Below are 246,832 nucleotides of genomic sequence, written 5' to 3'. Positions count from 1 at the left end.
CACATTTTAAGTCCCTCTAGCTTTCCATGGAGAAAAAGCAAGAGAATGGACAAATACATTAATTAACTCCAGATTCCTTCCTTCTGAATATAAAATTCAATAGATGAAATTTCTGATGTCAGGTTTTAAAACTCTATTTGCCAGAAAAACTCTATCTTAAATAAGCCTATATTACAAATAAAAGTCTTAGCACCAAAATCAGAAAAAATGGGTGATACTATCTCCTAGGGGTACAGTAGAGCAAAGCAAAATAAAACATCACTACAAATGTATGAACTTCATATCCTCTCACTAGTATTCTTAATAAATAACAAGTTACCTAACTGGTCAGAAGCAGGCTGTAGCTCTCCACCCTCAGATAATTTAGAATTAAATTTATTATTTCAATCTTTCATGGCTCAAAACCGAGAATCATTATAATGTCAAGTTCAAACAATGTTATGATTTCAAGAAAGAACATGGTTATGATGTTGCAGGTTATGATATTTTGATTTTTTGTAACTGAGAAAAATGAAACCTAGGAAAATGAGGTACTGAAAATGTCAGAAATGACAAAGAGAATAATATATTTTCTCCTTCAAAATTAATCTAAAATTAATCTAAATTCATTTAAAGTATAAAGTACCTTAATTTTCCCCTTAAAATTGACCTCAATTGATTAGAATTCATCATATACTCCTGCTCATTGTAGCTGTCTGTATATCTTACATAAAGGGACACAGCATAAAATTGTTCAGTTTGTGCATCGTACGCAGGCACCCAGCTGAAGGAGTTAGTGGGGGCTGAAATCCAGTCCAAGGTCTAGACACACTGCTGTGCTTCAGGGGATCAGCTTGTTCTTCCTCTCCCTATCCCCTTCATTCATAGAAGGTGTCCTCTCTGCCAGGAGCAAAGAAAAAAGGGCCCTGCGTGTAAATCAGGTCAGGCCGTGGGGCTCTTCTACCTGAAGGGGGCGCCATTCTCCAACTGCCATATAAGCTACTGGTTTTAGTGACCTTGCTTGTATAGGCTAGTCATCACCCGGGCTAGCAGAGGTCATCTAGGTTTGCAGTGACCTTGTTTACATACTAGCAAATATGGCATTTGACTCTTTCAATCCATTATCAGTGGCAGATTAAATAGGGCGCGTTCTAACTAACGGATATTTTGCTCTGGTGTATTGGATAGTGGGACAATAATTGATAGAGTTATTCTAAAAGTGTTGGGTTCCTTCTAACAAAAGATGATGGTCACCTCCAACTTTTTGGAATCTAAAATTGGTTCTTAAACTCTTCTTGAAAAATAATGACCCAAATTTGGAAAGAAATGAAAAAGAATTACATTGCATAAGAGATACATTTAAGACTCCTAAATATTACAGTTGTCATTTTAGCTTTGATTCTTGATGAAAAGTCTGATGCAGACCATCGATTATTTTGGAGGTCCAAGCAGATCAATATTTCAGTATGTGATGTAACATTAGATGGCTATTAAAATATAGTATCAGAATCTAAATATAGGAATATCATATAAACTAGAAAGAGACTGTCTTTCTGTACTCAGCATTATTAATATACCACTGAAAAAGTACAGCAGGCTGAAGAATGGAATGTGGTCCTGGAGAGGTGGGTAAAAGCCAAAAGTAATTCCAAGAAAAGCATATATCTGAGTATACTTCAAGATGGCCACACAGAGGGTGTGATTTCGGGGACATAATGAAAGTTTTCTTACCTCCCTCTCTGCTTAGCTCTTCTGTAATATTTCTTACATTTGTTTGATAAGGCACAGTTGTCTAAGATTTATTATTCCCTACTTTGGTGTAAAGGTAATTCAAATGCAGAATATTGTCTTCCATTGACAGTTCTCTAAGAGATTATAGAAAGCACAATTTGACAGGGAAAATAATATAAAGAAAGAGTACTCAAAGGTGGGGAGATGATAGTAGGGTGGGAAAGGGTTGAGACAGTTTTAATTCCAATTTAGAGTAAAATTGACTCCACTCCAGAGATCAAAACAGCTTTATTTTATCAGCTCTGCATGAGGAATGACAACTTGACTTAGACATTGCTGGGTCCTAGACTTTAGTCAGACAGCTCTGGTTTGGTTTTGACTTCCATTTCTAACTATCCATGTCAACAAGGATGACCATTGCCTCTCCAGGCTCCAATTTCCTCCTCAACAAACATTTATGTGCCTAATCCATGTCAGATTTTGTTTTAAATAAAATCATGATAGTAATAGTACCCTCATCTAGGACTGTTATGAGACATAAATGAGATAATCTTACAAAGTGGGTGCCTGGCAGGCAGTGAGAAGAATCTTATGGAGCAAATAATCATTAGGATGATAACTTTCATTTGTAAATCTCTGCAGTTTACAAAGCACTTTCACATTTCTTGTCTCCTTACAACAACCCTGTAGGTACAACTAGCCCAAATATTTAATGCTCTATTTTATAGGTAAGGAAATGAAATGAAGCTGGGGAGGAATCACTAGCTTGGTTGTATTCTCTCCCGAGAAAGATAGGTGGTTGAAATGTGTGTACGTTGGGCAAATATTTTGTACTTACTACTGATCCCTTTTTTCTCTTGCTGAGAAACTCAGTAAAGTTTAAAGAGCTTTTGATTTTCTTTTCTGGAACCTGTAGTGAAAAAGATGTTTTAGGAAAAGTGTAAGTTGGCCAAGTCCTTGTAAAGCTTAGAAAAGGGTAAAAAGAATTACTAGACACAATAGAAGATGCTGAACAACTTAATCTTCAACAAATATAAGTTATTGGATGGATCCTACTGCTCTTCATCTTCACTTAAATAATGGAAAACTTAAGGAAAGAAGAGATTTACATTGAAAATATAAAAAGATTTTTACTTCACCAAGGTTTTTTATATTCTGGAAAAGCTTATTAATAAAGAGGTGGAAATCTCACAAGATATATTTTAAAATCTTGGAAATCATTGTGTTGGTTAGTCTTGATTGTCAGTTTGATTGGCCTGAGAGTCATCTAGGAGATGATTAAAGCATTTGGCTGTGTCTGGGTGGGCTCCTGGCCCCTTTCTCTCTGGCTTTTCCCTTGCTCTTCTCTTCTAGCTGTCATGATGTGGGCAGCTTTCTTCTGCCACATCCTTCCACAATGATGTTCTGCCTCGGAGTCAGCTGACCATGGACTGAAACCTCTGAAACCGTGAGTGAATGTAAACATTTTCTTCTTTAAGATGTATATGTCAAGTATTTTGATCACAGCAACAAAAAGCTGCCTAATGCAATAAAGTAGACTCTTACTTAGAGGTAGGAAACTGAACAAGGAAACATCTTATAATGTTCTCTTTCAAATCTAGTTCCATGATTCAGTAAACATTTAGATGACTTAATGGTAGGAGAAATTCTGACATTACATTTGTTTTAGTCCTTTTTAGCTAAACAAATATTAGCATTAAAATCAGCAAAGATGACATGAATATATTTCAAACATTCCCACTGGATGCTGAGACTAGGTCCTAACCCTTAGTGTGCAAACCTTTTCTATTGGTCAATTCTTCCAACCCTTTCATTGGCTGTCTAGGAGAATCATCTGTCCACATGCCCAGAAAATATGTGCCTCAAAAGGACTATCAAGTCTGCCAAGCTAAAGATCGAGAATAAAAGTTGTCCATAAATAAATAGGTTATTGAAAACACTCATGACTTCTAGAAGCCTTCAAGCTTTGGTTCAAATTAAAACCTTCTTAGACACCCATAAAAATCAGAGCTCACTTTTCATGGCATGTGACCTTGCTAAGATTCTTATTTTTAAATACAGTAAAATGACATATGTGCCTGTCAGCTTGATGTGTATGTGTGAAAACACTCATCTATCCTTGAAACATGGCCTTTTGTGGGATAAGAAACAAAGATAATTTCTTTGAACAGGAAGAGAAACATGGGTGAATGGGGACACAGCAGCCTTCTGTTCTGAGTATGGACATGGAGGGTGAATTCATAGAAGGTGTTGTTCTAATGACCTGCTGTGGTCAGAAAATATTTTTTTCCATTATGTACAGGTACAAGCACCCAAAGATAAATGTAAATATATTGTATACCTAAAATATACCAATAAAAGAATTTAAGAAAATATTTTTTTTCCATTGATTCAATTTATCTTTAGGTGCAGCATGGCATCAAACATCATCAAAAAGCAAATGAGTTTGGCCTTTCTTAAAAAAAGAAATCAATGTCATAAAATGGAACTTTCTAGAATATGATCATATAATATAGCTTTCTATAGCTGTATATTTTGCATACAGATATTCAACCAGACTTGTATTGAAAATATTTGAAAAATAAAACTGCATCTGTATTAAACATGTGGACTTTCCCCTTTGTCCTTATTTCCTAAACAATACAGTATAGAAACTATTTACATAGTGTTTACATTGTATTAGGTATTATAAGTAGCCTAGAGATGATTTAAAGTTTAAGGAAAAATGCACACAGTTTATATGCACGTACTCCTGTGTTTTGTGTAAAGGACTTGGGCATCTTCTGATTTGGTATCTGCAGGCAGTGGGGAGGGGAGTTATGCTTGGAACCATGGATACTGTGACATACCCACCAAACATAGTCTTTGATTAGATCCTGATTTTGTTAGTCTATTTGTGTTGCCATAACAAATTGCTTTAGACTGTGTTTTATAAATAGAAATTTGTTTCTCAAGTCTGTGGGCTGAGAAGTCCAAGATCAAGACAGTACAAATTTGTTATTTGATAGGGGCTTATTCTCTGCTCCTAAGATGACACCTTTCTCTTGGGATTGTCACACACTGAGGGGCAAAAAAGGGACTACCTGAGTCCCTTAAGCCTTTTAATGAAGGCACTAGTCCCACTATGATCTAATTACCTCCTAAAGGCCCTACTGCTTTGCCTGATTACATTGGGGGTTAAGAGGGATACAAATATTCAAACCATAGCACTGGTCATTACCAAATGACTACGGTCTTTCTTTATGCTTGAAAATGTTCAAAATAAAAAGCTGAGGGGAGAGGGACAAGAAGTTTCAGTTTTATGTCTTAAAAAATTTACTTGGCATTATATTTTCGTAGTAATCTGGAGAGGGGGGGAAGGAGGGGAAGGGGAGGGGGGAGATATTTTAAAAGAGACTTCAAAACTTGTTCTCTAAGAAGCTAGATTATAGATCTGTACATTTTTGGTAGATACTAGCACAGTGCTTTATAAGGAGCTTAAATAATATTTTCTTAAGGCTAAACCTTAAAATAGAGAAACTTACAAGGGAAGAGGATGCAGTTCCTGGTTTTGAAACACATTCATCAGCCTGAAGCTTTAATTACAACTCCTTTGGAGTTCATAGTATGTTGTCCTCATTAATCCCCAATCAGAGGTTTGAGTCATCAAAATAAATCCGCAGGATTTATGCACAGAGTTTGTTATTGAGCAGCTGAGCTTCGCAGTTTCCATGGATATGATATATGACACCCTCTGCCCTTTTGCTGCTGGGGTGTCTCTTGATTTTCCAAACCAAAGTGGAGCCCAAAGATTACGGCAACATATACTTTAGGGTGTGTGTCTGCAGATGCTGGTTGGGACATGAAGACGAATGCAGGAGTGATTCAATGCTGAGGAAAATGTGGAAGCTTCACCAGGGAAAGAAAACATTTCTGGCACAAGAAGTTTAAATTTAGCAGGGCTTGAGCTTGATTTCAAGCACACGGGCGTGTGTGTGTGTGTGTGTGTGTGTGTGTGTGTGTGTGTGTGTGTGTGTGCTGGGATTTATTTACTTACGGTGTGAATCTCTCAGCTTCCCTAACCAGTGGGCATACACAGGGGGTACTGGTGGGGTGCGGGGTATCTGCGTAAAATAACTCGGAAACCTGACTGCAGGTTTTCAATCTTTTGAGAAGAGGGCTTGGAGGTGTCTCCCGGGCTGGGAAGAGACAGACACCGGTATTTCTTCTGGACGTCAGGGACGAATGATGAAACCAAAGGGAAACTACCCAAAACCAGTGGACGCGCTCATTGGGATATTCGCGAATTCAAAATAGACTCTGATCAGATTCACTCCTCCCCCTCTGCCTGCGGAACCAGCACCAAGCAGGAGTCTCCAAGCTGCCTCCTCGCTCCCTGCTATTCGCTGTCCCAGGAAATTCTCATGCCTCACCTCGAATCCCCGCTCCACCCTTCCCGGGCCGAGGCGCCCCACGCAGCAGGCACCCCCCCGCCCGGGCTGCAGCGTGGGGAGGGGTAAAAGAGCTCGCTAACTCCGGGTAAACTTCCGCCCCAGAGATGCCTGGAGTTTTCGGGGTTCCCCAGCCCTCCCCAGGCGGGCCCTGCTGCAGGCATTAAAGGCGTGCAGCAACTATTGCTGCGATCCTCCGCCAGGCAGGTCTGAGCTGCGGAGACCCAGGCGACTCGCAGCAGCGCTTCACCGCGAATGCACCCGGGACCCGGCCGCCCCGGCGCGGGGCTCCTGGCGCGGGGCTCCTGGCCGGGGACGAGCGGCGCAGGGAGACTTTGCGCCACGATGCTTTGTTTTCCTGCCGCAGGACCGCGGGGCGGCCTGTCCCCGCCGCACTTAGCCCTCCCGCGGCAGTAGCCATGGAAGTTGCGGCGGCGCGGAGGGAGAGGGGACTCCTCGGCGAGGCGTCTTTTTTGGATCTCTTTTCTCTACACAGATCCCTTCTTTCCTCCTTCTCTGGGTAAGTGGAATCAGTCTGTAAATAACCCAAGGGTAGCACTGAAAGTAATGAAAGAGAGTATAGCGGACAAAGGGTTAATGATCTGTTTGTTTGTTTGTTTGTTTGTTTGTTTTGGAGAGGGATCCTCTCCCTCAAGTCCATTCCCAATAATGCAGTTTAGGAAGCGTTGAGTTTGATCTCAGACACACCAGGAGGGAGAGTGCTGGGATTTACTTACTTATTTTTAGTGGAACCCCCTCCCCTCAACCCAAAACTTGTCTTTGAACACACTCTGAGCAAGGAAAACCCAAGGGGAGGTGAGAACAGCCCCAGGGGTCAGTGGCTCAGGGACAGAAAAGGGGAAGAGGTATCAGGAATGTAGCAGGGGGAAGATCCCATGGCCAGTGACCAGTACAAGCCTTTGACTCAGACCTGCTAGCAGCTCAAGACCTCCACCCTGCTCGGGTGCCAATACCATCCAGCCCAAACCTCCTCAGCGCCCCCCCCCCCCCCCGTAACTGCTTTGCTGTTGTCATTCTGGGAAAGACTGTCAGTACCCGAGGGCTAAAACAACTTCCAATGGGGACCTGCACATTGGATGCTCAATAAATATTTGTTGATTGGCTGAGTGATGATGCATCCTAAGGCTACGTTTTGTACCACAGAAATTTGCCTTCGCAGTGAACTAATTCCCTGATTGTGACCCCAGAGTGCAAGGCTGGCCCAACTTATTTTTCAAAGGAGGAGCTGGAGCCTTGGGCAATATAATACCTAGCTCTTTGGTACCCAAAAGAACCCATCTTCCAACTTCATGGTGAGATTCACGGGTCCAAGGACCAGCGAGTTCACAAAGTGCTGGCACAAAAGGTACGGGCCTTTGGATTGGGCAAACTTGGATCTGAATCGCTGTGTTGTGACCTTGGGAATGTTTCTTTATCCTCCTGAGCCTTGGTCTGCTCATCTGTAAAAGGCCAGTGGGAGATTTCTCACAGAGATGTAGGAAAGATGAACAGAAAGGGAATTGGGAAGGTGAAGGGACCTCCAGTAAATTCAGTGTTGCCTATCCATCGTCACAGGATGCAGGAGAAAAAGCATCTTCCTTGGCTGCAAGACAGTGATGACAGTAACATCATGCCACGGCAGTGTGTGGGTTCCAGCCCAGCTACCCCGAACAGTTCTGGAGGACAGGACAAAGTGAGACTTGGAAGTGCTTCCTAGGAAGGGGCTCCTTTTGGCCTTGGGGACGCAATTTCCATATGTACAGGTCTCTGAGGGGCATGGAAGGAGAAGCAGAAATTCCCTTGATCTCATTTTCCAGTTCCTGCATAATCTCAGTCCTTCCAGCAGAGGAAGGATGGAAAGTGGGGCAACCCAGTCCGAGGAAGGTAACGGAGGCTCCTGGGGGAAGCCACCCAAAGGGCTTCGGATCCAGCCTGGTTGCCTCAGTGACCTAGCGCTTACCAACCTTTCCCCAGACCCCAGTGGACCCCCAAGAACCTTGGCTTGGGACATAGAGACCTGGTGTCATAGTGGGGGACGGGTGAGAGGGAGGCACTGCTGACACAGGCGTTCCCAGAAGTCTGGAGGTGCCCTAGAGTGACCGGCAATCCAGACAGCAGCTGGGAGAATGTGGGGCTTTAGACAGCTGGCAGTTTGGGTGGGGAGCAGGCACTTTCTCTTACAAGAAAGACAGTAACAATCTCCCAAGGACTTCTGACACTAGGTAGTAAGTCCCATGAAGGAAAGGTCTGTCTTATTTTCTGCCATATGACGATAGCACACAGAAGGGCTGGGTACAGGTATACATTGAAGGAGCAATGACTTTTATCTGTAAGCCAGACTATGGTCCTAAGTAACTTCCTGCCCAACACTGCTACGTGCAATTCATGCCTCCATTTAGCAAATATTCTCCAGTGATTGCTATATGGGGGGCTCCGGTGGTAGGCTTCCTAGGGAATTTGTAAGCATCATTCATTCATATTGATACTTGGAGTGGCCCACGTAAGAGCGGGTCGCTCGGTACTGTTCTGGCTTTTCTGGGGATCTGGGCCTGAGCAAAACCCCTGTGGGCTTTCCGGCAGAGGCACGGAGAGGGGCCATCAGGGCCGCGGCCGGGTTTAGCCGCTTTCTGGTAACATGGCTGAGGTCTCTTCGCACCTGCTGGTGTTCGGTCCCCGGGGCTATCGGTTCTCGGAGCCGCCCAGCCTTGGTAACTCGCTTTCCTCCAGGGCCGCCGCGCCTCTCTCCAGCCCCCTCCCCAGCCTCCTAGCAGGCGCCCCGGTCGGCCTGCAGGTATCTTGGGAAGGGACCAGGCTGTGCCTGGGGAGCGAGCTTCCCGGGTGGGGAGATCGCAGCCGGCGCGGAGCCGGGCCAGAACAAAAGGCTCATGGCTGGCACCGGCCTCCTCGGAGTGCGGCGGGGACGGGGGTTCGGGGCTCAGGCGGGAGAACCAGGCGCGGGAGGGCACTGGAGTAAAAACATGAAGTGACAAAGGACGAGGAGGAGGCGTCCAGGGTGAGAGCAGGGAGAGGAGGTCACCCCCGAGGCCCAGGGCTGCGGCGGGGCCGCAGCGGCCCTTCCTCCGCCTCCTGCAGAGCTTTCCAGGCAGCCAAGCGTGTCTCCGGCCGCAACTCCGCCGAGCGCGCCGCGGCCGCCCGCCCGCCAGCCCGCCGGCCGGCAGAGCCAGTAAGTAGCAGCGCGCCCGGCGCCCGCCCCCGCCCGCTCCCTTGCCCCGCCCGGCTCCCGGCTCCCAGCCACCGCCCACCGCCTCCCACCGCCTCCCACCTCCGGGCGGGCGAGTCCGCCGTCTACACCGCCTGGGGCCAGGCACGGGGCCCGCGCCTCCGCGCCCCGCGCCCCAGTCCTCCGCGCGCCCTGCGCCCGCCCGCCGCGCGGCACCTGCAGCGCGCTACGGGGAGGGTCCCCTCCGCCGCGCGCTCCCTCGGCGCCGCGCCACCCTCCGTCCAATGGCTTTCGGGGGGTGGGGACTGGGGGGCGTCGCCCGGGGGGCGAGGAGCCGCGGCCAGGGTGGGGCGTGTGCGCTCTGCGCCGCCGAGCGAGGCTGACGTGCCCGCCTGAGCGCGCGTCCGGGCGTGTGTGCGGGTGTGTGCGGGAGGCGTGCGCACACGCCTTCGGGGCTGGAGTCACACTGCGGTGGGCTTCTCCCGAGCCTCGGCCTTCCTGCTCCTCAGCCCCAAAACTGCCGGCACCGCTTTCGGGGAGCAACTGGGCTCTTTCCCCTTCCCGAGCCCTCCTCTCCCTCCTTTCATCACCCCTCGCCCATCGTACTTTTTCTTCGACCCACCCGGTGCAGCCAACCGCCCTGTCCACCGGTGCAAACACCCAGGCGGTCTCCAGTTCTTCCCCACACCAACATTTTCCCACCTGTCTTTCCGTGGGGCTCCTCCGCCAGCCGGTCCAAGGTGCCCCGATCCTTGGAAATTGTTTTGTTGGACTGCTCTACCGAGGGGTGTATAGCTCGAGGACTTAATTATTATTTTGATTCTTTTCATTCCCTCCCCTTCTGGGCAACGGAGCAATGAAATTTCCAATCGAGACGCCAAGGAAACAGGTGAACTGGGATCCTAAAGGTTGGTATTTCCTACTTTTGGCAGCCCTTGCCCTGCCTCCAGCTACTGCGAGCGAGCGATCCCAGGAGTGGGACACTGCTGCTCCCGCCACCGTGTGTCCCGAGCCTGGGAAATGCGCCTGGGAACCGCAGCGCGGGTGGGAGGAGGGCGGAGGCAGCGTGGATTCGGAACCCAGATCACCCCTGTCATTATCACATAATCACTGTCCCTTTGGGTCGTCTCGCAATCTATTTAAAGATACGCCAAGCCGGCTGTTTGGTTTGAAATGGCACCCAGTGTTGGTGTCTGCTTTTGACTTTGTGCGCCTGTGTGTGTGTGCGTCTTTTGTTTCTGGTGATCTTTGTCTCTCAGGCAGATGGGTGCGGTGCCTCCCCCCCCACCCCCCCGGACTGCGAGCTGCTCTGCGCGCCCTGGGTGTCCTCAGTGGGAAAGGTTTCCTGGCAGCGAGTGAGGCTCAGATCTGCAAGCAGCGGTCCCACGGGGTGGCCCCGTTCCTAGGGCGCGGAGGATAATGGAGCCCTCAGGGCTTCCCGAGCTAGTCTTCCTTCAGTCTCCTTGCCTCACCAGGCAGCAGTTTGGCTCAGGTCGGGGACGGGGGGGTGGGGTGGGGGCTGGGGGGTGATTCCAGATGGGTGGGGCTGGAAAGGGCTGGGGAGGGGCAGACAGTGCCCCCCAGCAGTGCGTGGCTTACACGCTTTGGCCAACGTTGGGACCATATTACCCCTTCGCAGAAGGGAGCGACTGAGACCCATATGCGTGTGCCTAGTTTTCGCCACGGTGCCTGAAATTAGCGTAGAGCTTTAAGGCGCCTCGGAGTGATCAGGACTGGAGCGGAACAAGTTGCAAGCACTGTCCAGGTGTGAGGAGAACACCGGGCATTTCCTGCGCTCCTCATCGGAAGGCTGAGTTGGGCTAGGCGTTGCCCCTGTGTGTTTGGGGGTTGAGATTTGTTTATTTGGGGAGGGTGTTTAATGTCCTTTAGGACTGCATTTCTTCTCCAGACTGGAAACAGACTTATGAACCGACTTGCTGTTTGTTTATTGACTGATTGATATTGGGGATTGAACCCAGGACCTTTGTACTTTTTATTTTGAGACAGGATCTTAATAAATTGGTACATTGCCCCGGCTGGAGTCAAACTTGCAGTCCTTTTGCCTGGCCTCCTAGAGTGCTGAGCTCACCTGTGTGTGCCACCACACCCTGCTTTGGCTGTTGAAGAATGAGGGAAGAAGTTGTCCTTTGGGAAGAGTGAGGGAAGAAGCCCTTTGAAAATGATGCAGTGTTTTTTCCCAACATCTTACATACAATCCAAACCTATTATTTTGTCTCTGATCTTCAGAAATATAGAAATGGGCTTTTTTGGGATCCCTGCAGGTCATATTTATCAAATACATACCACATACGAAGCATAGTCCTAGTCAGAATGGGACAGACAAAAACTCTGCCTTCTTGGAATTTATAGTGAGGGAGACACATTGTAGATTAATCATAGAACAGAGGAGTACATAATTAAAATTTATATATATTTCATGAACATATAGGTTTTAAGAAAGTATCTAATGGAAGAGATTGAGAAGGACCAAGGGTGTGGGTGGTCGGAGAGGCGTCCCTAAGATTACACCTGTAGTGAGGCTAGAGTAGAAGTTAACAGATCAATGAGAAGGGAAGGGTTTGTAGAAGAAACAATGGCAAATGCAAAGGTCCTGAGGCAGAAGGAGCAGGTGTATTTGAGGAACTGAAAGGAGGCAAAGGATCAGAATCCAAACCCCTTGTTTAGGTGAGGTAGGGTTGTGGGGTGGGAGGAGGAGTGTAGACTTTAAGCCCTGAAGAGTTTCAAGCAGAAGAGTGACTTGATATGAGCTAAGTTCCAAGACAAATCCTATGTGGCTCTTGTGGGTGTGGGCAGCCAGGCACTGTGGTGTACGGGCAAGCATGGAGAGGATGGAGAAGTGCACAGATCTCCAGAGGATGTGGGTTCAGTGGGGTTTGTGTGGATAGAGTGTGGAGTGGAAACATCACAATGACCCACAGGGCAGCCCCAGCAGGACCACTGTGGAGAAAGCTCAGGGTGCCCCTGGGGCATCTGGCTAAAGGGCGGGGCACACATCCTCCAGGAACTCCCACAGAGCAGAGCACTGCAGGTGCTGACTGCCACACTGTAGAATCGTCAGTCCATATATTCAGGTCCCAGGGATAAACATCGATCACATATTAGTCTGACGCAGCGCGGAAAAGCATACAAGTAGCATCTACGGTTACACCACTGGTGCTAAAAATAAGCAGAGCTCAATAATTAAAAATAACAGCATTTAAGGAGCAAGTGCTGCACGCCAGGTGTTTTATGCACATTGCCTTATAGCTATTTTCACAATACTTATCTGGTGGCGTTACTGTCTCATTTGATACTTGATTGCCATCATGACACCAGTGTGTGCTCTGACTTCATGCATGGTTGTTCCTAAAGACAGAGGTGACAATAGTTTTACGTAGCTGGGAGATGGAGGGAAGAGGAGGGTAAGGAGAAAGGGTAGCATATTTCACATCTCCATAGAATTACGTGCCAGACACTGGTCTAATGCTTTTTTTTTTTTTGTACTGGGATCGAACACGGGACCTTGTGCTTGCAAGGCAGGCGTGATCTAATGCTTTTTTGCCTGCTAACTTATTTAATCTTCCCTAAAATCTTAGGAGAATGGTACCATCCTAATTTTGCAAGTGAGGAAAAGAGAGGTTCCACAACATGCCAAGACTGCACAGCTAGTAGGTGGTGGCACTGGAGTAGAATCTGGGCTCTTAAACGCTCTCCTACTGTTAATTTTCAGGACTATGACTCTTGCCAAAGCTCGGGGACTAGAGAAGCTTGCTGGGAGGTAGGACAAGAAGAGACAGGAGGAGAAGGAAGAGGGGCTGGATGGCAAGGAGGAGAAGGAAGAGTAGATGGTACAGGAGGAGGGGAAGGATGAAGCAGCGTCCCATGCAGCATCAGTAGCACCTTCCCTTGTCCATCTGTGGCCCAGCCACTGGCCCCTGGACAGACTTGGGCTGTGTCATGTGGAGGCTCAGATCTGCACACCAACGTTTAGCAGGGCAAGGGGGAAGGGGAAGCTGGCATTAGAATGGCAAAGCAGAGGGACAGTTCCCATCACAGGGATGTAGGCTGTTAAGAAACTCAGACCCTCAGGTGGAGGTGCTCATGAGTTGTGGAAGGAAGTTGTAATTATGGTGTTTTGCTTACAGCCCCATTACCTGACAACTTAATAGAACCAAATGAAGGTGGGCTGAGAACAGATGGGTTTTGATTGCTCTTGGGTGAATTAAGCAAAGCAGTGCCAAGAGGTGGGGGTGCAAAAATAAGACCTAAATAGGACACGATTAGTCTCTGGTGAGCTATGGCTGTCCCCACAATCCCTAAAGCGAGCCTTCACTAAGGGCTGCTGTCAGGGTGGGGCCTACACAAAGGTGGGTGGGCACAAAGCCCTAGATTTCGGAGCAGAATTTATGTACATTTCCAATCACTAGGATCACTTAGTCATGATGTTCTGCTTAAAATTGGGCCCTGCTTGTGTATGTTAAGAACTTTTATTCATCATCATCGTCATCATCATCATCATCATCATCATCATCTTTTTATTTTTTTGGAGACAAGGTCTTGGTATGTTGTTCAGGTTGGCCTTGATTGCACTGTATAACCCAGACTGGCCTTGAACTCATGATGATTCTCCTGCCTCAGCTTCCCAAGGGCTGGGATTACAGGTGTGTGTCACCATACCTGGCTATAACTGCAGTAAGAGCTTTTAAAACTAGTGAGATCACTAAACAGTATTCCCAGGGCTTGAGGCAGGCAGCTCAATAGAGTATAAAATCTCTGGACCTGGAGACAGAAGAATTAGGTTCTACAACCAGCTGTAGCAGTAATTAGCTGTGTGACTTTGGGCTGCTTATTTGCCCTCCCTGGGCTTCACTTTCTTCCCAAGTAGAAAGAGGCCAATGACATTGTCTTTTTGCACCTCTGACTTTATCTCTTTATCCCCACCCGTCCTTAATTGACTTTTGGGCCATTTGGCTTCCTTTTGTTCCTCAAATAAATCACACCTGTTCCTGTCTCAGGGCCTTTGAACTTGCAGTCTTTGCTGCTTGTGATGAATGTTTGCATGTCTGGCTCTTTTCCATCATGTGACTCTCAGATCAGATGCTACCTCATTAGCTAGGGCTGCCCTTTCCCACCTGAAGGCTTGTCCTTCTGCTCTCAGCCTTGCCAGTTGCTGTTGTACTCCCTTGTTTTCTTGGCTCACTTCATGGTCTGGAATCATCTTCCTTACTCATGTGTCACATTTGATGCCAGCGTTCTGCAGTAGCATGTGAACTCCAGGCAGGGGCTTTCCCTGCTGTGTTCACTGACACACTGTCTATGACCTAGTGAGTGCCTGGAACCTAGTAGATGCCCCATGACCGTTTGCTGGATGAATGGATGGATCAGAAAGGATCAGAGTCTCTCTGGCTCCTGGAAGTTCCAGGACACCTCTAAGCTATGGATGGTAAAGTGCAAATAAGGAAAAGGAAGAATATCCTCAAATCATGTGAACCAGAAATCCAGAAATGACACTGATATTCCCACTTTTTCGCAGGTCTTTTAAGTCTCCAGAACAATTTTCTTTCTTTTGTCTCCTCTCACTAGCAGTGAAAAGACTGAATGGGAGTGAAGCAGGGATGGGTGGGTGGGCTCATCTAGCCCAACACAGATGTGGTCAGTGTTCAGTTAATAATGGATTGTGTTAGCTATTGGAGTGTGGCTATTCTCAGGTATGTTAATCCATTTAAGAAAGAAGCAAAACCACAGAATCGGAGCTGGATTTTTTAAAGCTACATTTTTAGTGCACACTTTTAATTCACAATTCCAGAGAGTCCTGTATTTCATGTGTATAGCACCTTTCAGTTTACAGAACGCTTTGTACAAATGATCTCATTTGTTTTTTAAGTAATTCTATTTTTGTAGGTATTAGAGTCTTAGATTTACCAACAAGTCAGTTAAGATATAGAGAAGACAAATTGCTTATTTGAGGTCCCAAACTGTAAACAGTTAGACCTGGGGCCCATCCAAGCCTTATGATGTGTTTGTCTGGGGCAATTTCACGTGAACTTTCTTTCCTTCCAAGCTTTTTTCATTCCACCCTCCCACTCCTTCTAGCCAGAAAGTGTATTTCAAAGTTTCTTTGAGACATCTAGAAGAAACAATCCCTCTGTTGATCAGCGAATCCTTGCTTGAAGTCTGTTTACAGCAGGTTTTACTTGCATAGGCTGACATGTTCATCATCATGTGAGTCAGGGTGAAGACCCTTGGATGAAGACCTTGCATCCCACTTCTGCTGTCCTGGCAAATGGAAATTTCAGTCTCTTGTAAATGGGAGCCATATTCAATTAGCTAGGTCCTATAAGTGGTGTTTTTATTAACGTGTTTCCAAATACACATTTGTATAGCTTAGATTTTCTGGAAAGAAAATCATCTATTTTTGGCTTAATATCCAACTTTCAGAAGATCAGCATTCCAAATGAGATTAATAATATGTCCAAATCATCACAATTATCTTTTAAAGTACAGAGGAACGATTTTCTAAAAATTATCTGGGCCAAGATTGGGTTCAGGGTTCTTTACCAGAAGTATCTAAGGGAACTTCATCCCTTTGTCAATCCCAGAAATCAGCAAGTGGAATTAAGAATAGGCAGGTGGACTTTGCTATTCCATCCTGTTTCCAAAACATCTGTGCTTTGGCTTCATTTTAAATCAGGTGTATTTAAAAAATACAATGCAGTCTTGCCTCAGATTGAAAAACGTCCACCACAAAGGAAATATGGTGCAAAATATATTTAATATAGGCACAATGAGCAACTGAATTCCTTTTTCCTTTTAGTCTATAGGGAATTGCAGAGAGAGGGTTTAATCATCATCATCATCATCATCATCATCATCATCATCATCATCATCATTATTTTGGTACTGGGGATCGAACTTGGGTCCTTGTGCTTGCGAGGCAAGAGGCAGAACCACTCAGCTAAATCCCTGGCCCTTCATCATTATTTTTTAAGAGTAGGAAATTTTATTGGGGAATAAGAATAGCTCCTGAGAGACAGGAGGGTTCCTGAATGGGTTGCCAAGGACCCCACTTCTCAAGGTAGTTTTATAGAGCAAAGTCATGAGGGGTGGGTACAACATGGGTTAAAAATTATAATCAACCAATAAGATTACAAGTATAGTCACTTAGGTAATATTGACCCAATAGTAACAAGGGTATATGGATAATATCCTTAACTTTGGTCCATTATCTGTAGTCTTAGTCTTCTTAGTGTTAGTGAGTGGAGGAGGATGGCCCACACCCAATGAGATAAGGTCTGTTTATATGGGAAAACCCAAAGGGTGGTACCAATAATCTCAAGCTTCTCTTCCTCCCTTAGGGAAGTATGCAGATCTGGCCATTGTGACTTTAATCTTCAGATGCACCTCCAGCCACAGCTTCAATGTGTTCTCATCCTCTGTACTGACTTTGTGGGCCCAGCCCTGTCTGACTGCCTGTAATATTTCTACCTAACTTAGCAGACCATATCATTCCCCCCTCTGAAGAAGTATCCCTAACTGTGATTAGGGGAGAAGGGTCGTAGTTTCCATGTAACTGCTTTGAGCTGAGAAGGGCTGATGTCCGGGACACCGCAGTCAGGGGTCCTCTCCAGAGAGCTAATCTAATGGGCCTCAGATAGAAGTCATGTTGTAGGTTAGCAGTTATGAACTTTCTTTCCAAGTTCGAGCTGATGAATCCTGGTAAAAGGAGTGTAGCACATTTGTCATTGCTTCCATCATCTTTAGTATCACTTGGAGTTTGGCAGCCAAAATTATAGAATCCTGTAGAAAAGTTTCCCTCATGTCCTGGGTCCTTGTTGACCTTGAAGGGCCAGGGCCAAAATATTGACTGTCCTCTTAGCTCAGCTACCTTTTTTCAGTTTTGGTCTCTAAACTTTAGTTGTTGAAAACCTTCCATCAAATGATCTCGGTGGAACCTCCAAAATGATATAGGGGAATAGATGAAACTCCCAGCATGCCAGATGTCAAATACACCGAGTTTGTGTTCCCCAAAATCAAAGAATGAATTCTAAGGAACAGTGGAGGTTAAGAGTAGGAAAAGATATTGGGGAATAGGAATGGGGAATAAGAATAGCTCCTGAGAGACAGGAGGGATCCCAAATGAGTTCCCCAAGAGGGTTTAATTATAAAACAGAAAGAAACTACTATACCCATAGATTTGAATTTGGACAGCTCCCTTGGTGGGAGCACAGAGGTGAATGAAAGCGACCATCTTTTCCTATACTCTGATAATGTTGTCAAGGGCAGATACTGGCTGAGACCTAGAAAGGGTCAGAGTGGTTTAGGGGCTCACCTCTGCCTGGCTTGGTTATGGAATCTACCTAGACGTGGCCTTAGATGTGAGGTCACCATGTCAATTCCACCTATGTGGCTGGTTTCTCTTGGTAAAGACCACATGCTCTGGTCCTATGAGTACTTTCAGTGGAAACTTCATGGTTTGTCTGTGTCTAGCTTATCACTGTCACCCAGAATGGGGAAATGAAAACCTTGTATTCACTCTCTAGAACATTTATTTGTTGTTTTTGGACAAAGTTTGAGATTTTTTTTTTTTCCTTCTCACTGAAAATGAGACTCAAATTTCTAATCCTTCACTGAAGGTTGGAGAAAGAGGTGAGGGTAGAACCACTGCTCCAAGAGGGATTGGTCATGGGGGCACTGGCTCCTCTGCCTGTGCTGTTCCTAGGATCAGGGAGGGGAAAGGAACAGGCATTAGTAGTTGTGGGGGTAGGTAGGGTTTCAGGGGATTCTTGTTTTGACTACCTAGAGATTTTGGCCCCATCACCCCCTCTTCCCATGGAGGGAACTTTAAAGCAGAGTGGAATTAGCAGGAAACAGAGATTAGAGAGGAGAACATAGGATTTGCTACCACACATAACCAGAGGATCACAGGCAACTTCTCCATTGTTCCTCCTTCCTTCCTTCTTCCCTACCCCATTTCTCCAGCGTTCCGACCTCTCCTGCAAAACATCCTCATTTTTTCCCCTTTCAGCTACCCAGTGATGAGATTAATTTTAGTTTAAAAAAGGTACTGAGACAATGAGATTTTCTTGGGTGACAGAGAACTTGGAAGTCACTGTGGGCTTTGCAGAGAAGCCTAGAGTGTGTACAAGCTAGCAACAGTTTCACTACCAGGAAAATGAGCTATATGCAAGCAGGCTCAGTGGTGCCTAGAAATGTACAACACATCAAATAAAGATAAATAGTATAACTTACTAACTCTAATGTGATACAAAGCTGACAGGGTGAATAGAGATGTTTGGTTTCCTGTGTGGTATTTGACAACCCAGCATTCACCCACTTGTCATGTGAGACAAGAAGTAAGGCTCCAAATGTTTAAGAAAAATAGATGAGAGAAAAGGCTTGCAGATGGGAAGATTTTATGCATTACCTTATTTTTTTCTGTGCAAACTGAGGACAGTCTATTTTTACTCATTTTAACCATGTATCAACCTGGGTCAGCACCTGGATTCTACTGATTGAAAATGGTTCTTTAGATCAAAGCTATTCTTTGTTGTTGTTGTTGTTGTTGTTTTGAGCAGGGTCTCACTATGTAGTTTAGGCTAACCTTGAACTCAGCATGTAGCCCAGGCTGGCCTTGAACTCTCAGGGATGCTCCTGCCTCAGTCTCTCAAGAGTTGGAATCACAGATGTGTGCCACTATCTCCTGACTCCAAAGGTATTAATTTATAATGGAATTGGAGGCCAAATGGAAAGTAGTTAGGATAGCTCTGGCTCAGCATATATATTCTTTCAATTCCTTGATAGGCGATTAAATGCTTGTGATGGTTATTTAACCCACACTCTGGGCAAGGTGCTATGCTCTGTAGAGTGTAGGAGTTTATGGTGGGAGAATCTGAATTCTAGGGCTGGATCTGCTTTTCATATGGAAAAGGAGAGTCGAGCTGTTGATCCCTAAGGTCTCTGATAGTCCTTAGATCATGTAGGTCCTACTCTGAGCTACATAATTTACCAGTTGCTGATTTGAACAAGTTGCTTCATTTCTCTGTGACTCAGTCTCCTCATCTATAAGATGGATAATATTATAGCTAGAATGACCTTGGTTTGTTATGTAGATTAAATTGAGTAATGCATTCGAAGCTCTTAGAAGAGTGTCAGAACATGGTAAGGGCCTCATGAGTGATACCTGCTTTTATGGAAGCTGCAGGGGCCCCTTTTCTGTGAAGTGGGAGCAGGCCCTAGCTCAAGATCCCGAAAATCCTCTGATTCATCATCCAGATCATCTGGAGCATGGCCCAAAGCAGAGCCCACCCTTCTGGGATTCTCATAGGCTCCCAGGATTCTTAGTCCAGGTTTTAAAAACCTAGGCTGTTCTGGTTAAGCTAGAGAGAGGACCAGTGGAGAAGAACATGATTTGGAGTCAGAATCTTGAATCTAAATTATTGTTCTAATTTTATTGGCTGTGTGTCTTCATCCATTTGGGCTGCTATATTAAAATGTCGCAAACTGAGTAGCTTGTGAACAACAGAAATTTATTTCTCACTATTCTTGGAGGCTGGGAAGTCCAGGATCAAGGTGCTAGTAGATGTAAATTTGGCATCTACTGATGGTCTATTTTCTAGACGGTGTCTTCTTGTTTTATCTTCACATAATGAACAAAATAAAGGGTGTCTCTTGAGCCTTGTTTTAAAAATTTATTTACTTATTTATTTATTGTGGTGGTGGGGATTGAACCCTGTGCCTTCACACTGAGATACATCCCCAGCCATTTCATTTTTATATTTTGAGACAAGGTCTTGCTAAGTTGCTCAGACTGGGTTTAAACTTGCAATTCTCCTGCCTCAGCTTCCCAGAATGCTGGGATTACAGGCGTGTGCCACTGTGTCCAGCCTGTTTGGCTTCTTTTTAACAGCACTAATCCCATAAGGGGATTATCCCCAATGAGGGCTCTACCCCATGTCCCCAGTATCATCATTTTTGGGGTTAGGACTTCAATACATGGATTTTGAGGGACACAAACATTTGGACTATACTACTGTGTGAACCTGGGCAAGTTACTTAACCTCTCTGAGCCTTAGTTTTCTCCTCGGTAAAATATAAATCATGATAACACTTTATAGTTGCTGAGATGATCCACTGAGATAAGTATGAATAAGATTTATAAACTATTAAATTCTAGACTAGCATCTCCCAAAGTGTGTTCTGTAAGACACAAACTAGTCTCCATGAATGTTCTGTGAGAAACAAAAGTTATTGCTAAGTCAGTTTGCAGGACAACACATGCTCAGTATCTCCTGCAGAGTCTTCTGAATAACTTAATACGTGGCTGTATTGTCGTGTAACAAATAATCCCAGTATCTAGTGGCTTCAAATAGTGCAAACATTTATTGTCCCATAGGTTCTGTGCTTCAGAAATGGCTGCTGGTCTGGCCAAGAGTCTTTCTCGGGTTCTGGTCAGTGTTGGCTGGGGCTGCTGTCCTCTGGTCGTTTGGCTGGGGCTGGAGGATCTGCTTTCGAGGTGGTTCACTCATGTGACTTGCAGACTGCTGCAGGCTATTGGGAAGGGGCCTCATTTCATGTCAGTGTGGGAGTCCCTCTGGGCTGCTTGTGTGGTTGGCTTCCCCCACAGCAAGTGATTCCGGAGAGGACAGGGTAGGACTGGCAAGGCCTTTTATGACTTAACCTCAGCAATCATATATTGCAAATCTGCCATGTTCTTTTCATTAGATGTGAGTCCCTAGGTTAAGTAGTTCACATTTGGAGAGGGCTGGGGGTAATTAACCTCACTTTGGCGAAGCATTAAGAAAAATTTGAGGACATATTTTGAAATTACTGTTAGCATTTTCTTCCTCCTATTTATTATGTACTAAGTGCTAGACACTGTGTGAAGTGTTTTAGAGTCATTATCTCATATAATTCTTTTTATACTAAAAAAACCCTCTGAAATTATAACTCTGTTTAAACAAGTTGGACAAGGAGACTGAGGCCTATCAAGGTTAAATAAGTTGTCCATAGTTACCTGGCAGGGCCATGACATAACCCATGTCTTTCTGGCTGAACACCTAACTCTAACTTGCCTCTAACTTGTGTACCTCTTGCTGATAATCTTCAAGTACAAAAATCTATAAATTTGCTTAGCCCTACATTTTCCGCTTAACCACAGAGCCATGACTCATTTATCTCCATTCCCCTTTTCTTTCACCCACTCTTTGGAACATTATTTTAGAAAGACAGGATGATGGCGATTTATATAAAATATGAATATAAGTTCTTATAATAGATCCCAGTATATCTACCAGTCCAACTTTTGTGTTATTTGAATACAAAAAGTCTCCATTGAGCCTGACTCGTGTGGGCACCATGTTGTGTACATCCATTAAAGATTCACTCCAAATGATCACTTGATACATTGTTTTTCCTTACTGCTCAAACCAGAGGTTAAGTGTAAACACTCATGACCCCTCTTCTCTTATATTTTTTCCAAACACCTTTCTTTTATAGACTTTATGACTGAGAACCCAAACTTCTTGGACAAAGACATAAAAAACTGCACTGCCTCTGGGCCGAGTGGTAAAAACACCGGGGGTGGGGTGTCTGAGCATCTTGTGCCTGGTGTGTTTTGCGCTGAGAGCGTGCCAAGGTCTTAGTGGTGTAACTGAAACAAGCCAGAATCCTGCCAAGGCGCCAGGGACAGTGTGACCGGCACACACACAGTGCAAAGCCCCTGGGGAAAGGTGATCACTTAGCACTCCCTGTCCTATTTCAAGTAAACATTTTTTTGATGTTCTTGTTGCTTTTTCTGTACATTCTCGAGAAAATGATTTTCTGGAAGTAGGGTGAGTCTGATGCCTTAGCATTCCTGTGTCTCCCACCATCACACGCCTGGCTTATTCCTGAGGTGGCTGTATATTCTGAAGGAAATTTTGGAGCTGTGGTGTTCTGGGCGGAGGAAAGTGAGTAGTTTTTTTGAGTGTCACCATTGCCTTGAGAATGATCGTGGCCGGACATTGTTGAATATGTCACTCACTCCCCTGGTCATAGACAATGACCAGGGTGGGTGAGAGGGGATGAAAGAGGCTGCCCCAGGCCCCAGTCACGTTCTGGAGCCAGCTCTCATGGTGTCTGTCACCATGGTAACCAAGGGCCGGAAAAGTCTCAGGATGTCCGTGTGCCATTGTGCCCACCCTCTGGTTCCGTGGTTTCTCGTTCTATTCCTGTATCTTGAAATCCCTCTCCTCCTACCCAGCCCCCCACAGTGGTCCACTTTGCGGGTGGTTTGCTACACGGTGCTTTTAACTTCCGACTAAATGCATTTCCAGAGACCCTACGTTCACTTTTGGGATCCACAGTGGCTTCATTATGACTTAGACTAAGCCACATGCACGTATGTCTTCAGTGTTTCCATTTGAACTGTGAAAAACTGGTCAGAAAGCACGGAATGTACATAGTCTAGGTGCAACTGGCTGTGTCTGACAGCACACTCATGGCACTCAGTGTTTCCAGTAACCCTGCTGCACTTGCACTCTGGTTTAGATTTTGAGATTTTTGGATGTGTTTTCAAAGAACAAAGAAAGCCAGTGAGGCATGGACGGAGAGCTTCCAACTAACATGCTAGGCTTGCCAGGAACACCAGTTTCTATGCATAGTAATCATACAAGCCGATAGGCAGGGTAAAGCATTTCTTGACATCTTTGGTTTCTAATAGCCAGTGGCAAAGTTGCAAATGGGAGTTATAAAGCAATGGCTATTTCACTTTCAATTTCTGTTATATAAAACAATCTTTTCCCTGGCTTTATTATATGGGTTTTGCTTCTATGATAATTTATATATCTAGAGGGAACAAGTCAGTAAAACAAAAGCTATGGCGCATCCATGTCCTCTTGTACTTTAAATGCCTCTTGGAAGCATGAGTCTTTCAGTCCAGCATAATGGGCCTAATAAAAATTGCCAGTGTCCCCTCCACGCCTGCTGTCATTTTGTTTCTGGTGTGTCTGGAGGTATTGTAACAGTGAGGTATTTTTCCTTCGAATATAATGGGACCCCCTGCCAATCCTGTCCTTGTGGCCTCAGCCCAGAAGGCCTCCCCAGAGCCTGAATTAATGAGAGGCTATCAGGCGCCGATCCTTTTCTTGGGCAGAGTGAGAACACAGCTTAGAAAGGCACATGAATGCCTGCTTGTCAGGCAGTAATCTCTGCATTCAGCCTCAGTTCTAAAGACAGGCGGAGCAGACAGCACAGTGGGCAGGGTTTGAGGAGCTCCAAAAGTGCCTGTCCACCCTGACCCATATGGCTTCTTCCCATAGTGATCAGGGTGCCCAGGATCCACGCAGTACTTTATTCTCCAGCTGTAGTTGTTCATTCATCTGCTAGTTCTGTAAGCACTTTCTGAGTGTCCTGCAGAAATGGGGCTGGGGACTGGAGACATAAAGATGAAACAAACTTGAGGCTGTGCGCCCCGAGAAGTCACAACCTGGCCCCGGATGCAGGTACCTAATTTAGTAATTGTCATATGTCTATCATGATAATATGTTGATAGAGATGAGGAATAAGACATCATCTCCAGAGCACATCTTGTTGAAGTGCAAATGGAGTTCCTCAGGGTGACACAAGGCCTCTCCCATGCCCGTCTGCATGAGAGAGCTGGAGCAAGAGGGAACAGATTGCAGGACTGAGATGTATTGTTGGGTTGGCATAGAGTGAGAAGGGGAGAAGTCAGAGTCTCCTATAACAGGTGTTGGTGCAGTGCCTTGTGGGGAGTGGACTGGGGGCCCTAGAAGGCAGAAGTGGAGGAGAGTGGGGAAGGGCACTTGTCCAGGATCTCCTGGCTCACATTAAAGTCACTGGCAATTCGGAGGGATTTTTGAGATATGCAAGCCCACCGAGGCTCCTCGCTGGAGCCTAGATTGGTCAGGAGCCTCGCCTTTGCTCAGACAGCAGAAGGGACAAAGTGTATTTTGAACAGTCTTATCTGTTCACATTCATTGTCTAACAGTGCCTCCTAGGGCAATGCCAGCAGATTCTGGGCATGTTTTTCTTTTCCTATTCCTTTGGGAGAAAAAAACTGAAGAAGAGCTGTAGACTGGTGGAGCCTGGTGTACATTGGTTTTGAGATTTCAAAGGAAATTCTCTGTAAGTGTGTAGCAAGTACCAGTGGGAGTGCATATTCAACCTCTCGGAGAAGATACATCCGTTCACTTGCTCATGAACACTTACTGAGTGCCTTCCTTGTACCAGGCACTATTTCAGGCCTGGAGAGGCTGCAGTGAATGAGATGAAATCTTTTGGTCTCACGAAGTTTCCCTGGAGTCAAAGCTTAGCATCTCTCGTAGAGACTCAGGCCAATGTCTGCAGTTTAGAGATTTGTTTTAGGCACACATCTGACAAGTAAAGGGATTTAAAAAATGTTATAAGAAGAATGAAAGTGAAGCTGTTCTGATATTACATTGCTGTGCAAAAAATGTTTAATTTGATAATTTAGTATAGAATGAGCACTGGTCTTGCTGAAGGCAGCACCATTCTGTCAGAAGATTTAGTGATTTCAAAGAGAGCCTCAGACAGAGGGTCTCTTTGTATTTAAACTGAGTTAAGAACCCTTGTTAATTAGGACTCTGTGGCTTGTGCATACAGAGCACTGAGAGGAGAGTTTGAGGTTTCCCCATGATGATGGCGTGGTGAGTAATCTCTGGGGTAAACACATGTGTGTGCATGCACGCGTATCCATACACTTTAGCTGGTGGGAAATTCTTGCTGCACATGATTTCCAAAGTGCCTGAATTTACATGGCTTCTGAATAGGGAGTGGTTGGGGCTTCTGTGTGCAATGTGCCAAGTGTTGTCTGTTTTGGCTGCTCCTGTGCTGCTGGGGTGGACTGAGACCCATGGAGGATCAAGGATGCTGACCTGTATCACCAGGGCTTACGGAGGCAGCAGAAGGTTGACCTGGACATGTTATCCGCTAAGAAAGAGACCAGGGCTCAAGAGAATCTTACCCCAGAGTTAAGGCAGGCCAGGAGAGGCCATACTTGGACAGCCAGGATCTCAGCCGAGTGGCTGGGAGAGACCTGTAGGAGCCATTGCACCAGCAGCTCCCAGAGGTTTCGGCCCCATTTGACACTCGTCTTAGAGATCGAGGGAACCCTGCCTGGTGGTGCCAATGAGGGTGACAGTGGCTATTTCTACAGCTGGCTGCTGCTGGAGATGAGGTGTGTGGGGAGAAAGTGTGCAAGCGCTCAGGTGTGCCTCTGGCTCTGTCACTTCCACGCTGCCGATTTTAGGTGCTAACTTATCTCTCTGAGGCTAAACTGTCCCACCTGAGATCCAGAAATGATAACAGGCCTGTCTCTAGGGCTGGGGAGACTTAAACATGGCCATGCACACGAAGAGCAGAACACAGTGCGGACGTACCTAATAAACAATGACATCGATGTTAAGGTAGGATCCCTTTACCGAGGGTCCTGTACACCACAGGCAAAGTACTCATTGTTGTTTACACATAAGATGTAACTTCTTTTTTTTTTTTTGGTACCGGGGATCGAACTCGGGTCCTTGTGCTTGCGCAGCAGGCGGCGAAACCACTGAGCTAAATCCCCGGCCCACTTATTCTTTTTTTGTTAATGGGAGAAGAACTATTTCATTTTGGGAGGTGGGCAGGCATCCAGTTGCAGGATTTCTGGAATTGCTTCTTGGTAGCAGCTGCCTCGGTGACTTTGAGAAGGCTGAAGCACATCATCTTGCTCAGGGTTGGTACTCTCCCACTCTGACCATGTCACCAATCTGAGTGTCCCGCATTAAGGGGACAGAAGTGCATGTTCTTGGGGCATTTCTCCAGATGACTGTATTTGCGGATATAGTAGAGATAGTCTTGGGGGTGATGGTGGCCTTCTGCGTCTCATTTTGGTCACCACACAGACAGGAGCCACCCTTGGGTGGAGTGAAGGGGCATTTCTTGACAGTGTCAGTGCCCTAAGTGCCTCTTGGGGTGTCCTGAAGCCCAGTGTTCTTTCAGTATCACAGGAGCTTCATCTTGTCAGTTTCTCCCTGCAGACCTTCTTTTTGTTTCAGAAGATGGTCAGCTGTTTGTTGGGCTCAGTCTGCCCACCACCTCCCTGACTGCCTAAAAAAACAAATCTATAATTTCCTCATTGCCGCACCTGAGTCATTTTGCTTGTTCTCGCAGTTAATATCCTAATGTTCTGCCAGCCAACCTAGATGCTCATGGCTTCTGAAGAACTCGTGTATAGACAGGCTCCATTTCTATTTTGTTTCTTGAGACAGAATCCTGAAGTGCAATCCAGGCTAGCTTCAACCTCAGTATGTAGCCCAGGTTCGCCATCCTCCTGCCTTAGCCTACCGAGCGGGTGCTGGGAACACAGGCATGTGCCACCACTCCTGGCTCCCTAGCTGTTTTTTTTTTCTTCAAATAACAGCTATTATAAGACATAATTTACATACCATAAAATTTGCCTATTTAAAAATGTACAATTCAATGACTTTTAGTGTATTCATAGAGCCGGCAACCATCAGCACTATCTGAGTTTAGAAAGTATTCATGACTCCAAAGAGGAGCACCATACCCATTAGCAGCCACTCCCCACTTCCACTCAGTCTCTCCCACAAATCTACTTCCTGTCTCCGTGGCTTTGCCTGTTCTGGACACTTTGTATAAGTGAGTCACATAACATATGGCTTTTTGTGATTGGCTTCTTTCACTCAGTGTAATATTTTCTTTAAAAATTTTTAAAAAATTAATTTTACTGGTACATTTTAGGTATACAATATAATGACATTCATCATTGGAAATTTGCACCTTTACACAATCTCTCTTTGTTCTTATTTTTTCCCCACTCCCCTGCCCTCCAACCCCTCCACCTCTCCCTATTTACAAAGACTTTTTTTCCATTTTTTCATTTTCTCATATTAATTCCATTCCCTTCTTTCCTTTCCCCTACCCCTCCCACTTCCCCTTCCCCTTTGCCCCTTTTCTTCCTATTTAACATTATCTATTATACCTTTTAGTCCTTATTTACACTTTCAGTTTCTCACACTAGAGAAACTATTTGGTATTTACACGTGTGTCCTGTTTATTTCACTTAAGAGTATCGCCTCAACATGCATCCATTTAGCTATAAATGACTCTAATGTCTCATTCTTTATGCCTGAGTAGTACTCCATTTTATAAAAAAACCCACATTTTCTTTATCCAGTCTCCAGTTGATGGGCAATTGGGCTGTTTCCAAGTTTTAGCTATTACAAACTGTGCCACTATAAACATGGGTGCACATATATCACTGTGGTAAAAATTCTTTTAATTCTTATGGGAAGACACCCAGCAGAGGAATAGCTGGGTCAAATGGGACTTCCAGTCCTAGTTCTTTGAGGTATCTCCATATTGATTTCCATAGTTGTTGCACCAGTCTACACTCCCACCAGCAGTGGAGCTAGTGTAATATTTTCAAGGTTCACTCATGTAGCATCTATATCTATTTTGAATGTAGAAATGGGCAGTAATCCAACACAGTAGTGTTAGCACCATTTTGAACATTGTGGCAGACCACCACGACTAAAGTCAGAGCAGGCTGTAATATGGAGCAGGCATTTTACCCTCATAATTGGCTATAATGTAGCTGGAGCTGGACTGAAGCCTACATGGCTCATAGGAGCATGCTGGATGGCATCTTGGGCTAGTACAGCTTCCGTGCCAATGGCTGCCATAGAGATCTAAGTCTTGATCTTTGAAGCTGTAGGGCTCCTAGTGAGATAACAATACAGCTGAGGACCATGGGGCTCCAATTCACATTCCATCCCCAGAGCTACTCTCCCTTAATTTTTTCAATAGCTTCCTAGTTAAATTGTGACAGACCTTTGGTCAGTTCCACTCCTTCTCAAAGTATGTCTGATCCTCCTTTCTACAAGCCTTACCTGTGTCAGTTGATATCACCGCATGCCACATGAGTCCCTCTACCCTATTCTTACCCATGCCTATAAGATCAATAAATACTGATGGACCTGGTTGCTTGTGGTCCTTACCACATGCTTGGCCTCATTGCCACATGTTTGGGGTGGCCCATCCCAGTTTCCCTCTATCTGTTTAAGTCTTGTTTCTGTGTCTTTCTTTCACCTTGTGTCATATTGCCTTGCAGGAGATCAGAACTTGAGGCTGGGGACTGGATAGAACATGAGAAAACCAAGGCTGAGGGTGTTTGTAACTTTCTTGTGGCCCATCCACCTTGCAACAGTTCATGAGCTGAGATTTGCACCCAGGCCTGCCTTGGCTCCCAGGCAAGACCTTGGTTCTTCTCATCCACTCATTGGTCTTTGGCTGAGCTTCTGCATCATGGTGAGCACCATCTATAGGTAGACAAGTGGATCTCACTAGGTGTGGTGGCCCTAAGCCTCAAGCCTGGTCCCTCCTCATTGGGATGGCTGTGGGAGTCCTTGCCACGGGACTCTGATATTCTCCATCTTCCTCAAGGAAGAGATAATTTCATGGCTTTGTACTCACATGGTGGGTTTTGAGCCATGTGTTGGCTATGTAGTCCTTCTGTCCATTTCTGAAGAATTGTAGAATAAACTGGGAACATTATAGAAATAAAAATGATAGGAGCAATATACTTTCTGGTTTCAAAGCCCAGCAATCTAGTCACCCAGTGTGATGGGGGGAATGTCATCTTTCTTGCTTGGTCTTAAGAGTAGAAAGATATTGAAACATGGTGGAGTGTAAGATGCCCCCCTTCCAACCCTTCTCCCCCCATCTAAGGCATTTCTGGAGACATGAGTTGGGGCATCCATTCCTCAGTTGCTGGGACAGCAGTGTGGGTGCTGGGCATAGGTGTTCCTGGAAGAGAAAGGTCTGGTACTACTGGGCCCTTTGGCAGGAATGTGTATCTTCATTGATCATCAGGGAGCTAAGTGGCGTATGATGGTGAGACAGCACCTCCCATGAAGTACCAGTCCTCCCCCGCCATTTTCTAAAAGCTTCTGTTCTGCTTTATTCTTTCACATGCCATTCTAGGGAAAGAAAAAAGGCCTTCTTGATCATTAAAAATGCAAATGAACTTTCCTGGTTCTTTCTCAAGGAGCGTCATGAAACCTTGGGCTTAAAACTAGTGGGAATTGGGGCCAGGGATTTAGCTCAGTGGTGCCGCTGCCTGCCCCGCAAGTGTAAGGTCCCGAGTTCGATCCCCGGTACAAACAACAACAACAACAACAACAGCAACCCAAACAACTAATGGGAATTGGCCCACAAGTAAGCTAATTATCTGAAAGCACATGACCACTCCAAGACTTCGGTAGAGGTGTGTGCTTGTCATTTTGGAATTCAGTCTGCTGCAGGTTTCTTATGGAAGTGGCCCCATACCTGGCCTCAGCTGATGTGAGACGACCCTGTGTGACGTCGCATACGTGCCAGCGCCTGTCCTTACCCTCTCACTCTCACCGCTTCAGCACACGTGGACTGACTGCTGGCAGCCAGTTCTCTCACGTTTTTGCCTTTTTCATGATGGCACCTACTTTGTTGCTCCCATGGAAGGCAGAAAGCGCTGGGAAAGCGGTGCACTGCGCCCTCTAACAAAAACTGATGGGAGATGGTGCACAAACACCCCCTCGGGATTAGGTGGGAAAACTCAGGAATATGTTTTGCATTAGGTCCCAGTTTCCCTAGTAAAAAAAGCTTCAGTTGCTCCCAGTGGTAGATAGCTTGATCGTGCACCTTTTATTGGTTTTCTTGGCTGCCTGACCTTCTCTGTCTCTTCTCCAGTCCTCTGGTGCTTTCTTTACTTCCCAAGCAAAGTACCTGTGTTCAAATCCTTATTGTACATTCAGCTTCTTGGGGATCCCAAATGAAGACATATGGGAAAGCCTTATCTTTCCTTGCTTCTCTGCCTTGTGCTCAGCCAACTAGCTTTGATGGTGGGAGGGAGAGGAGACAGTACGGTGCCCCACATGCCTGACTTCTCAGGCAGGCTACATGGCTCCCAGTGAATCTCATCTGTAGCAAACCAGCAGCTTTTCCCCTAAGACTTCTTCAATATAAACCCGATGCTGGTAAGTGATCCACGAAGCAGGAAAAGAGAGGCTAAGTCTTGACGAGGCTTGTTCTAGCCTCATCAAACCAGTTTGTTTCCATAATCCCCTTTCTCAGAAGAGGGCAACATGAAGTACAGTTGATTCTCATTATTTATGATAATTATTATGTTGTAAAAGCTGCTGCAAACACTGGATTAGCAAATGCAAACCATTGCTTCTAGGGGAAACTCAGGGTTAGGTTCCAGCGAGCCTCTGGTCACATCCTTCTCATCAGCTGATCAAAAGATAGGACTGTTTTATGTGTTCCTGTTTAAAGTCATCTTATTTACTCTGTATTTTTCATACCTTTAGCACTGAACTCTGGACAGCAGCACAAGAACTCATGGCTGAATGAGGCTTATCTCATGAACATGTACTCTCTGTGAGGTGTCTCACACTTTGTACTTAGGAAAACATCGAATAGCACTGCAGCACTGAGTTTGGGAGCGATTTCATACAATGAAACCATCAATGACAAGCATGAAGTAGCGCATGGAAAGAATACGTTTTGTAGTATAAGGGCTGAATCAGAAGGCAGAGCACAACCTCGGTCCATCTCAGCATGGACCTGCAGGTGACTCATTTCTTTCACTGCCCTGCCCATCCCTGAGAACAAACACAAAAGCACCATGAATATTGATTTTGGGGGTCACAAATAAATCTCAGCAAGTAGAAGCATTTGTAAAAATAGAATCTGCAAGTAATGAGAGTCAACTGTCTTTCTTGTTGCACCATGGACTCAGTTTTAATGAAGTGCATTTATAAACACGTGGGCCCGACTCTGTGACAGATACCGAGATGTTAATGAGATGGTCCCTGCTGTTAAAGAGCTTCCATTTGGTCGACCAGGGAATTCCTACAATGACACGAGACAGAATACATACTCTAGAAGAGAAAGAAATGTTTCCAGGGGAGTGTGATGAAGGGACTTGAGAGTATGAGTCGGGAAGAATTTGGAGAGAAGTCCTAGGTAGGTCTTTTTCCACTTTGAGCATTTCATACCTCATTGAAAAAGATGTGATATGAATATGTACCAATTCCCCAAGATGAGTGTAATTGTTATATATTACAAACATATACCAGTAAATAAAAATATGTGTACCTACAGTTTTGGGAAAGGAAAAAGAATCATTTGGTCAGAACAGTTGCATTTCTTGTGATCAAATCTGCCAGCTATCAACTGGTTCTGCCTCATTTCTCTGTGGATGAAGTGTTTGTTCTCCCACCTACCTACCCTAGGGACTCTTTTGCTCTTTAGGGGTGTCCTCTTTTCACCTCTCCCTCTCTACCTGAACGTTCCCAGCAGTGTATCAGTGCACCTCAGTATCTTCTTTGAGGCCTTAGGTCTCCTCTCCACCATCTGCTTCAGCCACCACCCAATTCTCTTCACCCTTGACAGTACAATTGCTGGAGGGAGCAACCTGAGGTCACTGTCTCCTCTTCACCTCACACTCTTTCTAAGTCACCACCACACCCCACGACTGTTAGCAAGGTCACCAATGGGTACTGCATTGCCTTTCTGATCTTTTATTTACTTACTTTATTTTTTTTGAGACAAGGCCTCACTGTGTAGTTCAGGCTGGGCTTGAACTCACAGAAGTCCTCCTACCTCCACCTCCCAAGTGCTGGGATTATGGTCTTTTATCTTAAGTATCAATTAGTATGCTCTCTGCTGCATGTTGCAGAATGTCCTGCTAAATGTGGCTTACACAGCATGGAACTGACTCTTCAGACAGTTATGTTCTCACTCAGGAAGGATGTCTCAGGGTTGGCTCTGCTGTTTTGTAATCAAAGACTCAGATTGTTCAGCTTCCTGCCCCGGCTCCCCTTATCACACCAGGAGAAGCTCTGGACCATGGTAAAACCACTCATTGCCTCCAGCAGCCATATGTCCTAAAAGCAGGAAGGAAGTGAAGAGGCTTTTCCCCTCATGTTTCTTCTTCTTCCTCCTCCTGGACTTCCTCTTCTATCCTTTCTCCTTTTCTCTCTTCTTTTTTATCATGGGGGATTTTTTTTCTTTTGGGTGCTGCACATGTACTTCTTACTTATCAACTCCTAAACCAATCACTAGCAAAGGGGAATGGTTTTATCCATATTGTCTTGGACCAATTTCAATTCATCCTTTGCATCTGTCAGTGGGGCCTGACCTCCTTCATATGTTGCCATTTAACCAATACTTAATAAAATGGGGTCTGTTAGCAGGAAGGGGAAGGGAGAATAGTCAAAGTGCCAGGTGATGTCTGCCACATCTTGCTTGACACTTTGGAGTGGTTTTGATGGTTGACCACTTTATCCTTCTTAAAGTAATTCATTCTGTCACTTGCTCTGTGACATTATTTCCTCTGGGTTTTCTGGTTATCCTTTTTACTTTCCTGGCCACTCTTCAGTTTTCTGTTGGCTCTTTCCTGGTTGCTCCATCTCAACGTAGTTCAATGTCCATGTACCTAGTCTTGAGCGCCTTATAGTCTTGGTCTGTAGGGTCTCCCTAGGTGACCTCAGCTGCCCCATGCCAACACTTCTAAGTATGCATCTCCAGCTGTCTCCTTGATGTGTCTATACATATGTCTCAGGGCCTTGGCCTGCTACACAGACTAACAAAGAGCTGTGGACTTTGCATCCCAAACCTGCTCTTCCTCCTCTCAGTGAATGGCCCCATCATCTATAGAGCTGTTTAAACTAAAATCTAGATGAGATCCTCCCTTTACTGCCACCTGACATTTTGCAGTCCATCCACCAGCAAGTCCTGTCCTCCATACCATAAAAACGTATCCGTAATTGGTTTTTTTCTGTCCAGTTCTGCTCCTACCACCCAGGCTGTACAGATGTGTTGGTTGGATGGCTGATGTAGCCTTCATTCTGATATAGAATTATTATGCTTTCAATCACTGATTCTCCATGGAGTAGCCAAAATGATCTTTTACAAATATAAATCAGAGTTCTGTAGCCCCATCAGCTAACTTTCTGTGTTAGTGCCCCTCTCCCCTTGGTGTACCCTCAGGTTCTGCTGTGGCCTTCAAAGCCCTATGCAGTGGCCGCCGCTACTCTCCTCCACAGACCTTGTCGTGAGCCATCTCACCCTGCTCTTTCTGGACTTCTTTCTGCTCCTTGGGTAAACTAGCCCCTCCTTATCAGAGAACCTCTGCAGGACCTGTCTGTCCTCTCCTGAAATTCCCTTCCACCCAATCTTCGTTTGACTGGCTCCACCTCACCTCTGAAATCTCAGCCCAAATGTCATGTCCTCAGTGGAGCTTTCTCTAACCACCCACTCCTGCCAGGCGCCTTCTGTCATAGCACAGTTAGGATTCTCGGCATTATGCTTGTAACTCCCTGAGAAAATTCTATTTGTTAATTTAGTATGTGAGAAGTAAACAAATTAATAAAGTAAAAACACTAAAATAATATCTTCCAGAAGTCAAGGAAGGAGAGAGTTTTTTTGTATTAAATTCTTTTATTGGTACATTGTAGGTATACAACACAATTACATTTCTCATTGGGAATTGTACCTTTACATAATGCATCTTGGTTCTTATTTTTTCCCAATTCCTAGCCCTCCCTTCACGCCCTCCACCCTTCCCTATTTACAAAGACTTTATTTCCATTTTTTCCATTTCTCAGCATTTTTCCTTTCCCTTCTTTCCTTTCCCCTGCACCTCCCACTACCCCTACCCCTTTGGACTTTTTCTTCCTATTTTACATTTTCGATTATTCATTCTAATCATTGGCACATTTTGGGTATACAATATAATGACATTCATCATTGGAAATTTGCACCTTTACATAGTCTCTCTTGGTTCTTATTTTTCACCCTTGCCCAGCCCTCCCTTCAACCCCTCCAGTCCTCCCTATTTACAAAGATTTTGTTCCTATTTTTCCATTTTCTCATATTAATCCCATTCCCTTCTATCCTTTCCGCTAGCCCTCCCACTTCCTTCCCCTTTGCCCCTTTTCTTCCTATTTCACATTACCTATTTTACATTTAGTCCTTATTTACACTTTCAGTTTCTCACACCAGAGAAACTATTCGGAATTTATTCATGTGTGTCCTATTTATTTCACTTAAGAGTATTGCCTTGATGTGCATCCACTTAGCTATAAATGTCTCTAATTTCTCATTTTTTATGGCTGAGTAGTACTCCATTTTTATAAAAAAAAACAACACATTTTCTTTATCCAGTCTCTAGTTGATGGGCATTTGGGCTGTTTCCAAGTTTTAGCTATTAAAAACTGTGCTGCTATGAACATGGGCACACATATATCACTATGGTATGATTCTTTCAATTCTTTGGGGAAGATCCCCAGCAGTGGAATAGTGGGGTCAAATGGGACTTCCAGTCCTAGTTCTTTGAGGTATCTCCATACTGATTTCCACAGTGCTTGCACCAGTCTACACTCCAACCAGCAGTGGAGCAGGATTCCTCTTTCCCCACAGCCCCGCCAGCATTTGTTATTGGTTGATTTTATCATAGCAGCCATTCTTTCTGGAGTGAAGTGGCATCTCAGCGTTGTTTTCATTTGCATCTCTCGAATGACCAGTGATGTTGAACATTTTTTTCATGTATTTATTTGCTATTTCTACTTCTTTGTCTGAGAAATGTCTGTTCATTTCAGATGTCCATTTTCAGATTGGGTCTTTAAATTTGGGAGGTCTGATCTTTTGAAGTTCTTTATATATTCAAGATAGTAGGCTGTTTTCTGAGGAAAAGCAGGTGAAGATTTTTTCCCACATTGTGGGTTATCTCTTCACAGTGCTGGTGGTTTCTCTTGCTGTGCAGAAGCTTTTTAATAAGAAGAGATCCTACTTGTTGGTTGTTTGTGCTAGTTCATGGGCAACTGAGGTTTTGTTCATAAAATCTTTTCCTACACCAATGTCTTCAAGAGTTCCACCTAACCTCTGTTCCACCTGGTTCAGAGTTTCTATTTGAATATTTAGATCTTTAATCCATTTTGATTTTAGTTTAGTGCATGGTGAGAGATATAGGTCTAGTTTTAATCTTTGGCAAGTTGAAATCCAATTTTTCCAGCACCATTTATTAAAGAGGCTACCTTTCCTCCAGTGAGGGTGTTTGGCTCCTTTATCGAAGATGAGATGGCTGAGTGTGTCTGGCATTGTTTCTGCATCTTCTTCATCAATTTTTTTTGTATTAAATTCTTTTATTGGTACATTGTAGGTATACAACACAATTACATTTCTCACTGGGAATTGTACCTTTACATAATGCATCTTGGTCTTATTTTTTCCCCATTCCTAGCCCTCCCTTCACGTCCTCCACCCTTCCCTATTTACAAAGACTTTATTTCCATTTTTTCCATTTCTCAGCATTTTTCCTTTCCCTTCTTTCCTTTCCCCTGCCCCTCCCACTACCTCTACCCCTTTGGACCTTTTCTTCCTATTTTACATTATCAATTATTCATTCTAATCATTGGTACATTTTAAGTATACAATATAATGACATTCATCATTGGAAATTTGCACCTTTGCATGTTTCTGCATCTTCTAATCTGTTCCATTGGTCCTCAAGTCTGTTTCTTTGCCAGTACCATGCTGTTTTTATCACAGTAGCTTTGTAGTATAGTTGCAGGTTGGGGATTGTGATACCCCCTGCCATGTCTCTGTTACCTAGAATTGCTTTTGCTATTCTGGGTCTCTTCTTGTTCCAAATGAATTTATGGATTGTTTTCTCAAGGTCTATGAAGTATGCTGCTGGGATCTCAATTGGAGTTGCGTTAAATTTATATAGCAGTTTTGGAAGTATGGCCATTTTCACTATATTAATCCTTCCTACCCAGGAGCAGGGGATGTCTGTCCATTTTCTGATATCATCTTCAATCTCTCTTTTCAGAGTGCCATAGTTTTCAGAGAAGAGGTGTTTGATTTTTTTCATTAGGATGATTCCTAGGTATTTCAGTTTTTTGGATGCTATTGTGAAAGGAATTATTTGCCCTATTTCTCTCTCAGTGAGTCTGTCATTGGTGGAGAGGAAAGCTATTGATTTTTGTGTGTTGACCTTGTAACCAGCTACTTGACTGAATTTGGTTATTAAGTCTAGAAGACTTTTGGTGGAGTTCTTGGGGTCTTCTATATAGAGTATCATGTCATCTGCAAATAATGACAATTTGAATTCTTCATTTCCTATCTTTATTCCTTTTATTTCTTTCTCTTGTCTAATTGCCGTGGCTAATGTTTCCAGAACTATATGGAACAAGAGTGGTGATAGTGGACATCCTTGTCTTGTTCCTGATTTGAGTGTGAAGGATTTCAGTTTTTGACCATTTAGTATGATATTGGCTGTTGGTTTTTCATAGATGGCTTCTATCAGTTTGAGGTAGAGACCATCTATTCCAATTTTTTGTAGGGTTTTTATCATAAATGCATGTTGGATTTTGTCAAGTGCTTTTTCTGTGTCTGTGGAGATAATCATATGGTTTTTGTCCTTGGCTCTCTTGATATAGTGTATTACATTGATTGATTTTCGTATATTGAACCATCCCTGCATCCCTGGGATGAATCCCACTTGATCAGGGTGTATGATCTTCTTGATGATCTTCTGTATTCTGTTTGCCATTATCTTATTAAGGATTTTTGCATCTATGTTCATTAGTGAGATTGGCCTATAGTTCTCTTTTTCAGTTGGGTCTTTCCCTGCTTTGGGGATCAAGGTGATGCTTGCGTCCAGGAATGAATTTGGGAGTATTGCTTCCCTTTCAATTTCATTGAAGAGTTTAAACAGTAGTGGCAGTAGTTCCTCTCTAAATGTCTTGTAGAATTCAGCAGTGAAGCCATCAGGGCCTGGGCTTTTCTTAGTTGATAAGTTTTTAATTATGTTTTCAATTTCATTGGTTGATATTGGGTTTTTCAGAGTTTTTAGGTCTTCTTCATTCAACTTTGGTAATTCATATGTATCTAGGAATCTGTCCATTTCTTCTGTGTTGTCCATCTTATTGGCATATAAGTTCTGGAAGTAGGTATTGATGATCCTCTGTATTTCTGCTAGGTCTGTTGTAATTTCACCCTTTTTATTCCTAATTGCATGGATCTGGGCCTTTTCTTTCCTTTTTCTGATAAGGTTGGCTAAGGGTTTGTCAATTTTGTTGATTCTTTCAAAGAACCAACTCTTGACTTCATTGATTTTTTTGTATCGTTCTCTTAGTCTCCATTGCATTGATTTCTCCTGTGATCTTTATCATTTCCTCCCTTGTATGAGCTTTGGGGTTGTCCTGCTCTTCTTTTTCTAGAAGCTTGAGGTTCAACATCAGGTTGTTTAATTGGGCTCATTCTGTTTTCCTAATATGCATATTCACTGCTATGAATTTCCCTGGTAAGACTGCTTTCATTGTGTCCCATAGATTCCGATATGTTGTATTGTCATTGTCATTTAATTGAAGGAAATTTCTGATTTTTTCTTTAATTTCCTCTGTGACCCATTGGTTATTCAGAAGTGTGTTGTTCAATTTCCATGTGTTTATGAAATTCTTGTGGTTTCTTTTGCTATGGATCTCCAATTTCATCACACTATGGGTCTGATAATATACAGGGGATAACTTCAATTCCTTTGCACTTACTTAAACATGTTCTATGTGTGAGTATGTGGTGTATTTTGGAGAATGACCCATGTGCAGCTGAGAAGAATGTGTATTCTGATTTTGTGGGGTGGAACACTCTGTAAACATCTGTTAAGTTCATTTGTTCAAGAGTTCGATTGAGTTCTAGTATTTCATTACTTATTTTTAGTCTAGTTGATCTATCTATTTGTGACAGTGGGGTGTTGAGGTCCCCCACTATAATTGTATTAGTGCCTATATGACTTTTCATGCCCATTAGTATTTGTTTTATATAGTTGGGCGCACTAGTTTGTTGCATAGATATTTATGATTGTCATCTCTTCCTCTTGGATTCTTCCCTTTACTAGGATGTAGTGTCCTTCTTCATCTCTCTTAGTCAGTGTTGGTTTGAAATCTACTTGATTTGCAAAGAGGATAGCTACTCCTGCTTTTTTTCAGGTTCCTGTCGCATGGAGTATTGTTTTCCACCCTTTAACTTTCAGTCTATGAGTTTCCTTTTGAATGAAGTGTGTTTCTTGTATGCAGCATATTGTTGGATTTTGCTTCTTGACCCATTCTGCCAGTCTATTTCTTTTGATTGGTGAATTGAGACCATTAACATTGATGGTTATAACTGAAACATATTGACTTGTCATTGCCATGACTTTTTCTTTTTGTTGGGTTCTCCCCCTTTACATTGAATTTCTTGTCATGCCAGATGGGTTCATTCTTCTTTGCTTCCTGGGGTTGTGATCTTCAATGTCTGTTCCTAGGCTATTGTGTAAAATTCTTTGGAGTGCTGGTTTGGTATTCACGAAGTTCCTAAGGTGCTCTTTGTCATGAAAGTATCTTATTTCTCCATCCATTTTGAAAGATAGTTTTGCAGGGTACATCAATCTGGGTTGGAGGCTGTTTTCTTTTAGGGCTTGGAATATGTCACTCCAAGCTCTTCTTGCCTTGATGGTTTGTGTTGAGAAGTCTGCTGTGATTCTGATGGGCTTTCCTTTGTATGTGATTTGTTTCTTTTCTCTGACTGCTTGGAGAACTTTGTTCTTCTGTTGTGTTTCTGGAACCTTAACAATTATATGCCTATGTGTAGATTTTTTTTGATCAAGGCTATTTGGAGTCCTATATGCCTCACTTATCTGTATGTCAAGCTCTTTTCCCCTGCTTGGGAAGTTTTCTGCCATTATTCTGTGAAGAGATTTTTTATGTCATCTGCACTCTCTCCTGTTTCTTCATTGAGCCCAATCAGTCTTATGTTATTCTTCTTTGCATCATCTAGCAGCTGCTGGATTGATTTCTCATGTTGCCTTATAATTTTGAAGCAGTGTTCCTTTTCCTGGTCACTAATTGCAATCTTATCTTCTGTATCTGAAATTCTGTCCTCACATTGGCTCATTCTGCCGTGTAGACTTTCAATGGAGTTTTTCATGTCCTGGAAATCTACTTGCATCTGTTTTATGGATTCCATTTGTTTCTTATGTTGGGATTCCATCATGTTCCTGAACTCCTCTCTAGATTTATTAATCATGTCTTGCACTAGGGGCACAGTTTCTCCTGTTATCTGAGAAATTATTTCTGATTTCAGTTTTTCCAGATCCCCTTTTGTTGCCAGTTCAGTGGGTCCAGGTGGTTGAGTATCAGAGGGTTCCATCTCATTTCCCTTTGGGGTTGCTGTAGGTGATGTGGAAGTCTGGTTTTGAGACTTATTTATGTGTTTTCTCATTTCGACTGGGGCAGGGGGCTGTTAGCACCTGCACAGATTACCTCCTCTGAGCTGGGAGAGGTGGGACAGTGGCCAGGAGCAGCGGTAGGGATGGTGGCCCTAAAGCCCTTTCCTGTGGGCTTGGAGCAGTGGGAGGGATGCTGACTGGGAAGCCCCTTCCTCTGGACCAGGGGCAGTGGGATGGCGGCTCAGAAGCCCCTACCTCTGGGCCGGGAGCAGCGGGATTCAGCACCTTGATCTGGTGATCTGGTGTCCTCTGCGTCTTTGTAGTGTGGAACCAGGTGGCTGCCTGTCTGCAGTGGGGTGATTCGGCGTCTTCTGTGCAACTCAGGACCAGGAGAGAGTTTTTTAAAGAAGAGCAATTTGAAGGGCTGGGGATTTGTGGTAGAACACTTGTCTAGCATGCCCAGGGTCTGCATTTGATCAGTTCAACCTGCAGGACCACAAGAAAGAGAATTTAATTAGCAGTGTTAAATGCTGTCACAAAGACTGAAGATAATGAGCCCTGTGACAATAACGATGGTGACAGATAGGATATATTGTTACTGTGCACCTGGAAGAATGCTAGGTATTTTGTGTGTTACCTTATTTAATCCTGACAATGTCTCTATCATCAAGGAATGTTATCATGCCCTTTTTACAGTGGAGAACACTGAGACTTAAGAGGCCGGTAATAGTGTCTGGTACACAGTGGCATCGGATTAATGTTTTCTATGTAAGCAAATGGATTTTCTCAAGATCCTGGAACTGGTAAATGGTAGAGTTGAGAGTCCAGTTTAGGTTTGAGTGGATCCAGAGTCTATGTTTACAGCCACTTGTCCATGTTTACTCACGTGAAGACTGAAGCAAACCTTAACAAGCTGATAAAGGGATGTATAGGATAGCGACTTCTTATTTTAAAAAGTATGATAAGGGCCAGGGATTTAGCTCAGTGGTTCCGCCACCTGCCTCGCAAGTGCAGGGTCCTGAGTTTGATCCCTGGTACCCCCCCCCCAAAAAAAGATAAAATTCATTTTTACACCCAAATCTCCTGAATTTTGGACTCCATTCCGTTAACTTGAACCTATAGTTGAGTTCTTTTAAAAAATAGAAATGTTAGGGAGAAGTCTAGACTGAGTGATATTCTTAAAATACCTTGAAGATGCACTTTTGAGATGAGTGGAGGTTCAGCCTGTGATGAGTACAGTGAGAGCCCCGCTTGGATGATACTGTGAGTGCATCCATCCTACACTAGGTGCTGTGTTGGGCAAGAGCACCAGTGTTAGGTGACTCTGGACATGTTGGTTTTTGTTTTACTCTATGAGACACAGTGTGCTTGTGGTATACTCAATACTATAGTGGCTGACTAAGACCTCACATTTTAGGGATGTAGTCTTTGCCCTTGCTGAGTTCATATTTTAACTGGGGCGATGAAACATATATGTGGGTAAATGCAAAGTCACAAGTGAAAACCACTCCTAAAATTGATGTAGAAGAACATGTTGCCATGGCCACATGGATGAAGGGTCCATGGAGTGAGAGATTAAGAACAGGCAAAGAGGGCCGAGGATTTAGCTCAGTGGCGCAGCGCCTGCCCGGCAAGCGCGAGGCCCTGGGTTTGATTTCCGGTACCAAAAAAGAAAAGTGAAAAAAACAAAAAAGAACAGACAAAGACAACAATAAAGCTGGGGCCAGGTGGAAACCCCTTCTCCTGATGGGATAAAAGGGCTGGCTGGGATCCGCAGTATCTTTATTTATGGTGTAGAGATAAGGGAAGCGCTGGGGAAGGTCAAAGGGGCTGGTCTGTAACTGGAGCCAGGAGAGTAGCTAAGGTCTACAGGGCATCATGCTTGATGGTTTTCTGGTAAATTGACAGGGAGGAAGGAAGTCCTCTTCTCAGCCAGGCCTTGCTCCACCACACCCTCTTGTCACCTGTTCTCATCCAGTGGGGCCCTGCTTCGTCCAAGGGAGGCGGCGAGTTAGGCCTGGCCATAGTGATCTATAGCGCAGTGCTCCCAGCACATGTAGTACAAGATGCATTAGAATAAGAAGTAGAAGAAGCTAGAGGTTTTAAATTTCCATTCAGAGCAAAGAATGCACATAGTTTGGTGAGTAAAGAGGAGAAGAATGGTTTAAGCAGAGGCAAGATGATGCATGTTTTCAAGGTTTGCCTAAGGGACAGATATGCTGAGACTTACTGGGGCGAAATCAGAGGTGAGTTTGGAAAAACAGGCTTAGGGACGTGAGAACTGTCAGGAGAGGAAGAGAACTTAGGTTGGTAGTAAGGACTGTTTGAGGTTTCTGAGATCTGGTGTGACATGAAGGACTATTTATAAGGAATTCATCTTGTAGTGGGTACATTTGGGAGCAAAGCCAGGTTCAAATATTCAGATATCTTTCATACTAGTATTTATTTAAGGTGATTTAACTTTTGAGAACTTAAATTTAGCGTTTCCCTAAGCAGTGTTATCTATTATATGTAATATTTTTCTTTAAATGCATCCCCTCTCATTTAAAAAATTTAAATGTAGCCTTACCTGAAGTAATAATAGTGCCTATGAAATCATATATATTCTATGCTTGTTCTATTTTTTCTAGTGTATATTAAAAACAAACCCATGGCCTTTGCACAAAGATTACATCGGTGTCATCTGATGTTATCTTGTGTATCATCAGTAGTTCATGTGCTACATTTAGGAACACGCAGGACACTGTTATAGCTCTCTCATTGTGACATGATGAAATTGAATGAATAGGATTGACTCAGGCTGAATTTATTAGGTGCTTACTATGTTAAACTCCCTGTGCTGGAAGAAGTAACAATATGAATTAGATGTAGTCTTTACTCTTCATAGCTTTGGAGTAAAGTAGGTAGAGAACAACACACCAATGAGAAAGTGAGAGGTAGGCTTCCTGAGTCCAATCTTAGCCATGTAAAGCTCTTATTTTATTTTATTTATTGAGTTTATTGGTGCATTTTAGGTATCCATTATGATCACATTCATATTTGAGAATTTGTACCTGTACACGGTATCCCTTGGTTCTTATTTTTTCCCGTTCCCCTTCCCTCCCTTCAACCCCTCCACCCCTCTCTATTTACTGTAAAGCTTTTTTTTTTTTTTTGGTACCGGGGATCGAACTTGGGTCCTTACACTTGTGTAGCAGGCGGCAAAACCACTGAGCTAAATCCCCGGCCCTGTAAAGCTTTTAAATATGCCAGCTGACATCAACTTTGTCAGCAGAGGAGCTGAATAGGTTTCCAGTCTGGAACCAAGGCTTGGAAAGCTCTTTTCAAATTCAGTTGTTTTGGCAAGACACCCTGCAATGCTTTTGGGAGTATGAACATTACTGTGGTTTATGGAGTGATAAGCCAGAAACCAAAGGGTGAAGTAGGTGGCAGAGTGGGATAAGGACCACAGCAGAAATGCAGTGCATGTATGCTTAGGGACCACAGTGGAAAGAGCTGGTCAAAGTCACCTCTGGAGCCCAGGAAAGGCTGCTAAAAGACAGCATTTCAGATGGACTTCAAAGGATGAGATGATGCAGAAAGCAGAAAGGGAGGCAGGGAGGGAGGTATCCAGCATGGCAGAAGATATCAACAAGGCATCGAAGAGGAAAATGGAGGCACTTCTTTGGAAAAGAGCAAGTCTCCACGTTGTTGGTGGAGAGATGAAGGTGGCAAGGAATGTTGGGTTCTTGTAGGCACCTTAGACACTAAGTTGAGCTTGGATTTTTTTCCATAGGCAATCAGGAGCCTTGCAAAGGTATGATACATTGCAAGTTGCCATTCAAGAGACAACAAGGAAAACGTACATAATTTAAATCAGAGGGAGAGATGACTGTGAGCTGGGGACTTGCAGGAAGAATCTGCAACAATCTGGATGAGAAATAACAAGGCCGTGAAAAGTCACTAATGGAAGTATGGGCTTGGAGGGGCAGTTGGGGTGTGGAGGAGAAAGGTCTGAATGGTCAGTGCAGAGGGCTGGGAATAAACTGCCCACCTGCATGGTGGAGTCTGTCATTTCTCTTAAGGTGCAAGAGAAGTGTCATCGCTAAGGGATTGAATGGTGGGGAATATTGAGTGTAGTTCCAATACATGATGGTTGAGGAGGGGGAAGCAGTCTTTGCTGAGAGCCTTTGCAGTCTAGGCTGTAGGTAACTCCTTTTATTTCATCTTTAAGTATACTCAAGGATAAATAGCTGTATAATTTCCTTGTGGACCTTCATGCCCGGGAGGCATGGAGGTGGAGTTGATAATGGACATTATTGCAGTTGACTTATACAAGGGTAACATGGCCTTGGAAACTGACTCACTGTGTTCTGTGAAAAGTTAAAATGCAGAATGCAGATGTGAATGACTCATTTTCATCCATAAAGTAGATGTTTCCTCTTTAGTTTCTCCAGAGTTAGGGACATGACAGGACAGAATTCCTTTATTTCGATCCCTTGTTTTCAATCCAGAAAGGATCTGACAGTCAGTAGCTGTGGATGCAGTTCTTCCTTCACACCAGCAAGGATTGTACTGTACTGTAATTATGTGTAAGCAAGGAGCAGATGAAGGCTTAAGCGGAGTAGGGGCTGGGGCTTGATGCTTCCACTGCAGAGCAAAGAGAAGGGTAGTCCACTGGAAGTTTCCTCAGAGAAACTTCCCAATTTCAGAATCTCCAAAACTCATCCCATTGTAATCTATTCTTTGCTTCTAGAGTTCTTGTTTTTAATCTGTTTTGTATAATGCCTACCTCTATAGTGCCTATAGAATGAAAAGCATCAATTCTAATTGCAATGCAAAGGGCAAAGCAACTCCTGGGAGTTGCTCTGGGTGGGAAGTGGAGGCTGAATTTTTCTAAGGGAAACTTCTTTGGGGACCATAGCTCATTGGGCTTCATCCCCATCACTATGCAGGGATTGGCTATGTTCCAGAAAATGTCTGAAAGCCTAGAGCCAGTTCAATGGTACCAAAAAAAATAAATAAAAAGAAAGGGTACTGTTAAATGGATCTATATTCCCACTTAGCAAAGATGCCAACACCGTCTCTTTGCTAATAGGAGTCCCAACTGTGCCCTGAAGATGCTACCAGATGTTTCTGAATTAGCACCTTACATTTTATTGTCTCAGATACTGAGCACTTAAAAATAGCATCTACTTGGAAGCTGGCTATTAAGTAGACATTGAAGTGTTAGAATTTACTACTGAATCTAGGTCTCCAAACTAGTAGTAACCTTCAGTTTGCAGTGAAATTTATTTTAAAATGAATTTTAAATGGAAATTTGGTAAATGTTCAGTAATTAACTTCAATTTTTGCATGATTTTCCTATTACATTAAATTTTTCTTTTTAGATGATAGATCAGAAAGTTCATTATTCACTAATATCTTCATTAAATACATATTCATTTACTGGTGGCTAGGCTTTGTGTCAGACCGAGAAATAAAGGGCCATATTTTTTATTTTTTATGTTTCATTAAAAGAAATGTTTTACCATTCTACATTAATTATAAAATGCATTTTTATTATTTAACACTTTTGAAATCAGAATGTATCTGATTACCAATGAATTAATTTTTCCAAGCTACATGAATAATGATGCATTCTGTACCTGATGTTATATTAGATGTGATGGAAATATTCACACAATGCTAAATTAGCACCATACTTTGACCAATATAATGGCCCCATTTGGAACTCAGTATGAATGTTAAGCCTTGAATTTTAGGTATTATGGTTGATCCAGGGGAACCAGGACTCAGATACTTGCATGTCCAGGTCTGGGGGAATGGAGAATCAGATGGTGAATGAAGAGCCAGTAGACTCAAGCTGCTTAGGCATTAAGAGCAAGCTGGAGAGAAATTCTCGATTGCTTCATATCTCTGCATCTTTGCTCCTTTTTCTGGCCTGCTACATAAATTCACTGCAGTATAACTTTACTACATCAGAACAGAGTAGGAGAGATGAGAAGCACCAGTAAGGGCTGCCTCATGGAACGTGGTTACTCACAGCAAGAGAGATTAGGGTTAATTGTGTACCTGAGGATGATGAAGTAAATAATGAAGGCATGATGAGAGCAGCAGCATCCATGTATCAAGTGTCCTGCTATTACCCATTTCAAATGCACTGTATTTTAAATGACAACAATTCTGCCAGCAAAGTATTCACTGAGGACCATTCTTAGCCTGTCTCAGGTGTGAAACCAGGGCTCAGAGAGGGTAAGTGGCTTGCCTAAAATCATATAGTTTGTAGATGATAGGAATCAGGATGCAGGCTTTGGTCCACAGGGCATCAAAGTCTACTCCCCTTTCAATGTGCTGCACAGTATCCCCAAATCTTAGGACACGCATAGACTTTCCACCCAGTCATGCAAGGTCTCAGAAACTAAGCAAAGTCAGAGTATGAAGAGTTACATAAAATAGCCTCAGAATCTAAAATTAGGGCCACTGAATGAGATTCTATAGATGTCTTGAGAAAACCTCACCGTGTGTTGTAGCCCGGATGCATGGACTGGACCAGAATGGGAGCAGCAACTGCTTAGTAGGCCAAGGAAAGTAAGGCCTGATGAGTTAAGTGCTGAGATTTAAGAATTTATTACTGTACACTAATCAGACTACCAGAGCAGAAGTGCTGTTGTAGCTAGGATTCCAGAACTCAGCAATAGGATATTTTAATAAAGACCACGATCTCAAGAGACCGTAATGTTAAGTGAAATAAATCAGACCCATAAGCTTAAATATTGCTTAAATATAAGCTTAAATATATGAGAATCCCAATATATTAATAAAATGTAAAATAAAAGACAGACACTAGGAAAAAACGAGAGAGAAGAAATGTTATTATAATCCAGCATGGATAATGTATCTAAAAATGTACCTTGATTTAGTGTAATTGTCTTATGTGTTTTATATGTTTTTTGCCCTGCTAGTCTGGCTGTTAATCTGTCTTTATAATAATTAACTTTATAAAATAAACAAAATAATCTGATGTTGGCAAAAAAATTTAAAGAGAGGATGGAGGTGGGGCGGAGTTGAGGTGTACTATGCACAGGTCCCAATTCCCCACAATGAAGTAATCATTATGTACGGCAAACGTGCAATGAAAATAAAAAATTAAGAAGAAATATTTTTTTTACAAGAGTAGAAAGCAAAATTATTAATGCCCAAAAGGAGAAAGTAGGATACTATTCTTAAAGTTGTGTTTACTGTAAGTGGGGAAAGAAAAAGCTGACAATGTTTCAGGTCAGGAATTGATCCTAATACCAATACTTTGCTGCTGGTATTATTTCTCTGAAAACCAATCAGAATCTGTTATGGACTTTTGTCCATGTGGTGCTATGTGAGACTGTTTGTGTGTTTTGATTGAGACTTGGTCTTTACGGGCATAAACACAGTCACTGGACGAGCCAATGTATTTATTGTGGGCACCTGAGACTCTAGCTCAAATGAGATTCAGCCTAAAAGGGAATTGATTCTCATAACAGAACAATCCAGGCAAAGCTCAGTGTAGGGCTCAGATGATGCCCCCAGGGTGGGTTATTTCTTCATTTCTCTATTGCATTGTTTTGTTCTTAGGCCTAAGTTACTTCCTGGAGCTTCTAAGATGGCTGCCTGTGGCTTTTGCTCATTCTTCTTACAGATTTACATCTTCAGGGAAAGAGAAAATTATTTCTTTGAGGTTAAAACAAAAGTTTTGCAATAGAATCTGCTTGGTCCCTATTGGCCTGCCTAGATTCCTATGTATCCTTCAACCAATCGTGGTGATTGTAAGAGTTTGAATGTGCTGATTGGCTTGGTCTCAATCATGCACTTCGCTTCTGCAGCCTAGAAGTGAAGCAGAATGAAGCCCGGTTCCAGGGCTGAGAGCTGGGCTGTAGTGGTTTCCCTAGACAAAATTAGCACAGTTGCCATACCATGGCATGGTCGTGGATACTGCAGGAATGATGGGAGGGGAGAGAGGGCAGATGAGAGTGGAAGCAGGGATATCAGTTAGGTAGCTGTTGAACTCCAGGCAAAGAATTATGATGGTTTGGACAAAGAGTGGCAGGTGAGACAGAGAGGGTTGGACAGATTTTATTTTTATTTTGGAAATGGAATTCATAGGGTTTACTGCTGGTATACATGTTAGGGATGGTAAAGAAAAGAATTAAAAATGAATCAAGTTTGTGAACTAAGGAAAGTGGGAGAGGATGATAGTATATTTTTTTGAGGTGAAATTGGAAGGTTTTTATTATTGCTGTTATTATTATTTGCAAATAAGCTATGCTGTTCTGGCTTTGTGGGATTGTAAGAAGCCTGTTAGATAACTGAGTGATAATTTCATATGAGTAGTTGGAAATAGGAGCCTGAAATTTAGGGCTGGGAATGTATACTCATGGACATGTGAATGTATAAAGAGAAGGAAATGACTGCAGCAATGTTTAATTTTTAGGTAGCTGGTTTATTAAATTGGCTGACCACATTGAGAATGCAAACAGAAAATGGCTTTATTTATCTTCAGTTGCCACCTTCATGGTTGCTGTGTTAGGCTAACCCTGGATGCTATCCCAGAAATGTCTCACAGCTTTTTCAGGCACTTTTGAAAAAAAATTTAAAAAGGTAGAAATAAAACTCCTCTCTGTGGTTCTCCCCAGCTTTGGATATCCACTATCTTACAAGTGTTCAGTTTTTCAAGTTCTTGGTGACTGTGTGTGAAGATTTCCAAAGCTTCCTGCTACAGTCATGGATGATACTCTCTCTGGCTGGTGTCTTACCATACCCATCTACTTCTTCCTTGACAATTTCCTTGGTGTTTTTGCTCCAGTGGATACACTTCTTGGGGAAACCCTTTATTGAAGGTTCTGCCTTAGCTGTCTTCCAACTCCATCCCAATGACTACTGCACTCATGAGAAGCCATAGGCATCTTTGTGTGGTTCAAGAGCAGGCCACTCCACTGCTGCCTTTTGTCTTCAACTTGCCATTGCAGGCCAAGCTCTGGGTTCCCAAGGGCTGTCTCATCACACACCTCAGAAGGGACCCTTCACAGTATTCTTCTGGAGTTGTGCAATTAATGTGGAGCCCCAGTTCTTACGAATCTCTCATGCTCTTATGTAGACCAGTGCAAGGCAGACCTATCACACATGCAGTTCAACAAGAACCCAGCTGGGGTTCCAGATGCCATTACCCCATTCTGCCAGCTGCTCTGATCTCTCTGAGCAGGTCTCTTGCTGCCCCTTCTCTTGCCACAGTGCCTTTGATGCTGTACTTTGTTGTCCTAAAGAAATGTCTTTCCTCCAGTGAATTCTCTCACAAGGATTGGAGTAGGACCAGATAGTTCCTGACCCAGTGTGATCTCCTCTTAGCAAGTTCTGCATAGATTACTGCTTAGTCTTCAGTATTAGGGCCTCAGTGTGAACACCAAGCCACCAGCAAAAGACCCACTAAACACTGCATTGTGACAGAGAAACCTTTCAAATGAAAGCTGCAGGGACATCCAATACATGAAGTAGGTAGACATGGGGCTGTGTGGGGTGCAGTGGGGAACAAGGGATAGGGTGCCTCAGGGTGTCTTCCGTGCATAGTTTGAAAACCACTATGCTTGGGAAGACCGACCATGGTTGCCATGACAAGGAGAATTTCTCACAAATTACAATTCTGCAAAGTTTGACTTGTTCATAGTTTTCTCTTGAAAACAACAGCTTGTTTTTTTTTTGTTTTTTTTTTTTTTTTTTTGGTACCGGGGATTGAACTCGGGTCCTTGCACTTGCGCAGCAGGCGGCGAAACCACTGAGCCAAATCCCCAGCCCGAAAACAACAGCTTGTTCAGGTTGTGTGGGAATGAAAATACTTCCAGTGTGGTCCATTTCCACCCATTGGGCCACCACTGTGGGCCTCTTTGGAGTGCATAGTCCTGCCAGGTGAGTACTTGCTTCCCTGCCTCCTGAGGCTGACCGGAACGCTTCTGGGGAATGCTGTGCTTCTGCACAGATGTGCTGGGTGGCTGCCTTTTTTGTGAATGAAAAGATCTGCCTCTGGCTGTGACTATAGCTCCTGTGCTACATGCAGAAACAATTTTTTTCATCTCTGATGCCCACATTAGCTAGGGGCTTTGTGGCTTGTAGAAAAATCAAGAATTTTCTATAAAGTTTTTTTTTCTTCTCCTGCTTTTCATCTTTGCATGTAGTCGAATGAGGAGGTCAGTCCCACTCCATGTGTCACAGGTTCTAGGGAATTAGGCAAATTACCTGACTCTTCTGGGCCTCAGTTTCTCCACATTAAACTGGAGCATGGGTGGAAGGTCATGGACTGTCCAGGCTTACCAAGACCCTTTGTGTGAAAAATGCAGTGCTTGTTGCTGAGCAAGCACCTAGTGTGGCGTTGATGGTACTAGTTTTCCTATTGTTGCTGAAACAAATTACTCTGACTGGATCGATTAAAACTACACAGCTTTATCCTCATGTGGTTTGCAATTCACTCTTCCTAAATGGTACTTATGGGGCTAAAGTCAAGGTACCTGCAGGGCTGGTTCCTTCTAGAGGCTCTGAGGGAGAATCTCTGCCTGCATTTCCCAACTTCTAAAGCCTACCCACATTGTCTGGTTTCTGGCTGCATCACTCTGATCTTTCTTTTGGTCCTTACTTCCCATCTCTGCCTCTGGCCCTCCCTGTTTCCCTTTTATAAGAACCTTTGTGATTATACTAGACCCACTCAAATAATCCATGATAGTCCTGCAATCCCAAGATTCTTAATTTAATTGCATCTTCAAAGTCACTTTGTCATGTACAGTAACATATTCACAGGTTTGAGGGATTAGAACAAGGATATCTTTGGATACCATAATTTTGCTTACTAGTCCAAATTTTCAATTAAGAATATCTTTAAATGTCTGCCTTGTGCCACATGCTCTGCTTTGTACTGGGCATACAGTGTGAAGAAGATGTAATGCTTATGCCAAATAAAGGATGACAGTGTTAGTTATAACCATAGTAGTTGATCCTTACCGAGTGTTCCCTATATGCCAGATATTATGGTAGGCACTGTAAGTAAATTATCTTGGTGAATTCTTACCACTGCATTAAGGGAAAGGTATTATTTCCAGTTTAAGGATAAGAACAGTGAGGTTTAGACAGCTTATGTATTTTTCTAAAGGCCACGTACCTAAAGGTATGAACTCATGTCTGTCTGAGTCTAGGTTTATATAATTAATCATTGCATTACATTCTGCCTCTTAAAGAATAGGTGGGCATACCCTGGGTTCTCTTCTTAGTGTCTTTAAATAAAGATTGGCCAGTTTAAAAAGAGCTGATCACACAAGGGCCCTGATGGAGGACCCATGGATAGAGCTCCCAGGGGGAGGCAAAAGCTGCACTTCTTCTAGCCCTGCCAGGAAGGCTTCAAAGCTGCAAGTCCGTGACCTTGACCATTGAGCAAATGCTGGCTTGTCTTCACGTGAATCTAACAGAATGTGTTATTCACTGCACCAAACTGGTCTTTCCCAGGATCATTTATCACTATACCACTGGGGTCTGCTTCAGCTCAAGGGAGTGTGCTAATAAAAGAGGAGGACAGTGGAGTTACTCTTCTTTTACCATTAATATAAAAAGTACCTGGTGACTTTCAAAGGCAAAAAAGAGGGTACATTCAGAGAAGTCAGAAGGGAAAGGCAGCATTTGAATCCTCCAGGCCACAGTCTTCATTTTGGCCAAGATTCCTTTAGTAGAAGTGGACATTTTACATGGAGGGTGAGGCTAGGGTGCAGGCTGGACTCCAGGCTGAGTGAGCCAAGAGGAGCCTGGCAGTTGCTGGGTGCAGGAGGATGAGGAGCACCAGTTCACCTGGCATGTTTGATGCTGGTGGTCCAGGATAGGAGGGTCAGTTGTAAAGCGGCACCCTCTGGAGTGTGTGATGGGTTGGTTGGATGATAGGAAGCTGCTTGCACAGTAAGGTTTGGATTTGTATCTTCTTGGTTTCTCTTGGGACAGGTTCTCTCTTTTAGCCCCTTTGGTGACACCTCCAGACCTTGGGAGACCTTGCATTTTGGACATACTTGCAGATGGGTTGTTAGAAAAATAGTTCTTAAATTATGACATACCGAGGGCTGACCAGACCCTCAGTTCCCTTTCAAGTGGGAATGATAAGGAATAAAAAGAAAGAGACAGAGACAGATTTCGACATATAAAGGGGAGGGGGACTGGGAGGAGACCCGTCCCTAGCGGACAGACTCAAATAAAACTCCACAGACTCGAATAAAAATCCATGTTGGCCCACTTTTATTAGCCAGTGAGAAGCACAAGGGGAGGGGTAGCACGAATTACATGGAAAAGCAACTATAGAGAATGGGTGGATAAAGATTAAATTAATGAGGAACCAGATTTTCTCTACACCCAAGTGCCGGTATATTGACAGCTATCTTCAGCAGATGCTGTCTTGCTTCAGGAGTGCTGAATTATTGGCATTCTGCCCATAGCCAGGGGGCACGTGGGCTTCTGCATACCTCCCTGTTCCCCAGGCAAGATAACACCAACCTTGAGACTGTGAGATGGCCAGGGGTGAAGTTGGAGGGATGAGCAGTGGTCAGAATGTGGAGAGCTTTGGGAAGGAGCCTGCGTGTTCTTGGAGTATAGTGGGAATTCACCAGAGGGTTTTCAGCAGAGCAGTGGAGGGATTGGATTCACAAGTTAGCTGTTTGGCTAGAGTAGGGGGCTGCTGTGAGATGTGTCAAAGCCTTGAGGGTACCTGAGGACACAATTCCATCATTTAGCACAGCTGAGCAATCAAGCTATGTTATATAATAATGAACCAGCATAGACAACCATGCATGTGCCACATGGCCAGCAAGATTGCCCAGAATGTTTTGTCTTACTGTGTCTTAGTAAGCTGATAAAAACTACTATAAGTGCTTTGTTGGAAAATAAAACTAGGTTCCTGCTTTGTAATGTCTGCTGCACATGTATTTTTTTGCTTTGGGAACCTGCCTGACTGGGCCTCCCTTCAGCCCAGCAGTCCCAACAGCTAGGTTGCTGTTGGCGGACAGGGCAGTGGTTAGATGGGTGTGGTTGAAATGTGGGTCAATAGAAGTGGTGGAAATCAGGATGTATTTGAAAGGCAGAGTTGTTTGGGTTGGTTGTGGGCATCAGTACACAGTAGAATCAAAGACAGCTCCAGGCTTTTTAGCTGGGCTCCTGGGCATATAGTAGTACTGTTAATGAAGGCTCAGAAGTCTAGGGGAAGGGGCAGATTTGGGGTGTGTGGTATGAGTACAAGCGAGAGTTTTCTTTAGATCACATTCAGTGTGTACTCTTGATTGGACACCTATATGGAGATGTTGGAAAGATAGCAAACTGTAAGTGAAGCACAATGTCAGCAGTGTATATTTTGCTCTAGAAAGCGCATGCTTTTTCCTTTAGAAATTGTGGCAATCTAAATTGTAATATTGGGCCGAGTGTGGTGGTGCATGCCTGTAATCCCAGCACTCAGGAGGCTGAGCCTACATAGTGAGTCCAAGGCCAGCTTGAACTATATAGTGAGACTCTGTCTCAAAATACAAAAAAAATAAAATTGTAATGTTGATGATGTTGAGGAAGGAAGGAAACAATTTTTATTCAGTCTTGAGTATATGCCAAGCACTGTGCCAGTCACTCCATAGATATTATTTTTCATGAGGCATAAGACTAGGGAAGCATTTCTAGTGTGCAGTGTCAGATTACCCACTCTGGAGTCTGATTGTGAGGTTCAAATCTGAGCCATTTCTCTTGTCTTTTAGTGGCATGTTCTGGGCTTTCTTTGCTCCTTTGAAAAATGGGGTAATAAAAATACCTACTTCATACAGTTATTTGGACATTTAAATGAGATAGCCCATGTAAAATACTTGGAATGGTGCCTGATATATATATACACACACACACACATATATATACATACATATATATATGTATATATATTATACTCCATGAATGGCAGTGATTTTAGTGTCACTGATAATAGCTCATCTCAATGAATGAAAGCGTAAGTTGTGGTGTAACATGCGCTTTGCTTTAGAATCTTGTTCCAATTTATTTATCAGTAAGTGTATAAGATGGTTCACTTTTGTTGTTGGCTTTTGTCATGATTCAATTTTATAAGCAATTCCTCCATTACAATTTGTATTAAAACCTGTTTCTGTTCCTGTTGCTGTATAACAAACCACCTCAACTTACTGGCATAAACAAGCATTTTCTTATGTTCAAAGATTCAGAGCTTTAAGAATTCAGGCAGGACACAGAGGGATGGCTTGTCTCTTCTTTACAATATCTGGGGGTTCCCTTGGGAGGATATGAAAGGTACAGGGGTTGATAGGGGATAGGGATGGGAATGGGGCTGGAATCCACTGATAGTCATCTTGGCCTTTGTGCCTGGTGGTTGATTGTGGCTATTGGCTGAAGTCTCAGCTTGACTGTTGGCTGGAACATCTATATGTGAGCACTCTACAGGGTCTCTACATGGGCTAGCATGGGCTTCCTTACAGCATGGCAGGTAGACTCCATGACTGAATGTCCCAAGAGAACCAGAAGGAAGTGGCTTGGTGGTCTCTTTTGCCTTAGCCCCAAGCCTGTCCAGATTCAAGAAGAGGAGGCATAGATTCTACATTCCCATAGGAGCCCTGTTAAAGTCGCATGGTAGAGGAGCATGTGGGATGAGAAATATGGTTGTGATCAGTTTTGAAAAATACAGTTTTCTAGGCAGCTTAACCATGAGGTCATTTATAAGGTTAACTAGCTTAAAGGATCCAATATACTTCTACATTTTGGACGTGCTCTGAAACCAGGGTCTCCTTTTATTTACTAAAAAGATGTGAGTACGCTTAACCTAAACTGTTTTAGAATTCAAAGATTGCCTCATTAGAGCTGGCAAGCTTTCATTCATTTAATGAACACTGATTGAATACAATCACTTGTAGATTCTGATGTGTGCATGGTTCTGTGCTAATTGCTGTGGCAGCAGGATTGAGATGCCACTGGAGTCAATGGGCTAAAAGATGAGGGGAAATATAGTGGATTTTCAATTAAGGAGTTTCTGGAGACACAGAGGCTACTGACAATCCCTAATGGTAGTTAGATAAAACTAGTCAAAACAAGACACAAAATGAGTTTAACACAAAGATATTCAGTTAGCATTGCATTCACTGTTTAGGACAACATTTCCTATTCATGATTATGATTAACAATTAATAGATACTTAGTATGGCCTTTCAGTATACTAAGTACCCTAACAGTACTATGTACTTAAGTTGCAGTGTAAGCTTTGTAGTACACATTTTGTAGATGAGGGAGTGAGGGGTAGAGCTGTTAAGTCACACAGGCTGGCATCTGTCCCCAGGTCTTTGGAACTACAGTCCATGCCCAAAGGGTCAGGGCTAGTTACTAGGGAGTTGGGATAGGAGTCCAGTCCTGGATTTTTTCTGTGGTGTCCTTTCCTCCAGATCCAATTTCCAGCTGTGTTCCATGAATCTTCTGGGTACCAAGGAGGTCGCATCACTGGTGCAGGTGATGAGAAGGAAGGAAACCTCATGTGACTCTGGACCTTACTCTATCTTCCAACCAGGAAGCTTGTTCTGAGATATATTATATTTGATATGTAACATAATGTAGTATACAATATATGAAGCACAACTGCATATTTAATACATTATATTTGTGTATCCAAGAGTAGCATGGAACACCAAAAGTTGTCCAGGCTTAGAATAAAACCCTTTGCCTAAATGGAATTTTATATCTATATCTATACTTTCCACTTGATGTTTGAATTTTGTCCAGTTGAATTAAAACTTAAACTTTTAGAATATTTGAAGGAAGGGTTTTGTTCTAAAAGTTTGAACACCTCTGCTTTATTTTACCCTGCTTCTGGATATTTTTAATTTAAAGATTTGATCTCTAAGAAGTGTCTGAGTCATTGCTTTAAACTTCAGGCTCAAGATCTCTGGCACTAACTACCATCATTTCTTTTCTCTCTTTCTTCCTCCTGCTCTTCTCCCTTCTCCTCTTCTTTCCCCCAACCCCATACTGGGGATTGGATCTAGGGCCTTGTACATGTGAGGCAAGTGCTCTACCCCTGAGCTGCATCCCCAAGCCTTAGCCAAAGTCTTTTCTACTGGCAAAATCTGCATGTCCTTCTACTGTAACCTGTAAAGTTACCATGAAAGCACACATCCATAAAATTAAATGTCATAAAGGAGAAAGGGTTTATTTCATGTTTTGAAAATTCAGTTTCCTTTAGGTCATATGTCTGTTAGTATTTCCTGGATGATTTTGTATGTAAACATGTTCCAGAAGGTGTAATCATATTATTGTGAACTTTGCTTTCAGCTTTCTGTATTCACATTGAGTTTGTTTGGTGCAAAGTGACTAAATAATAACTGTAAATTGTAGTAACTCCTTTCTCTGGCAGACAGTGACATTTGATAGATACATTCAGCAGTTCTTCACTTGTGATAAAAAATGTTAATTTTCTGGTGCAAGGATGCTTCTAGCTCATGCCCAAACAAGCTTAACATAGAGCTGGAGCAGGAAAGCGCCATGTATGGCTTTGCATGTTGTGTTCTGGGAAGCTAGAGCTTCCATATCTGGCTGTGCAGGTTGTGTGTGGTGCAACTGTGAATGGCAGCTCCTGGAGCTGTGCGGTGTGGCAACAGTCAGGAGCTTATGGAGTTCAGCCGCAAATGATTCTTCAGCATGGGAGGGCTTGATACCATGCTTTACAGTTATAAGACTAAGAAGATAATACACAGTGCAGTTTCCAAGCTAGCGCCTTTCTGTACCATACATTGCTTTTAGTTTTTCTTCTGGAATTTCTTCTGGAATCTTTGGTGGATTCTCAGGAATAAGAAGGTAGCTGGTTTGAGACAGTGTGCAGTTGTGGTGAAGGTGGTGAAGTGGAGGGCCCTGGGGGTGGATGTGATTACCCTTCATGCTAGTACCTGGCTGATTGCACTTGCTCATTTGTTCTGGGATATTCCGCTAATGTTCGAGTCTTCCACACTTCAGTTTTTGGACTTTGGGGTGTGGCCTGGCTACCTTCCCTTTGGTTCCACTAAGGTAAGTGCAGTCCTCATTGCCAAAGATTGAAATTTGGGATTATTGAAGGATTTATTGGTACCAAATTGACACTTCAAGCTAAATTTGCAAATTAATATGAAATCATAGCTTGAACTGTTTTTTCAGGGAATTTTACTTTTGAGGGTGCTGAGGACTGAACCTAGGGCCTTTGTACTGAGCTACACCTGCATTTTCCACCTCATTTATTTTTTATTTTGGGACCAGTTCTTCCTGAGTTGCTAAATTGCCCAGGCTGGGGTCAAATTTATAGTCCCACAGTGCTGGGATTACAGGCATGCCACCATGCCTAGCCGATTTCTTTTTTTTACTTTTAATTTTTGTTAGCACATATTTGTAGTACAGAATGATTATATTCATCATGGGGAGTTGGTACAAATATACAACACATCTTAATTCTTTCTTCATCCTCACCCTCCATGTCTTGGCCAGAGAAATTCCTGTAACAACCTGAAGGTGACAGGATGTCTTGAGGGAGCATGAATTTTAGAGTTGTGTGAACACAGGTCTTTTATCCTATCACTTGCCTTGGGCAACTTACTTAGAGCTTCTGGTGGAGAAAATTAGACTAGTTGCTATCTAAAGTAAATAATTGATATCTAAGTAAATAATTATATTATTGGCTTTTGTATAATATCATTATTTAACAGCATAGTTCTTTTGATTATCTTCATTCTTTTAAAGTATTTATTGAAATCTCAATTAATACAGTTGATACAATTGAGATACCCAAAGAGCAAAGTCTCTGCCCTCAGGATGTCTAGTAGAGAAAGTGCTGGCAATGATGACAAATCAACAGTAAACCAGAAAATGATAAATTTAATGTCATTATACCTGCTTAGTAGGGAATAATGGGGAGGACACACATACAGGTACATATGCACATGCACATACATACAGGAGAGAGAGAGAGAGAGAGAGAGAGAGAGAGAGAGAGAGAGAGAGAAGCAGGGAAGGATAAAGGGAAGAGAAGGGGAGGGGTAGGGAGAAGGGAGAGAGAAGAGGATTGGCTGATGATTATGGAGATGATTATGGAGGTGAGCAGGTCCCAGGGTTTTCAGAGTGAAGCAGCAATGTGGAGACCAAGGAAAGTTGATGGTTTAGTTCTAGTTCAAGTCGGAATACTCGAGAACCAAGAAATCCAATGGCATAATACTCATTGGAAAGCCAGCAGGCATAAGATCCATTAAAGGCTGGTGTTTTAGTTGTATTTGATGGCAGGAAGCAGCCTGCCATTTATTTACTGGGGAGAGAGTTAGCCTTTCTTTTCTGTGGAGGCCTCCAGCTACTATGTGTGGGCCACTCAGGTGAAACAGGGCAATCAGCTCGGTAATTTGAATGTTCATCCCACCCCAAATCAAGCACCTCCACAGAAACACCCACACTAATATTTGCTCAGGTGTCTGGGCATCCTGTGACCCAGTCAAGGTGACATAAAATTAATAAGGCTATTTAGAGTGCTCTGAAAAGACTTCTCTAATGCAGTAACATTTGAACCAAGACCCAAAGGGTGGGAAGGATCCATCCATGGGAAGACTGGGGAGGGGCCGTCCAAAAAGAAAGGAATGTAAATGCAATGAAGGTCCAGAATGCAGAGGGTGAGGATTGTAAAATGTAATTAGAAATGTGCCCAGGGGCCCTGTTTCGGGGTTTGGAAGCCATGGTGAGGGGCATGCATTTCATTCTAGATGCAGTGGTTGGAGGCATGGACAAGTTTGAGCAGGCAGGGCTGTGTTGTGAGCTGACTTAGGTTTTGAAAAGATTTTTCTGACTGGTGTGTGGAGAATGAATGAGGAGTGGGCAAGAGTGGAAGGGAGGAGACTTGGCAGAAGCCTAGGAGAGAGACAATAGCCTTGACTGAGGGCAGGGTAGGGAGAGTGAGAGCAGTGGGCTGTGTCTAGATCCATTTTGGAGGTGGAAATGACAGAATAATCAGGGAGGAGGTCAGAGGAGGGAGACAAGACAGTGAAGCTGCCTCTCAGGATCTGGCCTTATTGGCTTAAGCAATGGGTGTTAATGTCATTCTGGGAGATGAGTCATCTCTTTTGGTTACGTTGGTCATCAAGCACAACTTAGACTCTGTAAGTCTGGGATACAATTGAGATATCCAAATGTGCAGCTGGAGATCTGGAAGTCATTAACAAGTGGGTGATATTAATTTAGGCCTAGAAGACATTGCTGTGAGAGGAAAAATAAAGCCAAAGGGATTAAAAAATGAACCTACAACACTCCAGTATTTAGGTAGAAGAAGAGTCAACTGTAGGATAGACTTTAAAGGCTGAACTAGAGAGAGTTGAGGGACATCTAGAGGGTACGATGTCACATAGGTGGTAAGTAGGAGCATTTTAAGAAGAAACAAGGTCTTATGGATGCTGCTGAGAGACCACCAGATATGCCCATGATGGTGGCCCCTGAACTTGGGAATGTGGAGGTTGTGGAGATGCTGAACAGAGCAGTTTTGTTAGAATGACAGGGTTGGAAGCCTTGTGTTCTTGTACAGCTTTAGGGCTGGCATCATCCAATGTCTTAGTCTGTTATCTATTGCTGTAACAGGATACCACAGACTGGGTAATTTATAAAGAAAAGCAATTTATTTTTCATAGTTCTGGGGATGAGAAGTCCTGAGTTCAAGGTAGAGAGAGAGAGAGAGCGAGCGAGCAAGCTTAGCTTATCTGTTTCTGATTGCTTAACATGTATTATGAGAGTTGGTTAAAACCCTTTCCCCCCTCATATATATAGATATCTATGTATATCTATATATATCTCTATATAGTATATATAGAGATATATATCATAAAACAGATGTGGATAACAGAATTAATGTTTATAGCAGTGTATCATCTTCTAATTAAAGTAATTACTATGGTACGCTTTTATTAGTTAATGGAAGGGACACATTTTCTCTGGAGGATCTATTTATTCACATTACAGTACTAAATTATAATAATCTAAAAATGTTTCTTTAATTTAAATATTCAAGTGAGGCTGAACTTGCTTTTAGCACAAACTCACTCTTACAGTCAATCCACTCCTATAATAGTGACAGTAATCCATTCACCAGGGCAGAGCTCGCATGACCTAATAATTATCTTTTCTTTCTTTTTTAGTTCTGGGGATGAAACTTTCCCCAGGGGCTCACAATGCTATGCACTTGCCTTACCACTGAAATACAGCCCCAGCACCCCCCACCCCCATCTTGTAGGCCTCACTTCTCACCATAGGTGAATTCTTGCCTTGGGGATTAAATTTCCCATACTTTCACTTTGAGGACCACATTCAAAGCATATCACCCAGTTTAGTACTTCATTACAATTTTGGCTGGTTTTGTAAGGTGATTGGTGGTTGTGGTGCATCTGTCTAATTTAGAGTTGGCAGATGAAATACAAGATACCCAGTTAAGTTTGAATTTCAGAAAAAAGTTTGGATAAGTATATCCCATGAAATATTTGGGGCATACTTATATTTAAAAAATGTTGTTTATCTGAAATTCAAATTTAGCCAAGTGCCCTGTATTTTTGCTTGCTAAATCTGGTAACCCACATTGAACTGGTTAAAATGGTGAATTTTATGTTCTGAGTTTCAACCTCCTGTTACCCATATCAGGCTACTCTGCCTAAGTAGGATATCATCTAGAAAGTTGCATATGATCTACTTCTGGGTTTAGACCCTGGGATTAAGGAGAAAAGCTAGCCTTGGTGGAAATTATTTCTGGTGAGAGTTAATGTGACAACTAAATCCCCTTAGCACACCTCATTGACTGCTGAGCATATAGTAGACCTTCATAAAATGTCAGTTTGATAGAAACTGCATTATTTTTTTTCCCATTAAGTTTATTGGTACATTTTAGGTATAAAATACATTTACATACATCATTGGGATCTTGTACCATTACATGACTATCTTGGTTCTTTTTTTTTTCCCCTTCCCCTGCCCTCCCTTCACCCCCTCCACCCTTCCCTATTTGCAAAGACTTTGTTTCCATTTTTTTCCTTTTCTCATATTTTTTCTTTTACCTTTTTTCCTTTCCCCTACCTCTCCCACTTCCCCTGCTCCCTTTAGACTTTTTCTTCCTGTTACACAATATCAATTATACATTTTAAAAATTACAATATCAAGATCTAGGAGACATTACCCCAGATTTTACAGAATTTAAAAGGATATAGAAAGCATATTTCAGAAATCTGTTTTGAAATAAATTTGACAACTTCTAAGAAGTACCTTGGAAGACAAATTAATGAAACTAACTCTGGAGGAAATATAAAATTTGAATAGCACCTAATAAAGAAAGTGTATTCCTAGCTTGAAAACCTACCTATATGACAACAGCAGGCTCATATACATTTTAACTAATAAATTATATCAAACAATTAAAGCAGAAAAAAGAAGGAACACTTCTCCCCTCATTGTAGGAACTCAACATTGTGCTAATCCTAAAACTGGATAAAGATAATAGAAGAAAAAAGTATGAACATAGATAGAAATTTGTTTAACAAAAAAAACTATTAGAAGTCAGATCTGGCAGTATGTAGAAAGTGGTTTTGTTATAGGGATGGCAGTGTTGGTTCAGCATTGGAAGATCCACCCCCAAAAGTCATCATTTCAACAGAGGAAAGCAAAAAGCCAATATGATCCTGTCACTAGTTGGAGAAAAAGTATTGGCCTAAATTCCACAGCTGTTCATGGTGAAAGCTATCAGGAGACTAGAAGTAGAACAGAACCTTCTCAACAGATTAAAGACATGTACTCCATACTTCCAGTGAGAATGCCTTATATGAAAGGAGAAGATACAATGCTTTCTCCTTAAGGTGGGGAACAAGGGCAGATATGCTTACTCTTTATCTGTCCATTAAACTTTGAAACCTAGGCCCAACCAAAATAGTCTGGCAATAAAATGACACAATTAGGATAGGATTGGCAAGGTAGAAGCAAAATCTTTATATGTAGATGAAATGATCATGTACAGAGAAAATACTAAGAAATCTCTAGGAGCCACTAGAACTTGTATTTGTATTTAGCAGGATTAGAAAACACAAGGTATATATAAAAATTCAGGTCTGTGTATACTTGCTATAAATGAAGAATTGGATATTGAAATTTAAAAGTTATGTAGGAGTACAAAGGACCTAGAAAAGTTAAAAAACAAACCAGTGTTGGAAGACGTTTAGTAACTAATTTTAAGACTTCTTCTAAAGCTACAGTAATCAAGGCAGTGTTGGTGTAAGGAAAGACATATAGATCATTGGAATAAAACAGAGAATCTAGAAATAGAACCACACATATATGGTCCACTGAGTTTTGAAAGAATATTTAACATTAGCATTTTATAGAATATATACTCAATTCAAGAGCCAAGGAAGAGATAGTGTTTTCAGCAAATGGCACTAGAACACCTGGTATCCGTATATAAAATATTAACCTCAACCCTTTATTTCCATACATGAAAATAACTTGAAGGGATCTATGAACCTAAATATGAAAGCCTAAAAGTATAAAACTTTAAGAAGAAATTATAAGGGAAAATGTTTATGAATTCAGGGTAGGCAAGAACTACCTAGGATACAAAAAACATGATGTATAAAAGAAAAAAATTGATAAATGAGATTCCATCAAGATTTAGAACTTTAAATAACATCATTAAAATGAAAAGTAGTCCTTAAACACACCATATTTACAATGCATATAACCTATGACCAGAATATATAAAGAACTCTTACAGCTCATTAATAGACAGCCCAATTAAAAAGTAGACATAAGAAGATAAATAGTCAGTATAGCACAAGGAAAGGTGTGCAACTCTAGAATCAGAAAAATACTAATCAGTACAATAACAAGATTGAATTATACACTCATTAGGGAGATGAAGTTACAAGTTTTAAAAGCTTTGTCATGACTTTTTCTTTTTGTTGGATTCTCCCCCTTTGCCTTTAATTTGTCACACCCAATGGATTCATTCTGCTGGGTTTCCTGGGGTTGTGATCCTCATTGTCTTTTCCTAGGGTATTGTCTAAAATTTTTTGGAGTGCTGGTTTGATATTTATGAAGTTCCTGAAGTACTCTTTATCATGAAAGTATCTTATTTCTCCATCAATTTTGAAAGATAGTTTTGCAGGGTACATCAATCTGGGTTGGAGGCTGTTTTCCTTTAGGGCTTGAAATACATCACTCCAAGCTCTTCTTGCCTTGAGGGTTTGCATTGAGTAGTCTGCTGTGATTCTGATGGGCTTTCCTTTGTATGTGATTTGTTTCTTTTCTCTCACTGCTTGTAGAATTTTGTTCTTCTGTTGGATTTCTGGAATCCTAACTATTATATTATATGTGTAGTTTTTTTTGATCAAGGCTAGCTGGAGTCCTATATGCCTCACTTATCTGTATGTCAAGTTCTTTTCCCCTCCTTGGGAAGTTTTCTGCCATCACTTCTGTGAACAGTTTTTTTTTATGTCATCTGCCCTCTCTCCTCTTTCTTCATTGACTCCAATCAGTCTTATATTATTCTTCTTTACATCGTCCAGCAGCTGCTGGATTGATTTCTCATGTTCCTTTACAATTTTAAAGCATTTTTTCTTTTCCTGGTCACTAATTGCAATTTTTTCTTCTATATCTGAAATTCTATCCTCACATTGGTTCATTCTGCTGTGCAGACTTTCAATGGAGTTTTTAATCTCTTGGAAATCTGTTTGCATCTGTTTTATGGATTCCATTTGTTTCCTATGTTGGGATTCCATCATGTTCCTTAGATCCTCTATTTTTTTAATCTGTGTCCTCTCTAGATTTATTAATCATGTCTTGCACCATGAGCAAAATCTTTGCTGTTATCTGAGTAATTATTTCTGATTTCATTTTTCCCAGATCCTCTTTTGTTGCCAGTTCAGAGAGTCCAGGTGGTTGAGTATCAGATTGTTCCATCTCATTTCCCTTTGGGGTTGCTGTAGGTGATCCAGAATTCTGTTTTTGAGGCTTGTTTACGTGTCTTCTCATTTCCACAGTGGGGGGGTGGTGCTTCTGGCACCCACGCGGCTCACCTTCTCTGCCCTGGGAGCTTGGGATGGCAGCGGGGGAGCTTCCTTCCGGGTTCTGGGACCGGCTCAGCTTCTCTTGAAACTGCATTATTTATTGAGGAGAAAATTAGGTGATATTAATACTGGAATGAAAGGAAGCTGACCACCATTGCACCTCTGGCACAACTTAGGGAAGGTGTAGCTAGGACTCATGGGCCTCAAGTATTTACTCTGGGTGACTGTGATGCAAATGGTTTTGCTGAGTTTAGCATCTTTCAGTATTGGCAGCTAAAGTACAAATGGCTTCTGAGGAGCTATTCAAAATCTTTGAATGGTAGGGAACTCTTGAAATTGCCCACAAATTCCAAGACAGCCAGACTGAGTAATGTACTATTTTAATTGGTCATACCAATTGCTATGCATTTCTTTCTCCTCCTTTCTAGGAGGTGTAGGAGAGGTAACCTTAAGACTCTTTCAGAAGCAATTTCAAGGAAATTAAGTATGGGTTAAATACAAAGTGTATGATGAATTAAATATCAGCTAGGAATTTCTGTGAAAATTGCATTTCTTGACTGAAATCTGAAAATCCAAAGGTTAGATTTTACTGCCTATAAAAGTGGATTTTTTTCTTGTGGTTTTCTCCCAAGCTTTGCTGTTTCCAAGGATCATGCATTAATGGTTAACATCCATTTTCACTGCAAGTTGAATTTAGTTCCTTCATCCTATTCCGATTGATTTAATTCTACTTTGTGATAGCATTCAGTATCTGTCTTAGGTTTTAAAATAGTGTAGCATAGTTCTTATAACTGGGGAGTTTCTTGAAGGAAATATATTTACAATAGCTGTTTAATTTCAACTAACCCATCATATAGAGATTTTGCCTAGGTAACAGATTTGTGTCTGGGGGTCTATAAGGGACCCCCTCTCATAGCAAGGAATGGGGATTTCATTCTTGAAAATATTGCTGGAGCAAACTTCTATGTACCCTTGTTTTACAACCTGCTACTTGGAGAGCACCTTGAGAACCAGCACAGCACCTTGGCAGACTTCCATATGACTCATGTGAGAATGTGCTTGCCCTCTGTGGTTGTTGGATGCCTTCTTCTAGATCTGGAGTCCTGGGCCTTTTCTGCATTACATGGAGGTGGAGGTGAAGGTGCTGCCCCCTGTTCCTACACCCACTTCATTCTTTCTTTTCCCTCCTTTCGCTTCTGGACAACAGGAATTCTGCTCAGTACCTTTGTGTCCTCTGGTGCTTGAAGCACAATAGGCACTTGACAATATTTGTTGAATTCCTTTGGAGAACTTTAATTGGGTGCTTATTATAGTCTGTGCACTTGTACTGGACTATGGAAGACACAGACAGAGATGAAAGCATCCATCTGCAAGAGGCAACTTTAGGAATTTACCCTCTGGAAGGAGGAGTTGCCAGTGAGAAAGGATATGCTGGGGTGGAGTGAGGTGTTGGTCTAGCTAGCAGGTCCAGCCTATGTGCAGAATATTCTCCAGGCAGCTGGTTCAGCCCTAAGATTACCAGGGCAGCTGTGACTCTTGCCTTAATCAAACTGCATTTTAACCCCCAAGCCTAAGTGTTGCTGGAAATACACTGAGCCAACTTATTGAAGACACTTTCTCAAATTTTTAGAACGTCTGTTGATTCCTTGAAGACTTACTTCACTAATCATAGTTACTAATATTTCAAGACACTTCTCTGTCTTCAGATGAATGGATTTGTACATGTTCTACGTCACTGTCTCCCCAGACTCATGAATGATAATGTGGGTATCATTTTCCCTTTTAAGTTGCTTTCTTCCTCCATCCCACACCTACTCCCAGTCTCTGAGAGCTGCATTTGCAGTAAGTCAGGAAATGTGCTGATGTCAGCAGCACTAATGTGCATTCAGAGGAGCCACTTTGGAGGAAATTACTCAGAGGGTGATGCTGAGATGCAAAGATGTTTCGTGGGGTATTATGTAGAAATGGTCTTCTCTCTTTGATGGATCTTGTTTATGTTTGTGACTTAGTAGGCACATTGAGGGAAAAGCCATCTAAAGTTTTTTTTCTGTGTAAGTTTTTCTTTTTCTTTTTTTTTCTCTAGGTAGTGACTATGAGTGCCAGGAGCACTCATTGGCTATGTTGGCAAACAGAGTTAGCTGTGCTGCTTGCAAAGCAGAATGTACAGGGCATCGAGCCTTCATCTCAGTGACCCTGAGACAAGGTCAATAAGGAAGTCATACCTCATTCTACATAAGTGGTTTATTCTTAAAGATATATAGCTATAAATGAAAGCCCCTTGTATCTACTGTTTAAATGCTGTTTTTGCTGTTTAAATGCTTTCTGCAGGAAATCCTTTTGGAGAGTAAGTATCTATCTTGCAGAGTGACATTTCTGTGTGTGGTTTTGGTTTTGTTTGTTCTAGGGCCACCTCAGTGTCTTCATGATGTTTACCATTCAGGCTGTCTCTGAGCAGGGAACTATGGCAGGACCTCTGTGGGACACAAGGGCTAATTGAAGAAATTATGAGTATGGTGTGACAGTAATCCTTGAGATTGTTCTATTTCTCTAGCAGTATCCAGCAGCCTGACTGTGGACTACAGCACAAAGAGGGTGATTCCCAGGTAGCTTCAAAAAAAGTAAAAAAGGAAATGGGTTGAAAGGAAGTATTGAACGTAGAGTCCAAGCTGGGTGCAGAGGAGGAAAAGAAGATAGGGAGGGCACTGTAGAGGGCAGAAAGCAGAAGCAGGTTGTGATGTAAGAATAACTGGGGAGAGAGCCAGAAGGATAGGACCTACAAGTCAGCACCTTAGCCAGATTTGGCTGTTATAACACAATGCCACAGGCTGGATGGCTTTGAAACAACAGATGTTCATTTCTCATAGTTCTGGAGGCTAGAAGGTCTGAGATCAAGGCAGATTTAATTGCTGCTGACGGCCTGTTTCCTGGTTTATAGAGGGCTGTCTTCTTACTGCATCTTCATGTGGTTGAATGGATGAGATGTCACTCTAGGCCCTCTTTTATAAGAGCTTTAATTCCTTCATGAGGGCTTTGGTTTCATGGCCTATTCACTTCCCAGGGTACCTTCTCCTTATGCCATCACATTGGTGATTAGTTTCCAATGTATTGAGGAGAATAAAACATACCAACCATAGCAGTCATAGAATCTTGGAGTATTTTTTGAGACAGGGACTGTGTAAGCCCACTTTCCCATTTCTCGGACAAAATACCTGATGCTTGTAACTTTAAGGAAGAGAGGTTTCTTTTGGTTCATAGTTTCAGAGATTTCAGCATAGTTGGCTGGCTCCAAGGGGCAGAAACACCATGGTGGAAGGACATGGCAGAGGAAAGCTGCTCAAGTCATTGCATCTGGGAAGCACAGAGGAGGGGAAGAGCCCGAGAGGAAGGGGCCAGGGGCCAGATATTGTCCCCAAGCTCACGCCGAATGACCCACACAGACTCACCAAGAAGTGTGCTTTACTAATCTCATACGAGCCTCTCATGTCAATTAAGTTAACAATCGAGATTAATAGTTACATAAGGATTAAAATGATTAAAATGAATAATTGATAATATGAATAGGAAGAAAAGGTCCAGAGGGGTAGGGGAAGTGGGAGGGGAAGGGGAAAGGAAAGAAGGACAAGAAAAATGATGAGAAAAGGAAAAAATGGAAACAAAGTCTTTGTAAATAGGGAAGGGTGGAGGGGGTGAAGGGAGGGCTAGGAATGGGGAAAAAAATAAGAATCAAGATACATCATGTACAGGTACAAGCACTCAATGATAAATGTAAATGGATTGTACACCTAGAATGTACCAATAAAAGAATTTAAGGAAAAAAAAAAGATTAACAATTACAGGGACATTTCTGGTGAGGATGAAGTTGAGGACATGGTTGCAGGCAAGGGAGATATAGTGGATCTTGGCACCACTGAGACCTCTCATATGTGTTTCACTGTCTGCATTTCCAGTCTGTGGGCATCTCCCTTTCTGGTTTGCATCTCTAGCCTTCTTCAGAGGACTTTTCTTAGTCCACCAGAATCTCTTTTCGGGACCCTTCCAGAAGTTTACATTCCTCAGGGTTTTTCTGTAACTAGTGACTGACTGGGTAGAAGTGTGCAGGACTAGCTTGATTGCCTCAAAATGGGACCGACTCTGGGACAGAATTTAGGCTTTAGAGTTCCCTATGGGCTGAGGCAGAGACTCAGAGTTGACTTGGAATTGGTCCTTTACTTGGCTTCTTTACTTTCATTGCATCCTCTCCCCGCTTATGGCTTTCTTCTAAGTAGATCACTTGGAATAATCACTTGCAATAGAACATAAGCAGATCTCCTTCTGGGGAAGCCAACCCAAGCCAAGGTTGTAATGGAATGGAAATGATGGTGGTGCTGAGGAATTTGAGGAAATGGTACAATCTGGGGTTGGGTGATTGACTGTGGAATGCTCCGGTCATTCAGGAGGAAATCCAGACCTGGATGAAAGGCTTTAGGGAATTAGAGAGATTGGTGGTCACAAGGAAGAGTAGAAGTGGAGGAGCCAGCAGGGCCTGACTCTCGAAGGAGCAGGGGTTTTGACACAAACTGTGCAGTACTAGTTTTCTGGGGCAGTGTGGCCCTGACATGTGGGTGAGGAAAATCAAAAAAGTTTGCACTCAAGAGCCACACTCTGAGCATGGTATCCTCAGGGGAAGCCCAAGTGTAAGGACAAAGGTACAGGAAGGGGCCTTGAAGAGGCCAAGGAAATGAGGAAGATCTTCATTTCTACAATTGGGTTCTAGAGATGTTTTGGAATGGTCTGAGATAGGGTGATGAGAAGGTTGGATAAGAAGAGATGAAGCTAAGAAGAGAAGTGAAAGCTGTGTGACCAGGAAAACCACAGGTAGTGGCTTCACTGGCACCACACTTCTCAGAAGAGCGGGTCCCTGCAGTGTCCTGGTGGATGGTGGCTTGGAGTTACCAGCATAGGGTGTGGAGTTTGGGACTCCTCGTGGCCCACAGTAGGAACACACTGATTGAATGAGTGAATGAGACACATCAAGTTTCTAGATGTCCCCTCCTTTTCGTCATTATAACCTAGTTGTGAACTTGTCATGCCAATATATTTTGTGCTCTGATAGACATGGAATTTGTCAAAGTATCCCCAGATACTTGTATTACCATGATTCTGTGTGATGCAATGAACACATTTCCTAGGGTTAGGGAATTAGACAATAGCATGGGTTATATGGACTGAAGTTATAGGATTATTTTTGGTTTTGCTTTCTACTGTGGATCCATAAGAAGAATCTGTAAGAAGATCCCTAAGAAGAATCAGTGAGAGTAGTACAATTACTTATGATCCATTTGGTTTGTGATCGCACATACTTGGGGAAGTCTGTGGGGCAAGAGGGTGGCACGTGGAAGGCCAGGAGATCCGGGGAAGTTCGAGGTCCCTGAGCACTTGGATTCTGGAGGCCATGGAAGGGGTTGTGGGGTTTTAAGCAGGAGCAAGGTGAGATTTTAGAAGCTCTCCTGGCTGCCATGTGAAGCCTGGCCGGGTGGGGATCCGTGCAGGAGCCCAGTGAGGAACAGTAACAGCTTTCCACAAGACACCTGGGAAAGGCAAACTTCTATCTCGAAGGAACGGCCCTGCCAATAGGATTTAAAATTGGATTTAAGACACTTGGCCCCAGGAGAAAGGAGATATTTTGGGAACTGCAACTGCTTATATTATTTTTAATCCCAAAGGGAGGAGAAAAAAAGATCTTTCCTTCTAAAAATGCTCTAGTTAATTTAAATTGTAGAGGAAAAAACTTAGGGGAGAAGGTAAAATGTGTTACTCAGGCAGCATTTGGGAACAAGACAGAGCCCCAGTGATGGTGTGCCCCAGGACCTTGGCCGTGAAGTCAGGACAAATGAGCCTATCTGTCAGCGTGGTGGTCTTGGGGCTGCTGGGAGAACTGGGAGGTAGGCAGGCTGGGGTCCTAAAAGGTCCAGGGGGAAGTGCCCGTGCTGTTCTGACCAGCTCAGCACACACAGGAGCAGCCTGGTCCTGGCCTCTTTGTGCCTGGGTGAGTGGGGAGCTTTATTTCACCGGAGAAACAAAGATATTCCACCTGCTACGAGGAGCAACCTGTCATGCCCAGAAGTTCTTGAAGAGGAGTTTCTGGTAGCCAGAAAGAGAATGTAATGGAAGCAGCAAAATAATACTCTATGGAAGAAATTAATTTGTCAGGCTCACTGGAAACTTCTGGTAGCCGGAGTCTGTCAGTGGTCTTGGACACAGAGACTGGGATGGTAGGGAGCCCTACCACCTCTGCTGCCCAGCAGGCCAAATCCTCCCCATCGTCCTTCATTGTCCCTTAAATGTTGTTCCCTTGAGTACTGTCTTTTACTCTTCTCGTTTTATAGCTCCCTCTGGACATTCCATCCAGTCCTGTGGCTTCAATACAGCTTAAATACTGATCCCTTTCAGATGAGGGATACAGCTATTTCCCTGCCCTGAGTTTCAGCCCATTGTACCCGGAGTTTGCTGGAGAGCACCCTGGAAGTGCCATAGGACTACAAACCCACATCTCCTGCATTTTCTGTCTCAGAGAACACCATGGCCTTACAAGCCAGACACCTGCGAGGCAACCCAGACCTTCTCTCTGCAACAATTCTTACTGTTCATTGATCATGGAGACCTGCAGAGTTTACCTTTTCTTTCAGTACTGGGGCTTGAACCAAGGACCTTCAGATTGAGCTGTATCCCCAGCACTTGTTATTTTTTATTTTGAGGCAGGGTCTCCCTATGTTGCTCAGGCTGGACTTGAAATAGTGTTCCTCCTGCCTCAACCTTCCAGGGTACTGGGATTACAGGCAATTTTACTTTCTTAACACCTTTTGTCCCTGACCCCTCTTTTTCATCTCTTTTGAGATTGCCTGAGTTGAGGCCCTCATAATCTATTCCAGTAAACTCTTATCACACTCCCTTCTGATAGTGCCTCACTGCACCAGTCTATCTTTGGCACTGGTGCCAGAGTCAGCCTGCTAAACCCAGATCAGATTCCATGGCTCTTTTGCTGGCCTTGATGACTTCCTATACCCATTAATAAGACTTTCAGATGCACCATACTTTCCACTGCCTGCATCTCCGGCTTTATTAACATAGCAGGCTTCAAACCTAGTCATGATCCACAGACCTGGGGTAATTCCCCAAACATCCCAGGCCCATTAGTGCCTGTCTTTGTACTTGTTGCCTGCTCTTGGTGGTCTGCCTTCCTTTCTGCTTCCCCCTACCCTCTGGCAGATAACTAATCTTTCTGTGTCAGTGGGCACACTTCTTTTGAAGGCTTTTCTGCTTTCCTCCTTGGTGGAACCGACTACTTCCTCTGTATGCCACTCCACCCCATACCTCTGTTCAGCATGGCACTTGCACACTTGTTGCATTCGTGTGCATATCACATGGTCCCTCCAGCTCCTAATGACAGAGACCTCTCAGGCTTGCTGAGTGCTTGCTCAGAACCAGGCATTGAGCAACATGCCTGACCTTATTGTGTTGAATCTTCCCAACTGTACAGCTACTTCTGTACCTTTCCAGGTAGGAGGGAAGGAAGCCCCGAGAAAGACTCTTGTTTTCTGCCTTGCCTAATGTTTCCTGGAAAGGGCTGCAAAGGATCTTAAGCCCATGGAGGGGTCTGATCGGATGACCACTGAAGCCCTCACCCTTCCCTGCTGTCCTCAATCGTAAGAGCCTCATTCCCCGCACTCCTTCTGCTGGTAAAGAAGAGCCCTGACTTTGGCCCATGCTTTTAGAAATGGAAGAAGAAATTCCAGGGAAAATCAGGAGAGACCATTTGCTTACCAGTCCTGAGCCCCAAGTGAACCAGCTCCTTTATACTGTCCCGAGTTGGGGTGTGCAGTGGTGGGGCAGAGCAAGGAAAGCCCTTCATTCTTTGAGGTCCTCAAACCCAATTCGAAGTGAAGTGGTGCAGTGAAGTGGTGCACTTCAGCCCCTATTCAGCAGGACCCTGAGAAGGCAGCCCAGAGGGACATTTTGCTTTTCAGGAATCAGGGAGGTGACGTACCAACAGGAATTTATGATACTCAGATTTTTTTTAACCCAACAAGTATTTTGTATGCATGAATAAAAGAGAACCTTCTATCCTTCATGGGGAGAACAGGAAATCTGGACAGAAATGAGTGTGTGCAGCACAATGAACTGAATTTCTGCTCTGCTTCCTTTCTGATCCTCTCCAGCAATTACACAGTGTACCACAAAACACTCTCCTTGCACTGTTTGCTTTATGAGAACTTTAACGCCTTGACTCTGGGTGTCCATCTCTGGCGAAAACACAGTAGTCAAAGGAGTCCCCACATCTGCTAGCAGTGGCAGTGAACCTGTGGCATGAGTGCTGCAAGGGGCTGTTTGTTATCATTGAAAGCTCTAAAAGGTTTGGCATCATAGGTTAATTGCAGTCCAGATTTCTTTGGGGCAGGTGTGTGAACTCGATATCATAAATGCTGACCCAGATTTATAGATGGATGAATGGAGAAATTCAGAAATGGAACAAATCCTAATGATGACCTTTCTAGTTGAAGGCACTCTACTAAGAGACATAGAAGAGGGCTCTGTGATCATCCTGGGGACTGGGTGGTCAGGGAGGACTTCTTGGAGGTGGTAACACATGAGGTGTCAAAATAGAGTCGGGGAGAAAGTAATCTGGGAATCCAGCCAGTTCCCTGGGCCAGCCAAGAAGGCTGCCTTAGTGGGAGGCCTGGATTTGACTGGGACAAAGGTTGCTTGTAGGGGCGGGGCCTTGGGTGAGGCCCAGAGATAGGCAGGTGCCACGTCCTAGAAGGGAAAGTCTTAGAGCAGCAAGCCATGGACCCTGCACTGTACCCTGGATCCTGGTGCCTCTGAGATTGGAAGCCCCAGGCCGATGTGACCAGATTTACACCAAGAGAGCTGCAGGTGGCTGGGATGTGCAGGATGGATTCAGGCGGCACAGGACTGGAAGCGGTGGCTGTGATTCAGGTCAGAAGATGTAGAGAAGGGAGGGGACAGAGGTGAAACAAGTGGGCAGGCTGTTCTTAGCCTTTCTTCCCCCCTTCAGCCTGTTTTTGTCTTCTTGGGCCTCTAGGGTCCTGGTCACTTTAAGGACCTTGGTCCCTTCCATCTGGAAGCAAAGGCTGGAGTTTGCAGCAGGGCTCGGGCCAGAGTGATGGCCAAAGGCAGAGGCTCCCCTGGGTAGCCTCTCGGGAACAGGGCTTGCCCAGAAAGCCTCTGTAGACTGAGCCTTATTGCTGCTCTTCCAGGGGCTAGCTGGATCCCTTAAGGGACAGGGCTGTCACACGGAAACAGGAAAAGGAAGACTTGGGTACACACAAGGCTCTGCTCTAACAACTGCAGGCAGGTGTTTGCTTCTGTCTCTCCTGCCCCCTTTCTGACACCCTCCTTCTCTCAGCCTGATATCCACTCATGCCTCAAGAAACCTTGTGGGGATCCCAGGTGAGCTTTAAACTGGGGCTCTTAGGAGGCTCTGGGAGATCCATGCAGGTGGCTCTGGAAGAACTCCAGACCTGGCCTGGGGTGGAGGTGAGGGGAGGAGGTGAGAGAAGTTGTTCTTCCTGCCAGAGCATCTGTGGCCACAGCTGTACCCTGCCTGGGTCAACAGGCAGAGTCATATTGCTGTGTGACAGTGGCACTTGTGAGGCGGCTGCAGTTCAGGTTTCCAAGAGACCCCGAGTCCTTTGAGTGCCATTTGTCAGAGTGGTGTGGAGTGGAGACCCTCAGGTTGTCTGCAGACAGAGTCCGGCATCACACCGCTGCTTGTCAGTTTGTGAAAAGACATTCAAGGTCACCTTGGGGGCTCCCTTTTCCTTGCCTGTCAAGGGGAGAAGATAATGATCACTGCCCTCCAGAGAAAAATTTTCCAAATTAAAACAGGTTGATGTATACACAAAATCTTTGTCCACTGTCCCACTAACTCTGAAGGCAGGGATCTGTCCTATTCATTTATATGTTCCCAGTGCCAAACATGGTGCCAGACAAACTCAAATGTTTGTTGACTGAATGCGTGAATGAATGGTGCAGTAAACTCTATGGGGGATGGGGAACATGAATAAAGTAAAATTACTAAGAGTGTTCAATCATGAAAAAAACCTTGTGTCTACATATATCTTGGTATGTACCCACATTGAGGTAAAAATGAAATGTGCTAGCATTTTAAAATGAGCATTAACTAAAGGATATTATCGTGCATTTCCTTTCTTACCAACTCTCTGCAGCCCTTTTTCTGCATGCATTTCTGTTGGCATTGTGAAGTAGGTTAGGCCCTCCCTTTATATGGCCTATCCATTATTGATACATTATACAGGAAAGAATTCCATTACCCCTGGGAAACTGAAGCAGTCAATCGCATAGACTGGAAACAAATACCTTTCTTGTTTTGGGGTAGAAGGACCCTTCCACCTGAAATTACTTTGTTTCCAATGGCCCTGTTGCTGTGCCCCAGGAGGGAACTGACTTTGAAGTCAGATTATACTAGTTTTATTCCTGACTCCACTCCTTTCTGGGCGATTGCCTTTGGCTTGGCCATTTGACCTGTGTGGGTCTCGGTTTCTTTATCTGCGTAGTGCACTCTGTAGTGGCCATAAACAGACTTTGCAGACCTCCCTTTGGAGGGAGTACATGTGACCAAGAACCACAGTGGCTGCTGGGATGTCCATTGCTGGGCTTGCATGGCACGTGCATCTCCCATAGGCTGCTCCAGCCAGAGACTGAGCATGTGAGGATGTGAGGATGTCACACGGGTTGTTGCTAGGAGACACAGGACTCCTCAGATGGCTGACTTTAGCAACCTTGCTGAACCTTCCTGAGACTGCAGATGGACCAGGACACTTACTCATCCTTCCTCCTCTTTCTTTCACTGGGGGCGGACTGAGGGCTGTCCTAGCCTACTGACTCCCTCTTATTTCCTCTCATGCATGCATTTCCTCCAATAAAACCAGTGTACCTCTGATCCTTTCTTGGCATCTGCTCCTGGGAGGACCCAGATGCACACAGTGTGATGATGCCTCGTAGTGTGGTCCAAATGCGGTGATGTAAGCAAAATGTTGATCAGAGTGACAGCCACGGGCCTGTGCTCAGCGTGGGGTAGGGGTCCCATCACCTTCACTGCCATCACCACCATCACCCCTGGTCATCTGCCCACTTTTGCTTCCTTGTTGGCACCAGGCATGGAGACCCACAGAGGCTCAGCCCCGGTCACAGGCAATCTTGTATTAGTGTGAGAGCAACTCTGATTTCCAAGTGGGAGGAATGGACTAATTAGAACACCTTTTGGACATTTATCCAGCTTAAGGAAGAGGCACAATCCAAGTCCTTTTCTAGCTATCAGAATGTGCAGATATATTTGCTAAAGTAGCCAACTCCAGTTTTGGTCAAATACACAAGAGGTTTTATATCCCTGAGATTCCTGCCAGGACTCCTGAAATTAATAAATATGTCCCAGTCAGCAATCCAGGGCAGCTCAGTTGCTGTTCTGAGAACTTTGTGGAGGTTAAGAGAAGTGGCTGTTATTATTCACATTTCACAGATAAGCAGAGAAGTCAAATGACAGTTTCAAGGTTCCCCAGTCACTGATGGGTTTGGGACTGAACTCTGGTTTCTGCTCCAGTGCTTTGGAGACTCTAGGAGTTGTGGATTCTGTTCAAACCCTGCTCCCAGGGACAGTCTCTTAGCAAACTGGCATCAGGAACTGGCCCGAAAAGACCTTTCTCAAGCCCAATTCTGCACAGCCTCAAGGAGGCTGGGAGGTCTGGAGCCACGCATGACACAGGTTGGTGAAGGAGACTCTGCTCCAGCTGCCCTCTGTGCTCAGGCCCTTGGTGGATACTGGATGAGGTGCCCTGGAGTGGTGGGGTATGTTCCTTAAGCTCCTGGTCACATCCCTGAGGCTGGAGGAAGCGTGCCCCACGCCCACAGTAGCATAGCCCTTATGTGTGTCAGTGTTGGGTAAATGCTTGTTGTGTAGGTGGTGGTGATTCTCACAGGCCATCTCTATGAGGCCTACGGGAATGATCAGCAACAACAGAAAATGCACAGTGCTCTATGCCAGAAATTGTGCCCAGAAGTGGAGCTCCAGGGATGACAGATGAGCTTTCGGACTCTGAGAAGTGCACAGAGCAGTGGGGAAGACAGGCAGGCTGAGTCTGCCTGGAAGAGGCTGGGGGACATTGTGGAAGAGGCAGCGGTGGCTCGAGACCGAGGATGTGGGAGGTTGGTAGGCAGACGAGGTTCCTGGCTGAGACAGCATCTGCAAAGGTGTCTTGCTGTGTCCGAGGGCCCGCTGTTTAGTATTGCTGGCATGTCAAGGTGATGCTTCACATCCACACTGTGTGCGTGCTTTGACTGGGCCGATTCCCCTCCCTCCTGCCCTTCCTTCACCCTCTGTGTGCCAAGCACTGTACAGGGCACTGGAGATCCAGAGGCGAGAGGGGACGTGGTGCCTACCCTCATGGGGAGATTTCATTTTCACGAGTGATCTAGCTGAGTGACCAGGCTGTGTTAGCAACATGGTGCAGTGAGAGCTGGGGAAGGGAGACCTAGTGGAGGGTGTGTTATTTCCTGCAACTACCGTGAAGAGTTCACTAATTTATAATCATATGGCTCTGGAAGTGACTAGTTCAAAGTCTGTCTCACTTGGCCAAAGTGTAAGTAAGGCTGGTTCCTTCTAGAGGCTCTAAGAGGACACTCTTTGCTGGGACTTTTCCACAATCCAGGGGGATCATGTCCCTCGCTTGGCTCATGGCCACATCCTTCCAAGCTCTGCTTCTGCCTTCACGTCTCCTTCTCTCCGCTTCTCTTTGGATTATACTGGGCCAGCTCACAAACCAGGATAATCTCTCCACTTCAAGATCTTTAATCATCAGTCATCCCCAGAATTCCTTTTGGTATGCACAGTAACATAGGTCCGGAGGATTAGGACGTGGATGGTTTCTGGAACCTATTCTGCCTACCACAGAGGAATGGCAGATTCTAATTTATAGATTATCAGTATGCTATTTCAGAGAATCTTGTTAAGTCTGAGGGAGATTTAGCATTGAATTACTTCCTTCGACAGAATAATATACAGTAAAAGGCTGATATGCCAGGGGTGGTAATGCACACTTATAAGCATCCCAGCTACCTTGGGGGCTGATGGAGGAGGATCACAATTTTGAGCCCAGCCCGGCCAATTTAGTGAGATCCTGTCCCAAAATACAGAGTTAGGGCTGTCACTCAGTGGTAGAACAGTCGCCCTGCATGTGTGAGGCCCCAGGTTCAGTCCCCACTACTGGGGGAAAATAAAGCGGATTTTTAAGGCCTAGGAGGAGAGGCAGGTGTTAACAGACCTTAGATTTTTCCAAGTGACCATCCCTACAACCAGATGTTGTCAGGATCGTTGATTGGGAGTAGTTCCTGCTCTTTGATTTGCCTTGACTTCTACAACACAGAAATTGAGCAGTTGAATCCCTGGTGGACTGGGATTGTTTGCTTCACTTAGGTAATTCTGTTTGTCATTTCCTGATACCTTATTTACACAAAGTCACACCAGAGGCCATAAAAAAATTAGAATAATGAAGGAAGAACAAAATTGAATTTCAAGGACTGCTCATTGCTGCCCAAGACAGATTTCTGTACTCCATGATAGCATGGCCTGTACCACTTGAACTTCCTGCCTTTGCAGAAAAGCTGCCAGCTTAACATATTTATTTCCAAGGTAATGAAACTGCCCTTAAAGAGAACAAGGGGCCTTAGAGAATTTTACGTGTTCTGAAAACCAGGGGAAAATTCATTTTCCTTGGCTTCTTAGTGGAAGACAATAGAAGAAAACTTCTATCACTAGCAGAACAGTAGCTGTTGCATCTAACAGCATTTTCTATTAGGAACTACGTTTCCCATCGATTTTATTCTTATTATTTTTATCACGAAGCCAAGCTAATTGACATAAAACACTCTCTTATTTCCTACCCTTATTATGGTTGCCTGTCTTTGTCTTCACTACTGACAGTTTTCAGAAACCCAAACCTTCTTTTTTTTTTGGTACCGAGGATTGAACTCGGGTCCTTTGGTTTGTGCAGCAGGCGGCGAAGCCACTGAGCTAAATCCCTGGCCCTCCAACCTTCTTTACTGTGTCTTGGGTTTTGACTTTTGCTGTTTACAGCAAGATCATTCTTCTTTCCTTTATTTTGTGGCAAGATAGGCTTTTAAAGTTGATAGATGTCCATCTGTTCTCTGTTTTTGTACTTGGATATAGGTAACTGGACATCCCTGGCCTATTTATTTTTCTCCAAGTTGAACAATATGCCTGTTTTTCAAGTATGGTGATTTGTTGTGTTTCTTCCACACTGTCTAAACCAGGAAACTAAGGGAGGGGATGATTTATGAATAACAGAGAGATAGCTTTTCAGTTTGGACCCTTGTAGAAAAATGTAAGCATTTCAAGCTCAATTAATACTTTTTTTTTCTTTAAAATTAGGATTCCTGGTGCTCATTTTTAAAAACTCAAAATGGGTACCTAGCAACTGATCAAATTCCCCAAGTGCTGGCTTGGTGAAACTGAAGGAAGATACCTCTGCTGTGCTTCTGATAAGTTTTGTGCTTTGTCTTTATAAACAAACTCTCTTTTCCCCTCTCCCCCTCCTCATTCCTCAGTGGCTGTTCCTGCGGCAGCCCCACCGGTGTGCCAGCCCAAGAGTGCCACTAACGGGCACCCTCAGGCTCCCCGCCTCTCCATTTCCTCCCGAGCCACAGTGGTAGCCAGAATGGAAGGTGCCTCCCAGGGGGGCCTGCAGACTGTCATGAAGTGGAAAACCGTGGTTGCCATCTTTGTGGTCGTGGTGGTCTACCTCGTGACGGGCGGCCTCGTCTTCCGGGCACTGGAGCAGCCCTTTGAGAGCAGCCAGAAGAACACCATCGCCCTGGAGAAGGCGGAATTCCTGCGGGACCATATCTGCGTGAGCCCCCAGGAACTGGAGACGTTGATCCAGGTGAGCAGGGAGTGAGTCAGCATAGAGCAACCTGTGGGGTGGGATGATAACACCGAGTCTGTCTTTGTGGGTCACCGAGTTTTGTCTTCCGTAAAGATGGTCCTGGCATTCAGAGAAGACCTCTCAGGGAAGATGACAAAGAGTGAGGCATGTGACAATGTGGGGGAAGAGGGACCATGGATGTAATGGCCCTGATGTAGGATCAGGCTGTGTTCCGCATCAGCTGGCTCTGGATCTGGTGGCCAGCAACAGCAGCAGGCAAAAGGGGCTTTGGATTTTCAAATTCAAGTCCTCTGGTACATGCTGATTAACTTCCTGATTCTAAACTCCCTGGTAAATGCTGAGATAAGATAGTGCCCTGTAAGCCAAAGACAGGAAGAACTTTAAACACGTAGGGATGTTTTAACCTTTCCATGCCGAGTGAGGATAAGGTCGAGAAAAGACTTCCGGGTACATGGATGACAACATTGATGTGGCTTTAAGGGAAATGGAATAATAAGGACCAGAGTCACAGTAAACATCACGTTTGCTGTTTCTGAATACTTTCTGTCCCAGGCATTATACTAATGCCATTACATCCCCTGGGTATTAGTGGAAAAAGATCCATGCAAACATACAGGCAGAGGAGCTGGGGTATAAGGTGAAGAAGCAAGGCAGAGCCAGCAGGGATGGGTGGGAGAAGTGTGGCAGGGGTGGACTGTGGCAGCGAAGGACTCTGGTCTCCCCAGGTGGTGTGATGGGAGAGTCTGGAACAGGAGGCTTGAGAAGTCTGGAAAGTCTAAAAGCGAAATAAGTCCCATGCGGAGGAGAGAGAAATGGCTGAGAACTCTTCGGAGGGCTCTGCGGTGGAGGGGACGGGGGTCGGCTGCCTCTGAGGTTGCAGTTGGATTTCCTCTGTTGGACGCCTTCCTGGACTATGAGGAATGGGAGGTGGTGGGAGGCGGTGACAGCCATGTAGCCAAGGGAGTTTCATCTTTTTGGAGGTTCCGAAGTGTGGAAGGCAGAGGGATGGAAAAGACAGCTCCTTCAGTTCCTTCTGGCTCTGGGATATGTGCATCGAATTCTGTTGGCTCTACTGCCGAGGATTGTGGAGGGTGACAGCCTGGGCCGGCTTATTATTTATTTCTATCAAGTTACACTGATGCTTCCCTCTGATGCTTCTTGTGATCTCACACCTTCACCATATCACACCTTTAGAATCAGTTATGACAGTCTTAAATAAATGGAAGTGAGAATTATATCCTCCCACAATGGGAATAAATATGACTTTGTAACTATGTCCTACATTTAATTATTTATTGAGAGATTTTGGAGACAGGGTCTCACCATGTAGTTCAGGCTGGCTTTGAATTCACTGTGTAGCACAGGCTGGCCTTGAACTTGTGGTGATCCTCCTGCTTCTGCCTCCTGGGGGCTAGGATTAGAGGCATGTGCCACCATGTCTGGATACAGTTTTTTATTTTGAAAAACCTTTTAAATGTTAAAATCTAAGGACAATATTTTTTTTTATCACATAGGAAGTCAATTCTTTGCATGGCCTTGTCCTTTTTTTCTCTTTTCTGGGAAAACTTTGTTACCTATGTATCTCTGTCATCTCTATCTCTGTCTCTCTCTATATGTGTGCCATATATATTATATATATTTTTGTATTTGTTTATTTTTTGAGACAGCCTTGTATGTAGTTCATATTGGCCTTGAACTCACTGTGTAGCCCAGGGTGAGAACTCACAGCGATCTTCCTGCATCAGCTTCCCAAGTGCTGGGATTATAGGCATGTGCCAACATGCCTGGCTGTATGCTGCCACATTTTCGAGGACAAGAATGTTATACTAGCCAGTGCCTAATTTTAAACCTTGTACCCATAGAGAATAGGAAAAACAATTGTAGAATAGTTTTAAGTTAGAATATAATTGCATTTGTACATGTTAGGATATATGATGGGAACCTTTTTTACTTAGTTGCAATACAAATAATAACCTCAAGGTGGTCTGAACTAAATTTTGTGTCTTCCTTGGATTTTCCTTCTTTAGATAGTGAGATCTTGAGGGAAGGGATCATGTCTTCTTAATCTTTGTACCCACTTGTAGCCTATGCAGTGGTTTGTATTTGGCTATTTCCCAATAGATAAATGCTTTTGGGGCAAGATATCAAAGTAAATGTATAACACTAGTGATTTCACAAGATGTCTGAGCTTATTCATGCATTCACTGATTAACGCAGTGTTTTTATTGCCTATTCTTTGACCTGCTCCTCTATGAAACTCAGAGGCCAGAATGGACAGTAAGGGGATGTGTGGAGGCCCTAATTCTGGTGTTACTGTTAGGCCTGCCCTCCCATTTTCCTGGCTTGTTCAGCTTATTTAAAATTTATTTTATTTGCTTATTTTTTAATGGGTACATAAAATTGCATATATTTATGGGAAATTATGTGGTATTTTGATACATGTATAAATTGTGTAATGTTTAAATCAGTATAAACATATCTCTTTCCTCAAACATTTGTCATTCTTTATGATAAAAACAGTAAAAGTTCTTTTTTCTAGCTTTTAAAAAATGTACAGAAAATCATTATTATCAATAGTCAGGCTTCTGTCCCACAGAGCACCAGACATTCTCTCTGCTGTCTAATTATGACTTAGTTCCCTTAATCTTCCTTCCTCATCCCACCCTTCTCTCTGCTGTCCTTATTCTCTGGTAACCACTTTCCTAGTCTCAATTTTCATGACTTTTGACTTTTTAAAATTCCACATATGCGTGAGATAGTCCTCCTTTTGCTTTAAAGTCTTCCATGTTATAAGTAAATCATAACATCATTATACTCTCAGATTTAAAATTTGTATTAACATATATTAATTGTACATATTAATGGGGTTCACTGTGATATTTCCATAGTGCATATCTTGTGTAGTGATCAAATCCAACCTCCCTTTTCCTGTTCTCCCTCTCATCCTTCCCAATTTCTAGTAATCAATATTTTACTTGAAGTTGACTATTTCTCAGCTTCTACATAAGAGAGAGAATGTGACAATATGCAGTAGTCTTTCTGTGTCTGGCTTATTTCACCTACAAAATGACCTCCTGTGTCAACCATTTTGCTACACAGGCTTTCATTCTTCTCTATGATTGGATAACATTCTATTGTGTATGTACGCCCCATTTCCTTTATGCATTCATCTGTTCATGGCCATTTAGGCTGACTCCATACCTTTACTGTTGTGAATAGTGCCAAAATAAATATGGACATGCAGCTATGCTTTGGTATGCTGATTTCATTTCCTTTGGATTTGTGCCCAGAAGTGGCATAGCTGGATTATATAGTAGATGTATTTTTAGGTTTTTGTGCAGCCTCTACATTGTTCTTTATAATGGCTGTACTAGTTTACATTCAACAGCATATAAGAGTTTTGTTTTTCCACATCTTTTCCAGAATGTATAATTATTATTTTTTGTTAATAGCCATTCTAACTGGAGTGAGATGGTATTTGACTGTAGTTTTGATTTACATTTCCCTGATGGCTAATGATATTGAGCATTTTTTCATCTATTTGTTGGCCATTTGTATTTCTTTTTTTGAGAAGTGTCTGTTCATGTCATTTGCCCATTTTTAAATTGGAGTACTTTTTTGTTGTTAATTATTTTTGAATTCCTTATATATATTAGTCTTCTATCATATGAACAATTGGGAAATATTTTCTCCCATTCTAGTTTGGATCTTCTCTCTATTGACTTGTTTTATTCTCTCTATTGATCTTCCCTTTATTGACTTGTGATGTAGTCCTATTTATTAATTTTTGCTTTTGTTTCCTGTACTTTTAGGGTCCTATCTAGAAAATCATTCCCTGTACAGTATCTTGATCTTTCTCCTGGTAGTTTCAGGTCATACATTTACATGTGATCCAGCTTGAGTTGGTTTTTGTACAGGGTGATAGAGGTCAAGTTTAAATTTTCTGAGTGTAGATATCCAGTTTCCCCAGAACTGTTTATTGAAGGGCTGTCTTTTTTCCTGTGTAAGTTTTTGGCACCTTTTCTGGTAGTCAGTTGGCTTTAGATGCCTGGGTTTGTTTCTGGAATCTCTATTCTGTTCCACTGGCCTGTGTGTCTGTTTTTATGAGAAATCTATGCTGTTTTGTTTACTGTGGCTCTGTGGTATATCTTTAAATCAGGTATTGTGGTACTTCCAGTTTCGTACTTTTTGCTCACCATTGCTTTGGCTACTTGGAGTTCTTTCTATTTACATTTTAGGATTGTTCTTTCTAGTTCTGTGAAGAATGTCATTGGTATATTGTTGGAGATTGCACTGAACTTTTGTCCCTTGTTTTAACCTCAAAGATTCTCTGAGAAATGAGGAATGTGTGTATGTGTATGCACACACATGTGTATACACTTGGGACAATTTTGTAGCAATAAAAGAATCTGTCTTTTATTAGGCATGTTATACTCATTATCTTATTTAATTTTTTCCAACAGTATCTTAAGTTGGTATTATTATTTTCATTTTATAGGTGAGAAAATGAATACTAAAAAAGAGTGAGTGACTTTCTAACCATGAAAATGGGAGAGCTGGTACTCAAGATAAGAGCTGTCTGACATGACACTGTTTTAGTCATTAAGCCTACAAGCACTTTATGTAGATCTTCCTCTATAAAAATATCAATTCTCTTTTAAACATTTGCTTTATGTTTAAGACTTTCCAGAATTTTAGCATTCAAAAATCATTGGTGTTCCTTGCTCCTTAACAGGAAGGAAGAAACTCCCTATTTCTCTCCATCTTTTTTAAAAAATTAAATTTATTGGTACATTTTAGGTATACAGTATAATGACATTCATCATTGGAAATTTGCACCTTTACATACTCTCTCTTGGTTCTTATTTTTTCCTCATTCCCCTGCCCTCCCTTCAACCCATTCATCCCTCCCTATTTACAAAGACTTTGTTTCCATTTTTTCATTTTCTCATCTTACTTCCATTCCCTTCTTTCCTTTTCCCTACCCTCCCACTTCCCCTAAGCCCCTTTTCTTCCTATTTCACATTATCTATTATATATTTTAGTTCTTATTTACACTTTCAGCCTCTCACACTAGAGAAACTATTTGGTATTTACACATGTGTGTCCTATTTATTTCACTAAAGAGTATCGCCTCAATGTGCATCCATTTAGCTATTAATGTCTCTAATTTCTCCTTTTTTATGGCTGAATAGTACTCCATTTTATTTAAAAAAACACATTTTCTTTATCCATTCTCCAGTTGATGGGCAATTGGGCTGCTTCCAAGTTTCAGCTATTACAAATTATGCTGCTCTGAACATGGGTGCACATATATCACTGTGATATGATTCTTTTAATTCTTTGGGGAAGATACCTAGCAGGGGAATAGCTGGGTCAAATGGGATCTCCAGTCCTAGTTCTTTGAGGTATCTTCATACTGATTTCCACAGTGGTTGCACCAGTCTACACTCCCACCAGCTGTGGAATAGTGTTCCTCTTTCTCCACAGCCCCACCAGCATTTGTTATTGGTTAATTTCTTGATAGCAGCCAGTCTTTCTGGAGTGAGGTGGAATCTCAGCATTGTTTTCATTTGCATCTCTTGAATGACCAGTGATGTTGAATATTTTTTCATATGTTTCTTTGCTATTTCTACTTCTTTGTCTGAGAAATGTCTGTTCATTTCAGATGCCCATTTTTGGATTGGGTCTTTAAATTTGAGAGGTCTGATTTTTTAAAGTTCTTTATAGGTTCTAGATAATAGACCTTTGTCTGAGGACCAGCAGGTGAAAATTTTTTCCCAGATTGTGGTTTGTCGCTTCATGCTGTTGGTGGTTTCTCTTGCTGTGCAGAAGCTTTTTAATAAGAAAAGATCCCACTTGTTGATTGTGCTAGTTCACAGGCAACTGAGGTTTTGTTCATAAAATCTTTTCCTTCAGCAATGTCTTCAAGAGCTCTACCTAATCTCTGTTGCAGCTGGTTCAGGAATTCTGTTCTAATATTTAGATCTTTAATCCATTTTGACTTTAGTTTAGTACATGGTGAGATATATAGGTCTAGTTTTAATCTTTGGCAAGTTGAAACCCAATTTTTCCAGCACCATTTATTAAAGAGGCTATCTTTCCTCCAGTGAGGGTGTTTGGCTCCTTTGTCGAAAATGAATGAGGTGGCTGAGTGTGTCTGGAGTTAGTTCTGCATCTTCTAATCTGTTCCACTGGTCCTCAGGTCTGTTTCTTTGCCAGTACCATGCTGTTTTTATCACAGTATCTTTGTAGTATAGTTTCAAGTTGGGGTTTGTGATATGCCCTGCCATGTCTCTGTTGCCTAGAATTGTTTTTGCATTCTAGGTCTCTTCTTGTTCCAAATAAATTTTTGGATTGTTTTCTCAAGGTCCGTGAAGTATGCTTCTGAGATTTCAATTGGGATTGCATTGAATCCATATAGCAGTTTTGGAAGTATGGCCATTTTCACTGTGTTGATTCTTCCTACCCAGGAGCAAGGGACGTCTTTCCATTTTCTGACATCCTCTTCAATCTCTCTTTTCAGAGTGCTATAGTTTTCAGAGAAGAAGTCTTTGATTTCTTTTGTTAGGGTGATCCCTGGGTATTTCAGTTTTTTGGGTGCTATTGTGAAAGGAATTGTTTACCCTATTTCTCTCTCAGTGAGTCTGTTGTTTGTGTAGAGGAAAGCTATTCTTTTTTGTGTGTTGACCTTGTATCCAGCTACTTGACTGAATTTGGTTATTAAGTCCAGAAGACTTTTGGTGGAGTTCTTGTGGTCTTCTATATAGAGTATCTTGTCATCTGCAAATAATGACAATTTGACTTCTTCATTTCCTATCTTTATTCCTTTTATTTCTTTGTCTTGTCTGATTGCTGTGGTTAATGTTTCTAAGACTATGTTGAACAGGAGTGGACATCCTTGTCTTCTTCCTGATTTTAGTGTGAAGGATTTCAATTTTTGACCATTTAGTACAATATTGGCTGTTGGTTTTTCATAGATGGCTTTTAACAGATTGAGGTAGAGACCGTCTATTTCAATTTTTTATAGGGTTTTTATCATAAATGCATGTTGGATTTTGTCAAATGCTTTTTCTGCATCTATGGAGATAATCATATGGTTTTTGTCCTTGGCTCTATTGATATAGTGTATTACATTGATAGATTTGCATATGTTGAACCATCCCTGCATCCCTGGGGGTGAATCCCACTTGATCAGGGTGTATGATCTTCTTGATGATCTTCTGCATTCTATTTGCCAGTATCTTATTAAGGATTTTTGCATCTATGTTCATTAGTGAGATTGGTCTGTAGTTCTCTTTTTCGGTTGAGTCTTTCTCTGCTTTGGGGATCAAGGTGATGCTTGCTTCCAGGAATGAATTTGGGAGTATTGCTTCCTTTTCAATTTCATCGAAGAGTTTAAACAGTAGTGGCAGTAGTTCCTCTCTAAATTTCTTGTAGAATTCAGCAGTGAAGCCATCAGGACCTGGGCTTTTCTTGATTGGTAAGTTTTTAATTATGTTTTCAATTTCATTGATTGATATGGGGTTGTTTAGAATTTTTAGGTCTTCTTCGTTCAACTTTGGTAATTCATGTATCTAGGAACCTGTCCATTTCTTCTGTATTTTCCATCTTATTGGGGTATAGGTTCTCAAAGTAGGTATTGATGATCCTCTGTATTTCTGGTGGGTCCATTGTAATGTCATCCTCTTGATTCCTAATTGCATGGATTTGGGCCTTTTCTTTCCTTTTTCTGATAAGGTTGGCTAAGGGTTTGCCAATTTTGTTTATTCTTTCGAAGAACCAACTCTTGGCTTCATTGATTTTTTTTGTATCCTTCTCTCAGTCTCTATTGTATTTTTTTCTGCTCTGATCTTTTTAATTTCCTCCCTTGTATGAGCTTTGGGGTTGTCCTGCTTTACTTTTTCTAGAAGCCTGAGGTTCAGCATCAGGTTGTTTAATTGGGCTCGCTCTGTTTTCCAAATATGAGTGTTCCCTGCTATGAATTTCCCTCATAAGACTGATTTCATTGTATTCCATAGATTCCAATATGTTGAATTGCCATTGTCATTTAATTGTAAGAACTGATTTCTTCTTTAATTTCCTTTGTGACCCATTGGTTATTCAGAAGTGTGTTGTTCAGTTTCCGTGTGTTTATGAAATTCTTCTGGCTTCTTTTGCTATGGATCTCCAATTTCATCACACTATGTGTGATAATATACAGGGGATAACTTCAACTCTTTTGCACTTTCTCAAATATGTTCTATCAGTGAGTATGTGGTCTATTTTGGCGAATGACCCATGTGCAGCTGAGAAGAATGTGTATTCTGATTTTGTGGGGTGGAACACTCTGTAAACATGTGTTAGTTTCATTTGTTCAAAAGTTTGATTGAATTCTAGTATTTTGTTGCTTATTTTTTGTCTAGTTGATCTATCTATTTGTGACAGTGGGGTATTGAGCTCCCCCACTACTATTGTATTATTGCTAATTTTATTTTTCTTGTCTGTTAGTATTTGTTTTACATTGTTGTGCACACTAGTGTTTGGAGCATATATGTTTATGATTGTCATTTCTTCCTGTTGGATTTTTTCCTTTACAAGGATGTAGTGTCCTTCTTTGTCTCTCTTAATCAGTTTTGGTTTGAAATCCACTTGATCTGCAAAGAGGATAGCTACTCCTGCTTTTTTGGGGGTTCCTGTTGCATGTAGTATTGTTTTCCACCCTTTAACTTTCAGTCTATGAGTTTCCTTTTGAATTAAGTGTGTTTCTTGCATGCACCGTATTGTTGCATCTTGCTTCTTGATCCATTCTGCCAGTCTGTTTCTTTTCAATGGTGAATTGAGACCATTAACCTTGATGGTTATAACTGATACATACTGACCTATCATTGTCATGACTTGTTCTTTTTGTTGGATTTTCTCCTTTTGCGTTTAGTTTCTATTCATGGCCAATGGATTCATCCTGCTGGGCTTCCTGGGGTTGTGATCCTCATTGTCTTTTCCTAGGATATTGTCTAAAATTTTTTGGAGTGCTGGTTTGTTATTCATGAAGTTCCTAAGGTGCTCCTTGTCATGAAAGTATCTTATTTCTCCATCAATTTTGAAAGATAGTTTTGCAGGGTACATCAATCTGGGTTGGAGGCTGTTTTCCTTTAGGGCTTGAAATATGTCACTCCAAGCTCTTCTTGCCTTGAGGCTTTTTGTTGAGAAGTCCGCTGTGATTCTGATGGGATTTCCTTTGAATGTGATTTGTTTCTTTTCTCTAACTGCTTGTAGTATTTTGTTCTTCTGTTAGGTTTCTGGAATCTTAATTATTATATACCTATGTGTAGATTGTTTTTGATCATGGCTAGTTGGAGTCCTATATGCCTCACTTATCTGTATGTCAAGTTCTTTTCCCCTCCTTGGGAAGTTTTCTGCCAACACTTCTGTGAACAGATTTTTTTATGTCATCTGTCCTCTCTCCTGTTTCTTCATTGACTCCAGTCAGTCTTATGTTATTTTTCTTTGCATTGTCTAGCAGCTGCTGGATTGATTTCTTGTGGTTCCTTACTATTTTAAAGAAATTTTTCTTTTCCTGGTCACTAATTGCAATCTTATCTTCTATATCTGAAATTTTGTCCTCACATTGGCTCATTCTGCTGCATAAACTTTCAGTGGAGTTTTTAATCTCCTGGAAAGCTGTTCTCATCTGTTTTATGGATCCCATTTGTTTCCTATGTTGGGATTCCATCATGTTCCTCAGCTCCTCTATGTTTTTTTATCTGTCTGCTCTAGATTTATTAATCATGTCTTGCACTATGGTCACAATCTCTCCTTTATGTGAGAAATTATTTCTGATTTCATTTTTTCCAGATCCCCTTTAGTTGCCAGTTCAGGGCGTCCAGGTTGTTGAGTATCAGATTGTTACATCTCCTTTCCCTTTCGAGTTGCTTTAGGCGATGTTGAAGTCTGATTTTGAGACTTTTTTATGTATCTTCTCACTTCAAGGGGGAGAAGGAATGTGTGTTGCTGGCACCCATATGGCTCACCTCCTTGGTGCTGGGGGTGGTGGCATTGCCGCCCCGAACATTCACCTCCTTTGCGCTGGGGGAAGCTCTCTTCCTGGGCACTGGGGGCAGTGATATGGTGGCCTGGAAGTTTCACCTCCTGTGTGCTGGGGGCAGCTCTGCTCTTGGGTTCTGGGGATGGTTTTCTCTCCATTTCTTCCCCCCAAACCCATTGAGTATTAGTCCAGAACCCAGGATACTTCAGCTTTCCACCTACAATGATTTCAGGATTTATGCTTATCTTTATTTGTAGTCTTTCTCACAACATAGGTTAAGCAGGTTTAATTTCTGAATCTGTTTCAATTAAGAATCAAATAATTGTGTTTTGCCCTTTGGTTCATTGAAAGAATGAGTGTATGCACTTCTGGGTCAGGTCAGGGGAGCATTCTCACACTTTATGCCTCTGAGCATCACTGAATATAGCACATTTAAGAAACACAGTATTTAATGGTTTTAACTTTTGTATGTGTGTATTTGATAATAAAGTTAATTTAAATAAAAAAGAAACAGTATTTAAAAATGGCTTGTCTTCATATTTGAAAAGGTTTCTGTGCTGTGAAAGAAAGCTGGAAAAATAGTATTGTGGGGAGTGTGGGTTGAGACAGGGTCTTACTATGTAGTTTGGTCTGGCCTTGAACATACTATGTAGCTCAGGCTGGCCTCAAATTCACAATCCTCCTGATTCAGACTCCTGAATGCTGGAATTACAGGTATGCAACACCATACTTGGCTGGAAACATAGTATTGTGTCTCAGCAGAGTCTAAAAGGAGTGACCAGTGGGCAGAAAATTAGATCAATGGTATTTATTAGGATATGTATCTTGACTGGATTGAACGAGTCCATTATAAAGCTAAACTAGAAGGTGTGATTCATATTGATCATAATAAAAGCAGACTATCCAGAAAAGCATAGCCCCCATAAAATGCCTGGATAGCTTAGAAGAGCCAGAGCTGGGCAGAGCTTTTTCTGACAAATTAAATCACTTTGTGGGGTACTGTGGGACTCCAGAAGAGATCAGTGATTCACTGTCCCTGGAAGGTTGAAAAGAGAGATGCCTGTTATGGGGGAAACTGTCTAAATCATCCATCTTTTTATTTGTTCATTAATCATGTACTTATTCTTCAAATTGCAATTGAACTCCTGTTGTATCAGATAATGTTTGGGTTTCTGGGGATAGACAGGATGAAAATAAGACACACCTTGAGCAAATTACTTACTAATCTCTTTGTGCTCCAGTTTCATTACCAATAAAATGCAAAATATCCTGCTCCAAAGGAGTTGGGGGATTAAATGAGAAAAGCTTTGGATTGTGCTTGCCACACTGTAAATACTCAAGAAAGATAACCATTGGTGCTTCCATTACAGCTCTTGTTAGTATTATTCAAGTAGCTCAGAGTTTCCAAACAGTAGTTCTTAATGGGTCTGGGGATTTGGGTAAAGATTGTCTTCAGAGGGCATTTAACAGAGTCTGGAGAGAATTTTGGTTATCACGCTGGGAGGTACTGCAGACATCCAGTGGACAGAGGCCAATGATGCTGCTAAATATAATACAATGCACAGCATAGTCTCCTCTCCCCCCACACAAGGAATGATCTAGTCCAACATATCAGTAGGTTGCAAAGCCTTGGAGGAAGTAAGATATAATCCAGTAATTAGAATTCATTGGAACAGAGTTATTAGAAATACATGAAAAATGGGAGTCCCAGTGAGACAATCAGAAGTGAAGAATATTTTTGTGGCTGTTTATGTCCTTTAATCCCTAACCCAGTGAGGATGGTCTTGGTGTCCATTTATGGTTGAGGAGATGAGGCATCATACAATATTACATGCACAAGCTTACCTGGTTAGTAAGTAGAGGATCCAGCATTACAGTCAAGCAGTCTGACCGTCTAGCCCATGCTGTGGACCACTACACATTTGAAAAGAAATGTGAAATGTGTGTGTGTGTGTGTGTGTGTGTGTGTGTGTGTGTGTGTTTTAGGTAGGTTATAGCTGAAGGGCATCACAATAGTTTGCGTATGCTCTGTTGCAGAAGCTGCAGTGATTACGTTGACTTGGCTGAAAGAGATAGGAAGATAGGAAATAAGTCTGGGAAAGAGGATGAGACTGGTTTTAGAAGGTGCCTGGGGAGCCCTGCTGAGGAATTGGGGTTTCATGTTGTGGGGACTGGGGAGTCATTGAGAGATTTAACCAAGGTGGTGCCTTGATGGAAATTTCCTGTTGGAAAAATAAATCTTTTAGCAATGGGAAAGTTGGGATGGAGGAAGAAGAAAATGGAGGAAGAAGGACCAGTTTGAAAAATATTGTAACATCATAGGTGAGAGATGTTAAGAGACAGAGAAAGGACCACATTGAAGAGCCATAAAGAAAACTTGACAATGACTCATTTATCATCAAGCAGAGACTTCTGGACTGCCTGCTATGTGCTCTACATCCCTGCCTGTGTGAGCAGAAGTCTCTTGGGCTTACATAGCCTGGCCTAAGCACCCAGACTCTGAAGTTACCCTACCCAGGTGAAATCTTTTTCCATGTACGGACTGTGCTACTTTGGCAAGTGTCATGGTCACCTTTGACCTTAGCTTTCCTTTTGAAAAATGGGGATTGTGATAATAGCTTCTACCCATGAAGGTGACTGGAGGAAAGGTGTGAACAAGACAGCTGAGTAACTTTTAGCTATTGTTATTGCTACTACTTATTTGTTAGAGAAGGAAGAAAACAAGAGTCTTGAAATCTCTCAAATTAAATGCATCCTGGAGTTCTGCTAAGGGGAAAGAGAAAAAGGCTTCTAAAATGCCCTTTGGGGCTTCAAATCCTAAATTTTCTAGTTGATAAATATGGCTTCTACTGTTCAAGTGCAAAGGTCCCTTCACAGGAGTTGCCCTCCGGTTTTGGGATGGGCTACTTATATCGAGATGCTCTATGTTTGAACCCGAGAAATGGTACAGTAATTTTTGGTTCCATGTAGAGAGCTATCTCAGCCATCTAGATAACCATTTTTATCTCAGGCTTTAGTGGGAAGGTGGCCTTACATTTGCTAAGTAGATATTAGATCTGGCTCCATATCTGTTCCCCTTGTTTGTTTTCTTTGTGATTTAAAACATAGTTTGGGAGAACTTCAGGAACTCAGTAGGTTCAGGGGCTCAGTAGCCCCAAGGGAGTAAATCACTTGACGCTGGGGTGCCCATAAATTTAAAGGTATAGAGGGCCTATGTCTCCAGTGCCTGATAGTTATTTAATTCTTACTGAGATGTGGATCTTCTCCAGAAAGGCTCAGGCATCTTTACCATGAACTCTCCTGGAAAAATGAGATAGTAATCGCAGTTCTGCTAGGATGTGTTTGGTGTCCTTGGGCAAGCTTCTGAACCCGAGCCTTGGTAATTCAGCCTATAGGACACAAAAGATCCACTCATCACTAGAATTTTACTTCTGAAATTCAAGGGCAACTTCCGGGAGATCTGGTAGGAGAATAAGGAACAGTGACTACTTACTGTTTTATTACTGTTTTTTACTCCCGGCACTGTCCTAAATGTTTGAATCCCTTATCTCATTAAGCTCTTACAAGAAGCCTACAAGGTGGGTTGTGTCATCATCACCATCCCATTTAGGGAAGAATAAATAAATTCTAAGAAGTTAAGTATCTTGTCTAAGGCCACACAGCCAATAAGTGGTTAAACTGGCATTTGAGCCTGGGGAAGTTCACTTTAGAAGCTTCCTTTATCCTTCCAAGTGGAGTACCACTGTGCTAGACTGCTTATTTCCATCCATGGTGAGTATCAGCTATACTTTGTTGGAGCCTCTTCTTAAAGCCTTTACTCCAAGGAAAAGACTGGAAAGAGAAGGAGAAAAGATTTGGGGAACTGGGCTGTCTGACATGGTGCTCAAGCACTGCACATGTGGCGTAGTGTGTTTTCAGAGAAGGAGATTCGAAGAAGGAGAAGAGCAAGCATGAGCATTAGAGTATGATGGACTCAAACACACTGAACCTAAGACTCCTCTTCATATTAAGGAGACTAGACCATCTGTGTTATTGGGATTACTGGGAGGAGTGAATGTGATAAATTGCCTAGCAAAGTGCCTCACATGCTCTGGAATGCTATTTCTCCCCTATCCATCTTTCTTTTCCAAAGTGAACTGGGGGTGGGGGGTGTAACTGAAAGGACAAAGAGAAGCAACCTGGAGTACTTGTGTTTCTTTGGCAGTGGAATAAAATAATATGAATGTGTTTTTGAAATCCTGGTTCTTGACTTGACAGTCACTCTTTTGACAGTCACTCTGTCCCAAGAGCTTTTTTATTCTTGATACTCTCTCATGTCAAAGTTGCTTATTTTCTTGTTCACTGCACAATTTTCTTTGAAGTCCAGTGCTGACTGGCCTTAGAGAGAGCCATAAAACATTCATCTTCTGTGGTCCTTAAAGAATAAAATTATGAAGCGGCTGCACTGACTGACAGGGGAGAAAAAGGTTGTTTCCGCCTGCATGGGTGATGATTTGTAGCAGTCATTTTTCAGGTTGTGAATTCTTGGATGCTTTAGACTTTGTTCTCAGTGGAGTTTGGTCATGCAGCTGCTGTTTTCCCTGATGATAGTCACTCTGAAGGGAGGATGTTTCATGAGGGTTGGTTTATTGTGGATGAGATGCTCACCCAAGAGGATGTGGGATTTTCCATTCTGAGTGCTTGGATGTGAAGCAAACACCAAGGGTTTCATTCTCTCAGGTGGGAGTGTTTCTGGACCAGGTTCCTGTAGTCCCTTCAGAGTGAGCAGGTTACTGCATGGCCTGGAAAACTGACTTTTCCTGGCAGACTATGGTCCTTCCCTCAGGCAAGTTGCTTAACTTCTTAGAACTCTCTTGACCTTAAATTGTACACCTTCTGTTCATTGGTAGTGTCTATCTGAAGAAGATCCTGAAGCTTTTATCTCCCTGGCATAGGCTAGGCTGGACTTTCCTGGAATGTAGGCCTTTGGGGAACACTGTCTGTTTTCATCCTGCTGCATCCTCCCCATGACCCTCAACTGGTTGAGTGACTTTTTATGTTGTAGAACAGGAGCTTTGCTGTTGATTTTCCATTTATGACCTCTTGGTAATTTTTATCCCTTCCAAATGGAGCCTCAGGTACTTTGTTCAGTACTTGGGCCTTAAGCTGAATTTGGTGAATACCATTTGGCACCATTTACTAAGCATTGGTTGTGTAGGTTGGGGCTGGGTATTTTACATATATTATCGAGCCTTCTGTGACTCTCTCCATTTCCCTGAGAAGTGACCACTCTTACTGCCCCATTTTTCATAGGGTAAATTTCTTACACCTTGCTGGTGGCAAAAGGGAGACTTGAGTTGCAGTCTCTGACTCTAAGCCTCTGCTCACTTAATAAGGTTCTCTCTTTGGCTTGACACAATAACATGATAGAATGTGCACTGCATCAAGACAAATTCTTCCTCACTCTGATAAATTAACTCAAGTGACATGATGGGAAATTTCCTTTGTGAGGCTGAATGCCTGCCTTCTAACAAAGAGCTCCTACTTTCTCCCTTCCTACTGGATTTGTGACCTTCCTGTCATACAGAGTTCATGACAGGGCTCTGGTGCTGGACTGTTGTGTCTCTAGGATACCAACTCATTCCATCAGCTGTACTTCTTGGGCTTGAGTCTACCATGTCTTGGTCAAGGAAGATTTAATTTTAGACATTGGAAGATTTAATTTTAGACTGTAAGAGGGGACTGGGTTTCATGATATGGTCGTAAGTGTGGACCTTTGATATCATGGTGACCAAAGATACTATTCTGTGGATAAGGAGAAGGCTAGAGATCATGAACCACCAAACCATTCTCTTTAGAAAGAGGTGTTGGTAATTTGCATGATCCTTAAACATTTCCCAAGGCTGTAGTATTTAGCATTATCTTCTGCAAAGACACACACCACTCATTCATTCATTTATTCATTCAGTGAATTTATTGATTTCCCACTGTGTGCCAGATATAGTGCCAGCTGCTGGGATGTAATGGTGCATAAAAGACAGATGTGGCCCTTACCTGCTTGGAGTTTATAGCTAGTATAACCTAACACACAAATTGTCTTGGTCCTGGAGTAATTGTTAATAGTAGCTCTTTCTCTTTCAAAAGTGTTCCGCCTTCAAAAATGATTTATGTTCTAAGTAATGAAGAAGAGAGGGAGCTAGAGCCATAGGACAATTGAGCAGGAGAGCTGACTCAGTGGGTTGGAGATTCCAGGCAGAGGCCTGAGTACAAAGACTTTGTGTGAGGTGGAATCAATCAAAGGTGCCTGAGGATGTAGGAGAAATGGGGACGTGTGGCCAGAGGTCATAGCAAGTTTGTCTAGAGAGAGACAGCCCAAACTATGCAGGGGCTGATTTTTATTTTATCTTAAGAAGCTACAGTTGTTTTAACCATCAAGGTGACATGATCTGGTTAATAGGTACATTGCCATTTTGATTCTTCTTATAAACTCAAAGAGTGTCAGTGGCAGCCATGATCTGGCTTTATGTCACTCATGCATTTAATAATTAGCCATTTATGTAGCGCCACACTGGCATTCTGTTGTTTTGCTCTGGATTTCTGAATTGACTCATGACTCAGGTCATGGGGGTTCCCTTATTGGGGCCTCCGTGTTGAGTTGTGTCCTGCTTGGCCCTGGGGCACCAAGCACTCATATTTGGCACTACACTATTGGGTGATTGTCTCTTTTCTCACCTGTCTCCTTCCTGTGACTGTGAGCTCTTTGAGGTTGAGTTTGTGTTTTATCAATGGACCCTACATGCCTGGCCCAGTGTTGGGCCAAATAAGTTGTTTAAGGTTTGAGGAATGAAGAAATGATGGCTTTTATATCCATTTGGGGGACCCAGATCCTTTCATTTAGAACTTTTCCCAGAGCAAGGCATGAAGTTGTTTCATTGGAACACAAATCCTCTCTTTTTGGTTTGGTTGTCAGTGGTACTCCTCTAAAACCACCTTCTTGCCTTCTTTAGGCATGGGCAGATCCCCTTGGTATTTATAACCCCCAACACTTTACATATTTGGAAATGTGAGGGTTTTTGAGGAAAGCAGTCCATCATGAGGCATGACACCTGAGATGTTCATACACTGGGCTGTGGAAATCCCCACTGTGGCTCCAGGCTGCACGGCCAGGCCAGCCTTTCCTTTCCCTGCCCTGGGCTGCAACTTTTCCAAGCAGCCTTTTGTCCAAGAGGCATAAGCAATAGCCAATCCAGGAGATAACCCTGAGTATAGGTTTGTGTCTTTAGTGCCTGAGGACACAGCTCTGAGGAGCTGAAGTGTTTCTTCCTGCTCTTGCCTTCAAGCCACAAGCTTCCTGTCAGTGAAACATTCACACCGAAGATTGTTCAGTGTGTGCAGGATCAGGCCTGAAGCTCTTGTCCTGTCTCTGTAGGCCTCTGCTTCGTTGTTATTATTGTTTTTATCCCCAGAGTTTTTGATTCCATCACTGTTTAAAGAAGAAGATATAAAGCTTTTAAACCAGAAATTAAAGAGCTAATGGAAATTGGCATACCATTGGAAAATGAATTTGCAAATGAGAACTCAGTGTTCCAAAAACAAAACCCAAGAAATGCCCATAAAAATAAACCAAAACCCAGAAATGAATGTCACTCTGTCCACATTTCTATATAAATGTACATGTATTTGTTTAAAGCATTGTGTGTATTCACAATGAAATAATGAAATTTGGTAGTATATGGCTTGTACGGTTATTCTCTTTACTTATAACCTAATGAATTTACTTAGATGATTAATATTTACTGAATACCTGTCAAGAAACAAGTGATACGGTGATTGAAAAAAAGCACCCTGTCCTCCAAGAGCTTGTAGTATTAATTGTATCACCAATTAACACTTGCATCGTGCTTATTACATTGTGTATAGTAGCTCATTTAATGGCTACAGTGATCATTTGAGATGTGGCTAAACAACCAAAGAATAGAGCAATTAAATAACTTGCCCAAGCTTAAGAGAGGTACAGTGAAAATCCAGACAAGTAAGCCTGGCTCCAGAATGTAGGTTTATTTATTTATTTACCATGATGCTGTACTCCTGAGTCAGGGAGACAGACTTGGGTGAGTCCAGTTTAGGTAGTTCTAGAAGACAGGGAGGCACTTGGGCTCCTAGTCATAGTGCACGAGTCTCCCACCCAACCTATGGGTTCCCCAAGAGGAGGACATTCACCCGTGAGTACAATACAGAAAGCCATTACTGCTGGCTGTCCACTAGAGGGACATGGCTTTGTGTCTTAACATAAGATGTTGAGGCTGGGTCACTATATTCTATTTAAAACAAAGTACATGAACTATCTTTTAGGCCTGCCGTTAAAGAGTAGTAGCCTGTCAGTCTGTATTGGGAACATTTATTTTTCTTTCCTTCTCAATGCACATGGAGAGAAGAGATGAAAAGCTTGCTGGTGCAGGTTAACTGTACTGAGGGTTTAGCTTTTGTTCTTTTTAAAATGGAGATCAGAAATACAAATTCTGACTTCTCTGTATTATTCTAGAAAGGTGAGCTTTAGAGAGATGATTACAAGGTGAACAGAAAGCTAATTGAGGGAGACAGTAGAAGGCTCTAGAGTTAAAAGAGAGGACTTTACCCAATCTCAGCTTTGAACTTACTAATTACTGTAACCATAGGCAAGTTACGTCTGTGTTCTGTTGTCTCATTTGTCACATGAGAATAGTAATAGGACCTACTACCATAGGGTCCTTACAAGGACAAAGTAAGCAAATACTGGTTTCTATGCTTATTTTTAAGGGTATGCTAGAATTTTCTTCAAAGTCTCTGAGATTGTCTCTACTTCCTCATCTGCCCTCTTATCAGACTATACCCATCAGAGATGTGCTGGTAGGAGATGTAGACTCATTTGCTAAGGGGACAGGGGACATAAAATATTAGTTTAGTATTAATAATGAGCACTCAAGAGCAAGAAGGAGTCCTAAGTAAATGGCTACAACAAAAACAGGACAGCAGGAATGTCTCTTTTTTATGATGTTATTAATCATCTATTAAAATTTCAGACTGTCTCCAATGCAGTGACAATAGAAGGAATAACAGTCATTCATTTATCTCATGCTGCAGTGAATCAACAGAACTGTAGCCTGTAAATTATTTATTATTTTTTTTACGTTTTTTTTTTTTTTACAAAAATTTGATAGACTCATGTTGAGTAGGAATAATCTTGAGTGCAGAGATAGCAAAGTATACATCAAACATTCTCCTCAGGACCATGGTGATTTTTCAACATCATTCAACAGATTTGTTATTCAGTCTGTAGAGGCTGAATCCAAACTGAAATGAAAAAGTGGCGGTTAGTTACTCTGAAAGTGTATTGATCACATCAAAGTAGACACATATACCCTTGTTTCCTTAGTGGACTTGATGCTTTTCTCATGCTTTAAAATTTTCTTACTTCACTCTTCCATAAAGCCAAAGAGACAGAGAAGTTTAATTCTACATGGTGAGGCAGTAGTTGGAAGATAAAAAAGCTCCTCCATATGTGGTGTGGTTCCCGTGAAAGTATTTAGATAGCTTAGTCAGCAATGTATACCCAAGGTGCTAACAAATTGAGTTTTAGGACCCGACCCACATCCCATCCAAAGGATTAATTTAGGGTTGCAAAGAAAGTTAGCATGTCTAAGACCATGGCTTGTGGATGTGCAGGCCAGCGTGTCTTGGGTTTTTCTTATTCTTCAAACAGATTCTCTCCTCATCTGTCCCCTCTGAAGGTGGCCTTCACTTTAGATTATAAGCAGGCTGTAAAGTTCTGATGCAAGCCTGCTCTCTGCTCCCCTTGGGATCTAATACTTGTGTATAACTGAATACTCAGGGTAGCAGGAAAATAAACATCATAATATTCACCGTGGCACTGAAAGTACTCTCTCCGAACCTTTTTATGGGTGTCTCTTTGTGGGAGACCCTGAGGTGGTGTGGCAGTTAGAATGGCCACTTGGTAATGACAGACAGATCCACTCCAGTGAGCGCAGGACTGACTGCCATATTGGCCATCGGCCTGGGGAGAAAGTGAAGACACATGTATGCCAGCCTCCTTTATGTCTCTCTTCATTCTCTCGCAGACAGCTGAGGGGTGCCAGGCTGAATGTGAGCAGAGGTGGGGAGCTGGGTCAGGAGCATCGGAGATGGGGAGAAATAAGAACTCAGAGTGGAGAGAAGCTGTCTTTCAAGAGTTTAGTGTGATGATCTTCCTGTTGATAATCCTAATAGCACTTTTTGGGTTTGCCAAATAGCAGCTTGGTGCTCTGGACCAGGTGTTTCAGTATTCCAAGCCTCATGTGTCCCATGGGATGGTAGCAATCCTCAGCCTACACGTTCATCATGAGGGCTGAGTTAATCTGTGCCCTCTGGGGAGCTCAGAGAGGATTCCTATTGTTATTATTACAGAGCAAGAATGATAAGGCACAGTGTCTGAAGTCTTACATAGATTTTTTTAAAAATCCTGACTACAACCCTGAAAGAAAAATATCAGTCCCTCAATTTATAGATGAGAAAACTGAGGTCCAGAGAAGCTGAGAACTTGCAGATGCCGAACATTTGCCACATTATCTAAGAACTTTCTCTGTAGCAAGAATAATATCTGAGATGCTTACATGCTCTACCTGGCTGCACTGCAGCAAAGACTTCTTTAAACAGGGCACACAGCACCTGGCTGGGTGTGGCCCCAGACTTCCTTGCCTTCTCACTGATGTTGGAAACTCCCTGACACAGTCTTGTATGTGGATGCAAAGTGCCCCCTCCCGCAGCACTGGTGCCTTCACTCCTGTGTCTGTGAAATATTTCTATGTGAGGTATTTCTGAAGCAGGAGAAAGAAAAAGCAGTTGTGGCAAACAAATTAATATTTTCTCTCTGCTTTCACCTGAGGCTCTTCTGCCACAAATGAGTGCGGAGATGGAGAGATGTTGCCACCCTCTTGTTGGGGTTTGGAATCATTGAAGGGGATTTTTTAGTTATGAGTGTGGTCTGCCCTGCCTTTCTCACAGGGCTTGTGGCTTTCCTTCTCCCCATTAGTCTGTGGCTCACTTTGAATATTCTTTGGAAACCGCTTGTCACACTCATGCACTCACTGTGCTTTCATCCCTGAATAAACACCAATTCATACACCCTTTTGCTGACTAAGCCCTGCAGGGACGAAGGAGTTTAGAAACACAGAGTCATTTTTGTGCCCCAGACCTCCCCCCCCCACCCCAGTACTGGGGATTAAACTCACAATCTTGCATGTGCTAGGCAAGTGCTGCCCCATTCAGCTGTAACTGCAGCCTTTTAAAAAATTTTATTTTGGGATGCCGTCTAATTAAATCATTAAGTTGCCCGTGCTGGGCTCGAACTTATGATCCTTCTGCCTTGGCCTTCCAAGAACTGGGATTGCAGTTGTGCATCACCATGCCTGGCCCGATGAGTTCCTTCCTTTTTGTCCCAATGGTAATGACTGTGCACCCTGGGTTACACTTGAATTCTAGTCCCAGTTTAGGGCTCACAGATCCACCTTTTATTCTGCAAGTGTCCTCATTTCAACAATAATCCATTGGTCACCCTGTCTGTCCATGCATGTGACATGAATTAGTTGTATTCTCCAGCTAATCTCAGACAAGCTGAGCAGTTATTGCTCTACTTTTGTTAGTCATTTTTGTGCCCCATAAGGAAACAGAAACAGATGATCTCACTGAATACACAGATCATAGGAGAAAAGCCCAAGACAGTTAGTGGTCCCCTGTGGGCCATCATTCATCCCAGTGCAGTGCTAACACTTGTAATGGTGTCTCCGCTGTCTAGAATGGTGATTTATGTGGCCTGGCATTGCCTTATGGGAAAGACATGGGAGGGGTCTTGCACGGGGAAGAGTTGCCTCCCCCTCTTCTCTTCCTTCATGTAAGCCCCAGACCTGGCCCACGCTGGGAGAGGCTGAAATTTCTTACTTACACTTTCAAGATGATCTTAATGCATGGTGTGAGGAGAGGGAGTGAAAGGGATACAGAGTCTTCTAGAATTTTCTCTCCTCCCAGTGAGTTCCCCACTCCCAAAATATAAATAAATCACTACACGCACACACACGTGCACACACACACACACACACACACACACACACACACAAATGCATATTTTTGGGTGGTTTTCTTTTGTGTTTGCCTGATTTTACCAGGAAGTGAAATGTTTTCCTCTGATACTTCTGGAAAGATTATATGCGTACATTTCCTACTTTAATTTGTTCATTCATTTATTATTTTTGTTATTGACTTATGCATTTATTCTCAAGTCATTTGGTAGACAGCTGGATGGCTCCTGGAAATTCCATCACAAAGGCTAAAAAGGAAATGCAAGAAGGGCCAGAACTCAACTGTAAATTAATGCCTTCTCATCTGCAGTAACCCATTTGTCTGTCTGTCTGTCTGTCTGTCTTGGTGCTCATGATACCTCTCTGAACTTGATAATTGTTGAACTTATGGATGAAGAAATGATGCTCATTGAAACTGAGGCTGTGGCCTAATTGATGCTGATGTTAGTGGAACCTCTGTCCTATCTATAACATCTTTTGAGCTCAGCTTTACACAACTCAGTTGTGTCATTTCATTGTGTTCTCAGACATCTCTAATGGGCTGGTGCATTCACTTTTGGAGCCTGAATGCAGAGATAAAAACTTTAAAGCAAATATGTTTCATTTTAAAATGTCTTACTTGAGGTCAAACGCTTAAGATCATTGGAAAATACTTTAGAAAATTAATAGAAGTTAGAACTATGAACTCATTTAGAATTATTATTATTGAGTTAAAATGATACTTGTGTATTTTTGGGGGGCAATCAATTCTCCAACTGCCTAGAAAGGGTAACAGCGAGGGCTAAGGAAATAAAGACAACAGAGATTTGTGTAATTTCACAGTATATGGGGGGCTGGGAGGTCAGTGCCAGAGCAGGCAAAGACAAAAACACTCTGAGCTAGGCACTATTTATTGGCTGCCCACAGTAATCAGAAGGAGCATTGGGTGACTTAGAGGGCTGTGGCAATCCTATGTTGACCAGGGTCTCAGGTCACTGAGGTTCTTATGTTGATGAGGGAGGTAAGGACAGCATTCTTACAATTGTAGGTGGGACGAGATAGTGGGCTAATAAAGAATTTGTCCTTTCCCCAGGTTAAACCTTTCTCTTTTTTTTTATTACTACAAGGTTCTCAAAGAACCAGGATGTCTTCAGCTGATGTATTCTTGCCCTTGAGCATCACAGCATCATGGGACCATTGAGGCCTCAACTTGTGGCCAGAGGCAAAACAGAGTTCTGTTTCCACGTGCCATAGCCAGCTCGAGGGCAAGGTGACATTGGGCCTTAGACAGCTATAGTCATCCTTTAATTATGAAATGATTTTTTCCCCCAAATTATGTAGAATGGCTCCCGACAGTATATAAATTTTGAATGTTTTTACCATGAAGAGATGATAACTATTTGAGTAGTTAAATATGTTTACCCTCATTTGAACATTACACAATGTGTATATCTATCTAAATATAATATGATAGCCTATAAATATGTGCAATTTTTATATATAAGTTAAAAAATTTTTAAAAATGCTCCTGATTCAAATGGTAGGAGTCAGTTATACTAAAGCTTGCTGATTCCTTTTAATTTTCTATCAACTAAACCCCTAGGGGTTGGGGTTCATCCAAAGCCTTTCCAAGAATTTGGGGACTTGTTGGTGAGCTTATTTTTCTCCTTCTTCCTTCTAGTTCTAAGTCTCAGTGAATTAGTTCAGATCATCAGTGGTCCCACTGTGCCCGTAATCACTACTTTCCACAACTGTTTGGATGCGTGACCCACTTTACTGAAGATTTGGGGGAAAAAGAGGAATATACATCACAGACATAAAACAAGTTGAAATCGGTTACTAGAAGGAGCTGCTCTTCTTGAGTTCCTTGTGTGACGGCTACTGAGCTTGAATCCCCCACTTGTCAACTGACACCCCTTTTTCACTTCCTCTTTTTTCAGGTTCTTCTCTCTTTTCTCTCCCCCTTCCCTTACAGGGTGCAAAATCAACCATTTCCTATTTTAATGTATTTTTTAAACTTTATTTTTCATGGGAAGCAAGTAAGCTCTCACCAACTCTGGCAGTCAAATGAAGTTTGGATTCCCCACTTGCCTGTCCGAGGAGGTAGTCCAGTTAGAGATGATGTTTTGTAAGGCGACTTCTGCCTAAATATTTGGACAGTGGTCATCCTCCTCCTTCATCTGGGTCTGGAGGTGAGGATGGAAGTGGGAGAGGTAGAGTGTGTCCTGGTTACTGTATTTAGAGGAAAGGTCAAAATCATATGCTTTGGGCTAGGCAGGGTTTGCACCATGGCTTCTCTACTTCATGGCTCTGTGACCTAGGACAAATTACTTCATTTTCCTATGCCTGTTTCCTTATCTGTAGAGTGTGACCGACACTACTTCCTTGCAAGTTATGGAAAGGGTAAAATGGAATAACACTTTTGGTGCACCTGGCTAAATGCAGGCACTTACCAAATGCTAGTTTCCTTTTTTTTTTCTTTCATCTGATAAATACTTTCCTTGTGGCTTACATATGTAAACATTAAATATTTATAAATTCCATAATTCAAGAAAAATGAAACTTGAAGAGACATTTTACTTTGAATTTTTTGGATGACATAATCATCTCCATTTGTCTTTTTGTGCAGATCTATAATTTTATGTGCTGCACTGATGTTTGTGTACCATTCTCAGCACCGTGAGACTTGATTGAACCTATGCTGTCTTTGAAGTTTTATAGAAGATAAATATAAGCCATTGATGGTGTGATTTGTGGCAACTTAAATGACTGAAGCCTAGACCTGTCCTTGAGTATTAGTTCCAAGTGGGCCCATCAGAGCTGGAGAGATAATGAGGTTGTAAAAACAGGCTAAGGCTTGGTGGTTTGGTTGGATGGTGAAAATGGATGTTTTATCAGAGGAAAGGAGTTGCCATCTGTTTCCCCTTGGAAGCAGAACAGAATATAGCCTTTGAGTAAGTGAGTAAGTGATCCTTGTCAATTAGGCTGATTTAAACCATTGCCAAAGATACTCTGTGCACATCCCATGCAGCCTAATTTCAAATTCTGGGTGCCAGAGATTATATTAGAATTAGCAACTGACTACAACCTTCACAGTGTTTCATGTTTTTAGTGGCAAGAAAGAATAGTCTAAAACCTAAACAAAAGAGACTTTCCCTCTGTCAACCCATCAGTTGCCCAATTGCCTGCCAGATTTAGCCTGTGGCTTGTTTTTGTACCACCTATGAGGTACAAATGAATTTTGTATATTTGAGATGTTATTTAAAAAGAAAAATATGCAACAGGGACCAGATATGGCCTGCCCAGGCTAAAATATTTACTCTCTGCCCCTTTATAGAACAGGTTGCTTATCTCTGGTCTAAAGAGTTTGAAAGAGCTCATTAAATGTTCTTATTGAAGGGAGAATGTAATGATGATGGACCTTTTCAGTTGTAATCTGATTTGTGACAACCACAATGTGCCTATTTAAACAAAGCTTAATGGGCATTGCTGAGGATAAATATAATCACATTTCAATATTTGCCTTGCCCTCTTTACATAAGGTTATTCCAGCTTTGCCCAGGGAACAGAGTCTATTTGTTGTTTTAGAAGTAGCACATATGTCTGTCACCTCTACTCAGAAGCCTCCACCTGTCACTTCTCACCCCAGCTCCCCTGTGTGAATGTATGTCCTTGAGCTGCAATGACAGCCCTTCCCGCCTTCTCCTCTGGCCTGAGGAAAATTGCAAGGATATCTGGGCAAAGACTGCTAACAGTATTTCCTCTTATTCTGCTCATGATGAAGCTGGGGAAAATCTGTAGGAGTATGTGTACTTGGTGCAGAAGTGTGACCCCAGGGAAGGGCAGTTGTGGAGTTGCAGTGCATAGATTGAGTCTCCCAGAAGCAAGTTTTGAGATGTACCCTGAAAAATCAGCATAGTTTTCAGGAAGGCACAAGCAAAGTATGTAAGAATGAGGGAACATCTCACGGAGTGGACTTTTACAATGGGTGAGATGAGAATGGGTCATGATTGTGGCCAATTTAGTGGGAAATTTAAGGCATATGAAACAAGTCCAGTAGTCAGCAAAGAGCCACTGTAGTTTATTTTTTAAAAAGAGCAATGTATGTGCGTGTGTTTGGGGGTCAGTGAAATGATAATCATGAAATTGGTTACTGCAGTTGTAACTGCATAATGTTTTTGTCAACAAAGGCTCACACATACCATTGTGGTTCCATTAGATAATATCACCTAGTGACATCAGAGCCATTTGAATTTGTGTTAGTACACTTCATGATTTCACACAGTGACAAAATCACCCAGCAATGTGTTTCTCACAACTGTGAGAGAAAGTCAAACAGCACACGGCTGTCTTTCTTAAGCTGTAACAAAGAAAAATATGCAACAGAGAACCTATGTAGCCTATAGACTTTGGCTGAGGTTGTTACATGGGCTATTTTGATTCTCATCACTCTGTGGTGGAAGATCTTATACCTACTTTGCAAATGAGTAAACTAGGCCCAAAGAGGTTAAAACTACTTGTTCAAGGTTGTCAGGTTAATAATGGACAGAGCCTAGATGCCCTGACCTGGGAGCCCAAGCGCTTAATTCCCAAGCTGTTGAATCAAGCTCAGCATAAAACATTCAAGCGACAACAACAAAAAAAGAAAAGTGAAATAGGAGCTGAAATCCTGCCTTCCAGAAATGACCACATGGGGTGAACATTCTTTTAGGCATCTTCTATGTGCAGGCACAGCAACATGTATCTGCATTTTGTGTAACCCAGGCTAATTATCTTGTACCTGCACATTTTATATAAATGACAGCATACACTATACCCCAGTTCCCTGCCCTTAAAACTCATTTTCATAAATGAGTGCATGGAATCTCACTTTATAACCGTGCCCTCATCCACTTAACCAATCATCTTTAGATCACAGCAGGTTCTTGAAAAGGGCAGTAGTTTATTGGAAGCTTTTCCAAAAAAAATTAAACGGAATCTTGTGCTTTTCCCTTTCTTTGCAGCATGCCCTTGATGCTGACAACGCAGGAGTCAGTCCAATAGGAAACTCTTCCAACAGCAGCAGTCACTGGGACCTTGGAAGTGCCTTTTTCTTTGCTGGAACGGTCATCACCACCATAGGTATCTGATCGCTTGCTCCTATCTTTTTCTCTGCAGGCCACCCTAAGTAATGGTTAGTCAGCATTTTGTCCTCACAGGAGGCATGAAAATGTGAGGCTGAATGGAGGCTTCTGAAACTCTGCCCCATGAATACCATTGTTGTGGGGGCTTTCAGTAAAAGGCAAAGAAGAATGGAGAATTTCTTTTCAGAATCAAAGGCTAGGGAGCATTTAGTCTGGAGGAACTCAGTGAAAAGGCTAGAGTGGAAAATAGGAATGGGTCAGATGAACTCAGATTGGTCTATTGAGGTCAAATTCTTTCTTAAAGATTGTATTGCTCATTAAAAGTTATATGTAATGGTACAAAAACGGTCTTGAAAGTTCATTATGGAAAACAGTATTCTGCCCTTTCCCATTTTTTTCAACTCCTCAGAGACAAATGCATTTTATCTCTTGTTTGATGATTTTATTTATTTATTTTTTATTAGCATCCATCCTTTGTCTTCAAAGATCATGCTTTATTGCCACATCTGGAATTTTTGGTTTTAGGAATTATTTCTTAACTTCCGATTGTGAAAGGAGAGGAGTTAGTTCCCTTCCTTCTTCCCCACCACACTGCAGACAGCCCTTCTTCCTGTTTCCCTATCTTCCCAATATAGTTTCATTAGACAAAATCTGAACATTTGCCGCAGGTGGACGGTTAAGTAACTGCTCTCTGCAGCAGGTCAGATGGTGAACTATGACTACTTCTTTCCTGAACCAGTTGTTGTCTTATTTTATTATTATAATAGTGTACAATAACCTTGGTGTTCTAGTCATTAACCAGTATGTACTGGATCTCTATTATAGGAGACAACATCTCTTCTCTGTCTCCTCCATTAAAACAATTTTGGTTGGTCCATCTTTTAAATGCTTAAATATGCTTACATTTTACTTATATGATTTGCCAGTTTTTAATGATAACTCTTGGCTCTCAGCTGAATCCTACAGTGCATTCAGTGAACTCACTCAGCCTCTCCACTTCCTTTCCCATCACACACCAACTATTCCTCATTGTACCACTCTCCGTGTAACATCAAGGAAATAATTTACATTCTGCAGTCTTACCCCACACTCACATCTGCTTCAGTCACAGTGTTGCGGTTAAATATTGTCAGTGTTCACCTGTAGGCCTTTTGCCATTGTTTTCTTCATCATCACGTGCTTGGCCAAAAGTTATCATGAAGTAGTTGTTTTAAGAATGGCTCAGGGAAGGGCCGGGGATTTAGCTCAGTGGCATTGTGCTTGCATGGCTCATGGAGCTGGGTGTGGTGGCCCAAGCCTGCGATCCATGGCACTCAGAAGGCCAGCCTGGGTAACATGAGACCTTGGCTCAAAAAGAAGAAGGAGAAAGAAGAGTAAGAGAAGAAGGAGAAGGGAAGAAGAATGGCTCAGAGACCGAATATTCTTGGGCTCTTGCATTGTTTAAAATGGCGGCCATGTCTATGGCTGTACCACCTGAATGTGGCCAATCTCATCTAAAATGGTGGGAATGAAATTCCTTTCACTGACTCACATTTTCTTTTTGCTGTGTCCTCTGGGTTTTTCTCACTGTCGTCTGATATTTGTGTTGCTTTGGAGAAACCTAAGGCCACCCCTATTGTTTTTTCTTTTTAGCAGGATCTTGATCTTTTTGTTTAGCTCTTTAAAAGATTATTTCTTTATAAAACACTACTAGTTTTTTTATTAGTACATATTTGCAGTACATGATGTTTATATTCCTTGTGTGGAGTTGGTGCAGGTACATAATACATCTTAATTCCTTTTTTCATCCACTTTCCTTCCCTTCTCTTCCCCTTTCTTCTTGGCCATCGTCTTTAAATATTTTCTCTGCTGTGTAGTTTTGATTTTTTTCTTCAGGGGACTTCAACTAATTATGTACCATAACTTTATGCCTGACTTCAATGTTATTGTTCCTCCTTTACTTCTTTTTCATTTGGTTGATTTTATCTCCTTTGAATGTGTGTGCATGTATTTCAGTGACTGCTCTACTATGTGCTCCTTTTAATTTTGTGTTCATTTTGATGACATTAGGGGATTTTTTTTTTTGAGACAGAGTCTCACTATATAGTTCAGGCTGGCCTTGAGCCCACTAAGTGGGCCATGCTGGCCTCAAACTTGAGGTGATTCTTCTGCCTCAGCTTCCCAAGTGCTGAGATTACTGCCATGCGCCACCATGCCTGGCAATATTTCCTGAATTTCTTAGCTCATATTCTATCTCCATTTATTATCTCACTGTTTCTTGCCTTTCCTCTTTGTGGTTTTTCTGTGAAGACTCTTTTTTTATTGATACCTGTAATACATAAAAAATTATATTTTCTTTGGTGAATATATATATATAATATCTTGATCATTTTCCATTTTCCATTCCTTCTTCCCTTGATCCCTTTTTCTATCTCCAAAAAGTGTACCTCCTTGTTTCCTACTATCTTTATTTTATTCTTTAGTTTATTTGTATTTAGAGTTTCTTTGTTTCCATAGTTTAGTTATTGTGAATTGTGTTGCTATAAACATGGATATGCATGTATCATTATAGTATGATGTCTTTAACGTTTGGTTAACAAATAAAAGACCCAATCAAAAACTGGGAAAATATTGAAAACAACACTGAGATTCCATCTCACCCCACAAAGAACAGCTGCTATCAAGAAATCAACAAATAACAGATGCTGGCGGGGGTGTGGAGAGAAAGGAACCCTTCTCCATTGTTGGTGGGAGTGCAGACTGGTGCAACCACTGTGGAAATCAGTATGGAGATACCTCAAAGAACTAGGACTAAAGGTCCCATTTGACCTGGCTATTTCCCTGCTTGGTATCTTCCCAAAAGAATTAAAAGAATCATACCACAGTGATATATGTGCACCTATGTTTATAGCGGCACAGTTTGTAATAGCTAAAGTTGGGAAACAGCCCAAGTGCCCATCAACCGGAAACTGGATAAAGAAGATGTGTTTTTTTTTAATAAAATGGAGTACTACTCAGCCATAAAGAAAGAGAAACTAGAGATACTTATAGCTAAATGGATGCACATTGAGGCCATACTCTTAAGTGAAATAAATAGGACACACATGTGTAAATACTGAATAGTTTCTCTAGTGTGAGAAACTGAAAGTGTCAGTAAGGATGAAAATGATTAAAATGAATAATTGATTATTTGAAATAGGAAAAGGTCCAAAGGTGTGGGGGTGGCAGGAGGGGAAGGGGAAAGGAACGAAGGGAAAGGAAAAATTATGAGAAATGGAAAAAAATGGAAATGAAATCTATGTAAATAGGGAAGGGTGGAGGGGGTGAAGGGCACACAGGTAATGGGGGAAAAAATAAGAACCAAGATACATCATGTTCAGGTACAAACACCCAATGATAAATGTAAATGTACTGTATACCTAAAATGTACCAATTAATATATAAATAAAAAACAAAACAAAACAAAACAAAAAACCCCCCCAAAACAAAAAATGGACAAATAAAATAAATTGACACTTCTGAGAAGAAGTGCAAATGGCCAATAGGTACATGAAAAAATATTCACATCTCTAGCCATTAGGAAAACATAAACAACAACTCTGAGATTCCATCTAACTTCAGTATGAATGGCTGTCATTAAGAATATAAGAAAACAACATATGCTGATGAGAATGTGGGAGAAAAAGAAACTTTTCTGTATTAGCAGTTGGGAATGTAACCTAGTACAACCACTATCAAAATCAGTATAGAAATTCCTCAAAAAACTAAAAAGAGAAATTTCATTTGAGTCAGCTATTCCTCTTTCTGAAGATTCTTAGAAGTGATTGTTTCATAGTCAGTCATAATTTTTGTCTGGTTCTTGCAACATTTTTCTGGTGTCTTTCTTCCTTTGGTAAGTTTTGCTACTCTTTTCATATTTTTTCTTATGGCACTTTTATATTTATGCTATGCCAGCTTCTTTTTTAAATATTTGACCTCAAACAAACTGGGTATTCCTGGACCAGCTGTTTGTCTCATGTAATTGTGAGGCTGGGGAGAGAAGATGAGGTGATGTAATCCCCAGAGAGCACCTTCCAAAGCTTTTCTTCATGTCTCCTGTATGTTTCTGAGACAGAGTGTGTATTGGTCAGCTTTTCATATTTGATTCATGGTTTTAGAGGATTCAGTCCATGGTCAGATGGCTTCAAGGGTGGGACATCATGGTGGAAAGTTGTGGTGAAGCAAACCTTAGCAGGGGAACAGTGCCAGAAAGGAGGGGGCCAGGGACCAGATATAGACCCCAAGGCCATGCCTATATGACCACCCAGACACACTTAGAAGTGTGCTTTACTAATCTTCTAGGTGGCTCCCAAGTCAATCAAGTTGACAATTAAGCTAAACCTTCATAGAGCACTTCATGAAAGTATGGTTCTTCTGTTTTATTCTCTACAGAATTTTGCCTCTTTCTGTTTTCTGAATGAGATCAAATTTAGGGTAGCTTCTGCTATTCCACTTCATCTTAAATTTCACATTTGCTGCAAATAAGGATGTCTCTTTTAAGGTTCAAGGTGAGGCCCTCACCTTCATGCCTGCATGTTTGCTGGTACTTTCTAAAATTTTTCTGTGATGGGCCTTTTCATCATTCTCTGACTTCCTCCCTTTATTTTTTCCCATATGACTCTGTCCGTTCTCAGCTTCTTTTGGTAAATATATATATATATATATATATATATATATATATATATTAGAATCTATAGATTATTTCCTTCTTCTAGTTCTGCTGAAATGTGTTTGAGGAGTTTCTGCCCCCATACAGTAGTGAACTAGTGTTGTAATAAACATCCTCATTCAGAAGCATGAGAGATAAACAGTTGAAATTGGCCTATAGCAATGATGGACAGGCATCTAGAAGCTCCTCTGTCCTCCCAGTGGGAGGAGTCCTTCATTAAAATCTGTTTATGCTTTCTGAAAGAGAACAGCATCATGTTAAATTATGCTTGAGTCTGATAGGATGCTGTCTTAGTCACTCTCGTCATCACTGAGACACAATACCTAACACCCAAAATTTAAAGGAGGAAAAGTTAACTTTAGCTCACATTTCAGTAGTTTCAGTCCTTACATGGCCTATGGGCTCAAGGCCAAAGCAGCATGATGGAAGAGCCTGACAGAGAAAAACTGCTCACCTCTTGGCAGCCAGGAAGTGGAGAGTGAAAGGAGCAGCTGGGGAGGGAGATAAACCCTGCTTTCCAACTCTAAGCCAGCTGTGTACCCTGTAAGCCAATGACCTTCCACAAGCCCCTGTCCCTGAGTGCATGAGGCTTTGGGAGGAACATCCAGATAGAAACCATAACAGATGGGGAAATGTGTCATGGATCATATGAGGATTTATTTGGAAAATAATTAAAATCGAGAAAGTCTGGGCCACATCCAGAAGTAAGTTTTGGCTTTTTACTCTCCACTATTGGATACATGAGATATTAGTGTATATTAAAGATGATATAAAAAGAAAATTCAATATTTGTGTTTAATGATTAAATTAGTGATCTGTCTGATGCATTATGAAAACTATAACTCAGAGGTAGGGACTTCTGAGCTGCCGTCCCACTGCTCCTGGTCCAGAGGAAGGGGCTTCCCGGTCACCATCCCTCCCACTGCTCCCAGCTCAGAGGAAAGGGCTTTTGGGCCACCTTCTGTCCTGCCGCTCCTGGCCCAGAGGAAGGGGCTTCCAGGCCACCATCCCTCCCACCACTCCCAGCCCAGAGGTAGGGGCTTCTGAGCCGCCATCCCACTGCTCCTGGTTGAGAGGAAGGGGCTTCCAGGCCACCATCCCTCCCACTGCTCCCAGCCCAGAGGCAGGGGCTTCTGAGCCGCCATCCCACTGCTCCTGGTCCAGAGGAAGGGTTTTCCTGGCCACCATCCCTCCCGCTGCTCCCAGCCCACAGGAAAGGGCTTTTGGGCCACAATCCCTACTGCTGCTCCTGGCCCCTGTCCCACTTCTCCCAGCTCAGAGGAGGTGATCCGCGCAGGTGCCAAGAGCACCCCCCTGCCCCCTCAGTCGAAATGAGAAAACACATAAATAAGTCTCAAAACCAGACGTCCAGATCACCTACAGCAACTCCAAAGGGAAATGAGATGGAACACTCTGATACTCAACCACCTGGACCCACTGAACTGGCAACAAAAGGGGATCTGGAAAAAATGAAATCACAAATAATTTCTCAGATAACAGGAGAAATTGTGCCCCTAGTGCAAGACATGATTAATAAATGTAGAGAGGAGCTGAGGAACATGATGGAATCCCAACATAGGAAACAAATGGAATCCATAAAACAGATGCAAATAGATTTCCAGGACATGAAAAACTCCATTGAAAGTCTACACAGCAGAATGAGCCAATGTGAGGACAGAATTTCAGATATAGAAGATAAGACTGCAATTAGTGACCAGGAAAAGAAAAATTGCTTCAAAATTATAAGGGAACATGAGAAATCAATCCAGCAGCTGCTAGATGATGCAAAGAAGAATAACATAAGACTGATTGGGCTCAATGAAGAAACAGGAGAGAGTGCAGATGACATAAAAAATCTCTTCACAGAATAATGGCAGAAAACTTCCCAAGCAGGGGAAAAGAGCTTGACATACAGATAAGTGAGGCATATAGGACTTCAAATAGCCTTGATCAAAAAAATCTACACATAGGCATATAATTGTTAAGATTCCAGAAACTCAACAGAAGAACAAAGTTCTACAAGCAGTTAGAGAAAAGAAACAAATCACATACAAAGGAAAGCCCATCAGAATCACAGCAGACTTCTCAACACAAACCATCAAGGCAAGAAGAGCTTGGAGTGACATATTCCAAGCCCTAAAAGAAAACAGCCTCCAACCCAGATGGATGTACCCTGCAAAACTATCTTTCAAAATGGATGGAGAAATAAGATACTTTCATGACAGAGAGCACCTTAGGAACTTCATGAATACCAAACCAGCACTCCAAAGAATTTTACACAATAGCCTAGGAACAGACATTGAGGATCACAACCCCAGGAAGCAAAGCAGAATGAACCCATCTGGCATGACAAGAAATTCAATGTAAAGGGGGAGAACCCAACAAAAAGAAAACGTCATGGCAATGACAAGTCAATATGTTTCAGTTATAACCATCAACGTTAATGGTCTCAATTCACCAATCAAAAGAAATAGACTGGCAGAATGGGTCAAGAAGCAAAACCCAACAATATGCTGCATACAAGAAACACACTTCATTCAAAAGGAAACTCATAGACTGAAAGTTAAAGGTTGGAAAACAATACTCCATGCGACAGGAACCTGAAAAAAAGCAGGAGTAGCTATCCTCTTTGCAGATCAAGTAGATTTCAAACCAACACTGATTAAGAGAGATGAAGAAGGACACTACATCCTTGTAAAGGGGAGAATCCAAGAGGAAGCGATGACAATCATAAATATCTATGCAACAAACACTAGTGCACCCAACTATATAAAAAATATACTGATGGACATGAAAAGACATATACACACTAATACAACTGTAGTGGGGGACCTCAACACCCCACTGTCACAAATAGATAGATCAACTGGATTAAAAATAAGTAATGAAATACTAGAACTCAATTGAACTCTTGAACAAATGAACTTAACAGATGTTTACAGAGTCTTCCACCCCACAAAATCAGAATACACATTCTTCTCACCTGCACATGGGTCATTCTCCAAAATACACCACATACTCACACATAGAACATGCTTAAGTAGTGCAAAGGAATTGAAGTTATCCCCTGTGTATTATCAAACCATAGTGTGATGAAATTGGAGATCCATAGCAAAAGAAACTCAAAAAATTTCATAAACACGTGGAAATTGAACAACACACTTCTGAATAACCAAGGAGTCACAGAGGAAATTAAAGAAGAAATTAGACAGTTCCTTCAATTATATGACAATGACAATACAACATATCGGAATCTATGGGACACAATGAAAGCAGTCTTACCAGGGAAATTCATAGCAGTGAATATGCATATTAGGAAAACAGAATGAGCCCAATTAAACAACCTGATGCTGAACCTCAAGCTTCTAGAAAAAGAAGACCAGGACAACCCCAAAGCTCATACAAGGGAGGAAATGATAAAGATCACAGGAGAAATCAATGCAATGGAGACTAAGAGAACGATACAAAAAAATCAATGAAGCCAAGAGTTGGTTCTTTGAAAGAATCAACAAAATTGACAAACCTTTAGCCAACCTTATCAGAAAAAGGAAAGAAAAGGCCCAAATCCATGCAATTAGGAATAAAAAGGGTGAAATTACAATAGACCCAGCAGAAATCCAGAGGATCATCAATACCTACTTCCAGAACCTATATGCCAATAAGATGGACAACACAGAAGAAATGGACAGATTCCTAGATACATATGAATTACCAAAGTTGAACGAAGAAGACCTAAATATTCTGAACAACCCAATATCAACCAATGAAATTGAAAATGTAATTAAAAACTTATCAACTAAGAAAAGCCTGGGCCCTGATGGCTTCACTGCTGAATTCTACAAGACATTTAGAGAGGAACTGCTGCCACTACTGTTTAAATTCTTCAATGAATTTGAAAGGGAAGCAATACTCCCAAATTCATTCCTGGAAGCAAACATCACCTTGATCTCCAAAGCAGAGAAAGACCCAACTGAAAAAGAGAACTATAGGCCAATCTCACTAATGAACATAGATGCAAAAATCCTTAATAAGATACTGGCAAATAGAATGCAGAAGATCATCAAGAAGATCATACACCCTGATCAAGTGGGATTCATCCCAGAGATGCAGGGATGGTTCAACATACGTAAATCAATCAATGTAATACACTGTATCAATAGAGTCAAGGACAAAAACCATATGATCATCTCCATGGATGCAGAAAAAGCATTTGACAAAATCCAACATGCATTTATGATAAAAACCCTACAAAAAATTGGAGTAGATGGTCTCTACCTCAAACTGATAGAAGCCATCTATGAAAAACCAACAGCCAATAACATACTAAATGGTCAAAAACTGAACTCCTTCACACTCAAATCAGGAACAAGGCAAGGATGTCCACTATCACCACTCTTGTTCAATATAGTTCTGGAAACATTAGCCATTGCAATTAGACAAGAGAAAGAAATAAAAGGAATAAAGATAGGTAATGAAGAAGTCAAATTGTCATTATTTGCAGATGACATGATACTGTATATAGAACAAGAACTCCACCAAAAGTCTTCTAGACTTAATAACCAAATTCAGTCAAGTAGCTGGTTACAAGGTCAACACACAAAACTCAATAGCTTTCCTCTACACCAATGACAGACTCACTGAGAGAGAAATAGGACAAATAATTCCTTTCACAATAGCATCCAAAAAACTGAAATACCTAGGAATCAACCTAACGAAAAAAATCAAAGACCTCTTCTCTGAAAACTATGGCACTCTGAAAAGAGAGATTGAAGATGATATCAGAAAATGGACAGACATCCCTTGCTCCTGGGTAGGAAGGATTAATATAGTGAAAATGGCCATACTTCCAAAACTGCTATATAAATTTAATGCAATTCCAATTGAGATGCCAGCAGCATACTTCATGGACCTTGAGAAAACAATCCAAAAATTCATTTGGAGCAAAAAGAGACCCAGAATAGCAAAAGCAATTCTAGGTAACAGAGACATGGCAGGGGGTATCACAATCCCCAACCTGCAACTATACTACAAAGCTACTGTGATAAAAACAGCATGGTACTGGCAAAGAAACAGACCTGAGGACCAGTGGAAAAGGTTAGAAGATGCAGAAACAATGCCAGACACACTCAGCCATCTCATCTTCAATAAAGGAGCCAAACACCCTCACTGGAGGAAGATAGCCTCTTTAATAAATGGTGCTGGAAAAATTGGGCTTCAACTTGCCAAAGATTAAAACTAGACCTATATCTCTCACCATGCACTAAACTAAAATCAAAATGGATTAAAGATCTAAATATTCAAATAGAAACTCTGAACCAGTTGGAACAGAGGTCATGTAGAACCCTTGAAGACATCGGTGTAGGAAAAGATTTTATGAACAAATCATCAGTTGCCCGTGAAGTAGCACTAACAATCAACAAGTGAGATCTCTTCTTATTAAAAGGCTTCTGCACAGCAAGAGAAACCACCAGCAGTGTGAAGAGACAACCCACAACGTGGGAAAAAATCTTCACCTGCTGTTCCTCAGACAAAGGTCTACTATCTCGAATCTATAAAGAACTTCAAAAGATCAGACCTCCCAAATTTAAAGACCCAATCTGAAAATGGGCATCTGAAATGAACAGACATTTCTCAGACAAAGAAGTAGAAATAGCAAATAAATACATGAAAAAATGTTCAGCATCACTGGTCATTCGAGAGATGCAAATGAAAACAATGCTGAGATTCCACTTCACTCCAGAAAGAATGGCTGCTATCATGAAATCGACCAATAGCAAATGCTGGCGGGCCTGTGGGGAAAGAGGAACCCTGCTCCACTGCTGGTGGGAGTGTAGACTGGTGCAAGCACTGTGGAAATCAGTATGGAGATACCTCAAAGAACTAGGACTGGAAGTCCCATTTGAACCTGCTATTCCACTGCTGGGGATCTTCCCCAAAGAATTAAAAGAATCATACCACAGTGATATATGTGCACCCATGTTCATAGCAGCACAGCTTGTGATAGCTAAAACTTGGAAACAGCCCAGATGCCCATCAACTGGAGACCGGACAAAGAAAATGTGTTTTTTTTTTTTTTTTTAAATAAAATGGAGTACTACTCAGCCATAAAAAATGAGAAATTAGAGACATTTATAGCTAAGTGGATGCCCATTGAGGCAGTACTCTTAAGTGAAATAAATAGGACACACATGAGTAAATACCGAATAGTTTCTCTGGTGTGAGAAACTGATAGTGTAAATAAGAACTAAATGTATAATAGATAATGTGAAATAGGAAGAAAAGGGGCAAAGGGGAAGGAAGTGGGAGGGCTAGCGGAAAGGATAGAAGGGAATGGGATTAATATGAGAAAATGGAAAAATAGGAACAAAATCTTTGTAAATAGGGAGGAATGGAGGGGTTGAAGGGAGGGCTGGGCAAGGGTGAAAAATAAGAACCAAGAGAGACTATGTAAAGGTGCAAATTTCCAATGATGAATGTCATTATATTGTATCCCTAAAATGTACCAATGATTAGAATGAATAATTGAAAATGTAAAATAGGAAGAAAAGGTCGAAAGGGGTAGGGGTAGTGGGAGGTGCAGGGCAAAGGAAAGAAGGGAAAGGAACAATGCTGAGAAATGGAAAAAATGGAAATAAAGTCTTTGTAAATAGGGAAGGGTGGAGGGCGTGAAGGGAGGGCTAGGAATGGGGAAAAAATAAGAACCAAGATGCGTTATGTAAAGGTACAATTCCCAATGAGAAATGTAATTGTGTTGTATATCTACAATGTACCAATAAAAGAATTTAATTTAAAAAAGGAAAAAAAAAAGAAAACTATAACTACATTGGACTATGTACTAATGGTGTTTATTCTGTGAATTTGTTAGGAAGCCAGGGACTTGGTGTGGGAAAACTGTTCATTGACCCACATGACATTATATTATTGGGGAATAATGGTTCCATCTTCCTAAAGAGGAACATTTGATATGTAGCAGTTTTTACACTTTTTTGTGTGTTTACTTTGTAATCTTTTAGTTTGATTTCCACTGCCCAGAATCCATTCACTCATTCACCCTTGTCCCAGGAACTGCATCCCTTCTGTCCCTTCTGTCCCTTCTCTGCTCGTGGGCCCGAGTCGCAGGAGAAAAATCATCTTGTCTAGACTAAGAAATTCAGTGTTTGGCCACAGTCATTAGTACAAGGACAGATGTATGACCTGGGTTAGGCCAATGAGAACCTCCCGAGCTTTTTAGTTTTGGAGGGTATGACTTCTTGTCTTTCTTACTGGAGGTAAATCTGGACAAAGACAGACCCAAAGGACTATCGGTAACTTTCTTCCCTTGCTAGGTTACTCTGCCTCGAATTTAGCTAACATTAAAGAAACAGAAGAAGAAAAGGGGAGAAATAAATGGGGTCTTGCTCACATCCTTTGAGGTATGAATGACTAAATGTTAATTCTCTTATTACTGAGGTCAATGTATTCCTTCCCCTCTTCTTTTAAATGCTAAAGCCCGTCTGCATTGGATTTTTAAAATTACCTGCAACAGAAAAAAATCCTAGTTAACACACACTCATGTACAGAGCTTATGGAGAGTCAGTAAGCGTCTTCTGACCCCATGGCAAGTGGTTGTCTCCTGCTGTCTTTGGACATCTTGCACATGCTCCTGATGTAAGGTCTTAGGCAGAGACAGCCTGTCAGATGAGCCTTCAGGTTCCCATGCCCATGTCCTGAACCTGCCTGTCTGGGAGGCTGTTCCTTTGTAGCAGGGGGCAGAACACTGTCGCACCAATTATGCCTATGAGGAGGACCTTTCCCCAAGTCAGAAGGACACCAGATGTGAACAGGAAACTACTATGATACAAGTTTGCCAACAAAACAAATAAAAATAAACCCCAATTTCCAAAGTCTCACTTCAGTGTCATGGCACAGTTAGCATTTAAGATTGGGTGCTAGAAAACATCACCTTTTTTTCTTTCTCTTAACTGAAAAATAATGTATTGAAAGTTGAACACCATTTAGTTGGCTAAATTATAATTCCAGAGTGAGGGAGGGGCTCCATATAAAGTCCTACAGTTAGAGAATTCTAGAAAAAACTGTAGTACAATGTAAGTAAGAATAATAAGGTATGGAAATAATTGTCTTTTTAATTACTTGGAGGCAAATTCATTCATTTCCTATAAAGGCAAGACTTATAAGAAAATACATGGCCTGGTAATTCTTCCAGTTCTTCCTGAGAAATTTTTACAATTTAGGAGTCAAGAAAGGAGTCAAGAAAGTCTCTAGGAGCACCTAGAGCCAGAAGCTGTGTTCTCATTAATTGTGAAATAGCAAACATAATCTCCTTGCATGAGTTCATATAGTCTGCAAAGTAATGTTGTCCATATTTCTACAAGCTATTAGTAATGTTAGAACTTTAGAGTTCTTTGAAAGGCCGATCTTGGATGATTTCCTTTGGCTCCTCTATCTGCGCTGTAATCACGTTTCCCCATTTGTAATAGTGTGAACATCATGATGAAAATCTGTATTCAGGAAGTGTGGTTTTCATCTCTGGTTGTTTCCTTGGAAAGATTCCAAGGGAATCTGTCAAAGGGCATGGACCTTTTCAGGGATTGCCAAATTGGCTTTGAGAAAGACTCACAAGCAGCATGAAATTATGTACTTTTCAGTTACAAAAAAAAAAGTTCATTACTTTGAATGTGGAGAGAGGGATCTTAAGAATAATAGTCTGAGAAGCAGCAATGCTACTCAGTATCAGAGGTCCCTTTTATCTGAGAATATCAGAGCACTTTTTAAAAAATGTGTTTTGCAGGCTGAGATTTATACAGAAAGATTTCTACTTGTATAGTTACTCTTCTATGTCTGTGTTGATTTTGGAAATATTCAAAAGAAAATGAATATATAGACTTTTTTTCTTATTGTTCTGTAAGCAATAAAATATAACAACTACTGTGTTTGTACAGCATTTGGATTGTATTATGAGTAATTTAGTGATGATATAAAATATAGGGAAGGATGTGTGCAGTTTATATGCAAACACTAAGCTATTTTATATATAAGGTATCTGAGCATCTGTGGAGTTACTCTTTGCAGGGGGCCCTGGGGCTACTCCCCTATGAATACCAAGGGACAACCATACAGCAAACGGAGAAATTCAGGCACTTCTCCAAACCAGTACCACACAAGAAGTAAGAAGACCTGACTCAGCTCAGTCTTTGCCGAGGGCACCATATCCCTTCTCTATTTTCTCTGCAACTAATTCTGATGTAAGTCCCACTTGCTTCTGATTATCAGCTCTGCTAATGGATCCCCAGCAAGTAGCTCTTCTGAGCTGGAGCAAGGACTCTCACTCCTGTGTGCAGATGTTTACCCACAAACCATCATGTTCAGAAGGGCAGTGAGTGGTCATGTTCTTAACAACAGCTGTGAAATGCAATGAGGTTTTTAGACTTTGAGCCATTTTCAGGTTGACTCACCTGGCTGTGCCTACATCAGAGAGCACCTGGTCAGGTGCCAGGTGTTAGCTGGTGAATGTGTCACTTGCCTGGCAGCCTCAATTAAGGGTTGTACCTGCCAAGGATCTGAAGCAGCTACTTGCTTGTACTTACACAGCACTTGGGTTGGATTTTTAATCCATGGATACAAATAGCAGTTATTGGGCTGGGGATTTAGCTCAGTGGTTCTGCTGCCTGCCCCGAAAGTGCAAGGTCTTGAGTTCGATCCCTGGTACCCCCCCCCCCCAAATAGCAGTTATTATTTTTTGTTTGTTTGAGGTAATTTGGTTTTTATTTATCAGATTTTGTGCTTACCATTTACTGGGTACCAGGCACTATGCTTTGCATACACAGTCTCATATAAGCCTGCAATAATCACATGAGGTAGGTACTGTTATTAACTTTATTATATCTATGACAAGATTGAGGCCTAGAGAAGTTAAGTAACTTGTCCATTATCCCAGAGTTAGTAAGCAGTGGAGCTTAGGGTCATTCACCAGGACCAGCTACATAATTTGCAGGGCTTAGTGCAAATAAATAAAAGATGAGGAATACCAAAATGGCAGTATCAGAGCAGTAAACTAAGCATGGGACCCTTCTAAATGTGAGGCCCTGGGTGACTGCACAGTTTGCATACTCAGAAAGCAGGTGGGCATGCATAGGCAGGCTGGTTCCAAATGCACATGCTTAATTAAAAGGCCAGGGCTGGGCAGCACCTGTTTGGCAAAGATTTGACATTGGCACATAAATAGAAAACAGAAACTTCTATGTGTATGTATCAGGCGTAAGTCCTCTTTAAACGCCAGATTTTTCCTTCATAAAAGACTTGGAACTGTTTCTCTAGCTATGGATGAACAGAGCTGAGGCTTGTCCTTAATAGCCTCCTATTTGTTTCTGGGTGTGTCCTTGCTGGGCCGATCAGATCATCGTCTGCTAAAAGTCACCAGGAGCCAGTTGGTGGAGAAACCTATTGAACCTCCTTTTACTTTTTCTGAATCTGGTTCTAATGTTCTGGACTGGTTTTCCTGAATATCTCCCCTGGCAGCTGCATCACACCCTCTTATTTCTCAGCCTCAATTGTGTGTAGCTGCCCAAGAGAAACTCATATCTCAAATCCAGCCATGGGCCCTCCAAGTCATTGAGCCAACCCAGGTCAAGGTATGAATGTTTCGTCCTTTGTCCTGGTGAGAGAACAACAGAGTTTCTGGAAGGAAAATAGGAACCAACCATCTGTTTTTTCCCTAGGGCTTAGTTTTCCTGAAGACATATTGCTCAGAAGTGACTCCTTCCCCATTATACTACAGGGCAAGGTGATAATTGCTAATACTGGGTGCTTACCAGGCACCATGTGTCACAGGTCTTTGTCTTCACATGTGAATCATGATTCACATGCAACTCAATGAACATTTAATAATAAGATAGATGCTTTAGTAGCCCTATCTTTCAGATGAAGAAAGGGAGGTTGAATAACTTTCCCAAGATCTGAGAGTCAGTACACAGGAGACTCAGAACAGGAACCATGTGGTCTCTAGGTTACAGCCTAACTACAACCATCACAGCTTACTTCAGAGTCCCACTAAGCATTCTGGAAGGGCAGGCAGGGGAGCTTGTAATGCCAGACACAACTACAGCTGAAACTCCAGGAAGGTGGCCTTCTTATTCCTCGGTGTAAAGCTCCGGTATAAATTCTAGAATCTTCCAAGAGTGACTGGGTTGGGGAGGGTGTCAAACAGTTTCTCCATGTAGTTTACCAGGGGCAAGGAACACAGATACATCCAGCTCCATGTGCAAGATCCAGTACTACTCTTGAATGCTGATCACTTTATGTCCTCAAAAATGCTGCCCTTAACTATATTTAAGGACTTTGAATATTATACTGTTAGTGCCCTTACCTGAGAACTTTGGTTTAATTTGATTTTAGTGTTCTAGTCTGCAAAACAGTAACCAGTTATAAGTTATAGTAATAAAAGCAACAACAACAATAATAACATCTCTCCAACACTAGGATTTGGACAGGTTAAATGGGTATAGGGCTAGGTCACATGAGGTAGAATTGGACCTTGAGCTTTCACTTCCGCATTTCTTTCTGCTGCTACTTGGGTGACATGGGACAAACCCTGTGAGCACAGGTCTTACCCAAGAGGCTGAGGGTAGGGGCTGCACTTTGATGGCTGGAGGAAGTGTGCAGCACTTGTCAGGATTGAAAAGGATGCATGAACAGCAGATTCACAGCTTCTATTTGCCTGTGTCTGCAGTGTGCTCCTTTATTAGACGCTCAGATGAAGAGAAAACCTATAGTCCCTGAAATCAGGCAATGGTGAGATAGCCAAGAGAGAGACTTCAGTGTCTCCATAAATTTCTAGAATGTTTCCAAGAGCCTGTGTAAAGTGGAGCTAAAATAGAGACACATTTGTTTCCTTTCCAATAGAGCTGGGTTAGTGTACTTGTAAATCGGATTATCCTAGAGGGGAATGCCTAGTAAAATAATTTTTTTTTCCAAGTTCTTGAAAACACTTGAGCAAAGTCCTGAGAGCTTTTTCTGCACATTTAAATTAAAATGATGGTGAATGAAGGAAATACAAGATTAGGAAGCCTTGCCTGAATACTCATTTAGGAAATGGAAACTGTAATTTAAATAATTTGTGATAAGAGGTTTGAACGGTCTGAGCAGAAGGAAAAAGAGCTCACTGAGAAGGAAAATAGCCAAGTGACTCATCCCCAATGCAGAAATCAACAGTGAGCTCTCCAGGCCCATAGGAGGGTGTGTGGTGGACCAGGCGTCAATGTGACCCTTTACTGTGCTGTATTCCTATCCTGCCCATACTGTGCTTCCAGTAACTCACTCATTGCATAGATTCAGAAACAGCCTCTAATGGGAGAATGGTTAGGTGATTATCTAGATCCTGCTTAGCATAACACTGTAATGCTAATTGGCATGAAAATGAAGATCAATTATTTGCAGATTTCATCTTATGTAAATTGTGCTAACACTATAAGCCTTTTCTGCCAGTGATACTTTGTTTAGCTCCATCCCTACAGAGTAGGCCCAGTGTTCACTGTACAATAGTATAATCGAAAATCTCTTAAGAATGCAGATGTTGATGTTTTCAAAGCATTAGTTGGAATTCGTATTGGTAGACCTGACTGTGCAAGGATTCTCTTGTATTCAAACACCTAGTCCACCAAAAAGCATTTATGTAGTACTGTGCCATTGGTGCCAGAGGTGATGGGTAGAGCAGAAGGACTAAATGATGGTATGGGGTTCCCAGGAATGAGAGAGAGCCATGCACAGCTAGGTGCTCTACTGACCCTTCTTCCTCCTCCTCCTTGTCGTCTCATCTTCCTAATCATCTTCCCTTTCTGTGATACAGAGGACAGAACCCAGGGCCTTGCACTAAGATATACTCCCAGCCACTTTCATTTTTCATTTTGAAACAGAGTCTTGATAAGTTGCCCAGGTAGGGCACGAACCTGCAATCCTCTTGCCTCAGCCTCCTGAGTAGCTTGGATTACAGGTGTGCACCTTCATGCCCAGCCTTTTCATTCTTTACTGTTACCAAGCTTCCTTACACAAGTGATAAGTCCTTTCTGAATTTGTAGCAAACCACATTTCCTTTTTAATGTTCAGCACTCATCACTCTATGAAAACAAATGCTGAAGTCAGCCACCATCTGTCCACATAAAGAGGGTGTCCCACAATAGGACTGTAAAGGAGAAGCACCCCTTACCTAATCTAAAAGGGCAATTGTGAAACCTTCCCAGACATTCAGGTCCCCTAAACTAATCATGTCTATGATCTTTGGTGTTTCTAAGAGGATAGTACCATTCTCTATTAGAAGTCCAATTCTGGATGACCATGAATTTCTCAAAATGTATTTAGACCTTAAAATTATTTACAAGAAATGAATCAGGAGAAGCAATGGAACAATATTTTGAATTGCCTTTAAAATGAAATTTTATTCCTTCTGACTCAGGAGGTGGGGAAATGTACAAATCTTGTTAAAAGTCTGTGGATTCTTTGGTCGGCATCCTGCTTTCTCTTCCACCTCACCACTTTCCTTCTCTTTCTACTGTTTCTCACTAGGGTATGGGAATATTGCACCAAGCACTGAAGGAGGCAAAATCTTTTGTATTTTGTATGCCATCTTTGGGATTCCACTCTTTGGTTTCTTATTGGCTGGAATTGGAGACCAACTTGGAACCATCTTTGGGAAAAGCATTGCAAGAGTGGAGAAGGTCTTTCGAGTGAGTACTGCATCTGTTTAAACCTAACTACTGCAATCCAGTTGGCTTTAGCCAGCAGGAGACTGAGGCATTACCAGGAGCATCATTTGCTTTTAGTGAAATAGTTTAATATTATGATTGTGTTTTCTACATTTTGTCTAATTTGGGCACAGTAGCTACATATTCTTTGCTTGAGTAGCTTCCTACTTTAGAGCAGTATTTCTGGAATCACAGCACAAGAAGGTTAAGTATGAATTTGCCAATATAGATTTTCTGATGATGTAAGGCATACTCAGTGTCTTAGTCTGTTTATGCTGCTATAACAAAATCCTGGAGACAAGGTAATTTGTAAAGAACAGAAACTTATTTCTCACTGTTTGGAGGCTGGGAGTTCAAGATCAAGGTCCTGTAGGTTCAGTTGTTCAGTTGTCTGATGAGGGTCCCGATGTCTCCTGTCAAGATGGTGCGTTGTTGCTGTATCTTCTGGAAGGAAAAAATGCCCAGTCCTTACAAGGCAGAGGATTGGAAGGAAGAAGGGCCTAACAGCGCATGAAACTTCTTTTATAAGGGCCTTAATCCCACCCGTGAGGGAGGATTCTTCTTGACCCAATCACCTTTAAAAGCCCCATCTTTGAATACATCACATTGACCATTAAGTTTCGACCCAAGAATTTTGGAGGGGATGCATTCAAACTGTAGCACTCAGTTTAGCCCTAAAGGTGGAAGATGGTCTCTTTAGTGTCTTTGCAAGGAAGTAGAGAAATGTAAATCCACCCATTTTGTTAATGAAACTTCTTCGCTCCCCTGGTGGATCCTGGCTTCTCCCAGGAACTGCTTTCTCCCAACTGAGCTTTGTGCTTTGAGTCTGTCTCCTCTTGGCTCCTCACTGTACTGCCCCCTGCTGGGAGAGCTCCCTCAGCAATAGCTCTCCGGTGTGTGGCTTCACCCTAAGTACTGATAACTGTTGCTGTCGTAGTTTTTCCTCTTGGAAATATTCACCTTTAAACATGGGACAAAAATCTCAAGTCAAGGAATTTATTTACTTAAACTGACATGTCACATGACATCAGTGACAGTTATGTGGGATGGATATGACTGGACTGGGCTTCCCAATCCCCTCTCACCCGCATCCATTCGAATGATTTCACAGAAGTCTTGTTCAGCTTAGGTGTAATGCTGTTTCTGGTCTTTTGCTCACTATGGACCTCATTCTCAAGCCTTCCAGACCTTTCTTTATCAGGGAATGCTTTCTCATGATTATTTAAGTTTTTTAAATGACATTTTGAGATCTTTTTTGGAGTCTAGAATGATGGGCAAAGACAGATCAGTCAGTGATAAGCTCTCAAGCTACACAAGCCTCCATACCCCTCTGAGGTAAGAACTCCTAAACTTTGAGTTTTAGGCTGGGTCTGAAATCCTGGCTTAGATTTCTCTGTAGAAGAGTGGGAGGAAACTCCCCAGATAGGCAATTTCAGAATGGTTGTTTTGTTTTGTTTTGTTTTAGTAGGCTGATGGAAATAAACACAAGAGTTGGTTCTAGTCACATTTATAAGCTGTGCAGTCCTGGGTAACCTGCCTCTGTTTGCTCATTAGCAAAAGCGGATAGAATTTGAATCTATTTGCTAAAGTTTTATGATGATTAAATGAAATAATGTGTGGGAGAAAGCTTGGTACAAGGCCAGATACAGAGCCCAGAGCTGTGTGTGTTTCAGAGAAAAGCAAGCTGGCAAGACAGCCATTCCTTCAGGTTTTATCTGAGTAGCTCATGGTGTATGAACTTTGCTGGAAGGTCCTACAACCTTTGCCCTGGGTGCTGGCTGGCCAACAGGCCTCATTAGCACACACACCTGGGCTTCTCCATGGTCACCATGGAGACTGAAGTATTCAGCTCTTGTGCTTCTCAGATGTTTAGGTCCCCCTGACCTAGATGTGCAGCCCTGTCTACAAGAGCTGCTTTGAACTTCTCAAAGATGTCTCTTAGCTGCTGCTCCACGGCCCTTTGAGTTAAGAGAACAGTGAATCTGTCAGACTGAACATTTAGAAGAATAGGATTCACATGGAGGAATGAATGACTGCTCTGGCATTTTTATATTTATATAATTAGCTTCTCTAGATCTCAGTTTCCTTCATTGTAGAAGAAAGGATTAGATTAAATGCTTTTCAAATATCCTTTTATTAAAAGAATTTTTGTTAGTATATTCTAAATGAGGGAAGAGGTCTCAATCATTTTATTGCATCTGCTACCAAATGGGGGTTTGGTCTCCCCTAATCATTTTCAGACTACAAGTTGAGTGTGTTATTCTCCTTCCCCTTAAAGCTACCTCTAAATGGATCATTTGGTAGAATCTGGGGCTGAGGCTTACACATGTCACATTTCATTTTTATGCTGATGGCCCACTCTGGGCCTTGCAATGCCATCAAAGCCAGGGAGCTTTTCAGGGAGGCTAGACAGATGTATGTTATTGAGTTGGCAGCACAATGGATGCATTTACCCAGTGTTGGAGGGGGCTCTTGGAAGGGTGACTGAATTCTAGGAAGAATAAACATTCTTCCGGAATACACAGACAGTGTTTCCAGTAGCCTTTTGCTTACTGTGTGTAAAGTTTTGGTAGAAAATCTCGAAGCTCTTGGCCATTGATTTAAAGTCCATTTAAAAGACCAGTTACTCATGGGTGATTATTTGAGAAATGCAGATTATATAAACCAACAAGCCTTGAGGTTGTGAATTTTTTTCAGTTCTCCAGGGGAAGATGCATTTAAAAAAAGTTGCATGATGAATAGTAAATCTTTCTTTTGTCCGTTAGATTTTCTCTTAGCTCTTGGGAAGAAATTGTGTGTGTGTGTGTGTGTGTGTGTGTGTGTGTGTGTAATAAAAATAGAATGTGGAGTCAGCTTTCCGGGTGCCTGTATTCTGAGGTGACACTGGTTTGGGTCTTTTTAACGTATCTCACATCTGAGCCTCATTTTCAAGGATCGGTGAGGCATAATGTAATACTTTGGAATGCCTGATTGTTAGGTTTTTAATGGAGTGAATAAATAAAAACTCTTTCTTCTCCTCTGAAGTTCAGAATTAATTGAGAACTAGCAGAGTCAGACGATCACAATGTTGGCTTTATTGCTGATAAGTCGACTGGAGAATGCAGCTTTAGCTCTGTTAACCAAAAGCCTTTTTAAATTTTCTACTGCTGTGTAACAAATGACCACAAACATAGAAGCTTAAAACAACACACATTTATTATGTTGCAGCTCTTTGGTAGAAGTCTGATGCGCATGGATGGGCTATCTTCAGGATATCGAAAGGCCAAAATCTAGCTATTGGTCAGACTGACCTCGGGGTCTGGGGAAGCTTCTGAATGCATTCATGTTTTGGGAGGGAAAAAAAGCTTCCTGCAGTTGTAGGAATGAGATTCCTGTTTTCTTGCTGGTTTTCAGGTGGCAGCAGCTTTCTCAGCTTCACACACATTCTTTGACACATGCCTCCTTCAGCTTCAAAGATGGCAAGAGTGTGTTGTTTTCTGCTCATGCTTTGCATCTCTCTGGGCCAGCTGGAGAAAGGTCTCTGCTTTTAAGAGCTCATGTGACTAGAACAGAATTGTGAGAATAATCTCCCTATCAACTGCATCATACGTAACATGTGAACGATAGCTTGTTCTATGACCAGTTGTAGGGGTTGGGGTAGTTTATCTTGGGGGGCCATTTTAGACATTCTGCCTCACACACACTGAGTGACTGAATCATAGGCAGCACAGGCCTCCTCCACAAGTATAGTCCACCCCACTAGCCTTGGTGCATTGTGGAGTGTAGACAAAACACATCTCTTTGCTGGAAGATGGTCCCAAATAGCAGAAGAAGGGGACCAAGCTGAAGGGGCTCTGCTTCTAGGTCTACTAGGTAAGTGACTAGTCTGATTGAAAAGTAGGGATAAAAGCTTGGAGTATTACTCAAAGTCTCTCCACATGGTGTGAGAAGCCAAGAAAATGGACATGACCCTCAACAAGGGTTAACAGTGACTTAAGCATCTGGTACCTTATTTATCTCACATAGCAAGAAGCCTGGAGGTGGGTGGTTTCAGATTTGGTGTCATGTGTACTCACGTTTATTCTCTCTCGGTTCTCATTTTCCTTGGAACGTTGTTTATTCATCCTTGGCCTTGTCACTTCATGGTTGCGAAATGGCTGCCATAAGAGTAACTATGGTTTCATCTAACCACATTTAAGCCAAGATAAAAGAGACATTTAAAAAAAAACTTTATATATTTTTTAGAACAGTTTTAGGTTCACAGAAAAATTGTGAGGAAAGGACATAGATTTCCCATATACACTCTGCCCCTATATTATCAACATCACCCACCAGAGTGGTACATTTTCAGCAGCTTATTAATCTACACTGACACCTCAAGTCACCAAAGCCATAGGGTGCATTAGGCCCTATGGATAGGGTGCATTGGCATTGTCCATTTTATGTGTGTGTATAATGACATGGATCCACCATTGCAGTGTCATATAGAGTAATTTCACTGACCCAAAAGTCTTCTGTGCTCCATTTATTTACCTCTCCCTTCCACTAACCCTTGGCAACCAACCATCTTTTTACTGTCTTCATAGTTTTGCCCTTTTGAAAATTTCATATAACTGGAATCATACAGTATGTAGTCTTTTTAGATTGGCTTTTTTCACTTTGCAATATGGATTTAAATTTCTTCTATGTCTTTCCATGGGTTGGTAGCTCATTTTTTTAAGTGATAAATAATGCTCCATTGTCTGTATGTACTCAGTTGACCAATCCATTCACCTACTGAAAGATATCTTGGATGCTCTCTATTTTGGGCAATTATGTATAAAGTTGCTATAAATATTCATTTGCAGGATTTTGTGTGGGTATACGTTTTTAGTTCTTTTGAGTAAACACCAAGAAACATGATTGCTGGATCTATAGTGTGAATATGTTTACTTTTGTAAGAAACCACCAAACTGTTTTCAAAAAAAGGCTGTACCATTTTGAATTCCCACCAGGAATGAATGAGAGTTCCTATAGCTTCATATCCTTGCCTCTGGCATTGTCTGGATAATGACCATTTTAACTAGTGTACAGTAGTATCTCCATGTTGTTTTAATTTGCAATTCCCCAATGACATACAGTGTAGAATGTCTTCTCATATGCTTACTTGCCATCTATATATGTTCTCTGATGAAGTATCTAGTAATCTCTTTGGCCTATTTTAAAATTGTGCTGTTTCTTTTCTTCATGTTGAGTTTTATGAGTCCTTTGTATATTTTGGATAATAATCCTTTATCATATATGTCTTTTGAAAATATTTTCCTCCAGTTTGTGGTTTGTCTTTTCTTTCTCTTGACAGTGCCTTTTGCAGAGCAGAAAAATTTAATTTTGATAAAGTCCAGCTTACCAATGATTCCTTACATGGATTGTGCTTTTAGTATATATCCAAAAAGTCATTGCCAATCCCAAGGTCATCTAAATTTTCTTCTATATTATCTAGGACCTTCATTGGTGTACTTTTTACATTTAAATCTGTGATCCATTTTGAGTTCATTTTGTGAAGGCTGTAAGGTCTTTGTGGCAGTTAGGGTGGAGTTTCAACTTGATTGGCTTTGGAATCTACACTGGAGATTGGTGGAGCACACTGCTAGGTGCGTCTGGACGGGTTGAGAAGGCATGGTCTCGGGGTCTGTGTTTGGTCCTTTGCCTCTCCCACTCTGGCATTCTTTTCTGCTCTGCTTGCCAGCCATGAATTAAGCATCTTTGCTTCACCATGTCTTTCTGCCACGATGGTTCTGTCTTGGAGCCAGCCAATCATGGACTGGAAGCATGAGCCAAATTAAACCTCCTCTCTTTTAAGCTATGAGTGTTGGATATTGTGTCCAGTGATGGGAAAGCTGACTAATACAGTCTGTCTACATCCATTTCTTTTTGGTATGTGGATGACCAGCTGCTTCAGCATTATTTGTTGAAAAGATTGTCTTTTCTCCATGGTATTGCTTTGGCTCCATTGTCAAAGATAAATTGGCTATATTTATATGGAGCTATTTCTGGGCTCCCTATTTTGTTCCATTGATCTGTTTATGTTGTCATCAATACCACTTTCTTGATGAGTGTAGCTTTATAGTTAAGATTTGAAGTCAAGTAATGTCAGTCTTTCAACTTTCTTCTTCCTCCTCCTCTTCCTCCTCTTCCTCACCCTCTTCTTTCTTCTTTCTTCTTCTTCTTCTTCTTCTTCTTCTTCTTCTTCTTCTTCTTCTTCTTCTTCTTCTTCTTCTTCTTCTTCTTCTTCTTCTGCCCCTTCTTCTTCTTCTTCCCCTTCTTCCCCTTCTTCCCCTTCTTCCTCCTCCTCCTCCTCCTCTTCTTCTTTTTCTTCTTCTTCTTCCTTCCCCTTCTTCTCTCCTCCTCCTCCTTCCTCTCCTCCTTCTCCTCCTTCTGTATTTCATTGGCAGGGTGTCCTTTGGGGGAAAAATCTTTCTTAGAAGTTACCTTGTGGTTTTCTGTTTCTGTCTCATTGACCAAAATTGGGTCACATGATTACTCCTACCTGCAATGGAGGTTAGGAAAGCAAGTATCTGACAGAAGACAACTAGACTGACTTACATTGGTGACTCTCAGAGTGTGGTTCCTCACCTATCTGCAGCAGAAACTTGTTGGACAGGAAAATTCTTGGAGGAGTCAAGAGCCCAATAGTCTGTGCTTACCAGGTTCTCTAGGTTATCCTCTGCCTGGTAGAGGTTGAGAACCCCTGAAGTGGAGGAATCATGTTTATTCTCTTGGAGCTGGACACATTGCTCTGTTGAACAAAATTAAAATTCTGTTAACAAAGAAATTGGGGAAAACAAATGATAGATCTGCCACTGGTGTCAATCAACAGCTGGCCACATGGATCACTCAGAGGGAAGCTCTCTCCTTTCCCTCTTGTCATAAATGAGGTGGCCTTTGGAATCCTTGCATGAGTTAGAAGAGGATAGCCTATATTCTGGGCACAAAGAGCTCCATCTTACTCTGCCCTCTGCCAGGTCTGTCGAAGTTCAGGCAACACTCCAGGCTTTCGGGTTTTCTGTGCAGGGGAAGAAAGCTGGAAATTAAACACTGCCTCTTAAGAGTTTTGGCAGCCAGTGAGGACCTAATGTGCTGAATAGCAGCGTGGCCCCACCCCAATGCAAAGGGGTCTTGGAATGCACTGTTTGATCTCCAAGAAGAGGAAGGGATGGGAAAACTGGTGAATCCTAGAAACATCTTGTGCATATTCCCTGGGATGCACTCCTGATGCTTTAGGGTGACAGGCATCCCGGGATTTTCGGTGCAGATGGCTTGCATATGCCTCTTTGGAGAACATTCATTACTGTGAGAGTCACTACTCCACATCTGAGAAAATTTAGCCTATGTTTTGTCAAGCTACTTGCCTGGAGCCACACAGTGAGTTGGTGGCAGGGCTAGATTTTCACCAGTAAACCTGCCTTAACCTCTTCCAGATGGGCTGAAAATAGAAGATATCAAATATACTACTGTATTTATCTACACTGTGAAACCAATGTAAAGTTTGAGATTCTTTTAGCATACCAAAACACCATGGCTCTACTGGCATTTAAGGGGTCATAGCTAATTGAGTTCTTTCCAAGTTTTCAGGAGGAAATCTGGGCAGTTAGCAAGGAAGGATAATTATTTGGAATCAAGCAGAGGTCATACTAGATTCCCAAGCAGGTTTTGGAAGGGAGTAGCTTCTCTCTCCCCTGCTGTGGGCTGGCTCTTTTGCTGGACCAGGCTGACTGTGACTTCTTAGGATGCTGTAGGGAAACTGGCCAAATTTTAGACCACATTCCAATTCCTTGCTTTGAGCTAGACCTTGGCCTTTGGAAGGAGGTAGCTGCCTCTTTCTATTGGGCTGAGCAGCAAGCTTTCTGATATTTCCTCTAAAACCAAGGGCCACTGTTTTTCTTCTTTGGCTCCCCCCCGCCCCCGCCACCCCAAGGATATGGCAGAAATGTTTATTTGCCTTTGGAGCCAAAAAAGCCTGGGTGTAGCTGACAGCTAATACATTACCTTAGGCCTAGTGCCATGATTATTTGGGGACTTTAGTGTCTGCCAAATGCAGTTAGGGCAATGACAATCTCAGTCTGCTAATGATGTTCAATTACTGGGCTGATCCATCATCGTGGATTGCAGGAAGGGACAGGTGGTAGAAAGTAGACTCCTAGAAGCCTCTGCCACATGCCTGGCATGAGTCAAGAGAAAACTTGAAAAAGCACATTTGGTAGGAGATTTCTATTTCCCACAAGGTGTCTTTGAGCTTGCACCCAGCAGTAAAGGAGTTAACTGAAAATTATTATTTCCAGCAGATGAAACTCCTTGTTTTGGAAACTGGGTGCTATTTTCAGCTCTGTGAGCTCAACCACAACTTCCAATTCCGATTAGAAGTGAAAATGTTTATTAGGGTATTGGTTATGCACATCAGCATTGTTCCCAAATAAGCAAGGGGGCAGATCTGGCAAGGGAATAGGCTGAGGTTTTTTAGTTTAAGAAATGGCTGCATTTTAGTAGCATAGAAAAGAAGTGATACAGGTGAACTTTATAACTTGGTAAGAGTGCCTCTGTGTGCATTGTGTGTGTGTCTCTATAACTCCCCTGCACCAGTGCATAGCATATTATAAATTCAGGCCTAATAACTCAGTAAGAGTAATGTGATATGGATAATGTGAGTTTGTTGTTATCAGACTAAAGACCCTGGTTTTAATGTAAACAGCTGCTTTCTTACTTTCCCTAAGGAGCTGGAAGGAGGCAAAAAAAAAAAAAGGAAATAATTTTAGAGCTTTATCAACCAGCTCTCTTCCAAATTAGTTTAGGGATATTATTGAGCTTTAACCAGAGGGTACTTTGTAGTGACCTACATAAGTGACTTCCACTAAGTAGACTCTACAGCACCTCGTAAAGACAGCCCATGGCAGGTTTTCTACAGATAGTCCCCTCTTTTCTGCCTTCCTCTAATCAGGGTTGCTTAGGCTCACTATGATTGACATTCTGGTCAGCATAATTCTGTGTCCTGGAAGCTGTTCTGTTCGCTGCAGGATGTTACCAGCATCCTTGGCCTTTACTGACTAGATGCCAGTGCCACTGTCCATGGGTATAAAAGCCCCAAGTAACATTGCCCACTGTCCTCTTGTGGGTAAAATTGCCCCCATTAAGAACCATGGCTCTACTAGGATGGAAGAGATTAGTAGCCCGCCAGGCCCTCGGGTGCATATCCCGACTCCTGTCCGAATCTTCCTCTGCATCAGTGGCCTTTCCTATTTCTTCAGTGACAGCTCCTTTTCTATTCAGGACTCTCCTGTCTCAGCTGGGTCCTTCAAGGGACCTTGAAGATTTTATACATGGGAAATAAGATTTTTTCACCATGAATTGAGAGTGCCCGGAGGCATGATTGATGAGTAGACGTAAAGATGATTCTATTGTTACTGCTTTCGGGAAATCACGTTGGCACTCACTTAGCTGACCCATTAGAGACTCATCTTCCTCTTTCTCATCTATCTTTGATAAGTGGCTAGTGTCCCCCTGGTGTTTCCTATCATAGCAGGAGGTATTAATGGCCTTTAATATGCATCTTCACTCTCTTCAATAAACAGTAAAGCTCTTAAGCTCTGCCTAAAATATAACCACTTAAAATATTGCCCAGATAGTGTTTAACATTTAAACATTTTTGAGATAGTTTTAACAGATTATGTCTTTTTCTTTCTGGCAAACTCTGATCACAGGTAACTTTGGAGAATCTGATTATTCCTTTGTAGGATTTGGTGGATGTCAGATGAGTATTATGGCTTCTGACCTAGAGACAAATTACCTGTCTGTTTTGAGGGTTTCCTATATGCCAGATATTGGGTTACAGCCTTTACTCAACATGAAAACCCTATCAAAGAGAAAGACCATCATTGTCTTCTTAATTTTATAAGATCAGAATGTTTACACCAGTTCCACGACCTGTCCAAGGTCACTCAGCCCATAAGTGACAGAGCAGGGATTGCCAGGTCTGCCCCAGAATGCATGAGTAACTTAGCCATTACATTCTACTTCTTTTCCCTGTCTCTTGAGAGGCAGGTTTAGCATCTGATGCTTCAGAAGACCCTTCAGAGGTTTAGTAGGATCTGGGGACAGATAAAAATGGCCAGTTGAGAGAAAGTTGATATTGACCCTGTTTTTGTCTGCCTTCAAGGGGTTTAACTTTATTCTATATGTATGTTGAGGGTTATGGTATTCTCTTCTGATTCTTTATACACTTGCTGTATCTTCTTAAGCCCAGTGCGTTATTAGCAAACACCTCTTTCTTGGTGTTCTCCATTCTTGGAGTTTAGGATGCAGATAGTCCCTTTGCTCATGTCTAATACTGTTATGCAACTGATGGAAGGTGGGCTTATAAAGAGAGTCCTGACTTGTTCGAGGCCTCCATAAGTGTACTTTCCAGGCAGGGTTATTCTCCATGCTCTGTTCTTCCACTCCATTGCTCCACTTGGTATGACTCAGTGCTGAGAACAAGAAGCAACACAGCTCAGAGCCAAGCCTCAGGGGAGCTGAGGCAGCTGCCCTTGCCCTGGAAAAACATCCTCATGTTTCTAACTCTTCAGTTTCCCTGCAGGCTCCACTTTGATAGTTTTGAGGACATAAGAGTTTGAGGATATCAACACCCAAGATTTTATTTAATACCCCATGGGGACTTAGCTTAGTCCTAAACTTGTGGTCTGCTTTGGCAACAGTCTGAAATATCTTTTTTTTTTCAAGAACCATTTAGCTATTTCATTGTATCTTTCAGATTTTGCTGGGTTTCCATGAAATCCTTAAAACGTCTCTAGCGTCTGCTTTGATAGATGCTGCAGCCTTTTTCTCTGAGAGAAGAGGGGGGACATACGGATGAGGAGGTGAAGAAAGTGGTGGCAACAGCCTGCTTTCTCACAAGGCTGGTTAATGGGTCTCTGTGGCTTTCAATACCCACTGCCTCAACCCTTATTTTTTTTAATTCGTTAATTTTATTGGTACATTTTAGGTATACTGTATGCTGACATTCATCACTGTAAATTTGTACCTTTATGTAATCTTTCTTGGTTCTTATTTTTACCTCATTCCCCTGCCCTCAGTTCAACCCCTCCACCCCTCCCTATTTATGACTTTGTTTCCATTTTTTCATTTTCCCTTATTTATTCCTTTCCCTTCTTTCCTTTCCCCTTTCCCTCCCACCAGCCCTACACCTTTGGACCTTTTCCTATTTCAAATTATCAATTATTCATTTTAATCATTTTCATCCTTATTTACACTTTTAGTTTCACACACTAGAGAAACTATTCTGTATTTACACATGTGTGTCCTATTTATTTCACTTAAGAGTATGGCCTCAATGTGCATCCATTTAGCTATAAATATCTCTAGTTTCTCTTTCTTTATGGCTGAGTAGTACTCCATTTTATAAAAAAACACATCTTCTTTATCCAGTTTCCAGTTGATGGACACTTGGGCTGTTTCCCAACTTTAGCTATTACAAACTGTGCCGCTATGAACATGGGTGTGCATATATCGCTGTGGTATGATTCTTTTAATTCTTTTGGGCCGATACCCAGCAGGGGAATAGCGGGGTCAAATGGGACCTCTAATCCTAGTTCTTTGAGTTATCTCTGTACTGATTTCCACAGTGGTTGCAACAGTCTAGACTCCCACCAACAATGGAGAAGGGTTCCTTTCTCCCCACAGCCCAGTCAACATTTGTTATTGGTTGATTTCATGATAGCAGCCATTCCTTCTTGGGTGAGGTGGAATCTCAGTGTTGTTTTCATTTGCATCTCTCGGATGACCAGTGATGTTGAACATTTTTTCATATGTTTATTTGCTGTTTCTACTTCTTTGTCTGAGAAATGTCTGTTCATTTCAGATGCCCATTTTCAGATTGGGTCTTTAAATTTGGGAGGTCTGATTTTTTAAAGTTCTTTATAGATTCTAGATAGTAGAGAGGAACATTCCTTTGTCTGAGGAACATTTGGTAAAAGTTTTTTCCCACATTGTGTGTTGTTTCTTCACACTGTTGGTGGTTTCTCTTGCTGTGCAGAAGCTTTGTAATAAGAAGAGATTGCACTTGTTGATTCTTTGTGCTAGTTCCTGTGGTACTGAGGATTTGTTCATAAAATCTTTTCCTACACCAATGTCTTCGAGAGTTCTACCTAACCTCTGTTCCAGCCCAGTTTAGTGTTTCTGTTCTAATATTTAAATCTTTAATCCATTTGGATTTTAGTTTAGTGCATGGTGCGAGATATAGGTCTAGTTTTAATATTTGGTAAGTTAAAATCCAGTTTTCCCAGCACCATTTTTTAAACAGGCTGTCTTTCCTCCAGTGAAGGTGTTTGGCTCCTTTGTCAAAGATGAATGAGGTGGCTGAGTGTGTCTGGAGTTGTTTCTGCATCTTCTAATCTGTTCCACTGGTCCTTAGGTCTGTTTCTTTGCTAGCACCATGCTATTTTTTTTCACAGTAGCTTTGTAGTATAGTTTTAAGTTGTAAATTGTGAGACCCCCTACCTTGGCTTTGTTGCCTAGAATTGCTTTTGCTATTCTGGGTCTCTTCTTGTTCCAAATGAATTTTTGGATTGTTTTCTCCAGGTCTGTGAAGTATGCTGCTGGAATTTCAATTGGGATTGCATTGAATCTACATGGCAGTTTTGGAAGTATGGCCATTTTCACTATATTGATTCTTCCTACCCAGGAGCAAGGAATGTCTTTCCATTTTCTGATATCCTCTTCAATCTCTCTTTTCGGAGTGCTATAGCTTTCAGAGTGGAGGTCTTTGATTTCTTCCGTTAGGTAGGTATTTCAGGTTTTTTTAGATGCTATTGTGAAAGTTTTTTCTCCAGTTCCTCTTTCAGTGACTCTGTTGTTCATGTACAGGAAGGCTATTGATTTTTGTGTGTTGACCTTGTATCCAGCTACTCTACTGAATTTGGTTATTAAGTCTAGAAGACTTTTGGTGGAGTCTTGGGGTCTTCTATATAGAGTATCATGTCATCTGCAAATAATGACAATTTAACTTCTTCGTTTTCTATCTTTATTCCTTTTATTTCTTTCTCTTGTTGAATTGCTGTGCCTGTTTCCAAAACTATAGTGAACAGGAGTACAACCTTCATTCTTGTAGTAAAGTCCTTACCAACAGTTGCTAGTATTGTAGACTGTGTAAAACCCATCCAACACAGTGACTTACTGCACTGTAAGGAGAGAAGCTACAAGGTTTGAAAGTTTAATTTAGTTATTCTTTCAGGCTGATTGGTCTCAGTGATGATAGCATCCATGTCAAGAGGTCCAGTAGCCATCAGCATGATGTTACCTGCAAGTCTGATGCATAAGAGACATGGAGTGAGGTTTAATGTGCTTTCATCTCCTGCCAAAAGACCACTTACAATGAGAAGAGCTGAGCTTCTCTCCTGGCTTGTTTGCTTATCTTGAGCAGATGAGCTTACTTACCCTCTTTGAACCTCAGTTTTATGGTATGTATAATGGGATAATAATGCCTTCCTCATAGGGTTGTTGTGAAAACACGCAGCAAAATACTTGGAACATACTACCTGTTCAATAAATAGCCTCCTTCTTTTTACCACCTCTGGATTATCTTTCTTTTTCTGTCTAGATACAGATCATTTACAAGTGAACCCAAGATGAATCAAGGAATATTTATCTTATTTAGAGAAAGGTGTGGAAGATGCTAGATGGGCCTTTCATCCTTTTCACATTTCTTCTGAAACAGATCAGTTGCTTAATCCAGTTGGGAATTATGTTAGAAAGGCATTTACAGTTGAGAAAATCTGATGAATAAAGGGCAATGAATTAGTAAGAGGGAAGGATTAAGGCTCTGCTTTAACAATGAACAAATAATAATAACCAGGATTTATTAGCATTTGCTATGTGCCAAACTCTGTGATAAACATATTATAGTCAACATCTCATGTCATCCTCCAAAATAACTCTGTGAGTAGGTCATACTATTATCCCATTCTACATGTAAGAAATTGAGACACAAAGAGGTTAAGTAATTTATCTATAGTCATAACTCAAGAGTGCAGTGCAAATTCTAACCCACATGCCCTGCCTAGGCTAAAGCACTAAAGTCTTAATGGCTCTTTGAAGTTGTTTGAGGCTCATGTACAAATGTTCATGATATTTTACTGAGTAATGTTAGGTCACAGCAGGGGTCTGGAGACCTAGGAGTCTCTGGTGGCATGACCCCCATTTCTCAGGTTTTTGCCCAGTGAAGAATGGAGAGGCGGGGCCAACTCAAGGCCGAAGATCCCCCCAAGTGGTAAGAAGTCAGGTCATCCTGGGCACAGAAGGAGGAACTCAGAAAACAAAAGTAATATGAAGCAGAGGTTTATTAATAATATGGCAGAAGTGGGGACTGCCGAACAGTGAAATGTATGGCAGGGAGAAGCTTGGAAGATGAGCTTCTCAGCCTGGTGTCTTTGTCTGGTCCATACTTATAAGGGTCATCCAATTTTCTAAAAATAGCTGTTTCACTGATTGGTACAGTCAGGGTCTTAGCCTTTGTTTGTGGTGTGAGCCAAGGTTCACAGGATCTATGGGCACATGGCAAAAGTATGCAAAGGTCCCACAAAGGGCAGCCTCCTCCAGCACATCACGTCATGAGTAAGCGTGTGGTCATCTCCATTCAACTCCCACCTAGGTCATGCCCTACATTGCCTGTTGCTCCCCAGCTGTCCTTACATTCCCCCTTCTGACTCAATCATCCTATGGTCATAGGATAGGGATAGGATCGATGACTACTCTTGCTGCTTCTGTCTGATGGGGCAATGGTAGGCTTTCAGGCAAGCAGTGTTGGCCAGGGGGGATGATCTAGGTAGTTGTGGTCAAAGGAGCCTGTCAGTGTCACGGCAAGTTTCATCTGCAGAACCATCTGTATTTTGATAGCATTGATATGTTTTGAAGTGAAGCGAGTGAGACAGTTAAGTATATAGGGCACAATAAAGATAAAAGTATTAGTAGGTCCAAGAAAGGAGCCAGGCTATTACCACACAAAGGTATTGCTATACTAAACTCGCAGTGGGGAACCACTGACTGAAAGCCTGTATGAGGAAGTCTCCAACTGCAGGTTGTTAGTGTAGCTACTTGCTGAAATGCAGAGGCCTGTCTGGGTGATCACTTGGAGTTTGGTAGTTTCTAGGTGAAAACAAACAAATCTTATCAAGAGATTAAAGTATGTAGGACCAAAGCATGAACACTAAAGTGGTGAGGACAATTGTAACCAGTTGGCTCCTAGACTTGTCTGTAGGTATGGCTGGAAATCATTAACAGGGGTGACTGATTAGAGCTCCCCTTTTATGTGTGGTCTGTATTACTGTTGTCTTTAGTTATACTATTTTGCTGAGTGTTCAAGACCAAGTTAAAGTGAGGCGAAAATTAATCAAAACTGACCTTTGCTGAATATCAAGGTCAGTTAAGGCTCCTCAGGGGTTACTTGTGGGACCATGCATAGAGCCTCTTAGCTCTTCTGTCAGTGTCAGCCACTAAGATGGGTCACAATCTTGCTTGGCCATGTGGCTTCTGTGGAAGCTGGGGAGATGTTTTGTCTCTCTGGTGACCCTCCTTTTTAGCACACTGTACGATGGTTGATTCTTGTCCTCTGGGGTCTAACAATCTCCTTGCCCAGGAAGTTGGGTGACTCACCACAGTTGTATGATCTTGTAGGAAAGGTCTCCTTCTGTTCTGGGTCTCTGTTGACTTTGGAAGTCCAGGGCCAAAATATTGGCTGTTTTCTTGGCCCTGTTATTTTTATTCTGGTCTCTAAACCTTAGCTGTTGAACACCCAGAAGGATTAGTGATAGCAACATTGTAATGATATCTGTAGGTTTAATTTTATGATCTTATGTAGATGTTAAACACTTTAAAATGGACAATATGACTAGGGAATTGTTATTTCTTACCAATCATGGTTGTCTCAGGAGCTGAACCATTGCAGAATGTCAACAGGTAACACTTATGAAGTTTTATAGAGAAAACGTGAGATTTAAAGTGGCATACATAACATTCTAATATAACCATTATGATGACATCATTATGTTAGAAACATGTTTAAATGTTTAACTTAGTACAGAACAACCTTTTAGTTAGTCATAGCCATCTTTATTTAATTACAAGATGTTAAATGACAGAAAGAAAATTTTACCCACTTTTATTATCATTTACTGGAATGTTATTCAAGAAGAATGAACCTGTCTATAGATGTCCTTCATAGCTCATTTATGTCTAACTTTCAGTTTCTAGAGTGACAGCATAGGACGTGACCTAGGTGGGAGCTGAATGGAGATGACCACACGCTTACTCATGACGTGATGTGCTGGAGGAGGCTGCCCTTTGTGGGACCTTTGCATACTTTTGCCATGTGCCCATAGATCCTGTGAACCTTGGCTCACACCACAAACAAAGGCTAAGACCCTGATTGTACCAATCAGTGAAACAGCTATTTTTAGAAAATTGGATGACCCTTATAAGTGTGGACCAGACAAAGACACCAGGCTGAGAAGCTCATCTTCCAAGCTTCTCCCTGCCATACATTTCACTGTTTGGCAGTCCCCACTTCTGCCATATTATTAATAAACCTCTGCTTCACATTACTTTTGTTTTCTGAGTTCCTCCTTCTGTGCCCAGGATGACCTGACTTCTTACCACTTGGGGGATCTTTGGCCTTGAGTTGGCCCTGCCTCTCCGTTCTTCACTGGGGTATAGGACAACCCTGGGATATGAGGGTCGTGCCACTGGAGACTTCTAGGCCCTCAGATCCCTGTCACGACATAACAGTATGACTGATTTAGGTCAATTTTGTTTCCATACTTGACCCAAGTCCTCAAGCTGTTTGGACAAAAGAAATTTGGGACTTGGATTACCTGTTCATTTTCTCTTTCTATCTGGTATCCCAGCCCTAAAATAACGATGTAGAAATAGTTTTTCCTAAAGCATCATCTAACAGAGGAAACTGTCCAGAAAATTTTATGGGTATTTATTATTTGCTAGGTCTTTTGCATTGAGGAGATGATCACTTCCTAGAATGCCAGGAGTTTTATTAATTTAAATGTTTTATATCTTTGCATTTTGGAGCTACTGAAAGTCCAGTGATACTTTACATCTACCACATGGTAAACTGTATCTAAAATTTACAGGTACTTTTGAGTTATGAATTTAATGCAACATTTTTATTAGCACTCACATTTTCATTAGTACCATAAAATAAGCTTAATAGATAGATGATTTCCCATGTTCACCCTTTATCACCAATTTTAAGGCTAGTTTGGTTTCTCTGGAAGGCAGTGATTTGATTGAATAATAATCCTTTGCTTTTTTATAGATTTTTTTTTTTTTGGAAGCAGGGATCCAACTCAGGACCTTGTGCTTATGAAGCAGGTGGCAGAACCACTGAGCTAAATCCCCTGCCCCTTCTTTTATAGAATTTAAAAAAATTATATTTATCAATGTAAATGTATTTTTTCTTGTTTTGCATTTAGCTTCATGTTACTTCTGTAAGCTAAGAAAGTCATAACCTACTGGTGTAGCTTTTAACAAATTATTTTCCTAAAAACTGAGAGATGCCCTTGTTGAGTTATAGCTGCCCACCATAGAGCTGGGCAGGGGATCATTGTGTTTATACTAGAATGGCACTGATTTCTAAATGGCTGAAATGTCTGGAGTCATTGATAACTTCCTAATCACTTTGGGATTTTTGATCTTAGGGAAGAGAAGATGGCGAGACCACAGATCTTTATTGAGAGGTGTTCCAGTATCCTGAACCATCATTCCAAAGGGTAACTCTCTTGAGTGGTGACAGCAAGACAGGAATGTGTAGTGTATGAGTCAGCCTTCCCATTGCTGAGACATAATAACCAACACACACAACTTAAAGGAGAAGGGGTTTAATGTGGCTCGTGTTCTCGGAGGATTCAGTTCATGGTTGGCTGGTTCCAAGGGAGAAACTTCATGGCAGAAAGGTGCGGTGGAGCAAAGCTGCTTAGTTCATGGCAGTTGGGAAGGAGAGCAGGAAACAGTTCAGAGAAAGAGGGGCCAGGCACCAGACCTAGACCCTAGGACCACGCCTCCCAGAACCACCCAGAAGCATGGTCTACCAATCCCCCAGGTGGGGACCAAAGCTAATCAGGTTGACACTGCCCCCTACCTGCCATATGCAGTCACTCTGCTGAGCAGCTCTGGGGGCTTTGCCTAGGGAAGGGCTCCCAAGAGACTGCTTGCTTGACCTAAGTCTAGCCTAGGAAATGTACTTTCCTGTTAGAGGAAAAGCTTTGTATTTCCGAGGTCAGGTGGGGGTGCATGGTCTTTTATTATCTGAGAAGAGCTGCATTTGTGCATCACAGCATTTTTGACTTACTGGCTTTATGCTGTGCATTGGAAATTTACTTCTGAGTTTCCAGCTCCTGCAGTTCTCACCCTGTGGGTGGTGGGTCCCCAGGGGCCTGCTGTGCTATTTTAGAAGATCAGAGACTCCTTTTGTACATCAAGCATTGCTGGTAGACAGAGTAAACAACATGCCTCCTTCACGTGGGAACTGCCCTTTTTCAAATGTATACAGAAGGTTTGTCAGCACTGATTTATTTAATTTTAAAGGGTGATTCCTGAGTTCATGGTATCAGTTGGTACCCAAATTTGTTTTGTTATGTGGGGATCAAGGAGTTATTAGTTATTAAAAGGATTATTTTAGAAAGGGATTCCTATGGTCTGAAAAATTGAGTATAGTGGCTTTTCACATTACCACCCTGTTTCCATGTCATTGTAAGTTTTTATTTTTTATTTTTTTATTTTTTGGTACCGGGGATCGAACTTGGTCTAAGTTTTTTTTTTTTTCTATGAAATTAACATTTTTGTTCTGGCATAGTTACTGTTACAAATAAATTCGTTTTTCCTATAAACTAACTCCAGGAGCTGGTTGAAAACTAACTTCAAGTTTCCCTTATTCTTTATTCTCTTGTTTTGTTACGGTAAAATATACACAGTATACAGTGTGCTATCTTAACTGTTCTTAAATGTACAGCGCAGCAGCATTAAATACATTCACAGTGTTGTGCAACCATCACCACCGTCCATCCCAGAACTTTCTCATCTTTCCCAAATGAAACTTTGTACCCATTAAACAACAACTTCTCAAACTCCCACTTTCCTCCAGCTCCTGGCAACCACCATCCTACTTTCTGTCTGTCGGAATTCGGCTACTTACTCTAGGTGCCTCACAAGTGGAGTCATTTGTAGTTTTGATCTGGCATATTGTATTTAGCATGATGTCTTCAGAGATGTTGTACCATGTGTCAACATTTCCTTCCTCTTTAAGGCTGAGTAATATTCCACTGTATGCGTATACCACATTTTGTTTATCCATTTATTTGTCTATAGACTTTAGGTTGCTTCTGTCTTTCAGCTATTGTCATAAATGCTGCTGTGAACATCAATATATAAATCTCCATTCAAGTCTTTGTTTCCCATTATTTTGGATATATACCCAGTGATGGAATTGCTGTATCACACGGTAATTACAGACTTGCTTTTTTTGCAGAACTGCCCTACTGTTTTCTGCAGTGGATGCACCATTTTATATTTCCACCAGCAAGGCACAGAGCTCCTGTTTCTTTGTTTCCTAGCAGACACTTGCTTTTTTTTTTTTAATTCCAACTCCTGTAAGCCGCAAGGACAGTGCCTGATAGGTTGCAGTCTGACGGCATCCTCATCCCAGCTCTCTAGATGCTGTTGTGCCACTCGGGGGCAGAGTGGAGGGGCCATGCTCCATGTCTCACCTCCCTCTTGCTCCTCCCCTCACCTCCAGCTGGGTCCCTGTGCTCTTCCTAGCCTTGCTTCCCTGGCAGGAGGGAGGGCGACTCCATGACAGGCAGACTCAGGCCTCTGCATATTGATGACATCCAGTTTCCACCAGGCCTCTTTTTTGACTTTGAAATCCTTTTATTCATTTCATAGTGATTCAGTCCCAAGGCCCCCCACCATGGCTGCTCTTCATATCTCTCCCCAAGTCATTTTAATAAGCAATTATCAAATAACACCTACTGTGTTCTCAACACTATGGGGACACTTAGCAGTCAACAGGAGACTGTGTTTTCTCTCAAGGAGCAAACAGACATGCGTAAGACCGGTGTCTATAATGTCATGCAGAATGATACCAGGGCCAGCACGGGCAGGCTCCGCAGCCACACTGCCTTAGTACCTAAGCGGCTGCCACTTGCCAGCCCTGTGAGCTCAGGCTGTGCCTCAGGTTCTTTATTCTAACACCTATCTCTTTTGCTACCTGGTTGATGTAGATGAGCAGCGCCTGGCACAAAGACAGCCCTCAGTAAGCACTATTCACTGCTACAATAGCACCTTATTAGTGATTGGACCCCAGGGGAGGGTCTTGTGAATTCTAGCTTGCACATTGGACATCAAACACCTGTTTTCTCTTATTAACGTATTATAACTGTCAGGTAAAGCATAAAGGCCTTGAAGCGAAGTGCTGCTGTGCCTGTCATGTCCTGTGCCCCTGCAGTAGCTTTGAGTGCTCAGCACTTGGGAGATCTGGGTAAATACGGATTGATTGTGAACGGGTTGGGAGGAGAAAGGCAAGAACCAGGTTCCTATCCTCTCATCCAGGATGTGTAGACTCCACGGCATTTCCAACAGACCTGAAAGAAGCAGAGATGCATGCTGGTGTTGCCTCCTGTCCTGCCCTTCCTGAGCAGGGGGCCCATGGGGCTGGAGAAGTGAAGGGAGCTAGAGCAAGGCCAGTAACAGAGGTGGAAGCCAACAGATAGGTGGCAGGATGTAGGCCGGTCTGGGAGAAAACCCCAGTCATCAGTCATTGCCCGAGGAAGAGCTGCATTGGCTATGACTCAGCGAGGGCTTTGAGAGTCAGAGACAGAAGCGAGGAATACAGATGGCCAGTTGCTCGGTTGGTCGGTTGGGTTCTCCGGAGTCCACTGAGCATGGCCCTGCCCTTCTGCTGGTGCCGGGGGGAAGGCCATGCTCTCCGGCCTGGGCTGAACTTCACTGGCTCCAATTGTTTCTGCACATATTTTACCACCTACAGAGATTCTAGTAAGAAAAAGAGAGAAGAAAACGCTCAGAGAACGAAAAAGAATCTATTTGAGTGATATGCTGATTGCATCTCAGCTTGCTTATGCTCTTCCTAAATGTTGAACACTTGGATTATTTTGTTTTTTTTGAAAGCATCAAAATTGTCCTGAAAGATTCAAAAAGAAGATAGAAGTCTCCTCCCCAAAGATACCTGGCCCTTCACATCTCAACTAGGATGGGCAGATGGGTTTGGCTGAGCTCAAATGCCATCTCTCTCTTTCAGATTCTGTTATTCCCATTATTTCTTTGCTTAGACCCAGCAGTATCCCCTCTGTTAGCTTTTCCCATTCCTTGGCAGAAAAGGGTTTTGCAGTCAGCAATATCAACTGTCTTTCTGCGTGAGCCTGGAGAATGGCCGAGAGGACTGATTTCTAAACAATCATCATTAATATTTAGCGGTCTATTAATTTATACCCTCACCCCGGGGCTCTTCTTACTGCTGACCAGTGAAAAGAGCTATCTTGGGGGTCTCATATTAGGACTTTCTCTTCTAATTCTGACACTGCTCTGCAGATTAGTTTGAACAATTAGAAACGGGTATATATCATGCAGTTAAAAAAGGAAAAGGATTTTTTGAGGTATGATTTTAAGAATAGAGTGTAAGGAGCTTCAGTATGGTTTCTTTTTTAAAAAATGAATTTTTTACTAAGTATTGTAACAGAATTGGCACTGGGACCAACAAGAAGGCAAATATCAACATTTGAAATGAAAAGCATGACATATAAATGCCATATGGTGTTCTTCAAGTGTTATTACCACTTTCTTTTTGGCTTTCATCCTTCTCCTGACATCACTGTTTGTTTCTTGCCTCCGTTGCTCTTTAAAGAAATCTCCATTGCCCTAAGCTCTTTGATTCTGCATTTATATGAGGTGTATCTCTTCCCTCCCAACTCTTTGGAGGCTTGTCAGCACTCTCCCCAAGAAGGAGGAGGAAGAGGACCTGTCCAGATGGCTGAATAAATACGTGACACCTGGTTCTGTGAGCCATCATTGAAAGAGTGTGAGCACTGGTGGGATTGTACCTTGCCTAAAAAAAGGGGACACATCGCTCCCATCTCCTTCCTGTTTTTAAAAATAGTCACACGTCTTTAGTTTTTATATTTTTTAAGTGTCTTGAAAGACACTTAAAGAGAGAATTTTCAAATTCTCTCTTATTAGAGAAACAAAAAATAATACACTTAACAAATTATGTGAAAGGTACTTATTGTCGAAATATTTAATTTTTCGCAGTGAATGTATTTAGCTGGAGCAAAAGCTTTGATAATTGTGAATGGAAAATCTCTGCTTCCTCACGGAAAATTCAAAAAACGTATGAATTTGCACTGAGTGTACTGCACTCTTATTTCTGGGCTTTTGTGTGTGATGTTTACAGTGCTTCGAACAATTCCCCCATCTTCCTGCTGGTCTCAGCACAAATGCTAGCTCCTCGGGTCAACCTCAGATCCCCAGTGCACCTTGCACATGTTTAGAACAATAGTCACCTCACTATGCTAGTTATGTGCTCCACGCCTGCCATGCACATCCACCCAAGACCTTTGTGAGCTCGGGTCCATCTACCCCATCACAGGCCTTTCCAGGTGCTTGTACAGGGCCTGACACCCGGACAGCTCTTAATCCATAACTGAATGAATAAGTGAATGAACATTGCTAGGCATGACCCCACACATCTCGATATAGAAAATGGCTTGAAACTAGCAGTAGAATTGTATACAAACAGACAGCAATAGAGAAAAGCAACATCTTAATTTTTTTTTTGGTACCAGGGATCGAACTCAAGACCTTGCACTTGCGAGGCAGATGGTGAACCCCTGAGGTAAATCCTCGGTCCTCATCTCAACTTTTGCTTTTTTGTTTGTTTGTTTTTTGGTACCAGGGATCGAACTCAGGACCCAGCGCTTGCAAGGCAGGCAGAGGAACCACTGAGCCAAGCCCCTGGCCCTCATCTTAACTTTTAACGTGCAATTATTTTAATGAAAAGATGGCACAGTCCAGGAGCTCCCCCAAACAATGCTTAAAACGATGGTATTTATGTGCACAGGGACTTTCAGCTCACTAGGCAATACCTAGAAGTGTAGTTCTGTGGATTTCTCAAGTCAAACTCCCTAAGTACACTATACAATTTGTTTTCACCCAGTGGTTCTAAATGCTGTAACAGTCAATATCTTTTTATATAGAAAATATTTATTTTTTTTTTAATATATTCAAATAAATCCCATACATAGCACATCTTGCCCAGGTAAGGAATTTTGGAATAGTCAGTACTGTTTGTCTAGCTGTAATATGGAGTTGAAAAGAGAGTAATTCATAATAAAAATATTATGTTTCAGTAATAGGTGCTTGGCCATGAAACCCCAGGAGACCTGCTGAAATGGGTAAGCCTTCGACTCCAAACGAGCATAGCGTTAACACTGGCTCCAGACACAGCGTGTCTCAGGTGTGTTGTATCGGTGACTAACTTGCCACCAGGGACTTTTCCTGCAGTGATGCAGTTTTCCAAAATAGAGAACAGTTCTCAGTAAGGTCTGACTAATCAACATCCAACCTCCTTACCATTTACATTGGTAATATTCTTGTAAAATTCAGCCTATATAAAAATGTGCAAAAATTTTTTTATATGTGGTTATGTGTATGAGAGTGTGAGATTCTTGGTTCAGAATATTATAAACATGATTTTTTTCCCAGTGGAATGTTTAAAACTCATACTAAGTGTGAAGTTATTCTGATGTGTGTTACTAACTCTTGTATTGCATGATGTCCGAACATTCTTAACCAACCCATTACATGTCTGGGACATTTCTGCATTTCTCTGTATACCTAAAATTCTCCCCCCAAAAAAGTTAAAAAACAAAGGGCATGGAAACATGACATGGTACTCTATTTGGGCACCAATGAACAATCCCGCTCCTCCAGAGAGCAAACTGCAAAATGACTGCTATTATAGATGAGAGAAAGGGACAAGTACTTGCCAATAGCAGGGCTCCCCAACAGCTTTGCTCAGGATGAGGGTTGTCGCATTCTGCAAGAAGAGGAGATGGCACAGGGGGGCAGGCAGGATGCAATTACTGAGTTGGAACAAGACCAGGTCCTCATGGCTTCTACTGCCACCTTTGGCAAATGTTCCTGGGAGTCTGAAAGCTCTGGCACGGCCCAATCTCTTTTACTGTACCATGGGGAGTATCTCCTCCTCCTCTTTCTTAGACTTCGCTCAAGGGCATGGTTGTCACCCCTCTCTCAAAACAAAGATAAGGGTGTGATTTTCAAGGGAATTGTGCTACTGGCCTGTGGAGGAACCACTGCAGTATTCATGAAGATGTTTTGTTTTTTTTTTGAGGATGTTGTATTTTCTTTCCCTTTTCTTCTAGAGTACAAAGAAGAAAATAGATCATGTGCACATCCAAAGAGATCCACTATTACTGTGTTGAGAATTGTGCTTTTGAATCTTTCCTCTTTGCATCTACATCTGGCCCAAATGCCTGCTGCTTCATTGACTCCAAGCAGCCCCCTTTCATTACCCTTTCCGTGTTGCCCTGCCTCTGGCACTCACAGGACTTGTTACCGTGTGCATCCATGTCTGTCTTGGCCACAGCCTGTGCCTTTCCCTGTGTTACTCCACCATCTTTCTCTCTCTATTGCTAGTTTTCCTTTAACTACTAACCTTTCATGCCAGTTTTGCTGGTTCTTTCCTCAAGTGGCAGACCCTTCTGCCTCAGTGGATGGCGCTGTTGCCCTGCTGGCTTTGGGGAGGAGATTAACACTGCCCCTGCCCATAACACTAGTTCCCAGGAGTACATGCAACACCTTCTACATGGAAGCTCGGACTGCCTGTGTTGCTTCACAAGACTTAAGATTTAGGAATGATGGAGAAATACTATACACAGTAATTCTGTTATATCTGGTTACAGTTCTGGATGCTCCCAGATTTCATGATTCCAGGCCTCTCACCAAGGGGTCCACTTGGGCTCTGCCCCTCCCTGACCTTCCTCCAAGTGGTTGGAGCCAGCTTATCCTGACCTCCAGGAGTGGCTCTTTTAGACAAGCAGCTTAGCTCACAATGAAAACAGGCAACTATGGCTAATTTAAGAAGAAAGGAATCTTTAAAAAAAGGATATTGGATAGCTACTGAATCCCAGAGATGACTGGAGAACAGCACTTGGAGGCACCCATCCAAGCACAATGACCTATAAGGACACAGGATTGGTCTTGGAAAAGGCCACTGCTGTGTCTGCCTGGCACAAATTGTGCAGCTGGTGCAGGATGCTGCTGAAATGGAATAGATTTGTACCATTGCTACCACCAACCCCAGGAGGGATGCCATTGTGGTCCCTGCTTACGTACATGACATCAGTGGTGTGTCTACTGTTTCCAGCCAGCCTTTTCCACTATGGACGCTGCCAACTGGTGCTCTTCAGCTCCTTCCATGTCTCTACCCCATGCAGGTGTTCAAGTCCTTTACTTTCAAGGCACATAGGAAGAGCCACGACGCTAGATCATTCAGTACCTACACTAGAGGAGAATTCTGCATCTAATCCTTTCCTATTTGCCCTCTGGTCCTTGATACTGGAGGTTCTTTGCCCTGGAAGACTCTAGGAAATCTACATCTCTCCACCACCCTTCCCCTCCAGGCTGAATGGCATTCTGTCTTCTCTCCATCTCTGGTCCAGTCTTATTTTGTCTCTGGGGATGGAAGCAGTGATCTGCACTCATGCCTCTGCAAACCTTTCCCCATCTCTTAGGAGCAATCTTTAGGGGACCGATGAGAAAAATGAGGAGAAAAACACAGAGGAAAACCATTGGATGAACACTTTATGATTAACCCCATCACATCTGTGTCACAAGAGTGTAGTTCAGAGTCAGACTTACATCTTTATGGTTAGGGAAGCAGAATTCAGGCACTTGTGTCGTGTAGCAAGAGAGGCTGGAGAAGTGAGTAGCTGGTATTTTTCAGCTTCTGTACTAGGGAGAGTTCTCTGTCTTGCACCAGACTAAAGAAGGGGGTTCAAAGGATGAGCAGTTAGAAGGTATAACAATATCCTCTAAAGTGATCATACCTTGTGATCTCATTAGCACAGTTCCATCATAATATGATACTAGTGTGGCTTAGTGAGCTAGAATAGCTTTGTTAATGGTCGTTAAGAGTAACTGCATGTTGCAGCTGTTTTCTTTAGAAAATGCAGGGTCAGTTCAATTCGGTTTTCAAATTGTACTTGCAGTATCTTTTGTCTTTGAGGTCTGTTTCTCCTCTTCTGTGAGGAACTGTTTAAACAAAACCCCATACCCTTCTGCTAACCACTTTTTTTTTTTTTTTGTACCGGGGATCGAACTCTGGTCCTTGTGGTTGCGCAGCAGGCGGTGAAACCACTGAGCTAAATCCCTGGCCCGTGTTAACCACTTTGTATGAACACTGTATTTTAAAACTATATTTTAAAGAGGATAGTTTTCTAAATAAAATATCTGCAGTGATGCAGTCCTACCTAAGGGTGGACCAGTGTTTACTACTTTATTTTTTTGGAGGTTGTGGTCTGTGGAGCCACACAGCCTTGTGATGCCCACACCTACCTTCACATGCATAGCTAACTTAACAAAAGGTAAAAACACTTTAATCATTGTATTAAACTCTGTGAGAGGATTTGCATATAATATAATTCTTTTAACTAAAAACAGGGACATTTATTATGTGTGTTGAAGAATCCAAATAGATTTCTGTCTAATCATTCTAGTTGAATCCATTCTAATCAAATTAAAGAGCAGTGCAACTCCCTAATAGTCATAGATAAATAAACAAATGAGTTATGAATTCATTTGTCTGTCCACAGTTCATGCAAACTTAAAAACTGGAACTTCCATCTCTATGCAACTTGGGTGAGATTCAAAGAGAAAAAATCTCTCAGGATGTCGAGGCATCAACCTGCGAAACTTTGTCAGGAGCAGAAGGCAGCCAATAGATACAAAGTCCAGGTTCACTGGGAGTTCCTTCGTTTCCTTGCAAGGTTATTTCTCTCCACCATTAATCCTTTGTCTTGGCTCATTTGCAACAACTTTTTTTTACTACAATTTGGAAGTCTTGAAGTATGGACACTGTATAAGGGAGTCTCTGATAGTCAAAGAGTTTAACAGCATCATCATGGGTTGCACTCTGGGCTCTTTTTCCCTTTATAGCAAGTTGTATGATTCTATATTTGCTTGTGTGATCATTTAATGCTTGTCTTACTTCCTCTAGCTCTTTAAGCTTGGCAGCCATTCTGGAGTTAGCACAGTACCTGAGTAGGTGCATGATAAATGCTTATTGAAAGGAAGAATAGAAAAGTTGTAGAGCTCAACTTCATTTTTATTTTTTATTAATTTTTTGGTACCGGGGATCGAACTCAGGACCTTGCGCTTGTGAGGCAGGTGGTGGCACCACTGAACTAAATCCCTGGCCCAGAGCTCAACTTTTATTCATAGTCTGGAAGATACCTTGCTAAAGAAATTTTCTCAGTTTGAGCCTTCTATTGAGTTTCCTCAATGCAGGACTTCATAGTTTATGACTTATTTCATCATGACTTTCTACAAAGCTATGTCTTCTTTTTATCTAACATGTTACCAGTCTGAAAAGTTAATTCACAGGTCTTTCTTCATTTTATTTCTGTCCCGGAAACAATCATATGCTTGCTTAGAGAAGCCTTCTTATACCTTCAGAAGAATTCTATATCCTTAAACCATTGTTTCTTCTCTGCTTTCTATACCTCAAAATATTTTTTGCAATTATGATCTTAAATTATTCTTCTTAAAGACTTTCTTAATTTTTCTTGCTTCTCATTGCTTTCTTCTTAGGTCATACATCTTTTCCTGATAAGATTCCTTAATGCCTAATTCATCATTCTTCATAGCTTTATGTAGATAAACATCCCTATGTCTACTTACATTAAAAAGCACTCAGGAAAGAAGGAAGGAAGGAAGGAAGGAGGGAAAGAAGGAACTATTGGGGAGGGGATTGCTTATCATTTATCTAATAATACATGGGCATTTTACAGATACTGATGTAAATATGGATGATCTTGGAAGCCTTCTTCAAATTTTCTAGCAGGCAAAATAAATAAAGCCATGGAAAATGCACAGCTATTTTCTACTTACTTTTATTCCTGGACATACAGGGAGTCATTCCAGGCAGCCCACCAGGAGCTCACAAGTGCCTTCCCTCCAAGTTACCCATACCTGAGCACAGGGTGGGGGGAACATGGCAGCTTCTCTCTCACACTTTCTCAGTATTCTTGGATGCTGGTTCCAGGAAACAGTCACATGGCTAAGAGATAGCTAGGAAGGATGAGAAAAAGTGTTCCTTAAGGGCTTTCCCAATTCTTCGCTTCCTGAAAGGAAAATGCCTTCAGCAACAGTGGCCTTCCTGGTAGGCAAGCTTGGTGCACAGCAGATGGTCTGAACACTTTTCTCCTTTGCAGTGGAATAATCCAAATTCATTCTTAAAACCTCTGGTGGAGAGACCTGAAAGATCCAGAGGTGTTCCAGACCCAGAAATCATTGTTGGAAGCTGTATTTGGCCCACACAGATACTGAATCCCTTTCATTGAGCAAATTTGCAAGGCCAGACTCAAGCAAGGTTCTAGAATCTTCAGACATCACTGAGATCATGATTTATAGCTCCTATTTAGATATGCTCTAGACCAAGTGGATGCTCAGTCTGTGGCTGAGTAGCACTGTCAGAGCAGAAGCAAAGGGTGCCTGGGCTTGAAGAATGTGTGAATGAGACCCAGTGAGACCCTCGGATGAAGTGAAGCCAGTTTACAGCCAGTATGATTGGGATCAGGATGTAAAGTAGGCTTTGGTTAGAGTTGGGATGGTCTAACCTCCGGAGCCAAATGAGTAAAGGAAAACTCAGGTATTTTGGGATCTCCTTCCTATTTTGATTCCTGATGTGAATATCTCTTTCCACGGTTGCTAACTACAAAATAAAAGTTTAAATAACTAAAAACAAAACCAAAACCAAAACCAACCTTTGCATAGTGAAACCAGCAGAGCACTGCACTGGCCAATCTGTTATATGTTGCAAGGTGACTCAGAGCCACAGGTGCATGTAACTCTTCCTGCTGCAATTTTTTTTTTTAATTGTAGTACCAGGTATCGTAGGGGAGGATGTTGAGATGTTGGTGTCTTTGAAAGAGCCAGATAGAAGCATATCTTCTTTCCCACTTGGGGTATGAACTAATGAGGAAATAAAGGAAAGGAGATGACAGATTAACGCTTAATATTACTGTACTGCATCATTACTGGAGAACCTGGCTTTTATATCTGGTGTGGTTGCCTGTGTGTTGTTCCAGCCTTTGGAACATTGCTTTCAAATGGTTGGGTAACAAAGATCCAACCTATTATGGTAGACAGAGTCCAGAGCTCCAACAATATTATTCTTTTCTTTCTTTTCTCCTAGGTAATGTATTTTATCACTGGGATTTTGTCTTTAGGTGCAAAACTTTGCCTTCATTAGTTACCAAGACAAGACACCATGGACAGAGCCCACAAAGACTTTTTAGCTGAAGACTCCGGTGTTTCTTCCCTGCCTCTGGCCACCAGACTTTGTGTTGTGTGCATGAAGCGAAACTTCCGTCTCTCCTCCCTCTGCTTGCCTCCTCCCTCCCTCTTGCTGTGTCTCTTGCAACCCTAATAATGCCTGACATATAGAAGTTCTTAATAATTACGTGCTAAACGAATTATGAATTAACTAGTTGAGTTTTAAATGCAAAACTTTTTTCCTAGGGGTGTATTATCTTTAATGTTAATAGCCACCAGATTTCAAAGATTTTTAGTTAAAGTCTTCCTGGAATAGAAAAGCTAAGAGTTTTAATTATTTGTAAATGTTAATTTTTCTCCATCCCAGGACCTACAATGACAATCCAAAGATAAAAATAGTAGCCGTATATACCAAAATCTTTCTCAAAAACTTTGCATGGTGTTAACAGCAGAGCTGTTGTATGTTGCAACGTGACTCAGAATCAGAGGGCTATAACTCTTTCCATATAGATGTGATCTGTTTGTTTATTCAGCTCTTGAGTAGGACATTTTCAGTAGTCTCCATGGAGATTTTACTACAATGTTCTCAGTAATGTGTGTTTAGAATGTCTCTACCAATGGAGATTATAGGCAATGAAATTTAAAAACTGTCCTCAAGTTTATAGAATTGCTGGTGCTTCATGGTTATTTGTTAGGATTTTGACACTATTCGTTATAAGTGGACCTTATAGAAGAAATCTTTGAAGAAAACATAATAGTATAAGGAAATAACATCTGTCCTTTGTGAGCCAGTTCCTGTTATCTTTCCATTTTGAGAAATTAACTTTGGTTCATTTGAATTACCATGGTGACATGTTTGCATTTCAGCAAAACCAAACTAAACTATAAACTAGGGCTCTGCATATCTAGCTCCTGTCCTAGAATTTTTATTGCAGTATCTTTGGATAAAATCTTCAAGGTCCTGTTTATAAAAAAAAAAACACACCCCCCAAAAATATTTCTCAGCCAGACAAAACAATCTGGATGGGTAACGTCAGAATTCTAAGAAATAACAGAAAGAAGAGTGGGTATTAGAGAGGAGGAAAAATAAAATGAAAACAATGGCTCAGAGATGAAGAGAAATATATTTGCTCTCTAACTTTACATTGTGGAAGTAAACAAAAACAGGCAGGGATTTCTGCTCAGTGATAATTGGACATGTGGCTCAGCCCTCTGAGGTCTGAAACTAGTGAGCACTTGTAGAGTTATTGGAGCATACAGCCCTCTCTCGATGGGGAGCTCTGAGAGTGGCTCCCCTACTGTTTATGCAGCTTATTTGCTCCTTGGAATAATCGCATATATAATTTTTGACAACTAAATAAACCCTCGGGGAGATGGGTTCTGAGTTCTTCAGAAATTCCTGTACTCATCCCCATTTGGCCAGGGGAGATAGTTTTGTGAGTTTCTATTTGCGTAAGGAGCCAGGAAGAACATATCATCTATTCCAACTAATCAACGGTGTGAAGACAAGGTAGGGACTGACACGCATAAGCATCCTGCCGTTTCTGCCTTGGATCGGGGCAGATCAGACCTTCTCTTCCCAGACACCAGTTTTGTTAGCCTAAGCACACGTGAGCTCTGTTAGGTCTGGACTCTCACAAAGTTTTCTGCTGGCTCCTCTGCTAACAGGTGTCTAATCAAATGATCTTGCCTGGCAACTCCACCTGGGAAGGCTGGCTGTGTTCTGTGAGCGGTGTGGAACACGACTGAGAATTGCAGACAGCGCAGCGGGCTTGGGGAAGCAGGGAGAACGAGGGCCTCTCTGCAGCTGGTTCCCCACGACATCCCAGGCATTATCTGCAGTTCATAGCACTTTCAGAAGGAGGATGAAAGCGAGGGGGAAATGAATTGAAAGGCAAATAAAAAAGCTTCCCAGATTGTAAACAGACTGTCTGAGAGCCTAATCTGGAATTGGCACTGAAAAGCCAAGGGAGAATGAGGATTTTTCCCTTATTGAAAGTGAGGTAATTGTATGCGATAATGTATTCAGCAAGGGAAAACCAACAGTGATCTCCTGAAGCTAAACAGAGATTATGTTAAGACAGATATGAGGGCGCATTCCTCAGCAGCAAGAGAGGTACTAAATCAGGGTCTGCCTACATTTAAGCCAAGGTTTGAACTTTATATTAAAGTGCCTGTTAATCACTGAGCACTGCACTAAGCGTTTGTACACCCTTACTCTTTCCAACAACCCTACAAGGTTGGTTCTCTTATCCCCATTTTATTGAAGATGAAACTAATGTGCAGAGAGTTTGAGAGACTGATATGAGGTCACTCGGTCCTTTAGCAGCGGGCACAGGTTGTGTCTCAGGCAGCCTGTGTTCTTGCACACCGTTTACACCAAGGGTGAAGTTGTAGAGCTAATGGGGGAAAGAGACCTGAGGATCATTGTGTGGTATGTGAGATGGTTTGTGGTTCTGCGATGAAAGCTACAGTTTAAAAATGTTCAGTTGAGGCAGTTGTTTTGTTGTTGTTGTTGTTGTTGATCTCAAGGGCAGCAAAAGCATAAGTGTCCAGAATAACAGATATGTATTGCTAAAGCCCTAGACTCATGCCTTTTCTTTTTATAATGAAGTTGGGTATACACATATTTTCAGACACCAACACACACCTAAACATGTGTGAACATACACACACACACACACACACACACACACACACACACGCACTACTTATTTTTGAACTTCCTCAAATACCCCAAATAATTAAATGCTCCAAGTAGCCCAGGAACTCAGAGGAGAAATGTTTGCCTTGCCGATACACTTGCAGTAGATAATGCAATGAAGTCACCATTGTGCGGCCTCTTACATGCGGTGTTCTCTTCCACCAGACTGAATCCTGCCCTTCACCATCTTCCCTTTGCCCATCTCAGGGAGCCTGGGCAGATCTCCAGCTTTCCACGTGCTGACAGCCCTTCTTTGCCAACCTCAACCTCATTTAGATTGCAATTGCATTCGCATCCTAATTTATGACTTAACAAGTTCTCACAAACATTTAATTTGCTCTAATTTCATTATGCATTTCAGGAGCACAATTTATGGAGGGGGAGATGGTTTTCCCATTGCTAGCAATTAGATTCACTTAATGGTCTATGGTGACATCTTCTTTTCTGGCTTTGGACTTTTCCTGCGTGTCTGTGGACATAACCTGGCTAGTAAGTTCCTAGATTCTCAGAGGGGCTCCAGTGCCCCCAGAATGTCCTCCCGTATTACCTAACATGGCAATTCATGAAATGGGTAAAATATTTCCTCTGGTTCTCAAGCGATTAATCTTGTCATGATAATTTCATATGTAGAGAAAGACTCATATTTTCATAGGATGTTTCAACAATATCAAATTATTTTCCTCTTTTCTACTTTGTATACTGAGCACCCTCTGAGGAGTCAGAGCATGTGGCTCCTTTCTAGACTTCTGTACCCTTTCCTGGACAGATCACCCAGTGACTGTTTTATTCTCAGTCTTCCTCCCCAGCAGGGACACAGGAAGGCCTGTCCTTCATTGGGAGTGAGTCTGGTGTCTTGTGTTAGGGAAACACAACTTCATTTGGCAGCTTTGAGCTGGTAAATTGTTGAATAACTTGAAACGCTGTTTCCATCATTAAGCGCAGGCCTGAGAGTTAATTACATCAGAATTCGAATCTTGGACCTGCCTTTAAGTAGCAGTATCAGTTTTCTGCAAGTCCCTTAACCCCTCTTGGCTTCTCTTCTGGATCAGTAAAATGAAGTATATGAGAGGAAAGTCCTCTCTGTGCACTGAGATTCTTTCCCTTCTGACTGACCAGAAGACAATGAATAGGAAGCAGATTGTATGGTATCAAGTTCCTGTATTGATTGTCTCCAGTGTGGTGTGCTGCACCACAACCCAAACTCGGCAATGTAGATAGGCCATGTACTCTAGTATTAAACATATATTTCATGTATTCTGCTATTGTATGGAACTGGGGGCTCCTGATGTCAGTCTCTGGTACCTAGGCTTGAGAAGATTTGGACTCTTATTGCTTAGAGGCAATGCAGGAGTCTCCAGTGCATCGATGAGGCTTACCAGTGATGCCTCTTGGCCACCTATTGGATCCTTGGCATTGTTCCCTTGCTCCAGTATCTAATTCTGATTCTTAATGCATTTTTACTAACTAGCTGCTGACCCTTAGAAGCTGGCACGAGATGAAGCTCCTACTGCTGCTTTAGATAGTGACCCTGTCACTCTGTCCTGTCTTGTGGGTAATGCAACCAACAAACATGACCGCTACAGCATTAGCTTAAACAAGCATGTTTTAAAACAAAGGAGTGATAAATGTACAGCTTCTGCAGTGGGAATGAGTGTGCAGAAACACACCAGTGTCTGGCTGCAGCCTGTTACTGGAGTGTTACATGGTGATGGTGTGATCTTCTTTTCACCCACACATTTTGGCCTGGCTCAGGTCATTTTCCCCCCAGGTCTTTGATGCGAGAGAACCTGGGTGCAAATCTATCACTGTCACTGTAAAAAGAGCGTCAAACTTCTGCCCCTACCTCCCATGGAGAGTCAGTAATGGTACATGTAAAATGACAACAAACCCTCCTTGGGAAATAGCTATGTTTGTACCATTGAGGAACTTAGAATCAGTATTTGTGCTGGAGTCAGAATCATGCAAGGGATGTTCAAAGTATGAGCTAAGTTTTGACTTGTAGGAGTCAGAGAACCTCCTAGGCCACCTGAAAATTCTGTGCATTTTTCTAGGAAAGAGTTCACAGCTTTCACTGGATTTCTATCAAGCAGCCTATGACTAAAGAAATGTGAAAAACCACTGACAGCATGTTTTTCTGTACATCTGTCTTCTGAATCCAGGTGAAGACTCTGATCTGCCTATCAATCTTTCTCCTTTGCTCTTTGTAGAAAAAGCAAGTGAGCCAGACCAAGATCCGGGTCATCTCCACCATCCTGTTCATCTTGGCTGGCTGCGTTGTGTTTGTGACAATCCCTGCTGTCATTTTCAAATACATCGAGGGATGGACAGCCTTGGAGTCCATTTATTTTGTGGTGGTCACTCTGACCACAGTGGGCTTTGGTGATTTTGTGGCAGGTAAGCACCTTGGGGGTCCCAGTCACTAGGGCCCCAGTGGGGAAGATCGTCTGTTCAAAATCACCATATTTGTGGGGTGGGCAAAACATATGAAATGACTCAAGGTAGTTGCTGCTGTGAGCATGTGCTCATTTTGGACTCCTTGTTCTGTGTGACATCAACAGCGGCAGGTTTATTTCTGCCATGAAAAGAAAGCCAGCCTCTTCTTCCTCAGGATGCTTAGTGTCCTTATTGTTCTGTGAATTATGCAAGAGCAAAGTAAATTTCTCACTGAATCTTGGACTTTTAAATCATGTTAAGGCTCATAAAAGCTGTATTAACAAAACTCAAGCTTGAAACTCTGGAAAAGTCAGCACAGAGGTTGGCTTGCAGTCACCTGCAGTTAAGCTTTCTAATGCTGAATTGAGAGGCGTTGTTCCTGAAAAAGTCCTGGGCATTCCCAGATGCAGGACTAAGGACTTGGTGACAACTGAGAGGTGGGTGTTTCCCTGAGGGACTATAATCTAATGTTTTTTCTATGTAATGTATGTAGAAGGAACAGTCTTCATTGTAAAAATATACAACAATGAGTTGTGTTTAAGGAAGAGAAAGAAAACCACCATCAATTACATGTAGGGTTCGAGAGCTTGAAAGTGAAGTGAGCTTTGGTTTCACACATGTATCACTTTCCCAAAGTGATAGGCAGGCAGGAAGAGAAAGAGACCATCCTCGCCTTCCCAGTAGGGTGGCTCAGGTGTTCAGGTAATTGATCATTTTCTACTCCAAGAAGTGAACACTCTGGCACTGAAGAGATGGAAGCAACCAAGGATAAGATGGAGCATGGTGACACTTCGGAAAGTGCAGATGTCCTGGCTTTGGAGGCAGCAAGCAGCAAGGAGAAGATGAAAGATACAGAGTGGGTGACATATTGAAAAAGCCCTGCTGAATGTTGGAAAGCCCTTTTTGTAGGGGAATGGTCAGTGCCAGTGGGATAATCTTGGTTGTTCTCTTGGTCCTCTGCTACATCCACTATGTCTGAAGCAGCTTGAGCCTTGGGTGTCTGGAGGGCTGGTAGGGCTGCTGCCTTTTTCAGACTCTATCACGAAGGGGATGAAGCATTTCCTTCTGGGAGACCTAAGGGTAAAGGGCCAAGGATTATACAAATGAAAATACTCCTTCAGTGTCACGCAGCAGGTGCCACCAGCCACAGAGCCATGAAAGGTGTTAGATTTCGTAGAATGCTTGTTCTTGCTTTTGTCCTTTCTTTTATTCATGTAAAGTGATTTCATATAAACCAGTTTTGCATTTCTGGGACATTTGAATCCCAGTTGGCCCTGGTATATAATACTATTTTTGTATGTTGCTGGATTTGATTTGCTCATGTTTTGTTGAGTTTTTGTGGCTACATTCATAAAGAATATTGGTCTGTGAACAAAAAGGAAGTAGACATGCTGGTCAAACAATTCCATAAGCTTGAAATACTTGGGTAGAGAGAGAGAATGTGTGTGTGTGTGTGTGTGTGTGTGTGTGTGTTTGTATGTGTGTGTGCTTCCTCAACCAGTTCCTGGTTAAGCAGCAGCCTGCAAATCTGCAGGCTGAGCTGCCAGGAAGGCTGCTCTCTATTCGGCTTGTGATCCCATCAGTGCCTTTATTTCTCCATAAGGTACAGCACACATGAAGAAGATGGGGATCTGGAAGGGATATTAGAGGCTCATCAACAGGAGCATGGGTGCCACCATGTTAATTCTATAACAGATGACTAGCAGGGTGGTTTGGTAGCTATTCCAACTGGGCAGATAGAGACTGAAGCTCATTTTTTAGAAATAGTTGGTTTTTTTTCTTTTCCTTTTTATGGACTATGGATCAAGAATTGAAAAGTCAAAGTAATTAAAAATTGTTTCCAGAAAGGCTGTGCTTGGGACCCTACTAATCTTTCCTTGTTCAGAGCACTCAGCCATTATGATCTGATTAGAAGTTTCAGCTGTGGAGAGAATCCACACAGAGAAACTGAGCAAAGTAAGAGAAACAGTTGTAAGTTTATTCATGGTTGCTGTGATCTGACATGGTATCATTTGTACTAGAAATATAATTGGCGCATTGACCACACAGGATTGATTGCTGTCTATTTTGTAGCTGGCCCAGTTTGGGACAGCCCAATGACACTGGTGTGTTGTGCAACCCCAGCTGAGAGCACATGCGGAGCTTCTTCCTCTTCCAGACTGGCTACAGACAAAAAAGATGGTCAGAGCTGCCCACAGAGCTGTGTGGGTAGAGCCGTGCGGGCAGAACGCTCTGGGCTGACTGAGCCCAGCTCTGTCTGGCAGGCCATGCGCACTTGCAACCAGGAGCCGGTGAGGACTCCTGGGCATGCCCACCAGCCACGCGTGGAGCTGTGTGGGCACCTGCTTGGCTGTGCAGCTACCTGGTTCCACACTACAGAGGCACAGGGGGACATAAAGGCCATTGTCCTGAGCTGCAGAAGTGAACAGCAGAGAGAGGGCCTCTCTCAGGCTCCCTGATGAAAATTGAAGCCCACTGGAAAAGTGAAGAGAATCTCTACAATAAAGGCACACCAGACCCCTGTGCTTGGTAAGTTGGAGGGATCATCACCTCCCATTGGAACCTGGACTATCTTCAGGGGAAGGGCAGCTGGAACCTGCAGTAGAACCTTGCAGAGTTCAACCCTGCAGGAGGACAGGGAGCTCAACTTGGGACTTGTAGCCAGAATCTGCCCGAATCTCTTGGGTCTGTGACTGGCTTACTGACACTCATTGACTTGTAACTGCACACTGCTGCCCATGTTGTCTATTGTGACAGCAGAGACATACCCTGAAGGAGGCCCTTCACTTTTATCTTTTATTGGTTATTTTCAAAATTACTGTTTTTTTGCTCTTATTTTTAATTTTTTTCTTCCTTTTCTACTCTTTAAAAATTTTTTTCTCTCTTTTCCTTCTTTTTTCTTTCTCTCCCTCTCTCCCTCACTCCCTTGGTGTTCCACATTGTTCTTCATCTCCCTTTGTGTTCCTGTTCTGGCCGTATTCATATTTTTTCTTTATTTTTCTTTTCTCCTCTTTCCTTCTTTCATCTGTGTCCTCAGGCCTCACTGCTAACCTTCCCCTATTCTTCCTCCTACCTATCCCTCCCTCGCCAACTCCTTCTAACTCCCCATTCTGAAGGGTAAAGTTGCTATATTGAAGAGTTTATTCACTATAAACATATATTGGATTGCTCCTTGATTTTGATTTAATTCACACAGTTAAAGGAGATAGATTAATAACTGCCACAAATTATCATTTTCTAAGATGTGCTTGATGCTATGGTGTTGCTGATTGTATCACTTGGGCTAAGGCGTTGTGATTGATCTAATCAGTTGTCCTTCCTGGTATAATGAAAATGAGATTGCCTCAGAGCCATTAGAGACTCAAAACCTAAAGACCACCTATATCTGGAAGACACCTCTAAGAAGCAATCATTCCATAAGGGTTCTAAATACCTCAACAAAGATACTTACAATAAGCAACTTCAAAGTATCAACCCAGGAACTAAACTAAGGACAGTACCAAAAATAAAAATGAGAAGACATTTAAGCAAGGCACAAACTCAGACTTCCACCCCACAAAAGGAAAATTCTGGGGGAAACGAGGTAGAAAAGTCTGATAATCAATCACCTGGACACCCTGAATTGATAGCACAGGAAGTAACAAAACAGACGAATAAGGCTCTAGAAAAATTCAAAGCAGAAATAATCTCCCAGATATCTACAGAGATTGTGAGCAGAGTGAAAGATATGATTAGAGGATCTAGAACAGAAACAGATAAAGAAATAGATGAGCTCAGAAATATACTGGAAGCCATGAATGCCCAGCATAAGAAAGAAATGGAAACCATGATCGCCCAACATAAGAAAGAAATGGAATCTATGAAACAGATTCCAACATATTCAGGAGATTAAAAACTCCAATGAAAACATGCAAAGCAGATTAAGGGAATCTGAAGATAGAATATCAGATACAGAAGACAGGATTGTGGTTAAGGACCATGAAAACAGAGATTTCTAAAAAATAGTAAGGGACTATGAGAAATCAATCCAGCAGCTGCTAGATGATGCAAGGAGGAATAACATAAGATTGATAGAAGTCAATGAAAAAACAGGAGAAAGTACAATTGACATAAAAACAACTGTTCACAGAAGTAATAGTAGAAAACTTCCCAGACAGAGGTAGAGAATTGAACATACAGATAAATGAGGCATGTAGAACTCCAACTAGCCATGATCAAAAAAAATCTACACCTAAACATATAATAGTCAAGATTCCAGAAACCCAGCAGAAGAACAAAATCCTACAGACAGTTAGAGAAAAGAAACAAATCACCTACAAAGGAAAGCCCATCAGAATCATGGCAGACTTGTCAACACAAACCCACAAATCAAGGAGAGCCTGGAGTGAAGTATTTCAAGCCCTAAAAGAAAATAACTTCCAACCTAGACTGTTGTATCCTGCAAAATTACCTTTCAAAATCGATGGGGAAATTAGATACTTCCACGACAAAGAACATCTGAGAAATTTCGTGAACACCAAACCAACACTCCAAACAATTCTAAGCAATATCCTAGAAAAAGACGATGAAGGTCACAACTCCATGAGGCCCAATAGAGGGAAGCCACCAGGCAAGGGGGAAGCCACCAGGTAAGGTAAGATACTAGAGGGAAAGAGGGGGGAAAAAAAGAAATAAAAGAGCCAACAACAGTAAAACTTTATGACAAGGGTGAGTCAATATTTGCCAATTATAACTATCAATATTAATGGCCTTAATTGCCAATCAAAAGAAACATAATGGATTAGGAAGCAAAATCCAGCAATATGCTGTATACAAAAAACACACCTCACTCAAAATAAATTCATAGACTGAAAGTAAAAGGATGGAAAACAGTTCTCCACACAACAGGAACCCAGAAAAAAGCAGGGGTAGCAATCTTATTTGCAGACAAAGTAGATTTCAAACCAAAACTAATTAAGAGAGACAAAGATGGTCACTACATCCTTGTTAAGGGAACAATCCAAGAGGAAGAGATGACAATCCTAAATATATATGCACCAAATGCGAATGCCCTTGACTATACAGAACAAATATTAGTGGACATGAAAAACCAAATAAGCACTAATACAGTTGTAGTGGGGGACCTCAATACCTCATTATCACAAATAGACAGATCCTCTAGACAAAAAACAACGAAATTCAAGAACTGAACCAAGCTATTGAACAAATGGACTTAATAGATGTTTACAGAGTGTTCCACCCCGCAGAATCAGAATACACATTCTGTTCAGCTGCACACTGGTCATTCTCCAAAATAGACCACATGCTAGCTCATAGGACATGTCTAAGTAAATGTAAAAGAACTGAAGTTACCCCGTGTATATTATCAGTCCATAGTGCAATAAAATTGGAGATCAATAACATGACAAATTGCAAAACTCCCACAAACACATGGAAATTGAATAACACCCTCCTGAACAACCAATGGGCAACAGAGGAAATTAAAGAAGAAATTAGACAGTTTCTACAAGTAAATGATAATGCCAGTACAACATACAGGGATCTATGGGACACAATGAAAGCAGTTCTATGCAGAAAATTCACAGCAGTAAACGCCCATATTAGGAAAACAGAGAGAACTCAGATAACCTAATGCAGAACCTCAAGCTCCTAGAAAAAGAAGAGCACAACAAACCCAAAGCTCATACAAGAGAGGAAATTATAAGGATCAGAGCAGAAATCAATGCAATGGAGACTAAGAGAATGATACAGAAAATTAATGAATCAAAGAGTTGGTTTTTTGAAAGAATAAATAAAATCAATAATCCTTTAGCCAACCTTATTAAAAAAAAGGAAAGAAAAGGCTCAAATCCATGCAATTAAGAATGTAAAAGGTGAAGTCACAACAGACCCTGCAGAAATCCAGAGGATCATCAATACCTACTTTGAGAACCTGTGCTCTGATAAAATGGAAAACACAGAAGAAACGAACAGATTCCTAGATACATATGAATGACCAAAGTTAAATGAAGATATAGAAATTCTAAACACCCCAATTACAATGAGTGAAATTGAAAATGTAATAAAAAATTTACCAACATAGAAAAGCCCAGGTCCTGATGGCTTCACTGCTGAATTCTACAAGACATTTAAAGAAGAACTATCACCATTACTCATTAAATTCATCAAGGAAATTGAAAGGGAAGCAAGGCATCCAAATTCATTCCAAATTCAAAGCAAGTGTTACTTTGATTCCAAAACCAGAGAAAGATCCAACCCAAAAAGAGAAATACATGCCAATATCCCCATTGAACACAGATGCAAAAATCCTCAACAAGATACTGGCAAACAGAATACAGAGGGTCATTAAGAAGGTCATACACCCTGACCAAGTCGGATTTATCTCAGGGATGCAAGGATGTTTTAACATTCATGAATCAATAAATGTAATACACTATATTAACAGAGTCAAGGACAAAAACCATATGATCATCTCAATAGATGCAGAAAAGGCATTTGACAAAAATCCAACACCCATTCATGATGAAAACCACTACAGAAAATTGGAATAGAAGGTCTTTATCTCAACCTTATTAAGGCTGTTTATGACAAACAAAAGGCCAACATCATACTAAATGGTCAAAAACTGAAAACTTTCACGATAAAATCAGGAACAAGACAAGGTTGCCCACTATCACCACTTCTGTTCAATATAGTTCTGGAAACATTAGCCACAGAAATTAGAAAAGAGAAAGAAATAAAAGGAATAAAGATAGGAAATGAAGAAGTTAAACTGTCATTATTTGCTGACGATATGATACTTTACATAGAAGACCCAAAAAACTCTGCCAAAAGACTTCCAGACTTAATCGACAGATTCAGTAGAGTAGCTGGATACAAGGTCAACACTCAAAAAAACCCCCCAAAACAATAGCCTTCTTATACACAAATAACAGACTCACTGAGAGAGAAATTAGGGAAAGAAATCCTTTTACAATAGCATCCAAAAAAATGAAATATCTAGGAGTCAATCTCATGAAGCAAAAGATCTCTACACAAAATTACAGCACTCTGAAAAAAGAGATCAAAGAGGATATAAGGAAATGGAAAGACATCTTGCTCCTGGGTAGGAAGAACCAATATAGTGAAAATGGCCATACTTCCAAAACTACTATATAGATTTAATGCAATGCCAATTGAAGTTCCAACAATATACTTCACAGAACTATACAAAACAATCCAAAAATTCATTTGGAACCAGAAGAGACCTAGAATAACAAAAGCAATTCTAAGCAACAGAGACATGGTAGGGGGTATCACAATACCCAACTTGAAACTATACTACAAAGCTACTGTGATAAAAACAGCATGGTCCTGGCCAAAGAACAGACCTGAGGATCAGTGGAATAGATCAGAAGATGCAGAAACAACTCCAGACAAACTCAGCCACCTCATCTTTGACAAAGGAGCCAACCACCCTCACTAGAGGAAAGATAGCCTATTTAATAAATGGTGTTGGGAAAACTAGATTTCAACCTGGCAAATATTAAAACTAGACCCATACCTATCACCATGCACTAAACTAAGATCAAAGTGGATTAAAGATCTAAATATTAAGACAGAAACACTAAACTTGCTGGAAGATAAGTTAGGTACAACTCTTGAAGACATTGGCATAGGAAAAGACTTTATTAACAAACCCTCAGTAGCATGGAAACTAGCACAAAGAATCAACAACTCGGATCGTTTCTTATTAAAAAACTTCTGCACTGCAAGAGAAACCACCAACAGAGCTAAGAGACAGCCTACAAGGTGGGAAAATTTTTTTAGCAGCTGTACCTCAGACAAAGGACTACTATCTATAATATATAAAGAACTTAAAAAATCAGACCCCCAAATTCAAAGACCCAATTCAAAAATGGGCATTTGAAATGAACAGACATTTCTCAGACAAAGAAGTAAAAGCAGCAAATAAATATGTGAAAAAATGTTCAACATCACTGGTTGTTGGAGAGATGCAGATGAAAACAACACTGAGATTCCACCTCACCCCAGAAAGAGTGGCTGGTATCAAGAAATCAACCAATAACAAATGTGTGGGGAGAAAGGAACCCTTCTCCATTGTTGGTGGGAGTGCAGACTGGTACAACCACTATGGAAATCAGTATGGAGATACCTCAAAGAGATAGGGCTAGAGGTCCCATTTGACTCAGCTATTCCGCTGCTGGGGATCTTCCCCAAAGAATTGAAAGATTCAAAAAAAAAAAAAAAAGGAATTAAAAGATTCATACCACAGTGATATATGTGCACCCGTGTTTATAGTGACACATTTTGTAATAGCTTAAGCTTGGAAACAGTCCCAGTGCCCTTCAACTGGAAACTGGATAAAGAAGATGTGGTTTTTTTTTTTATATAAAATGGAGTACTACTCAGCCATAAAGAATGAGAAACTAGAGACATTTATAGCTAAATGGATGCATATTGAGGCCATACTCTTAAGTGAAATAAATAGGACACACATGTGTAAATACAGAATAGTTTCTCTAGTGTGAGAGAAACTATTTAATCTATTTAAACTATTTAATTAGTTAAATTAAAACAAATAATTGATAATTTGAAATAGGAAAAGGTCCAAAGGGGTAGGGGTGGTGGGAGGGGAAGGGGAAAGGAAAGAAGGGAAAGGAAAAATTATGAGAAAAGAAAAAAATGGAAACGAAGTCTGTGTAAATATGGAAGGTGGAGGAGGTGAAGGGTGCACAGGTAATGGGGAAAAAAATAAGAACCAAGATACATCATGTACAGGTACAAGCACCCAATGATAAATGTAAATGTATTGTATACCTAAAATGTACCAGTGAAAGAATTTAAGGGAAAAAAATAGATTTTTCAAAGAAAAGGGCATACGAGGGAGATTACAAGATGACTATCAGGAGAATAATAGTGAAAGACAAGAGTGTGCTGGAAAGAAGGGTATGGAATTAATATGAGAAAATGGAAAAATAGGAACAAAATCTTTGTAAATAGGGAGGAATGGAGGGGTTGAAGGGAGGGCTGGGCAAGGATGGAAAATGAGAACCAAGAGAGATTATGTAAAGGTGCAAATTTCCAATGATGAATGTCATTATATTGTATCCCTAAAATGTACCAACTATTAGAATGAATAATCAATAATGCAAAATAGGAAGAAAAGATCCAAAGGGGTAGGGGTAGTGGGAGGTGCAGGGGAAAGGAAAGAAGGGAAAGGAAAAAATGCTGAGAAATGGAAAAAATGGAAATAAAGTTTTTGTAAATAGGGAAGGGTGGAGGGGGTGAAGGGAGGGCTAGGAATGGGGAAAAAATAAGAACCAAGATGCATCATGTAAAGGTACAAGTTTCCAATGAGAAATGTAATTGTGTTGTATACCTAAATGTACCAATAAAAGAATTTAAGGAGAGAAAAAAAAGATTGCCATGATCCAAACCAGTTAAAGTTAAATCAAAGAATGAAACATAGAGGAATTCAGTCTATTTTAACCAGGTAGCTTGTTTGTTATTTTCTTGTAACTGAGTTTCTACAGTATCAGAGGTATATGTCCAGGTACAGCAGGGAGTGTTAGTGATACACAAACCCTTCCTTTTTCAGGCAGAGCAGAGTCGAATGTAATCCTGTCATCCAAGGCTGTTTGAGCAAGGGAATTAAAATTTTGCTTAGGCCAAAAAAGATGGTCAGAGGAGGGTTTACTGCATTGTTCTCTAGCGCCCCCTAGTGACAGGCTCGGTTGAGTGATCGTGACTTGGAAAGAATCTTCACTCTGACAGCCCAGGTGAGAAAACTACAGAGCTCTCTGGCCTAGCACGGAACATGAACCTCAAGAACCATTAGTGTTGTAGGAGCTCAGATTGGTTCCTAGAGAAAGCTGCAGGGGACTGTTAGTTGCCTACAGGGGAAAAAAAATAAATGCAGCTAAACCAAACCAAAGGGGACTTGACACAGAGCCCTGTAGCAGTGTTTGGAATTCTCACTTTGGGATGTAGACTAGCTGTCAAGGCCTCATGGGCTCACTGTGAAGTGGATGTGGGCATGTTGAGAAGAGGCACAGGTCCCAGTGCCTGTCAGGCTGGCTTTCTCAGGTACTATGGATGCCGTAAGAGCTCAGTATGGCGTCAGTGGTGCTAGATGTGGTTATAATCGTGAAACACTTGGAGAGCCTAGCAGTCACATCACCTAACGCTTTAATTGCCAATACATTGCAGATGTCAGTCGTCTTAGAAATGGTTCTGCATGCTGGGGTTTTAGGTCGGTGGCACCGTGCCTGCCTCGGAAGCACAAGGTCCTGAGTTCAATCCCTGGTACCAAAAAAAAAAAAGTAATGGTTCTGCCTGCCTCACTGGGCAGCAGTGTCTCCCATTGCTAGGGCAAGGCTGACATCCATTATGTTGCTGAGCTTCTTGACTTTTTCAGGAGAGTGTGGAGGGCTTGAAGGCTGTGCTTCAAGGCTGGTCTCAGCAGTACTTGTAAGAAGGCTACGATAAGTAGACTAATTATTTGGAATGAATGACCAGTGCTTTCAGTGAACAGCCAGTCAATACCATCAGGCAATTGGCCAATTTGGTTTGATGGATTTTTACTGTAATCTTTATTTATAAAATAAAGGAATTGGACTAGTTGGCCTCAAAGGTCCCTTTTGGTTCTAGCTAATGGCAATTCTAATTACTCAGCCTAATTGACCCTTTGTATTAGGATCATGTGTACACCCCCCACCCCCGTTAGCATTAAATAACTAGTTGGTGGACCAAAGTCTCAGTAATGTCATTATGCCTAATTTTACTGCCATGCATCCATTCATCTCTGGGTAGACGTGTGTGAGCTTCATATAGAAATGGTTCCAGGAGTTCCTCGTAGGGATGGTATAATGATATTGATTTTCATTAAAATAAATTTAGAGAAGTTTAAGGGGAAAAAAAGACAGCTTTGCTCTGTGGAGCACCAACATAAAATCACTCATTTGTTATTGATGCTCAGGTGAGAACAGATGGGTCAAGCTGACCACTGCATTTTCCTATTACCGACATCAAGGTTAATGATCAGGAATCAGAGAAATGAAGGCTCGAGCCACGCTCCAGAAGGAAGGGACGTATCTTTTGGTTGCCCTCCAGTCTGTTGTGTCTTGTGTCCACGAGGCCAACAGCTGAGTGTTGGATGATGGTGGAATGACATCTCTGGGACATCTGCTCTTCAAGAGGCAGATGCTAGACCGTGGTTAAAATAATGTTTGTTGTTTGCAGGGGGAAATGCTGGCATTAATTACCGGGAGTGGTATAAGCCCCTGGTGTGGTTCTGGATCCTTGTTGGCCTTGCCTACTTTGCAGCTGTCCTCAGTATGATTGGAGATTGGCTTCGCGTTCTATCCAGAAAGACGAAAGAAGAGGTAAGACTCCTTCCAGACTCCGCGGATGTTCTTGGCATTGGATTAGCCCATCTGGGTTCTGTGGGCTGGAGAGTTTCTGACTCAGGCAGGGCTCTTCATTTCAAATTTGCCTCAAGGCCAAGTTGAATGGAGTAGCAGTTATTTCTAGAACCTTTCTGGGCAGGTGGGGAAACATAGTGATTCACTTACCAGCCCACAACCCTGGGAAGACTAGTAAACAGCAATTGATGTAAAAAAGTATAAAGGAAAAGCATAGAAATAGTAAGTAAAGGCTGACGATTGCCAAGGGAGCTGTGCATTCGCCCTTTAGCAGCAAATATGTGGGGAGACGTAGAAGTCTCAGAAGGAGCCCAGGAAAGCCGGGCTTTCCCCAGGTCCTGGGGTCTGTGAGGAAACATGTCAAACACCGTGAGTCTTTCTCCATTCAGTGTGAGGCTGAGGCCATCAAGCAGTGGCCAGCTATGAAGAAGTGGACTCAACAGGTCCCTTTCATCTATATCCTCTGTCTCCTCCTCCGTCGTCAGATCTACATAGACAAATTTATACCTATGGCCAGTGGCACACAGTCTTTACTCCCGCACGTAAATTTGTGTGAGAACCTACACAAAGATGAGAAAAGGAAGATCTAAGAAAGGAAGATAGATTTTGTAATTTTAAAAAAATTCATGTTCTTTTAGGAAGACAAGAAAAGAAATACGAAAGTGGGGGGCAATGGAAGGGGATAGAGAGTTAAAGAAAGGAACAGAGAAGAAAGCTCGAAGAGAGCAGGAGAGGGACAACCCCTTTAGAGGCAGCTCCTCCCTCTACATACAGGGCCCTAGGACAAATTTGCTGAAGGGGAAATTTCCCCGGTCATTCCTGGTCCTGCATGTTTATTTTCTTGGATTGTATAAACACTGTCAATGCAATTTCTAGTCTACTTCCCTAGGTGGATAACCGACCTGCTGAAGATCAGCAATAACAAAAGAGAGGGGAAGAATAAACATATTGATTTTCCTAAATGGAAAAATTTGAGCCAGTCATCTCTATAGGAAAGCATGGCACTTGGGTTGTCTGCTCTTTTGATTAAAATCCAAGAAATCTGGTGCTGATGTTCAGGCTAGACTTCACTTTCTAAGAATGTATGTTCTGTGCCCTGTGGCAGAATCTGCTGAGTCCTGCACCTGACAGGGAAATGTGATTGCCAGGTGTCCTGGAGTGTCTTCATCAGCCAGAGCAAGCCCCATTGCACATGGTCATAACATGGAAAGCCAATGGTTCTGGCTTGCCCAGGGCCCGTGGAGGTTCCTAGGACATAGGACTTCCTATTTTAAAACCAGCCAAGCTGGGACAGGTTGATCACCTACCCAGATGGAGAGATTGGAAGGACACAAGGCTTGCTGAGTATCTGCTTTGTGCCTGGGGAGCAGCTGGGTGCATTTCCTTATGTAATGATAAAGACCCTGTGAGCTAGGTATGATTGCCCTAGTTTATGTGGGAGGAAGTCAGCCATATTCTTTATAAAAGGAAACATACCTGGAGCCCCAAATACTGATCTCTCCTCCAGAATTCTGTCCACCTCTCTCATTTGACCACTGCCTTCCAGTCTCAAGTGACCTGTGGGTTTTCCCACGTGTCTGCCTCCGGCTGAAGTAGCACTTTACCCCTTTCCCTGAACACGTGCTCCTCATCCCTTGCCTCCCAGAGACAGACTCCCCACCGGGCCTTCTGAGGGCTGTGGGTGCTTGGAGATCCCAGGCAGAGGAGAGTCTTTCAGTGTGTTTTGCCATTTTACACCCGGCCAGGTTGGTGAGATCAAGGCCCACGCGGCAGAGTGGAAGGCCAATGTGACAGCCGAGTTTCGGGAGACGAGGCGGCGGCTCAGCGTTGAGATCCACGACAAGCTGCAGCGGGCGGCCACCATCCGCAGCATGGAGCGTCGGCGACTGGGCCTGGACCAGAGAGCCCACTCGCTGGACATGCTGTCCCCGGAGAAGCGCTCTGTCTTCGCAGCCCTGGACACAGGCCGCTTCAAGGCCTCGTCCCAGGACAGCATCAATAACCGACCCAACAACCTGCGCCTTAAGGGGTCGGAGCAGCTCAACAAACACGGGCAGGGCGCCTCTGAGGACAACATCATCAACAAGTTTGGGTCCACCTCCAGACTCACCAAGAGGAAAAACAAAGACCTCAAAAAGACCCTGCCTGAGGACGTGCAGAAAATCTACAAGACCTTCCGGAATTACTCCCTGGATGAAGAGAAGAAAGAGGAGGAGACTGAAAAGATGTGTAACTCAGACAACTCCAGCACAGCCATGCTGACTGAATGCATCCAGCAGCATGCAGAAATGGAGAACGGAATGGTACCCATGGACACCAAAGACAGGGAGCTCGAGAACAACTCATTACTTGAAGACAGAAACTAAATGTTAAGGACACTGGACTAGGACTAAGCATTGTGTGGTCTTTTTTTTTTTTTTTTTTTTTTTTAATATTCACACTGAGACACGTGCCTTAAACAGACTTCTGGTTAGTCCAAAATTACATAGCATTGAAGAATATATTTCACTGTGCCATAAATGACTGAAAGCTTGCTCTGCCAAAATGAATCAAAGAACAAGAACTTCATTTCAGACAGCAGCTGCAGGACACACAGGGAGCATTCGCACATGTAGTAGGTCGGGGCCACCCATGTGAAGGGGCTTCCCACAGTGAGGCCGTAGCGCTGAGCAGTGTCACCTGGGCATGGCTTGCAGACAAGGGCAGCTATTCCTTAGACCAGCCTCCGAAGGGAACAGGTGTATCTGGAGCTTTGTTTCCTGAAGCTAGCCTCGCACACAGAAGGGGGCCTGTTTGTAGTTGAACTGGTAACTGTGGCTAGGTTTAGAGCTGACTTTTTGGCATGTGCTCTGAACTTGAATTTTGACACACACCATTCAGTGTGTAACATACTTTCTGAGCTCCGAGTGAGTGCTGTGGGAACCCGAGAGCACCTGGAAGTTTTGTTGGAAGCAGATCAGAGCACACATATTAGAAGGTGCGATTGCTTTTCTCATGACAAAGGAAAAAATAATCACACACATCACACTGTGGATATCACCTTAACCAATGACAGAACCCTATTGAGTTTTGTCTTTCTCACAGGGCCAGGTATTCCAAGTGAACTTGCAAGCGCTGGTGAAAAGTCAGCCTCAACTGCTGCATGGTTAAAGGTCAATCATGCATTTTCGTCACTGGGTGTGATGGTGAAAATAAACATTATGAAATGTCCATGTTCACTTTTCTACTGGAACTTAAGTTACAACTCGTTTTGATAAGGGGGAAGATACGAAAACTATTGCCTTGCATGATGCCAGTGGCTTGCTGTTCTGCCTAGCCGATTCTAAATTTTTATAAAAATAGACATCCTGCATTGCTGAGACATACTGAGAAGTACCATGGCATCTTTCCATCTCAGGGCTTTCTGTCCCTTTGAGTGTCTTGGGTAGACATAGTCATGAGACCCAATCTTGCTATTCCCAAACAAAAGCAAAATTAATCTCTCAACCAACTCTTGTAAAAGTGAAATGTTTTGCTTGCAGCTTAAGTGCCATTAATGCCATTTACAAAACAATACTTAAAAGAAGTACTTACAATATTTCATTTTACTTCTGTTTGGCTGTTCCTTTCTTCTAGAAGCCTTCTTTTCCTTGCTGCATTATCTCACACCTGCTATTCACTAAAATTGGAACACTCCTGTGATTGATTGTTTCAAGGCAAACAATAACCAACAGGTGGTAATTATGTGATATTAGAACATTCAGTGAAGGAAGGTGGGAGACTATCTAGTCATAGGTTTTGAGAGGGTGATTTTAAATGGATTTTTATCAGAAAGGGAAAAAGGAATAGTAGACCATTATCCATGTGTGTGTCTGATTTTATCATAATTGACTGGCTGTTACATTGGTTCATAGTTAGCTCTTTGGGCCACTTAAGCATTTGTACCTGGCAATACCAGGCAGTTGCTGGTTATGGGCCTCCTACCTTTGGGGTATTTCATAGGATTTGATATAACTCACCCACACCATGAATTTACCAGACAATTACAACATAAATGGAGACTTCCAGAAACCTTCTAGTGCTTTCTTTCAGGGGAAAATTATGCCCACTGCATCCTTGACCATTTGTAATACAAAGATCTTTCTCTGCTTATTTCCCCAAAAATGACATCTGTCCTTTGCCTGGCCCCAACCTTTGGGCTTGAGTTAGAGACCTGGCATTGTTTTTGAGAAGGACCCAAATAAGAATCACTATGATGAGGTCTTTCCTCTCCAGAGTAGCTTGGGTTTACTCCTTCCCTTGGCTCAAGCGATGGCTCACTGGTGACATCCAGTGTTCACACAACAGACACTTGGGAAGCGATGGGTATGTAGATGCGGATGGTGATTTTTACTATGGGTATCATTCCAGCCTGACCCAAGGGTTTTAAGGAATTCGTAGGTAACTAGGATTTTCCTGATTAAACTTTTGGATCTCATATTTGGGTTTCCACCCTATAGTACATTGGTACTTCTTTATAGTAGTGTGTTAAAATTGTAGGCCTGACAGCCAGATCTAGGAAAGAGGCTTTCCTACCATTTATCCAGTGCCTTCTGTGGACCAGGCATTGGATTAGGCACTTGATGGATGTCAGCTGCATGAAAGGTCACAGCACTGCAGGGGAAGTATTTGCAAACCTGTTATGTAGATGAGGACAAGGAGGCTCAGGAAAGCTGAGTAACTTACCTAAGGGCACACAGCAAGAAGGTGGTAGAGCTGGTATTCAAAGTATGACCAAAGTCTGCCTTCAACTTTGCTACAATGTCTGTGTCATGCACCCTTGTGAGTGTGTGAGTGCATGAGTGTGCGTGCACATGTGTCTTTCAAGCTTCATGGACACAGTTTACAGAGGAGAGCAGAAGATATGGAGGAATCTGTACCCAGAAGAGTGCAGGAAGTCTGCGTAAACATAGCCTAAAGGGTTGCCCTGGAAAACACCTGCTGTGCATGGTCTTGGTTTTGTTTTGGGGAATGCTGCATATGGCACTTTTTCTGTGTAGTTACAAATGCCCTTTGAGAGCACTCTTTTGCACTTTACTTGCTTACCTGGCAGGAATTTCACATTCAGCAGGACTAAAACAGTTCAGAGAGCACTGAGCTGCATATTCTACCAAATGGAACAGGTGCATGTGTTGGTGTGTGCATAGACGCTTCCCCAAAGAGTCAAATTACAGTAATGCAGAGTCAGAAATAGCCTTGGGTTGGGAGTGCAGAAATCTTTGATACGTCCTCCTGTCCTCCTCCCTGAGCACAGTGGGGACACGCCCTGCTGAATAATGTCAAAGATGACCTTTCGAGGGAGACTGATCCATTAAATATGTGGGAAAAGTATTTCAAAAATTAGAAAGTACTGTCCAAGGGAAAAACCTGAGAAGGAATAAGAGTTTGGATTCTTCTTCGTGTGTACAAGCTAAGATTTGAGGATTCAGCTGTTTTGGAAACTTGAATGTTACCTTTTTAAAGATGGGGCCAAATAGCGCACAGGACACACATGATAACGCAAAGCTGCTACATGTTCTATGTGCACTGCTCAGCCCTTCCTCTACAGTCTGCATTCCCACCTTACCAAAACCTGGAATAGACATTTTGATGTTGCACACAGAAAGAGCACATGGTCAATATCTTCATTGGGTGGTGTCATTTGCTTCACCTTGTCGTTGGGTACTGAATTTTATTCTCAAAACACATCTGGAGGTTTGCTGGTGACAGCCAAAGGACGATTTGGAGAAACTAATATAGGTCATTGCCCAGTCCTAACCCAATAGTGATTTCAGCAATCTGTCATATTTTGGGTAGAGCTGTATAGTGTGTGTGTGTGTGCGCGCACGTGTGTGTACATGCATGTGTGAGGTATCCCTAGCCTATTACTGAGGTGACTGGGGCTACTGGCTCCTCCAGCCACAGCCCATGCTCATGGGCACATCAATTCTCTGTACTTCATGTGCACATCAAGGAAGTTGAGCACAGATAGTTGTAAGGGCCTTTTTAGTTCTGCAGTTCCTTGGTGAAACATTCCCCAGCCCACAGCTACTTAAATTTATTAAGAAAGTTATAAGTTGGATTTTGGGATTTGGTTAAGGATCCCAACCATTGTAGGGGAGAGCTTGGTTTTTTGTCCTTTGTTTTCTGGGTGATTGACGGAGACCAGATGTATCTGGGAGACTGGTTTCCAAATTAGGATCATGTCTAGTGTAGGCTCTGTTCTCCCTTAGAACTCTTTGGCACACTGTCACCTGGGGGCTCATGCTATGTGGGCATTTTGCATTTTTTGCATGGTGTTAAAGCTAGTTAAAGAATTTTAAGCTGTTGCTATTTACAGTCAGTTGTACTACAAGTTCCCTTTGATTACTTCATGAATTTGTGTACTTTTCCTCCTGTCTCTCTCTGTCTTTCTTTCTGTCTCTCTGTCTCTGTCTCTCTCTCTCCACAGACAGAGGGAGGAAATGGCTGTTCTGGGTTCTATGAGGACCATTTCACGTTCAAAGTCCTGGTTGTGTTAAGCTTTGGCAATCGCCCCCTTTCCTCCCTCTCAGATGATATCACTTCCTAGTTAAGTCAGGGCTGCATATCTATTTGTACGCTTGATTTTAGGGATTAGTGAGAATATGGCCAGGATTTGAGAGAGGCAAGTTTTGACTCAGTAGACTGCATAAGAATGTGAACCATCCACTGTGTACCATCGTTTCTGAACCACAGGAAAACAAACAAGCACAGAGGGCCTCTACAGGAAGAACACAAGAACGTGCTGGTATTATGTTCCATATCTCTGCTTTCTGCATGCTACTAATGTTTCAAATGGGGGTAATTCTTCCTCACTGTTAAGATGCCCTTGTGTGCAAATAGAGTAGCTAAAGGAGTGGAGGAAGCTTGTGGTGATAGAGTGTAAAAGCTAGTTAGTAATGGCCTTGAAAGGGAAAAATGTAACTCTAAAACAAAGCTTACTTTAATTTGGTATCCTGGGTGCTGTTAATTTGACATATAGGAACTAAACTAGCACACTGGTCCCATGGCTCTAAATAAAGCCCTGCGCTCTGTCCTTGTGTGATAGCTGCATTCAACTTCGCCCACCCATCCAAGTCCCTTGTAAAAGTCGGCCCTCCCATGGCAGTCTGTAGGTCACATGACATCAGCACAGTGGCACCGAGGAGAAATGAGTGGTGTCTCCAATTTTACTGAAAATGGTGCCTGACATTGGGGATCTCCTTTGAGTTCTTGTTTCTTAAGTGAAGAATCAAACAATTCCCTGGGCATTAAAACAGAATTCCTTGAACGGACACCTGCCCCATCTACCGAGCAGACCCGAGCTGTGGCAGGCAACTGCCCAACCCTTCCTTTGCTGCCAGGGCACCAGGCTCCAATGTGGAGTTGCAGCGGTGCCTAGAAGTGATATGCAAACCACCCCACATGCCAGCCTCCAGCTCCTTTCCCCTCCCAGATTCGAAGGCAGTGGACCCCGTGACAACGACGATGAACCCATTTGTGGAGGTGTTTTACCTATTTTTCTCTTTGTAGGACTTCATGGTGCTTTAAAAAAAAAGGCATTTTACAGATAATAATGTGTGTGTGGGGATTTCATAATGTTCTTAGGAAAAGTACAAAAGCAAATTTGCTTGTAACATTTCAATATGCTGTGCTGCTATTGTCTTTATTTGATGATGTACTTTTTTTCAATGATGGAGAAATTGCAACAAAGACCTTCTGGAAGACCCAATCTAATGTCTCTTCTGTTTGCCTTTCTTTTGTGGGGCCATGTGTGGTTGATAGTGGCTGGGGGGGGAGCTCTGCTCAGGACGGGTCTTCTCCAGTTTGCACTCATGGCTTACGTTTACCAGCACAGAGCTGTGAAACACATTGTATTCTTCCTAAGAGGAGGAATCCAATAACCCAGCCTTGCTGTGGGACATTTACTTTCATTTTCTGATTTTTACTGGATCCTGACTGCATGTTGCTGGAGATTGGACACCATAAACCACATTTTCTAGGTGAAAAGCTAAGTTTAGATAGTGTGACAGGTCTGCCAGTCTCAAATGAACAACTCCTTGGGCATACACATTTTAACCTGTACTTGCCTTTTTTCTTGCTACATTATGTCCTCCAGTCACAAGCTTATTAAGAATGAGTAGGAATAAGATGGTGACCATTTCTGAGTGCCTGTTACATACTAGGTACTCTGGTAGGCAGGTTACAAACATCCCACGTTGCCATCCGAGAAAGTGAATAGGTAAGTTGGCTCTCTTCAAGTTTTAAGCACTTCCTGGTTGTCTTTATTGGAGTGGATCATAGCAATGACCATAAAACACTGTTTCTCTGACTCTGCCCCATCTGCATGGTGGGATCTCTTTCAGTTTCTCTTCAGTTACTCTTGAGATCCCTAGGGGATTTGCTTGTGCTCTATTTCTTGGCCACTGTGCTGTGGGCATGAGCTTTCAGAAGTCTCTCTGGTGCTTTAGGACTAAATCAAATGGCCCTTCAGTACTCTCCTAGTAAGAACAGTCACTGTTTTTCTAACCGCCCATAATTCCCATATTAGGAGCTCCTAAGGGGAGCTCTCTTTTTCTTATTGTTTCCATGGGCCTGGCACAGCTTATGTCATGTGAGAGAAATTGAAAAAGTATTTGATAAATAAGCAGCAAATCCAAAACCATGCTATTAAGCAAGGGGACTCTACAGAGATTCAGAGCAAGAGAGATATCAAATTTGGAGTGAGCTGGTGGAGAGGTCAGAAGGAAGAAGTGTTTGAGAAGCACAGAGGGTAGTAGCCTGGGCCTATGGAAAGTGCGCTGGATAGTTTCTGGAGTCAGAGTACTAACCACAGTGGCAGTTTTGAACCCACTCACTTCTATGAAGCTTCATTAGCCAGTGGAGGCAGAATGGTGTGAACACTCTTTGGACCAAACCATTCCAATTTTAAAATGCTAGTGCATACCTGGCATGCATTTGAGATGGCCCCGATGTCAGTATCCATCCTTCTGTTACTGGATGCCGGTGTTGCCCGGGGCTTTTCAGGCTTTTGTGGTCCTGTTCAAAGGACTGAACATAGAGGTTTTACATTTATTCAAGGTGGAAGTAGGGAAAACTTTGAAGGGAGATGAAGTGTTTTGAAGAAAAAAAGTGCTCTGAAGAGTGAGTTCGGAAAAAGAAAATATGCCCTGTCCACAGAGCAGGCCACTGTGAGAAGAGGTGACAGTGACTGCCAGGCCAGTGCCTGCTGTTTTTTACTCACACTCTGCTGTCAGATCTGGGCTGTCTTATGCAGGGCTCTGAAGCTCTGTTTTGTGCCTGTGTCCTGGCTGTAACTAACAGGTCTCCATGACTGAGAGATCTCCATGATTGACAGGTCATGCACAATTGCCCGGCCACTTTGCCAAGCCCTAATCTTCCTGTCTTTCGTCCAGTCATTGTCTTTATGTAAAATATTTCACATTTTTGATGAGTGTTCCTTAAAAACAAACTTAAAATGTCATTAACAGAGTCCAAAGTTTAAAAGAAATATTTTCTCACACAACTTCCTTGGAAGAGTCACCTTCATTAAATAAATTTTAAGGCTCATTATTGGGAATTATTCTGGATAAATGATGATTTTACTCACTTGCAATGCGATACCATTTAAATATTTTTCAATACAATAATTCATGTTCTTATCTGCTTTAAACTAAACTGTTTTTATCAATGGCCCTTTTGAATTGTGAATGCCCAAGGCAGAGAACAACTATAGGACCGCAGTAAGATATGAATTTGTTCTGTAATGAAGAATTTAAAGAACTCTCTAGTATTGTGGAATCAACAGCATCAATTGCAAATGTAAGAGACAGAAATATACATTATGCTATCATAATTTATGACTGTATATTTCAGCATTTTATGTAGAACATTTATCTTTGTCCTAAAAAACATTGTGTTCTTCAGTTGTTTTGAGGCCACAGAGAGAAACAAAGGAATGGGCCATTCCATTATGCCCTTGACTGATTGGCAATGCTTTGGTTAAATTTTCCCAATCCCTCTGTTAGTTGAACCAGCATCAGTGGAGCCCTACTATGCATGAGGGATGTATTTCTTGCCTTTCATGCTCTCACGTTGCAGAATTAGGTAGCCCTGTGCTATATGTTTTGAGGAGGTTGGGGAAAAAAAAGCTAACAATAAGACAGTATGTGATTAGCTTAAAAGTTCTGACAATGGCAATGAGAGTGATAGGAAGTGAGAGAGCCTGAGGATAAGCCTGCACTGTGGCAGGCCGTCAAGGCAGGCTTCGAAGAGGGAGCATCTTACGGCAGGTGACAGACCCGATAGGGGCCAGAGGAAGCTGAGTGGCTCCAAAGCACAACTCTGTGTAACATTCTTTAAGACTGACCTGTCCGTCCTGAGGATATTGCAAATATATCCTCATTTGGGACTACTTTGTGATAAGAATTTTCTGGGAGAGGAGGATTGCTTTAAAATGACCAGTTATGACAGGAATTGTAACTTCTGAAAACAAGTGAGATTGAGCAACATGCAGAATATGAATGTTTGCTCATCTCCCTGTATTTCCTCCTTCCTCTTGTTTTGCATCAAGCAGATTCCAGGTTCTGGCTTTACTTCCTCCAGAGAGGAACATAGTGGCAGGAGTATTCTTGGCTCTTTATTTCAAAAGATGATCCACAGGAAGATTTCATTTGACAGGGAACAGAGGGACTTGAAATAGGGTACAGGGGAAGACAGACTTCCCCCTAGGTCAGGCATAGGGCAGGGCGAAGTCTGGGACCTGCACAGAGGTTTGCCTGTGTGCAGCCTCTTGAAAAGAAAGGCTAGCACCATGGACTTCAGCAGAGACCCAGTAAGCCTTTCTGGAAAGGTTAGGGGTAGTGTGGGCAGGTGCAGTGCCCTGGATCCCCACCCAAACCATCAATGGAAATAAGATCTCCCACCACCATGGTAGGATGGGTCAAGAAACTGAAGTCAGTAGAAATAGCAAATAAATATATGAAAAAATGTTCAACATCACTGGTCATTTGACAGATGCAAATGAAAACAATGCTGAGATTCCACCTCATCCAGAAAGAATGGCTGCTATCATGAAATCCACCAATAACAAATGCTGGCGGGGCTGTGGGGAAAGAGGAACCCTGCTCCACTGCTGGTGGGAGGGTAGACTGGTGCAACCACTGTGGAAATCAGTATGGAGATACCTCAAAGAACTAGGACTGGAAGTCCCATTTGACCCCACTATTCCACTGCTGGGGATCTTCCCCAAGGAATTAAAAGAATCATACCACAGTGATATATGTGCACCCATGTTCACAGCAACACAGTTTGTAATAGCTAAATCTTGGAAACAGCCCAAATGCCCGTCAACTGGAGACTGGATAAGGAAAATGTGGGGTTTTTTTTTTTATAAAATGGAGTACTACTCAGCCATAAAAAATGAGAAATTAGAGACACTTATAGCTAAGTGGATGCACATTGAGGCAATACTCTTAAGTGAAATAAATAGGACACACATGTATAAATACCGAATAGTTTCTCTGGTGTGAGAAACTGAAAGTGTAAATAAGGACTAAATGTATAATAGGTAATGTGAAATAGGAAGAAAAGGGGCAAAGGGGAAGAAAGTGGGAGGGCTAGGGGAAAGGATAGAAGGGAATGGGATTAATATGAGAAAATGGAAAAATAGGAACAAAATCTTTGTAAATAGGGAGGGATGGAGGGGCTGAAGGGAGGGCTGGGCAAGGGTGAAAAATAAGAACCAAGAGAGACTATGTAAAGGTGCAAATTTCCAATGATGAATGTCATTATATTGTATACCTAAAATGTACCAATGATTAGAATGAATAATCGATAATGCAAAATAGGAAGAAAAGGTCCAAAGGGGTAGGGGTAGTGGGAGGGGCAGGGGAAAGCAAAGAAGGGAAAGGACAAATGATGAGAAATGGAAAAAATGGAAATAAAGTCTTTGTAAATAGGGAAGGGTGGAGGGCGTGAAGGGAGGGCTAGAAAAAGAAAAGAAACTGAAGTCAGGTTGAGTTACAGAAAATAAGCTTTGCTAATTCATGCACCCTGAACTATTTATTTCTCTCTCTTCTATGCTAAATGGTTCTTCTTAGTTTGAACCTGCATCATCTCATTTCTTAGGTGAGGAAGAGAGGATCATTTTTATCCCTGATTTGTGGAACGTTTATGTCCTAGAGATACTGTGTGTATGTACATTATGCCAGGGACTGGAAATCTCTGAGGAAGAAGTGGGGGAGGCAACTTCCTTTAACTAGAGATCAAGAGCATTGCTAGCTGAGCCCTTGGATTTGAAACTCTTTCTGCCTTGGTGGGCGTGCATAGGGGTCAGAGAGGGAGCCTCCCAAAGGCTGAGCACAGCCTGCCTCCCTCAGGCAAAGAGGAGAGGGATGGGGCATAATTGGGGGATTCCTATGAGCACCCAGGGATTCAGTCAGCCCTATGGCCAAACTAGGTCACAGATCCCAACTCCAGGCCCCTTGGCCAGTCCTGCCCACCCTCTGGAAAGCTGGATGCATATTTGATGCCCATTCTGGGGCAAGCGCTCCTCCCTAGCTCAGCAAAGTGGGAACTAGGATGCAGGACCAAGCTGCAGTCCACACATGGGCACACTTATTCCACCACATGGGCATGTGAGCGTCAAGGAGAGGAATGGGTAGCCCCCCGTCTTCTTTTCCTCCCCTATCTCAAGGCCGATTAGGAAGGACTATAGGAAATAACTTTGAATAGACCGCAGAATTTGACTGCCCATTATGAGTGCAGCTGGCTGTATAGTATTGCACGGTATGACAATTTTTTCTCCTTCAGTTTTTTTTCTTTTCCTCACAGTTCACCTTCTGCACGGCACCCCCCGGCCCCAACTTAAACAAGAGTAGGGTGTGACTGGGAGTAAAGCAGAAATAGCCTAACATTTTCCTTGGTTTTTATTTTCCTCAAAAGCCTGAATCCTTAAAGGATATTAATCCCATAAAGGAAAAAGTAAAGGAGAGAAGATCTGTGATAACAGCAAGAATACCTTCCACAAACAAGAAGCCAAAGGAATTTAGTTATTCTGGGAGGGGAAAAAAATCCTCTAGCCTGGGAAGAGAAAAATGAAAAGAAACAAAATGGGAAAGGGCCAGGCCCAGGAGTAGGTGGTTGCACAGGGTGCCTGGGCAGACAAGACTGGACACTCTGCCTCCTAAGTGGGCCACGGATTCTTCAGGAGTGGATGTCATTGCTCCGGGGAGCCATGGCGGGAGTGAGGCACTGAAAGGGTGAATGAAATGCACTGGATGAGGGTGAGTGGGGTCCCAACAGAGCTTGTTTCTCCATATTCATGGCACAGAGGAGGCACGTTGGGAGACGGAAGGTAACCTTGAGCTTGGGAAGGACCAAGCCCCGAGCAAACAAGAAGTTTGGGGAAAATGACCAGAAACAGTCTAAGGCAAGAAGAGCAGTCCTAAGACAACTTGTGGCCATAAAAAAGGACCCAAAGGAAATTGAGCAAAATGGATTAGGGAGGGTCATGGCAGAGGGCATGGAATCTTGTTGGCTGGTCCAGGGAGACTCTGGGTTTCCAGAAATTCTGCTTTTCCAAGATTTCCATCAGCTACTCCTGTGCTGTGTTCCTGAAAAAGAAAAAGGGGATTTTCAGACAGAGGAGGCAGCTTTGTAGAACCAGTCCTTCTGAGGACCCAACCAAGCGCTCAAGACAAGACACATAGAAACTTCGTTGTTAACAGGGAATATTATAAGGCAGCATCAGGATGGAAGCAGCAGTCAATACCATGCCAAAACTAAGGACAAATCAGGATTTGTGCCTCTGCATAAACAGGTCCCGTCTGTTGAAGGTGAGAAGAAAAGTTTGGTTTGTGATTACAAGACAAGGAGATAAAACCTGGAGAAACAATGAGTGAATTTACCAAAATCACAAAGCAGGTTCTCTGCTCCACATAACCATCCCCCTGGTGGGTGGTTGGTTGTACTCCAATATGTAGAGAACTTGCAGATAAATGACAGGAAAGTGCAGTGTGATGGCCTACTAAATAAAAGCAATGTTTGTTGCTTATGGTGGTGGACACTGCTCCCCAACTTCTTAAAATTAGGGAAGAGACCCAGAAGATGTGCTATCAGTCATCACAACAAAGGAGGAGGCAGCCTGTTAAAAATATTTTGTAAAAATCAAGAGTTTAGAACTTTCTAGAATTAGAAGATTGAGTCCCTTAGAGGTGTGAAGCCCATGCATATGTACTAGATGCACACATGCACAAAACTAATGACTTTATTATTAAATATTAACCATTTCTTTAATATTAAATGTTTTCTATTTCTATTATTGCTATTATTATTTTTATCCTTTGTTAAACATAAGTGACCCAGTGGAGAAAAACATACAATTCATTATTTTGTTCCAGAAATCTCAGAAAGAAATACACGGAGACTGAATTCGGGTAAAATAATAAGCAGGAGTACCCGCTCTACTTGTGAGCGGGCTGGAACACCAGAAACCCGTCTGGTTAGTATCCATGCCCCTTTGTTCAACGGTTCCCTTTTTATATCCTTTTTAGCCATTATCTCATCCCTAGTGGTCTTTGATGTGTAAATAGAATTCCAGTTCCTATTTACAAGTCACAGACACAAGATAAGCAGATATACATTGTAAATTCACCCTGGCATTGCAACTTTGTTAGGTTAATGAAATTACTGGTTAAAGAGTCAGATTACCTTCACCTTAAACAAGGAGAGTTATGGGAAAAGCAAATCTTAAAAGAACACATTGCTTATTTTGCTTCTACAACTACCTTAATATTCAATCTATTAAGTTATCTAAAACTTTTCCCTATCAATTTGGCAGCTGCAGACTTTTTTTTTTGAGACAGGGTATCACTATGTAGTCCAGGCTGACCCTGAACTCACTATGTAGCTCAGGCTGGCCTCAAATTTATGGAGATCCTCCTGCCTCAGCCTCCTGAGTGCTAGGATTACAGTTGTGCACCACCACACCCAGCCCCACTGTAGACTTTTGAAATATGTGGAAAGCTCATTTAGCTCTTGCTCAGAGATTTTTTTTTTTTTTTTTGGTACCGGGGATTGAACTCGGGTCCTTGTGCTTGCAAAGCAGGCGGTGGAACCACTGAGCCAAATCCCCAGCCCTTGCTCAGAGATTTTTGAACATTTGAGACCTCAAGACTGAACATATAAAGGACTCTTCTGTCTTTGAAGAACCCCTTGTAAGAATGAGTTTCCACATTTTTGGGGGGGGCGTGGTTTGGTTTTTTGTTTTTCCTTTTTCATTTTTTTAATGCTAAAAATGGGAGAGCCTTCCAATAATTGCTGGCTTGTCAGAACCACTGAGAAGTTAAAGCTTGACTTTGATGGATAAAACAAAAATGCAATTACTATTCACTGAGGGGAACATCCTGGGTGCCAGACAATTTAGTGTTTTGCCTGAGACCTCAGCCACCAACTAGTAGGAGCCAGGCGTGGGGTGTGAATTCAACACACACCTTAGCTCCGATTCTCATGTGTTTCTCCACTGGTGCTTCCCCACCATGAAGCCCCTAATCCAAACCTGAAAACCACTCCAAAGCAGAAGGAATGGGGGCTTGGGTGGGTGCCACCTCTTTGTCATCAGTGGAACCAGATGGGCCAGGGCATCGCATCTTTTCCCAAAGTCACTTGCGTGCATTTCTGAAGGCCAGGCCCACCACTAAAACTCAGGAGTCCTTTCCTCTCAGCTAGAAGATGAGCAACCAACCTGGTGAACTTCAGTTGCCTGATGGGAGTTCCTGCCAAGCTCCCCTCTCCCTGTGTGTCAGCTTAAAGAATTAAATAAACTGTAAGGCTCATGACCAAAAATCAGAAAAGTCCTGGCTCATTCCCAACATATTAGGCAGTCTAGGACAGGCACAAGTACTTAGGGCAAAGAGAAAGTGATCATGCCTTCCCCTTTCTCTTTTTCTCTCTAAGACCTGTGCTTTCAGAAGCAGCTAAAGGCAAAGGCCTGCCAGAGGGACCTTTGTAGTGACCTATATATTGCCCACGGTCTACATTGGATCTCCCTACCCTGGATGGCTCCTGAGACAGTGGAGGCCACGTTCCCCTCCTCCAGCTCAAGCTCTTTCTGTGTTCTCCTTCCTTATATTTTTTGCTTGAGCCACTTCAGTCATCTGTAGCTGTCTAAAAACTGGCCAATTGTTCCTCTCTTGCACTTTGAGAGGGTTTGCGTGTAGTTCGCTCCGTTGTATCTGTCCTCTTATTTTCCAGACATCCTTTTAACTCTTGTGTGGTTCTTTTAAAAATACCTCAATGTGATGATCATTTCTCATTGGAAGAGCCCACTGCCATTTGGCCTTGAAGACCAGGAAGGCTGGTGTGGAGACAGTTTGGGAAATGTAGATCGCAAGAGATTTGGTTGTGCATTGAAATTCAGTGCCTCTGTGCTCTGTGAAAGCTTCTAGATTTTTCCTTCCTTTTTTTCCCTCTAAAGGTCCATCCCATGAAACTTATGGTCTCTGGGAGGGATGGGTGGTGACTGTAGTGCAGAAATGCGTGTTACATGGGATTTGTATGGAGATGGTTGTTGTTTGGTAGGGCTGTGTAAAGCAGCAGCACTGCATCCCATTGCCCACTTGTGTAGACTTATGCTGCTGCCCCGCCGAGTCAGACAAAGCCCTCAGAGGGCCCCTTTCCTAGGTCCCTGTGAGCCATGAAGACCTTCCTTTGTCAGCCAATGGCTAATTACACCTGGGTTTTTTTTCAGTACTGAGGATTGAACCCAGAACCTCAGGCATGCTGAGCAGACACTTTACCACTGAGCTATATCCAAAGCCCAGTCATTGACTAATTGCAATAAAAAAAAAGTCGTTGGCATTTTCCTGCCCCCAGAATTGCCATTTCCCCCTTCAATTTCATTTCTCCCTGTCCAATGGCAGGCTCCTCTCTGCTGTCACAGCCTATCAGGGCACTACATGGGGAGACCTGCAGTGGGCTTTTGCTGCCTCCTCCACAGTCCAGCCTTCTTTGTTTACATGCAATCTTCATTCCTCTTTCAAACCTTCATTTGGAGGAGTCAGACATCTTAGTCCAGTTGTTCTGAATGCAACAGAACCCTTCTGGGGGAGATGACCCATTTCTCGGGGGTTAGAATGCTAGCAAAAGCCACAAAACAAGCTTCCCCTGTCACTGCCCCTGTTCATCTTTGGGATTCAGGTTTCTCTTCAATAATCTCATGACAGTGACTCTCTCATGCACTATTTATCATTTTTCTCTTCACTTGATAGGCTGGCTGATGGCTCTGGGCCGCTGCGTGTTTGAATTGGTAGGCAGACCATGGAAGATGCCAGAAGGTCCTGTGTGCTGAGCTTTGCTATGGACAGACATCCAAGCCAAGGTCCAGGGAGCATTTGTGCCAAGGTGAAGCTGGCCATGAAGCCTGTTGCTGCTGCTGCCCACACCCCTACCTCAGTAGCCAGAGAGGTGCTACATGCCTTGTGCATGTCTGGTGGTGGGCAGTAGGGGTGGATCCTGCTCACTATTTCAACTTTGGTCACCATCTTCTTAACTGTAATGTTTTCTTTCCTTTTCAATGGGTTGGGCTTTGAAAGGATCCAGGACAGAAGATATCATCACTTTTTCCTACAGCTGGGAGAAGGGATATGCAGGGGGTTTAGACTCTAAATCCTGGCTGAGGAAGGAAGGAAAGGTGAGGATGAGATAATATAGGTTCTGAATGGCAACTCCAATCCCAAACTCAGAAATTCTCCAGTTGGATTGAAGACTGACTTACCAGAGAACTGGGAGAGGCAGAGAGCACTTATCTTACCCTCCTGCCAAAGCCCAGATTGCCTCTGTGGTCACCCTGACTGATGCCAACCACTTTTTTTTTATTGCAATTAGTCAATGACTGGGGTTCAGATATAGCTCAGTGGTAAAGTGTTTGCTTAGCATGTCTGAGGTTCTGGATTCAATCCTCAGTACTGAAACAAAACCCAGGTGTAATTAGCCATTGACTGACAAAGGAAGGTCTTCATGGCTCATGCGGACCTAGGAAAGGGGCCCTCTGAGGACTTTGACTCAGTGGGGCAGCAGCATAAATCTACACAAGTGGGCAATGGGATGCAGTGCTGCTGCTTCACACAGCCCTACCACAAGCCCTCTCCGGCCGTGTGGTCTGTACATTTACAGAATGGAATGTAGCACCCCAGATGCAGCACACACACCTGCTCACCAGGTTCTCCAGTGTTTATTTGAAATAGAAAGTGTTGTCTCTAGCACACACTGTGAGTTTCAGGAAGACATTTTAGGGTGCCCACCTGCTAACGCTCAGCCACTTCTGGGGATTAATCCTTATGTATCACTATTGCCAGACTTCCAGCCTGACCAGTTGCTTAACTGGCTAGCCTGCTTTTCAAGTAACAGAGGGAATGGAAGAGAAAGAAGAGAGGGTGTCAAAAAGGCACAAAATATAAACCTGCCAAGAGGCTGAAGAGAGACAGTGGTTTCAAACTCAGTGTTCCACCTTCTAGAGGCCAGCTGGGATTCAAGTGCAAGAAGGGAGAAGATGTTATTCATCGGTTCCTTCATCTAACAAACATTTATTGAGTGCCTACAGTCTGCTGGGCAGGGCACCCCAAAGTGTACATACAGAGTAGACCCCGCTTCTACCAAAAGGACCTCACTGTCCAGAGGGGGTGAAAGTGTGAAGCAGAGCAACCTCACAGAGTGTGGCTCTTGTGATGAAGGAGGTGAGTCCAGGGTGTGTGGGGATGTCACACACAGGGGGAGGGACAGGGGCGTGAAGAGCAGTTAGTCTGGGGATGGGGGTAGCTGAAGGCTCCAGGCAGAGCAGAACTATGAACAGATGCACCAAAATGCAGCAGGTTGGGGTGAGCTCGGGGAACTCTGAGCCATATAGTGTTGTTAGGATAGGAAGACCAGAATGGGGGTGTGGAGGCAGCCAGGCCCTTAGCTTCCTCAAATGCCATGTTAAAGAACTTGTACTTTATTCTGCAGGCCTTGGGGCCCCACCCAAGATGGATGAGAAAGGGTGTGGCCCAAGGAGGGCATCCAACCAAAACTCTATCTAGGAACACAAAGAGGACGCACAGGGAGGGTCCACGGGGAGACAGGAAGTGGTTTCCAGTCCCAACAGGGAGGTATAGCAGGCAGCTGATGACTGAGTTAAGGGCATTTCTGAAATCAGCCTGAAACTAGCAGTACTGAGACCCAGACCTAGTTACTTAGAACTTCAACTCTGAGTGGCTTCTCCTTTCTCAGAAATGAATTCCACACAATTTTCTTATTTTTTAAAGCTGTGGATATGATGCAGGAGCTACAACTCATTTTAGTTACTGTTTGATCTTCCACTGCATGCTGCTTAACCACCTACCAGCCCCTCTTCCTTTCCTCCCTCCATTGTCCCTCCTTCCTTCTATCACCCCTTTCCTTCCTGCCTCCTTCCCTTCCATACTGACTGGTTATCCACTCCTAAGTGTCAGCAAAAGCTCCTTATTTCCACCACAGGAACCTGATCTGTGGGTCTGTTAGTTAAAGCACGGAAAAGTTTTCCTGCACCAGTTATCCTTGGGTGAGGCCAACCAGGCTGAATGCCTTTCTTAGTGAGAACCAAAGAGAAAAGGATGAGTCATGGGTATATGTCTAGTATTGGAGCTAGTTCTTCTCTTTGTAGGGTTGGGTTACGGTAGAGTAACTGAAGAGCACTTGATGGTGTAGAACATCAGCCAGCTAGGTAAGCAGGAGGCATGAGCTAAAACACACTCTTCTCCCAACCCAGCACCCATTACCATTCATCAGCACAATGGTCTTTTGCAAATAATGCATTTGAGTTTGACCAGCAATAGCAGCAAGCCCCTTACTGGGCTGAAACAGTGAGGTAGGTTGCTATTCAAAGTCAAATTTTCTCTTCTTACTTCTCTCTAGCCTTCAAATTGTAGTTTTTTCTTTTTTCTTTTGTCAGGCTATGCATGGGTATCAGGGAAATTTTCCTGCCATAGGAGATAGTAAAAGGGAGAGTTCTACATGTCACAGCTCAAAAAGGCTTTATAGAGGAGTTTCACGTTCATTTGACACATTTTTAGGGAGTTCCTGTTTGCCTGCTTCTGTTTTAACTTCTGGCCCTGGCTTACATGGGAACAAGAAGAGGGAAGAGTGTTCTGTGTTCAGGCTTGCCCAGTTTATCTTTTCCACCAAGGAGATTGCAGATTTCTTCACAAAGCTGAGCCCACTGAATTTCAGAAATTCTACAAAATTTCCTAGTCTTTCAGCTGTCTATTGAGACAGGTCCTGCTAGTCGTTTTAGTTTTTGTTCCATCAGTGTCTGTAAATATGCTTTCTGGTTGCTCTTTTGTCCTTCTCCCCTTCCTTCCTCCCTCCCTCCCTTCCTTCCTTCCTTCTTCTCTATTCATTGGTGGCTTCCTATGTGTCAGGCTTAGCTGAGACACCAAGATAAGTTACCTATAATCAAGAGGAACATGAGTGGCCCAAGTGCCCATCAACTGGAAACTGGATAAAGAAGATGTGGTGTTTTTATAAAATGGAGTACTACTCAACCATAAAGAACGAAAAACTAGAGTCATTTAGTTTTGGATGCATATCGAGGCCATACTCTTAAGTGAAATAAATAGGACACACATGTGTAAATACCAAATAGTTTCACTAGTGTGAGAAACTGATAGTGTAAACAAGGGTTAAGATGATTAAAATGAATAATTGATAATTTGAAATAGGAAAAAAGGTCCAATGATGAAGGAGTGAAGGGAGGGGAAGGGGAAAGGAAAAGAGGGAAAGGAAAAACTATGAAAAAAGAAAAAAAATGGAAATGAAATCTATGTAAATAGGGAAGGGCGGAGGGGTGAAGGGTGCACAGGTAATGGGGAAAAAAAATAAGAACCAAGATACATCATGTACAGGTACAAACACCCAATGATAAATGTAAATGAATTGTATACCTAAAATGTACCAATAAAAGAACTAAAAAAAAAAAGAAAAAGAGGAACATGAACAAGAAAATGAGCAGTGACTGCAGCAGAGCCGTGCGTCCTCCTAGAATATGAAAGCAGTCAAATCTGAAGCCCTGCAGCCCACAGTGCCCTCCTGAGACCAAGGGTTGCTGTGGAATTTTGGCTCTGCCAAGGTTCTGTTCAGTTAAACCACTGTACCGGCTGCTCCTCTCATCATTTGCTCTTGAATATCCTCAAGAGAGGCAGCAGCAGCTCCTCTGTGCCTGCCTGAGGATATAATGAATCACAAGGTTAAGATCTAATTTCTACAACTCTTATCATGTTTCTCCTTCTTCATGTATTTTTATGGGGTTGTCTTTACCCTAAAATGAAGCAAAAAAGGAAGAAATTCTTTTCTGGGCTGATAGGAGATCAGAATAAGTCAGAAAGCCAAGGAAATAAATGACTTTTTTTCGTGAATTCCATGATGACCTGGGGACAAAAGTTTTCCAAAAACACAGGAAATCTGTTCTCCAGCACAGACGTGAGGAGAAAGTGCCTTTTTGGGGTTGGCACGAATGTGCATCCTAGGCAGCTCGTGGGTGGCTGAGCAATGCCCGAGCTGGTTCAGAGATCATGGTCTCTGCCCTGAGTGTCATGAAAACCTGGAGGTCTAGTTGGTGGCATGTGTTAGATAAGGAGAAGAACGGTCCAGCATCAATCAACGTGCTGCGCTTTTAAATATCTTTTGAACTGCTCTTGTACTGGAAAAATGTTTACTGAGTAGATAACAGAAATTAAGTTTAAAAGTAAACTTTTAGCAACTTTGGACTAACATTGTGATTTTATTATTGGTCAAAATCACTTAAGCCTTTCTCACTGTCATGTTTAAAGTGAATATATAGCTTTTTTGGTTTTTGATTCTCTTATGGGAAGGTTGATATTCACTTAGGGACAAAGCCCCTCAGCCCAACATCAAAGCACAATACATGCAAACTCAGCCCACATGTACTTGACAACCATTTCCAATCTGTTTGAGAATGCAGTCCTTGCTAATCTTCATAATCTACTTCCAAGGTGAAGCAAAAAAAGAAAATATTATTCTTTTGGTTGATAGGAAATAAGTTTAGTGAAAAAAACAATGAAATAGGTTATTTCTAGAGTTCTTCATCTCTCACCCCCACTCCCACAAGATTATAACTAAGCCTCAGGAAAATGGGTCCAAGCTCCCAGGAATTGGCTGTTGTGAGTGTTTAACAGCCACGGCATCAGGATTGAATTATACAGAATTCCCTCTTCACCATGGACAATGGAAAAGGGAAAAGGAGGTAGAAGAAAATCAGTGAAAAGTCAGCAGATGGAGGCACAAAGAATTTCCATTTCTCTTCTATCCATTCAAAACTCAATACAATGGTAAAGAGTATCAGAAACGAGAAAACTATTTGGAAGGGAAATGCTGCTGAGCCGGACGATGATTGAATTTTGTAGCTCTTAAAAAAGGAGATTGGGAATAGGAAAATATTCCTCAAGCTTTTGTGTTTGTTTTGTGACATTCTTTCCTTTTCCCTTCTGTTCGTATTCAGAAACTTACTAGATTTCTCACTTTTCCTTCTCCCTATCTTGACATTTCTCCTCTCTCCAAGATCCTGGTTTTATTCCTCTTGCTCCTTAGGAACATTGACTTCGAAGTCTGCATCTTGATCTGGATACTTACTAGTTTTGTGACCTTGGGCAAATTAACCTTGTTTATATGCATTTCTCCTTCCCTAAAACAAGATGACAATCACTGCCTCAAATGATTCTAATGAGTGTAAACCAAGCTTTTGAAAGTGCCAAGTGCTTAATATTTGCTGGCACCTACAAACACTTGATAAATACTAGTTTTCTTCCTCCAAAGAATACCTGTTGTTGTTGTTTTTTAACACCCAAAGCATTCTCAGTTAGTGCCTTCACTAATTTGTTCTTAATTTTGTAGTGACTTTTCCCTTGCATATTCAGTCTTTCTGAGGCCCTTTCTGTATGAAGGCATCTGATCTTAGTGTGTTCCTCTTTGGGACTGGAAGTTGTGGGGAAGGAAGAATGAGACAGAAAATGAGGTACCTGTGAATTCTTCAGGAGATGTTTAGAAAAGGACCTGGATACTCTGGGGTCACTTGTTTATCTATGAGTTGAGGCCAGAGAAGGCGGAAGAACATGTGGACTAAAATGATTTGATCCTTGGGGCATGCCAAAGGAAGAGAAGGATCCAGCAAAAGACACTTAGGGGAATTAATGAAACAGAGGTGTGTGAGAGGGAGAGAAATGAAAGATTGGGATCAGAAGCCAAAAGCCAAGGCTAGAACAGAGATTCATTTTGAGAAGAGCAGCATGTTCACGTAAAATAGAGTCTGAAAGCTTGAGCTTGCCTGAGTTACTTAAGAGACAACTTGTAACCATTGCCAGAACATTTTCAGCAGTGAAGAAGTGAGAATGCTGGTTGTGGTGAGCTGAAGAAGACAGTGTAGGGAGCAAGCATAGTTGTTTTCTCTTACAAGCTTGGCCAGGAAGTTGGTGTAGTTGCGAGAGAGGATTGAAGATCAAGGGACATCCCCTCCCCGCATCATGGCAGGCACTGGGGCACATTTATACGCTGCACAAAGAAAGCCTAAGACAGAAGTTGAGAATGCAGGAGAGAGAGGAAGTATCATGGAGGAAACAGGGCCTTGGTCCAGGAAGGGAGAAAATGGGATACATGTAGGGATATACAGTAGAATTGCCTTGAATACAAGGATAGATAATGGAGATGGGGTAAGGATGGATGCAAATTTTGATCCGTTCATAGGCATTGAAGATCTTGCCTGAAGCTTTTCAGGGCTTTATTTTCCCAAGTGAAGTTGGAGGAAAGGTCACTTCCTGAAGGCAGGAAGCTGGGAATGGGATGGAGATTTGGCAAGAGTGGTGACGGTTTGGGATAGCTGTGGTGTGCTGGAGAAGAAGCTTGTCACGGGACACTCTGAATCCAGGAATGGCAGTAGACCCCTAGCGCGGTGACTTTCTCAAGCTGTGCTTAGCAGCACAAGGGTAGAAACAGGAGGAAGAAAAGAATGTTTGGATTGATCCACGGTTGGCAATAGGTCAGGCAGGACTGAAAGACAAGGGCCTTGTGGCATCAAGGATGTCCAGAGGAATGGGAAAGGGATTCATTGAGAGTCTCACCATTAGGGCCTCCAGAATCAGATTGGAAACCAAAAATAGGAAACTGGCTGGGAGGCATGGAAGGGAATAAATGGGTCTGTGAGGCTGAAGAGCTGGTATAGGAAGAAGAAAGAGGAGTTGGATAGATAATAACAGATAGTAGCCAGGTGGGATGGGATTTAATATCTCAAAGATGGTGCTGTTTCAGGGGTAGTCTGACTGTTGGAGGAATATATTTCAGACTCCCCTAGCAGAGCTTTATGGAGCTTATTATTCAATTCAGCAGTCTCACTGCACTTCTCAGCTTTTTTTTGGTACCAGGGATCGAACTAGGGACCTTATGATTGCGAGGCAGGCAGTGGAACCACGGAGCTAAATCCCTGGCCCACTTCTCAACTTCTTGATGAAGTGAATAATTCACATCCCTGAGCTACTGATAGTGTTGGTGAGGGCATCCAAAGCATTTTTCCTTTCCCTAATAGGGATTCTACATATGAGTCCCTTTGCCTTTCTCTCCATAGTTTGTTTCATGATATTGAGCTTCTTTTTAAAAAGTTCAACTGACAATTACAGACCTTAAGTATATGGTAATAGTTCCTTCTACTCCAATTCTTAGAATCTTGCCTAGCTGTGCAGCACCACATTTTTGCTCCTGGTTATGGTAATCTTGACAATAAAAAGAATATCTTTCAAGTGAAAGCACAATCTTTCAGACATATTTCAGCAGAGTACCCTCCTTAGCTGCCTCAGGGACATGTTGCTCGGTCCTCAATTTAGCCACTCATTCTGTCCCTAGGATTGAAATACGTGAATGTGCATCCTCAGATTCTGTACCTCTTGCAGGGAATTTGCTGTTTTCTGTAAGTGGTCAGTACAAAGGAAGTATACAGTTTTGATAAATGTTTTTGGCCCGTTGCTGTGAGACTGCAATGTGGAAAGGGAAAGGAATTAAAAATGAGCTCTGAATTTGGGCCAAGTTGAATTTATACATCCAGGCTGTATGGAGCCTCTGCAATTCTCCCATTAAGGACTCCCTTTTCCTTTCCTTGGCAGGGTGGGGGGTATTTCTTTAACTGGGAGTTGGATTTGGACAAGTCTCCGTGGGCCTCAGAGTCTTCTGTGGGTCAGAGAGCTTGGTATATGATCCCCAGGATCCATCCAGGCTTTTCACAATCCTCAGCTCCTCAAATGAAAGGAACCCTAAGACTACTGCTGCCTCCCGAGAGTCCTTGGTGGCAGGGTGTGCAGAGTTTCTGGAGACAGTCAAGGCCAGCAGGTCACCCCAGGATTCCCAGTTGAAGATTCCCAACAACCATCTGGGAAAAAGCTGGTTGACACTAAACATTGGATCTACTTTTACCCATATTTGCCACTTTGGAGAGATTTGGGAAATTAATTGGTGAAAATAAATCATGCCCTTCTAGCCACAAGGCCTTAAGATCAGAAACACACTTAGGACCTGTTTTTCTACCAAGTCAGCTTTGATCTCTAAGATTTTCTTTATTTCCTGTCCAACAACAGGTAGGAAGCTCGCATGAGAGAGACTTTCATCAGTAAATGCTTTCATAGTCATATATAAGGTTGCCATTAACCTGCGAGATGAAGGCATGGCTGATGGGTTATACAGTGGGTTGATCCCCTAGTTCAAGAGACTTTTAAGTTTATTCACATTGAGTCTTCTTCCTGCCAGCCATTGCGAGGCGTCTCTTGGGTCCAGACATGTGTCAAGGTCTACTGCTGGTATGGTTATGCCCGGCCTGACAGCAACAAACATAGCATTAAACCATTTTCTTATTTGTTCAAGGAGGTTCTTCCATGGCTTTTGAAGTGGTAAACAGGATCAAGAGAATACCTGACAATTTTGTTGTAGGTCATCTCTGGCTTTGATCCCAGGAACAGCCCGGGGGCCTGGATTCCCTTTTCATTTGGAAGTCCTCCATTCGGTCATATAAAATATTTGATTCCTAGGGTTAACACATCATACAGCCGTGGAAAGACTGTGAGAAGGGTCAGGAGGATTGCTGACATAACTCCTGCTAGTGTCCTTGGATGCTCTTGATGGGACTGACCATCATCACTGCAGTAACTGCTAAGATCGTCTAGTCAGGAAAAGAAAGTCAACGGGTTGACTGTCTGCAGCACCTAGTTCTAATGTAAGAGACATGGTGTCCTGCTGTGTGTGTGTATGTGTATGTATATGTATATATGTATATATATACATACATATGTATGTGTATATATATATACATATATATACATACATATATATATGTATGTATATGTATATATATATATGATGGCCTAGGCATCACTAGGTCATTTGAAAATCAATATTAGAAATTCTTCCCCTAAACCTGCATCTAGCAATTTGACTAGAAGAAGCTGTATTTTATGCAAATTTTGCTAGATGAAGAAAATCTGGGAAAAATATCAAGGCGGTTAAGAAGAAAGAGAAAACTGTCGTGCTTATGACGCTCCCGCCTTTTAAGTTCCAAATCTAAAGCCAGTTTTTCCAAAGAGATTGGCAAGTACTCGAGCACAGGAAAGCAACTGGCTTAGGATCGGCATGGAAGCATAAGACTGTGGACAGGGGACAGGGTCCTCAAGGGCACGAAGGGCACATAAAACATGCTCCTTAAGGAAGCATGGAAAAAGAAGATCAGGGAGAGGTAGATTTTGCTCAGCCACTTGTTGAAAGTGTAGCCAGAGAAAGAAGCCCAGTGCAGGGGAGCTGGAGCTGTGTGTGTGTGTGGGGGTGGGTGGGAGGGATGCCAAGGCCCAAGAAGTCCTTCCACACAGAGGGACACACAGCAGCCATCTTTTCTTTCCTGAAAGGTCCCTCCCTGGGCAGGTGCCCTACTTCCACCCCTGCCAAAGACCCAGTGAAAATTTGGATTTTAGAACATGCAGATGCTAGAGGTAAAGGCATGAAAGCAACTTGACCTATCGGACATTCCAGAAAAAGACCCTGCTTTTATGAGACTCACTCTCTTGTGGTCCACAGAACACTCAAGGACAACACAAATGAAGATCTTACAAGGGAAAATGCGAGCGGAAGACTTAAGACTTGCAAAGAGGCTCCCGTTCTCAGAGTCCAGGAGCCTCTTAGCTTCCCCTGCACAAGATTCTTGGCATCTTTGGGAGACCTGCGCGTTCAGCAGAATCCTTTCTCTGAATTATATACTTCTTCAGAACATTTTTTCTTTACTAAGTAAATGTGTGCAGGTTCAATTCTCCATCAGGCTCCTGCTAGAGCGCTCCCTTTCCCTGCTCCAGAATCACAAACTAAAAATGTACTTGTAACTTCGAGCCTGGCTCCGGCCTCCATTATCCCCTAACACTTGCTAGGAACCTGCATCCTGAGGCAGTAACCTGAAATTTAAGGCTCCTTTAGGAGCAGCTGTCCCTTGTATGGTGTGGCCGCTTTGAATGGCTCCTCCCTGACTGTATCTGGACTCTCTGTCCTGTCCCTCTGCTACTTTGTGGCTGGTGTGTCTGACCTTCTGGCTCTTTACTTCCTCCCCTTACTGCCCTTCTGGGTCTACAGCAGCTGCTCCGAGGATTCCCACAAGTGACTGCCACACCTGGAAGACCAGGGGCTGAGATGAAAAGAGACCCTTTTCAACCACCACCTTCTCTTTCCCTCTCGGAGGCCCTATAGGGCTCTGCACTGCACTGGCCGTCTCAGCTACAGCCATCTTCTTGGTCTTAGTGTCTACCTGTACTCTTTGATTTGGCACCAGTTCTCTCTGCGATTCCATCTTCTCCTTCAACAATGCAATTAGATAGTGGGAGAGCCAGGGACACCTAGCCGGTGCTGACTACCTTCCTTTTGCAAAGGGGGCCTTGAGTCTCCCATTTTATCCCCACCTGTTGCCCTTTCTCAAAGGGTACCTGGACACAGGTGTGCTTAGGGTATATCCCCACCCCTTCTCAAAGCTGTCTCTTTGATCTCACAGCTAGTCTGAAGCCTGCAAAATTCCTTGGACAGTTTCTGGAATAGCTCTGTGGCTTTACTCCAACCTACACAGTGTGAATGTGAGACCCCAGAGGTGCAAAGATCCAATAAGTGCCTGTAGCTTGGGCGTTTGGCTCACAAGACAAGGCAAAAGGAGTGAAGGGGCTTGTTTGTCAGCCTGGTACTGAGCAGACTGGTGTGTGGGTTCAAGGACTGGGTTTGAGCTGGCGCTGTTCATCACTTCCTTTTCTGTCTCCCACAGTCCTCTTCTTGGGTGACTGTTATCACTGTTGTGGTGTTGGTGCTCCAGGTTGTGAGGTGGAAGTCAGAAAGCCACCCCACAGAGCTCTCTGGAGAGGGGTAGCCCTTAGTAGAGCTCAGAGACAGATGCTCTCATTGGGCCGTTCCTGTCCGAGTCCCAAAGAGCAATCAAGCTTCCTTTGTGCAGCCAAAGACTCCTTACTCAAGTGGCTATAATCCTCTTGACCCCACATAGCAGTATTTATGCTGTGAGCCTTACTTTTCTCTCCAAGAGGGAAACATGATGTAGGCAATCCCCTCCATCTTTCTTGATGTTACTGTTTTTGTACCAAAATATATTACTTTCTTCATCTGGGTCCTGAGTTCTTGACGTTAAAGGAGATGGAATTACTGGAGACTAAACAGGCATGGATCAGGCACCTGATCTTTGCAGGACTCCTTTATTTACTGGTCAAGAATGCTAGACCCTGTATTGTGACCTGGTTCTCACCCCATCCCTGAAGTTTAGTTTTTAATCCCCCTTTGGGAAGGCTGAATGACCTGAGGTTGTTTCTGTATAATCCGAACAGCCTGAGAATGATAAAGAAACAGCCCCGCTCATGCTTGAAGAGCAGTATGTCTCAGGGTGGGGTTCCATCATGTAGGGGCCAAAGCTCTCCTGTAGAAAACCAAACTGCAGGAGATACTTATGAAAGAAATGTTTTTCTTGCAACAAATACTACCATTCTGCTGCAAACTCTGCTGTGGCTGAGATATTCCATCTAATATCAACTGATAACCACACCAGTGAGACACAGTGGGAGCACCTCAACATGGGCCTGACTCAGCCCCCAAAGACTTCAATTCCTCACTGCTGTCATCACCAGGAGCTCAGTTTAAAACTGAGCTGGAACCAGCAGCTCGACCTCTTCAACCCCGACAACAACTTGAGAAGGCTCATTTCTCATGTTATTCAAACTTTGAAAACAGGCTGTTCTGGAACTGGCCTGTGCCAAGCTCATCTCCAGAATGGACCTCCTAATGAAGCTTCTTAGTGAGGAGCAAGAAGTCAGGGTGTTCCAGGCCCAGTTGGGATATGGACCCCTGGAAACTTGAGAACCACGTCGATGAGAGCAGAGAAGCACAGAGTGTACAGAAGGAGCAAGAAGTCAGGGGAGGTGCAGACAACTACCCACTCCAGAATGTAATATGGGTTTTGAACTTCTCTCAATATACAGGTGGCCCTAATTTTCTTCTGGATTCATAGAAGGTGACTGTAACTCTATCCCAGGTTAACATAAAATAAATAAAAGTTCTGTCTTCTGAGAGACCTTCTTTTGGTTAAGTTGGCCACTTTGGCTTATGGATGTGTTCAGTCCGATGTCCCCAGGGAGTAGCTCTTTCTTGTTCCTTGTAGTCCCTGCATTGGAGAGCAAGCCTGGACTCTGGAGGCCCTCTGAAAACAGCCCCAGATCTGCAGCCCTCTGGGGAAGGATGGGTGTGCTCCTGGGAGGCTGTAGAACTCATCTTTGAAGATCCAGCCCAGGAGTCCAGTGTATTCTCCACTGACAGCATTTCTTCTCTCAGGCAGCAGCTCCAAGGAGGCTCACATGACACCATGTCTCCAGAGGTCTTTGGACTCTATTGGTCAAGACAGGATATCCTTCTCTGATGGAAATGTGGTGTGCTTGTATGCAGGGCTGGGAGACCTGGTCTGCTGCAGGCTTCAGCTTTGGCTATGGGGTGCATATCCTGCTGAGGGACTTCCATAGTTGTCATGGCCTCCTTATGGGTCTCCCCCCTGGGATATCCCCCAGCTGGACTTCTCTCTTCTGGCTCACTCACCTTCCAGTAGCAAGGGGTCTACTGCTGCTTCAGGCACCATCTCAGTCCCCTCTCCTTGTTGTAGTTGTCCTCTCTACATTTTTGATGGCTGCACTCAGTGCAGGTCAGCACTTCTAAAGAATGGAGTAACTATGGGTGTGGATCTAATTAAAATAGGAAACAAGGCCAAAAACTCAGGAGCACTGAAATAAGCTAAACACATTTCATTTCCATTGGAGAAGCATGAAGGGCAATCTGGTGTTGGTTTTGGTATCTTGTGACTCCATTCATGCATGAACTGGCACACATGTGACTCTTCCCATGGTTTTTATGTAGCCTCTTACTTTTTCTTTTTCCAGTTTTCATCGTTTTTCTAATTTTACTTCCTTACATTCAGCTTGGATAATGCCCTCTCAGTGATTTTGAAAGTCTGGGGCTGTGGGACTACCATGTATGCCAGAGAAGCTTCCAGAAACACCATATCTCAAGTATCCTCTGCTGAACACTTGAATGTGGCTACTGGCTTCCCACTGGAAACACTTGAAAGTATGTGGCGCTATATGTCAAAGCTCCATCCTATAAGTCTACCCTTATTTTGTGGTGCTCATGGAGATTAACCCGTATCAAGATGGGTTTGGCTCTAGAGAATCCCTTGAAGACTTCTTCCTTCAATGGGAGCCCCTTCCTGTTTTCTTCCCCTTGTAAATCCTATCCATCTTTTCTCAAGGAACAGCCTCTCCATGCAGTGATGCAGGCTTCCATATGTCCTGGCTCAGGAAACTGTCACGAAGGTGCCTCATCTTGCTGCTGTTCTCCATGTGCTTCAATCATTTGACTAAGTGTTTGCATGTGTGTAGTTGGTCATACACTTATGTGTACAAATATATTGCCACTTGAGAGAATAACTCCTTTCATATACAAGTCAGATTTCCCAGAAGCTGATGAAAGCACTTTGGGATGTGCTTCTTTTGCTTTCATTTCATAGAATCCCAGAGTCTCACAAATCACTTGAGCATAATACAGAGGGTCTTGGACTTTGAAATTTTTATATTAGTCATGGATGATCACAGAATGAACTAGGAACTCTGTATTTTCTTTCTTATATCCTCGAAGAGACTTATACTATTTGGCTGAACTGTAGTTTCCAGTCATTATGCAAATGTATTAACAATGCATGTGAAGGTAGGTAGGTAGGGAATAGCATACAAAACCCAGAAATAATTTGAGCTGATGAAGGAGGAATCCAGATGATTCTGAAATGGGAGGCTAAAATAAAAATCCTCAATCTTTCTTTCCCTCTCTCCTTTCTGTTTGGCTTTCATCTGCTCACAGCTACTTTATGTCTACTGGGTAATGCATAATTTTACATGAAACTCAAATTGTAGTCAATGCCATTGAGAAAAATTTGTGAAAAGGGAATTTGCCTGTGGGTATTTCACAACCCAGAGAACATCTGTAGAACTACTGAAACTTTTAAGACCCTAGTAGCAGGGCCATGCTATTTATTTTCTGTGTTCCAAGCAGTGCCTGGAACTAAGTCCTTCTGCATGGTGCTAGCTGCTCAATGAAATTGACTGACACATCTGCAACAACAAGAGGTGAGGGAATCTGTTTCTAGTAAACTGCTAGTGGTATAGGTATCCCTAGTGTTCTGCCACATGCACATATTCATAAGGAGGTTCTGTCCTCTTTGGAGAAAGGGTTTGGAGGCAACTCATTGAAGATGCTTGCCAATAGAGGCTCCACTTGTAGGCACAGGAACAGAGGCCAGACTCTTTAGCAAATTTGTTTTAGTGCTTCTCTGGACAGGATGGGAATAACCTTCAACAAGAAGGATTGTCAAATATGGATGGACCTCTTGGGTCTTCCTTTGCCCCCCAAAGTGAAAAGAATAATTGCTGTGAATACAGAAAATTGACTTTAGTTAGCATAGGAAGAGAAAAACCCAAAGGTAGACAAACACTTTGGGCTCAGGGAGAGGGAAATTCTTCAAGTACTGCCAATCTCAAACCTTCCTCTTATGGTCAGCATCAGTATTGCACTTTTAGTCAAAATGAGAAGATGTCAAGGCACTGATAATTATACTCAAGATTCTCTCTATCTCCTATGTACAAGCTGCTTCTAGGACAAGCACCTGGATTCCTGTCTTCCCAAGCTTCCTCCAACCCCATTTCTTAGCAGATCATATCTTTTGTTGACAACAATTTCTTATGAATATGAAATTACTTTCTGGGTTCTTTGCATACATACAGATAGTAAACTCTGGAAGTAGAAGAGTACATCCTATTTCTCAGGTCCATTTGTTCTGAGCATAGAGGGAAGGGGAGGGGGAGGGGGAGGGAAAGGAACAGGGAGAGGAGGAGGAAGGAGAAGGGCTGGGGTACTAATATCCCCTTCCAGGGCTGCCCCCAGTGACCTACTTCCTCCAACTGTGCCCCACCTCCTGAAGTTTCTCCACCTCCCAGTAGTACCACTAGCTAGGGACCAAACATTTAACACATGAGATTTTAGAGGACATTTTACATCCAAACTAACACTTGATCAGGTTCTCTATGCTGTTATTTGAAGGTTGTGGGTTTGAGGTCCAACTTGAGCCACCAAGTTTTTTTTTTTCTGAGAATAAAACTTCTGCTGAATAGTAAATTATTAAGATTTTGAATATAAAGGTTCTTTAGGATTGACCTTGCATTATAACTGCTTAGTAAAGATCTGTCCTGGTGTTTCTTTAAGAGTAATTTTCTCTTGACCTCCTTTAGTCTCTCATTAGTCCCATGAAGACTGCAAAAGGCAAATACATGGCATCTCATTTCCCCCAAATGATTCCTAAGTAATGTGCTTTTAAAAATTGCCATAAGAGTAAATGGAATTTCCCATTAAACAGTGTCATAACACTGAAAATGTGTTGGAACCCTTATGGCCTCCCTTTTGGACTGGCTCTGCCCACTGCCTGAAGCTTCCCTCAGTAGATGTTCTATGTTCCTGGCATTTCCAACTTCCTGGGATCTCCATTGCAGCTTTGGCTTCTTTTTCATAGTTTCATGAATTGTTCAGTCAAGGGCTTCTTTTAGACACTGACACTACCATATACTGTGTGGCCTCCTAGGCTTTGCTTGAAATTTTGGTGGAAGCCTCTACCAACTTATAACTCCTGTACTCTGCATGCCTGCAAAATCAGCACCACTTGGACAATGCCAACATCTGCCATGGGTGGAAACAGTAGCCAAGCCCCTTTGCACCATGGCTGCAGAAGCATCTAAATGTCTGGACAGCTGAACACAGGAAACAAATTCTGAATTCCAGGAGAACAATTTAGCCATTAGAAAGCTTCCAGGGTTTCTTGTCATAGAAAAGGTTTTCAAAAGAGTTTACCATTCTATACCTTTGAATCTGCAGTGGGTGTGATCTAACCAATTTCTGAGATGCCTTCAAGGAACCATTTCTATTGTGCTGCTGCAAAATGCTTGACACTAATCTCTTCAGCAACCATATCTTCTTTGATCCAGAACTTTACACTTGCTCCTTTCTGGCCAAACATCAAGTTTTTCAAATCTTTCTATTCTACCTTTTGCTCATGAGTCTCATTGTAAATCTGGACAAAGGCAGTCAGCAATACCCCTGCCACTGCCTGAAGGCTGTGTTGCCATGAATTTTTTTCTGCCAGATTATTCTATCACCTTTAAACTCAGCCTCCTACAAAGAGTTAGCACTTGGAAGAAATGTAGACAAGCTCTTTGCCAGAATGTGATATGAATGGCCTGTAGTCTCACTGACAATAGTCTTTATTTCTACTTGAAGCTCCATGAGCATGGTCTTTATTGTCCACATTCCTATTACCATTCTGGTCTTCTGAGCTCCCACCAGAATCACCCAGTAAGTTTCACTTACAGTATTCAAGCTTTTTCTAGCTTTTTCTGTTTCTCCAGACAGTTTGACATTCCTCCTACAAATCAGTTTCATAAGCTTCTGAATCACTTTTTCAGCTCCAGTCATAGCAATGACTCCACTTCTCTGTACCAATTTTCTGTATCAGTCAACTTCATGTTACTGTGAGAAAATATATAAACTTAACAAGTTAAAAAGAGGAAAGTTATATTTTTGCTTATAGCTTCAGAGGTGTCAGTCCATGGTCACTTGGCTCTGTTGCTTTGGGCCTGAGGTGTGAGGTCCAATATTATGGTGGGAGAGCATAATCACAACAAAGCTGCTTACTTCATGGTAGCCTAGAAGCAAAGAGAGAAGAGGAGGGCAGGATGGAGGGAGGGATTGAGGAAGGGATTGAGGGAGGGAGGGAGAGAGAGATAGAGAGAGCTCACTTTTATAACAAAGCACCTCCTCCAAAATCTATCAGGCTATGAATCCATAAATGGATTAATCCATTGATATAGTCAGAGTCCTCATCATCCAATCACTTCCCAAAGGATCCACTTCTGAAGACAGCTGCATGGATGACCAAGTCTTTTTAACACATGAGTTTGAGGGACATTTAATATTTAAACTATAAAAGTAACTATGTGAGATGATGTATATGTTAATTTTCTCAAATATAGTGCCAGTTCTCTATGTATAAGTATATGAAAACTTTATGTTGTAATTTACTTAAATACATACAATTTTTAAAAACTGAAAAAAAAGCTAGAAAAAAAGAACTTCGCCTGGTAGAATAATTATCTTCATTTTACAGATGCAGAAACTTATGTTCAGAGAGCAAATAGACTTGTCCAAGGTAAACACACAGAGCGGCAAAGGCCTCGACTCTAAAAGCAGGAAAATATTTTCTTGAACACTTTCATGTTGCTTCTGTTTCTTGACTAGGACAAAACTATCCATTAAACCAGTTTGTGGTTTTTGTGGAATTTAAAAAATGGGCATTTTTAAGAAAGAATCAGAATTGATGCAGAGCAATACTGGGCTTTCAGTTTCTCCCTGGACTTATGATATTGTCATTTTCTGTCTCTGCATCTTATGGAGTCTACCTTCCCTGGATGGATTAGAGCAATGTTTAGAGTGACAGACTCAAGGGACTAAATCAGGGCAACACTGGTAGCATGGTAAAAAATATGTGTATTAAGACTCCAGAAATAAAGGTAGTATCTATTTCTTACAACAAGCAATAAAAGTTGCAGAACTTTTAAAATGAATGATTGTTTCAATAATATTCCCTTACAGATTCCAAAGAAAATCATCAGATGTTAGAGCAATCTTCAGTTTTCACCATTTAGAAAATCCATGGGAAGGCATAAGGTTCATGCCAATGAAAGTCTTTATAGTCAAAATGAATTGAACAGGAAAGACATACAAAAGGATACATGGAAATTAAGTGCTCTGATTCTGATGAGTTGTAGGATGGTGGAATGAAAGAAGAAAGGGAAGAAAGGGGAAGAAGTTTTTTCTAGAGCATGTGCCACCTGCCAGTGGCACATCTGTGTTGGGTTTGTAGAACACTGGGTGGACAAATGTCTTTAATGGCACCTCAAAAACTGTAATGCCTATTGGATACCAGGGTTAGAGATGTGTTAGCTGTGTGGTGAATGGAGGTTGGAGGACTTTTTGTCAAACTAGGTAGCAGTGGCTGGTGTGATCTTATTGGCAAGAGGGAAGACTAAAATAAATGTAAAGAGGATCACTTCTGCCCTGGCCCTGTGGCTGCTACATGAATCTGGGCGGGCTCAAAGGTAAGAGGACCACCTCCAAAAATAAAAGTTACACTCAGATTTAGAATGATCAAAGTGTCAGATTATGACTTAGAAAGATGGATGACAATAACACAGATAATTCCAAGATCAGGGACTTTGATGAGTTGATCAATAAAGGCAGATCTGAGGGGAATCTCATCTTTTTACATGGCGCTCTTAGACAGCCCTGTGTATCTTGAGGAGCTTATTCAGAAATTCTATGGTTGCATTTGATTGCATAGTTGAATGGTACTTCTCACTTAAAATCATTTGATCACAATTGATAAAAAGGAGTTGTCCTGGCCTTCAAAGGCAGCCCCTTCGAGTTGCTGGTGATTGCACGCTTCCAGTGTTCTGAGTCTTTTCCAGAGTCTCACCCATTGGAGTGAGCTTTGTACTAAGTCCACATTCTCTGCCCACATCTCTGCTGGTGTGAGCACTCCCTGGAGCCCTATGTTCTCAGGATCCTCCAGTCCTGATTGAAGGCAGACGTCTTCTACAGCCTCTGGATTCTGAAAGAAGCATAAGGAGCTTTCTTCCCTCTACCTAATGAAGGGCTTTGTGTGGATCATGTAGCTGTAGCCACAAAGGGCTAAGTTGGAGGGCATCACTACTGGGATCCATCAGTGGGCACCATTTCTTTCTCTACACTTTTAAGTCAGAACATACAGACTCTGAGGTATGCGGAATGGTGCAGGGATGCAGTTTGCATGAGAAAGTGTTGAAGTATCATCTCAGAACTCTGAAAGTTTCATCTTGAAGGAAGGATCCTGTGTCACGACTTAGATGCCTTTGCAAATTTTCCCCAAGTGCAAGGGTCTCATCAAAATGATGTCCTCTGGATATTTATTTATGTACTCTTATTAAGTTCTTAGAAAAATATATCAAACCCATCTACTGTCATGGTTAAAAAATATTACACACTTGTAATCAATCACAGCACTTAGAAGGCTGAGGCAGGAGGATCATCGTGAGCTCAAGGGCAGCCTGGGCTACATAGAGATACTCTGTCTCAAAACATTGTTCTAGGCTACTTGTTTAAATAATTTATTTATTTTATTAATGGTCTTTAAGGAACATTAAACAAAAAGTAGAAAAGAAGGAGGCATTGGTGTGTTAAGTGGCATGAATGCAGGAAGGTAGATTCATTTGGTTGGTGAATGGAGGCCCAACCATATTTAGCACCCTTGTTCCTTGGACCCACACCAGTAATTTCTCCCTAGAGGAAAGGAATAGTGAATTGCTGTTTTTCTCCATTTTCTATGTCATTAGCCTCTCTCCCATCAGCTAGTGGGAGTACCTGCTCCCATACTGCTTTATTGAGGAAGCTTGTTGGTATGGTCATAGTTGCTCCTTCCGGATTTGTTACCGGCTATAGTCTTGTTACTGGGGTTCAAGAAAGGTACCAGACCTGTAGGCTGTCTGGTAAGAGCTCACTCTTCTCTGGTAAGAGCTCATAGGATTTGGCACAGGTATCACAAGCACAGTAAGCTTCTTCCTTTACTGGTGGAAGGGCAGGTGTTGGAGTTGCATGGAACTCCTCAGGGGTAGTGGTTAGATCCCTGGCACAGCCATCAGGATCTGATACACTGGAAGGTTGATCCTCCATTTTGTCTTCATCATATCCTCCCTTGCATTTGCAAGATAATCTACAGTACTCTGATTTGTGCAGGTTGTCAACTTGGGCTTGGATTTGTCCTCTGCATCTGATTCCTCTAAGTGAGGCATTGGAGTGGAAATCCCCTGTCATTCAGTGGGGGGATTGATCGGTCGAGCTGGTGCTAGTGGAGTAGGGGCGGTGGCAAGTCTCAGTGTTGTATGCACTGTAGCTTCAGCTGGCCACCAGAGCCCTATTGGGGCACCCTAATCTGCTTGAGTTGTTCCTTGCAGTGTGGTGGATGTACCAGGAATGGCATCTGCTTGTTGTCTGGCCATCAGCTTCTTGAGCAATCTCAGTGTCTTGTCTTCCTGCCTTCTCTGCTCTTGGTTGATGCCTTCCTTGGTTTGAGCAAACTCAAGGAGCACCTCCTTTTCCTCAGCACTGAGTTCAGGCTTGTTTTGCATTTCTCTCTTGAATTTCAACTCTTGTCATTTTAGTTCAGAGCTGTTGGCTGCCTCCCTTAAGGCTAAGGAGCATGCATCAGTGTTCACTCCCACCAAGGTACTTTGATACACGGAAGAAACCCCCAAGGCAATAGCTGATAATTGTGGAAACAGCCCATGTTCTAGCTGAGCAGTGCCTGGTTACCCAAGGAGATGTACAAAGGGAGCATATATTACATGTCTCTGCAGCGATCGGATGCAGTGCTCCAGTCGGGTCAGTTCTTCCTGGACAGCTGAGCCTTTGGCAATGGAGTGTACTTGATCCCAGGATGACTCTTGCTGCACGCATGCTTCTCTCTACTCAGGATGTCTCCTGAGAGATGATGGAAGCCAGTAGGCTATCTCTGGAGCCATCATTTCCTGTCCCTTTATCTTGATCTCACTCCATTCTGGTAGCCAATCTCTACCTGTATGTTTTATATTTTGCATTCTGGCCCTGTCCTGATACCTGGCTCCAGAGTTTTGCCTAAGAGAATTAAGCCTTTATGTCCTTGTTTCCAATTTTGGCTGGTCTTTAATCTGCCTCTATGTTCATGTCCTTCCAAGACACCTGTTCTGGAGCCCAGCTTGGTCCAATCTATATCTAATCCAAATTGTGCTCTTGATTATAGTTTTACCAATGACATGTCTCAAAGCCGAAGTCAAACCTGGCAGAAGAAGATGTAAATATCCAGAGCAAAACATTGCAGACTTGACCTACATGAGTTACTTCTGAGGCAGAGAGTATTTATAAAGAATAACTGCTTTTGAGCAAATTTTAAGACTCAGGGCCAGAGTATTTTTTGTAAAACAGCAAGTCCATTTTCTAAATATAAAGGCAGAACAGCTTGCTAATAACACTATCAGATTCTGTGTAAAAATATGGTCGATTGGTTCAAATAAAATTGTTCTGAAATGACACTTCTCTTTGGACTCTGAGGCTCCAGTGGTGGAGAGCTCCATTTTTGTTTCTTGCCATGTCTCAGACTATGTGTTTTACCCAAACTCAAAACCATGCCCAATACTCTTGTCAGGTGGTTGTTCTTTTAATCTCACCCACCAATTGGTCCAAACAGATTTCCTTTTAGACTAAAGAGACATGCAAAATACTAAATTAAATAAAAGTCCTCCACCTATGATACAGCCATATCATTCTTCCAGCAATACGTTTCTCTCCACTGCAGGTCCATGTTCTTTTGCGTAATTGGACTGTTTTGACTAAGTATATACATTTGTATGTGTACATATTTCAGTCCAAAGCTTCCCATGGTAAGACATTATGATAAAAGGTAAGGAAAGTTATAACTGAAGTTTTATAATTAATATTACTGTCCCAATTTATACATATTATTGGCTGTACCAATTCTCTATTAAAATATACAAGAAATTAATGAATTTTTTTGGAGGGAGGATAATTTTGGGGGACCTTGTGTTTTCTAAATTTGTGGGTTCCCAGCCAGTTGAGCAGATGATCTGATAGTCAGTAGCCAGCTTCCATGGGTACTTTGTGCTTTCAACTATTGCTAGGTGGGTCCTTCTTCAAAGCTGGCAGCCCCCCGGAAATGCGAGGAATAGCTAACACATCTATATTTGGGTTACACTTAGCATATATTTAGCCTGTACCAGAGACTCTTGAGCAAGAGCTTTCCCTGAAGATTAATTGCCAGCTGGTGCTTACGATTCTCTGGGCTCCCAAACACCTCCGGGTGGGCTTTTATTTCCAGGAAATGGTTGATATCTTAATCATAATGACTTAAATGAGCTGCCTTTGCTGGCTAAAATAGAATTTATATTTGGGAATCTTTATTTAATGGAAGTTTCTTCCCTGGATGCCATTCAGACTATTGCATTTGGGAAGCAGTAAAACAGCTGGCACATTCTCCTTGAAGTGGTAAGGAGGACAGTCGTAAGGGCTAGTATGGCTCTTCCTGACCCCATGAATGGGGTCGAGGCCCAAACTTGGAGTGATGGACACCCTCAGAACTCCCCAGTAACTTTGCGGGAAGATGACCATGTGGAAAGTTCTTGTCTTATGGCAAAATACACTAGTTGAGAAAGGAATTTCTATGCAGAGATGAATATTTATAGTGTTATCTCAATGTCAAAAAATAAAAAACAAAACCCTACTCTAAGAAACCCCTAAAACTCAAAAACATAAAACTATGGGCATAATACCTTTTCTTTTCACAGAGAAGGATTTCTCTTTTATGAGTGATGTGCCCAGTCAGGTGAGCTATAGTTGTAGATGGTTGTGGGACACTTGAAAAATACCATGTCTAAATACTGAAGAAAAAACGTTGACTCTGAACACAGGCCTCTGTTCCTTCATCTTTTCTCCAGGGTCCTAGTTTGGCACATGTGTGGCTTTCCTTCAGTACTGATTGCTAATGGTTGGAATCCAACCTCCTTGGCTGGTGCCTGTATTGTATACCAGTTGTTAAATATTTTGAACATCAGCTCCGTATGGTAGGAGCTCAGTTCTGAAATGGAGTAGTGTTTTAAGGAATGAGGATGCTTGCAGAAGTGATACTCCTAGATGGGAAGTCCCAGCTCTGACAGCTGTCAAGAGGAGGGGGATACAATGGTGAAGGAGAATTAAATGGACCACCCAAACTGGAAACCAGTGATTCTGAGCTTTAAATGCCTTTGTTCAAAGGTCTAAGCATAAAAAAACACAATGACATAGGAAGCCTCTATAGGGAATGGGAAAAGGGACTTTACCAGAGACCCCAGCAATGGGGTCTCCTTCAAGCCAGTACAATGTCTGTGAGATAGGAAAGTGGGAAATAAAGACACAGAGACAGAGACTTGAGAGAAGCAGGGTCTTGGGCTGATCTAAGCTGCTCTGGGTAGCAAAGACAAAAGACTCCCAGGACATCTCATGTTTATTCATTACAAGTGAGGGAAGGGGAGAAACTGGGCAGGCCTTGGGACACCTGCTATAACAAGTATCAAGAGGAAGGACTGTAGAATGAGGGCCAAACATATCTTTGCTGGAGAGAACAAAGTTAATTCAGAAGAGAGGAATTTAGTTGGAACTGAGTTGACCTTGGCTGGAAGTGAACTTAGCTGATCGGACTACTTCCAATATAACACAGCCGAATTATGGAGGGACAAGAAGCTTGTGCCTCTATAGCCTGCTAATACTGGGCAGAGGTCTCTGCTACAGGGCCAGGGAATGGGCAGGGGCTGAAAAGTGACACAAGGTTAGTTTCAGGCAACAAAGAGGCCAGTGGTGTGCCTGAGGGAGCATGATGAGCAGAGATGGAGTGTGAACGGCGGGCTGCAACTGGTGGCCAGTCATATGGCAGGTTCAGCTGGCTGCTGTGGTGGCAGGCACAGCCTGAGCATCCTGCCTCTTAGCTGCTTCTCCTCCTCCTCTCTGGCACCCCTACTAGGAGATTGGCCTAGGCTGGAGCTTATCCTGAAGTGTGCCCAGGCTGAGACTCCTCTCCATGCCCTCCTTTTGTCAGTGCTGAAGACTCTGAAAAAGAAAAGTTCAAGCATTATACTGTGGCTGTGGTGTATTGTCATTTCTTCAACTTTGAAAGGTGTGATCTGTAAAAAAATTCAGACATATGAAAACGTTGGTTTTTCCTATCAGATTCAATATGTTTCCAATAGGCAACTTAATGTGACAAGATTTCTGAAAATGATAGGCATTGGGCTTCAAGATGAGTTTTTTTTTGAGCAGATCAACTGTCTACTTCATGTTGAGCTGCTATATCACATTGGATGTTATTCCTTTCTGTCACACCAACACAAGGGGCTGCTAAGATGGGCATAAAGTGAACTTGGATAAGACGAACATTTTCCTCCCAGTGAATCACATGTGAATACCCAAGAGTTAGTGTTAGTCATAAAAATCTACATGACCTCTCACCTGCAGGTATGGTTTAGGTTTGACACTTCCAATGTTGTTTTGGAATATTAGAAGAAATATTTCATGTTTCCTGAGCTAATGTATGCTGCTAGTTAAGGATTTTCAATTTCTAGTATATATGGAGCTAGTTTTCATAATATGTTGCTTTGCTAACAGGCTGAAGACACACTCAGGTGGTCTAAAAGCCCCTTGAGAATTGATAGTTCTTTTCGGGAAGTGAAACTCAATCTTCTCTGAAAGGGTTGAGGTAGATGGGGATGAGAATAGACACATCACTTGGAGCACAGGACCAGAGCTATAATTTCTTGGCATTCTCCAGTGGAGATGGAGAGATCACTATTGAAGCAGACAGCCTATGCCATTGTCTCATCTTGTGACTTTTCTACCCTAGCTGGTGCAAACTTCATTCACATGGTATATGGAGAGACTTTTCCCTCTTTATCTGCACTGCAGAGAAAGCCTTAAAAAACTGTGGAGAAGGAGCGAAAACGTAGCTCATTATTAATTTCTGTGAAGAACTGACTTGCCAGGAGGCAGACTTGTTCTTCGAACATCTGCCATCCATCATCTAAGTTATCTCATCAATTGAAACAATGGGATTCATTGGATGAATTATTTCAAAGGAAATTTGTTGGAGTAAAGCCAAAGCATGTCCCCCTCACCCCCAGGGAGGAGGAAAGAAGGGCGAAGAGGATGTTACCTCTCTTTGGTCTCTTTCATTACTCAAACAAAGATAATGCAATAAACCCCACAATGATTTCTATTAGACTTTAGGGTTGTATACTAGAAGAGATGAACATTTCATATTTTCTAGCTAAATACCTTGTGGGGTTCAGAAACTTATTAGCTTGCCTTGAGCTGCTGTAAGAGCACAGAGGTCACTAGAAAAGTTTACAGGTGTCTCCTTGAGAAGACCAAAGGTGAGAGGCTGGCTACAGCAGCTCATAGTAGCAAGACAAGAAGAGCGGGTGGTGGCTGGACAAGGTGCACTTCCATTTGTTTTTTTGAAGGGCAAGTATATAACCCTCAAGGTATGAGGCAAACATGGGAAAGGATTCAGAATGAAGCTGTCTTGAAAGATGCTCTACTGGGGAGAAGGGTCCCAGAGGCATACTGTCAGGAAGGAGAGGCTGTCATGGTGGGGTCACAAGAGCTTGGCGTGTGAAGCATTGTTTGAATTAGGCACAGTGCCACAAGAAGCCCCCAAGGCGGTCTTCAGCACCCATAACTGCTCCCTTCCCACAAAATAAAGCTAGGATTTTTAGGAAAGATTGCCTTCAAGAGCCAAGAAAGCATTAAGTACAGGACCACTTAAATAAAAATTTCTCTCTCTCTCTCTCTCTCTCTCTCTCTCTCTCTCTGCCCTCTTTTGCCTGGAGAGCCAGAAGTGCACACTGGGTAGAATGAAGTACAGAAAGACGTGACCAGAGAGAAACAGCAATTACTCTTCTCCAGATACTGATTGCCAAACCTAAAAGCAAGACTGAGCTGGGTAGAGAAGTTTTGATTAGATACTTTGATCTTTTAATTCCTAAAAATAAAACAAATTTTTAGTGTTTAATATTGACTCAAAAAGGGATGGAACCTGTTCAAGATATTGATGGGAGGTAACACAATCACTCCCTGATTATATCACAACTGGCTAAATCCTGGGCAAACCTGATTCTAAACACGTGTATCCCAAAAGTACCAGTGCAGCTGATAGCTACCTTGGCTTTGTTCTAACGACCTACCAAGTTAAGATAGTCATGGTTTCAGGTACAAGATGGCTATCTCCACTCTGGATATTTAAGAGTAGGTGCAAGAATTCAACTGAGAGAGACAGACGCAGAATACTTTTCAAGGCAAAAGTATCATGGGGAACACCCAGTTCAGACCATTTTGTCCTTTCCAAAGCCAAGGGGAGACTCTTTAGGTTCTGACTAGATTTTTTTCAAGCTGGTTTTCATCATTTCCCCAGGAACCCATGAGCTCCTTCCTCTCTCTTGCAGTAACAAATCTAGTGCTTGCTGGGTCTTCTTTCTCCATAGGAAAGATTCATTTCACTGGATGAGATGGAGCTCCTAACAGGAAGAGGGTCAGCCACAAGCCAATTAAACCTTTGGGAACTCTTCTGATACCTTGAACTTAATGGATTTGAGAGTAATCCAGAAACATAGTTCATCATCTATATTTATACTAAATCAAAAGCAGGCAATGATTTGTCTCTTCTCTGTAAGAGACTTTGTAATTATAAGCTCAAAGAAGAAATAACAACAATAGCTTCCTTCATGAATGATGGTCCAGTAATCATTTATAATGGTCCTGGTTGGGTCTCTTCCTCTTCCACAAATTGCTCTACCTGACCACATCACAACCATTTTCTTTGGCTGATGCCATATTAAATGCCTCAAGGGAATATTTTCCAGAGAATAGTGACACACTGCTGAGGTTCCCAAGGACTTGCTCGAGTTCTCTGATAGCTCTTTATTCTGTGAGTGATAAAGTGTTTCTTGGGTCTTGGTTCCTCTTAGAGGCAGGGGCAGGGGCAGAGGCCGAGGAAAGAGAAAGAGATGAGCAGGATTGTAGGAGTGCAGAATACTGGGCTCTCTTTCCAACTCTGCCATGGAATTCCAATGAAACTTGAAGCTCAAAGTCAAATTCATTGCAGAGTAATTTAAAGCTAGAGAGAGCTGCTTCATGATGCTCAGAGCCTTTTTGGAAGCTATGCTTATGTTGCTTATGTTTTTTTAAAAAGTCAACTCCTAATGTCCAAATTCTGCTCTAGATGGTCTTTTCTTTAATTTCAGACCCAACTACTAATTTCCCCCATGGTATAAGGAAAGCAAAGAGAATATGTTCCCAGCTTTCAAAAGTAAAAAAAGGTTAGTAATTGGAGGATCCACTGCCCAGAAAAGACCAAGTAAGTGAGGGCATCTTTGTTGGGATTTTCTTATTTTGTAGGAACCATAGGATGAAATTTATGAAGCCTCCTTTTTTGAAATTGGGCTCATGACTTAGGACTCAGGTCTATTTTTCTTTCATCTTGCTGAAAATTGAAGCTGGGACAAAGAGGCTGGGTTGGCCAACTTATACCTAGATTTAGCTTTCATTAATGCAAAAAAAAAAAGTCTTTGCATCAAATAGCTCCTGTTTGGCCCAATCTAATAGACCTCCCTTAATTTTGAAGCCCATTAGTACTGTTACTTTTGTATTAAGCAACTAAGATTAAGGGTGAAGCTGATGTAATGAGGGACAGAGTCCTCTCAAATAGTCAAGAAAGCAGGGCAAAGGCCTTTGAAGGCAGAAGTCAGCATGAATTCATGTTGAGCTCCCCGCTTTCCTTGCTGGAATTGGAATCTGGCACAAAGACTGTAGCTTTCTGGACATTAGCATTGTTTTGAGGCATTTTTATTCTTCTGGGAGAACAGACATATCTGTGTATCCCCAGGTGCTGACTGAAGTAGCCCACTTCAGACAACAGATGATTCGGATTCATAACACTGATGGCTTTCTGTTTCCATTGTCCTGCTCTCTGGTAACTTCCTCCCAAGATCCACCCAACAGGTCTGACAGCTTTGAGTATTAATGCTGGTTAAAATCATTCTTGGATTTTTCGTGCAACCCCCCACCCTCCAGACACTGTGACTTAGCTTCTGGCTGCAGCTTCTCTTTTTTGTTCAGGGGTCATTGGCCTCTTTTCTTTTTTTAGAGTGCCAGCTTTTTCTCTGTTTCTTCCTGGCCGCAGCTGAAGGTATGCAGTATGCCTTGATGTCATTGCTATTGGAGTAGGAGCACATGGGTGCCACCTGCTGAGGGAAATATTTTGAGAACAGGAATTTCTGAGAACATCAGAAATTTTTCTATTGGATTGTTCTTATCTCTTGAAATCATAAGAGGTCTGTGGAGAGGCAGAATTTCAGCATTTTTGGTTACTTATTTTTTGAGATTATCCTACACAATTCTGAAACAACCAGTTAGTGAAATTAATCACTAATTTTACATAAATCATGCAAATATGATTATGACTACTTGTTACTAGAAACAGTATTTCTTGGCATAGAGGTTAAGAGCTTACAGTTCAGCGCCATGCAATTGAACAAATGTTCGTTGGGGTTTTTTTTTACTATGGACAAAGAATTATGCTAAGATTGTGTACAACCCAAAGATGAACAGAGAAGATGTTAGCATACCATGAAAAGTCCTTAAAAACTCCATAGAAAATTGAATTCACCTGAGAAATAAACATGGTAGAGGAAAACATGCAGAAATACTCTTGTGCAAAAACACAAGAATAAATGTTTTTCATGACTCTCCTTCTTTCTTAATATTTCAGTGAGCTGCAAGAGCAGCAATGGAGGTGAGAGTGATGAAAAAAAAAAAGGAATTATCTGAAAGGTGAGGAAGAGCCATAGCAGATGTAAGAAAATCAGATATCATAGAAATGTCTCAAGTATAAAATGAGGCTGAAGTTTGATTTCAGCATATAATGATGGACTGGATGCACATGTCTAATATGGCTCCTTCCTGAAATAATTCTAAAAGCTTACAGTAAAACTATTTTTAAAGGTATAAAGCTATAAAAATGAGGAGGAGGCCATCCTTGATATTTTTAGAGTTCCTGAACAAGACCACAGTTGACCATGCTGTATGTTCAAATATTTAAATGTTATAAGTCAAGCTAACAAACTAGTATAATTTACCTTACCACATTGACAAATATATTTTTATAATGGCAAAGTTGGAGTGTAGGTATATATTTGTATCATTTGACACCAAATAGCTCCAAAAAGTACAATTTCAAAATTAATTTCACTTTTGCCAAAGCTGTGACTTGCTTTGGGGAGAGGTGGTGGTACACATACACACACACACACACACGAACACTCCAACCCTAACACACACACACAGCTTTATTCTTATCCCTTGTAAAGAGTCCTATCCCGGTGTACATGCTCAGGCCTATGGAGTGCACACTGACAATGTACTCTGCTCCCCTGGGCCAGAAAGAAATCCTTGCAGGCCCTACATGTCCTGAAGACTACTTGGAAAGGTAATTTGAGGATCTTGTATAACCAGAATGTGATGCCCAAAAAGATAGAAAAAGACTGGGTGGTCATAGCCCTTACTTTAAGATATCTTTGCCTCATAGAGATGCAAGCAGATCTTGCCCAGATCAGGAGTGAAACCAATGAGATGAACTGGAAACCAGAGTAGCACAGTTTCTGGAACTCAAAACCAAGCGGATGAATACTGATTGACTTAAGAGATATATAAAGACTCCATTCTCACCCAACACCGGGAAGTGCAAGAACCAATCTGTTTTACATCACAAGGTCTTAGAAAAGCTCTGAATTTGGGGAGGGAGGGGTTGGTTCAGGAACTTCCAGAAATGAGGATCTTCAAGAAGAAAGAAAGATTGAGGGCTGTTTAAGAAACAGCGAGATGCTCAAATCTCTTCCACTTCACATCTGTTAGGCAACCAGTGTTCTCCTACTGAGGAACAAAACTCAGCATATTGTCTAGAAAGGGAAAAAGAGGATCTATGTGCTCTGCAGGATGCCAAACTGAAAATACGAGGGCTCACCCAAAATATGTCTGTGGAAAGTGGAATCTCCATTCCAGTCTCCAGCTGTCTTTTCCCATTCTGTTCCAGAATATGGGCATACAAACTTACAGCCAAAGAGGAAAAGAGCTAGAAGAAAACTGAAAAGACGCATCCTATGCAAAAGAACCAGGATGCTGAGGTACTTCTCACCAGCAACATCTGAAGTTAGAAGATGCTGTAGCAATGGCTACAAAATTCTGAAGGAAACCAAAGTTTATGGCTAGGAATCCTGTAGTTAGGCATGCTATTAACAAATGTGAGGCTAGAATGAAGATGTGAAGATGTGAGGTTGCCAATTTTCTCCTCTACATAACCCCTTTTATGAAGCTCCTTATGAATCTGCACTATCAAAAAATAATTTTATGCTGTAACCACACTATTCCCTCTTCATTCCCAGCATCACCAGTAGTCATGTTGGAGCCATGAAACTGAATACTGGGCAATAGGATGTATGAAGAAGTGATGGACCCCTATTCAGGTCTGGCCCTTAAAACCACACAGAGGGTTCCTGTTGTCTTTCCATTCTGCAGTCACTTGGAGACCTTGTGTTTTGGATGGCTTTCTTTTTATTTTTTGGTACCAGGGATCAAACTCTGGTCCTTGTGCTTGCACAGCAGGTGGTGAAACCACTGAGCAAAATCCCCAGCCCTGGATGGCTTTCTATGAGATGGATTAGACTGTGACATGAGTGAGAAATACTTAGTAGATTAAGCCATTATTTGGGATGTGTCTGTAATAGCAACTGGGATTGTTTTCTCACTCTCATAGGAAGTGAGTGCTGGGAACATAAATTTAAGCTCCCTGGTATTTGCTTAGTGGCTCAGTGTAATCAGTGGAGGGAGCTAATATCAGAAATGGGAAAGATGGGAGGCTCAAATTATACAGTGGGGGATATTGGATAAAACTGTCACTTGAGGTGATATGTAAACCAGAACTCCAAGAACTAATTAAAGTACTTGTGAGTGCTGGGGACCCATTTGGCAAGTTATTAGAAGAAATGGAAAGTCTTAGCAAATGATTGGTTGGTCTGCAGAAGGATGTAAAGGGGTAGAACTTGAGCCTGGATCTGCTTGTAAACCACAATAGGAAAGATGTCTACAATTTAAAATAAAACTTCTCAGTTAGGTAAGGAGACTTGAGTGTGATGGTCCCATTCAAACCTCACAGCCTTAGTGTGTCATTAAAGTAGGAGAAAGATGCAGAGAGAGGGCAGAGAATGGGAACCATCTATGTCTAGAAAGCATAACCACATGTTGCACTTCAGGTGTGGTTGCTGCATCTGAATCCCTTTAACAGAAAATACACCAGAAACTTAGGGATTTGGAGAAATTATGTTGCTGGAGAAATGAGTCTGATCAAGAGTGCTTTAGACTGTGTGAAACCTTGAAAACTGAGTTTGTCACATTACGTGGTAAAAAGGGCACGGCAGATGTAACAAATGCCATAGTCCTCAAAATATGGAGATTATCCTTGATTATTCAGATGGGCTTAGTCATCTCACAAGCCATTAAAAGCAGTAACCTATCTCCAGCTGGAGCCAGAAAACTGTGGCAGAGGGAGAAGCCAGAGGATTTTCAAGCAGGAGAAGCTGCTGTTGGTTCTAGGGATGAAGAGAGCCTTCCAGGATCAAGACTAGAGGCTGAGAACCACCTTAAGGAGACAGAAAAAACATCACAAAACCAGGGACTTCAATTCTACACACCAAAAGGAACTGAATAACCTAACAGGACTGGTGGCATTTTTCTCTCTCAGAGCCTTCTTAAAGAAAGAGACTGGGTGACACCTTCATTCTGAGATCAGGAGGAGTGAAAGCAACCTACGTAACCATGACATTCTGAACAACAGAACTGAGAGATGATTATGTTGCTTTAAGCCACTAAATGGATGATAATTTGTTGCAGCAGCAATAGAAAATGAACATAGCCCTCTTAGCATTCAAGAGGATGGTACTCCTGCAACTGGTTTGATGGTTTGATCATTTAAAAATTTTATTCCACCTGGGTCCTTGGAGAGAAAAACATGATTGTTTTGGTCATAGTGTAGGCCTCTGCTTCATCATGTAGAAACTCTAGTGAACTTCATTTGATATAAAATTCTAAAAGATTAATTTTTAAAAACATTTAATTAATTAATTAATTCATTCAGTGGCCCAAGTGAGTATGTGATAGCCAACCCGACTCCATCTTGTGCCTTAATGCCATTTTGTACCTGTGCATGAACAAAGTGCTTGCAGATGAACAAAGCACCCCAAACCCCCATGTCCTGCTTGGCAGTAAACTTGCTACAGTTGCAGGATGTTTTGTAGCTCACCTAGTGTGTGTGAAACTTCCTTGTATCCCCCCCCCCCCCCACTAACCTGGCATGATTCAGTTTCTGTAAGATTCTGCTTGCTCGCCCCTGAGCCCTCTCCAACTGAAAGCGCGATTTAAAAGGAGAAATCAGACTGCTTCCCATTGCCCAAGAACCTTTCTGGGTGCTAGCCCCACCTCGGCTGCTGGCTATAATAAATGGGCTCAAATCTGGCACAGAGTGTGGTGCATCTCTATTGTCTGAACTCATTCATCTACAACAGCTGGAGGCTCCAGCGAGGAGGCCACACCAGGTGGACTGGCCTTGCTGTGATCCCTCCTGTCTGTGGCAGCAAACTATAGGGGAGGCACCCACCCCCTGAGATGTTCCAGGGCTCTGTAATCTCACTGCTGACACTGAAGGGACTGCAGAGACTCCTGAGAGACCATCCAAATTTTCTGAAGCCCATCTGGTCTGGTACAGATCCTTCTGGTCCTGGTGGGGAACAGTAGTCCTTGATGAAGGTGTTCCCCTGACCCCTCCATGAGGCCAGGATGCTGACTGAGGTGGCCCCTGGGTCTGGTCTGGTCTGGTCTGGCTGCAAACCAGCCAATCTGGTAAATCCCTGGGGATAGGGTTGGAGTGTCTTTAACCTCTGAATGATTGCTCTAAGAATGAATGCATGACTGGCAATGGGCAGTGTAAACAATAAACTGTTCCATCCATGTCCCAGGGCAAATGGGGGTGGATTTCCCCCTTGGAGTTACGGGACTTGTTTGGGGTCATACTGTGGTTATGTGGACACATCTAAGAAAGGCCAGTGGGTGCTCTTGTGATGAGATAAATACACCCTAAAGCCTGGACAGTCCTTAAAGTGGCTGAGAGGCCAGAGGTCAGTCAACCACCTGAGTGGTTCCTCTCACAGAGGAACACCCCCTCCCTTTGTCTGTCTGGACATTGTTCAAGGGTGCACCACATAAACACTAAGGCTTTTCTCTGTGTCTGGACATCTTCTCCTTTTATTTGCTCTTGCAGCTCCTATTCTTGGCCATCTCCTGCCTGCCCTAAGTCTCTCTACCATGGGGTCATCATCTCCACAACCTGTTACACCCCTGGTCTGCATGCTTAGAAATTTTCCTCAGGATATTGTGATGATTGTGGAGTGAAATTGTCAAGGGACAAACTCTGGACTTTTTGTGAGCTTGAGTGGCCCTCTGAGGGCTCCCTGGACCCTGCCTTGGTTCAGGCAGTTTGGAAAGTTGTTACCGAGTCACCTGAACACCCCAATCAGTTCCCTTACATCGATTCCTGGTTTACTCTAGTGCAGCACCCTCCTCCACGGCTAAAGGCCTGTGCTGCAAAAGCCTATTCAAAGCTGCTTGTTCCCAAAAGCTGCTCTCCCTCTTGTAGGCGAACTCTGGAGAGGCAGAAACTGGTTCTTCAGCAGTCAGATGCTGAGGAAGTCCTCCCCCATCAGCCTCTGTATAACCCTAGTTCACCCCCCTCTCCTGTCCATCCTGATCCGTCTGCCCCCGACTCCCTCATTTCTTCCCCTTCTTCCCCTGCTACCTCTCCCCCCATACAGAGTGTCTCCGATCCCGGCAGGCAGGGAAGATGTAGTCCAGAGAGATTCTCTTGCCTTTGAGGGAGGCCCCTCCTCCCAATGGAGCAGGACTGGGAATCCGCCCTTTTCTGACATATGTTCCCTTTTCCTCTTCTGACCTCTACCACTGGAAAACCCAGAATCCACCCTTCTCTGAGAAGCCCCAGGTTCTGATTTCCCTGATAGAGTCGATCTGCAGGACTCATCTGCTGACCTGGGATGACTGTCAGCAATTGCTATAGACTCTGTTCACTGCTGAGGAATGGGACAGGATTAGGTTTGAAGCTAGAAAGGCCTTGTTGGGGGGACACTCAGAAGAGGAGGGCCATGAATTGCTGAAGCAAGGGTCCCCTCAGAGCAGCCTGAATGGCATCCAAATTCCTCAGGGCGGGGGCAGGCTTTACTCACCTTTCACCAAGCTTGTTAAGAAGGATTCCAGCAGCAGCTTGGAAACCCATAAATCTGTCAAAAATCACTGAAGTGACACAGGGACCAGAGGAGTCACCCAGTGGGTTCCTGAAGAGACTCAGAGAGGCCTCCTGGGTTTATATCCCATTCCACCCCTCTGCTCCAGAGAACAGTCAAGCTATAAATGTGGCTTATGTTACTCAGTCTACACCTGATATTAGGAGAAAATTAAAAAAATTGGAGGGATTCCCAGGAATGAACACATCTCAGCTGTTAGAAGTAGCTCAAAAGGTATTTGACAGTAGGGATTCAGAAAGACAAAAATTGGCCACAGCCATGGCTGAGCGGTCAGCAAAGAAACAAGCAAAGATCTTGTCAGTAGCCATCAGAGGGGGCCCCACAGGACCCATTCCCGGGAAGCCCAAAGGGCAGATGCCTAGAGAGCCAGGAAGACACCACCATTGGGCAGAAATCAGTGTGCCTTTTGCAAGGAGGAAGGGCACTGGAAAAATGAATGACCCCACAGGCCCTCTGGCAAGGTACTATCTCTCCCCACATCCAGGAGAAAAGAAGATTCAGACTGAGGAGGACAGGGCTCCTTCTCTCTTGGTCCCCAGGAGCCCATGGTAAATGTTGAAGTAGGGGGCCAATAAGTCCATTTTCTGGTGGACACTGGTGACAAGAAGTCAGTATTAAAAAATCCCCTGGGAAAGCTTTCATCACAAACTGTTCCTATCCAGGGGGCCACAGGAGCAGTCCAAAACTGCCTGCTCATTAGTGAGTGACTGGTGAGCCGGGGATCAAAACAAGTTACTCTTTTCTGGTAATACCAGACTGCCCCTTCCCCTTGCTGGGCAAGACCTCTTTCATAAGCTAAAGGCCACCACCTCCTTTACTCTGACTGAGGCTCAGATGTCACTCCCTTCATACTAACTGTCTTTGACCACCATCCTGTCTGAGGAGTATCTCTTCTTGAGGGAAGACATCCCAGAAGAAATAAGTCCTGGGGGCTTATTGGGCAGACTTCAGGCAGAGTTCCTGAAGGTGTGAGGAGAAACTAACCTGCCAGGCTTGGCTGCCCACCAGGCCCTAGTGATAGGACAGCTATTGTCGACAGCCACGCCTGTGCGAGTTTGACAATACCCCATCTCTCCAAAGGCCAGACTAGATAGCCCCTCACATTAAGAGGTTAATGGACTCTGGGATATTAACTCCCTGCAAGTCTTCATGGAACATCCCGTTCCTCCCAGTACAGAAACTGGGGACATCAGATTACAGGCCAGTTCAGGATTTGAGAGAAGTTAACCAGTGAGTGGTAACTCTGCATCCTACTGTCCCCAACCCATATACCCTCCTGAGTTTGCTGTCTCCTGAGCACCAAGTGTATGCTGCACTAGATTTAAAGGACGCTTTTTTTTAGTGTGCCCCTTGCCCCAGCCAGCCAGCTTAACTTTGCTTTTGAGTGGACTGATCCAGTTTCCAGCAACTCCTGCCAGCTTACCTGGACCTGGCTGCCTCAAGGATTCAAAAATGCACCCATCCTGCTTGGTGAGGCCCTCCAGAAGGACTTGGTGACTTTTTGATCCCACCTCCCTAATCTCACCCTGCTTCAATATATGGATGATTTGTTATTAGCTGCTACTAGCTATTCAGAATGTCTGCAGGGGACACAAGAGCTTCTTCAGCTACTAGAGGAGTTGGGCTACTGCAAATCAGCAAAGAAGGCACAACTCTGTGCCCCTAAAGTATCATACCTGGGGTATGAAATCTCAGAAGGAAGAAGAGCTTTGTTCCAAGCCAGGAAAAGGGCCATCCTCCAGATACCCACACCAACTACTAAGAAACAGGTATGAGAATTCCTAGGTGCAGTTGAATACTGTAGTCTATGAATACCTGGGTTTGCTGAAATAGTACAGCCCCTCCATTCTGCCATGGGAGGAAATCAACCCCTAGACTGTGGAATAGATGAAGAAGAAACCTTCAATAATCTGTAAAGAGCTTTGATATCATCTCTGGCTCTGGCACTACCTGATGTTACTAAGCCTTTTCATCTATTCATCTAGGAGGTAAGAGGGATTGCTAAGAGAGTCCTAAGGCAGTCCTTGGGACCCTGGAAGTGCTCTGTAGCCTATCTCTCTAAAAGATTAGAACCTGTGGCCTCAAGATGGCCTTCATGTCTTCAGGCAGTAGCTCCTACAGCTTTATTGGTCAAGGAGGCTGATAAGTTGACCCTTGGACAGGACCTAGTCCTAACTGCCCTTCATTCAGGAGAGACTCTGCTCAGGGGGGCTACTAACAAATGGATGTCAAATGCCCACCTCACTCAGTATCAAAGCCTCTTGTTCCACCAGCCTCACATAGTCTTCTCAGCAGGACAGGTTCTCAATCCAGCTACACTGATGCCAGATGATGCTCTAGACATCCCAATTCATGACTGTGAGGAGGTGCTGGGCCAGACCCAGGGGGGCTTATCGGACTTAACAAACACCCCTTTGGCTGAGGCAGATGCCACCCTCTTCACAGATGGAAGCAGCATGGTGGTAAGCAGGATACAGAGGGTGGGAGCTGCAGTGACTATAGTTGATCAAGTCATTTGGGCCCAGCTGAACTGATTGGCTTAGCCCAGGCCTTAAAATGGGGAAAGGAAAAGAAGATAAATGTGTACACTGACAGTAGGTATGCCTTTGCTACTCTTCATGTCCACAGGAGCATCTACAAGGAGAGGGGGCTTCTGACAGCTTCAGAGAAGACTGTCAAAAATAAAGAAGAGATATTTCTCTCCTAGAGGTGGTATGGCTTCCCAAGAAGGTGGCTGTCATTCATGTTCAGGGGTCATGAAAAGGAAAATACACCTGAGGCTAAGGGAAATCAACTTGCAGAATGTGTAACCAGAGAGGCAGCCCTGAGGCCAGCTGAACCCTTAATCATCCTGTGTACTGTGAATCCTCCTCCCCCTTTGCTCCCGACTAGCCCCACTTACAATAAAGAGGAAGATAAAGAAGCAAGCTGGCTGCAAGCCAAGAAAGATCCCCAAGGCTGGTGGAAATGGCCAGATGGTCTGATCTACCTACCCCAGGCATTAGGATGACAGCTCATCCAGCAGCTGCATTCAGTTATGCACCTGGGGGGCTCCAAGATGGCCAAGCTTCTAGTGCCAAGATACTGTTTTACAAAGCTGTAAGAGCTGGCCCACCAGGCCTCTCTTAGATGCCCAACCTGTGTATAAGTAAATCCCCACCAGGGCCCATCTGCACCCCTTAGGGTCCAATTCTGGGGTAGGAATCCTGGAGAACACTGGGAAGTGGATTTTACAGAGGTCAAACCACCAGCAGGTGGCTATCACTACCTCCTGCTTTTCATAGATACTTTCTTAGGATGGGCAGAGGTCTATGCCACTCAGGGGGAGACTGCCACTGTGGTGGCAAAGAAACTTCTTCAGGAATTAATTCCCAGATTTGAACTACTGGTGTCCATTGGATATGACAATGGGCCCACCTTTGTGGCTTTTATAACTCAGTCAGTAGGGCACTGGGTATAAATTGGAAACTCCACTGTGCCTACTGACCACAAAGCTCAGGATGGGTGAATGGAATGGATGAATCGGGTCCTAAAAACTACTCTGACTAAATTGATGTTGGAGACTGGTGAAGGGTGGGTCAGCCTGCTGTCTTTGGCAGTCCTTAGAGTTAGATGCACCTCTTATAAAGAAGGGTTTACTCCTTATGAAATTATGTTTGGAAGACCCCCTGCCCTGCTCCTCAAGGTTAAAAGTGAGGTACTAGAAGAATTTTCTAACCAGTCCCTGCTAAAGTATCTCCAGTCTCTCCAATAGGTACAGAAAACTGTTCACTCCCAGGTATGAGCTACTCAGGCCCTGCCCAGCTCTACACCATGCCACTCATTCCAGCCTGGGGATACTGCCTTCATCAAGGCCTTTCAGAGTGAAAGACTGACTTCAGTCTGGAAGAGACCCTCCATAGTCGTCTTCATGATGCCTTCGGCTCTCAATGTTGATGGAATCTCGACGTGGGTTCACCATTTGAGCATCAAGCAGGCAAAATGGTGGACTGCTGAGCTGGGATCTGATCCTTTAAAGTTAAGCTAGTCCCATCGTGATTGTGACACTTGTCCTTATTGTCCTTGCGCTGATGAGGCTGAACTCTGGGGAGATGAAATGAGGAGAGTTGCACTCCTTTCTCCTCACCTCCTTTAGCTCAGGAGAAATTCTAGGTAATGTCACTTTTGGTACCGTCTGCCTCCAGCAACCTCTCAGGTCACCTGAGGTCGATCTCTGTAAATTAGTCAGAAGAGATTGGGGAAGCTACTACTATCAGTTCATAAACCTGGGGAGCCGTGATTTTTATGTGTGTCCAGGGTTCAATCCATTTGGACAGAAGGGTTGTGGGTCCCCAACTGACTTCTACTGCCCTAACTGGGGCTGTGTAAAGATTGCCTCCTATAGTGGGGAACCAAATGTCACTAATGATATCATAGTTTGGAAATGTGGGTGTCAAGTCACAATTCTGACACAAAGGCCCCAGGACTCTAAATGGGCCACAGGATGGAATTGGAGCTTCTGCTTCTGGCTCCCTGGAGGACTAATTCCTGACCCAGGGGAAATCATTACCTTTCAAACTCAGTTGCTAAGCCAAGCACTGAGACAGCCAATAGGACCCTTAATGAAGATAAAGACCTCTTACTTGAGCCTCACCCTGTTATTCCTTTGAAGAATCTGCTCTTAGCTACCAATAGAGCAGACCCCCCATTGAGTACTGCCTCCCTCCCTTTTCTCCATGTTGGGAGCCGTCCACGCTATGATAAACCTGACTCAACCAGACCCGGCTCAGGACTGTTGGCTCTGTCTAAAGGCAAAGCCTCCTTATTATGGGGGTGTGGGAGTCTTGGGCTCAATCAAAACCTCAAGTACTGCCTTAGCATGTACTTCTGCAAAGCCCCTCTTGACAATTGGTGAAGTTTATGGAAATGCAACCTGTCTGTCAACTTCTTATGATATGAGTAACTCCCCTTTCCATGCGGTGTGTAGCCAAACCATGACTCCGTAGACCTTGAAGGCTTATTTTGCCCCTAACAGTGCTTGGCTATCTTGTACCTCAGGACTCACTAGGTGTGTCAGAATTCCTAAGGGGGATACTATACCTGAAGTCCTGTGCATCTTGATTCTAGTTCTCCCTCAAGTTTATGTGTATGGAGGACTGCAAGGATGGGATTTCATAGCATCACCAGGACTACCATATAGACAGAAGCAAGCATCCACTATAGTCATCCCAATTTTGTTGGGATTGGGGGCAGCTGGCTCAGCAGCACTTGGAACCGCCGCATCAGCTAGAGGAGAACTTGGACTCTCAGCTTTGGCAGAACAGGTAGACACTGACCTAGGAAGCCTGCAATATGCTTTTGAGACTCTTCACTCTCAAGTAGAGTCACTAGCTGAGATGGTCCTCCAGAATTGAAGGGGGTTTGATCTAGTGGTCTTGTCACAAGGAGGATTAGGTGCTGCTTTAGGGAAGGCATGTTGTTCCTATGCCAACAATTCTGGTGTAATCCAAGATACCCTTCAGAAGATCAAGGAAAATCTAGATGGATGCCAGAAGGAGAAGGAAAGTAAAAACTCATGGTATCATAACCTGTTCAATTGGAGCCCTTGGGTAACTACCCTTATCACTGGACTAGCTGGTTCCCTCATCCTGCTTTTTCTTGGGCTCTTGATTGGCCCTTGTATTATTAATTGGATAATCAACTTTGTAAAATAGCACATAGCCTCTGTTAAACTGATATATATGAGATCCTACTACAATCCCTTGTATAACACCCTGCCAAATCAAGACGCTCTCATTGAGTCAATGCTTTGACATCATGCTTAGAGGAGTTGGGAATGTGATAGCCACCCCAACTCCATCTTGTGCCTCAATGCCATTTTGTACCTGTGCTTGAACAATGTGCTTGCAGATGAACAAAGCACCCCAAACCCCCACATCCTGCTTGGCAGTAAACTTGCTACAGTTGCAGGATGTTTTGTAGCTCACCTAGTGTGTGGTGTGTAAAACTTCCTTGTACCCCCCAGTAACCTGGCACAACTCTGCTTCAGTGAGATTCTGCTTTCTCTCCCCTGAGCCCTCCCTAACTGAAAGCATGATTTAAAAGGAGAAATCAAACTACTCCCCATTGCTGAGGAAACTTCTAGGCTCTAGCCCCCCTTGACCACTGGCTAAAATAAATGGGCTCGAATCTGGCACAGAGTGTGGTGCATCTCTATTGTCTGAACTCAATTGTCTACAACAAGTATGACAATTGGGATAGTTTTTTTTTTGTCTAGAAGATCAGTGGCTGTAGCTCTGGGAAATAAGTTGCTTGACCCTAGACTAATTTAATTGAAGACTACATCAGTCCTTTATCATAGAAAAAAGGAGTGAAAGACTATATTTCTCAAAAACTTTATCTCCTAGCAGGTCAAGTATATCACAGAGTGCAGAAAAATATTCAAAATTACTCTTGGCTTGAGTCTCATTCTTGAATCCATTCTTGGCACACAATGGAAGGAGTTTTGAGTGGTCCCCCTTCCATTCAATTCATCAGCTCTTCTCCATGGCCCCAAGGCTTATGTCCTTGGTGTAGATATAGTCTCCCATGTTCATTCTTCTTTCAGGGTGTTGGGAAAACCATCCCTCATCTTTAGACCTCCACTTCTCCCCTTCACAGCACTGCCTTAGTTCTTTAGTCCTAGGATGCTACCTGCTCTTGTCACTGGCTAGTTGTTCAATTCCACCTGACTCCTCTCTGAAATAGAATGCAGTGGTGGTGGTAACTGCATGTAGGACAGGGGCAAGCTCTTTGGAATCTTTGTAGCTCAGTGGCACTGAGCCTGCCTGGCAACCACAAGGTCCTGAGTTCAATTCCTGGTTTCCAAAGGAAAAAAGAAAAATACTTTTAATGAATTATGTTTAAAGAACTTTTGGTCTCTCCATCACCTTAAGCTGAACTGCCAAAATCAACCTACATTATTCTAGTTTTGTTACATTTCATGACTTAAGACATGAATTGAGGAATGAAGAACAAAGCTATGAAAAGTTAGTGAAACTTGAAGAGAGAGATGCTTTGTGGATATAGACCTGCAACCTTCAGCCTGTGGTTGCTGTCCATATCAACGCCAAGGAGAGGGACTGGGAATACAAATACTCTGACTTTACTTTTCTTCCTCTGTCTAGTGTTCTTCAGGGTCTTCTTATTAGCTGTAATTAATACAAGCTAGAGAGAAATTCTTTTTTTCAAAAGTCCACATCAGAGTCTGAGGACAAAAGCATCTTGGAGTGTAGATCTGAAGATAAAGGAGATGGATGGTATCCAACTGCCTTAAATAGCACAGGACTAGAGAGAGCTACAAGCTCAGTAGACACACTAAATAATATCTTCAACCCTACTGGAGTATGGGTATAGTAGAAGCTATACTCTCAGGAGTCTAAAGCCCTTACTCTACAGTGCTAGGTCTGAGGGAACTGAAAAGTAGTATCACAGGTAATGGCCCTGAGGACTGTGTGACAGCCTGAAAATGGCCTTGATTCCAGGGGGTATATTTCTGAGCTCTTCAAGGAGACTGTTCTCACTATAACCATGGTACCCAGGCCCCCTGAAAACTTTTCTCTCTCCCCACTCTGTGTGTGTGTGTGTGTGTGTGTGTGTGTGTGTGCATATGCACAAAATAAAAAGTCAAAAAGTGGAAAGTGATCAGGCCTGATATACAGGAGTTCATTTCTCAATAGCACATATGTATGTACTAAATAATGTTGACACCTTGGCTAGAGCTGAGTGATTCAGGAAGTGATACTTGATGTTTGTCAGGCCTATTTGAATCTTCTCTTAGGATTTTTCTAACTGTAAATATAAAAATTTAAATTTTTTTCTAATCCCGGTGAAGGAGGCATTATTAAATGGAGTATTTAGCTGTTGCTTGATCTTCTATTCCTGCCACTTGGAGGTAGCCATCTGCTTTGAGAGGAAACAGTCAATCCATGAGAAGCAGAGGTGAGATAAAGAGAGGTGTCCAGGGAGTGCTCAGTTCCTAAACTTGATGTTTCATGTTCAATTATTTAATAATGAAGTTATCCAAGTATTTTTTCAATAAATATTCTTTCTTATAGATAGATGTTGATTGAGTTGCATTTCTAGCAGCGTCCATACTAATTTGGTCACACATACTACAGATTACAGTATGGATCAAATGATAAATTTCAGAAGCTAGAGAGACCCTTTTAGACCAAGGAGGCAAGGTGAGAACCTTGAGTAAAGCCTTGACATAGAAGGTTCAGGAGGATTCTTTGGTTACAGAGCATTCTAGGCAGGGAAAATAGCATGCATGAAAAGTGGTCCCAACCTTAAAGATGTTTCTTACACAGTCTAGTTGGAGTCAAAATATGTTTTGTTAGAGACAAAAAAGGAGCTTCCCTGTTGAGAGCTTTGAATACTCAAGAAGTCTGTGCTTTATTAAAATAGTCACTGAAATATTTGAACATGGATGTGATACTATGAAAATTGTGTTTCAGAGTGACTGAATAATGTAGGGTAAATTGAAGATCTAATGGTGTTAGTACCCACATTGGAAGGCAATTGCAGCTTTTCTGATGTGAGTGAGCAGGCCTGAACTTGGACATTAGGGGTGGAAACAGCGAGGAGAGAAGGCATGTCCTGTGCATCTCCTTACCCTTCATATTACTTAGCAGAGTGACCGGTACCTTGTAATTGCTCAACAAATCCTCATAAATAAGTAAGGAATTTAAATAAAGAAATACTACGTCCACATTATCAACATGGAATATTTCGGGTTAAAATTTTAAAATAACTACCCAGAACTATATTTTTGAATTGTTGAAGATGCTTCATTTTCAGTATTTTAGTTGGCATTGAATTCCAAATAACCCCAGTTAAATTAATTAGAAAGAAATACATGTGCTTTATTGTGGTGAACTAATAGTTCCCCTTAGGCTGCAGAAAGGAATCGGTTATTAGTGGAAGGTGAGTGGATGTATTTATTCAGAAATTTACATTCATTATGCCTTTGAAATCTGTTTATATCATTATATTCTACACTCATCATTTCATAAAAACATACAGTATCTTCCATCACTTACTGAACTATTAATTAGTATTTTACAACCAAAACATTTATTAGCCTGAAGAAAATATAGGAAATTTTACTTTTCACTTTTAAACTATCTTTAAAAAAAATAGCTAGAACAGACTATCCATAACAATTCAGGAATATAGAACATGAAGTTATCTTAAATATTCCATGGATCTTATATCTTAAATACTATACTTTCAGCACTTAACCCTAACCCTCCCATCCTTGAATTTAATTTCATTTAACCTAATTGAGTTGGGCTCTCACTTTTGCCCAGGCTGGTCTCTAACTCATGGGGTCAAGGAACCCTTTTACCTCAATCTTCTGAGTAGCTGGGACCATAGGCATTTGCTACACCATCCTTGAATTTTAGAGGAAAAGTGAACACACAGTTAGGGGCTACAATCCCCAGCTTTCTGTGAAGTTAGGTTTTATCATGTAAATAAGAACACCAACTGAAACATAAATAGAAGTGATATGTACAATTTCTCTGTCACTTCCATTGAAGGAAATCACTTGTTTTCCATGTCCCTACTTCTTTCTACCAGTTGAAAGGCAGTCATGACAGCAAACAAGTTTTGATCATATAGAAGCTTTGATCACATAGAAGGCAGTGCTCTAGAATAAGGCTGAGCAATAAGATGGAAGAAACTTGTGTCCCCCCATGATCTTCTTGAACAGGGAGGCTCACCTGCCTTAGTTGGCTAGACAGAGCTGGCACATGAAATTAACTTTGAAGAATTTCCATGGGAAAGGTGCATTTGAGCCATATCACAAAGGACACTGAATGCCAAGTAGAGAGTTTTAAATTGACACAAAAGGTATTGGGTGGCAATTGAAGGTCTTTAAGATGGTGCGATGATTGGAGAAGACCTTGAGAAGGCAGTAATGCAGTAGGGAAGTATCAGAGACTTGAAGCCTGAGATCCATTGAGAAGCAACTGAAATAATTTTGGAGAGAAGGGAGGCCTCTATCTCAATTAGTGGTGGTAGGAATGAGAATGGGAGATTGAATTTAAGAGCTGTTGAAAGACATGGTTTAGGGGGTGAGATTCCAGGGAAGAAGGAAATGGTAATGCAAAGGAAGAGAGACAATGACTGATAGGAGGAGGAAAGAGAAGACAGGATTGAAGGCATGATGTTCTGCACATGATTTTGTCCCTCATGTTGCAGTTTTAGTAATATTAGTAGTTAAAAGTTCAGGTTATCAAATCAGATTGATAGTGCCATCTAGAGTTGGCCTATCTTAGTTTGTAGAGTTGGTTGTTGAATTTCTAGAACTTTAAAAGCAATGTTAAAAATTAAACCATTAAACATAATTAAATACATTTTGTAAAAACAGTAAGAAATATTCTAAACATATCATCTCCTAATTATTTTACTATTTTCTATGTTGAGGTTATTTGTGTTTATAAGTGTAATGGGACTTCTATATAATGGTTTGCTACTGTGTGTCTCTTGACACCTGTTTTGGATGATGTTATTGGTATCTTGAGATATTGTGAGAGTGATAGGAATAGTTACATCCCAGAAATTGTTAAGCACTAAAAATCAGGTCATGATTATATTGTTGATTATCTAGACCAAAGGTTGGCAAACTATGGCCTGTGTGCTGACCACCTGTCTTTGTAAAGTACAACTGATGGGAACACAGCCTTGTCCATTAATTATTCATTGTTTATGGTTACTTTTATGTTACAGTGGGAGAGCTGAGCAGTTGTAACAGAGACTATATAGCCCATAAGCTTAAAATTTCTAATATTTGTTTTTTTTAGAATGTCCTAGAATCAAAAAGTGATAAAAAAATTAAACTTAAAAGTATATATGTTTACAACTGTTACACTTGACTGGTACAAAACACTGAGAAAATATTCTTTCAGTATTCAGAAACAATTATTCAGCAATGGAGTTGTTCATATCACTGATGATTAACTGACATTCTGACATATGTCTTTGTTCTTTTGTTCACTCATTTGTTTTTTTCAACAAATATTCAAATTGGAATTATATTTGATAATAAAAGAATTGAGCAAAAACCAAAGAAAGAATTTTTGTTAGAATAAATTTCTTATATAAAATTCACAATGAAAAATATTGTTTATCACAAAAGTCCACTTATTGTTTGACTTCACTGATGTGAACTGTCTAAAAGGCAAATTCATAGAGACAAGAAGTAGACTGCCTGTGTAAGGCTGGTCAGTAGTTTTTTTCCCAATATATTCTCAGAGCTATGAAATAATCACTATAATCTAATTTTGGAACTTTTTCAGTGCTCCAAAAAACCCCCCCATACATATGAGCAGTTACTCTCTATTCCCACCCCCTAATACCTCTACTCTAGAGCCAGATAGTGATATACTCAACACATCTTCATGGCTATATAATGCTATTTAGAAATGAATATTACATGTTTCATTATTATTTGTAAATTGTTGCATGTTCATTCTTTATAACAATGATACAATGTGTAATGTATATACATGGGATGTTGGTTCACATTTACCAGAATACCATTAGACAGATGCAGGTTTAAGTTATGGAAAAATTATGGAAATTATTTACTCTTTCTAAGTCATAGTGTCCACATTTGGACTCTGCTATGTTACGTTACTAATATTTTCTATGAGACAAGGGGTGGAAAACAATGTTTTTCCCTTTAAAGTGCAAATTTTTTTGGGTAAATATCTTTGACTTTGCAGGGAGTATGATTTCTGTAATAATTACTCATCTTTGTCATTGTAGCATAAAAGCAACCATAGATAACAATGAAGGACTGAATATGGCTATGTTCCAGCAAAACTTCATGCCCTCAATAGGCAGCAGGCTGTTGAGCTAGTTTGTTAAATTCTTTGTTAGAATATACACTTCTCAAGGGTGTGAATTTTGCATATTCTCCTAAACCTTGTATTCTTAGAACTTGGCAAAGTTCCTAGAACCCATAGCAAGAGATCAATAAATATTTGTTAAACCGTGAATACAAAATATCAATGAAAATGAGCTAGTGCTACTTGAAACAGCATGGCTAGCATTCACAAACATGATGTTTAGGAAAGAAAACTACAGCCAAAAAGAAAATATAAAGTATAGAGTTGTTTCCATCAAGTTCAAAACCAGACAAAATCTAACACAATTTGAAGGAATAAATCTTAACTCTGCATCTCCAAACATAACATTCATAATGTTTTTCAATCAGTGAAAAATTATTAGATATTTGAAGAAGCAGAATGTGGCCAATAACAAGAAGCTCCAATTAATAAAACAATGATACAGAAGAAAAAATTAACAAGAAAAAAAATAGCTATTAATATGCTTCATTCAATGTTTAACAAAATTGAGGAAAGCATAAAAACAACAAAAGAAATTCAGGTAATAAAAGAGATTTGAAAAGAGTTTCTAGTGATGAAAAATGCAATATCAGGAATTAAAAAGACTCTAGTTGGGATTAAAAGCACATTGTATACTATTTAAGAAAAGATAAGTGAATCCAAGGTCATAGCAGTGGAAATTACCCAAAAAGAAACACACAGAGAAAAAAATGTTTGAAAGAAAATCAGAAGAGCAATATTGTAGGAAAGCTTTAAAAGGCCTAAAGTACATGTCGGTGGAGTCCAGGGTGGAACAAGAGAAAAACACATTCAAGGAATTGTTAGGTGAATATTTTCCATAAGAGATGAAATTTATAAACTCAACCCAAGAAAGTCGATTAATCCCACTCAGAATAAATACAAAGTAAATTGTACAGGACACATTGCAATCAAATTGATGATAATCAGTGATAAAAAGACATTCTTAGAAGCAGCCAGAGAAACATATTTCTCAACAGACAAAACTGACACCAAACTTACCCAGAAACTATGTAAATCAAAGAAAAATTGAGCAACATTTTTACCTTATGATAAAAGTTTGGGAGCAGGAATAAAATAAAACAAAATGTATTAACTAACAATTTAATACCATGTAATATATTTCAAAAATGATAGAAAAACAAGTAATTTTTCATTTAGAAATGGAACTTGGAAGACTCATCAGTGGCAGACTTCCAGTGCAGGAAGGTTATACAAAGATTTTTTTTAGGCAGGAGGAAATGACAGCAAAAAACTTGGATCCTTGCCAAGAAATTAAAGTGCTGAAATTGGGAAATACTGTATATGAGTAAATAGAAGGGAATTTTTTCATTTAAAAATCTTTTAAAATGATTATAGACTAAAACAACAATTAACAATGGATTATAGAGATAACACAAAAGTAAAATGTATGATGTCTATAGGACAAAAGACAGGAGGAAAGAGATGGAAGTATATTTTTGTAAAGTTATTACAATATACATGATGTGATTATAATATTATTTAAAGATAACTATGACAAGTATATGTGTTTTATATATATACATATATATATATATAAGCTGTATATTCAAGTTAAGTACATAAAGTGTATATATGTAGATATATTGAAACCTAGAGCAATCACTTAAAGGTAACATGAGTAGTCATTGATAAGCTAATATTGGAGGTGGAATAATAATCCAAATGAAGGCAGGAAAAGAGAAAAAGTAGAATAGGTAATAGGGGAGAGAAACAAATGGATGAAAACATTACTTAAAACAAAACCGTATAAAATTATATATAAACATTCTAGATACTCTGATTAAAAGACAGGGATTGGCCCTGTTGCTCCCAGCCCAGAGGTGGGGGCTTCTGAGCCACTGACCCACTGTTCCCCACACAGAGGAAGGGGCTTCTGGGCTGCTGTCTGTCCTGCTGATCCCAGTGCAGAGGAAGGGGCTTTTGAGCTGCCATCCCACTGCTCCCAGCTTAGAGGAAGGGGCTTCCAGACTGCTGTCCATCCCACCACTCCTGGCTGAGAAGAAGGGGCTTCTGAGCCACTGTACCACCTCTAACAGCTCAGAGGAGGTGTGCCACGTGGGCACCAACAGCACCCCCTCACACCTGGGTTGAAATGAGAAGACACGTAAATAAGTTTCAAAACCAGACTTGTAGATCACCTACAGAAACCCCAAAGGGAATTGAGATGGAACACTCTGATACTCAACCACCTGGACCCACTGAACTGGCAACAAAAGAGGATCTGGAAAAAATGAAATTGTAAATAATTTCTCAGATAGCAGCAGAGATTGGGCTCATAGTGCAAGACATGATTAATAAATCTAGAGAGGAGCTGAGGAACATGATGGAATCCCAACATAAGAAACAAATAGAATCCATAAAACAGATGCAAATAGATTTCCAGGACATGAAAAACTCCATTGAAAGTCTACACAGCAGAATGAGCCAATGTGAGGACAGAATTTCAGATGTAGAAGATAAGATTGCAATCAGTGACCAGGAAAAGGAACATTGCTTCAAAATTATAAGGGAACATGAGAAATCAATCCAGCAGCTGCTAGATGATGCAAAGAAGAATAACATAAGACTGATTGGACTCAATGAAGAAACAGGAGAGAGTGCAGATGACATAAAAAACTCTTCACAGAAATAATGGCAGAAAACTTCCCAAGTAGGGGAAAAGAGCTTGACATACAGATAAGTGAGGCATATAGGACTCCAGCTAGCCTTGATAAAAAAAACTACACATAGGCATATAATTGTTAAGATTCCAGAAACTCAACAGAAGAACAAAGTTCTACAAGCAGTTAGAAAAAAGAAACAAATCACATACAAAGGAAAGCCCATCAGAATCACAGCAGAATTCTCAATGCAAACCATCAAGGCAAGAGGAGCTTGGAGTGATGTATTCCAATCCCTAAAAGAAAACAGCCTCTAACCAAGATTGGTGTATCCTGCAAAATTATCTTTCAAAATTGATGGAGATATAAGATACTTTCATGACAAAGGCCATCTTAGGAACTTCGTGAATACAAAACCAGCACTCCAAAAAATTTTACACAATATCCTAGGAACAGACAATGAGGACCACAACCCCAGGAAACAAAGCAGAATAAACCCATCTGGTACAGCAAGAAATTAAATGTAAAGGGGGAGAATCCAACAAAAAGAAATGTTATGGCAATGATAAGTCAATACGTTTCAGTTATAACCATCAATGTTAATGGTCTCAATTCACCAATCAAAAGAAATAGACTGGCAGAATGGGTCAAGAAGCAAAATCCAACAATATGCTGCATACAAGAAACACACTTAATTCAAAAGGAAACTCATAGACTGAAAGTTAAAGGGTGGAAGACAATACACCATGTGACGGGAACCCCCCAAAAAGCAGGAGTAGCTATCCTCTTTGCAGATCAAATGGATTTCAAACCAACACTGATGAAGAGAGATGAAGAAGGACACTACATCCTTGTAAAGGGAAGAATCCAAGAGGAAGAGATGACAATCATAAATATCTATGCAACAAACACTAGTGTGCCCAACTATATAAAACAAATACTAATGGACATGAAAAGTCATATATGGACTAATACAATTGCAGTGGGGGACCTCAATACCCCACTGTCACAAATACATAGATCAACTAGACAAAAAATAAGGAATGAAATACTAGAACTCAATCGAACTCTTGAACAAATGAACTTAACAGATGTTTACAGAGTCTTCCACCCCATAAAATCAGAATACACATTCTTCTCAGATGCACATGGGTTGTTCTCCAAAATAGACCACGTACTTGCTCATAGAACATGTTTAAGTAAGTGCAAAGGAATTGAAGTTATCCCCTGTATATTATCAGACCATAGTGTGATGAAATTGGAGATCCATAGCAAAAGAAACTGGAAACATTTCATAAACACGTGGAAATTGAACAACATACTTCTGAATAACCAATGAGTCACAGAGGAAATTAAAGAAGAAATCAGACAGTTCCTTCAATTAAATGACAATGACAGTACAACATATCAGAATCTAAGGGACACAATGAAAGCAGTCTTATGACTGCAGTGAATATGCATATTAGGAAAATAGAAAGAGCCAAATTAAACAACTGGATGCTGAACCTCAAGCTTCTAGAAAAAGAAGAGCAGGATAAACCCAAAGCTCATACAAGGAAGGAAATTATAAAGAGTAGAGGAGAAATCAATGCAATGGAGACTGAGAGAATGAGACAAAAAAAATCAATGAAGCCAAGAGTTGGTTCTTTGAAAGAATCAACAAAATTGACAAACCCTTAGCCAACCTTATCAGAAAAAGGAAAGAAAAGGCCCAGATCCATGCAATTAGGAATGAAAAGGGTGAAATTACAACAGACTCAGCAGAAATCCAGAGGATCATCAATACCTACTTCCAGAACCTATATGCCAATAAGATGGACAACACAGAAGAAATGGACAGATTCCTAGATACATATGAATTACCAAAGTTGAACGAAGAAGACCTAAATATTCTGAACAACCCAATATCAACCAATGAAATTGAAAATGTTATTAAAAACTTATCAACTAAGAAAAGCCTGGGCCCTGATGGCTTCACTGCTGAATTCTACAAGGCATTTAGAGAGGAACTGCTGCCACTACTGTTTAAACTCTTCAATGAAATTGAAAGGGAAGCAATACTCCCAAATTCATTCCTGGAAGCAAACATCACCTTGATCTCCAAAGCAGAGAAAGACCCAACTGAAAAAGAGAACTATAGGCCAATCTCACTAATGAACATAGATGCAAAAATCCTTAATAAGATACTGGCAAATAGAATGCAGAAGATCATCAAGAAGATCATACACCCTGATCAAGTGGGATTCATCCCAGGGATGCAGGGATGGTTCAACATACGTAAATCAATCAATGTAATACACTATATCAATAGAGTCAAGGACAAAAACCATATGATCATCTCCATAGATGCAGAAAAAGCATTTGACAAAATCCAACATGCATTTATGATAAAAACCCTACAAAAAATTGGAATAGATGGTCTCCACCTCAAACTGATAGAAGCCATCTATGAAAAACCAACAGCCAGTATCATACTAAATGGTCAAAAACTGAAATCCTTCACACTAAAATCAGGAACAAGACAAGGATGTCCACTATCACCACTCTTGTTCAATATAGTCTTGGAAACATTAGCCATTGCAATTAGACAAGAGGAAGAAGTAAAAGGAATAAAGATAGGAAATGAAGAAATCACATTGTCATTATTTGCAGATGACATGATACTCTATATAGAAGACCTCAAGTACTCCACCAAAAGTCTTCTAGACTTAATAACCAAATTCAGTCAAGTAGCTGGTTACAAGGTCAACACACAAAACTCAATAGCTTTCCTCTACACAAATGACAGACTCACTGAGAGAGAAATAGGGCAAATAATTCCTTTCACAATAGCATCCAAAAAACTGAAATACCTAGGAATCAACCTAATGAAAGAAATCAAAGACCTCTTCTCTGAAAACTATGGCACTCTGAAAAGAGAGATTGAAGATGATATCAGACAATGGAAAGACATCCCCTGCTCCTGGGTAGGAAGGATCAATATAGTGAAAATGGCCATACTTCCAAATCTGCTATATAGATTTAATGCAATTCCAATTGAGATCCCAGCAGCATACTTCACACACCTTCAGAAAACAATCCAAAAATTCATTTGTAACAAAAAGGGACCCAGAATAGCAAAACCAATTCTAGGTAACAGAGACATGGCAGGGGGTATCACAATCCCCAACTTGAAACTATACTATGAAGCTACAGTGATAAAAACAGTATGGTACTGGCAAAGAAACAGACCTGAGGACCAGTGGAACAGATTAGAAGATGCAGAAACAACTCCAGACACACTCAGCCATCTCATCTTTGATAAAGGAGCCAAACACCCTCACTGGAGGAAAGATAGCCTCTTTAATAAATGGTGCTGGAAAATTTGGGTTTCAACTTGCCAAAGATTAAAACTAGACCTATATCTCTCACCATGCACTAAACTAAAATTGAAATGGATTAAAGATCTAAATATTCAAATAGAAACTCTGAACCAGTTGGAACAGAGGTTAGGTAGAACTCTTGAAGACATCAGTGTAGGAAAAGATTTTATGAACAAAACCTCAGTTGCCTGTGAATTAGCATAAACAATCAGCAAGTGGGTTCTCTTCTTATTAAAAGGCTTCTGCACATCAAGGGAAACCACCAGCAGTGTGAAGAGACAACCCACAATGTGGGGAAAAATCTTCACCTGCTCTTCCTCAGACAAAGGTCTACTATCTCAAATCTATAAAGAACTTAAAAAGTTCAGACTTCCCAAATTTAAAGACCCAATCCTAAAATAAGCATCTGAAATGAACAGACATTTTTCAGACAAAGAAGAAGAAATAGCAAAGAAACATATGAAAAAATGTTCCACGTCACTGGTCATTCGACAGATGCAAATGAAAACAACACTGAGATTCCACTTCACTCCAGAAAGAATGGCTGCTATCATGAAATCAACCAATAACAAATGCTAGCAGGGCTGTGGGGAAAGAGGAACCCTGCTCCACTGCTGGTGGGAGTGTAGACTGGTGCAAACACTGTGGAAATCAGTGTGGAGATACCTCAAAGAACTAGGACTGGAAGTCCCATTTGACCCAGCTATTCCCCTGCTGTGGATCTTCCCCAAAGAATTAAAAGAATCATACCACAGTGATATATGTGCGCCCATGTTCATAGCAGCACAATTTGTAATAGCTAAAACTTGGAAACAGCCCAAATGCCCATCAACTGGAGACTGGATAAAGAAAATGTGGTTTTTCAATAAAATGGAGTACTACTCAGCCATAAAAATCAGAAATTAGAGACATTTATAGCTAAATGGAAGTACATTGAGGGGATACTCTTTAGTGAAATAAATAGGACACACATGTTTAAATACTGAATAGTTTCTTGTGGGGAGTGGTGTCAGCCAAAAAGCTTCATTTTAATTTTACCCTTTGTTATAAATGGCCAGGAGACTATGTAATGGGGAACCCTGTCTCTCCACTAACTCCGATGTTTCCCTTTAGAGTTTGCCCTAGCAACAAGGTGAACCTTCTGTACCCCAGGAAACAAAGTAGCCCATGAGGGCGAGGAGGGTCTAGAAAACTAGCAACAAATGAAGCAGGTGTTTTGGATAAAGGTCATGGTTAATGACCTAACTCACTGAGTGTATAAAAGAGAGGTGAAAATAAACTTGCTCGCTCAGTCTTTGTGGGCCCTCCCGTCTCTCTGTTTCTTCTTTCTCAATCCTCACGTCCCCACTCAGGTCTTGTTCGACAGGTTGCGGCCGGACCGCGACAGTTTCTGTAGTGTGAGAGAATGAAAGTGTAAATAAGGACTAAAATGTATAATAGGTAATGTGAAATAGGAAGAAAAGGGGCAAAGGGGAAGGAAGTGGGAGGGCTAGGGGAAAGGATAGAAGGGAATGGGATTAATATGAGAAAATGGAAAAATGGAAACAAAATATTTGTAAATAGGGAGGGATGGAGGGGTTGAAGGGAGGGCTGGGCAAGGGTGAAAAATAAGAACCAAGAGAGACTATGTAAAGGTGCAAATTTCCAATGATGAATGTCATTATATTGTATACCTAAAATGTACCAATGATTAGAATGAATAATCTATAATGCAAAATAGATAGAAAAGGTCCAAAGGGGTAGGGGTAGTGGGAGGGGCAGGGGAAAGGAAAGAAGGGAAAGGAAAAATGATGAGAAATGGAAAAAATGGAAACAAAGTCTTTGTAAATAGGGAAAGGTGGAGGGGGTGAAGGGAGGACTAGGAATGGGGAAAAAATAAGAACCAAGATGCATCATGTGAAGGTAGAAGTTCCCAATGAGAAATGTGTTGTATACCTAAAATGTACCAATAAAAGAATTTAAGAAAAAAAAAAGAAAAGACAGGGATTGTCAGATTGGATAAAAAATTTTTGCTGTATGATTGGACTCACCTGTCAGTGGTGATAAGAAGTGATCTTATTGTTCTCTTTCTCTAGTCCAGGGACTGATAAACTGTAGTCTAAGGTAAATCCTGTCTACTGCCTGTTCTTTTTTATAACTTTATTGAGATATAGTTCATATGCCATAGAGTCCAGTCATTTAAAGTACATCTTTCAATGGTTATTTGTATATCCACAGAGCCATATGCCATAATCACCATATATCATTTTAGAACATATTCATCACCCAAAATAAACTCCGTACTCTTTAGTTATTATCTTCCAATCCGCTCCCCCATACACAAACCCTGTTGCTCCTCACTCTAAGCAACCACTAGTTACTTTCTGTTTCGGTAGGTTTGCCTTTTCCAGGCATTTCATATAAATGGACCATATAATATATGACCTTTTGTCTCTAGTTTCTTTTATTTAACACGGTGTTTTAAAGATTTATCTATGCTGCAGCATTTACTACTTTGTTCCTTTGTATGCACAAGTGATATTCCACTATACCAGTGGTGGCGAACCTTTTAGAGCTTTCAATAATACAGCCTGCTGAGGCACACATGCCATAGGTTTGCCACCACTGCTGCATTTTGTTTCTCTCTCCATCAGATGGAGTACATTTGTATTGCTTCCACTTTTTGACTATTATGAATAATACTGTTATTATCATTTGTGTACAAGATTTTATGTAAACATAGGTCTTTGTTTCTCTTGGGTGTACACTGAAGAATGGAATTGCTGAGTCAAAATATTGTATTCAAGAGTGTAAGGAACTACTAAAGTATTTTTCCAAAGTAATTCCACTAATTCACATTTCCATCAGTAAAATATGAGTATTCCAATTTCTCCATATCTTCATTTAGACTTGTTAGACTAATGTTTATTGTCGACATACTAGTGGGTGTGATATCTCATTATGCCTTTGACTTGTATTACTCTGATGGATAATGATGTTGAGCATATTCTCATCTGTTTATTGCTCACATGTGTATTTTTTGGACCTCCACTTTTTGTGCTACAATAGCAAAATTGAGTAATTGCAAAAATCATCATCTGGACCACAGAGCCTAGAATAATTTTATGTGGCTCTTTACTGAAAAAGTTTTCTAACCCTTTCTGTAGACCATTGGTGTTAGCCATTCCAGGGCTTAACAACCATTCCAGTTATTATAGGACTAGGGTATTTTCTGGGATGCAGGAATATAGTTCCTAGAAATTGGAAAGTCTTGGGGGAACTAGGATAGTTGGTAACCCAACCCACTGCACAAAAATGTTTGATGAATGAATAAGCAAAACAACTGCTCTTATTGAAAGCAAGAATCATGGAAAGAAAAAAACAAATATCAGGTGTTCCTAAAACATGAAAAAGTTTTGCTTGTGGTTATTCTTTCCTAGGATTGGGGCAGAAGGATCTATAAAAGAAGACAAAAGAAAGTTCTCCTAAAGAAGAAACCACAAAAGAGGTAAGCCAGGGACTACAATAGCCCTTAACGTTTCTGAATATTTGGTTCCAGGTCTGAGGTCCAAGTCTACCCTTGATATTATCACATATATAATTCTCTATTGTTACATAAAAATTACTAAAAAATGAGCAGTTTAATATAAAACCCAGAGGTAAGGATTTCTGGAATGACAGGGTAGACCCCTTTGAAAACCCTTTCTTCCATAAAAGCAATGAGTAATTGACAAAATTAACTTTTGCAGAACTCTGTATATTGACCAAACACTTCAATGGTATGAGTAACATTTACTTATTCAAGAATAACAGCTGAATTTCACTAAAAAAACAGTGAGAATTTGACTTTGAAAATTGTCCTCGTCTTATCTCCTGCTCCCAAACTCCATGATAGCCTTGAAAACCAACAGCCTTACAACCACCGTAATGAGGGATACTAGCAGCCTATCCTTTTTTTTTTTAAAATTCTTTTATTGGTACATTTTAGGTATACAATACATTTACATTCATCATTGGGTGCTTGTACCTGTACATGATGTATCTTTGTTCTTATTTTTTCCCCATTACCTGTGCACCCTTCACCCCCTCCACCTTCCATATTTACATAGATTTTTGTTTCCATTTTTTTCTTTTCTCATAATTTTTCCTTTCCCTTCTTTCCTTTCCCCTTCCACTCCCACCACCCCTACACCTTTGGACCTTTTCCTATTTCAAATTATCAGTTATTCATTTTAATCCTTATTTACACTCTCAGTTTCTCACACTAGAGAAACTATTCGGTATTTACACATGTGTGTCCTATTTATTTCACTTAATAGTATGGCCTCTATATGCATCCATTTAGCTGTAAATGACTCTAGTTTCTTGTTCTTTATGGCTGAATAGTATTCCATTTTATTAAAAAACCACATCTTCTTTATCCAGTTTCCAGTTGATGGGCACTTGGGCTGTTTCCAAGCTTTAGTTATTACAAACTGTGCCACTATAAACATGGATGCACATGTATCACTGTGGTATGATTCTTTTAATTCTTTTGGGAAAATACCCAGCAGAGGAATAGCTGGGTCAAATGGGACTGCTAGCCCTAGTTCTTTGAGGTATCCCCATACTGATTTCCACAGTGGTTGCACCAGTCTGCACTCCCACCAACAATGGAGAAGGGTTCCTTTCTCCCCATACCCTCCCCAGCATTTGTTATTGGTTGATTTCTTGATAGCAGCCATTCTTTCTGTAGTGAGGTGGAATCTCAGTGTTGTTTTCATCTGCATCTCTCGAATGACCAGTGATGTTGAACATTTTTTCATATATTTATTTTCTGCTTTTACTTCTTTGTCTGGGAAATGTCTGTTCATTTCAGATGTCCATTTTTGAATTGGGTCTTTGAATTTGTCTGATTCTTTTCAGTTCTTTATATATTCTAGATAGTAGACCTGTGTCTGAGGTACAGCTAAAAATCTTTTTCCACATCACAGGTTGTCTCTTTGCTCTGCTGGTGGTTTCTCTTGCAGTGCAGAAGCTTTTTAAGAAGATGAGATCCCAGTTGTTGATAGCAGCCTATCCTTTATGGAAGGGGACAGAAAAAGGTTGGAGGTTTAGAAACAAACAAATAAGGAAACCAAAACATACATAACAATAACAACAACAACAACAAATTCCTGGAGAATTGTCACTATTTGACCCACTGGCCAGCTTCTTGGGAAAACTTCATTTACAGGGTATGTCTTTATTTCATCTGAATCAGAGATTATACAGTGAAAAAAACCCTATCCATAGGATCTTTATTTAAAACAATTGAATCTAAATTATTTAACATTGCATGTGCCTGAAGATATAATGTCACTGGGGCAAACAAGAAGCTAGCAAACAAAACAAAACAATATAAAACCTTAAAGGAAAATCTCAGCAACTTTCTAAAGGGGACTTTGAAAAGCTCCAATATATTCCTGTGTACTACAAAGCTATACAAAACTTCAAGGCCTTAGTCTCTCCCAGAAAGACCAGAAAAGGTCCTAAGTTCTCACAACTAGTTGACGTTGAGCTTTGCTCAAGCAGGAAATGAGGCCTAGTCAGGGTTGCAAACTATATTAGCACTGAAGTTTCATTCAAACTCACACACACACACACACACACACACACACACACACACCTGGAGCTACCTGGCATAGGCTGGAAAACTTGTTTGCTTTAGGCATTTAAGTAAATCTCTGACAAAGGAATTAAAATGGCACACTACAAAATACCTACTTAAAACAAAAGGAATAAGAAAGAATAAAGAAACAGAAACTTAAGACATATAGAAAACAAATAGCAAATATAAATTCTACCCTATCAATAATTACATTAAATGTAAATTCTGATTTTGACAGAATAGATAAGCAAACACCATCAATTATATGCTGTCTACAACAGAAATACTTTAGATCGAAAGACAAATCTGATCAACAGTGAAAGGATGGAAAAAGATATTCCATTGCATGCAAACAGTAATCATGAGACTGGTAATACTCTAACAAGCAAAATAGACCCCAAGTCAAAAACTGATAAAGGAGAAAAAGATTATATATTGATGAAAAGGTCAATTGATCTAGCAGATATAAAATCAATGACATATATATCTAAGGACAGAGCTCTAGAAAACTAAATAAAATGAACAGAATTGATACAGAAAATAACTCTTTGTGTAGTAAGCGCTAGAGATTTTAATACCTCGTTTTCAATAATGGACAGCACAAACAGATCAATAAAGAAACAGAGAACTTAAAAAATTGCATATACCAAACTAGGCCTGAGGCATATACGAAGCACCTTACCCAGCAACAGCAAAATATATATTCTCAAAAGCACACGGAACATTACAGGAGAGACCATAGGTTAGGCCACAAAATTAATCTCGGTAAATTTGAAAATACTGAAGTCATAGAAATTTTGTTCTCTAAATACAATGGAATGAAGCTAGAAATAAATTTGGAAAGATAATAGTATATGAAAACTAAACACACTCACTTAACAATGAGTCAAAGAATAAATCAATAAACATATTAAAAATGCTTTGAAATGAATGAAAAAATATAATATAGCAAAACATATTGTATGAAGCTTAATCAGTTTTTAGAGGAAAATTTATAGTTGTAAATGCCTATATCAAAAGAATTAAGGGCCGGGGATGTAGCTCAGTGATGCCATGCCTACCTGGCAAGCACAAGGCTGAGTTTGATTCCTGGTTTGAAAAAAAAAATTAAAAGGAATAACCTAATGCTTTACTCTAAGAAATTAG

At 42.1% G+C, this 246,832-nt stretch overlaps 3 protein-coding genes across 5 annotated transcripts; all 3 read left to right on the top strand.

The window, feature by feature from the left end:
* The first annotated feature begins 5,755 nt into the window (after positions 1–5,755).
* On the top strand, positions 5,756–178,181 carry Kcnk10 (potassium two pore domain channel subfamily K member 10). 3 transcript variants are annotated; one of them, XM_013066892.3, is made up of 7 exons: positions 5,756–6,660; positions 78,322–78,656; positions 105,752–105,869; positions 124,113–124,273; positions 158,801–158,987; positions 170,271–170,413; positions 172,198–178,181. In XM_013066892.3, exons 2-7 carry the CDS (start codon positions 78,432–78,434, stop codon positions 172,816–172,818), a joined length of 1,455 nt encoding a protein of 484 aa, XP_012922346.1. In that variant the 5' UTR covers positions 5,756–6,660; positions 78,322–78,431; the 3' UTR covers positions 172,819–178,181. The 3 variants fall into 3 exon arrangements, with proteins under 3 accessions (XP_012922346.1, XP_087051576.1, XP_087051577.1); XM_087195450.1 differs by lacking the exon at positions 5,756–6,660 and adding an exon at positions 9,704–10,229; XM_087195451.1 differs by lacking the exon at positions 5,756–6,660 and adding an exon at positions 72,429–72,657.
* Positions 144,347–158,792, top strand: LOC106007721 (developmental pluripotency-associated 5 protein). The gene is given in 5 exon segments (XM_013065334.2): positions 144,347–144,514; positions 151,611–151,654; positions 152,866–152,979; positions 152,981–153,057; positions 153,060–158,792. Coding segments are annotated over 5 exon segments (471 nt in total). The 3' UTR covers positions 153,128–158,792.
* Positions 178,182–188,467: 10,286 nt separating the features above from the next.
* Positions 188,468–199,885, top strand: Tmem179b (transmembrane protein 179B). The gene is given in 7 exon segments (XM_087195187.1): positions 188,468–188,607; positions 189,110–189,183; positions 197,956–198,141; positions 198,221–198,348; positions 198,792–198,857; positions 198,859–199,038; positions 199,760–199,885. Coding segments are annotated over 7 exon segments (900 nt in total).
* The last annotated feature ends 46,947 nt before the right edge of the window (positions 199,886–246,832 follow it).

Source organism: Heterocephalus glaber, unplaced genomic scaffold, assembly GCF_053883595.1.
Source record: "Heterocephalus glaber isolate CG9 unplaced genomic scaffold, H.glaber_assembly_v1.0 deba00001608, whole genome shotgun sequence".
Classification (NCBI taxonomy): domain Eukaryota; kingdom Metazoa; phylum Chordata; class Mammalia; order Rodentia; family Bathyergidae; genus Heterocephalus; species Heterocephalus glaber.
Note: the sequence above shows the minus strand (reverse complement) of the source record. Positions and strands in the feature narration are given on the sequence as shown.

Bases quoted from the DNA above. Each gene is read 5' to 3' on its own strand.
- Kcnk10 (XM_087195450.1), top strand. From the start codon at position 10,178: ATGAAATTTCCAATCGAGACGCCAAGGAAACAGGTGAACTGGGATCCT. The intron at 10,230-78,321 runs GTTGGTATTTCC...CTCATTCCTCAG, and splicing joins GGTGAACTGGGATCCTAAAG to TGGCTGTTCCTGCGGCAGCC. The intron at 124,274-158,800 runs GTGAGTACTGCA...TGCTCTTTGTAG, and splicing joins GAGTGGAGAAGGTCTTTCGA to AAAAAGCAAGTGAGCCAGAC.